The sequence below is a fragment of the Perna viridis genome, chromosome 14 (genome assembly GCF_037379345.1).
Source record: "Perna viridis isolate PV_CMFRI_1.1 ecotype Kerala chromosome 14, ASM3737934v1, whole genome shotgun sequence".
NCBI classification, from domain to species: domain Eukaryota; kingdom Metazoa; phylum Mollusca; class Bivalvia; order Mytilida; family Mytilidae; genus Perna; species Perna viridis.
The window spans coordinates 9338525-9616857 of NC_142458.1; the positions used below are offsets into that span (position 1 = coordinate 9338525).

A 278333-nucleotide genomic window follows, 5' to 3' on the forward strand; every position below is an offset into this window, starting at 1 on the left:
TTATTTTAGGTACATGTATTAGGAAACAGTAACATGTAAAGATGTATGGAATTTCAAAAATGTAAAAAAAAAAGAACTTTTTCCATCAAAAGTTGACTATTTAATCACAGAACAAAATTGCCCCTTCAAATGGTTGCATTTCAGTGCATTTTCAATGATTAAGACAATAAAATAAACATAACGTTCTCGATTCGATCTGCAACATGAGCTTTACAAAATGTGTTCGAAGTTGCAAATTTTCACATATTTTAACTACTAATTATACTGCAATTGTAAAATACGAAATCATTTTCCGGACAACATGTTCCGTTTCCGAACTGTTGGTACAACAGAATAGCATGAATATAATCCAAAGTAACTGATTTTTTGACATGAACAATGTTTTAAGTGATTTTTAAGTAGATAAATAAAAGTTAGACGGATTTTTTTCTGTCATTCAGTAATTGAGCGATCAACAATGTTTGTTTTGAGGAAATTGGAATGAACAGGATATTCATAGTCAAGGCAAAGCACTAAAAATGCAAAAATAGTCTTAAGAATAACATACATGTATATAAAGTTAAAAAATTAATTGGCAAGCCAGGCTTGATAAAAAAAACGGGGGGTTTCGACCAGGTTCATTGGTAGGATATTAATTTTAACGCCTTTTCTCTGTTTTTTGTCTTAAGCGACCGTCGATCTGTTCTTATATAAATGATGTAATTCCGGTTTATACGAAGGAGGGAAACTCTGGCATTACTTAAAGGTCATCTAGTATGTGACGGTGAAAAAGAGAACGTTACAAAGATTTTTGTAAATGGATGATTTCAAATAAAATAGGCCTTTACTATCATATAGACCGATGAAAAGTTTCCAAGTTATATATGAGTGGCTTATTTCCGATTTCTAGATTTTACAGTATCTTCGTTTGGCAAGGGTTACGGTCCTGCCCCTCCCATTGCCTGAAGGGAGGGGTCAAGACCGGAACCCTGGGTTTGCGACTATGCTTTTACAGTTGTGATCCCATATTCAGTTTAATTCTTATTGGTATTTAGATTATAACGAATCAGAATTAGATTGAATCATATAGTGGCTCACTTATTCTTTCTTTGCGTGACACAGACAAACATGAATAGCTGCCCGAAAATTAAAACTATGACATTATAAATGTTCAATACAACTTTTCTACTTTGTCAAAGTTTGACAACAGAAGTAACGCTCAATTCAATGCACAAACCACTTACTACAACTGCTCTGTACATGTATGTTTACGCCGCAAAAAGTAAGTTTATAACAACTTATAGACAGTAAATATAGCAAACGATAGATTGTATCCCTTGTTTTTAAACGTCTTAATCAGAGCCCCTCTCTTTTTTAATATTCTTAATCCGCCCTTGGCCTGGACAATGATGTTTCCTTTAAACTAATATTCTATAACAACTATGTTGCCATGATGTCCTATTCATGCGGCTCCTAAAACTGGAGTCTTTTTGAGAGGTAAAAAATCTTAGAAGTTTTCATTGCGTCTGAAATTCCTTCTTTTTTTGCGTTAGAATTTTTACAAGGAATCTGGTTTGTTTTTATCAACTCGTTTAGTATAATCCGTTCAGAGTAGTGGCGGATCCAGAGGCCACCCCCTTTTTATTGGAAAATTTGTCATTTTCATTTGTAAATTTGACAGAAAAATGGTAAATAATATCCTAGCACACACACCATTTTCTAAGGAACCCCGCCTGGCACCCTCCTTTTCACAGTGTGGATCCGCCACTGCAGAGGATATTGCAGGACAAGCATCAGCTTGGCGCATAGTTAAACATCAAAAAACATAAATATTGTGACATGCTTCCCTGTAAATTTCAAAGTTCACAGTTTATGTATTGTCAAATATATTACGAAATCAAGCCTTATCATGAACACCCGAGTCGCATATTTTGTTTGAGAATCCATGATTCATAGTTAAATCTTTAACGTTTTATTTGAAGTCCAAGCATATAAAGACAAATGCAACCAAAAATATGTATGATTTTTGTATGTACATATACAAAAATAAATATCAAAGTCTTAAGTCTATTCATTAAAACATAAGATAGACTCGATACTTTACATTTATCTCTGTTCATAAAACAGTCCGGAAACTAGACAAATTGTCCGGAAACGATACCGTGTTATACAATTTTAGTACAATTTATAATTTAAATATGCGAGAATTTGCAACTTCAAACTCATTTTTAGCAAAGCCCATGTTGCAGATCGAATCGAGAACATTGTGTTTATTTTATTTGTTATTAAGTAAAGAATATTTAAATATAAATTGTAATATTCTACGGTGTCTTATTATTTCTTAATCATTGAAAATGCCTAAAATGCAACAAATTTAAGGAGCATTTTTTGTTCTGTAATCAAATAGTCAACTTTTGTCAGAAAAAGTTCTTTGTTACATTTTTGAAATTCTATGCATATGATCTTTACATGTTACTTGTTTTCCGATATCTACAATAAACGATTTCACTTGATTTCACTTAAATTACTTATGAAAGTGTATCGGGGTCGATTGAATTTTGACCCCCTCCTCTAATTAATGCAAAATAGCAGACAATTTTTATCCTATTTCAGTAATAAAAGAACGATGTTCCAAAACTACATTGATCTATCTTTCCATTGACATATGATATAGCCGTATTCCTCTAGGCTCATTAAAGTTAGAAAAAGCCTTAGCCGTCCGCATCACTAGTATAGATAGTATGTTTTAGTTGTTCGTGTCACCGTATTCGTGTTGTTCGTTTTTCTGTGTGTACATTTGGGTCTTTTGAATTATACACAAAAAATGGTCTTTGTGTGAAAGTTTTATTTTCCCTGTTTTAGGTTTCCCCCTCATTTTTACCTTTCTTAATATACGTGCAGAGTTATTCGACTACATAAAATATGTAGATTGAATGAACTGTTCGACTACCTCACGTGTAGTTTGCCTTTTTTTTCCAGTTGAAACTACTCGGCCATTTCTGCTACACTAAAACAATAACGTTTTTTTTTGTCGAACTAGAAAGGCTGAGGAGATCCGATTGCCGTTTCTTCTAAATACATAAAAATACAATGTCATTACGTATGGTTTTATTTATTGACACTGTGATACTGTATTCTAAAATTCATTGAAATTCGTGGATATCTGTTCAAGCAGAGGTAGTTCAAGGGGTCTGGGGTTTGCAACTTTTTTTGTTGCATGAAAAATGCTGTTAATCTGGGCAAAAATGGGGCAACAGTGAGTAAACTGGCAGCCTTGATCCCCTTTTTAAAAAAATCTGGATCCGCTTCTTCTGTGTTCATGTTTTCGAATGAACAATAATTTTATTCACTTATACATTATACTGATCCTTGATTTATGCAACCAAATCAAGATCGAGCTAGATTATCCATGTAAAAATCAGGCAAATCTTATAGGTGGCGCACCGTATCCCACTTAATTTTAAGTTCCAGTGTTATGATGTATCATATAAAATATATGTATGTCAAAAGATTCTTTAAAATTTACAATGAATGGCGTATTATCAAGATAAACAAAAACAATGAATGGCGTTAACAATTATTTTAAAATCCCCTAACAAAGCAACCAAATTTTGCACAAAATATAAGTTCACGTGTACTTTAAGTTACATTCTCTTTTTAAATGAATTTCAATGCTGTTTCTATGTACATGTAGTACTAATTTCTCGTTAATAATTGCATTTGATCAAAAACTAACATTCAACTTTGAGAAAGGATGTATGTGATATGAAATGGATGATATTGTTTCTTTTAAACAAAAGATCTTTTGCCATGTGCTACCCACTGCCTGATTTTTGAACGGACACCTTAAAATAATAATACTAGATAGTAATTTGTTTACGCTCTCTTACCCGTCATCTTAGGAAACAGCTTTTCGAAAATGTAAAGCCAATTCGGTCTGAATTTTGTCTTCTCGCCATTCACCAGAAGTGCCTCATGAACATTCTTATAACCAAAGCAAAGCACTACAGGCTGTGGCCCAAACCACAATAGAACAAGGTCACCGTAGGTCTCCTGTAGCTCATAAGTCTTCTTGCTAAAGTCTTTGATCCCCACAAACATGGGTAAGTTTCCTATAACTGGCCATGGAGTTGGGCCCGGAATATTGTACCTCACAGTAAAGAAGAAATTCCATATTATGTAGCTAACAAGTAAAACTATACAAAATGTCAACACAGTTGTTGCGTCCAAAGCTTGGATCATTTGGCGGAGCATTGTTTCATTCCGTATTAAAAACTTTTATAGAAACCCATGTTAAATGCACAAAAAAACTTCACTTATGTTTTGAAATCTCAAAAGACACTGCCACGTCTCTCAAATAGAAAACTTTAAAATAAAGCAAGCACTATTGATTAAAAACGTGTACAACTACGCCGCACACCACCTTTTTGAATACACTAGCTATGTAGGCCGGCGTCACACCTAATGACATCGATAAGTAAACTTGTGTACAATGGAATATGTTTTATATATGGACGCGTCCTCTTTTTTGACATTTTAATCAACAATTTTATGTGTAAATATAAAATGTGGATCTCCATAGTTGTCTTTAGATGTTCACCTTGATGATATTAAGATGATTAAACGTTATCTTAAGCTGTTACATTTTATATTATGTGGAGTAGCATATTCATCATGTCCATTGTCGATTTTTTTCTCCATATTTAGTTGTTGTTCCGTTATGTACAGTGTGTTCGATAGTCTGACTCATCTATGTCAGCTTGTCAATGGTTATGTCATCAGCAAAGAATGAAAATGAAGAAATTACAGGCAAATATGACGTGAAATGGTCATAAGAGTTATTTATTTTATAACGATGTAAAATTAAATTGTGAGGAAGAAATTATGAAATTTCATTGTTCCATATTGTCCCTCTCGACCCATATCATCTCTCGGGCAGAGCTCTCGGGCTTGGTTTAAAAGTCTCGCGTTGATACGTGGGATAATATGGAAAACTATAATATTATCATATTATATATTGTGAGGGCTAGACGATCAAAACAGAAAAAGTCCTAATATGGAGCCCTTGGGAACGCCAGCTTCAATGGATGTCCAGTCAAAACTTATACCACTAAGAACCACCTTCTGTTCCCTCCCGGAAAGATAATTTTTTAAACCAGTGTAGCATATCCCCACAAATACCGTAGTATTAATAAGAGATTTCTGTGCCATACGCGGTCGAATGCCTTGCTTATGCCACAAAAGACAACTCCTTTTTTTGCGTTATCTGAAGCTTTCCCGTGTTGCATATTCGCCCCTGATAAACCTAGCCTGCCTGGCTGTAATTATTTTATTTTGTAATAAAAAGTTATATGTATGTACATGTTTGTATACTCATCTCTCCTTACATTTTGAAATAACGCTAAGTAATGAGATAGGTCTATAGTTTTTAGCTTCGCCCGTTAAAACCCTCTTGAACAGTGGTCTTGCTTCGCCCTATTCCATTCATTCGGGATGCAAGACGAAGATAACGACATTTTGAATATTTTACAAAAGGGGTATTTTAAGGTAGACGAGGCTTTAGAAGTCGAGGATATATGGAGTTTGTTAATTAATATTTAAAATAGAGAGTACATCTTCGACATCACTTTCATCTAAAACGCTATTTTCTAATTTATATCCTCGGTTGATTGTAATGCCAGGAAGTGTAACTTTTGTTTCATCTAATTGTGTCTGCAAGGTAAAGTAGCCATTAGGACTGTTTGCTTTATCGGCATCGTCAAATATTATTTTACAACCAATGGTGGTACTCTGAATGTAACGGTTTGATATCTAATATCTTACTGCAGATTGCCCACCAAGATTTAGATGAGCATCTCTCTGCTGACAAACGACTAAGTAAATCTGAACGACATTTCTCACGGACAAGTCTAACTTGTGATGTCACATTATCTCTTATTTCCTTAAGCTTACAAACGTCAAAAATGTGTACACATGGGATTGGTTTTTTTTTTTTTGTTTTTTTTTTTGTTTTTGTTTTAATTAAGAGGGTGTCCATGCAAAAACCAGGTAGTGGGTGGCACATGGTTTTGGATTAACTTCAACAATATAAGAGAACAAATTACATAGAAAGCATTGAAATTCACTGAAAAAAAGGGAGATAACTCTTTCATTTGAGCAAAACTTAGTCGCTTTGTTAGGGAACTTTAATATCATTTTCTGAGCCATCCATAATTATTAATTCAAAACGAACTTCAAGCTCTTTTGACACACATATGGCATACACAATTACATAGGAACAAAAAATTCAGTGGGATAAAACTCATAAAGGATTTGCATGATTTTCACATGGACAGCCTCTTAAAATGATCATATTGGCTTTTCCACTTTTTATTTTTCTCCTTCTTATTTGCTGTATGCATTAACGAAGTATACAATGATCCTTGGTTTTTCCAAATGAATGAAGAATGGATCGGATAATCAAATGCTACTATAGTTCGTTTCTGTGTCCTGTCTTCATTTCCCCCTTATTTACAAAACTGCCAGAACAGTGATTGCGTAAATATGCATTATCAAGTTGAAAGATACCATCAAGTGGTCGACTTTTCTACTTTTGACATGCTTTAGACCATTGTGCACCAGAGGAAAATCATAGCTTTTTTACAGAATGTGGAATAACTCTACACTGGAAACAGCTATATATTGTGGCTCGGGTTATACAATGTATAATTATATGGCGCGGTATCAGGGTCAAAATACGTATTTATGCATATGCTTATAGGGGTTTAACCATTTTCAGGTGCAACCTATTATATAATGTACCGGGACATATTCAGGTGCCTGTGCGTATGGTCATACGTTTTAAAAACCCTGATATAAAAGATACATTCTCAATGTGTAAGACACTGCCACGTCGCTCAAATTTTAAATTTTAAATAAAGCAAGTTCCGTTTGCTAAGTTTGTATGATTAAAAAACGTGAACATGTAACTACACCACATTTCACCTTTTGAACTTACTAGACTAAGTACAGTAGTTAGCTGCATCACATCTAATGACATTGAAGTAATCTTGTGTACAGTGCAATTATATTTAAAAAGCCTTGACATGTACTATTTGTTTACGTTTAATACGATATTGAGATCACAACAATTTTATGTATATATATATATATATATATATATATAAAGGTCTGAAAAATTCCCAACGATGTTAGAACTGTCAAATTTGCGATGCAAATTTTTGGTCGTTCCGTCCGCGGGACTCGAACTCGTACTGCTGTGACATCTATGGCAACACCGCCTGCACAAAGTCCAGCGCCCTAGACCACTCGGCCAGCTAGGCTATATAAAAGTATAGCTTTCGCTGGCCGGGTCATTCCTCCTCGTAGGATTAATCTAGGGCTGTAATTTAGTACACGATGTATGGTGGTACGGGATAGTTCATTTAGATGTTAACATGTAGGATAGAGGATCAAATTAATGATGGATTAATGATCCTCTATCCTACATAATAACAACTAAATGAACTGCCCCGTACTACCATACATCATGTACTAAGTTACAGCCCAAGATTAATCCTACGAGGATGAATGACAGGCCAGCGAAAGCTATATATAGCCTAGCTGGCCGAGTGGTCTAGGGCGCTTGACTTTGTGCAGGCGATGTAGCCATAGATGTCACAGCGGTACAAGTTCGAGTCTCGCGGAGGGAACGACCAAAAATTTGCATCGCAAATTTGACAATTCTAACATCGTTGGGAATTTTCAGACCATTCTATATATATCTATCTATATATGTACGGTTCGCAATAGTTGTCTTTTGATGTTAATTTTGATTATATAAATTAAGATGATATCAAACGTTATCTTCAGCTGTTTACACTTTATATTAGTGTTTTACTGTTCTTGTTTTTCCCCATATTATCTTTATGATCGGTGTTGTATTCTTTAGTTGTCGTTATGCACAATGCTTTATCGACTAACGTTCGAATATTATCATAAATATGATCAAAACTTCCAGTACAAAACAAAGTACAAGAGTGCGCCAAATTGAATACGCCGGAATTTATTCGTCAAATACGACTTTTCCCCGCAAAAATTTATATTGGCCTATGCCAATATGACGTATTTGACTAATTAGTCAATAAAGGAAGAAATAAGTAGGGGTTTCCATATTGGCTTAGTTATTGGTACGATGATAGCCATACTGGACTCAGCCAATATGAAAAACCTTAAACAATTGATTGATTGATTGTTGGGGTTTAACGTCCGCGCAGCAATATTTCAGCTTTATTCAGACGATGAACATGAAATGGATGATGAAATGAAAAAAAGGATGGGACAAAAGGACAACAGGGTCGACAAATTTTGATTGCCACTAGAAAAAGAGAGGGATTGGTAAGGTCGGGTAATTTAACCTCCTGAGGCGGAGCGCAAAGGTTCCTACCCCTATCGAATACCACAGCAGGGTTCTTTAACGTGCGAAGAACGTGACATCTTTCCCAACACGGTGCACCACTATGGTTTACGGTCAGGTGTTTCGTAGTATAGCCTGACAACCCCAGCAAGTAACACGCCAGGGGTACCCCAGTCCACCAACTGGGGCACACATCCCAGTTGCTCTGTGGGCAGAGCGCCTAGCCCCTGGCTAGGATTCTGAGCACTATTTAGTCGCCTTTTCACGATAAGCTTGGCACTGCTGCAGGCCTATTCTTTTAGCACCCGGACCTGCACGGGACCCTTAAGCAATAATACTATAATATTGTCAGCTTTTCGTCAATGGTAACGTCATTAGTAAATCGTGCGTAACGTCATACATAAACTCAGAGTGTACAAAAAACCCGATTTATAGTTTAATATGGCGTTAATAAAGAGCTATTTTGTAATGATGCTTTAAATGTGCTAAAAAGATCATGAAATGTCATTGTTCCGTATTGTCCCTATAGTTAAAACCGTATTAATGTACAATTTTTCGTCTATTTATTGGACCCAACTCATCACCTCAGGTCCCTGTGCGTGTGAGAGGCAATACGACAGAATTTCCGCGTTGCGGTATAAGTTTGCTTTAGGCTTTTCGCATTGATATTTCATATGAGGCCATACAGAAAAAATATTTTGCATTGTGTTGCAAAGTTAGAGTTATTTAACTTTTAAAAGAATGCCTATGAAATTGCATAATAACTTTGAAGTAATTTCATTCTCTTGAAACCGAGATTTTCTTGACGGAAATTCCCTACGAAACAATTATGCAAACTTTAATTGAATTCTTCACAATGGTTTTTGAGGAGAATATTTTCAAAGCTGTACATATGAAGCACGAAAAAAAAGATGTTTTAGGGTCTTATATCAATATCGTTTTCAGAATTTCAGCATAGGTCTATCTCTTGATGCTGAACAATATTAACCCCTGCCAAAATTTCGCTAAAGGCAACGGTTTTTGAGTTATTTGGAAAAATTTCCTTTAGACCCCTATGTTCTATTTTTAGTAACGGCGGCTATGTTTTTTTTACTGATCATAGATCCTAACGGTCATGTTGTGGACAATTCTCTAGAGGAGAAGATTCTAGAAAATTCGTCGACGACAACGGACACCAAGTGATGGTATAAGCTTACTTGGCTTTTGGCCAGGTGAGCTAAAAATAACAAATGTTTGTTTACTGGCCTGTTACCCTACATCTATTACTTGTTGCTGTCTAGAAATTATGAGTGAACTAAACTAAATTGTTGTGGCATTTAAGAATCAACTGCATAATTAGAAAATGCGAACTACTTTTATACAGTGTAGTCAACAAGTTTCTACTTATTATTGCCCAATCATGAGATCAGAAGTAAACTTTAACACAGTCAATAAAATGTAAAATATAGGTTGCAGATACTACCCTTTGTTTGCATGCTGATTCATTATCCTTAATGCATCAGTATATAACTTCAGTTAAATGATTCTGCCTTTAATATTGATTGAGGTAAATGTATGTTACCAGAAGTAATAAATAATGATAAAATTTTGTAACTGTGAAAAAAACTTCGTAAACATTTGTATAAATTTGTGAAATCGGTAGCCCTTGGTGCTAAAACTTTTCTGTGAGGAATATGTTGTGTTAAATAAAATCCGACACTTTATTAGAAATACGAGCAAAACAGACCAGTTGTAAATGTTAATACAGTAGGAGGGTGCTCCGGGAATATCACAATCTAAGAATGGAAAATAAACAATAGGAAAATCGAAATTGTCTCGTCTTTTTGTATATATATAACTTTAGGTTATACTTGTACCCTTATCATATTGAAATTAACTTGAATAGCATTCCAAAACCATTTCATGTGTGATAATTTATTTCCCTTTTTTGGAAAGGAGCACAAGAACAGGCTAAAATTACGCATACATTTTACATGCCGTTTATATGATAAACACATTATAAAGAGTAAAGTTATTGTGACCTACATTTTCCAGGCGCGTAGCCGAGGCCAAATTGAAGTGTAGGCAAAATTACGACAGGGGGTCTGGGGGCCGCTTAAGGCCCTCAGCAGGTCCAGCGAAGCACCCCCCCCCCCACCGAAGCTCCGCGGAGATAGCGTTTTATAGCATCATTTATGCCTCTATGGATGTATTTTAATTGGCAGAATTAAGTGCAGGCAAAAGCTTTTTTGCCTAACGGCAGCTACGCGCCTGTTTTCCACTATAGCAACTCTGTTAAGAGTTTGTTTTAGTCTTAATTCTTAAGTATCAGAAATGAATCACAATTGATATCTAATCAATCAGTCAGTAGATCTTAGAAATCACAACCAGGTTCACTGTGAATTTGACTATCTTTGAATTAGGAAGTAGAAGAACTATTGAAAAATATACGTGCATGTGTATGTTTGTGATCCAACCTACTTAAATAAGGAAAAATATATAAAGGAATATGACAAAGAAGACATAAAAAACTAATTTTTTGGTAAAAACATCACGATTTAGTATTTTTGATATCATACTTCATTAAATATAAAAGGTAGTATCACATAACTGAAATTGTATACTGACGAATCAAGGATAGTGAATTAACATCAAGGCAAAAGTGAACTATCTGCAACCTGTATTTACATTCATTAACTATGTTCAAGTTTACTTCTGACCTCATGTATATGCAATAAAAAGTAGAGGGATCATGTAATATGTGTACTATCTTGTATAGTTCATATTTGCAATTGTTTCTAATGTACCACTACGAGATGAAATATGTAATTGTAGATTTCTCCTAGAATCTTGGTTCCCTTGGTTACTCTTTCCTATGTTTGGCTTATAGTATCTGAAGTGCTACACACTTAAATACGCTACCCCACGCGTCCCCATGTTGGATACTCAAGTAAATCTGTTCGTAATAGAAATACATGAAGAACATAGATAAAAAAAAGAATTAGAATGTTAAATCAGACATTTAAAAATATTGCGACAAAATGAAATTTAAAAAAGAATTTTGAAAATGATTTTTAAGGCATTAACAAAGATTGTGACAAAATAAAATTAAAAAAAAAATACTTTTGAAAATGATTTTTTCGGGCATCAGAGAAGATTGCATGCAACACAATCAAATTAAGAAAAAAGATTTTTTGAAAATGATTTTTCAGGCATTAGAAAAGATTTTGACAAAACAAAGTTTAAAAAGATATTTGAAAAAACAATTACAACAGATGACTACACAAAGTGATGGCAATAGCTCACACTGACCTTCGTCCCAGGCGAGCTTAAGATATACAATAAGAAAACAAACCTTTATTTTCTTAGTAAATTCTGTTACCAAGAAAAGTAGTTTTCAAACTCCAGACTTTAATTTTTTTAAGTTTTAATGAACTTATAAACCATAAACTCATGTCATGTATCTGCAAGTGTTTCAAAAAAGTTCGGAAAACTGAAGATGGACTACTGGACTGACAGACATACAGACGGGTCAAAAACATTATACCCTGCGCAACTTCGTCTCTTGGGGTATAATTACTGAAGCTCATCAGAGTTCTTCTCCTTTAAAATTTAGAGGATACATATTCCATAGCAGAATGTTTTGTAAATGATTATTGACCCCTACACTTGGGGTTAAGCAGAATCACGTGATAAATTAACCCCTACACTTGGGGTTAAGCAGAATCACGTGATAAAGAGCAAGTGATTCTCTACATTTATGACATACTATGAGGTGAAATATTGCATGAAATGAGTCAATAACATAAGCCAAAATTTTGTATGTCATTTGACCATAAGGTGAAAGGTCAAGTTCAAAAGTCACACACCTTGATACAAGACGCTCCGAATTGGCGTGAAATACCGATATACCAAATGTCAGATATCTAAGTAAAAAGACAAAAAGTTATGGTCCAGACAAAACTTTGGTTGGTATTTTGCCAAAATTTGTATTTTGTTTGACTATGAGGTATAATGTCAAATTCAAATGTCAACCACTCTAGTACGTGACGCCTCGACCTGTGGAAATATAACCCGCATACCAAATATCAGATGTTTAAGTAAAAAGACAAAAACAAAAATATGGCCCACACAAAATTTTGTATGGTATTTGGCCAAAGCCTTGGTTCCCTTGATTATTCTCTTACAATTCATCAATAAATATTCTATTGAAAAACTGTCGGAAACTTTTATAACCATCTAAGCCACTGAATGCAATGAGCTATAACTTTAATTAAAATCGATTGATCTTCATGAAATATGTAATATAGAAACCACCTATTTTGCACATCTGATAACATTTATGCATACTTCATTTCTATTTCTCAGGTATTAACCAGAAGCCACCTAGTATTCACCAATATCCCGCTGCTTCCACAAAATGCATCATAACAACCATTTAATTACTTAACATTACTTAACACCATTCCAGACAGGTAAACATTATGTCAGTAGTAACTAGAAACAACTACAATCTTTTTACAAGACACTGTAGCCAGACAGGCCTACCTGTTACCCAAAATGAAAAAAAATATTTATTGAATGAAAAGAACTTTTACTCACTTTAATAATCCTATTAATATTGACTTTATGTGCTATTCATGAACAACTTCAAGGTCTAAAACAAGGAAATAAAAAAAATATAAACATGTTCAAGAAGCTTCTCCTGGTAACAACCCGTCATCATTGTGTATTACACAAACAACGGACACAAAGATTGCTTTAAGAATAAACACCGAATAACATAGAATCTGTAAAGGGAATAGATAAAAAGTCATGATGAAGTGGATAGCCACACGACAACGCCGCTGCGACGTGTAATTTATTATTGATTTAAACATATTTTATTGTCAAAGACAATTGGATTTGACACAAGTTGTACAACTTATCAATGCCTTCTCCTAATACATATATTTTAATAATATATACTTATGACATTTACAATAAATAGTATCATTTACGAAGTTATTATAGAGACAAACAAATATGTAGTGACCCATAAACATAGATGTATGCACTAAGGATTAAGCATGAATAAAATTAGACAGGCATATCGAAAAATATTTACTCAAATTGAATGTATTACATGTATGTTTAAATGAGTTATAAGTTGAATTTTTTAAGACACACCTGCATCAATGTTGCAGTGGAACATGATAAAAATAAACACGAGTAGTGTTCACGATATATCCTACGAGCTGAAAGTAACATAATATTACTCACATGAAAACCGCCTAGTAGTTTCAATGAACGTTTGAACATAACTAAAAATCAATGAGTTAAACTCATAACTCAAATTATCATCTCAAAAAAGCAGAGTGTTGAGACAAATATTTGTTCCTAGACCAGTCAAATTTGGAAAAAAGCATGTTTGGTTGCACGGTAAAATTTGGACAGACGAGAAAAAAATGTTCTGCGTCTTCTTTCAAAGCTTCACAAGAACAGCTTTTATCAAAAATAATATGTGCTCTAAACAAGTCGTTTTTCAAAGCACTACACTTATTTCTAATTCGTGCATGAGTCAAATTCATGAATCGTTTACCAATACGGTAAAACGGTGTTGGCCTACTAATAGCATTATTATACGATATTTTAATTTTAAACGTAATTTAAATATATCAGAAGAAGGTGACTCTGGTAAGGAGAGATCCAAATTGTTTCATAGGCTCAATGTAGCTGGCAAAAATGAGTGTTGATACAATGAAAGTCTATTTGGAGTGACGCTATAATTGCGGTTATTGCGTACGTTATACACTGATATCTCAGATACTAATTGGGGAAGTAAATCTGATAAATATTCAGGACAATGTCCATTAATCAAAAATCATTATTATACAACAAAAGAAGCTTCTTTGTACTCTTCTATCCTTTAACGTTTCCCAACCAGTCTCTCGATATAGTGAATCTCTACTAGCATATAGTGTTAAACCCGTAAGTATTCTGGCTGCTTCAAGTTTGATTTGCTCAGTTCTATCTGAATTGACTAATCCACAATTATCCCAAACTTCGCTAGATTATTCTAGAATCGGACTTATGAATGTAAAGTAAATCCTCACGAGGAATTCTCGATCCAGCTTAAATTTTAATTTACGCAGTACATTTAGTTGCTTAGAAGCTCTCTCAATTAGAATATCTATATAATTTGTCCATTTGCAATCAGAGCTAAATACCAAGCCAAGATGTTTATGTGATTCGACTGGTTGTATGATAGAATTATCAACATTGGTAGCTCTGTTGCAAGTACTATATACCATAATGTCAGTATTATCAGGATTTAGCTTTACCAGCCATTCACTAGACCATATAGAAATATTTTTAAGTCCATATTAGTCATATTGACAAGTGTCGCCTCATCATTGGCTACATGACCAATCGAAGTGTCATCTGCAAATAATCTACAAAGCCCAATCATACTATCAGATATGTCATTGACATATACAAGAAAAAGAAGGGGTCCTAATACAGACCCTTGTGGTACTCCAGCATACAATGAGCCTATGGTTGATTTTCCATCCATGAGAACAACCTTTTGTCTTCTAGATTCTAAATAACTATAAAGCCACTTTAATAAATTACCCTTGATACCATATCGTTCTAATTTAAAAATCAATCCCTTAATCCAAACACGGTCAAAAGTCTTGCTGACATCGCAAAACGTAATGCAAGTTTTTTTTAACAGAATCTAAATACAACAAAATTTCATGATAAAGTTTAATCAGTTGAAGTACTGTAGAAAAACCAGGTAAGAATCCCGACTGAAATTTATTGATAAGATTATTGAAAATAAATGGTTAAAATAGGTTTATAAACTATCTTTTCTAAGATTTTACTTGTGCAACTCAACAAAGCAACTGGTCTATAATTTGATACCTTTGATTTGTCTCCCCTTTTATACAAGGCAATAACATGTGCCAATTTCCAATATGATGGAAACGTATGAAATCTTAATGATTAGTTGAAGAGCATGCTATTTCATTTTTAAGAGCAATAAGCATTCTTTTACTTATAGAATCTGGGCCAACTGCTTTGTTAGGATTTAAATTTGATAACACGTTAATAACATCTTGTTCGAAAATTGCAGTATCAGAGATGACCTCTCTATCTCTGTCATCAAAATCAGGAAGATTTTTATCTCTGTTTTCAATATCTGTAACAGAACAAAAATATTGGTTCAATATATTACATTTATCTGAACAAGTTTTGAGTTATCGTTAGGATCTTGGAGTGGTGGTATATTGTTGCTTGGGTTATCACCCTTCAATAACATTTTAATACTCTTCCAATATAATTTACTATTGGAAGTTGTTAAATCTGACAATGTCTCGTTAATACTCAGATAAAACTGTTCAACTGCGTGTTTTTTTCATATTGTTTACCTTGTTACGTTGCGCCTTGTACTTTAATTGATTACCTGGCGTCTCGTGTTTTAAATAATGTTTTCGTAATCTAATTCTGATCGCACGTCTGAGGTTTGGGTTGAACCGAACTTTATCGTTTTCTCTAATCATCATCTTTTTTGATGGTATACATTCAGTACATAGTTGCAAAAATGTGTCCGTAAATAACTGACATGCTATATTTAAGTTAGATCAATCAGTGTCAGCAATTTTTCTACGTAAGAGCTCATAATTTGCTCTTTTATATTATAATTCCACACTTGCCTCATATGGGTCTTCTTAATGTCATGCCCGGAATCGATAGTAATGTAAGTGCCATCATGATCACTTATTCGGCGATCAATCTGGGCAGTATCACAATCAATGACTGGTATACTGGTCTAATAGAGACCCAGTATTACCGAAAAAATTTTGTAGATTTGACAGTTATATTTGATAGACCATTTACTGTAATAATATCTCGAACTACAGTTGGTATATTAATCAAGAAATTTTTATTCAAATCTCCAAGTACAATAACATTCGTGCACTCGTCAAGAGCTGCCTTCACTGACTGATCAAATAGACACCAAAAGTTTGGATCAGAGTGTCTTTCTGATCTATAGACTATATTTATTAGAGTGACCATTCGTTTAGTTTTCAACTCAAACTACACCGGTTCTAAATTAGGAAGTTCAAGGTCAACAGCCGTTGAAAGTTTAAGTGACTTTTAAAATGTACCAGAAGTCCACCACCCGCATAATTCCTATCTTTTCTGATCGGATTATCAAATCTGGGAGGAAGAATGTTATCTGAACTGACAATGCCTATTCAATTGATCACTACCATAATTTGTCCATAACCACTACCTACTCATCCCAGAATCAAAATCTACATGCAATTAACATGCTGTAAAAAGTTTACCTCAAATCCACCCTGAGAGTAACAATTAAAATGGCAAAATCAATATTACCGAATACTGACTTCTACCAGGGATATAATTAGCTTTGCTAGTAGGTAAATAAATGCACTCCACCAATTGAGGAATAAAACTTTCACCGCTGGGACACAGAAAAGGCCAAAAATTAGCCGATCTTCATAAAGGCAAAATTACAGAGCCATATGCTCTACATTGCCTCATATACATAAGCACTTTAAGGAGTATAGAAACAGGTGGGACAAATCAACCATTTACACAGGACCAGTCCACCATAAATGTGTCGATTCAAATTGAACCAACACTTCAATATCTTGAATAGAAAACTGTCAATTTACAGTTATGATCACTGGCAACCCAATTAACTTCATGTGGTGTCCATAACGACTCAATCATGTTAAAAACATTGTCACTGACACTCCAATTGTCATAATCAATAATACGACTAATAAAATCAGCCCTTTCATTATCTGATCTAGGTACCCATACAACATCTAAAGTCAAATTAGATTTTAAACATATCTGGTAATTTTCTGAAGCCTCGGTGACTTTGTATTTGTATTTTTTCTGCCAAAAAGTCCAATAATGTAAACAAAAAACAAAAAAATAATCTAAAACTAATTCAAATCTTATTTTCATGTTATCCTATGTTGCACTTCATGTTGTTTAATTATTCAGTTCCTCGCCCATCCACCTCCCGTTTACCAATCAACTTTATAGTTTTTCAGTCGGTACATTATGTAAAATGACTTACCAGATTTCTCAGCTTCTGTATTAGAGAAGGCTAAGATATTATTTATTGCTTTTTCACGATGACTTGCATCGTATCTCTCCTTTTCAGTTTCCTCCTCCATGTACTTCTTGTTTACTGACAGCCTAAGTGTTGCGTGGAGATTTCTTAGCACAACCTTGCATGTGACTTTTCGTTTAACTTTAAATTATGTGCATACCAATCGCTTCGTACAATGAGTACCCACAGAAATAACCTGTTTGTGAATAGTAGTACAAAACTAATGTAAACATAGATTATCAATCAAAAATTCAATACCATGATCGAATTTAAATATGTCCGGTATGCGTATTTATCCCGTCTAAAATCACTGAAAAAAATGCGTTGTAGTCATTACCGGAAATGATTTTACAGCCAGATTTTTCAAAAAAACATTTAATAAAATATTATGATAACTTTTTATTAATAAGTTTATGATGCAGTGTTGTTTAATTAGTAGCAAAGTCATGAAAATCTACAGAATTAAGTCACAAAGCCGATCATCATAGAATGTTTACCATCAATATTGTTGTCCTGCGTCATTGCTTTTGAAAAATTGTCGAGGGTCTCATACTGTAACATAGCGTCGTGCCTTGTTTGCGCGAATACTACTGTACGTGTGTTCGTATTTTTGTTTTGTTTTTGTTTACAGCACATACAAATAGCACTGATTTATAATTTCTTAAAGGGAAAGACCACCTTTGCATGAAGTTAGTCTCATATGATAAATCATATCCATGTAAACAAAAATAAATAACCTTTAATGCAAAATGCGCTTTTATAAAATGCTCAATGCTATGCAAAGTTCGAAATCCTTGAAATATAAGTGGATTGCCAACTTGCAGAATTCTCTTATCTGAAGGAAGATCATAGCCAGATTTTATTGATTTTTACCGATAGCTTTCGATTGGCTCGTGACGTCACTAAGTCGGTTTGGAACTGATACAAGTACTGCAAATAATATGTAAACAAAGAATATTCCGTAAATATTTCTACGATCATATTTATCTAATCACCAAAACACGATGACTTGTCAAGCTTCCGATTGCACAAATGATAAAAGAGAAATGTTCCATAGGTTTTTTTTCACTAACAACACGAACATTCTTCGGAAGTAGCCATAAGATTTTCCTTACAAATACTAGTCATCTGGCTGCAAATCCCGTTGTTCGTCAATGATGTCTGACATTTGCTTCCATATTGTGCCTCAATTTCTTCTTCTATTTATTTTGGGTTGAAATTATAGGTGAAAAGTCCCAAATTTCGATTTCTTCGGACATCGTAATCAATTACCTATTTACTTTCACTTTACAAACCGACTAGCCGACGTCACAGTTCAACCGATCATGGTGGCGCCCATAGGCGCGGGAAATTCAAATTTCCTAATTATAAATCTCGATTAATTAATTAAGAAAAGAAAATCATTTTGTTTCAATTTAATCTTCATGAATATTTGACAGATTAGTTTCGATATTTATGACTTGCACAATAACATGGTCTTTTCCTTTAATGTATCCACTACATATGATATGTTCAATTCAGAGGGTGCAGTAATTCTTTGAATTATAAAAAAAGTAACACGTGTACTTATAAATCACTGATATTAGAAAATGATTTTGTAATATCAAGGAACCATTTTGTGATATCAAAATTCGACGTCAAACATTTGACATCAGAACACATGATTTATTTTGTAATTTGTTTTGTTCAAGATCTAAAACAAGGAACTAAGAAAACATAACGTGTTCAAGAGGCCTACATTATGATATTGTAAATCATTTAAAGAATATCTTGTGCAGTATTGAATCTTTTAAACAAGGAAATAAATTTGGGCTGTTCACTGAATCATCTACATTACTATGATTGATTTATCGTATTTAAACGTCTTGTGGCAGATATTTCATGCATTTCAAGACAAGTATGGTTCAACTGTTCTAGTGATCAAATTCTCCTGCACTTGAGGATCCTGTATGAAGAGCTGAAACCTCTGCACAATTTTCCCACAAAAAAACCGTTATGCAAGCCATTTGTAGTGAAAAAATACAAAGTAAATTAGTTTAGCTCATTACAATAAACCCGGCGGGTGTTTTGAGAAAAGCAGAGGACGCATACCCTACCGTTGCACATGGTCCATGCTCATGAACATGCTCCCGGTTTACAGTGGAGTCCAAGATGCTCATTTACTTTTGTTACTTTGTATGTATTATTTTAGTTACTTTATATTCTTTGTTGAGTGTGTCAGTTTTTCATGTCTGGTCTTTGTCCCTGGATTACAATCTTTTGATTTTCGCTAGAACCTTGATTCCCTTGATGATTACTCATTCAATGTTGTAGATACATCACCAGAAGCTGATTTGGCGGGTGAGGTCGATGGTATGAGTATAACCAAACAATCGGTATGGAAATTTATTACATAATTACTGTAAATACAGGACAAGAAAGAATTTAATGAGGTCTCACTAACCACTTCTAACGTTTCCATTACTTTACATGTTAAAAAAGTAATTTTCAAAGTCTCACTGTGAATTCCCAGGACAAATGACATCTTAAAGTTGCATACCGTTGCGAGGCTTGGAAAATATGGCTTCCAAAATCATTATGCTAATGGTACGATGATAGTAGAAATTCTTCACAAAATTTACTTGAAAAAATAATACTGAAAATCCACATTTTTACCTGTTCTGCTAACTGACAGCATGGAAGCAAATTACTCACACATGTAAACAATATTCATACACTTTTGTAGTTAATTACATATATGATTTTAAAGTACACATTCTCAGCTTCATTTTGACTACTTTTAACCATAATACACACAAATAATGCACTTACAATGCATATGTCTAGGTTCAGTGTGTTTTTGGTACTACATAGGGGGTGGCCATTTGACCCGGAAGTGGTTAGTGAGACCTGAGGTAGACCTAGGTTAAGGGACACAACTCTTAAAAATCAGTGGAACGTTTGTATTCAGCAATTTACATCAATCTCATGTAAGCACCAAAGAAACATGGATTGATTTCATTCTGATTCAGATGAAAGCTTGATAGGCTTTGGTGAATTGAATATGATTCAAACGTATCACTGATTCCATGAGTTATGTCCTTACCCTGGGTCTACCTCTTTAAAAAGCAATCCAAGTAAGAATCAAGTAAAATGTAATTCATAGGTGATAAGTCTACACATTTTTATTTTTGATATTTAGTTTGAATTGCCATGGTGCATGTAAACAAAAAATAACATACGGTTTCTAATACATTATATTATTTGAAGGATAAAAAAATATATATAATGGACTATAGATTTCAAACTTTAAGGAAGATAACTCTGTAAATGACATTAATATACAATAGAATCTTTAGGATTTTTGATGTTGGTTATCTTCTAAGAGCAGACAGATTGGAAAGAATAATTACACATATTATAATATAGACCCATAAAAGACTTAATTTTTAAAAAAATGTAGCCTTTTCGGAGTGTATCACGATTTCAGATTTTGCATGATTCTTACAAAGACTACTACTTAAACACTCCACTTCTCTTATCATTGCATACTACTTGTAATACCTTAATTGAACTGACATGATGAGTAAATTTTGCCATTTCTTTTTATTTCATTGCCATCACTTGGCGTCCGTAGTCGTCGTCGTCCGTCGTCGTCGTCGTTAACAATTATACAAAACTCTTCTCCTCTGAAACTACTTGACTGATTAGAACCAAACTTTGTTTAAATGTTCCTTTGGGGTATCCTGCATAGAACTGATGTGGGGATTTTTTATTCGTCGAAAAACATATCCGCCGTTGCTAAAAATAGAACGTAGGGGTCGGACAGTAGTTTTTCGCATATATCTCCAAAACCGATAGGTTTAGCCAAATACTGACAAAAGTGTTCGGCATGATCTATCTGCGGTCAAATTTTCATTTTGATATGTTTAGCCATGTTGGAGTTATTGCCCTTTTTCGACGTTTTTTTTTTTTTTTTGGCTATTTTGAATGTTTTTCTTTTAAAAATCTTCTCATCTGACACCACCTGACCAATTGGAACCAAACTCGGTATGAATGTTTCTTGGGGTATCGTGCATAGAACGGACGTGAGGATTTTTGATCCGTTGAAAAACATGGCCGCCGTTACTAAAAATAGAACAAAGGGGTCAGACAGTAGTTTTCGCATTTATCTCCAAAACCGTTAGGTTTAATCGAATTCTGACATGGGGTAAAATAATTCAGCATGAAGAGATCTATCTGTGGTCAAATTTTTGGTGAAAATTTGTTGACTCATGTTGGAGTTATTGCCCTTTTTGGACGTTTTTTGCTGTTTTTAATGTTATTATTTTAAAAAATCTTCTCCTCAGAAACTACTTTACATAATTCAATGAAAGTTGGTATTTTTGTTTTAAAGGACATCCGTAACAAATTGACCGTTTGGGTTTTTGATCTGTTAAAAAGCATGGCCGCTGTTACTAAAAATTGAACATTGGGGCCAGACAGCAGATTTTTGCATATATCTCCAAAACAGTTAGGTTTAACCAAAATCTGACATGGGGTAAAATTATTCAGCATGAAGAGATCTATCTGTGGTCAAATTTTGGTGAAAATTTGTTGACTCATGTTTGTTATTACTTTAAAAAATCTTCTCCTCAGAAACTGCTCTACAGAATTCAATGAAAGTTTACATTTTTATTTTATAGGGTATCCTTAACGAAATGACAGATTTTTGATCGCTGAAAAAACATGGCTGCCGTTTCTAAAAATAGAACAATGGGGTCAGCAGATTTTTGCATACATCTCCAAATCTATTAGGTTTAGCCAATAGCTTTCAATTGCTGAAATGATCCTTATTATAAAGCTTACACATGCGTCCAATGAATCAAATGGAGTCAAAATTGTCTGACAACTCCTTGTTAGATCTATTGCCCTTAAAAGGCAAAAATTTAACCAGGTGAGCGATTCAGGCTCCTAGGAGCGTCTTGCTGTTGTTCACTTATTAGTAGAAGTAGATTTCATCCAGAATTGTCAACTTTCCTGTTATCTGTGGCAACATCCCTTCAGCACCTGCGTATGGAGTTTTCATATCACAACTCATACGTTATGCCAGAGCTTGCCGTAACTACGCAGACTTTTTGTATCACACTAGAATTCATACAAGTAGGCTTCTGGAACAGGGTTATGTTGCTACAAGATTGAAGTCATCACTACAGAAGTTTTATGGTCGTCATCATGAACTCTTGGATCGTTACTGTGTATCCATCTGCACCATGAACGCTTATTTGATCAACGGGTCATAGTTTTGCTTTCTCTTTCATCTAACCCGGAATTGACATTTTATGAACAATTCGACCGGTGTTACTTAGAAAAACAGAGGACGCTCACCCTACCGGTGCACCTGGTCCATGCTCCCAGTTTTTAGTGGAGTCCGAGATGCTCATTTACTTTTGTTACTTTGTATGTATTATTTTAGTTACTTTATGTTCTTTGTAGTGTTTGTCTGTTTTACATATTTGGTCTTTGTCCCTGGATTAAATTATTTGATTTCCGCTAGAATATTGGTTTCCTTAAATACCCTTTCCAAATCTTAATTGGTTCAAGACTGTGTTTGTTTTATTTTGTACAAGAGTAATCAAGGGAACCAAGGTTCTAGCCGAAATCAAAAGAATGTAATCCAGGGACAAAGACCAGGCAAAAAGTCGTATAAAATGGAAGGAAATTAATTGGAAAGTTTATTGCGAACTGAAGTTGTCGTAAAATAATTTTTATTTAGCCACATCACATTCAAAAATGAAATTGTTTTTCTTAGGAGTAAACAACCACGTGTCTGTCTTAATTGAAAATAGCGCAATAGTTTCCATGTAATGACTTCTAACAGTAATGTGTCTGTGAAAAAAAAATGTTATATTTTCTTGATTTTTAGATGTATGCGTACAGGTTACTACGAGATGATGAATGGAAAGCTGCTAATTTAAAAGCAATTACGCCGAATAGTGAAAGAATTATTTTAAGTTACGAATTCAATTTAAGTAAAGGACCGTGTGATGTAAGATCTAGATACATAGCTGCTTGGTGTGGTCCTTCTGGTATGGATAGATTGAAAGAGTTTACACACCAGCAAAATCGAATTAAACCATGGAAAGCAAGGGTGGCAAAGATTGAATACTCACAAATTACAGGTATATCTGAGAACTTATTAGAGACCTGTGATTAATTTGAAAATATCACCAATTCACATATTGACTTTATAAAGAAAGAGTCGAGGGCAAGTTACGTATACATGAAATACCCAGAAAAGAAAATGGTTCTTTTCATAGATGAAGTTCCTGCTACTTGTAAAGGCCACAAAGTTTTAGAATTTCACGAAGTTTCTATCCTGCCTGATTCTCTTTTCAGGGTTTTGCTTCATGATGAAGAATATTTGATAGATGAAAGTCGTCCTTTCTTTGCTTTGACTCCTAAGTCCCAATCCTCAGATGTGTCAGTATTTGATCACGTCACTTATGGGACACATCCATCTATATTTATTTCAACTTGTGTAACCTTTGAACTTTATAAAAAAAATGTAAATATCCAGAGAATGTTAATGAGAAAGTTATAGCAAAAATCGACATTCAAGGGATGGAACAATTTCCAAAATTTTCAATTATAAAAGGCTATTGCAGAACCTCGATATTGAGGACTTCAAGGCTAAACCACCTGACTGTTCTTGCATAAGCTCTCCATTCAAATATGGTCCTTCTGGTCACGTCGTCACGGGAGATTTAACGATTATCGAAAACGAATCTCTACGTTATATCCTTTCTAAAGGTCCCAAATACCGTGAACCACGCTCCATAAATTGGAATTATAACTTTAAAGTTCTTATGGATGCCGTCGAGAACTATGCAAGGATTGGATAAAACGAGAACAAGAAGACATTGATTCCCTGTCAGAGTGGTTAAAGGCCGTGAGGTCTTTAATTTTGAAACGAATGAAAGTTTTAAGTAGGTCAAAGAGTGCCAAGGCTACATCAGTTTTCAAAGACCCCGATGTCACAAAATCATTGTCTACTGTACATGACAAATATGTACATTCGTTTCAAAATTAAAGACCTCGCGGCCTTTAACCATTCTGACAGAAAATCAATGTCTTGTTCTTGTTTTATCCATTTTTTGCATAGTCCTCGACGGCATCCATAAGAACTTTAAAGTTATAATTCCAATTTATGGAGCGTGGTTCACGGTACTTGGGATCTTTAGAAAGGATATTACGCAGATATTCGTTTTCGATGATGGTTAAGGTGCTTTAGCCTTGAAGTCCTCAATCTCGAGGTTCTGCAATAGCCTTTTATAATCAGTCTTGAGGTGATTCATGAATGTCACAAAATCGCCTCAATCACTTTTATTTCAAATTTAGAAAATTTAGAAACAGTAACATTCCAAATCACCAGTCTTTGTCATTCATGTTTTGTACGAGATGTGTACTTTATAGAGTTATCCTTCTTGATTTGATTGATTTTTGTTGGAGAATCTCATATGCATAAAGGACTAATATTGCGGAAATATATAGAAAATCCGGATCGAAAAAATGTTTCATGGGATTTTCCAAACCATGAATCTACTCTAACATAGGTAGTGTCTGAATTTTATATCGATATGGTACTTTTAATTCAGTAAAAGATTTTAATTGTGAAACCTTTTAGGGGGATTATCCCCTTTCCAAAACATCTAGCGAAAATAATATTATTTCATGCACATGTAACCAAATGTTCAACCGTCACATACACGCATATACAAATATGTGTTCATATTGGTAGTTTCATCAAATAGCAACAAGCAATACTGGAGAAGGGGCGAGGGCGAGTCACTGGCGCCTTAAAACCAGATAGCCTCGGGTAGATGGGGCTCGTAAACCTTGGAGGGTAGCTCATCTAGGAGAAGGAAAACTTTAAAACCTCCGCTGCCTTGCGGCTACACCCTTTCGACAGGGAAAGGCTTCAGGAGACAACATGGAGGAAAATCCAGAACCAGGAATCTGTAACTTCCTTCCTGTACTTCCAGGATCAGAACTTTTGTTCAGAAGCTAAGAGTGAGGTAACCCCGACAGAAAACCTAGAATGCTGAAGAAGGAGGTGTTGGGCGATACAGCGCACCCAAACAGACCACAACACCACGCACAAACAGCCAAAATGACACTTGAAACCATGAACAAACGGTTTAGTGCTCGCCCTGTGAGGACCCACCAGACAGGTTCAGTGCCGGGCTCTCTGTCTCGAAGGAGCCCAACCAATGCTACTGGAGGTACCTTAGTTTCGTCTTGTGGAGTCAGGGAACAAACAAAGAGAGCAACTGACCATAGAAAGATCAAACTGAAAAGACAAGAGATACCACATATTAACATCGTGAATTGGAATCGTGGGGTATCAAACAAGAGAGAACTGCAACACTTTCTTCTTGAAAACAATGTGAACATCTGCTGTATTGAAGAAACACATCTGCAAGAGGACAAACCTTTTAAGATCAGAGGATACCAAGTCTTCAGGAGTGATAGAAAGGAAAGAATGAAAGGTGGTGTAACGACTCTTGTAAGAAACAACATTAATGCCTTAGAGACAAAAAAGTTTATGGAGGAAGCAGAATACATTGAAATCAAAGCAACTATTGGTAAAAGCTCGTATAACATCGTTAACTTCTACTGTCCCAATAATAGGAAACTGTCACTAGACACCATACAAATACCAGACAGTTCATTCCTCATAGTAGGTGATTTCAACAGCCAATCACAAAGTTGGGGATATAATACCATGGACAAAAAAGGGGAGACCATAGAAGACTAGCAGGATGAAAACCACCTTATCCTTGTCAACGACGCCACTGGCGCGCCTACCTTTTATTCTCGTCCATGGCATACAACCACCACTCCAGATCTAGCTTTCAATACAGACGATATACACCAAAAATCAATAGAAAGGTATGTGACCAGTTAGGAGGCAGTGATCATCGAACTGTCATGATATCCATTGCAGAAACAACAACATTTGACTATGCTCAGCTACAAAGATGGAATTACAAGAAGGAAAATTGGAGTATGTTTCAAGCTTGAACAGATGAACCTACAAGGGACATAGCAATAGAAGGAAAGAATATTAACAATGTGGTGAAAACATTCAACACTGTTGTATTAAAGACAGCGAAGGTAAGTATACCAAGAGGTGTAAGAAAGGACTACAAGGGATACTTGTCCAGTGATATACAGGCAACACACGAGGCACTCACAAGGGCAAGGGGTGATGCAGAACTAAATCCCAGTCAGGAAAATAACATCAAACTCCTAAAAGTGCAAGCCCAAACATCTAAGAACAAAGATTTAATGTCAAATGAAAGGGTGGAGAGAGAAAACATCTTTTATGGATATCGAAAAAGATACAAAAAAGCTTTGGAACTTGACAATAGCACTAAATGATGAGGAAAGCAAAATTGAAAAGATCACGCTAGAAGTTGAAGGAGAAACAACCATAGGGAAAGCGGCCGCAAATGAATTTGTTCAAGGCTATGAGAAAGAAAGCAACACTGATATACCACCATCGCGGAAAAAAGAAGTAAGAACTGAATTGAGAGAAAGATCAAAGGTACCAACACATAAACTTATGCAGAGAGATATCACCATGTTTGAAATGAAGGCAGCCATCAGAAAATGAACAAGAGGCTCCCAGGAGCCTGAATCGCTCACCTTGTTGAATTTTGCCTTTCAAAGGCAATAAATTAAACAAGTTGTCCAACAATTTTGACTCAAGAAGTCTTTGGTAGGACTATCACAAGATCTTTTCAACAATTGAAAGTTTCTTTTAATCTATCATAGTTTTCAAGATATTGACTGAAAACTATTAAAAAAATCACTTTCCCCTTTCAAGGGCAATAACTCTTACAAGGAGTCTGAAGACTTTTGTAGTCCTAACAATATGGATCATTTCAGCTATTGAAAGAATTTGGATAAACCTAACGGTTTTGGAGATATATTTGAAAAACTACTGTCTGACCCCTATGTTCTATTTTTAATAACGGCGGCCACGTTTTTCTCGACGAATCAAAAATGCCCACAAAACAGTTCTATGCAGGATACCCCAAGGAACTTTCATACCAAGCTTGGTTTCAATTGGTCAAGTAGTGTCAGATAAGAAGATTTTTGAAAGAAATAACATTTAAAATAGCAAAAATCGTTAAAAAGGGCAATAACTCCAACATGGCTTCACAGCTTAAAACCAAAATTTGATCAGAGATAGATCTCATCATGCTAAACACTTTTACTCCTGTGAAAACCCAGCTAAACCTAACGGTTTAGGAGATATAATTGAAAAACTACTATCTAACCTCTATGTTCTATTTTTAGTAACGGCGGCCATGTTTTTCGATAAATCAAAATTCCCCACATCAGTTCTATGCAAGATACCCCAAGGAACATTCATACCAAGCTTGGTTTCAATTGGTAGTGTCAGAGTTGAAGAGTTCTGTCTAATTGTTAACGACGACGACGACGGACGCCAAGTGATGGCAATAGCTCACGTGGCCTTTGGCCAGGTGAGCTAAAAAGGCACCAGGTCAAGATAACATCACCAATGAAATGCTTCAACACCTTGGCACCTTAGCATTAACAACTTTGCTAGAGATTCTCAATATGAGCCGGAGACAAGGTCAAGTCCCTCAATGTTGGAAAGAAGCCATAATGATGCCTATGCTGAAGAGGGAAAAACAAGTCGAAAGCCTCAAGCTACCGCCCAATTAGCATAACAAGCAGTTGCTGAAAATTAATGGAGCATATAATCAACAAGCGCCTACAGACACACTTGGAATCGGAGAAACATTCTTGGTCATGAACAAGCTGGTTTTAGACAGTACAAGGGCACAGAAGATCAGACAACACATCTATCTCAAGTAGTCGAGGATGCATTTCAATCAAAGAAAGTAACGCTAACTGTCTTTGTAGATCTTCAGAGAGCATTTGACAAAGTTTGGAAAGATGGCCTTCTTGTGAAACTCATATCTGTATAATAGAAGGGCAACAGTACTCGTAGATGGGAAACACGACCGAAAAATACAGATAAAACAGGGAGTACCACAGGAATGAGTATTGCCACCAACTCTCTTCATATTCTATATAACCTAGTTCCAGAGCTACCAAATGGTGTACACTCAGCACTCTACGCAGATGATCTTGTCCTCCGGTGCTCTGAAGAGTATGCAACTACTGCAAGGTACAGAAAACAAACAGCATTAGATATGGTAGTAAAATGGGCCAATGAGTGGTGTGTTACCATCAAGAGAGAGAAAACAGCAAACCTCTTTACACTCTCACCTTAAAACCAAATCTGTCAAACTGACCATGGATGACATCCATATCACAATAGAAGGTCAGCAAACATACATTGGTGTAACCTTCGATAAAAGACTTACATGGAAACAGCATATAATGACAGTAGAAGCCAAAATCAGACGAAAACTAAACACCATGAGAAAACTTGCTGGTACAAACTGGGGTGCTAATGAGAAAGTTTTGAAATCTGTCAGCAGCTAAGTCTCACCATCAGACTCTAGATAAAGTCCAGAATCAGGCACTCCGCATTATCACAGGAGCCATGAAATCAACACCTATTGCTAGTATGGAGGAAATTACAAACACACCACCATTAGGTAAGAGAAGAGAATGTATAGCTCTGATACAGGCCACCAAATATCAATGCTTACCAAACCACCCAATGAAATGAGTGACTGAAACAACTATCCTCAGGCAGACTCAAAAGATTCAGCCTCACTCTAGAAAAAAGAGCATTGCAAAGAGAACACCAAGAACATCTACCTAAGCATGTCAAACCTATCGATTTTAAAATGAATGACAATCTATGTGCAGAGGACAATGTAACCATTCAGACAATAGTTCCGTTACTCAGTGCCAAAAATGAACAATCAAACCTCGTCAGAAAGACCGTAACAATGAGCATGCTGGAAGAAGAGTATCCATCAGAATTGTGGCAAAGAGTTTACACAGACGGTTCAGCCACAAATGCAACAACAAAAGGAAGGGCCCGTTTCTACATAGAATACCCAAATGGAATACAACAATCAATGGCAATACCAACAGGATTACATTGCTCCAACTACAAGGCTAAAGAAGAAACACTCATCCATGCGGCAAATTACATCAAGGAAACCGCAGAAAATATGCAAGTAGTATTCCTAACAGATACAAGCACTAACCAACAACAAACTAGCACAACTTAAAGAGCTATTTATTCCATCAAGAGCCTTTAAAACTGCCATAGAGTGGATACCTTCACATTGTGGAATCAACGGAAATGAAAAAGCAGATAAGCTAGGAAAGGAAGGCGCTCAACAACAGCAAAATGAAAATCCTGACTGCTACACAAAGTTGAAGACCATCATCAAGTCTCTGCACAATACCCCTCAGAAACAAGATGGTTACCATCAACTAAAAGGATTTGAGCAAACTACAATTTTCAGGCTCAGGACAGGACACAACAAACTCGATCAACATATGAAGAGTTTTGAAGGTCATACCATCACTATGTGTCCCTGTGGAGAGGCGGGGCAGAATACAGAACACTTTCTGCAGACTTGCAAGTTACACGAGGCACATAGAGAGAAGATATGGGATAAACCAATCCCCATTACAGAGAAACTGTATGGACCTGTGGAAGACCTACAGAAGACGGCCAGATCTGTTGAGGAGACTGGTATTCAAGTGTAATGGCGAACGACAAAAAGATGTTAAGTAGAGCGTCAAGGTAATTAGGCCAAATAATATGGACGAAGGACAGGGCTGTGCAATTCAACTTCACAAATACATCTAAAGTAGCCAGACTTATACTTTGGTCTATATCACAAGTCATACATTGTACATGTAAGTCTCATTTGGTTATCAAGTGAATCCCGTTTTCATATCATAGATGACATGGCAATAACATATGGTTATATCTTAAATTCTGATTATCAACAACATAAATACATGTATGAGATATAAAAAAAACAATAAATTAAAAATCAAATGGACTTTATTGTGAAATTATACAAGAATATAGAGATGATTTTATATATAATTACATGTATATAAAATGTTATCATATTGCATAGTCAAATATTGGTAATATTATGTCACAAATTCAGGAAACCAGCCCAGTAAAATCATCAAAAAAAAGACAATATACAATTACAATGATCCTGATGAGACTATAAAGAGGTATATACAGAAAAATCTGAAAATCAAGAAATGGCTGAAATTTCATATTATTGAAAATATGCAATATGCAGTATTGCAAATACTATAACTTAAACTTACAGTAATCCACAATAATTTAACCTTACAATTTCTGCAATAGCTTTAACTTTAGCTTACATTAGTGAAGTAATATTTTTTTCAATGCAATTATCCAAACTTACCTTTTTGCAATTATCTAAATTTATACATTGAGTTATAATGTAATGAACAATATAAAGTTTTATTATTCAAGATGCAAATAACAAAAAAAAACAAAACAAAACAAAACAAAAAAACACTAACGGACATTCTAATTCTTCCTTTTCTGAGTTTGAAATAGCTCAGAGACAACTAGTACTGTGTTGACATATAAAATATTCAGTATTCTGAATATTAAAATTCATCATGAGGTTAAACTTTTTCATCATTTATAACAGGTGATATTAATATCTTTTATTTATTTCCTCCATCCTTAAATTAAAAAAAGAAAAAACTGAAAACAAATAAAAACAAAACAGAATGACAAAAACAATAATACCTCAAATGGGTGGAAAAATCACAAAACCGAGCAACACTGAAAGTTTACTGTAAACCAACTTGTTTTTGCAACCGACTTATTTTCCCTAATTTTGTGAGCAAGAAAAAATTGTGAAAATAAATCACTAAAAATAGGTCTCTTTGTGATAAAATACTTTTATTAGAAAGTATAAGACAAGACTTGAAATAAATTGTTGCAAAATAGGATTGAAATATTAAATCACAAAATAGGATTGAGATATTACATCACAAAAATAGGATTGAGATATTAAATTACAAAAATAGGATTGAGATATTACATCACAAAAATAAGCACCTGCAAAAATATATTGGTTTTACTGTAAATGGTGAAGTATTCAGAAAGTATTTACCTACATGTACCAGTATATTTTATTGTAAATGGTACAATTTGTACAGTATTTAATTCAGGAAGTACATACCTAGATGTAGATCATTAAAATAAATTGATATTCAATATCGTACAGTCATTACACTTTACAGTACAGTTTAATTGTTGCAAAAAGTGTATTCAATTGTTATCCAAATAATTTAATTGAAAATCTAATTTTTTTAATTGGTGTTACTATGATTAATTTTTGTCTCTTCACAAAAATTACAGTTTTGGCCAAAATACCAAATTTGCAATAACCTTTGACTGCAATAATTTCTAAATTTGCAATATACATTATGACCATGCAATAACAGAATAATTAAAGAACATGTGATTTTTAAATTATCGAATACTTGAAAAACATGCAATGATTTCTAAATTACCAAATACTTGACAGAGTAATCAAGGGAACCAAGGTTATAGTGGTAATCAAAAGAATATAATCCAGGGACAAAGACCAGACATGGAAAACAGACAAAAACAACAAAGAACATAAAGTAACTAAAATCATACAAAGTAACAAAAGTAAATGGACTCCACTAAAAACTGAAAGCATGGACCAGGTGCACCGATAGGGTAAGTGTCCTCTGCCTTTCTAGAAAAAACATGTAATCATTCCTGAATTTAAAGTGTACTTAAAGAGTATAAGGAAAGCAATATACAATATATATCATACATGAAAAGACAACAAAAACACAATAGCATTAACAACATAATCAAAGCATCGTAAAAAAAAAAGACAAAACACAAACAAATAAATAGGGCTGGATTCAATAAATACAAAATATGTCTAAAATTTCAAACTTTATAAAAGACCTATCTAAAAGGATAAAAAATATTGTTTTGTAAAACAATTCACTTCTAATCAGATAAAGTAGGCTTTGTATAATTCTATGACCACACCCACAAAAAAAACCAAACAAACAAAAACAATAAAAATAAAAAACAAAAACAAAAAGACATAGAAAACTGTAAAACATATAAAAAAATCATTTGTTTCCATCAAACTCATTAAGTACAGAAGTTAAGCATATGATCTTATTATTTAGAACATACAATTGTTAAAACTTTCATGAGATTGTCAAGATTTGTAAGAATCAGGCAAATGATTGAAATTTCAAACAGATCTAATCTAGAAGGGTTGTACTTTCATAAAGTAGTGTAATGTAGTACAAATGACTGCTATTTATTATTCTCCAACAATGAATTATTGTGACATTTTTATTTTGGCTAAATTTAAGAGGGAGTAAAACTGCAAAAAAAAATCTCTTTCATAAAAAGTAATAAAGTGGAAATAAGACTGTGGTAGTCAAAAGATTTGAAAAATCACGAAAAAAAGCACAAAAAATTGTAAATTAACAATATAAGGAATGCTAGAAAAGTGTGTTTTTTTACAGTTGATCAGCCCAATATAATATGATTTCCAGAGCATTTCAAATTTAAATTACCGGTAATATGTTCCTTTCAACATTTTTTCCACTGCCTGATTCTTACAAAGATCAGTACTTAAAGCTTTTCATGACAATGTAAAGTCCACATAATTAAAGGATGTTCCTCTCATAGATGCTCACTGTGGTAATGGAAAGTTAATATTAAGTTGATCTTCTGATGTTACGACGGAGGTGGCGTTGGAGTGTCTCCCTGGTTTATCTGAATACCTGAATAATAAAATGACCTTTTATAGTGAATACTGTATAAACCAAACAAATTCATTAACAAAGGAACTAATTATCGCCTGAATTCTTTTTAAATCAATATCCAATGCATACTGAAGCTGTGTTTACCTACCACCATCATCAACAAATATGTAATAATATATAAACTTCGGTAATTATTAAAATGCTTAACAAGGCACAGCTTGATACAGCCGCAGAGGATGAACTTTAAATAATTAGGACAAGTTAATGGACACAACATTCAGGCGTGCTATGACAATAAGGTTAGACTTCCCCCTAATATATTTTAATCAAATTATCACATAGCATAAGGTTCAGAATGAAAGTGGTCAAAACATCATTATATTTAACTGTTCCTACTTCAGAAGTCAACGAGTAACTAATATAAAAAAAAACTGATAAAATGTCGAATTGAAAAATTCCAATAGCTCCAGTAAAATTCAATATATCCAATATAATCAACTGAAGAGAGTGACTAACAATCCTACAAAATGTCAACAAAATCAGTTCAGTGATTTTTGAGGAGTTGGTTCCACAAATGTGACCTGAAACATGCACCATTACATGGATGGAAGGACACTGGTATTTCCATGTTCCCTTCCACATAGTGGCAGGGGACAAAAGACAACAAAATAATTTTATATGATATGGTGACAGATAAAGTAGTCTTTTGTTTTGGTCTTTTTTTTATTTAAATATAGTTCTGTCAATCATGCAGATGGTGACTAATCACATATTTCATATTTAATCTGAAGTGGCCTATGTTTTGAAGATGTATGCCCTTTCAATCTCAGCAATGTTATTTTTCCAAAGAATGTTGTATATTACAGATATCTTTTGAATGACTATAGTGTAAAATAGTCCTCAAATTTTGACCGTTTTTTCCTGCATCCTTTTTTCATAAATTTAACCAAAATTTAGCCTGACACTTTCATTTTGAAAAAAAAATGCTTTTCTGGGCACAGCTTGATATGTCCACAGATGTTGAACCCTGGGCTGTTGGGCCAAGTATGGACATGCCATTCAAGCTTGTTACAGGTCTCAATTTTGATTCCTATTTCAAATTTGACTCAGGGTTAGAATTTGACCAGAATTTAAGATGCCCCATTTTAGACCCTTATTCATTAATGATTCATTCACAAAAGCCAATCCTGACCCTGCATTGGGGGTACAGCGCTTCTTGGTACAATCTCACAGATATCCATTCACCTTTAGTCAGGTTATTGTCCAATTATCATGAAAATCCTGGTTTTTGATAACTTTTTGGTCCCAGATTCCCAAGCAGTTCAAGACACAGCCCCCAAAATCAACCCTAGCCATCCCCTGGAGGTGTGGCATCTTGTAGTACAAGTTGCATTCACAGTCAAGTTACATTCCAAATAGCATGAAAATGATTGTTTTTGGCTCCTTTTTGGCCCTTAATTCCTAAATGGATCAAAAGATAGCCCAAAATCAATCAAAGCCTTTCTTTTGTGGTATGGCACCTTGTGGTATAATTTCATAAAGATCATTACACTTCTACTATATTTATTGCCTGGAAAACAAAAGAAAAAAAAAATTCTACAGACACCGGATGACTATGCTTACTATGATGAGGGCAGGATCATACAACCACAATGTTTTTGCAATGGTATAAAAAAATATTTACTGAAATTTTGCTGGAAAGGTTTCCAGTACAAAAGACACACTTTGAATGCTATATTTTTGCATGATTTTTAGATGAAACTGTGATGTAAAAAAATTCTGTAGTTACGGAAACAAGAGGCTTACTTGTCCGTTGCCTGATCCAGTCTATATGATATGGTACACTCTGGTACACGGCAGGCATATCATGTCCTCGGCAGTAAGGATAACCAAAACTGGTTACACCGACAAGCTCCCAACGTCCAAATTCATTCTGACAAACAAGAGGCCCACCTGAGTCACCCTGTGCAAAAAAAAAAAAAAAAACAAAGTTAAAGTATCTGTCAACTATATTTAAAAAAGTTAAATGTCATTATTGCTCATTTAATTCACGTTCTTTGCTACCTTTTAATTTGTTTTGTATCATTTGTTGTTTTCTGTTTATAAATTATGACTTACTCTGTTGATTTGACAGGTTTGGCTGGAATATAGAATATAAACCGTATAACTTACTGATAAAAAACACACAACGAACAATCTGAATGATGAACTTCTGAACTATTGCAAAGATGGGAATTTCAGAGGCAGATCCAGAAAAACAACGAAAGGGGCCGCCAAAGGAGGAGCACAAACAAATCCTTCACAAACACCTTTAAATGAATGCATTTACACAACAAAATTTCATCAATTTTGCAAATTGAATAGGAGGGTATGCCCCCTGGATCAGTCTTTTCGATTTTGAATGGCTCTAAATTGTTTCTATATCAATATTCTTGCTGTTAAAAGTTCAATATGCAAACTCATGAAATACCTAGATCAATCTCTACACATCTATGATCACAGTTACGAGGTTCCAATGAAATAAAAATAGGAACTGATAGAAACAAAAACTTTGATGAATACAGCTGAAGTAGTATGAAAATACAGTAAGAGTAATCAAGGGAATCAAGAGTCTAGCTGAAAGCAAAAGAATGTAATCAAGGTGAAAAAAAGAAGAGAAATGGAAAACAGACAGACACAACTAGGAACATCAAGTAACCAAAATAATACGTAAGAAGCAACAAAAGTAAATGAGCAACTCCACTAAAAACTGGGAGCATGGACCACGTGCACTGGTAGGGTAAGTTTCCAAACAGGGTCAGAGTCAAGTAAGTTTTCAAATTTTATTAAAGAAAACTTTTTAAGAGAATTTTGTTTGGATTAACTTTACAAAAGACAATTTAATCTCCCCTTTGTTCTAAGGGGAAATGAATTAAGTGGGAGACCTAAATACTGATCTACTTACATGACAGGCAGGAGAAAAGAGATTTTTGTTTTCTACGCAGATTCCAGTTTCAGGCAGTAAAACTCCAATATTACTTTGTAAACTCTTGTTACATCTCTCAACATCAACATTAATATCAACCTGGACTTCCTGAAGGTTATCAGGAGCAGTAGCAGCTAAAATAAATAGAATGTCTCGTTTTTTTTTAATGAAATAGTCTTTATCACAGAAATATCTAACACTAAACTATTCAGGGGTGGATACAGGGAACTGGAGAACAGGAAGGTGTTATGAATGGCCAAGAAGGGGTTTCATAAAAAATCTAATATTCAGGTTTTTTGTCAAATATTTCCTTACCTTTCCAAAGAATCTAGTTTTCTGGCATGGTGCAAAGAAGTCTATATCATCTTTAAAGATTTGTGGCATACCTGTAAACCCCTCCCACAAAATTGATAAAAAATTTAGAAATCTCCCACATAGAAATATAAGATTTGTGGGGGGGTTTAGGTTAAAATTACTATATTTCAGTGAAAAATACTAAATAATTGAAATTTTACACCCGAAATTTTCTTTTACATAAAAATCTCCCACATGACCTATCCAAAGAGAAATAGGTATGGGAAGGATCTCCCACATGACCTATTCCAAAGAGAAATAGGTATGGGAAGAATCTCCCACATGACCTATCCAAAGAGAAATAGGTATGGGAAGAATCTCCCATTGTTTCCTATCATTTTTTTTACAGTTAGCTAAAAATTCAGACAACTTAGAAAATCTAAATTTTGGGAGGGGGAGTGTTGGCTTTAGGGGGGCCATTTATCAAAACAATACTTACAAATATGTATACTATCAGTATAACCCCATCCAGTTATGTGACAGTTAGTCAAACTATCATCAATTTTAGTTGCAATGCATGCTGGTCTGACATAATCATTAAATACAGCCTGTTGAGATAATCGTAGAATAGCAATATCAGACAAGTAACTGTTTGAACTGCCCTGGTACGCTGGGTGACGAATGACCTCTGCTACTAAAATCCTCTGCCCATGGTCATTTGATCCTTGCATTGCTGACTCTTTTACTTCACCCACATGGATGTAAAAGTTATTATAGTTCCTGAAGACGAAAAAAAAAAATGACCTTGACATTTGACTTACTGACCTCAAAAATGTGTGTTATTTTTGTCTACATATGTACCTGCGCTTACATACTCCATCCCTCGAAAAGTGGGAAATTTTTGCAAGGTTCTAAATTTTGCAATATTTGCGAGGTTTGGGAAATCGCCAAAATACTCGCTCATAAAATTCAAGTTTTACATATAATTTCTATTCTATTAAATCTGATTGGTTCCCTGTGAAAATTACCTGCTATACAATTTCCTCTCAGAAATTATAAAACTAAAATGTTGGAATAACTTTCTACTGGTTAAGTCTGGAACTATGATATTTTACAATTATAACCTATTCATTCAGCAATTACTCAATCACAATTTGGTGAGTTCATAAAAACTTACTCAGCCCACCTATTGTGAGTCAAAGAATAACTTACACAACACAGTGAGCTGCTGTAATAGCATAGAATGGGTCAATAAGTGTTGCTCCACATCCTGAATTGCCATTCATAAACAGTAGGGCTTGCCATGGCCACTTTCCAAGGATTGCATCATTCCCCCCTAGTATATAGGATCCAACTGATGTAGATGATACTGAAGGAACTCCGCATTCTGATAAAAAAAATAAATACAGAATTTGGACACAATGTAAATCAAAGAGTTCACTCCTACACAAAAAAAAGAAAATGTTGATGGCAGGAGATATAACAAAACCCTTTCTTCATTTTTTTCTGCAGGAATAAACAGAATAAAAAATGTGTATATATAAATCAGAAACAAACAAAACAAATACTAAGAAAGGACATTTTGAGTTTTTTTATTTTACAGATAAGACTCCTCAACATAGTCATTCTTCTACACTAAGAACTACTATTAAATCATGCAATGTAACATACCTGCCAACTTACACGATTTAATCATGTTTTCGCAATTTTCACCATTTGTCCCATTTGTTTCACACTTTTTTCAGGTCAAATTTGTCCCAAGACTGGATTTTGACCAAATTACATAAAAAAAAACTTTGAATTCACACCCCTATTTTCGTGTTTCAATGTCTGGTCTTTGTCCCTGGATTACATTCTTTTGATTACTACTGTATCCTTGGTTCTCTTGATAACATTTTGATAAGAAGAACCATAAATCTGATAACAGGTGTTAATTGTTGTCTAAACAGGCGAATTTTATGACAGGCAAATAATCTTCTAGGAGCAATCTGAATCAGCTGATCAGGGTTAATAGAAAATGAATCCTGATTCGATCTACCACTATTTTATGAACAGCTAATCATTATAGTATAAACTCACCAATATCACCACACTGTAAGATCATACCATCACATGACCTGAAAAAAGGGAAATAACTTGATAAAAAACACAGAAAATTTGAGAAGGGGGGGATGAGGTGTTGTGTTCATGATCCAAAAAATTTAAACATAATTGTTTTTTTTTTTCAAAGCAGGGACAGAATGACTGTTACAGAATCAGAGGACAAAACTAACGTGACTGTTATAAGATCGTAGGACAACACCAACATAATTGTTGTTAGCTTAAAGTTAGGACAGAATGACTGTTACAGAATCAGAGGACAAAACTAACATGACTGTTACAGAATCAGAGGACAAAACTAACATGACTGTTATAAGATCTTAGGACAAAACCAACATAATTGTTGTAAGCTTAAAGTTAGGACATAATGACTGTTACAGAATCAGAGGACAAAACTAACATGACTGTTACAGAATCAGAAGACAAAACTAACATGACTGTTATAAGATCTTAGGACAAAACCAACATAATTGTTGTTAGCTTAAAGTTAGGACAGAATGACTGTTACAGAATCAGAGGACAAAACTAACATGACTGTTACAGAATCAGAGGACAAAACTAACATGACTGTTATAAGATCTTAGGACAAAACCAACATAATTGTTGTTAGCTTAAAGTTAGGACAGAATGACTGTTACAGAATCAGAGGACAAAACTAACATGACTGTTACAGAATCAGAGGACAAAACTAACATGACTGTTATAAGATCTTAGGACAAAACCAACATAATTGTTGTTAGCTTAAAGTTAGGACAGAATGACTATTACAGTATCAGAGTACAAAACTAACATGACTGTTACAGAATCAGAGTACAAAACTAACATGACTGTTATAAGATCTTAGGACAAAACCAACATAATTGTTGTTAGCTTAAAGTTAGGACAGAATGACTGTTACAGAATCAGAGGACAAAACTAACATGACTGTTATAAGATCTTAGGACAAAACCAACATAATTGTTGTTAGCTTAAAGTTAGGACAGAATGACTGTTACAGAATCAGAGGACAAAACTAACATGACTGTTACAGAATCAGAGTACAAAACTAACATGACTGTTATAAGATCTTAGGACAAAACCAACATAATTGTTGTTAGCTTAAAGTTAGGACAGAATGACTGTTACAGAATCAATTCATAAAACAAAACTTGCATTACTGTTGTAGGATCATAAGAAAGAACTATCATAAAATTTTAGTTAGGACAAAACCTACATGATTGTTATAAGATAATGGGACCAAACTTACATGATTTTTAAAGAATCATTGGACGAAACTTATATGACCATTGTAGGGTCTTAAGAAAAACTTAAATAATTGTTTAAAGATTATAGGATGTTAGTATAAAACTTATATGACTGTCGAAAGACCATAGAACAAAATTAACATGACTGTTATAGGATCATTATGAGGAAAAAAACTTTCATGACTGTTATAGGATCATAGAAATAAAACTTACATGACTGTTATAAAATCACAGGAAAAATTTACATGACTGTTATAAGATCATGGGACCAAACATACATGAGTGTTATAGGATCATAAAACAAAACTTTCAAAACTGTTAAAGCATCATGGGAAAAAACTTACATGACTGTTGTAAGATCATAGGACAAAACTCACATGACTGTTGTAAGATCATAGGACAAAACATCCACGACTGCTGTAAGATCATAGGACAAACTATAACTGTTACAGGATATTGGGACAAAACTGACATGACTTTTGTAAGATCATAGAACAAAACAATGCACAACTGTTGTAGCATCATGTGACAAAACTTTCATGACTGTTATAGGATATTAGGACAAAACTGACATGACTGCTGTGACATCATAGGACAAACCGACTTGACTGTAGTAAGATTATAGGACAAAACTAATATGACTGTTGAAAGATCATATGACAAAACTAACATGACTGTTATAAGATCATAGAATTAAACTTACACGACTGTTGTTAGATCATAGGACAAAACTTACATGACTGTTGTAAGATCATAGTTAGTGATAACACCATTTTTGTTGTTTCCTGCAGTAGCATTTATTGCATCAGTTACAGTCATTCCAGGGTTAAATGAACTCAAGGCTCTACAAAAAAAATTACCATAGACATGATACTTTTTTGTGGATTAATTATTCTGAGAAATGATCAAGTATACCATAAAATCCATAATACATGATACTTGAGAATATGGTCATTTTACCAAATCTATGTAAAGGTTGAAGTTGAACATGTTGTCATGACATGATGACAGAAATTTGACATAATAGCAGATCTGTTTAAGTACTATTAAGATTTTCAGTTTACCGCCAAACTCAATGAAGATCCTTCCAAATCCGATTTTATAGACAAATTTCATAATACTTATCACTACTTCGATAATGTTTTTGTGGTGAACAATCTTGACTATTTTCAAATACACTGCTGAAATTTGTGTGTCTGTCCCAAGCCAGGACATGTAGTCCAGTGGTTTTCATTTTTATGTTCATGCGCTGTTACTTATTTTACATTTTTTTTTCCGTAGATGAGGTTGAATTTTCATCTCATATGAATAACAATAGTTTCACTTCATTTATTTTGGGGCCTCTTACAGCTTGCTTTATGGTATGGGTTTTGCCCATCACTGAAGACCGTATGGTGACTGTACAAGTTTAATTGTTTGCTTCTTGTGGATGATTGTCTCATTGGTAACCTTACAACATGTCCAGTTTTTATATCAGATAACCACAGAAACCAATGTTACCCATCATATCTACCAATGTTACCCATCATATCTACCAAACTTACCCATCATATCTACCAATGTTACCCATCATATCTACCAATGTTACCCATCATATCTACCAAACTTACCCATCATATCTACCAATGTTACCCATCATATCTACCAAACTTACCCATAACCTGCTATTCCACATAGATATCTGGCAAGTGTTCGGTCGTCAACGTAACACATTGGAGTCCATACATCCTCCATCAATACTGATATCTGTCCACTGCTTTCCCTCCTAACTGCAATGTCAATAAAACATGTTTTAAGTATTGCTTCATCTTAGAACCATGCAGAGGGCGACATGTTAAAAGTACTCTTTCACCTAAGAACCATGCAGAGGATGACATGTTTAAATATTGCTTCATCTTAGAACCATGCAGAGAGTGACATATTTAAGTACTCTTTTACCTAAGAACCATGCAGAGGGTGACATATTTAAGTATTGCTTCATCTAAGAACCATGCAGAGGGTGACATGTTAAAGTACTGGTTCAAGTTATAAATGTGTGATATTTAGTCATTTTTTTTTAAAATCAAGACAATTAAGCAAATGATATTCTTGCTACACACCAAGTTTTTTGAAATTCCGTAGGGTAGTTTCAAAGGAGTTGCGATGGCAAGCTGATATATGATGATTTATGGTAAATTTCATAATGCATTATCCATAACTCCTACAAAAATTAGAGAATCAAAATTTTCTAATAATATGCACAAGTATATATATGATGTTCTACATACTAAGTTTCAGGAAATTTTGTTTCAGAGGAGTTGTGATGACAAGCTGTTATCTTACTGTTAGGGAAGGACAGACAAACAGACGGACCAACTCAAAATTCATACACATCAGCACAGTGATAACTTACCACACCTCTACTGATTATTTGATCAATCAGAACACTGAGCTGTTCCATCATACTGGTGAGTACATTTAAATAGCAATCTTTACTCAATACTCATTCACAACAGCAAAGTGATAACGTCATCTAAACCACTGAAACACTTACCTGTTTGATCACAATGGTGAGTACAAGTCAATACTTATGTGTACTAAATACACAATTTAGTGATAACTTACCACATCTCCATTCATCTGAGCCATCAGAACACTGAGCTGTCCCATCACACCGGTGAATTTTAGGTATGCAGTCATGATTGCTACACTCGTATTCACTACTGGTACAATTAGCTGAAAAATGAAGAGAACAACTTAGAAGTGAATTTAAGTGTAAGTGTTTGTAAGAATCAGGCAAAATGGGAAAATCAGAAACATGCATGTCAAAACCCCACCAATCTGACAATGTAATATCACTAAAGGATACTTTCTCTATTGGAAAAGACCATTATTTGATCTCTGCATCACTGGCTTTGCTAAAAAAATTTTCCAATAGAATACTAGAAAATGAGATATTTGACATGAGTTATCTGCCATTAAATGTTCATTCTAAGTGTATTTTAATGAAATTGTAACTCAAAGGTCCCGCGTGATATGGAAAATCTTGTCTGTTTACCTTGATTCTGATGGTGAAAATAGTCAAATAAAACTATCAAAATGATGGTTTTTTTATGCTATGTTTCACCTACTGCCTGATTCTTACAGGGACTAACACTTAAAAGCGAAGACAAACATCAAATGCTACTGTGATATCATAAAAGGGAACTTGTACCACTTGGTAATACTTATTAAAATTATCAAGGTTCCAACAGGGCAAATGGAGAAACTACGACTTTCTCTTTTTCAGAGAATGTTTTTCAATAGCCTTAATTCATTAAAATTTGCCCTATTTCAGATAATATTTGCCCATTACTTGATACTTTAAGAACTGCTCTATTTCAGATAATATTTGCCCATTGCTTGATACCTTAAGACTTGCCTTGTTTAAGATAATATTTGCCCATTGCCAGATTTATTGAAACTTGCTTTTTTTAAATTATGTTTGCGACCCCTGGATTCTTTAAGATTTGCCCTTAATGAGAATGCTTGACCAAAGCCATTTTCTAGCCTATTTCTACAGAATGTTTGCCAACTGTCTGATTCTTTGACATTGACACAAGATACTAACAACAGTTCTGTTCATCTGCTGAATTAGGGCAATCTACGTCTCCGTCACACACTTCTTTGTTGGCGATACATGTCATGGCTGAATCACCACAAGAAAACTCTTCATCAAAGCATTCTGAAAAAAAAAATTTGCTTATTTCAGTGCATAAGTGGAGGTTATAAAATTCAAGCAGGAAATTCTGTTTTTTCCAATCATTCTGCTGCACTCCACTCATCGAAAGACAGAATTTCTCACAATCATGAAGAAATCCCAGATCTATTAATCTTCCATTTATAAAACTGAAAACTAAGATATAATATACTACTAAGAAAACAAAGACAACGAGGGATGCCAGGGAACAAAGAAAATTACTCATCCAACTTGTATTTCACATTGATTTCAACATAGATTTCTCATGAACAAATCATCTACTACTTTTGGGGTGTTGTGTCTAATTCTCATTTAGAACTATCTGGAGCATAGCTGATTTTATTATAACTATTGAGGGGTGGAATTTTCACTATGTCTTATTTTTCCATTAGTAAGCTTGAACATCTCGAAAATACAGAAATTAGACACACTTGAAAAGAAGTGATAAACCATATACGGTATCTATGACATTTCATACCAGTGCACTGACAAATTTGCAACACATAATAATCATATGACAATTCACACATGATAGTCATATGCTTATGATAATTTTGGCTTGGGAACACATGATTATCATATGTTTATGAAAAAATATATGACAATTGTGGATAATCATGTGTAAACAGAAACGTATGATTATCATACCATGCTTGATTCGTATGATAATCATACAAAAATCGAACAATAATCTTGTTTAAACAGAAACATATGATTATCACATCATGCTTAATTTGTATGATAATCATATGTTGCAAACCATATGATTCTCATGTGTGGCACATCTGGCTATACACACTATGATAAACCTACCTGTATTAGAGCACTGGATGGACACTATGTTCTGCTTAGAACAGTACGATATATATCTTGAGCTACTTGCACATCTCTGTAAATGTGTTTCTGAACCATCACAATAATATTCATGGGAGAAATAAGACGAAGATCGTCCTTGTCCATATAGTCCATATTCATGTTGCTTCGAGTTGCTGAAAGAACAAAAGTGATGCTGTTAGAGGCACAATCTGGGTGGATTTTAGATAAAAAAATAACAAAATTTGACAAAATAAATAGCCAATCCTAGCCCCAAAATTGACAAAAAAATAGCATATTTTAGCTTAAAAAAAGGCAAAAATAACAAAATTAAGATGAAAAAATAACAAAATTTGACCGAAAAAAATTCATGTTGCTTTGAGTTGCTGTAAGTACAAAAGTAATGTGTTAGATGCATAATCTGGGTGGATTTTATAAAGAAGTAAACAAATTGAAATCTAAAAGATACAGCAAGAAAGAAAATTCGGCATTTTTAAGGTATCTAGCTCTCCTTTTTTTCTGGCAACATTAAATTTTGTTACAATTGATAATTTTTGGGTTTTTTTTTTCAGTTTGGATTTAAGCAATATATGTATAAACACAACTTACTTGTATCCCAGCTGTTTACAGACTACTTTTGTGTCATGCTCATCCCAATATGTCAAACAAACTGGTAGATATTTATAACCCATAGCATACTTTATTTCAAGTCGCCCGGTTGCTTCTGTTTTGCCTCCAACCAGTCGTACAGCTGGATATATTGTGCCAACTGGGTCTGTCATATTGCCAGCTACCAAAATAATTCAAGAAAATAAGGTACTGTGAAAGTACTATTGATTGTGGAGTACCAATTTTTGTGGTTTTCGTGAGTAGGTCAAACCACGAAATTTGGTTCCCAACAATCAGTATATTCCTACTGATGTTTATACTGAAAACTTCAGATCCGAATTAAAGAATCCACAAACTTGTGTTTCCTCCCTGATCCACGAAAGTTGGTATCCACAAAAAAAAGAGTACTATCACAGTATTCCACATTTTTGATATTTCAATGTTTAAATTTACGGTCCGAAAGAGTAATAAAAACAACCAAGTTTAATGTAATCCAGGGATAAAGACAAGAAAGGGAAAACAAACACACACAACAAAGAACATGAAATTACCAATAACAAAAGTAAATGATGAACTCAGAAACTCCTAACACTGAAAGCATGAACCAGGTGCATGGGTAGAGTAAGCATCCTCTGCTTTCCTAGAAATAGCAACCTAGAAAAACTGTGAGGAAGCTCATAATTCCTGTATCCTTATGTATTCATAAAAGGCAATGTTTGTTTCCCATTGTCTCTTCCCCCTACCCAAAAATAAAATCAGATTGATATATGAAATATGTGAATAATATCTTCAATAACTGTTGATAAATATTCATGGAAAGATTTATCAACTTCTCTTCAGTAATGTGGATAAGAGAAGGATATACAGTATCTGAATCGATCCATGCAACAAAAACTGTGATCAGTCATTGATCACCGATCAGTCAATGATCCATCAAACTGATCCATTAGACCTGTGATCGCATCATGTGACCACATAGCAGTCAATATTTTTCACGATTTTTGTTTATTTTTCAACTGTCGGTGTTGTACACATATTTATACAGTGCAACAGATTTAAACATCAATTAATCACATTTCTTTCATTTTAAACAGATTATCCATCATTTTACATAACATAACTGCAGTAAGATCAGTCTCCAGTCATTGGTTTTTAATCCGTCAGCGATCAATCAGTTCAGCAATCATAGATCTGTAAAATCGTTGCACGGGTTGTTCAAGGACTGTATTTCTCTTCATTATGGAAAGAAGTAAGGATGGAAGGACAGACTTATCACTATCACTGTTCTCACTAGGAATTTTACATAATGAGTCTTGGGAAAACTGATGTATTCTAATTCAGCAAAAGTTTTGTAAAACGAATACTAAAATAACTATGGCCTAACCTTCGTCTGACGAATCCAAGCAATCTGCACTGCCATCTTGAGTAAGGAATCTTGGGATGCACATACCAGAATCACGACAAGTAAACTCATCCCCATGGCAACCTGTAAAGTAAATTGAAAGTTTGTTTGCAAGAGATGTTTTACATTTTTAAAATCATAATTCAAATCTATTCTGAAGAATTTTAAAAAGCCAATACAAATTTGTCAAGAAATAAGAATTATTTTCTAAATGGATGGTTTGCAAATTCATTGATCGATCAACACAAATATTATTTTGTTATATTTTTAGCACGTTTTTTTTTTCTTCTTAAAAAATTGTCTTTTTTGAATTAAATGTATGTTAAATAAAAAATCTGTTTGTATACAACTGTGAATAGATATACAGCAAACCAACTTCTGAAATAATAAGGTCCACCAAATTAATTGTAATAAACTAAATAAGTACATTGAGTAAAAAATGAGGGCAAGGTCTGTGGATCAATCTGTAAAACGTCCATGAAAAGTAAATGCTGTTAACAAATGATTGACAGTGTGAAGACCAAAAAAGAAAGATATGAAATCTGGTGTGTGGCGGTAAAGGCCTACAATAAAACATATTACCTGACATGAGTTATCTGCCCATGAAATGTTTTTGGTTTTGAATTATTATTTTGAAAAATATTTGTGCTAATTATGGGCATTCAAATTGTGATATGGATTTTTATGGACAAAAATGTGCATAAATATTTTTTTTTATTATTTTGTATTGATCATAATTTTGCAATTTAAAATATGGTATGATACCATGTTCAATTCATCTTCATAATACATTGCATTTATCTATATGTGCTGCTGAACTTCATTCATAAGTCTTGTAAGACTTTTTGCAAATGACAATATAGACATATGTACTTATTATGTAATTGTAATGTACCGACATCTTTGAGTTAATTTTGCAATGCTCTTTTCATTGATTTTACTATATATTGATAAATGTTACAACTTTACTATGTCTGATTTCACCCAATGTAACAATGAGAGTACAGAGACATATGTCCCAGTGTTTGAACATTTGTATTAACAGTGGATTGCTAGGTAAAGTAAAACTTTTCTAAACCAAACCCTTTGTTAGACTGTAGAAGTTGTTTAGTTGATACTAGTATAGTCAGGTGTTTGGTTTATACAGATGTTTGGATTACTCAGGTGTTTGATTTAGACAGGTGTTTGGTTTAGACAGTGTTTTGTTTAGGCAGGTGTTTGGTTTAGACATGTGTTCAGTTAAGACAGGTGTTTGGTTTACACAGGTATTTGGTTTACTTGGGTGTTTAATTTATTCAGGTGTTATGTTTAGACAGGTGTTTGGTTTAGACATGTGTTCGGTTTACTCAGGTTATACATTATAAATGACTTATAGGAATTTAAAAAAGTGTCTGGTGTAGAGGGGAGTTTTTCCAGGTTTCTGAAGAGGAAACCTTGTAGAGATTGAAACTATTTAGATGAAAATATTTGGCAAATAGTTTTCTCTCAAGACATTCAATAAATCTTCTGTTACATTTTTGGTGGCCATCAAAGTAGCGATTTAATATATAACTAGATACAAATCCTAATACGTAAGTACTTTGCTGTTTAAGAATCAGGCAAAACGTGCATAAGTTGTGGAATATGGAGAAAAAAACGTAGACATGATATTGCATTATCAAAGTATTTATATCTCATAACCTCAAGAAATAACCATCAAAATGTTAGGAAAGTTTGCCCTTTTAAGATATCAATAGGTCAAACATAGTTCAAATGCCTGTTGGAAAAATGGTGGAAAATTTTCCCACACTTTTTCTTAATAACTTATTATAAGCAGTAAAAAAATATCTGTGTAACAGACCCTTTGGGATAAATTTAAATAGCTTTTGGGTTGTTTATAAAAAGTATTGAATGTATTTGCAGCAAAAAAGGCAAAACTGAGAAAAATGATGTGCCACCCATCGCCTAATTCTTACACAGAATGATACTTAAAAAAAACATTTGTATAAACATTTTTGTCTCTTGGATTTAATAACTTACTAGAGATGTTACACATCTGTCCTTCCAAAACTTCTACGTCATCAATTGCAATGGTAGCAGGAGCATGATCAAATGAATCCCCATATCCAGAAAACTGTACATAAACATCTCCCGCAGGGATCTGGAATGACCCTTCCTTCCATTCGTCTGGCTCAATGAAGATTCCGTTGGCATAGAAGACACGAGAGGTTGATAGGCCATAACGGGATTTCACGTTGACCATGAGTTGAGCCGAAGCCCCACCTTCCATGTTGTAGTAGAACCTGACACACCCTCCACGTGTTGTTATTTGGGGTGACTCCAAATTATAATATAATCGAGAGTCAGATACAAAGTATGCATAATGTCCTGAAAAATATAGAGGACTTATCAAACACAGGCTTTTAAATGTTATACAAATGCCAGGTAAATACACCCTTCGAAAATTAAGTAAAACAATCATTTTTTTGGCATAAAATCTTGATTTTTTTATATTAAACTTCTACCTCCTTAACCTTTCTTGCCTTATGATTCAGATATATAGGGTTGTCTTTAACATCTTTATACCAATTTTCAGAATTAAATACAGGAATAATCTCAAAGTTGAAGAGAAATTCAGTGCACACTATTTCCTTGATTGCAAAAATAACCCCAAAAAACTGTAGGAATGTGGTAATACCATGTGTTCTTGATTAAACAAAACTGTAGGAATGTGGTAATACCATGTGTTCTTGATTAAACAAAACTGTAGGAATGTAGTAATACCATGTGTTCTTGATTAAACAAAACTGTAGGAATGTGGTAATACCATGTGTTCTTGATTAAACACTGTTTAATATATCATATGGCTTTACAATTTTCGTAGATTTTATAGCAATATGAAATGAAGTGGTACTAATTTCAATACAAATCTAGCTACACTTCCGAGAGATTTACATAGCCCTCCAGGTAGAAATTTTCCCTACATTTTACCAATGTGTCTTACTTAGTACCACAGAACATCTGTTTTTGTAGACAGTCTTTTCAATGGGACAGCTTTCATTTACCTGATCAATTATGACAAGATTTTCTTAATTTACAGCCATTAAAACTTGACAGAGAGTGATAAAAAGATCACACAGGTGTTCTATGGTAATATATTAGGGACATAATGGTAAAATGTGGTGCAGATGTTCACCTAAAGAGCTGTTTAAATCACTTAGAAGCCGGGCTAGATTTGGATTAAAATCAGTACCACTCTACTTCAAATTGCTGTAAATCTTGAACCAAGAAACTGATTAAAATTACCTTACCTACAATACTTTTATTATCATGATGCCCATAGGTATGGTCAACAGTAGGTTTATGATGAACAAAGGCATCCCTCCAAGTCCAATAAGACCCAGTGTTATATCCACACAAATATGATCGTTCAAAATTACACGTAATATTGAAAGCTGTAAAAAGATGAATGAAACAAAATTATTAGCCGCATTTCATAAGCACACAATTGCCCCTACACTTTTCAATGTAAATTTTTCTTCTGATATGATATGCATCAAAGGTCTTAAAACCACAGCTGTGGTAACTCCAATAGACATATGACCAAGCAAGGTTTTATGGCTATCCAATTTTGATACAGGCAAAATGAGTTTTGGTTCCTCACACGAGAGTCAAAATAGGTAAAACAGTAGTCATTACTATGTGTTTATAACTTACGACAATCGGCTTCATCTTCTCCGGATGGACACTGTCGTATCTTATCACATTCTTTATAGTTGGCTATACAGAGACCATCAAGATAACAAGCCTGCAGTTCTGATGGGCAATCTACAAAAGAAAAGCTAAATAAGATTCCGAAATAATTGCATTAAATCTTTTATAAATATTGCAAAATATGGTTTGTGTTTTAAGGAGTATTCTCACATCAGAATCGTAAAAACCAAAACAAAGGAAACTGTAAGATCCTTAAGTGTCATTCCTTGGGACTTACAAAGCAATAATTCTAAAAAGACGTCTTCATATCTTTATACAGTAAATGTCGGTACAACCCCACCTTTAGCACCTGTGCACTGTCTCCTTTCTTTCGGTGTCGCTTTGAGACAAAACACTCATTTAAAAATGTTTACACAAGAATTTAACGGCTGAGAGGTTATCTAATTTAAATGAATTATATAAATACACACATTTAACACATATGATGACATAAATATACAAATTTAATCCAACTTTCATATGGGGAAGTTTAACGGAATAGCCGTTATTTTGGCTATGCCTAGGGTAATTTTTCTCACAAAAGTGACCGTATTTGTCGTATTAGAAAGAAATAATTCCTTCCATAGGTAGATTTGTATTCAATTTAACATGGGTTTGGCATTTATATTCTCATTTAACAACACCTCACTATCGCTTGGTGTTAAATAATCGAACATAAATGTCATTCCCATGTTAAAATGAGTACAAATCTACCCCCTCTATGAATTATTTCTTAAAACAAACTTAAGATAGTCATATATTTAGGCAACTTTGCATAGTCGATACACAAATCCAACAACCTGTGCTGGTTATTTTCCATTGTGCACCATGGCTAATGTGGTTATTTACAGTTTGGTGAAGTTCAAGTTCAAATACTTAAGTTTTGAGGTCATCCAGCAATTTTAGATTTTAAAAAAAATTCTTTTTTTTTAACTTCTATCAAGTGCTGATTACTTGATAGAGGTTAAAAAAAAAAAATTTTGAAAAAATATGAAATTGCATGCATTGTCGTGCTATGCATACCCCCACCCGTACAGGAAGTTGATTTCCTAGAGCAACCAAAATTGCTTACAATATATGCCCTATTTATATGAAGCCACATACCAAATTTACAATCAATCCAACCAATAGGAGCAGAGATAATTGTGAAAATTTCAGACGGATGGACAGACAGATGAACAGATGGATAGACGGACAAGGTGATTCAAATATACCCTCACTCGTATTATACACTAATTGCATGTAATTTTATACACAATGTGCCTCTTTTAAGTCTTCCTCTTTCATGATTTTGAAGAAATGCTTGAAAATTACACAACCAATTTAAAAGTGAATATAATCAAGAAGATTATTAGTCAGGTCTTAATAAAAAAATTTTTAAAACGATACAAAAAAAAAAAGGATAAAAATAACAATTAAACAAGCCACTCCTTAAGTCCTAAATGATAAGTGCTTATGTTTCAGAACTCCTGTAAAATTTGTCAAATAAAAATGGTGGTGCAACATCATTAACTACAACTATTGAATAACAATCCTACAAAATTTGAACAAAATCTGTCCAGCAGTTTCCAAGAAGATGCATCCACATAAGTGACATGACAGAAGCATGGACACTAGTACTTCTATGTCCCGTTCCTTTATTGCTGCAGGGGACAAAAAAATCCATATAAAATAAAATTTAATGATAACTAATGCAAACAGGGGAAACCATCTCTCTTCAGCTCTTTTTACTTACTAATAGTTGGACATGCTCCAGGAGTAAGTGTGACATCATCAATTCCAAAATACTTAATTTGGCTACTATAGCCCAATATACTGAAATGAACACTGACATCACCAACACCAACTGGCATCTGTAAATAGAGAAAATGTAGCAATGAAAAATACCAAACTAATTAAAAATAATGGACTGACATGGTTAGTGAAACATTTCAATTTTAGCAGGAGCCCATCAACAAAGAGATACTAGGAAGAATTTCCAAGGTAAGTTTGTTTTTGGATTGAAAAGAAACAGGACAAAATCATTGCAGGCTGATGTTGTCACATACATTTTCATGTTTTAAAACATATGGAAACATGTTTAAAACCAGTACGGTTAATTTATTTTTTGCTTCTTTAAAAATACATGAAATTATTATTTTCAGAAATCATACGAAAACCATATCTTTTTTAGTTATAAAATCCTATTGAAAACATCAATTACACTATGATTTTATTTTCCAGTTTATTATTTATTAATCAGAAACATGTTTATCATGGTAGTCCCTAAATTTATGACAAAACACATGCAAAAAATGTGTTGCAATTTTTCCTGTACAAATTAGATGTATTGAGAAAAGTCACAAATTGTATTAAAGCATTTCTCCACTTGGACTTGGTCAGCTTACAATTTCAACAAAAAGCAATGAAAATATTTGAAAACTGTTTACTTCATAAAATTTAGCTGTGCACTATTTTTCACATTTTTTTATGATGCACAAATAAGTACAAAAACTGGATTTGAACACTGATGTCATACTTATCAATCATTTTTCATGAAAGCGCCATGTTTACAAATTCAGCCTAGTAGAGGGCCTAAAACATCCTTAGTGTACCTAATCATTTATTTTTCGTTTGTATTGAATACAGCACATGTATTAAAACAATCCATATAAATAAAACTACAATTTAAAAGCTGTGCAAAACTAGATTTATTAGAAAAAATCGTAAAAAAAAAAAGACCTGCACATATTTCTGAGTTTACAGAGTAATCAAGAGAACCAAGGTTATAGCGGTAATCAAAAGAATGTAATCCAGGAACAAAGACCAGACATGGAAAACAGACATACACAACAAAGAACATAAAGTAACTAAAATCATACATACAAAGTAACAAAAGTAAATGAGCAACTTGGACTCCAGTAAAAACTGGGAGCATGGACCAGGTGCACCAGTAGGGTAAGCGTCCTCTGCTTTTCTAGAAACACCCGCCGAGTTGCTCATAAATAGTCAAGTCCGGGGTAGACAAACGATGAAAGGAAAACTATACAATACATGAAATTTTGTACAACCATGTAAATAGGATACTGCAAACTTATTAATTTTTTCGGTTGCTAATCATGCAGATTATGTTAAATAAACATATTCAAATGTATCAATTTTCAGTGATTACCGCAAAAAAAGCAGAAACAAGAAATCTGGGAGCAATGCTTACTTAAATGATACCTCCACTTTCAATCACAATATAAGGAAAAATAAACAAAGTTCTTGGTAAACAGAAAGTTTATTTAAATTTTTCTGACAATGGATCCCACCATATAACATATCTACAGGAAGAGTATTTTAAAATATCAAACCCCCATGATAAGTAGTTGCTGAGAAAACTGTGAAGGAAAAAATTGTTACGGACATACACATAAAAAAGGGTAAAATCGTGTACCCGTCTCCTTCCAAGCAGGGGAATAGTTTGTAGATTTACAGTATCATATATTACCAGCATTGGTTTCCAAATAGTACTTCCATCAGTTAACTTCAGAGCTGTGTCATTAAATTTCCTCCTTTCTGTCCTGTTGTACACATCTCTGTAAACCAACTCTGCCGAGAATAGTCCTACATCTCCACGGTAAAACAAAGAGAGGCAAGACGGAGTCGTCACATTCTCCACTGGTGACTGGAAGGTGAAAGTGCTGCCTATGTAACTGACCATGCCAAAAAATGTTCCTGTAAAAGAAAGAACCCTATGAGTGTAAAAAAAAAATATTTATCATACAAGACTAGGACTACGTGACCTTCCCCACCATCCCCACCCCACCCTCGTTTCTCACCCTAGAATTAGGGGGTATATTTTGCAATTGATATAATTTTTAAAACTTACATTTAACAGAACAGATTTTTAGGTCAAAACTTACTCATTTCTATGTACAAAAGTAGAATTACATGACCTCCTTAGTGTGATTACACACTGTGTATACCACTATATTGACTGGGGCCATGTGGAGTCTTACCCGAGATATTTCCTTTGGTGGATATCACTGTATTGTCTGAGGCTAAGCTGATTCTTACCTGAAATATCCCCTTTGGTGTGACCATATATCCATATATGACTATATTGGCTGAGGCTAATCTGAGTCTTACCTGAGATAATCCCATTAGTGTGATCATACATCATGTATAACACTATATTAATTGAGGCTAAGCTGAGTCTTACCTGAGATATCCCCTTTGGTGTGATCGTACATCATGTCTTGATAAATAGCATGCTTCCCTTCCATTGCATTGTATTGGTCTGTGTTAATGTAACCACAGAGATATGGGTCCTCAAAGTTGCATGATATACTGGAACCTAAAAAAAGATGTAACGTATTGAGAAACCCAAGAAAGGGAACCGGGAAAGAACTCAAACCAAATTAACACAATTAGGGACAAAGACCAGAATAAGTAAATACACACAACCATGAATACGAAATAACCAAAATAATATGCAGATAATAAGAAAGAAAAAGGAGCACGTACTAGGTGCACAAGTGGGGTAAACATCCTCTGATTTTCCTAAAAAAAATGGATTAAGTGAGGAATTAAGTAGTAGCCTTTGTAAGAATCATGCAAATTCTGTAATATGTGATACACCCAAAATCAGTTATACATTTTTGTTTTTGTTATTAATTTGCTTTATAGGTCTATACATGATGAAATGTAGAATTATTCAATCCAATTTGTCTGCTCTTAGGAGGTAATCCATATAGAAAATCCAACAGTTCATATCATATTTTAGTGTCATTTACAGAGTTATCTCTCTTAATTCTGAATTCTACAGTACATTAAATATACTGGTAATTTTTATCTTTTAAGAACAAGCTGTGTTAATTTCTGTTTACTATAACATTTTAAACAAAATATCAAAAATAAAGATATGTAGGCTTTCCAACCATGAATCACATTTTGCATGATTCTTATCTGGAGCGCAGCTTAATGACACTTCAGTTAAATCAAAATAAGGGAAAGCAAAACATCTCCTTCTCCAGTAGCCAGATGTCTCCTTCTCCTAAAAAGATTTCAAGTTTCTCTTGGCCCTATATATTTGATGTAATAGAACAAAACTTCATTCATATGTGACTTGTCTGAATATAGCTGAAATATTGCTGCTCGGACGTTAAACCCCAACAAACAAACAAACATTCATATGTGATAAATGTTAAGAAAATTGCAATCAATACCTTTATAGAATACCAAAATAATTTAATTATAATTATAGGTAAAACAGCAAGACATACACTTTCTAATGTAACCTTTTAGTACAGTCCCTCATTTGTTCGCCTAACTAATTGATGGAGATATGAATGATAACTGATTGATTGATGACAGATCAATAACTGATGACCGATCTGACCACAGTTTTGTTATGTAAAATGACAGAAGACTGGTTCATGTAAATTTAAGAATTTCCACTGGAACGATTCCAATATACTACCATATTGAAATTACACTAATTTTGAGATTTTTTTGGCTAAAAATAAAACTAATGTAAAATAAAAGTAATTAACTGATTTTTTGATTGATTCCATTATGTGTAAAAATTGACAAACAAGATAACGGAATCCTTAAAAAATATTGATCACTCCATGGTTAATTACATGATATGATCACTGGTTTAATTGATCGATTGGACGGATTGATGTCTGATTGGAAACTGATCAGTGATTGATGATCAATTACTGGTTTAAAGAGCGGTTTGACGGATCAATGACTGATTGGAAACTGATCGGTGATCTATGACCAATTGTAATTTAAGTTGCATGGATCGGTTCAGGTACATTTTTTTTTCAACACTAACCACAGTTTGATTCATCTGACTCGTCTGGACAATCTGGAGTTCGGTCACAAACTTTCTCACTGTCAATGCAGAATCCGCCACAACTGTGCTGTCCGGGACATGCTAAATATAAATAATCAGATTAAACAACAAACGTTGAATGGAAAAAGATCATTTATTCTACATATTCATCACAGGATAGCAATTCAAAGTTTCAGGATATGATGCATTTTGGGTAGGAATTAAATGAATGTAGACCAAGAGTTTTGATTGGCTGCATAAAAATAACATAATTTCATTGGCTGAAACACCAAAATTTCAAAATTTAAATTTTTGGAGTCAGCATGAATATTCAGATAATAATCATAGGTACCATACATTCAGGGTTTTAAAAAAATATAAGCTGCAAATGTCAATAGAAAAATTGCTCAAACAAAAAGATTAATTTTTGCTGATTTATTGTCACATTGTTTACTTGTTAAAGAAATCAGCTGGAAAAAATATTGAAAAAAAAATAAAAGCTGGTTAACAAAATGCTACAATGGAAAAGTTTAGTAACAACTTACAACAAGTGAAAGTTTCTCATTAAATGACCCTGAAAATCTATATTTCATGATTTCCCAGTTTTTAGTGGAGTCCGAGTTGCTCATTTACTTTTAATACTTTGATTGTATTATTTTAGTTATTTTATGTTCTTTGTTGAGTGTGTCTTTTCCCCTGTCTGGTCTTCGTCCCTGGATTACAATCTCTTGATTTCCGCTATAATCTTGGTTCCCTTGATTACTTGTTCATTAATGCTATATATATGTACATGAACCAAAAACCTGAAACATTTTCAACAGGATTCTGCCAAAAATAAGGACAAATTAAAAAACTGTTCAAATGTTCAAAACTTTCATTCAAATTGGTAGAAAAACGCATATTTTTCCTAAAATTTTAAAATAGTTATAAATTAAAACAAAGGGAAGTACAGAAATAAGCAGCAAAAATTGTAAAAAAATGTAATTTTGACATTTTTCTTCTTAATCATGAAAATTGATTACTTTCAATCTGAAATTTCCAAAGAAGCAACCATTACAACACTTACAATATTAGGTCTATTGTGTTCTCTGATTTATAAAAAAACCTGTTGGGTTTTTTCTTAAATCAAAGATCATGCAAGATGTTTGGTATGGTGCTTTTAGGTGAAAATGTAACTTTTCGGTTAAAAAATAAAGAAGAGTTACATTTAACCTTGCGTATCTTATCATGATGCATCATTCTCCAACTGACATAACAGTTGTACCCTGCATTCATTGTTAAAGAGAGGATTGTTGTCTGAGTCTGGTTTCTGGCATATTTTCATTTCGTTTCTTTTTTAGATACAATGCCCTTATCATAATTTTGTTTCAATAATTTTGTCCAAGGATAGTTTGTATTCCAATGTTTTCCAATCAGCCATATATAATCAATCTGTGACATATTTAAATGGCCTTACTAGAGCAGTCCTTTTCTTTGCATGAACAGAAATACTTGGAAAGCTGGCCCAGGTGTTATTGGACAAAATTCATTGAAACATTATGATTCTAGAGTGCTTGCAATAAATTAAGAATAGAAAATTATGACCAAAAAAAAATAGACAGACTGACATTAGCACATGTATTACTGTTACTTACACACTTTGGCACACTCTCCAGGGGTGACTTGAACATTGTCTAAACCAATACTTGCATAAAAGGCATTAAACACAAGTCTGGATCCAGTAACAGATGGCTTGATCTCAAACTTGCCCTGTCGCCACCCATCAGAGCTCACACTAGTTTTCCAACTACTGCCAATATTCATAAAGGCTATGGTGGTTGCCGCTAAAGTGTTGTTGGAGTATACATGAACAGAAAACGAACTGTTGCGGTTAAACGTCTCCATCCAGTATTGGAAGGAAACACATGATTTTTCTGTTACCATCTGCAACGGTGAAATTAAGAGAGAAATACCAGCCTCATTCCAAAGGAAAGAACCTAAAATTAAAAATTAACCATCTTGAGTTAATAGGCAATTATCATATTACTAATAGAAAATTATCAAATGTTCCCCTGTGTAATAAATTTCAATAAAACACATGTGAAATAAATTCTATAATTTCGCTCATTGACTTCCTACAAACAAAACATTATACCAATCAAGTGCATTAAATCTAAATGACTTCATTGATCATATGGAATGTCAATTTGCTGATCACAAAACTTGATATTTATTTGAAAACTAGAAAAAAAAAACTAAGAGCTTTAGCTCACTAACTTGATACTCCCACTCCCCCTATTTGACAACGTGCACGTTTTGACCTCCATATCGATTTAGAACTAAGTATAACTAGAGGTTCTCAAGAGCATGAATCGCTCACCTGGTAAAACAAAAGATTGGTCAAACACTTTCCACCAAATTTGCACAAATGATATTTGTCATGATACTGAACATTTAATCAAAGCGCTGATGGCATTGAACCTCGGAAGTCATGATATATTTATAGGTATTTTAAAAAGTTAATAATCAATTGATGGTAATTTGTTCTTTCTGTATTTCCAAAAAGATTATTTATTTACAACAATTTCACCACTACTAGAACTACACATCCACACAATACTGATGACTCAAAATTTCAATTTAAATTCCGTTTTCTTTCTTTCTTTTTTTTTTTTTTGTTTCGTTTCATTTCGTTTTTATAATGTTTCTCAATTTGTAATCTTGACAATCTATTTATAGCATTAAACATAACAAATTATGTGGAATCCATATATGAATATCAAAGACATTAATACAATATAGTTCAATTTTCTATTTATGTATTTGAATATTTCTTTGACAATCAATCATGTAAAATATAATTTCAATCGTATACTGTAAAAACGGGCAATGTATTTATACAAAATACTCAATTTGATACATTTTTATATTTATCCGCCAAATTTCTTTCGCGGTGGAAGTAGTGTTAAGTCAGTTATCAACTGGAAGTCCTTTTGATTGACATCAAATGGTTTTAAAACTCAGAAGTCACATGAGCTCCAAGTAAAAATTAATTTTCATTCTATTTATGTTAACTGAATAACAAGCGAAAAATGCATAAAATCATTAAAAACTGGAAAAAAACAGATTTTTCTCAAATTTGTACCAATCATAGATCTATACATACTTTACATTCAGATTTTTTAAATTTATTTTAATCATCAATCTGCTGTAGTCTTGTTAACAACAGGGGAAATGGTCAAAATGACATTTTCACAGGGCCATAATTCAAAGAAGGGTCAAAATGTTTTTCTGAAATTTGCACCAAAAATACACATTGAAATACTGAACATTTTAAAAATATACAATTATCATAAATCTGCTTTAGTTTGCTATATCAATAGGCAAAAACTGATAAAAAAAAATGTCGAAAGTAACACACTCTAAGAAATGGTAACAGATTTTTCAGCAATTTGTACCGATAATAAATATTGAAACGCTGAACAAATTATTATGTTTTTAATTAATCATCAATCTGCTTTCAATAGGCAAAAAATGATAAAAACGTAAACAATGACACTTTAAAGAACCATGACACCAAGAAGGGTCAATTTATGTTGCTTTTTACCTATTGTTTTGGTAATTTCAGATTTTTTGTAGTGTGTGTCTGTTTTCCCTGTCTGGTCTCTGACCCTAGTATACATTCTTTTGATTTCTGCTTGAATCTTGGTTCCCTCGATCACTCTTCATGCATTTCAAAAATGGAATTAATACTCTCTGTAGTATCCCTTATTCTGCCCCTTCAAGGAAATTTTACATCCCTTAACCTCTAAGAAGGTGTCCACACATAAACCAGGCAGTTGGTGGCCCATGACAAATTTTGTTTTTAAAAAATATTCATCCATTTCATATCACAAATGCATCTTTTCTCAAAGTTGAATGTTAGTTATAAATAAACTGGAATGGTTAATAAGAAATAATTTACATAGAAAGCATTGAAATTAATTGAAAAAGGGAGATAACTCTTTAATTTGAACAAAATTTGGTTGCTTGGTTGGGAGATTTTAAAAACATTTTCCAGTTTATCCATTGTCTATTAACAAAAATCTTTATACAGTCCTTGAACCAATTCACGCAACAATTTGAAGGATCGATGACCGCTGACAGATCATTGACCGATGACTGGTGACCGATCTGATCGCAGTTCTGTTATGTGAAATGACGGATGATCTGTTTAAAATAAAAGAAAAGTGAAACTAGAGGCTCACAAGAGCCTGAATCGCTCACCTGGTTAACCATTTGCTTATTTGAACTTGAGGAATGAGACAGGCTAAGTTAAAATCAACTATAATTATTCATAGCATTTTTATGACCTGAACCAGAATTTTGCTAAAGGCAACAATTTTTGAATTTTTTTCAAAAACCTGTCTTATGACTCCTAAGTTCCATTTTTAGTATAGGCAGCCATACCTGTTCACAGATTAAAAATCACAACATTCATTTTGAGCACAATACACTTAAGAACTATTATGCTTATTTTCATTCAATGATCTTAAATGGTTTTGGAGAAGAAGATTTTCAAAGTTGTACATGTGAAAAAAAAAGAAACAACAAAAAACCTGTTTCAGGGGTCGTAACTCCTACATTAGTCAATGAATGGTTTTGAAAATTTCGGCATAGGTCTTTCCCATGATGCTTAACAATTTTACCCCATGCCAGAATTTGCTAAAGGCAACGGTTTTTGAGTTATTTGCAAAAAACTGCCATCTAACCCCTATGTTCTATTTTTAGTAATGGCAGAAATGTTTTTTCATAAATCAACAATCCCGTATGTCAATTTGTGTGGGAGACCCTAAGGCAAATATATGCCAACTTTCATTGAATTCTGTGCAATGGATTTTGAGAAGAAGATTTTCAAAGTTGCACGTGCATAAAATGCAAAAAAAAACTGTTTCAGCAGCCGTAATTCCTACAACAGTTGACCAATCGTTTTGAAAATTTGGGCATAGTTCCATCTCATGATGCTGAACAATATTACCCTATGCCAGAAATTTGCTAAAGGCAATGGTTTTTGAGTTATTTGCAAAAAACTGACCCCTATGTTCTATTTTTAGTAACAGTGGCCATGTTTTTCTTGGATCAAAAATCCCAACGGTCATTTTGTGCAGAACACCATAAGAAACAATCATGCCACGTTTAAAACCTGTCAGTCCAGTAGTTTCAGAGAAGAAGATTTTTTTTAAAATTTGTCCACGACAACAAAGTTGACGACGACGGACGCCAAGTGATGGCATAAGCTGACTTGGCCTTCGGCCGGGTGAGCTAAAACAAACAACAAAAAAAACCACATAAGAAGCATGTTTCTTTCCATAAACAGATTTTTCCTCTCCTTTCGATTTAGTGCTTCAATGGTTGATGAAAGTAACCACAAGATTGTAGTGAACAAAAACACACATATTATATATGTGTTAGGTTTCACTAAATTTGAATAAATGACAGTCTTCAGAAGGAAAACAAGCTTTCATCTCCTCATGCCAACGATCATTTGTTTCCAGTTTTGTTTCATTTGGTCAAGCGGTTTCCGAGAAAAAGATTTTTACATGTTTTTCTCATAGGGTCCAATGTTAAAGTAAGATCCTCGGTGGCGGCCATTTTGAATTTCCGATTGGCACCAAAATCACAAACTTACATCCCTTCATAAAAGTGAACATTTGTGTCAAGTTTTGTTTAATTTGGTCAAGCGGTTTCCGAGAAGAAGATTTTTACATGTTTTTCCCATAGGATCCAATGTTAAACTAAGATCCTCGGTGGCGGCCATCTTGAATTTCTGATCGCCACCAAAATCACAAACTTTCATCCCCTCATATCAGTGAACATTTAATAGTGTCAAGTTTTGTTTAATTTGGTCAAGTGGTTTCCGAGAAGAAGATGTTTACATGTTTTTCCCATAGGGTCCAATGTTAAACTAAGATCCTCGGTGGCGGCCATTTTGAATTTCCGATTGGCACCAAAATCACAAACTTTCATTCGCTCATATCAGGGAACATTTGTGTCAAGTTTTGTTTAATTTGGTCAAGTGGTTTCCAAGAAGAAGATTTTTACATGTTTCTCCCATAGGGTCCAATGTTAAACTAAGATCCTCGGTGGCGGCCATCTTGAATTTCCGATCGGCACCAAAATCACAAACTTTCATCCCCTCATACCAGTGAACATTTGTGTCAAGTTTGGTTTTATTTGGCCCTGTGGTTTCAGAGAAGAAGATTGAAATGTAAAAGTTTACGGACGGACGACGGACGACGGACGACGGACGCCAAGTGATGGCAAAAGCTCACATGGCCTTTGGCCAGGTGAGCTAAAAAAGTATCAATTGAAATTTAAATCTGTTGCATTATGTAAATATGTGTAAAATTGACAAAGAAAACAACGAAAACCCTAAAATACAGTAACCGCTCTGTGCTCACGTGATGTGATCACCGGTTTAATGGATCGGTTTGACAGATCAATGACTGACCGGAAACTGATCAGTGATCAATGACTGATCACAAATTTTGTTGCACAGATCGGTTCAAGTACTGTACTACTAGTATTTGACATACGTATGATTGAAAAAAAAATTCTGCAGGATAAAATTTACCCTATGGCATACCACATCATAGGATCTGTCTGATTTTTACATGGACAACCTCTTAACTGACTTTTTTTTTTCTGACGTTTTTTTTTTTTAAGTAAAAAATTGTGCATGGAGATTAAGACTGGTTACCTGTTCCAGAACTAGCTTGTGCAGCTAGGTTCTTTTTAGAATCGTAGGAAACAGAAGACCATCCCTCCCCGCCAGAGAATGGATTAGTGCTGTTGATGTAACCACAAAAGAAATCTTCATCCTCAAAATCACATGTGGCACTTGCTGGACCTTAAATAAAAAAAAAAAAGAAAATAAATGAAATTTATTAAGTAAATCTTGTATAAGCTTAAGAAAGTAGACCTATGGTAAGGGACACAAATCTTACAAATCATTGGAATGTTTGTATTCAGCATTTTACATCAATCCCATGTAAGCATCAAAGTAACTTGGACTGATTTCATTCTGTTTTAAATGAAAGCTTGATAGGCTTTGGTGAAATTGAAAATAATACAAACGCATCAATGATTTCAACAGTTATTTCCCTTACCCTAAGTCTACCTTATTAAGTTAATGACTGGTTGAATATCATTCAAGGCTTAAGTAAGACTACAAAACCTGGTCTTACCAACAGTGTATATTTGGTAAAGAAATTGAAAATTGAACATTTGCAGATACAGAGGTAGATCAAGGAGTCACTACCCTCCCTTTTTGGGGGAATTCTTTATCTAATTTCACACAGAAATTTGGCAAAAACATGCAAATAATTGCCTGGATACAACCCTGGTGGATAAAAGAAAAGTGTTCCGATGTTGAACTTTATTCTATGAAACTTCATAAAAATATGAAGACTTGGGAGTTTTACAATGTCGTATGGATGAAAATCAGCAAGAATTTAATAAGTTCAAGGGGCAACAACTAGTAAATAGAGAAATACCTGGGCAATTTCCATCTTTAACAAAAATATTGTCCACAGCAATATCTCCATTGAATCCTATATCTTTTGTTGCCACAAAGTAAATATTCTGTTCTGTTGAGGGAGGTAAATCTATACAACCCTTAATCCATTCAGTGCCCTGGTTTCCTGTCTTTGACCACAGACTGTTAACCATTGATGTGGCAGTGTTTTTGGATAGGATTTGAAGTATTCCAATGGAGTCTCCCCACATGTGGTAAGAAAACCGCAAACTGCTTGGGTTTGAACTGGTGAATGCTGGGAAGGACAAGTGAGTAGTGTCACCTGGTTGTCCATGTGAACTTTCGACATACATGAAATGTCCTAAATATACAAACAAACAAAAAATGCATGGGTTAAGATTTAAATCATCTTTTTTTTTCACAATTTATCACAGTTAACCAAAAAATGACATGTTATAAATTGTACACTAATTATATATACAGAAAACCACACTTTTGAAAAAGAAAAAAAGAAAAATTACAGTATTAAAACATGACAGGTCAAGATGGGATATTTTTTTACGATGTTCAAAACTAATGTTATTCTGTGGTGATGCCTTCATAGTCAGTTGGACTTAAAATGTAATTGAAAATTGCAGATATTTTTTACCGGTAGTCACAAGGCAATAGATTGAGAAATCAGGCAATAAGAACAATGGAAAAAATAATTGTCAGTTTCTGTAAGAATCAGGCAGTGAGCGAGACATGGTATGAAAAAAAACTACCATTTTGAAAATTCAATTTTACTATTTGCACCATCAGAATCAAGGAAAAAATACAAAATTTTCTATAGCCCTTTGAGTTACTTCATTGAAATGCATTGAAAATGAACATTTCAAGAGTAGACAACTCTGTCAAAAAGCTCATTTTCTATCATTCTATTGAGAAATGTCTGAACAAATCTAGTAATACAGAGATGAAATAGTGGTTTTTTTCAAATAGAGAAAGCATCCTTGACTGAAATTAAATTGTCTGATTGGTGAGGTTTTGACATGCATGTTTCTGATTTTTTCCCAATTTGCCTGATTCTTACAAACACTTACATTTAATACGGGAAACCTAAATAACATGTTCTGTTTATGATTCTTCCCTTCTGCCTGATTCTAACAAAAACTTACACTTGAGTTGCCAATAAAGTTTCATTTCAGAATAAAACAAACTGAGAATATCTTTTAACATTTTATACTGTAAGTATACCCTATAACTGCCATACTGAGTCACTGTTTTCAACATAAAGTGCACAAGTGAGGATTAGGTTTACTATATGAAAGAAAGATTCTACCAGTACCATCAAATAATACGGGAAAATTTCCTGTCACACTAAAACTCTCACTATCTCATCAACCATATAATGCAACAAGATGTTTTTTTGTTTTTTTTTGTTTTTTTTTAAAATAAGTGTTTTTGTTGTAAAAATAGATGTTGCTGAAAAAAATTTTGGGGATTCCAAAATTTATCCTAATATACTGTAAGGATAAGTAACCCTAAATTTTGGGGTATATAATTCCTGTGTTTATACTTTCACCTAGTGATGTCTATCGCGAAAATTGCAAAAATCAAATAGCCTCCAAAAGAAAAACTTAAGTACTCCTGTTGTTTCTAGTAACATTTTAACATATTTTTCATTGTCCTACCTTCAAAGTTTCCATCAGCATCCCCAATAGGTCCAGTATCCTGTGATGGAGTTTTACTCTTCTGTTTGGTCCACTGGAACCTGGAGCCCACTGTACAGTTGGAGGAGTATTGACAAGTGTTAGTCCCTTCAAACTCACATATCAACTCATCAAGATGAACTGAAATACATATTGAAATACTGAACAACCTGTATAAATAACACCCTGAACAATCCAATATCCTGCATTAACAGTACCCTGAACAATCCAATGTCCTGTATAAAACATACCCTGACCAATCAAATATCCTGCCTTAACAGTACCCTGAACAATCCAATGTCCTCTATATACTGTACCCTGAACAATCCAATGTCCTCTATATACCGTACCCTGAACAAACCAATGTCCTGTATAAACCATACCCTGAACAATCCAATGTCCTGTATAAACCCTACCATGACCAATCCAATGTCTTGTATAAACCATACCCTGACCAATCTTATCTGTCTGAACAGTATCCTGAACAATCCAATGTCCTGTACAAACCATACCCTGAACAATCCAATGTCCTGCCTAAACCATACCCTGACCAATCTAATCTGTCTGAACAGTACCCTGAACAATCCAATGTCTTGTACAAACCATACCCTGACCAATCCAATGTCCTGTATAAACCATATCCTGAACAATCCAATGTCCTGCCTAAACCATACCCTGACCAATCTAATCTGTCTGAACAGTATCCTGAACAATCCAATGTCTTGTACAAACCATATCCTGACCAATCTAATCTGTCTGAACCATATCCTGAACAATCCAATGTCCTGTACAAACCATACCCTGACCAATCTAATCTGTCTGAACAGTACCCTGAACAATCCAATGTCCTGTACAAACCATACCCTGACCAATCTAATCTGTCTGAACAGTACCCTGAACAATCCAATGTCCTGTACAAACCATACCCTGAACAATCCAATGTCCTGTATAAACCGTACCCTGAACAATCCAATGTCCTGTATAAACCATACCCTGAACAATCCAATTTCCTGTATAAACCATACCCTGACCAATCCAATGTCCTGTATAAACCATACCCTGAACAATCCAATGTCCTGCATAAATCATACCCTGAACAATCCAATGTCCTGCATAAACCAGAAGTATTTTGAAATTTATTCATATCAGTTCAAATGTATTTTGAACCTAATAGTAAATTGGAAGCCTGTCTAATCCAAACATCTGTCTAAACCAAACACCTGTCTAAACCAAACCTATTCTCATGTCCAAGATGCAATTAAACATAAGATATCATGTTAGGCATTTCCCCATTTGTATTATAAGGAAGTTGCTAGACAGCAAATGTTTGTCATCAATCAATCCATTAGGAGTTTAGATAACTGCCAAAACATTGGGATTAATGTCATGAATATCAAGGTGATTCCAATTTATCACCAACTCAATGAGTTGGAGTATGGAAAAATATTCCTGTTTATGATGCATTAAAATCTGAAAATATGGTATACCTGCACATGTGCCCTCTGATATCATGACATCATCAATAGCAGTTACAGAATCACAACCATCTCCAAGTATTGCTGAAAACTTGATAGAGACTGAGGCATCAGTCTGAGGGAGGTTGATACAGGAATATAACCACTCATCAATTTGACTTCCTACAATGGAAAGTTCTTCCGTTGATTGTGCTGAGCTTCCATGCTTGTTGACATGAACTTTGAACTGTCCCATATTATTACCATACATATGATAATAAAATGAAGCTTTCATTGGCTTGGATGCTGTTACGGGGAAAGTGACAGTTTCTAAATCAGCAACATCTCCTTCACTTCCTCTAGGGTTAGAATAGTAACACGGCAAGGTAAAAACATAGCTACCTGTAAAATAAAATAAAACAAATGGCTTACTGAAAGCACACAATGATGACACCATTATACGTCCAGAAAATTTTCAGCAGTGTAAAAACTTGAAGTAGTTGAGTAAGAGTACCATATTTGAATTTTTAAACTATAGGCCTTCATGAAATTACCTGTGTTTCTACTAACCCTACCCACCCTAGTTTTTGTGCCTATATTTAAGTCTGGTTTTGCCATTTTTAGGCAAGCACTATTAGAGCCTTGCTATGTGTCTACAAAACAAGTCAGTAAAACAAAAAAGAAGTTTTTGCCTACCCATTGACCCTTGTTTTTTAGAGGATAGAAGCAAAAACAGTGATATTTTTTCGATGTTTTAGTTTTTGACAAGATGGTTGAAAGTGAGTTAAAACCAGACAAACCGTGAACAAAGAGTTCTTTACGGAGGTAGACCTAGGGCAAGGGAAATAACTCTTGAAATCAGTGTTATGTTTGTAGCATATTCAATTTCACCAAAGCCTTTCAAGCTTTCCTTTGACACAGAATGAAATCAATCTGAGTTACTTTTATGCTTACATGAGACTGATGTCAAATGCTGAATACAAACATTCAAATGATTTATAAGAGTTGTGTCCCTTACCCTAGGTCTACATCCTTAAAGCATATTTCTTACAGCCATTAACCATATAGTTAAAATATGAACAAAGTCACCAAAGAGATGCTACTTTTGCTCACATTTGAAAATTGAATCCCACCAAAAGGCATACATACATACATGTAGAATATTTATTCTTTATTTTGTAGGATATAAATGTATACATGTAGTAGCAGATCCAAAAATAACAAAAATTAAGCTTCTGTCAAAATATCAACTAGCTGTAATAAGTTGTTTCAGATAAAACTGTAATTAAAAATATTATGGACAGATAAAAAGATGGACTCACTTCATCAACACAATTTCCGTCAAAGGAGGGACATAATAAAGGAGTAAAACTAACCTGTATTGGATCCTTCAGTAACATCATTTTTGGGGACAAACTGATTCATATAGCGACTTCCAGAATAGCTTCCCCACTGCCATGCAAATGTTGATTCAGATTTAGTGCTATAGTCACACATTCTTCGGGACTGGAACGTACATGATGCGAAGTCTGAAATTAAACTAGAAATCTTGTGAGCAAGCTCACAAACAGAATAACCCCATTTCAAATGTACTAAAATGAAAAACCTTTAATTTGGATTAATCTCCTTTTGATGCACATCTACAAATGATACCAAACCTTCTTATGAAATAACATCAAAATACCTTGAGCAGTTTAGGAGGAGTTGCACTTACAAGGTTTTGATATGTAAAACCATTGATATGGATTATCTCCCTTTGGAGACCACTGGTAGTAATTGTGTTCCTTCATGCACATCTACATATGATGCCAAACCTTCCTATTCAATTATATAAAAATCCCTTGCGCGGCGAAAGAGCACTTGTGTTAAAAATGTTTTAACATGTAAAATCATAAATATGGATTATCACCCCATGGAGCCCACAGTAATTATGTTCCTCCATGCACATCTACATACGATACTCAAGCTTCCTATATAATTTCATTAAAATCCTGTGAGTGGTTAAAGAGGAGTTGAGCTTACTTAATTTGGATTATCCCCCTTTGAAGTCTGCCAACTATAATTGTGTTCCATCATGCTCATCTACATATGATTTTCAGCCTTCCAACAAAATTTCATCAAAATACCTTGAGGGGTTTAGGAGCAGTTGGGCTTACAAGAAATGTGGAGACGGATGGATAGATGGACAGACGGACAGATGGGGTGATTCCTACATACCCTCCAAACTTTTAGGGAGTATAATAATATATCATAAAGTAGTGAATACTTTGGAAAGAAAGGACCCAAATTCTTAATTTTACAAACCACAATGGGGAAAAGCAATACAGTATATGTTATTCCAGCCTTAGACAGGGTATATAATGTCACATTCATGGCTTATGATTTATATTCCATGAGCTGAACAGGTATATAATGTGACATTCATGACTTATGATTTATATTCCATGAGCTGAACAGGTATATAATGTTACATTCATGACTTATGATTTATATTCCCTGAGCACAACTAGAAATTGAAAAGTCTTATGTTACGGCTAAAACCATATACATAGCAAGATGTCCCGGTTTATTATCCAATCAGAATTCTTATATTTTAATGTAAGCTATAACATTAGGTAACTTTCATAAATGTAAAATTTTGCAAATTGCCCAATGAATATGAGTATTAAATTTTTCATAATCTTTAGTTTTTCTTTCAAAGATACTGTCCATGGGATCATAATTGTAAAATAAGTGGACTTAAACTGGTGAGCTTTTTCTCACTATACGTTATTTTCCATAGTTTTATAATCTAGAATTTAAAATCAACTTCTGTAAACAAAAAGTAAGGGAACTTACGAGGACATTCTTTGTCTGTAAGCGTTACATTGTCAATACCAATATCATCAACAAATGATGACCCTTTTTCAGCCACAAATTCAAGCACTCCATTGGTTACTTCCCCTGTTTCCATGGAAATACAGGCAGTTTCCCATGATCCTCTAGTGTCAACCTGATCTTTATGGTAAACTTCAGTTACAACACCATTTTTATTCAGATTTACCTAAATATATGATAAAAAACTTACAACAGGAAACAGCAAACAATTAACTTGAATTTTCTTCCACTGATTTATACATTATGCAAAAAAACCCCATAAAAATCAATTCTTGTCTTTTTTAATAATTTGCACAATGTGTGGACTTATATGAACAGACGGACAGACCAACAGTTACTGGTCAAAGAAGTGACATATAAAGATTCCTTTTCTTCCTACATTAGCTAGCAGACCATCAATTTGTTTGGGATACTCCTTGACTTAATCATCTGTTGGTTATTACAGGATCACACAAGAGTCATGCAGAGGATGGCAAATCAATATTATTTTTGCCAACATCCTTTAAATAGTGTCAATGCATCCTGTAAGTGATTGGGAACCAATTTAAGTAGCAAGTCTTTGTAAGGATCATGCAAATGTTGTAACATGTGATACATCTATATTTTGTTCTCAATTTGTTATATAGGTTTATATAATGAAATGTATAATAAATCATTCTAATCTGTCTGTTCTTAGGAGGTTGAACTCACTCTCTTGATAATAATATAGATTGTGTATGAAATTGGAATTTTGCAAGAGTTATTGTTCTTGATTAAATTTGATTTGGTTGTGTTTAGTTTGAATTATGGTTTTTTATATAAAAAAAGTACAAAATAGAAATGACTACTGTTATGTAAAAATATAGCATATGCAGACCAAAAAACCATTTTTTCAGTGGATTTTTCAAAACAATTACAGAGCAACTGGGTTGTGTGCCCCAGGTGGTGGAATGGGGTATCCCTGGCATGTTACATGCTGGGGTTGTCAGGCTATAATACGGAGAATCTGACCGCAAACCATAGCGGTGCACCATGTGGGGAAAGACGCCACGTTCCTCGCACGTTACAGAACCCTACTGTGGTATTCTCCCTGAGTAGGAACCATAGGGCTCCGCACAGGAGGCTAAATTGCCCGACCCTACCCACCTCTCCCTATTTCCAGTGGCAATCAAAATTTGTCGACCCCATTTTCCTTGTGTCCCATCCCTTTTTCATTTCATCATCATTTCATGTTCATTTTATCATCAATTTCATGTTCATCGTCTGAATATAGCTGAAATATTGCTGCTCGGACGTTAAACCCCAACAAACATCAAAACCTTTAATCACCTCTACCACAGGCAGTGCCTGAATTTTACATGGCCTGTATTTAAATTGTCTACCCTAAAGTCTCTTCTTATTTGACCAAAAAAAGTTCTATTATTTTTACCTTCAATGCATTTGAACTTGAGTTTTCAAATCCTGTATTTTTGAATTGAAACTGAAGGTTTTGACTGGATGTCATGTTTACTGGTAGTGTAAATCTAGCCTGGTCCCCTGCATCTCCAAATGATGAATCTGCTATCAAATAGCTGTTGTTACCTACAAACAATTATACAGTTAATTCAAATTTCACAACATTTGAATAAAACTTAAAGTACAAGTTCTATTTAAGAGTCAGGCAGGTATAACACACCAGAAAAAAATATTTTTACAGGGCTTGATTAATTTCTATTACTGAAAATAATAAATTCAACAAAATTCATAACTCTCTTATAACAAATAGTAGTCCCGAATAAGCATTGTAAAAAGAAAAAAAATGTCCAAAGATTCAGTGTATTAAAGTCTCGGTAAGATACAGGCAGTGGGTAAAACATGGTATGAAAATAACTCACTACTTTGACTATACAGTTAGACTATTATTACCTTATACTTATACAGACTTATACTCAATCAGTAGAAACATCAGTGGTTACCACTTCATGTAAGTTGCTGGCATGGAAAAGTTGGCTTGATACAGATATTTTAAAAGGGGAATAGGTAATGGGGGCTATTTAAGCTTATTCTTGCCATTTTGTTAAAAAGAAATTCCTAACATTTTCCATTAAAAGGGAAGGTTTGAACTCCAAAAACCCAAGCCTGGATCCATCATTGTACAGTACAAAAATAAATGTTTCAATAAGGAATAAACTTACCATAAGTGTTTGATTGGCTGTTCCACTGGTAAGGAATAGGATCCTGTATTTTAGAGGCACATTCAATCTCAAATGGACACTTGGAATCAAACTGACAAGTACCAGCTGGGAATGGTTCTATAATCAATGAAAAAAGGAAACATAAGGAACATAACTCTTGAAATCAGTGATATGATCACACCATATTCAATTTCATCAAAGGCTGTCATGCAATTCTTTGAAAAAAATGAAATAAATAAAAGTTACTTAGATTAGATGCTTACATGAGATTGATGCAAAGTGCTTTACACAAACGTATCAATTATTTGTAAGAGTTATGTCCCTTAACTTTTTTTTTTTTTAATTTTTTTTTTTTTGGCAAATATGGTTACCTGGGCAGGTTAATCTTTCACTAGCCTGAATTTCATAAATAGCAGCGGCATAGCTTTGACCAGGTAAAAGCACAATTGGATAAGAACTCTCTTCAAAACTAATCACTAATGTTCCGGTGAGTGATTTTGGTATTGTTAGGCATATAAAACTTTCTCCTAATTCTGCCTGGTCAAGTTTAATCTGCTCACTGTTCCTTGCCCTAAAGCTAAATAACATTGATCTGTCCATTGCCCAAATTTGGAACCAAACTCTCACGCTCAACTGTCCATTAGATGGTGATGAAATGATTTTAGATTCCAATCTAAAATTGCTGTATCTGCTGCTGGCAATTACACCTAAATAGACAATGCAAAAATACACAATAACTTGTGTTACATATGCAAACATCAAGGATAATAAATCTTAAAAAACACCCCCCCCCCCCAAAAAAAAAAAAAAAAATACACGGAAGGAGTAGGTATACAAGTAAAAACATTAAGTTGCACATGTTGTTGTGCTATGTATACTCATACAGAAAGTTGGTATTATCAGAGTGCAACCAAAATTGCTTACAATATATGCTCCATTTATATGAAGCTACATAACAAATTTGAGATAATTGTCTCAAAAGTTCGGACGGACAGACGGACAAGGTGATTCCAATTAGCATAAACTTATTGAGTTGGGGTGTAATACTTGGATGTCACCAGTATTATAACATAGGTAAACAAAATTTTGTGACACTAATGCTTGTCACATGTAGCTGAGTAATTAATGTTTGGGATTAATCTAGGGTCCAATGTCTTTAGTGGTAGCTCAAATTTCATGAACCATGACTGAACCACCGAGTTATGTATTTTTCAAACAGCAAAAGACTGATTCTGACATCAAATAGTCGCCTATCAAGTAATAAATTTGATGTTGACATTTGTATGTCATCCATCAGGTACCTATTTATTATCAACCCAATGGAATCAGTCAGGGGTCATCAAATCTTCAAATTGTAATACTGATGACATCAATCATTTGTTACATGTATTATCAGTCACCTACCAGTTATCAACAAGCTGATATCACCCATGGGTCATCAGTAATTAAAACCATCTGGTCATTAGTCATCAAATCTTCAAATCAGAATACTGATGAAATCAGTCAATGATTATTATCACTCACCTTCCAGTCATCAACAAGCTGATATCATCCATCGGTCATCTGAGTCATCAACCCTCTGATATCAGTCATTAGCCATCATTCTTCATATTGCAATACTGATGAAATCAGTTTTTGGTTATTATCAGTTACCTACCAGTCATCAACAAGCTGATATCAGCCATGGATCATAAGTCATCAACCCTCTGGTATCAGTCAGTAGTCATCAAATCTTCATATCGTAATACTGATGATATCAGTAATTGGTTATCATCAGTCACCTACCAGTCATCAACAAGCTGATATCAGCCATGGGTCATTGAAGCTAGTTTATGTTTCCAAGACTAGTGTGGTCCTCCATTGCATTACCAAGTACACAAAAATAAAGCTGCCATTACACTGTTTTTAAGATCTCAATTTTACATGCACAAACTGGATACTGATATGACACCAGTCATAAAACAGTTACCTATCAGTCATTAATCTTCTAAAACCAGTCATCAAAACAGTCATTTATCAGCCATTAACCTTCTAACACTAGTCATCAAACAGTCACCTATCAGTCAGTAACCTTCTAACACCAGTCATCAAATCAATAACTCAACAACAGTCAACAAATAGTCAACTACCAGTCATTAACCTCCTAAAAATAGTCATTAAACAGTCACCTGTCAGTCATTAACCTTCTAACAATAGTCATCAAACAGTCACCTATCAGTCATTGACCTTCTAACAGTAGTCATCAGTCACCTATCAGTTATTAATATTCTAACAACAGTCATCAAACAGTCAACTATCAGTCATCAACCTCCTGACATCAGTCATTGGTATTTAATCAGTCATAGACCTGTTGACAGTCAAACAAATCCCTCTAAACAATCATATGACATGAATCAGTCACAGAAATGCAAATTATTTTTGACTACCAATTTTACTTACCATCATTCATATTACTCAAACTATAATAGTTATAGGAACAAAAGCTATTGTAGTAATATCCAAATTTGCAGTCTAAACTGTTGCCTGTATCATCATCATTTGCTGGAAAGAAATACAAAACAGTTTTATTTACCGGTACTAAAAATTCATATAAGCCAAATCAGTGATGTGTTTCTATCATATTCAATTACACTAAAGCCTTCAAAGCTTCCATTTGAAAAAGAATGAAAACAGTCAAAGGTTACTTTGATGCTTACATGAGATTGATTAAAACTGGTGACTACAAACGTTGCAATCATTTCTAAGAGTTGTGTCCCTTACCTTAGGTCTACCCCCTTAGACATTTGTGGTACATTAGTAAAAAACATGTATGGGAATTATGAATTTAAATGTAATTTAAGACTAGTAATGAAATATTAGGATTTCATATAGATTAAAATTATGTCTACAGCAAAAATAGCAAAAATTACGATGTTTACACAGCCAAATGTGCCACATATGATAATCATATGGTGCTTGATTCATATGATAATCATATGGTAATCATATGAAAATCATATATTTATCTTATATTTATATATATGTGGTGGTCATATGATTATCATATGGTAATTTTGGCTTAAAAACATATGATAATCATATGTTTGTGAAAAACATATGATTATCATATGATAATCATGCGATAATCATATGTATACCAAAACATATGATTATCATATGGTGCTCGATTTATATGATAATTATATGATGCAAACCATATAATTCTCATGTGTGGCACATTTGCCTACAGTGGAGATCAAAAGAATGCAATCCAGAAATAAAGACCAGTGATTGGGATAAGAGGGGCCATGTGCCTTTTATCACATTCCTTCTGAAAATGTCCCATTAAAATCAGAAAAATTTAAAAAGAATGTTAATGAATGGCCCATCAAAATTCTGAAGATCATTAAAAATGGTCCATTCTCAAAGTTTTAATCCCGATCACTGAAAGACTACACAGGGAAAACAAACATACACAACAAAGAACATGAAATAACACATACAAAGACACAAAAGTAAATGAGCAACTCTGACTCCACTAAAAACTGGGAGCATGACCGCTGCACCAGTAGGGTGAGAGTCCTCTGCTTTTTTAGAAACCTCAAATAAAATTTCATTTTAAGAATTGTTATAATATGTAAAATTCTTGTGATTATCTCCCTTTATTGGCATCAGCCAATAAACATCATCCATCATATTTCATCTACCTTGGACTTGACTTTTTATGAGCAACTTGGTGGGTGTTTCTATAAGAGCAGAGGATGCTTACCTTAAGGGTGCACCTGATCCATGCTCCCAGTTGAAGTCCAAGTTGCTCACTTACTTTTATTACTTGGAATGTATTCTTTTTGGTTACTTTATGTTCTTTGTTGTATGTGTGTCTGTTTTCCACGTATGGTCTTTTTCCCTGGATTACATTCTATTGATTACCCCTATAACCTTGGTTTCCTTGACTACTCCTTCAGATTTACAAATATCTGACCCTTAAAAATGATTTTTAGGTTTTCTCCATCCCCATATCCCATACTGATTTTCAGTTCTCCATTCTCTGATCCTCATACCACATACACAATATATAAGTTTAAATCCAACATGAATTCAAATGTACTGTATGTCCTTTCTCTAGTCAAAGCAAGAATAGATGTGAACATGCAATTACAATGTATTACACCGAGATACGCATTTGTCCCTGGATTACATTCTTTTGATTTCTGATAGAGTATTGATTCTTTTGATTTCTCTTTATGCAGACCTACAAATGATAACTATCCTCTTCCTATTAAATTTCATCAAAATAATTAAAATTAAAAGCTATGAACGGACCTTTCTTCCATGAAAACACATATTGTATTCATAGTTTTCACAAATTCATAAACTTCATATAAAAACTTACCACACATAATAGTTGTCTTGTATGAACTTGTGCTTTTGCTAAAGTAACAGTTCTTCAGGTTGAATGAGGAACAACTAATATACATCCTTGGCTGGTTGTATAAATAGTAATTAGAACTAATTCTCGATCCTGATCTGAGTAGAGACAAAATAAGATGGTCTATATATTAAGTAATACAAAGTATTATTACAAAGAATCACGCAAAATGTGACACCTGTTTGGAAAGTCTACATATTTTTATTATGATATTATGTTAAAACAGCAATAGTAAACAGAAATTTACATGTGACTTTTCAAATAACCCTTGTTCATTGGAAATATAAATTATACAAGAACAATACTCCAGGTCCCCCACCTCACAACAAAAGTCAAATCATTTCATAAGCTTTCAATAGTCAAAGTTTGGTGAAATTCTATGAAGGCATTCAAAAGTTACGCTCTGGAGATCTATTTTCGGCTCCAAAATTCTATTTCATTAAGTCTGTGTGACCTTGACTTTTAAACTACTGACCCCAAAATTTATGGACGTCTTTACCTGTCCAGGTTTGGTGAAATTCTATTATGGTGTTCAAGTTACACTTAAGAAACCAATTTCAGACAGACAGAAGGACAGACCAAAAGCCTAATTCCATACCCCCTGCTATTGCTAAGGCAAGGGAAAATAAAATGTATTGCAGAATTCAAAACCAAGGGAGAAAACTCTGTAAATGACACTGAAATGCAATAGACACTACTGGAATTTTTATGTGAATCATCTCCTAAGAACAGACAAATTGGAAAGAATAATTATACACTTTATATTATGTATAGACCCATAAAGAAACTAAAAAACAAAAAAAAAACCCTTTGACATGTATCACATATTAGAGAGACTGCTATGTAAACTAATTTTCCATGGGCTTTAAGTACCTCTATGTCTAAGAATCAGGCAAAATGAATATAATTAAGATGTGGCACATTAAGAAAAAAACAAAGCGAATTTATTATATTATCCAAGTATTTATGTTTGTAAAGTTTGTCTTATTAAGATGTTGATAGGTCAAAGGAGTATGTTCAGAAAATATCAAAATCAGCCCCAAAAACTAAAGTATTTCAAATAAATTTGGAAATTGCATAATTTACTAGTTGAATATGTGCCTTTCGTGAAAAACAAAGTTTCTTTGCAGTTAATGTATGTTTTGCACTAAAATTGTTGAGGTAATTAACGCAAAATTTGAAAATCTAGCCGAATTGTATAAAAATAACTTTTTTATGTAGAAAAATATCGAGCGCATTTATCGAACTCTTTGACATTTCTACAAAAATAGCCTTCTGTACCATTACAACTGAATTTACCCCTTTAGTTGAGATACTCTGTAGAAAAATGGTGGGATCTTTTTGCTGCACTTTACCTTAAGTAAGCAGTCAAAAATTTCTACCAGTATGTCACAGAGGTAAAAAGTTCAAATACCTTGGTCGATTTATAGTTGTATTGAAAATATTAGAGGAAAAAAGACTAAACTGAGAAAAATAATATGCCATCCATTGCCTGCCTCTTGTGGAAATACTGACAAGGGTAAAACTGTATACCCCTTCGGAGTGGGGGTAAAAAAAACAGAAAGACAGTGCCAAGAAGATCAGATGCATGTTCAGAAGAAATTAAGTAGGACACATTGTTATAAGGTAGGGCAGATTTCTATCTAGAGAGATTAGTTACTCAGTAATTCAGAATTGTACTGAAATTGGTACCACCCTTTCAAATTTCTATAAAATGTTTTATCATAAAGAACTGGTACCCTGTCAACACTTACTTGTATCCTAAAGCCTGGCAAAGAAGTGTAGGGCAGTATGTGCTGTCGTAACAGTAGGCATACCCAAACAAACCATTATGCACCACTTCAATTAGTCCTGTGGGTGTATTGCTTCCTGAGGTAGGGTTAGACAAGGGAATGAAATCAACGTGGGTTACACCACCTGAAAAGTCAAAAGATTATGAATTAATATAAATAAGCCTTTTTCAAGAGTTATCTTTCTTCAATGATACGAACAAAAATCAATTATGAAATTATAGAAAGTATATTACTCACATTTACATGCACAATTCAATAAATATATTTGTTTCATATTTTACTGAAATATGAATCCAAAAAATACTGAGAGTTGATTGCATTTGTAAAATATTCTCATTTTTTTCTAATAGTGCATAACTACACTCTTGAGTCAAAAATATTTATTATTTTTAAATATTTGTATGGAAAAGACCCAGACATATCTCAGTCACTTAAAATTTAATGCTGTTCATGATCATATTAACAAATCTATTTCTAATTGATTTTGAAAACCATCAGAATTTTGCATAACTTGCCAGAAAAAAGCTAACTATGTACATCTTAGAGCATGTAGAGTTAAACTGCTTTGCCTAGGAGATATTTCAATTCTCAACTGGTTATGTAGGAGATAAAATGGCAGTCAGAGGAGCTCCAGTCCGTACAACAAGCTCCAAATAATGTACAGTGAAACCTTTAATGGTAAGCCTTCAAAATCATCTGGCGACATGGGAAAAATCAGAAACATGCATGTCAAATCCCACCGATCTGATAATTTAATTTCACTTCAGGATGTTTTCTCTATTTGAAAAGTACACTATTTGATCTCAACATCACTAGATTTGTTCAGAATTTTTTTAACACAATGTTAGAAAAATGAGGTTGTTTTTTTTTATAGAGAAATCTGCCCTTGAAATGTTCATTTTCAATGCTATAACTCAATCTACTAAAATGATACAAAAAAATTGTCTTTTTTCGTGATTCTGATCATGAAAATTGTGAAATTACACTTTCAAAATGGTGGGATTTCCCATACCAATATATGTTTCACCCACTTACAGACACTGACACTTGATAAAATGATGACACTTACCTAAGTCTTCTTTCTTTCAATGCTAATGTATTTGAAACTTGATAACCAAGCAAATTTTGAAGTATAAAAGGGTTTCCCTGAATATGAACTTACCATTTGGAGAGGAAGTTGATGTTGAAGGCGTCCAGCTGGTAGTTGTTGATGAAGTGTTGTTAAAATTAGCTGAAAAAAGCGGGAAAATACTGTTAAGTGGGAAAATGATCTATGTGGTTATATATATAAAAAAAGGATATAAAAAGTATGATGAAGCTACTAAGCAAAAACTCTTAACAAACCAAACCATTTAAGTCTGGTGTTTCTGGTAATCCAGGGAACCAAGATTCCAGTGGATATCAAAAGAATGTAATCCAAGGACGAAGACCAGACATGGAAAGCAGACATACACAACAAAGAACATAAATTAACTAAAATAGTACATACAAAGTAACAAAAGTAAATAAGCAACTCAGACTCCACTAAAAACTGGTGTAACAAAACAAACAGGAAGTTGCAGTTGATGTCCTGCTAAGTATATACTACCACCCAAAATTGTATACTTTCCATTCATCAGAGGCTGAAATATTTTGGATTGTTCCATACAGTGAGATAATTGCAGCAAAATTCAGACAGGCAGAATGCCAGACAGATGAAAATGAAAATTCTAAAGCAAGAGCTCTTCCTCTAAAATTTTTGGAGATATGCTAAATTGTTTTGAAAAATACTGAAGAAATTTTATTACGATTTTATATTGAGAATTAAATAAGAAATTTCTGTGAATCTCCCACTTCAACACAGGCACATAAGCGAGAGGCTGTTGAATTTTTCAAAAAATTTCAAGAGGCTCCAGTCAAAGGCGGGAAACTTAACACCTATGGATGGACAAACATTGAGACGATGACAATATACCACCCACTCATTGAGAAGCAATAAAAAAACCATGTTTAAAATAACTGTAATTTGTACATACTTGGTATAGAGATACATCCAGCAGAATCATCGAGGTAATCACAGAAGTATCGCAAGCTTGTTATAAATGTTGTGTTATAACCACATGTTGTCTCCAGAACATCAAACGAATCTAAAAAAAGAAATGATTCAAGAACTGTTACGCATCAGACTGCATGTCAACATCATGACAGAGTGACCATTAAATGCTTTACGGCCAATTTCATTGCACACCAATGTGTTTTTAATAATTTTTTTATGATGTAAAAACTTAAATCATTTTGAAAGAATTTACTATCAACAATTGTTGGGGTTTTTAAACCAAAAAAAACTTTTATTCAAAGGGGAGAATTAAAATGAAAATTTTAGGGTTTTCGGGGAAAAACCGGAAACAAAAGGCTTCAAGGAGCCAGAATCGCTCACATGCTTATTTTTTTACATTTCAAGAGCAATAACTCTGACGAAGATTTGTCTGACTATTTTAACTCAAAAGAACACTTTGGTAGAACTTATCATAAGAATCATTTTATCAATTGAAAGTCTCTTTTTATCTAATGGTTTTCAAGATATTGGCTGAAAACTTTAAGCAATAAGCTCCAAGGAGCCTGAATTGCTCACCTGGTTAAATTCTTGCCTTTCAAGGGCAATAACTCTAATAAGGAGTTGCTCCAGAATTTTGATTCAAGAAGACATTGGTAGGACTTATCATAAGGATAATTTCATCAATTGAGTTTCTTTCTATCTATTATAGTTATCAAGATATTGGCTGAAAACTGCTAAAAACATCATTTTTCAATAACTCTAACAAGGACCCATCCAAAAACTTTGATCTAATGCAGACTTTTGTAAGCCTTATAAGGAATATTTCAGTAATTGAAATAATTCTGCTTAACCTAACAGTTTTAGAGATACACAAGAAAAACTTCTGACTAACCCCTTAGTTCTATTTTAGTAACAACAGCCATGTTTTTTGAGGGATCAAATTTTCCACATCAATTCTCTGCAGAACACACTAAGGAACATTCACACCAAGTTTGTTTCTAATTGGTTTTGTAGTTTCAGATGAGATTTTTGAAAAAGAGCAAAAGATGTTGGTAAAGAGCAATAACTCCAACATGATTACATAAATTGACACAAATACTTAACCACATGCAGAACTTGTCATGCTGAACACTTTTACCCCATAAAAATTTTGCTAACCCTAATCATTATGGAGATATATGCAAAAAACTTCTGTCTAATCCCTTTGTTCTAATTTTAGCAATGTTGGCCATGTTCTTTGATGGATCAAAAATCCTCACATCAGTTCAAAACAAAATTCCCTAAAAAAACATTTATACCAAGTTTGGTTCTAATTGATTATAAGCAGTTTCAGAGGAGAAAAGTTTAATTTGCAGAATCTCAAAATTTATGATATTCAAAAACTGAATTTTGAACCAAACTGATGGCTGCAAATCAGAAATATTCGGAAATTCTAAGGCATTGAATGAAATTATTCAGGCATTTGAGGAAATTTTTAGGCATTACACGAAAATCTCAAGTTGAATGTTTCTATTCTAATTTTAGCTCACTTGTTCAAAATGGCCATATGAGCTATTGCCATCACTTTGCATTGTCGTAAACGTTTTTTTTTTTTTTTTCAAAACTTTCTCCTCTGTTAACTGTTAACATGGAGGTTAAAATGCAAATATTCTTACCATGACAACTCTGCCGGCAAATCTGGCTAACATTGCCATTGGCACATGATGGAAAAACAGAATAGCACGATAAATGTTGTACAATAGCATAGCACATTCCTTGCATGTAATAAATTCCATCCGTAATGTAACGGTACAAGTAATCTGCTTCAGAATAACTCTGACTTCCAAATACATTGGGGAATTTTGTTTGATTTACGACTGAAAAACACCTGTCATAGATGGAAAGCTGATAACATCCATCTACAAAATGAACAACTTGTTAATTACAAGCATGAAATTTTTGTTTAATTTAGGACTAAATGAAAATTAATGAATAACAATATAATGGTATATTAAATTTGATTTCTATGTGTATTAATTTTTTTCTTCTGGTTTAACGATCGGGGCTCCTCAGGGGATATGCATTTTAAAATTTTATTTTAAAAATGTACACACGCATAAAACTATTAATATAACAGGATAAAAACAATATAGGTACATTGTCAAAAATTATTGAAGATATGTGTATTGAGCTTGGAACGGGGGAAATAGCTCGGCGGAGCCTCTTAGTTTTAACTTCAATGAGTACCATATTTTCTGGACTATAAGTCGATATTTTTTTTTCAGCAAAGTGTCAACCTAAAAACTGGGAGCATGGACCATAGGTGCACCGGTAGGGAAATTTTTAAAAAAAATTTTGGGAAACTGCAATCAATGAACGCCGTCACTCAAGCAGTCAAAATGGTGATTGATTTGAATATTATTGCCACTTTGAAACCTTTAAAATATATAAATAAACTCTCTAAAATATGTTAACAAAACTCCTTTTTTTAACTGGAAAGACATTTTAGAGTTTTCTGGAGTTATCTGTCCTTTTTATATGTAAATTTTAACCCATTTACGGTATGAAGTGGCTCAAATTATAATTAGTTAAGGTGTTATCTAAATGGCTCATTGCAACCAAATTTGCAATTAACAATTATTTTTTATTGTATTTAGTAATACATCAAATGAATTTCCCACTTATTTCGTACATGGGTGCCCATGTTTGACATGTTTACGATTTTTTACACCTGATGATCTAAAGCTTCACAGCCATTGACAATGCCATTCAATAAAAATAATTGAACTCATGGACAAAGTACACTTTAGCAAAAAACACAAATATTAATTTAATTAAGAAATATTATACTTAGTAACATCACTGGAATTACATACTCTTGAATACAAACCATTCAACTCAGATCTCGGCTGACACGTACCTATGATATTAATGCTCACATCTGACCCTCGACTTATCTGCTGAATTCGACTTATCTTTGTTTTTTTGTCGATTTCGGTCAAAATTAGGCAATTCGATTTATACTCCACATCAACTTATAGTCCGGACAATACGGCATGTTTAAATATAAATATAACTATAGAGAGCAAAATTTTTTTTAAATCGTGATTTGGCACATCCTCTAAAACCAAGGCAATCTTTAACTTAAGATAAGTGAACATAAAGCATACTGCTGTTTTTGGACAGATTTTAACTTATCTTTTGCAATCTCAACCATAAGAAATAAACCACATAAGAACCCAAAGGTTCACTTTCAGATACTTTCAGAATTGGTAACATTGCTTCAGTTAAAATTTTTTCAGAGAAAGAAATACACAAGTAGAACTTATTGTTTACTTTCTTTATACATGTTCTGTAACTCCACTTTAAAAACATTGGTTTGAAAAAAAAGCAAAATGTAAAAACAAACAAACCATCATGGTAACTACTTGTAGTTGTTGAAGGAAACCTGTGAGTTTGATTATAAATAGTTGTTCTATCATTTCGCTGATCAGTCATTCCTAGATGGGCTTCTGTGGTCATTTCTGGATAAGGTTCACCAGTTGAATCAAGACTGAGATGTGGTTCACCAATTGAATCAGTACCACTAGGATAGGGAACATCAGTTTGCTCAGAAGCAGGATAAGGCTTACCAGTTGGCTCAGGACTAGGATAAGGTTCACCAGTTGCCTTAGGACTAGGATATGGTTTACCAGTTGCCTCAGGACTAGGATAAGGATCACCAGTTGCCTCAGGACTAGGATAAGGATCACCAGTTGCCTTAGGACTAGGATATGGTTCACCTGTTGCCTCAGGACTAGGATTAGGATCGGGAGTTTGCTCAGGACTGGGATAAGGCTCACCAGAAGGCTCAGGGCCAGGATAAGGTTCACCAGATGGCTCAGGGCCAGGATAAGGTTCACCAGTTGGCTCAGGGCCAGGATAAGGTTCACCAGTTGGCTCGGGACCAGGATAAGGTTCACCAGTTGGCCCAGGGCCTGGATAAGGTTCACCAGTTGGCTCAGGATAAGGATCACCAGTCATTCCAGGATGAGGTCTCCATGTATACATTTCAGTTGTCTGTCCTGGATATATTTCCATTGTGGTTTCTGAGTTAGTCCATGAAATATCAGTTGTCTGTGAACCTAAAAGAGATAAAAAAAAAATATATGAAACAGGCTCTTACAAATGTAGTCTTGCCCATAGATGGGCAGTATTATTTCACATGATTTTCACCTGAATTGAGCAAATGAAATTTGTGACATCAAAAACAATACTGCACCAAATTATGACACTTTATGGATGGTTAAGACATGATATGGAGTTCCAGATTTATCACCAGGAATTTATGATGCAATGAATGCTTTGGGATTCATAAATCCTTTTAACTTTGGAAGGGGGATAGGGGGAAACATACATTTTTGTGGGCAAACATGAATTATAAAATAACCCCTGTACTTCTGTAATCTATCTATGTATAAGAGCTTACAATTTCCTCACAGAGTTTATGCAAAAATTGTTTGAATTGAGCCTTTAAGTGGACTTCATTTGAATTTTTCTCATGGAATTCATGTTTAGTGAATTTTATGCAAAGTTTGCTTGACTCAAGGAGGTAGACTTTGGATAGTGACTCTTGCAAGTCATTGGAACGTTTGTATTCAGCATTTTTCACCGATATGGTATAAACATCAAAGTAACTTGGACCAATTTCAGTCTGTTTCAAATGAAAGCTTGATAGGCTTTCATGAAATTGAATATAATACAAACATATCACTGATTTTAAGAGTTATGTCCCATACCATAGATATACCTCTTTAAATGTAAAGCTTGATTCTCATGTATTCACATGACTATTGTTTGCTTGAGAAGTCAGCACTAATGTTTGCCTGAGAAGTCAGCCCCAATGTTTGCCCGAGAAGTAAGCCTGTGTTCTAATCTGATTAAACCAAAGTCTTACACTTCATGCAAGAATCTTGTACTTATCAGTAATGGTTGCAAAGGGGGAGGGCAAAAGGGAAATTTGGACTCTCTCGCCCCCAAAAATAATTGGGCAAAAATGTCTAATTCCTACATCAACCGGAAACAAGGTGCTTAGACATAGCAATACTCAGATTAATGTTACTGTCTTACATATGGGCCCTTTCCTTTAATTTCAGAAGGGGTGGGGGTGGGCAAAACACATTTGTCCTCCCCCAATACCTGTTAATCTTTGGATCAGTTATGAAAGAGATTCTCCACCATTAACACTCTCTCATGTGGTAGACTTTCATGTAAAAACAAACTTTAGTATCTTTTACAGAAAATGTAGCAATTTTAACGAAAAAACTCCCATAAATCCTACATTTTTATATGGGAATTCTATATTTTTTATTAGTTTTTATTTCCCTACCTTATGTGGGAAAGTTAGCATGTAACCTCGTCCCCCCCCAAAAAAAAACAAAAAAACCAACAAAAAAAAACAAAAAACAAAGAAACAGGACAAGAATGTATATTTCTACATGAAAATAGTCAAAATATTCCCTATAAAGTTATTATTTCTTCATCTGTTCTGGAATCTATCATGTTAATACTCCACAACATGAATTCATGAATTTGCCCTACCCAACTGCCACGAAACTTAAGTACATACTTAAGCCTGAGAAAATTCTTGTTTGTGACTACCATTAATTTCAAAGACTTCCATTGGAGTTACCATGGAAGTTAAGAATATTCTCAGACTTAAGTATTTTTTAACTTTTGTGGCACTGGGCATTGGTTATACCAATGAAATCTTGAATTTGGATTAGCCCTGGTTATACCAATGAAATTGTTGATTTTGCCCTGGTTATACCAATGAAATTGTGGATGTGCCCTGGTCATACCAATGAAATTGTGGATTTGCCCTGGTTAAACCAATGAAATTGTGGATGTGCCCTGGTTATAACAATGAAATTGTGAATTTTCCTGGTTATACCAATGAAATCATGGATTTTTGTCCCCTACATGACTTGTTCTTGTAAAAGATTGCAAATTTGTTTCTTTAATTTTAAGACTACTCCAGGTCGTCATAATTATTACCTCTGCCTACGGATAAATTTAGAATCTGTCCATGTTCATACCATGCAGATGATATGGGCCACACAGGGTAAACTTAATCCACAAAATTATTTTTGTTTCAATGCAGTATTAAACTCAATTTTACAAACAAAGTTTGGGAGAATTTAAACTTCAATTTTAATTTTAAAATGTTAATTTAAGAAATAAGAGAAAGAGTGCCTAATATTATAACTTGTTTATTGTCAAATTTCTCCAATCTCAACAGACAAATGAAAGTATTTTGGGCACCTACTAAAGAGCATGCTGAAAATACCATATATAAAAATACCTCAGGGATGATTTTATAAGGTTGTCAAATAAAGCAGAAATTGGTAAAATCGGAAATAAATAAACAGTAAAAAAAAAAAATAATGTTTGTAACAGTAAAGTCTGGATTTCAATTAGTGGAATTCCGCTAAAAACGGAAAAAAAATCATCCCTGATATCTGGATGGAATAAATCTTATAATCCATGAATTACGCTGTAAGAAGGCAAGTATACACAGTCAAACCTGCCTTAGTGATCACCTGTATTCATCATAAAAGACTATGATTATCATATCCCAATATGGATGCAACATTAATTTTATGTAAAATTAAGCTGTATATAAAGACCACCTGTCTTATAAAACCATGATTTTGCTCTCTTTTTGGAGGTCACTATAGACAGGTTTCACTGTGTGGTGTCAAATCTATGTACCATATCAGACAAAACTCATAACTGCATTTATCAGAACAGTATACAAACCTCCACAATCTCCATCATATATAAACACATCGTCAATAGCAACCAGTGACCTATGGCCCCCAGCAACAAATGATAAATTGAACTGATAGTAGGATGGAATAGAAAAGACAGCCTGCCGCCATTCCATACTGGTTTCAGTACGGTATTCCATAAGGGATAAAACCTCAGATGATTGGTAGTAGTTTATCACACGAACTGAGAAATATGTTGATGAATATTCATGAGGTCGCTGAAGGTTATAATAGAACCCTAAACAGGAAGCGTTTATCCCTTGTTGTGGAGATGACATGGTCTGATTTCTGTACAATCCATTAGCATTACCAGTGTACATGAAATAACCTTAAAAAAAAAGAATATCACCATTGCATTTTTGACAATTATATTAATTTTGTGCAACATTGGGTACAAATGAGCAAGTAATAGCCTTGAAGCCTTCTTTTCAAAATCCCTTCATTTGCCCCTGATGACAACAAAGAATAATAGTTTCATACATAAGTGAAGATTAAAGATCAGTTTATAATCTTTCACAAATTTGAGAAATTCAAGTCTTTTTCACAAGTGGAGCATCATGTAATGAGTATAAGTACCTGTTCCTCCTACGAAAACATATTTTTATGTTTTGTTTGCTTCCCTTTGAAAGCATTGCAATCTCTGGAAACATAGTATATTATAAGTGACCTAAATTTTCTTTTGCCATTGTTTTCAATATGTATATGACACTGCCATTAGCTAAAAGAATGAGCAAAGATGAGTGCCAATGACCTTATCTTACATGGATCATCTTAACTCCAAAAAGGGCCATTTCCAGCAGATACATTATATAGCTATCAGTACCCTCCTACAAACATTTCCCTCTATTAACAGGAACTATGTAAATAATTTCAAACGTCATGCGTCAGCAAATGAGGGTCCCATACCTTGGAGCAGTGCAAATTAAGTATTTCTCTGTCTAAGAATCAGGCAAAATGTATATAAGATGTGGCATATTATTGCATTAGCCAATTAATGATATCTGATAACCACCTGATATAACCATCAAAGTGTTTGTAAAGGTCGCCTTTTTAAGATATTGATAGGTCAAATTTAGTTGAAATGCACAATGGAAAAATTGGAGGAGGGGGAATTTTCCAGCACTCTTTCTCTATATAAGCAGTCAACAAAAAATATCTACATCACAGATGCTTCAGGATAAAGTTAAATAGCTTTTTGGTTGTTTTCTAGATGTACTGAATATATATATCAGACAAAAATGACTAAATTGGGGAAAATGATATGCCACCCATTGCCTGATTCTTACACAGATGAGTACTTAAAACTTCTGAACATAGTAAGTGAAGAATGTATTGCAAGATATAATGTCAAAATGTTAGTACATGTAGTTCATAATAAAGAGCAGTACCATGAGCACATGATACGCCTCTTGGCTGATATATCGAACTTCAATCTATTCTAAATCCCCCCTTTTTTATTAAAAAAAAGTGCCAAAAATTGAAAGCATGAAATCATGATTTTATAGAAAATGAATGGGGCCTATTTACAGAGAATATCTCAAAATTGTGTGGTCTTAGCTGGAAGCATTTTTTAGTTACAGCATGAAAATGGAAAAATCACCCCGCTTTTTCATTAAAAAGTGCCAAAAATCAAAAACGTGAATATGAAATTCCATAGAAAACAAAAGGAAGCCTAAGATCATGCATACAAAGAAAATCCTTGAGTTTCATGCAATTTGCTGAAATCATCTTTTACTTAGACTGTAAAAACTGCAGGCATAAGAGATAAATTTCTGGTATCTTTCTTCATGCCTGCCTAACCTTCCTATAAAATTTCATCAAAATCCATTGAGCAGTTTATGAGGAGTTGCACTTAACATATGTGGACAGGTGAGGGGATTGACAGACTTACAGACATGCTACATATTTAGGTTCCCTAAAATTTTAATTGGTAGAATATGATAAGAATTGTTTTTGTACCATAGGGGATCTGGAAAATTTTATGAGACGATATCATTGGAAAATGGCAAAAAGTGAAATAAATAGCATAAATTTGGACAAAGAGTAGGACCATGTTAACAAGCCAATGCCCCCCCCCCCTTACAAAAAATTCTTATAATTCCTGTAAAATTTGTCAAAAAAAATAGCACCACAATATGACTCAACTAAGAATGGTGACATTCTACAAAATTTCAACAATTTCCTCGAGTTGCACCGAGACCGACAGGCATACCAATGCATAGACAATGGTATTTCGATGTTCCCCTCCACTAGTGGTAGGGGACAAAAAGGGGAGCTGAGGGGGTTGTAAGAAATTATTTACCTGAAGTATTCTTATATGTATGATCATCTAGTAAGAAATCATCCGAGTCACCGATACGACCTCTCTGCCAGTTACTTGTTTCGTATTCACACAAATGAGTCTTTTCAAAATTACAAGGTATACTGTAATCTGTAAACAAAAATATTTAATTTAATTTGTAATATTGAGTCTTCTGACTGGTTGGTTTCCTTAGGGCAACACAGTTTATTTTGTATAAACTTACTTATGGTAATTAATTTCCATATATCCCCAGACAAACAGACAGACAGACATACAGATGCAAAAATGAAAAAAGGAAAAGAAAAATTAGCACAGATATAAATCTGTAAGTCATTAACATCAGTTGCTCTCATCCTCTCCATCAGGAAAAGAATGACAGACAGACAGACAGACAGGCAGGTGTACAGACAAATGAATGAAGGAATCAACAAAATGCTCAATGAGGATATTTACCACAGTTGCTCTCATCGTCACCATCAGAACATGCCATCTGATGATCACACACTAAATTATCTGGTATACATACAGCATCTTTGTGGCAGTAAAAATAGCCATCTCCACATCCTGAAATACAATTAATTATGAGGTAAACAAAAGCCACTGCCTAACTATCAAAAACGGCATTAGTACAAAATTTTAATATATTTAGTTAAATGCTCCTTTTGTTAATTTTTTTTTACAAATTGGCAGAAAAGTGCAGCCATTCTAAAATTTCTAGTCGTCAAATTTAGTTACAGTATTTATCACTACTTTGCATTTAATTACTGTGCATACTAACAGGCCATTTATTCTTCCTCGGATAAAAAATATCCAAGTCAATATATCACAGCCTCATTATAATGTCCAAAAGGGTATTTCTCTTCAGGATTTACAGTACTTAACAGTTATTTGCAGTATATTACAGTACTTAACAGTCATTTGCAGTACATTACAGTACTAATCTACAAGGCACTGATGTTGCCTCAGTATAAATCATCTAAGTAAATAAGTCTATAGACAGTATTATCTCTCTATAGAACAGTCACTTGCATTATAAAACAACACTATCAACAGGGCACTGAAGTTGTCTCAATTCTATATCATTGAGCCCTAAGGAGTAGCTCTATAAATAATTTTACAGTACTGAACAGTTATGTGCAGTATATAACACTACTTACCAACAGGGCACTGAAGTTGTCTCAATTCTATATCATTGAGCCCTAAGGAGTAGCTCTATAAATAATTTTACAGTACTAAACAGTTATGTGCAGTATATAACACTACTTACCAACAGGGCACTGAAGTTGTCTCAATTCTATATCATTGAGCCCTAAGGAGTAGCTCTATAAATAATTTTACAGTACTAAACAGTTATGTGCAGTATATAACACTACTTACCAACAGGGCACTGAAGTTGTCTCAATTCTATATCATTGAGCCCTAAGGAGTAGCTCTATAAATAATTTTACAGTACTAAACAATTATGTGCAGTATATAACAGTACTTACCATCAGGGCACTGAAGTTGTCTCAATTCTATATCATTGAGCCCTAAGGAGTAGCTCTATAAATAATTTTACAGTACTAAACAATTATGTGCAGTATATAACAGTACTTACCATCAGGGCACTGAAGTTGTCTCAATTCTATATCATTGAGCCCTAAGGAGTAGCTCTATAAATAATTTTACAGTACTGAACAGTTATGTGCAGTATATAACACTACTTACCAACAGGGCACTGAAGTTGTCTCAATTCTATATCATTGAGCCCTAAGGAGTAGCTCTATAAATAATTTTACAGTACTGAACAGTCATTTGCAGTATATAACAGTACTTACCATCAGGGCACTGAAGTTGTCTCAATTCTATATCATTGAGCCCTAAGAAGTAGCTCTATAAATAATTTTACAGTACTGAACAGTCATTTGCAGTATATAACAGTACTTACCAACGGGGCACTGTTCTTGTTTAAGATCTACATCATCAATGGCAATATCTCCATAACCATATCTAACAACCAACCATTCAAAAATTACACTATAATTTCCTGCTGGTATAGGAGCCATGTACTGCACCCAGTAACTGCGATACATGAGATTATCAAAATTACGTATAACTGTCATTTTTTCACTCGCATCCTTCAATACAAGGCGTGGACCATCAGAAATATAGGCATTGGAACGCAAATTAAAGTACAAGCATGACTCTACTTTAATGTTTTCTATTGGCGACTGTAGGATGTTGAGACCTTGTATATTCATCATTGAAATATAGTGGTTTCCTACAAAATAAGATCTTTTGTTTAAAATCAATTCATTTAAAAAATAGCAGTAAGGGTAGTACTTCCTTTGTTAAATGAAACTAAAATGTGATTAACTGTCTGTAATACTGTGAAATTACATTTATTTCTGGGTACCAATTTTTGTGGTTTAAGTAACAATTATCAGTTCGTAGATTCCTTAATTCAAGGATTCGATAACAGTGTCACACAAACAATGGGACATTTCTGCTTCTGATAACATTCCTGAAACCCAAATGCACTGCATGATACGAATTCTCATTGCACTTATTTTGAATGGTATCTCCAAGGGTCTTCAATGACAAGAATATAATTTCTTAACCAGGAATGGCTCAGACCAGAAACGATTGAAATTCCATAAATATTACATTGTTGACCATAAGAATAATAGGATAATTAATTAGAAAGAGTGAATAACCAAATTATAATCACAAGTGCCGAAGAACAGCTTGATTTAAAGAGTGTGCGGAACTTGTTCCGCACACGATTTAAATCTTTATGTGTTCTTGGCACGAGTGATCATATTTTGGTTATTCACGATAACCAATTGATTATCCTATTTATTATACAGACTTCCTCCATTATTTGTTACTACATGTATTTTCAAAATCAATTTAAAATTTTTTTATTATTCATGATGATTATGTATGACTGTAAATATTATGTTTGTCGGTTCAAAAGCTCATAAGAGCTTATGTTTATTGTTTTATGTCTTGCCAACTTCAAATACAAGTTGTTTATCCAATTTATTGATTTGTTCATCATGTCATAGATTTCCTTTCTCTTTCCTCTACCCCAAATTGACTTTTTATTAGCAACTTAGCAGGTGTTTCTAGAAAAGCAGAGGACGCTTAACATACTGGTGCACTTGGTCCATGCTCCCAAAATTCCATTACTTTTCAAGAATTCAAGGACCCGCACGAACCCTGTACTTAATGTTCTTTGTTGTGTATGTCTGTTTTCCATGTTTGGTCTTTTTCCCTGGATTACATTCTTTTGATTTCCACTAGATTATCATATAGAATTTATCTGTAATTTATTGTGAAAGTACTATTGTTCATGGGGTACCAATTTTCATGACTTTTATGGGTAGGCCAAACCACAAAATTTGGTTCCAAAAATAGCAGATTTACACTGATGTGTATACTGAAAACTTCAAAACCATAAATTCTAGAATCCACAAATTTTGGCATTCATTTTGACATGTTTTAGTGGGAAAAAGAGAGTAAAATTTATAAAATCAATTTTACAATGTGAATTATCTAAATTTATTTCAAAGGGAACATTCTCTGTAATAAACAACCAACACTTACCAGACACATTCTGTCGACGAACACCTCTTCCAGACATTTTATATTCACAGATTCTAAGGGACTCAAAGTCACAGGTTATAGACGCAGCTGTAAATATAAAGAATATTTATCGATAATCTGTACTTTTTTCCTGTGATCATGTTGACAGATACTAATCTCTATTTTTTTTGTATATGACAAGATATTCGAAAATATTCTTGGTTGTGATTGTGCAAATATATCTGTCAAAACATTCACTCGTAGTGGACGTAATGTCACAAGATTTTCTTTTGAGTCATCATGCATCAATAATTTATAGTCACTCTATCAGATTTTATGTGAGACAAAAGTAAACCAAAAGTATTATCAAAAATGCCATAATCATATTATACATAAAACAGAATTATTGTTGCTTTCAATTTTAATTTAATACTAAGTATGTCTCGGTGGGCCTGTTAGTGTGAGTTGAGATAATCATCATGACATTATAGGATGTTGTAAAATGTAAGATTAGCAAATTAACTTTAATAGGTAACCATATGAACTCACTGTTTAAGCAGCTGTGTATGTAAGAATCATACATCCCAAAAAAAGGCTACATATTTTTACTTATGTATTATACAAGATGTTTTATGGGTCTGTATTATGAAATGTGTAATTATTCATTCAAATCTGCTTGCTCTTAGGAGATAATCAACATTGAAAATCCAACAGATTCTATTGTATTTGAGTGTCATTTACAGAGTTATCTCCCTTAATTTTGACAATGCATTTTCTATATAATTTTTATCTCCTAAGAGCACAGGCTACATGAAAAACTGAATGTTAATTTCTGTTTACTATGCCAATTCAAACAAAATATCCAAAATAAAAATATGTAGGCTACTTACCTATGAATCACATTTTGCATGATTCTTAGCTAGAGTGGTACTTAAGAGAGGGAATTTCTGTCGAATATGAGAAATTCAGGCTATTTTTATTTTTAAGGTCACAAAAAAAAAAAAGGTAACAAAAAAGTAACTTACGACATCCCTCTTCATCACTTTCATCAAAACATTCAGCCCGGATCCCATTACATCTTTCATCTTCAGAAATACATTGTCCAGACTTACATTTAAATTCATTCTGTTTACAAGCTATAATACACAAATAATAAAGTTTTGGCACTGAGGTACTGTATAAACATACTAGACTGAAATAAAACAATATCTGCAAAACACAGGGATGATTTTACGAGGTCTACATATAAAGCAGAAATTGGCAAGATCAGAAGTAAATATACAGTAAAAAAAAAATCGTAACTGTAAAATCCGGATTTGAAAATGCAGGAAAAAAAATCATCCCTGACAACATCAGTCAGAACTGCACCTGAATTAATATAGCAGTTTTAGATAGAAAAGATGACACTTCAAATGCTGTATCAATGTTTGAACAGCTAAACCAGCCTAAACCAAAACTAGAATTTTACAACAAAGAAATAAAACGGTCTAAACAAGAAACATGTTTAAGTCCCTTCATAACACATAGCAATATATAGAATTATAACAGTATAACATTTTACCATTGAATGTCATCAGGCCAGGGAGTGTAATATAAAGTACCCAAGGGATTTGATTTTTCAAATCATCATCAAGTTGTTATCTGGGTTACCTTTCAACATTGAATATCATTAAAAGGTTATTATTTTCTAAATTTCAGGGTCATGAACAGGTCAACCCCCCCAACCTCCTGGTATCTATATGTTGAACAGGTTCCGCCGTACTTTCAATACTCCTGATATTTCACTCAATCACTCCATGAGTAAATGCCTCCAATGCAGAAGAGGAAAAACCTTTAAAGTTACATCTAAACATAAACAAAGGCCACTTTTTCCACGAGTTGAACCTCTATAGAAAATGAGTGTAGATTAAAAATTTCATGTTTATGAAACTTTAAGAAACTTACCACCATACACACATAGTCCATCAGAAACAGTTATGTTATCAATGGCAGCTACTTCTGCTCCACCATAATTCCAACTGAAGGGTACAACAGAAATCTGGACATGATCAAACCGTAAATAAGCCTGGAATTTGATCTCCTCCCATCCATTCGTTGCTGGAAGACGTGCTCCACTGGATTTGTTATCATTTTGAATGAGATTTAATGATAAATGTGACAAATGGCTGCCAGGGAAGTTGTACCAGAATGTTATACATTGATTCTCGCTATTACTCATACTCATTGGTGATATCAATGATGATACTTTCAAGTCTGTTCCTCTGTTAGACAAATAGTGTTCTGTAAAATGTGAAAAATTAATTTGATTTCAGAAGTACTAACGAGCTTTCTGATTGGATGAAAAATGTTATCCATTATCCCTTAGACCAAATTAAATTTTGTGAATTTGATGTCATCAACCTTTTTAAGTGATTTCTTAAATTTTGGTACTTAAGTTGAATTATAATTAATGAATGTTACAATTTTCCTGTCTATTTGAAGTAACCTAAATGCCTGTAGTGCGCACTTAAAAATAACCTGCTACACAGATTATTTACTAGCATCATATGATTGAGGTTATTTCGTCATTGACAAAAGAGGTATATCAGCACTACCTCTACTACTATGATTTTTTTTCAAAAGGAAGGGCAGAAAAACCTTTTTCTTATAAATATTAAATGTGTAGAAGTCATGACAATTCTTAAATTATGACACCATCACATGATGGGGCGATTCATGGTACATAACCTTCCCCCTTCCCCCCCCCCCCCCCAAAAAAAAAAAATAAAATAAAAAAAGTAAAAATAAGACATACAAGTGAATTTTGTTGGGTTTTTCTTCGTGCATGAAAAAAGATTAGGAAAGAAATTTTAAGAAGGAGCCTTTTTCACATTTTTTCAAAGATATTCACAATTTAAGAAACTGTATAGTTTTAAGATGAAGGAGCATTTTCAACCAGATAGGACATAGCCTTTTTTCTTCCAAAGCCCTGTGTTAAATTACCACCTTACAGATATCAGTCTGTATTTTAATCATTTTATTCAATATTTACCTCCAGGTTTATCAGAATATTTAGCTAACATCCAGGAACTTGTGTTGACATATCCACAGATAAATTCATCCTCAAAATCACATGACATTGATTTCACTGCAAAAAAAAGGAGAAAAAAAAGATGAATAAAGACAAAAAATTTTAACAATGTAACGTTACTAAACATGAAGCTGCTTGCATTGTCATGCTTGATATACCTCAACATGTACGGAATACTTTTCAGAAGAATATATCAGACATGATTTTATGAAGTCTACATACAAAACTATAATTGGCAAAATCTGAAGTAAATATACAGTAAAAAAAGAATCTAAATGGTAAAATCTGGATTTGAAATAGCGTGATTCACTAAACAGTGGAAAAAATCATGTCTGATATATAAGTTGTCTTTAAAGAAAAGGATGTTGATATCAGATAGCAAACAAATTCACTCACATTGTTTGCCTCATCTGTATTATAATGCACACACTAAATTCGAAGTAAACCCTTCTTGTGGCAGCTATTCTAAGATTTTTGTGATGAAAATTTTCTCTATCATTCCATATCATGAGGAAAAGTCGCAAAAAACGGACAGTTGATTCATGCATCAAACAGAAACAAAACTTACTTACAAGGTATTCCCCATCACATAAAAGCAATCAATTGATTATTAGTGAGGATAACTGCAGACGGACAGACAAGGTAACTCCAATATTCTACCCACTTGCGGAGTAGAGCGATAACAATTACAGAAAGTTTCTTATTCCAAAATTCTGAACGACAGAAACATTCATATATCAAGTCCTATCTATATAAAGCAAAATACCAAATTTGAAAGCAATCCATCCACTGGGAGTCAAGATAATTGCAGTCAAATTTGGATGGATGGGCAGACGGACAGACAAGGTGATTCTAATATTCCACCCACTTGCGGAGTAGAGCGATAACAATGCAAATGTGTATGACTTATAGAAGTTCGGTGATTTTCATTGTGCACTGATAGGGTAAGCATCTTCTGTTTTTCTAGAAACACCCGACAAGTTGCTCATTAAAAAAAAATTATGTGTGCATTATTCTTACCTGGACATGCTTCTGTAGACACAACAACGTCATCAACATAAACATTAGTACCATTATCAGATGTTTTCTTTGCCTGCAGAATTAAGGTCATATTTGAGGGAGCAGTTATTGCTGTGCAGAAAGGCATCCAAGCTGAGTATAATGGTTTCACCCTCAAAACTGGACCAAAGGATTCCCCTCCATCCAATGAGAACATGAAGTTGTTGTCTGCTTCCCAGTTCTGGACAATGAATTTGAAATGGAGATATCTGGTAGAGGTGATGAGACCATTTGGGAAACTCACAGATGCAGTATCACCTTTCTCACCCAAAGTGCCATTTGCAATCAAACCTAAAGAAATACAGCAAATTCACCGTAACATTTCATGGTTTTCATTGATCTTGGAAGGAATGGGTGGTCCTGACCTTCCATTAGCATACCATAAAATTAAATATCAATCTAACAGTCTAGAGTTCAAATCAAACAAGTGTTGAGGATTAAGTAATCTTCAAACTGAAAAAATACAGCAAATTCACCGTAACATTTCATGGTTTTCATTGATCTTGGAAGGAATGGGTGGTCCTGACCTTCCATTAGCATACCATAAAATTAAATATCAATCTAACAGTCTAGAGTTCAAATCAAACAAGTGTCGAGGATTAAGTAATCTTCAAACTGAAAAAATACAGCAAATTCACCGTAACATTTCATGGTTTTCATTGATCTTGGAAGGAATGGGTGGTCCTGACCTTCAATTTGCTTACCATAAAATTAAATATCAATCTAACAGTCTAGAGTTCAAATCAAACAAGTGTTGAGGATTAAATAATCTTCAAACTGAAAAAATACAGCAAATTCACCGTAACATTTCATGGTTTTCATTGATGTTGGAAGGAATGGGTGGTCCTGACCTTCCATTTGCTTACCATAAAATTAAATACCAATCTAACAGTCTAGAGTTCAAATCAAACAAGTGTCGACATTTAAGGAATCTTCAAACTGAATACTCATTTGTTCTACGTAATCCAGTGATCTCCACAGAGACGTAAAGCATCACATTGCCTTAACGCTATACTTTTCCACCAGGATGCTATTTGAAAAGAACTTCCAATAGGGTCCAATACAAATATGAAGTTATAATTTTTAGATGCAACAAGCTATATTGAAATTCAGGGGTTACCAGGATGCTATCTGTAAATTGTAGGGAGAACAGTGGTAATCAATTCCATCCAAAATAAAATCAATCACTACACTGGAGCCTACTCACTTTCATTTTGTTGAATCCATCTATAAGTCTCGGCTGTTGGACAAATGTCTGGAGTTACCATACGGTGCCCACAAAGTTCAAGCGGACCAAACCCACACTTGTTTTCAAAAATACCTTCTGAAAAAGAAAAAAGGTCAAATTTAACTCTTTAATAAGCCTCCTGTAATGTTAGAAATCTAATTTTATAGGATTGAATCTAAGTTTAATGTTAAAAAAAATTGTGTGAATTTATTTAACAGATCACTGCAAAGACTAACCAAAATACTACGAAATTTTTAACCATATCATTTGAACAAATATGAAGTTGCATGTGTTGTCATGCTAGGGAAACCCCCACTCACACAGGAAGTTAATATTAGACAACTAAAATAGCTTACAATGTATTCCCCAATAAATTAATTTGAGATAAATACTGCAATCTGATTTGTTAAAATAATTTTGTTACAACTCAATGGATAAAAAAAATATTGACACACCCGTATTCAGTTGAATTGAGATACTTTTCTTATGTCAGAAGATAAAAGTATGTTTTAAAATTACTTTATAAGAATTGGCTATGGTAAAAATAACATAAATTTCCCATGTGCATATTGTTTATTGCGCCAAGTGCAATTAACAAAATATGCACATGGAAAATTTATGTTATTTTTCAATAGACAAAATTTTTATTATTGCCAATTCTTTATTAATTTTAAGACACATGCCAAATTTTAAATCAATGCATTCACTGATAGCAAGGATTTTGTGAGGAACTTTTATCTATCATTTTATATAATGAAAAAAAGGCAAGGTTCCACAAAACAATAAATTAATATAGGACAACAACCAAATCTCTTACGATGTATGCACCACTTAAATAAAGTCATACACCAAATTGAAATCAATCGAGATTCAACGAGTTAAAAATCAAATTTTTTTATATGTCCATCAAGAAAAAAAGTGAAAATTAGTACACAGCAATATTAACTTGTTTAGAGTATAATCCTTAAATAACAGATTAATTAAGGGCAGTTAAGAATTTTTTTCTAACATGAAAGTGAATATTGGACAGCAACCAAAATTGCTTACAAAATATTGCCCATCTATATAAAGCCACATACAGAATTTGAAATCAAACTATCCATTGATGGCCTTAAGATCATTGTGACAAAATTAAGACGGACAGAATGACAGAAGGACAGACATGGTGATTCTAATATCCTTGCCACCCATCACTGACTGGGGATACTAACTGTAAGATTTTTCAATACAATAAGCCTGGTTGTATTTGAGGACAATGCTGAGTGTGATGTCGCTGATTTCAGCTAATTTAGTTGTGACGTTTGCCTAGACTTCTATTGAGTATTTTAGCATGGTTGGTAACGATGGTTTTATTTAATCTTTGGAGATCCTATCGTGGAATATTCACTAACCTACAGTCATAAGTTTATACTATTTTATATACCAAAAGGAAAGTCCTTACCTTCACAGGCTGCAGTAGACACCATGATATTGTTGACCCCATTGGAGGAGAAAATAGGTCCAACTCTATGTCGAAACACTAGGGCAATATCACCACTAGCCTGCTCTAAGCTTAAACATCTTCTTGTCCAGTCTGTTTGGCTTGTTGTCGAAAAAACATAATTTATAGTACTGACATTAGCATCAGTAAGGTTACCAGACCAAGCGGGTATCCAGCCAAAGGAAAATTTAGTGTATTTCGAGTTGGAAAAGTCAAAAGTCACTGTCTCTGTGCCAATAGCTGTAAAAACTGGAGAAATCAAATAAGCCATTTCTCCTTCATAATAATTATTGTTATTGATGAACATGGACTTTTCTGAAAAATAAAACAAGTATTATCTTTAAAAAAAAAGATAGCCACGCAATAAAACTTGTTCTTTTTACTTATTATTTTCTACATTTCATTCAGGAAATAACACATGGTTTGAACGACACTAAGTTATAAGTATTTGACCAATCAGGAAACAGAATTCTGATCAGGTGACTTGCATTTCCATGGAAGAGCATCTCTAAGGTCAAAGGGTAAAAAGAAAAACTAAACCAACTGCTTCCGAAAAAAAATTTGATTTAATTATGATTTATTTAATCCCACATACAAAAATTTGAACAATATTAATCCATAGAGAGTGAAGATAATTGCAATGAAATATGTTAATAGTTTTAGTTTTGGGTTTTATTTTTTCAAATCAGAACAGGGCTAAATACTCCTCAAGTTAATTTAATCAAAATTAAAAGAAAAAAACAGGATTTTTAGCAAATTTTTTGTATGATAATATTTCTTTCAAATTTATTAGATTGGGCAGTTAAAATTAAAAACTATAATGGTAATTTAACACGTGGGTTTCTTACAAGGTTCAAAATATTTTGACATTTAATATTCCGATTTTACAATGGAATATAAAGGATGTTACCTTAATAGTACCAAAACCATTTCTTTAAAAAAGAAGTCCGTCAAAAACTGTACAATTTTGTTATTTGATAGAGTATATTGTTTCAACTGGAATAATGAAATCAAGGGTTTTAAATTATGTTTAAGTAAAAATTCAAATTCAAAATTTTACATGGTTTTTAATAGAATTACCTCCCTTTACTATATCTGAATGTAAAAATGCATGAGTCATTTAAAAATTAAGGTTTAGAATCAAATACTATTAGTTAATTAAAAAAACGAGAAAACTTTAAATTTAAAACCATATGTAAATATCATGTTTCGTTTTTTTTTTTTTTTTTTTTATATATATCCAACTAATATTTTTGCAATACCTGGTGGACAGAACTACTTTGATATGCATATCATTACAGTTCTGGCAAATTTTTCAATAAAATTCTCCTTTCTTCATCAGAGGTGATTTTTTAAGGGTATCGAAAATTACCAAGTAGTTCCAATTACTTTAAATTCCAACATTATCAAAACAAGCTGAAAATCTGTTTTTTCTGACACAGTCGGTATGGAGTTCTTTGTGACATCACTTGACACCCATGACGGACACAGTCAGTATAGAGTTCTTTGTGACATCACTTGACACCCATGACTGACACAGTCACTATAGAGTTCTTTGTGACATCACTTGACACCCATGATGCTTAATTATGGCAATGCAACCATACAAGCTTACAACCTCACATTTCATTGGTCAAAAGTGATGACAATCATGATATTCAAAGCTTCAGTGGGGGCATCTGTGCCAGAAATATTTTCAATCAAAAACTTTCATATATATTTGTTTACCTGTAGAATTTTAGAACTCACCTATGTTATTATAAAACCAGGAACTCATTGAAGGATTGCTCTTCCAGGTTACGTAATCACACATACCATATGAAAAATCACATGACACTGGATCTAAAATAAAGATCACACGATTACAGGTTTATTTATATGTCAAATGATACTGACAACTCAAATATGAATTTCCCTATGTTGCCATGCTTGTTATATGCCCACATGTACAAGATATTTATATATACAGCAACCAAAATCATTTACAATGTAAGACTCATTTATATTCAGCCACATACCAGATTTGAAAGTAATCTGTCCAGTGGGAACCCTAAATTGTTGTGACAAAAAATTTCTCCATCATTCCATATGATTAAGAATAGTTAAGTACCATTGAACAGGAAGTTGTTTTCAGACAGCAACAAAATTTGCTTACAACATAATTATGTTTCATCTGTAAAAAGCCGCTCACCAAGTTTGAAATTATACCAACCATTTGGAGCTGAGATAAAAATTGTGATAAAATTTGGATGAATGGCTGATGGGCAAAGTGATTTTAGTATACCATTCACCTGTTGGGTGGAACTGACATGAAATTTAAAAATATTTTGAATAAGGCTTCTTAACACAGAAATGTTTTGTTTTTTCTTTTGCCACAGGGACACATATGACTCTTCAAGGTCAATTAAATAGAAGTATAGCAAATTCAGCCACAAAATATACAATATCAATACAAATTTCAACAGTAAAATCTTTAAATGACAGAAGCAGGATCTGATTTTACGCAGTCAAATAATATCACAGCATTGTTTATGCTACGTAATGACAATCTGAATTTTCACATTGGTACCTTAAAGAAATTCACACTCTGTAGCGCAAATTTGCATTGTAATAAGTAAATTCTTACGGGAGCACTCTTCATCTGTCACAAGAATATCATCAACAGCAATGTCACCAATTGGTCCTGATCCTCGGACAGCAACAAAACTTAATTCTACTACAATGTTAGGATTTACACCAAGGCTTATACACCCCAGTTTCCAGTCACTTCCTTGATCACCAGTCATGCTCCAGACTGTTGCTATGGAGTTATCTCCCTTATTTTTGGCCTGGATTAAAAGGGTACCAGAATCAGGACCATGCATATGGTACTTGAATTGCACATTCTGCCTTCCTGTTGCAGTGAATTCTGGGAATGTCAAAGCAGTAGCATCTCCACTTCCACCATATGTTGCTTCTGTATACATGTAGTAACCTTAAAAAAAACAAATCGATCAAGGTAATATAGGTCACAAGTAAAACTGACAAAGCAAAATTCAGCTAAAAAAGATTCTAAAGAAGAGAAGGTGAAGGTCAAGACTTGTTCATGCAGTACTCTGTTGCTAGTCAGTAAAATATGGATTTCGGATAGTTCTAATAAGTGTTTTGGACTCTTTTTTTCACAAAACATAAATATCTTTTTTACCTTTTTACACTAAAAACTGGGGGCTGGGATTGGAATAGCCCACAGTTTCTATGTTACAAATCATAGTGACCTGTCCGGATACCTAGGGGCGCATATTTTTAATTAAAGAAGATACACTGTAAAATGGAAAATGAAAGTGGACTTTGAACCTTGTAGTTAATTAGTATTTACAAATAGTAAAATTGACCTTTAAACTATTGATAGAACCAATAAAATTTCATTAACTGACACAGCAAATTTAGTAGGGTAGAGTTGTAGGATCATTGATATATCAAGTAATGACCCAGAGAAAACAGATCTCGGAATGTGAAACTAGTTGTCAAGATGTTAGTAATTTATAATAAGTTACTTTTTTGACAAAACTGAGAAGCAGCAGAAGCTCAATCCACAAAACATCATAAGTCATGATTCTAAATTAAAGAAATTTGAAGACTCGCCCACTGTTACTACAACCAATTATTCATAAAGCTCAAGAGTGCACCAAAACAGAACATTAAAAGAATCTGTGTCAGATCTGAAATGTTGATCTACAAAAAATAACAGTTAGAAATAGTAGCCTGCCCGCCAGCCTGTGACTGGCTATTTCTTGGCAAGGCTGGCTAATTTTAGCAAAAATTTATATAGCCATATAGTAAATATATTGAAAAATTGTATTCAGGAATGGCTAGAATTTGAGTGAGTTTCCTACCCTGAAAATAACTTGTTGATTACTGGTTTACATCTTGTAAGAAATGAAAATACAGAAAAACTGCTACCTAAATGTAAGTGAGTTCTTTATAATTTCACAAACTGGGAATTGACTATAGAATAGATTTGGCAATGTTCACAAGATCAAAATAAATGGTGATTACACTATAGCTTTAATTGTAGTAAGTCATTTATCACAGAAACCTTGAATATATACTACAGATTGCAGGTAGATTGGAGGGAAGACCATTTGGTATATGCGAGCAATTTCCATCCGAAAAAAAAGAGGCTAAGAGTCGGAAGTTATACCCTGAAATGAAAGAGGCAAAACAGGAACATATGCAATGTGTCATGATTAGAGACAAACTCTACATTGATCATCAGTTGTATGTTCCATCAGTAGACAATGATAACACTGTGTTTAACTTGCAACTAAACACAGTTCGACAGAGAATGGCTGTATATCATGTTTCAGACAACATCAGAGCACATCTCTTTGTAGTCACCAGCCGAAAAAAAAAAAACACAGACAAGGCTCGTTACCAAGTGCAATGTAACCCGGAGGACATTGGGGACCATCTAGATAAGAACAAGGTGCAAGAGGGCATTCCTCGACAGAAAATGATGAAGTGAAAAACACCACCAAGGGAGAACTTAACATTGAACAATTAAAGATTTATTTTCTGAATGTATACACAGGCAAATATTTTTCACGTGAAATTCATGTTAATCGAGCTTCACATGAAATTCATGTGAAATTCACATAAAATTAACATGATTTTCATGTGAAATTCATTAAACACGAATTTCATGTGAACATTTCGTTTGAATTTCACCCAAATTTCATATGAACTCTGTCACCTAGTTTATTTGCTCAATTCAGGTGAAAATCATGGGAAATTCGTGTGAAAATCAAGTGAAATAATTTTGCCTGTGTATGTGGACTGAAAAAGAAATTATTATATCCAAAATTTAATGAATTGTTAGTTTCTTATGATGTTTGTATATTTGTATAATCAAAATTTCTTGATTTAGATGAAATTTAATGGTCTTTTTATGTAGTATAAAGCAGACAAAATTGTAAACGACCATCGGGAGGTATCAAAGTAATATATAAAATCACTCTGCATAAACACAATAAATTTGTAAGAATCAGACAACATGGAGGTAATCAGAAATATGCATGTCAAAACATCCCCGTTCTATCAATAAAATATCACTCAAGGATGCTTTCTCTATTTGGAAAGTCAATTATTTGATCACTGCATCACTGGCTTTGCACACAAATTTTTCAGTAGAACCTTAGAAAAATGAGGTTTTTGACAGAGTTATCTGTCCTTGAAATGTTCATTTTCAGTGCATTTCAATGAAATTTTAACCCAATGGTCCAGCATGATATGGAAAAATTTATTTGTTTTAATTGATTCTGATGGTGCAATTTGCCAAATAAAACTATCAAATGATGGGTTTTTTTAATACCATTTTTCACCAACTGCCTGATTCTTTCCAGGACTGACACTTAAAAAGTCCAAAAGTCCAAACAGGATTCAGTTCAGACAAGTTTCAATGTATCTAAATCATTCCTTACCATTACTGCCTGAAGCATCAGACTGGGGCCCTGTTTCTTTTGATGGTGTAGGTCCAGAGTGACGCATCCATTTAAATGAATGTGAAGCTTGGGTACAAGAGCAGTTTATGGAATACCCACAGATGTATGGCTGATCAACATCACATGTATTCTCTACAATGCCATCTGGAAAAAAAATAAAAACAATTAATTTATGAACCTACTAATCACTTATAAGCATGCTTACCCTTCCAGAGCACCTGATTTCATTCCTGGTTATATTGTGGGAATTCATATTGCTACCGCTTTAGTTTTTGTGAGACGTCTTGTTTATCTTATCTTGAGTTTTTATATGTAATCTACTTTATTGAGTTCCCTATATTGTGTTAGTAAATGATGTCTGTAATCTGTAAGTAAATGTTTACTGTTTACAAATTTAGGCGATGTTTTTTTTGTATTTTTACATGTTTGAATTATCCATCTGCTGATGATTAGGTATTATTATTTTATTTTTTTTTGCTGATAATCAGTCTGTGCCAAAAAGCTTTCCTGCTACTAGCCCAAATCATTGAATTTCAACAACTTCCCCTTAAAGTTGGCTCATTTCCACTGAATTTAAATACAAAAAATCTGTTTTTACTTGACTCAGGCATATGGCTAGCTGCTAAAAGCAAAGACTGCCACATTCAATTAGACAGTAAAAAAACTTTCAAAAAATTGAAATACATTTCACATAAAATAAGATTTTTGCTTTGTCTAAGTGCAAGACATTGGAATAACAATGAAGTAACCATTTTCATGCTAGATATACCCCAACAGGTACAAATCCTACAAAACAGGAAGTTGAAGATAAATAGCAACTAAAATAGCTTAAAATGTATGCCAAATCTACAGAATGCCACATACCAAATATAAAATCAATCAGTAGATGGGAAGCCAAAATTTTCATGGCAAAAAATTATTTCATTATTCCTTAAGTTAATAGAAGATGGCAACCAAAACACAGTTGCCAACCCTATTTTGATACAATCAGTAAAAAAAAGTATAAAGTTATCCGTAATTTGACACTTGTGTCAGCAATCATCATATCATTTGAATCTGTCTAGGATGAAAATGTGTTTCCTTCACTTTTTAGAAACAACAAGATTTATCTCAACTGAGAAAGATAACATTAGTGAAACCCCAACACACTGCATGATCATAATCTTCACTGGGCTCATTTCAATTGGCTCTGTGAAGCATCTAAATGGTCAGAATTCATTTTCTAAACCAGAAACAGCTTGAACTGGAAACAATGCAAATCCATAAATAATAGTTGGTTGGCTGTAAGACCGTATTTTCTACCCGAAATTCGTAAAAATTATGAACAATTAAAAAAGGTTGGCATTTATGCCCAAACTACTCACAAAGAATACCTTATTTACATTAAATTAGAAATCAATCCATCGAAGTGGAGTTGAGGTAATTGAGACAAAATTCTGACATTTGGAATGATTGACAAGGTGATTCCAATATTCCACCCACTTGTTGAGAGGGATATAAATATGAAAATAAGCTTTATCATTAGTGTAAAGAGTAATTTATATGTATCATAAATGTACTTTAGCGATAAAGTCCCTTAAATTAATATTTCCATATATACAGGCAAATATTTTTCACGCGAAATTCATGTTAATCGAGCTTCACATGAAATTCATGTGAAATTCACATGAAATTAACATGATTTTCATGAGAAATTAACTAAACACGAATTTCATGTGAACATTTCGAGTGATTTTCACGTGAAGGTTTCTTTAACCCGAAATTCATGTGAACTCTGTCACTTAGTTTATTTGCTCAATTCAGGTGAAAATCATGTGAAATTTGTGTGAAATTCATGTGAAAATCATGTGAAATAATTTTGCCTGTGTATATCACCATATGCCTGATTTTTACGAGAGAAAGTACTTAAAACAAACTTACAATGACAAGGAGTTTCAGAGACCGTCACATTGTCAATGGCAATAACCGAAGAACCATCACTGCTACGGGTTGCTTTAAACTCTAGATTCGACTTTTCGCCACTGTTCAGTGAAACACACGACATAAACCATCCTTTCGGCTGCTCACCAGATTTGTACCATAAGGAGGTTTTACCATTGACCTCATCATAAGAAGATAATTGCAGTGATCCTACATCAGTGCCGCCAAAGTATGTATAAAATCTTACAGTAGAGATTAAAGTTGAATTAAAGACAGGTGAGGTCAAGGTTGCAGTATCTCCTTCCCTTCCTGTCATGTTGTAGAAGTAAAAGTAACCTAAAAATATGAAAATGTAAAAATAGATATCAAAGAAAATAGGAAATACATTAAAAATAATTTGACATAATGTAGATTTACTCAGTATGTCATCCAACTTGAACAATCCTTCTCTTAATAATGCACTCAACATGATTCGAAGATGAAAGGAGTATAACTTTAAATTATGTGGATAACGGAGATAGACCTAGGGTAAGAGAGATATGTTTTCTTAAGTCTGTTTAGCAAGGCATGTTTTCATGAGACAGTTTAGAGTGTTATTTCATCATGAATCAGTTTAGAAAGGTTTGTTTTCATGAGTCAGAGTAAAGGGTTATGTTTTTATGAGTCATTTTAGAGGGTTATGTTTTCATGAGTAAGTTTAGAGGGTTATGTTTTCATGAGACAGTTCAGAGATGTATGTTTTCATGAGTCAGTTTAGAGAGGTATATGTTCATGAGTCAGTTTAGAGGATTTTGTTTTCATGAGATAGTTCAAAGAAGGATGTTTTCATGAGTCAGTTTTCACAGGTATGTGTTTATGAGTCAGTTTTGAGAGGTATGTGTTTCCACATGTAATTTTAGTGAGGTATTTTTTAATGAGTCAATTCAGCATGCTGAAAAAAAATATTTTAAAGAAATTTTCAAAAAGTTATCATAAGGGCATAAATGGCATTCATTTTTTTTCATTTGTCAGTAATTCGAGGTATGAAATAAATGAAATGCCCTGCAATTTCATCATCAAAGGAAGATAACTCAATTTCCCCACCATCCATCTATTTTAACTTTAAATTCTTGTTTTTCTGCTATCTTTGACACTTCTGAGACAAATGAATTGTCAATTTGACTTCAAAAGACCATAAACTATGTACCCACATTGTCAAATATCTTAGTTTTGTCTGAGCATGATCCATTCTTTTTTTTTTTTTAATTTTGCCTGATATTTACAAAGTCCAGTACTTAACCATACCACTTATATATCCTTCAGAATCCCCAGGTGGAAAGTTCTGGCCACTTCCAGATGACCCGCGCCAATTAGTTGAACCAGAGATGACCTCTGCTGTGTAGTTACAAGCTGATGATGTAATAAAAGTACAGTTGACCCCTGTGTCTTCATCAGTAGTGCCCCGGCATATGGATTCTAAAACAAATATTGATGAGTCACAAATGATAAAGATATATTCAATTGGTACAAAACATGAAATTGCAAATGTACAATAAGTTGATACTGAAAAACAATCAGAAATCCCCAAACTATATAAGGCCTCCAAATTTGTAATCAATCCATTCGGGGGAGCCAAGAAAATTGTGATGGGATTCAGACTACTGGACAGAATGACCGTCCAACAGACCAACAAAGTGACTCCAGTACAACAGCCACTCATTGAGAAGGAGTATGATAGAAATATTTCACAAGAAGGAGGGATGATAACATTGGGTTTTGACGGGAGGTATGGATGCATAGCCGATAAGATCTTAATTTTAGGGGGGAATTTGTTCTTGAATTGTCATTAGATGTGTGGAAGGATGATCGGACAAATAAATGGAAGTAAAAACACTTAAGTACCATTTTGTTTAAAAATCGGGTAAAGGGTTAAATATTTTCTCAATTTTAAAGTAAAACAACGATTCTTGGTACCAATATCAATTCCAGATTTTCTATACCAATTTTTGGGCAGGACATGTACCAATATCAACTATAGATTTTCTATAACATTTATTGGGCAGGACATGTACCAATACCAACTCCAGATTTTCTATAAAAATTCATGATACTCTACATACCACATGATCCTTGGGTCAGTCTGATGTCATCCAGAGAAATATCACCTTGGTAATTAGAGCCACGAATACCTATAAACTATAACAAAAAAAGATATTACCCTCAATAAAATGTTTAAAACAGACTGGGCTCATTCAAGCTACACAGGCAAAATTATTTCACATGATTTTCACCTAAATTGAGCAAATAAACTAAGTGACAGAGTTCACGTTAAATTCGGGTGAATGGGACCTTCACGTGAAATTCACACAAAATGTTCTCATGAAATTCATGTTTAGTGAATTTCACATGAAAATCATGTTAATTTCATGTGAATTTTACATGAAAATCATGTTAATTTCATGTGAATTTTACATGAATTTCATATGAAGCTCGATTAACATGAATTTCATGTGAAAAATATTTGCCTGTGTACCAAAATGCCTACCAAACATTTTTTTTTCTATTTTCCTATTTCTGATATAAATTGGACTCTGTGATTGAATTAAAGGGGAAATACTTGGTAAATGCAAGTTGAAAATCAATTTTGCTAGTAGAAATTATTTCCACTTGCTAAAATTTGCTAGTGGAATTGTATGTCATACAAGTAAAGCAAGTGTAAATTTTCAGTACTTGCTAAATTTAGCTAGTGGAAAAAATTCTGAAATTCAATCTCTGGGACTGAAAATGAAATCTGAATATGAACACCGACTGATAGCCTTCATGCATTCCTGAATCATTATAAAATGTCTGGAAGGATATATTGGATTGAAAACAAATCTGGCTAATATCCATCGAAATGTTCTAGAATCATCATAAAATGTGTGGAAGGATGAACACACAAATAAATGGAAGTAAAAACACTTTAGTACCATTCTGTTTAAAAATAAGGCAAAGGGTTGAATATTTTCTCAATTTAAGTCTTAATTACATTCAATTCATCTACATAACAACTGAAAAGCTATTCAGATTTATCATGAAGCATCTGAGATGACAAAGTTATTTTTTACTGTGTTTATAGTGGAAATTTGTCCCTTTTTTCATAGTGCATTTCAACTATATTTGACCTTTCAATACATCAAAAAAGCAGACTCAACACACATTTATATAGTTATCTCTGGAGGTTATGATGTATAATTACATGGATGATGCAATAAAATCTTTGCACTTTTGTTTTCCATGTGCAACACTGTATTAAAGCATTTTGCCTGATTCTTAGACACAGAAGTACTTAAATATTACTCAGCACTGAGTAATTCAATTTGATTTTAGGCTTTGCCTAAGAGGACAAGAGCTACTTACAGTCAAATTTCAACTTTGTTTTGGGTGATTTTTCAACCAATGGGAATTTTATGCAAGACTTCATTTGACATATCCTATGTGACTGCATTGAAAGTTCAAATAACGACTTCTTAACTACATACGCCATTTCTAAAAAGCAGGCGTCGGTTTCACAAAAAGTCGTAAGTGTGAAATTGATCGTAAATCATGACGTCACAATGCTATTTTAATTTATGACGTTGTTACTTATGATCAACTTTACACATACGACTTTTTGCGAAATCGAGACCAGAACTTTCTATAGATCAGGTTTTAGGCAATTTATGTTTCTGAGCATCTACAATACTAAGACAGTCACTGACATTACATCTCTACAGTACCTGAACCGATCCGTACAATAAAAATTGTGATCAGTCATCGATCAACAATCAGTTGCCAGTCAGTCATCTATCCGTCAAACCGATCTCTTTAACTGGTGATCGCATCGCATGACCACAGAGCGGTCAATGTATTTTACAGGATTTTTTGTTTTCTTTGTCAATTTTACATATATATTTACGTAATGTTACATATTTAAACATCAATTTATATTTTTATTTTACATTTCTTTAATTTAAAACAGATATTATGTCATTTTACATAACAAAATTGCGATCAGATGGGTCACCGGTCATCAGTCATCAACCTGTCAAATCATTGCGCGGATCAGTTCAAGGACTGTATCTACCATGGCCTGTAAATTTCTATCTGAACTAGAAAACTGTCAACAAAGCTTTGTTGTAACATCCACCTCCGCTCTTCAGAAACCATTCAGACTGAAAACATAGTAGAAGGTACACAATTGCATCATTTAATAAAGAATATGTGAAAGTTTAACAAAAATTTACCCTAAATTTGGTCATTCCATTTAAATTTATTCTGTTTGAATGCCACATATTTCCCTGGTTATATTTCTTAGACCACACGACAGAACCACCCGGATCCCTAACTGTGGACACATTGACTTGGAGTTCATTGATGCCTGTTCCATACATGTGGTAGTAAAATGACAGACAATGTTGACTTCCTGAAAAGAAATGTATCATACTGTGTTATTTCATATCAGTAAAAATCAGTAATTTCAATTGGATAAAACCTTTACACATGGTATTAATTAACCAGCAGTATAAAGTTTTACCAGTCAATACCGTAATGTGAAAATACCCACAGGCATTATCACATCGTGGTAATGCCAGGTTACGAATTTAGAGTTATATCACCTTATTAAAATGCATTCGTGATCATGCAGTTGTCAATGTCAATAAGCAGAAACATGATTTGCATGTCTTTCTGGGAAAAAATCAAGGATATGGTTCCTCAATGAAATAAACATAATAGTTGTTGATAAACTGGTCAATATCGTGATATTTAGACTGCCTGTAGGACAGTGGTATTGACTGTGACAGCAATAATGACCTCAACTGTGGCTTGGTCATTATCACTGTCTTAGTCAATACCGCTGTCCTGTGGGCAGTCTAAATATCACAATATTGACCAGTTTACCAGGGAACCAGATTAATTATATAATAGTTGTCGATAAACTGGTCAATATCGTGAATATTTAGACTGTCCTGTGGGCTGTCTAAATATCACAATATTGACCAGTTTATCGACAACTATTATATAATTAATCTGGTTCCCTGGTCAATATCATCAGCGACCCTAGGATCACTAAAACATAGACTCAGGTCACCATCGATGGATATGCACAATGTATGAGTAAATTGCCGCTTAAGAAATAAAGTAAAAACCAAGATGAAATTATCTAAATTAACTTATTTATAGCGCATTTGTATCGAAAGGTAATCTAAGTAATTTGGAAGAAATATTTAAACGTTGCTTTTAAAAATTTGAATATTTGAAGGTATAAAATAAATATTACCCGGGCTGCCAGGTTACATACTGTGTATACACACATAAATTTCACAGGATTTTCAATGAATCAAACAAACAAAATTTCATATGCATCAAGCCTTCATGTAAAGTTCATGTGAATCAAGCCTTCATGTAAAGTTCATATGAATCAAGCCTTCATGTAAAGTTCATGTACATCAAGCCTTCATTTTAATTTTATGTGAATCGAGCTTTCATTTTAATTTTATGTGAATCGAGCCTTACTGTGAATTTCTTGTTAATTGAGCCTTTGTGTACATTTCAAGTGATATACCTATGTGTGATTTTCATGTGAATCGAGCTGCTGTGTGAATTTCAAATGAATTTTGGCAGTCTGTCTTAAAAATATCAAAATAAGATCCTAGAAATAACTCTAGCCTTAATACTTCATATTTGCCAAAATAATAAACACCAAAATTTTTTTTTTACAATTTTGACTCAAAATTGCCAAATAGTACACCCTCCAAAACAACCTGTCATATAATACAAGGAGTCAAGATATTTGAGAAGAAATTCAGAACAAGGTGATTACAATACAACATCCACTTCTTGAACAGTGGTAGTATAGATATCATAACAAGTTAAAGTTGAATATTGCAAAATATCAACTCAAATTATTCAATTTCAATATCATAACTTATGATGATGAAATTAAATAATCGAAAGACTGGAGTCTTCAAAGTCACTAATTGTCAAATATTCTATGCCACTGACTTTGGCTTGCTTTCAACATCCAGGCGAATTCAATGCTCTAGTAAACTTAACTCCCAGTCAATGAGTGATTTTTTCAATGTATTGACTTGATTCAAAATTTTAAAAAATCACAAATTTTTGTGAGCTGGAACTTGAAGATTTTAGGTCAATTGATAATATACATTCATGTTCCTTTCCATTTAACATCTTTTGACATATCATACATTTGTACATTACTATCAAAATAAGTGTTTTCCTTTTTCGAAAATAATTCATACTTTACATTTAAGAATGTTTCAAAGCTTATGTCAGTATTAAGAGTTCATTAGAGTTTGTGCTGTAACGTTTTACATGTACCAACTTTACTTTTGAACTTTGTGGTGTAAAGCAACAGTAAATTAAAAGGCTAAGATTGGTAAACCTCAAGCAAAGTTGAGATATGCTCTATTTTAAATCGGGTGACTTTATAACCATGATGACCAGAATATTTCTCAATCAAAACATCTTGAGACTAAATGTTTCTCAGCTATATTACAGAAAATTCAATGCTAACCGACCATTTTATCTTTTAATGTAAACTTCCCGCTCTCATACAAGTAAAAAAAAAACCACTAAGAACACATATATTTAAGAGGTATATTTTGATCTTGTATGACGCTATTGAAAGGTACTATGGCACCGATCAGCAGTACAAGGTGGTGAATTAATATATAATTATGAAAATAATATACAAATGTACAGTACTGAAATTATGAGTGCAAAGAATCGTTAACAATATTAGAAACTTAAGGAGCCACAAGGTGATAAGGGACACAACTCTCACAAGTCATTGGGACATTTGTATTCAGCATTTAACATCAATCTCATGTAAGCACCAAAGTAAACATGGACTAATTTCATTCTGATTCAAAGTAAAAGCTTGAAAGGCTTTGGTGAAATTGAATATAAAACGGTGAAACTTCTCCAAACTGGCCACCACTGGGACAAGAAAAAATAGCTGGTCTATAGGGGTGGCCTTTTTTGTGAAAAATGCAATGCATTCTAAGAGCTGTTTCCATTAATGTGTTCTATAACCCTACACCTTGCCAGTTTGTTGGTCGAGACATGTATAATGCCAATTCAAAATTTTTGCCCTTGTATTACATTTCAAAGCTTGCATCATTTATAAATTATTTGATTTTACAAACAGTACTGCCGACAATAATGTTCATGGTTTTGGAAGAATGTGTATTAAAGATCAAAGGGATATTGATGGGAATTAATTATTTGTATTGTTTCCGTAAATTACATATCAACAAAGTATAATAATTTCACCCCTATGTTGTTTTGGCTTGGGTACAGGTCACATTAATTGACAGTTAAAAGATCATAAAGATCGAACTACTAAATGACCCCGGTTGCCTGACGTGTGTACACACCAATTAACAGGCAACCAGTGACAAAATATAATGTCTGGATTAAATTTGTTGTTTACACTACTGTCCCCTTCATCTGTCCACTGATGAAATGCAAACCGGTCAGTGAATGAATTATTAATTACGTAATATTACGTAATCATTTAGTTTTGTTGACACATTTGTAACAGGTGAACAATAACTGGGTGGCCTGAATTGAGAGGTTGTTTTTATTTGAAATATGTAACTAAAACTGTGAAAAACCGGCCGCATTCAATTTAAATGGGTGGCCGGTCTATAAAAGACAAAACACACAAGTTTTAAGGTATATCGGCCGGGACTTTTGAAAACAGCCGGTTTGAAGAGAAGACCGGTTTTCTGAGGGTCCGGTTTGGAGAAGTTTCACTGTACAAAAATATCACTGATTCCTGGAGTTATGTCCTGTACCCTAGGTCTACCTCCTTAAGAAGACAAAAGAGTTGATATTTCATGATATTTAACTTTATTCAACTATCGTGAGTTATTTTAGTACTTCTCCATCTAAGAATCAGACAAAATGTGTAGAAGGGGTGGCACATGAAGGGAAAAAACACAGAGATTTCATTGCATTAACCAAGTATTTATACCCAATAACCTCCAAAAATAATCATCGAAATGGCTGTAAAATTTGCCGTTTGAAGATATTGATAGGTCAGATTTAGTTGAAATGCGCTATGGAAAAATGGCGGGAAAATTTTCCTGCACTTCTTCCTTATATAAGCAGTCAAAAAATATCTAAATCACAGATGCTTCAGGATAAATTTAAATAGGTTTTCAGTTGTTTTCTAGATTTATTGAATATATTGGAGGCAAAAAAAGACCAAATTGAGAAATATGACATGCCAACCATTGCCTGATTCTTACACAGAATGGTACTTAAATCTATGATTCATTTGGAATAATTTGGCTTGTTGACTTTCAGCATCTGTCATGGCAGAAATTCTGATGATCACCTGTCAATGATATCAATAATATTAGGAGAACAATGCTTGAAACATCACAACTTTGTTTTCAACCGATCAGGTTTTATAGAAAGTGATACAAAATCGCATAACTTATCTTCATATCACTAGTCCATATCACGTTGTCCATCATGTGATATCTAAAATATCTACCCATCCAAGAAGTAGATAAAGAGATTAAAAATACCAAAGGAGAGCAAAACATCTCACCATCATAAGTATTACTGTCCTCTAATATGGCACTACTTCCATAGGAGCCACTTGAGGTCTCAATATGTATATAGTAGCTGCCATCCCTTGCGGAGCATGGTCCTGTACTTGTTGAAGGGGTGCATCCCTGGAAAAATATTAGCATAAGAAAATATAGTAATACCAAGGGTGGAAATCAAAGAGTTCTTACACTTTTAAAAAATTTAGCATCTAAAGAGATGTAAAATGATACCCCCTCCCCCATGTTGTGTTGTATTTTAACATGGTATTCGATTTGTAAACAAAGAAGGTTCACTGCACACAGAGTTTTCAAACCTAAAGACTTTTTCGGCAAACGTCACCGATCGGGGCCAATAAACATTGAAAATAACTAACATTCTTTATTAAAGTGACAAACATACATACATGTGTGTGCATGTGTGTGCATGTGTGCATGTGTATGCCACTTGAATGAAGAATTGATATATCTATATATATGTGAAAGTACTCCCTCATCTTCTTTTCTAATTTATGATCCTAGCTAGAGCACTGATAATAATTTCACTCACAAGTAGATGCTTAAAGGATGCTTTTAACTAAATTTGCTAATATCATTAAAGTAGTTTCTGGGAGACATGTGAATGACAACATAAGAAAGATGATAGATATTACAATAACCTTAGCTTACATACAGTACAGTAACTGAGCCAATCCATGACAAAAATTGCAATCGGTCATTGATTACCGACTATTTTTTCGATCAGTCATCAATCCGTTAAATCGATCCATTAAACTAGTGATTGTATCACGTGACCACAGAGCGATCAATGTATTTTAAGGTTTCCAATGTTTTCTTTGTCAATTTTACACATATTTACATAATGCAATAGATCTAAACATTAATTTATACTTTTATTTCACATTTCATCTATTTTGAAGAGATCAACTATCATTTTACATAACAAAACTGCAATCAAATTGGTCACTGGTCATTGGTTATCAATCCGTCAGCGATAAATCAGTCAGTGGTCATCGATCAGCCAAGGACTGTACCTTAACCAAGCTGTGTAACTATTTTTGTCATTAATCAATGGTCCTCAATCATTGATAGATCAATTATACTTGGCATGAATTCAAAGCCTATTTTTGCTTTAATCATAATTTTCCACAAACGTTCTATAATCAAGGCGGAGTTATCCTTTTTTTCATGTGTTTTTTTAGTTTATAAAAACCACACAGCAATCCAATAACCCAATCGTAAAGAATATCATAGTTCTGTAAGTGAAATTCCATTGTAATTCTGCCATTTTTGTTGCTAAGTGCCCATTGTTGACAAAATACTTTTGATTGTATTTTTCAAAAATTATTTGTGTTGATAAAATTGAAATTTCTCACAAATCTGAACAATATAATGGAAGGTTTGATAACCCCAAATTTTTACATGAAAATAGGTGGTAAATCTTTGGTCAAAGTGTCAACAACCAAAAATTGTCCTGGTAACAGAATCACTGATGGTTTAACAGTGTAAATACTAAAATACAAGATATAAAACTGATCAGATTCAAAATTAAGGTAAACATCATGATTTTTTTTTAAGTTTGGTGCCATATGTACTAATCCTTTGGCAAATCATGCTCTCACTTTACATTGGTAAAAAGTATTGTAACTATTTTGAATAAAAAAAACTTCTTGGTCACATTGTTCACCATTCAATGGTACAATACTATCCCTTTCCATGTGCTCCTAGACTGTTAGATTCTTTCTCAAGGATTTCAACATGGGCAATTTGCATCCTGTTACTCTTCCCAATGAATCTTTGATCTTCTTTATTTCACTTGCTGTCTTCACATCATTCGAGTGATCTTCTTAAAACCTTACAATTTACGCAGCATTGAATCATCAATAATCACTCATCTATCAGTCAAATAGCTGTACAGACTGGGTCAAGAAATTTATAACAACTTACCGTTCTTCTATACCAGGATATACCATTACTACGAGAAGTAAACGAGCACATGCCTTCTGAGCTTTCAAAGGAACAATGCATGTAATCAACTGAAAGAAAAAAAAACATAAAAAAAAAACAATGCCTGCAGATTTCTATTTTTTATTGTTTCAGGAGCAGTTTTTCCCTACATTAAAGGTTTTATACTAAAAAAAATCCTGTCATTTGCAAATGACATAAGTAATGTTTCAAAAAAATAAAATTTAACTTTCATTTTGTCTCATTATTCTTTTAAAGTATTGCATGAACAAAATTTGACAGACACCAACAAGTCTGTCCACTTGCCCATCCTTCCAAACATCCCTAGACAATCAGGTTTAGAGTTCAACAAATCATTTGCAAATCTCTCACATGTAAATCTGGGACTCAAACAATTAAGTGTCAGTCCCTGTAAGAATCAGGCGCTCAGTGAAAGATGGTATGAAAAAATACCATCATTTTGATAGTGTAATTTGACTGTTTGCACCATCAAAATCAAGGAAAACAGACAAGATTTTCCATATCATGCTAGACCATTGAAATGCACTGAAAATGAACATTTCAAGGGCAGATAACTCTGTCAAAAACCTCGTTTTTCTAAGATTCTATACAAAAATTTGTGAGCAAAGCCAATGATGCAGAGATCAAATAGTGATTTTTTTCAAATAGAGAAAGCATCCTTGACTGAAATTAAATTGTCTGATTGGTGGGGTTTTGACATGCATGTTTCTGATTTTTCCCATTTTGCTTGATTCTTACAAAAACATACATTTAAATGTAAAAAATTGAAAGAAATACTTTATAACCTAGGAAAATTGTATGCATTTATTAATGAAATCATGTCATTTTAGCAAAAAATGTGACAGTTACATTACTTATTGTATGTCTAAATTCCAAATGCAAATTATGATTGTTGCAAATTTAATTCATTAGTTAATTCTGCAATAATAAAAACATCACAACAACTTCTAAATACAGTATATGACAAGAACGGATGTGGTAAAGATGTCAAAGCAAAAACAACCCCACTAGGATGAAAATGTCAGCTCAAGGCCACCCATGGGTCTTCAATGAAAGAACAGGAAACCCTCCAAAGACAGAACAGGCTGCAGCTGGCCCAAAAACAACATTATATACAGGTACATCAAAATAGTTGCCCCTAAATACTCTAGCAACATAAAAGTAAACTGAAAGTGAAAATGAAATTAAACATGCAGTGGCCAGAAATTCTTGATTTGGGACAAGCAGGAAAAATTTATGCATTTCAAGACATCAAGACTTTTTATCAATTAATTGCTTTTCACCTCTTCCTTTGGTTAAAATACATACCACATGATCCCTTGGAAAGTTTGATGTTGTCCAAAGCAATATCACCTTGGTAACCAGAGCCCCTGATACCAACAAACTAAAATAGAAAAAGGCTCTACAGTAGTATACATTATTTCAACATAATTCACAGCATAATCAGTTATAAAATGACAATTACATGCTTTAAACACCTTCAATAGCCAGTGGGTGTAAGCTCTGTCCACTGCTCATTGAAAAAACTGAAAAATGTAAGATTTTCACTCATAATTTAGAGGTTTTATAGAAATTTGAGGCAAACTTCACAGTTCAAAAAAACTTACTCTAAACTTGGTCATTCCATTTAAAGGTATTCTATTAAAATGCCACATATTTCCCTGATTATATTTCTTTGACCACACGACAGAGCCACGCGTATCTCCAACTGTTGACACATTAACCTGGAGTTCACTGATGCTACTTCCATACATGTGGTAGTAAAATGATAGACAACGCTGACTTCCTGAAAAGAAATGTATCATACACGGTCAAAATTGCACACGTCTTGCAGCAAATAATTAACCTATGTATCAAAAAAGACATAAAAATCACATGTTTAACTTTACAAGTGATAACAGTATGTTTTTCACAAAAATATGATTGCAATATGTTTCCAAGCCAAACTTTAAATATGAGAACTATATAGTTATCATATGGTAATCATATGAATCAAGCACCATAAGCATATGCATGATTATCATATGTAGCACATTTGGCTGTGTACTGTGCAAAGGGTAATTTCTGCAGGTATTAAAGGTGAAGAGTCACCAAGACCTCGTTTGGGCCAAATACCAAATATGAAAAATGAAGTGCCAAAAAGAGAGATTGATAAAAATATATTAATTGGCTGTGACAGGATGTTGCAAAGAAAATTGTTATGAAAAAAATGGTAACATACAAATTTTAATGTAAAATACTCTTTTAAAATATATTGAACACATTATTTTTACATCATTTTAACAGTAGTTTTATTGAAAATATGTATGTCTGCATTTTCACAAGATGACAGAATTGAATGCTCCATGTAATAGGTATTATCTATCTTAAACATAGTTTTTAAAACTCCTAAAAATAAATATTTCATATATTTAGGGAGAGAATGTTTGTTCAAACAAGCAAGCTGCCTTATACTTGTCCAACACACTTAGAGACTCTGAATGTACAAGCATACAGAATTAACAGCTTAAGGAAAGCATTCTTCCTCACTCAGACACCTTATTCTAACTCTACCCTAAAAAGTAGTCTCTCTACCTCGAAATGTTGCTTAAGTGTCAGTCCTTGTAAGAATCAGGCAGTAGGTGAAACATGGTATAAAAAAACTCATCATTTTGAAAGTGTAATTTGACTATTTGCACCATCAGAATCAAGGGAAACAGACAAGATTTTCCATATCAAGCTGGGCCATTGAGTTACAATTTCATTGAAATGCACTGAAAATGAACATTGCGAGGGCAGTCAACTCTGTCAAAAACCACATTTTTCTAAGATTTTATAGAAAAATTTGTGAGCAAAGCCAGTGATGCAGAGATCAAATAATGGTCTTTTCAAATAGAGAAAGTATCTTTGCGTGATATTACAGTGTCAGATTGGTGGATGCATGTTTCAGATTTTTCCCTATTTGCCTGATATTTACAAACACTTACACTAAAAAGTCCATCGTATTAACTGGCATGGAGATTGAATCCATGACCATACACACTTCTGGATTGCTACCGCAAGATCATTAACACAGTAACATAAAAAAAAGAGGCAAACTTACCATCATATATATTATTATTCTCTAAATATGCACTGCTTCCATTATATCCGTTGCTGGTTTCTATATAAATATAGTAAGTTCCATTACTTGCAGAACACGGTCCTGTGGCAGTTGATGATGTACAGCCCTGTAAAAATTAATAAACCAAAGGTCCTATGTAGAAAACTAATCACTGAGTAGTTAATTACCAGTCCACATAAAATTCAGACACTACCAATGGTAAAGTGATTCATGGTTAAGAAAAACCCACTAAACAAATGATGCTTTTTCAGTCTATATATGCTACACATTTACATAACAATAATCATTTCTGCATTCAGATCTGTACATTTTAGAAAAAATCATACATTTATCTCCCACTAAAATCAACCAAATCACACCTAATCAAGAACGATAACTCTTGCAAAGTGCAAATTTCATGTACAATCTAAATAATGTTTATCTTAAAAGTGCAACAACCAAATGAAAGACTAAGACTGGTTATGTGATCAGTAACCGTTTCTGAACAAGAAATAAAAATGAATTTGGTGGGTTCTTGATATGCATGAATCACCTTCTGTCTGATTTTTTTAAAGACTATTACTTAATATGCAGGTCTCCTATATGATTTTACAATGCCAAAAAAAAAGCCAAAATGGTGCAATGTTAACATGAGAAACAGAACAATAAAATTCAGATATGAAAAATATGAATTTGGTTTTTTGCGGGAAAAAAATATGTCTGAAGTCCATTTTAAAGATTTTAAACATTTTACAAGAATGTAGAAAGTCATTGGTAAACAGGAAGTTGTTGTCAATTTTTTTCTGAAAATGGATCCCACCATATGACATACTCTGATGGAATTATTGTTTGTGGAGTACCAATTTTCGTGGTTTTTGTGGATAGGCCAAACCACAAAATTTGGTTACCAACAAAGAGGAGATTACCATTGAAGTGTATACTGAAAACCTCCAGACCATGAATTCAAGAAATCACCAACTTGTGTTTCTTCCCTTATCCATGAAAATTGGCATCCATGAATTAAAGTACTTTTACAGTACTTAAAGAAGAATGTGTTAACATTAAAACCCATTGTGATGAGTAGTTGCTGGGAAAATGGCGACAAAAAATTCAAATTTCAAAAATATAAAGTAAAAAAAATAAACAAAGCCAGTAAACATGAAGATATGGTTGATTTTTTTCTAAAAATTAATCCCAGTATATGGCATATCTACAGCAAACTTCGGTAAACCAACGAAAGCCATCACTCAAACAGTCAAACCGGCGATTGAATTCGAATATAATTGATCATTGCCACTATCTTTTATGAATGAATACAATGATGTTAATAAAAACTTTGAAACCGTCAAAAATACATAAACAAACTCTAGAAGATATGTTAACAAAACTTTTTTTAAACTGGAAAGACGTTATCGAGTGTTCTGGAGTTATCGCTTATTTAATATGCAAATTTATATCCATTTATGGTATGTTGTAATACATTCGCACATGGCTCAAATTATAATTAGTTAAGGTGTTATCTAAATGGTTAATTGCAACCAAATTTGCAGGGAACAGTTATTTTTTTATTGTATTTCATAATACCAGGTAATATTTTTTATAAATTACAGCTCGTAATTATGACTAGTTCATCAAATGAATTTCCTGCTTATTTCACACCTGGGTGCCCATGTTTGACATGTTTACGATTTCATACACCTGATGATCTAAGACTTCAGAGCCATTGACACACCATTCAATAAAAAATAATTGAACTCATGGACAAAGTACACTTTAGTAAAAACAACAATATTAATTTAATTCAGAAATATTACACTTGGTAACATCGTTGAATAATATTCTGCTGAAAACAACCCGCTCAACTCAGATCTTTGGTGACAACTACGATATAAATTTATATACTCTAAAGAACAATGATACACACCTTCCCAAATGCACTCTTAACCATGAAAAAGCATTCAATTATTCTGTACATCTGTCTGCATTATATGAACATTTTTAATGTAGGTTTATATACGTTTGTTCTCCCCATCCTGGTTCCCCTAACTTCACAGTTATATTTAGATAGACATGCACAAGTCACATGACCTATGCATGATGTCATGGAATTTTAGACTGAGGCAGCTGGACCCCAAACAAAATTCAGTGAATTTCGCTTGATGGAATATAGCTTTCCAAACTTCATATTTATTGGACTTCAGTAGCCATTTTATTTTCATGTAGTGCATCTATTCGTAGCACATGTTAAGGAAATCATGTTGTATTTTTATTACACATGAACGATGCCTCCAAAGTCAAGCAGCAGGGGTCGCAATGTGCATCCTAATTTACCGTGTAATTTTTCATTACCAGAAAATTGGACTGCTGCTCAGCTTAAAACTGAGTTTAATGGGAACGTGTGCTGATCTCACTTGATTTCATTGTATAAATCATATGCTCATACACAGGAGGTAACCATAAGAGCCAGATATTGTAACGGCTGTAACTATACCTGTGAGGCCGTCAGATGGAACAATGGAGATTATAATGGCCGAAATAGAACTTCCGGTAGTGCATGAAATGAATCATAATAAAAACAATGAACTTTTCAGCCAACGCCAACGCTAAACAAGTGTACCCCACTCCTTTGGAGCAGGAGTTTAATCATTCTCTGAGTGAATTAAACCTTTTCAAAAGTTCCATGCATGTGTTTTTCTAATTTTACAGAACAGACAGACAAGTACTGTGAAAGTACTAATGTTCATGGGGTACAAAAATTTGTGGATTTTGCGGGTAGGCCAAACCACAAATTTGGTTCCCAATGAAAAAAAAAGATTTCCATTGATGTGCATACTGAAAACTTCAAAACTATGAATTCAAGAATCTATGAATTTGTGTTTCTTTCCTAATCCACGAAAATTGATATCCACGAATTAAAGTACTTCCACTCAACGTTCTCTTTTCAATTCAGAGCATCAGAACTGTTTAACTGATCCATATTTTCTAGATGTACTTAATGAAAAATGTCAGTAATTTCCTGGGCTTTGTGTTTTTTTTTTAACACAAGCATTATGGAAGGATTCACAATCATACAAAATTTGAACAAAATCTGTTGATGGTTTCCCAGAGGTACTGCATCCATAAATGGATAGACAATGGTATTTCTTTGTCCCCTTTAGCATTGCAATTGGCAGTCAAAATTTGTAAAAAATATAAAATATTCATAAAGGTCCTATTGCTGGTTTTAAGTAAAAACTTACTCTATTTCTTATCCATGATATACCATTAGATATTGAACTGAAGGAACACATGCCTTCTGCACTTTCAAAGGAACAAAGCAGTTCAACATTATCTGAAAGTAAAAAGAAAGAAAATTTGAGCTTTGAAACACCACAAGGCAAATTATCTGTAATATAATAAGAATAGGTATGGTGAATATGTCAAAGAGACAACAACCCCACCTTGATGAAAATGCCATCCACCCGTTGGTCTTCAATGAACTATGAGGTAACCCTCACACAACAGGATAGGTTGCATCTGGCACCAAAACATCATTATACACAGGTACAGGTGTCATACGCAAGTAACATATAAATAAAGGTGAGATTGCAACAAGACATACAGAGGCCAGAAATTCCTGACATTAAATAGTCATTCCAGAGGTTTATTACTGAAGAAGGTTGTTGCGTAGGTCAACAATGCACGCAGGAATTTTCATAAGGAATCCAATAGGAATACTCAAAATCAGACCTATTCTACATCATTTTGAATAAAGTTTGTATCACGCTAGAACTCTAACAAATAGGCTTCTGGAACATGGTTATGTTGCTACAAGATTGAAGGCATCACTACAGAAGTTCTATGGTCGTCATCATGAACTCGTGGATCATTATAGCGTATCCATCTGCACCATGAAAACTGATTTATTCAACGGGTCATAGTTTTCCTTTCCTTGTTTGTCTACCCCAGACTTAACTTTTTATGAGCAACTCAGCGGGTTTTTCTAGAAAAGCAGAGGATGCTTACCCTACTGGTGCACCTGGTCCATGCTCCCAGTTTTTAGTGGAGTCCAAGTTGCTCATTTGCTTTTGTTACTTTGTATGTACAGTACACTGAAGCTCATTATAATTTATCTGGAGTAGGTAAAAATTACCTAATACTGTAGAAGTACTTTTATTTGCAGATACCAATTTTCATGGATTTTGAAGTTTTTAATATATACATCAATAGGAATCTCTCACTTGTTGTATGGTCCACGCACGAAAACTGCAAAAATTGGTAATCCGTGAACAATAGTACTTTCACAGTATATAATACAGTACAACTTCTATTCAGTGGTCAATGTTGAGGAGAGGTAAATGTAACATCTAAAGAGAGGGGACCGTTCAAAAGAAATTTTACATGTGCAAAGTGACATGATGAATATAAATGTGTGCATGAGTCTACATTGTATGTACCAGAACTGTGAAAGTGCTTTAATTCGTGGATACACATTTTCATTGATTAGGGAAGATAAGCAAGTTCATGGAATCTTGAATTCGTGGTTTTGAGGTTTTCAATATAAACATCAATGTGAATACCCTTCATGAAAATTGGTACCCCACGAACAATATAGTACTTTCACAGTATTTTGTTTCGCAATAGGAAGTTGTTGTACTCTGCAGTGAGTGTACGGCAAGAGTCAATATTTTCTGACCTGACCAAGGCATTTCATCCCTATCAAATGAAATTATGTTCACTTATATATTACCTTATATTGAGTAGATTGCCTTTTGACAATTTTCTTTAACAACGCGTTAACATGCTTTTTAACAAAATCAACCAGGCCAACCCATTAATAACTCATTGACCCCTTAAGACAACCTCACTTAATAACCTGTAATACTTTTTGTAATTTACAATGAAAAAGGTTCTTAATTTATATCAAGTTTAAAATGTAGACACAAATAATGGCTTTTATAAACAAGCAAAATGTCTTTTAGGACATAAACAGGACTGAATGCTGTAAACTTTAAAAGAAGTGTCTGCCAAATGGATTTAAACTATGTAGGGAAAGCAATCAGGTGGGATCAGAAGTGGCCATTCATTGAAAGGCAAGTTCAACTGTATACTGTAAAATTGGAAATATTTGCTACATTCCCGCTGAGAAAATATCGACAAAAATCGCCAACAAGCAAAAGTTTGGTTTTCAATATTAAAATTATAAGAGGTGACTGAAGACCCGCACTGACTCTAACATTTTCCCACACACAAAATGTTTGGCCTTCTTAAACGCAAAAAAAATCAATCATCCTGCAAATATTTCCACGTTGACAGTATACAATACCTGCAATAGTACTAGTTAGATGAAAATTTACCTGTTGAGCAGCGTACACCAACATCATAGTTATGATTATTGTAGTAACTATATCTTGAGCATTCTTCTATACTAGATTCCCAACCACTGCATATGATACGGCCGTACCAAACTGGCATAGAACTTGGTCCTGGTCCAAAATAGGCATAATAAACAGGTTCTGCACCATAACGACTGAAATTACATAAGTTTAATCAACTTAATCAAATTTGCTGTTGCAAAGTCTTATTTTACATAATGTCATTAGTACATTACCAAATTTCTCATTGCCAATGAAATTTAATCACCTGAAGAAAAATATCGGCAGATTAGAGTTCACTTCATCCCCACTGTTACACCTGGTCTCCGTTTCTGTAATTTTAGTAGAGTCTGGATTGCTTATGTACTTCTTTTTCTTTTTACATGAAATTTTGGTTTTTTATGTTGTGTTTTCCCTCTCCAGTCTTTATTCTTGTATTATATTCTTTTTATCCTTGGATTGTATTTTTGATTTTCACTCAAATCTTGGTTCCCTTGTTTGACAGATCGATGACCGTTGACCGATTGATCACTGACGGATCGATGACAGATGACCAGTGACTGATCTGATCACAGTTTTGTTTAATGTAAAATGACGTAATATATGTTTTAAATAAAAGAAATGTACAATAAAAGTATAAATCGATGTTTAAATGTATTGTGTTATGTACATGTGTGCAAAATTGACAAAGAAAACAATAAAAACCGTAAAATACAATGACTGCTCTGTGGTCACGTGATGTGACCACCAGTTTAATGGATCAGGTTGATGGATCGATGACTGACCGGAGACTGATCGGTAATCGATGACCGATTGCAATTTTTTGTTGCACAGATTGGTTCAAATACTGTATGGCTTCTAAAGCAGCAACTCAACCGAACAGAAAAACTGTTACAATTTTTTTTAAATTTTTTTTTTATTTATTTTCAAGGTCACTTATAATGCATCAATTAGGGATGGAGTAGCTTCACTTCGCTTATTAGGAGTAACATAATGAAGTCAGACAGGTTAGAATTTCTGGAGGACAGATAAAAAAAACAGACCTAAGGATGAGCAGAGGATGAACGGATTGACTTTGCCTCTACTGTTATGATTAAACTAAGTCTAAACATACCTAAATCCAAGCTGGTTGCAGACGACACCTGCAGCAACTGAAGTAAAGTAACCTGTACTGTATGCTGAAACTGTTCCCCAGGTGCCATTAACCTTGACCTCTAACCTGCCCTCAGTACAATCTGACCCATTCACAAGGCGTACAGCTGTAAAATAATTCATGATATACATACTTAACATTGAATAGTCATTCCAGAGGTTTATTACAGAAGAAGGTTGCGGCGTGGGTAAAAAAATGCACTCAGGAATCTTCATAAGGAATCCAATAGGAATATTCAAAATCTGACCTATTATAAATCATTTTGAAGAAAGACCTATTTTACTCCTTTGGCCCCTTTTTGGAGAAGGTACAAGACCAGTGACTCCGTTTTATATATAGCAAGCTTTCCCCAGCAGCAAGAAATAATATATCAAAATTTCGTGAGATTTGGTTTACTTGACAACTACAATATTTCCCACGAAAACCAAAAATATGACAACAACAACAAATTGACAGCATTACTACCTAGTACATATTTTTTACAGTCTTATAAAAGCAGAATAAATGGACCTTAAAAGACAACCTATTCCACTCTATTCAGATGACCTTTTTCAAAATCTTGAGGTTTTTACCAGTGTATAACACTTTCATAATCATAAAAGAGGAAATCTGATTGGCTGGTGTGAAAGGTCATCAGAAAGTAGAAATCTGATTGGCTGGTGTGAAAGGTCATCAGAAAGTAGAAAGGAGTGTGGTTAGATGTAGTGTCACTGAATGGAACAATTGATAGGTCTAATTTTAATTCAATTGGAAATTTTCATGGCAGGGTTATCTTTGCAGTTTTCAGAATAACAGCTATTAAACAAATATTAGATTGTTGAGTACATATTGTTTCAGGTATGTTATAAGACAATATAAAAAATTATCACAACTTTAAAAAAAACTGTGCAAAAGTAGATTGACCACAGAAACAGCACCAAATAAAAGAAGGCATGAACATTTTCTGCATTTACAGTATGCATTTTATGGAACTGAAACATTGCCTTACAAAAAGAAGTTAAAAAGAAGACAGACACCTCCTATGTATAGACTTTAAGTGCTATTCTCTGTGAAAAATCAGATAGTGGAAGCATCATGGTTGACAAAAAAAAAACACACAAGTCATTCCATGAAATATTATTCAGTGTTTGAAGTGCAGAAAATTGGCATCAGTAATTCAAGGTATAAATTATATGAAATGCATTGCAATTTCCTCATTGAAGGGAGAGAAATCACTTTTTCCCCAATCATTCTTTTGTAACTTTGAACTCGTTTTTCTGCATCATCTAACATTTCTTAGAATCTTTCTTCATAGACCATAATCTATGATCTGCATTGTCAAATTATTGTGTTTTTCTGAACATTATTTTTCAATTTTCCCAGCACTTAAAATGCCAACAGGTATGGCTAAAATGCAAAATGTTGTTTTTTGTATTCTTTTTTATTTGTTTTGCGTTTTTACTATATAGATTTGGTCGATTTTCATCTTCAATGAATAACTTGAATTCATATGTTTTGGAGCTTTTTACAGCTTGCTTTATGATATTGGGTTTGCCCATCATTGAAGACTATGGGGTGACCAGTAGACGTTACATTGTTTGTTGCTTGGTATTTGGAGAATTACTGTCTCATTGGCAATCATATCACATCTCCTATTTTTATATCAAACCTGAATAAAGATTTTAAAAATACACAGAAAGAAAAATACTTACTCTGTCCATTATCAACAGGTGGTCTGATTGTAGGACGAATTGTTGTAGGCCATGTAAAATTTGATGTTGTAGTTTGTGTTGATGGCCGCATTGTTGTATTAAGAGTTGTTGGCTGTTGACTTGTTATAACAGTGTCTGAAAGTGGTTAGATAAATTCAAGTACTAATTGTAGTAAGAATCAGGCAATAGTTATAGTACATTTACATGTAAATCACTGCAACAACCAATCTTCACACAGTGATATGAATTAAGCACAGCCTACAACCAAGCATCACACTAAAACATTTTGCTTACATTTGTAAAATCATAGTAAAAAGGAACAATAACTGATAGGGGCAACCCAGGATAGATAAATGGTTGTCCATTTTTTTTTTTTAAGTAGTTCAGCATACAGGGTCTAGATACTGTAAATAACTTAAATAACTCTTTTTTTAATTTTTTCTTGGTTTTTGAACAGAATATTTTAATTTTAAACTAATATAAAGGCTACATTCACTGCGAATTTATTGCCCTGACCCATTTCTGCGGGCTTGTCTGATACCTATTTTGGTATGACTTAAAGTATATCGTTAGCTTCACATACGATGCTTGATATTAAGACTACAACACTCATGTTACCTTAGACTCATAGTGGTCTTCTTAAACAACAGCTATATATTGATTTTCACTAGAAGCTGGGAATTTTTAATCGCAGATATTTAGATCTCAAAGAATAAAATTTATTTCTGTATTCATCTTTTTCAGGAAATTATTTGCCAGTTTTTCATAACTTTTCACTGAATTCCTAAGATCTTTGCAAGACTCGTTAAACCAGTGTTTTTCAAAATAGTAATAGAACATAGTGTCTGGTCTTTGTCCCTGAATTACATTCTTTTGATTACCGCTATAACCTTGGTTCCCTTGATTTTTCTAAAAATGTTTATTCTCAGTGCATAATAATGAAATTGTAACTCAATGATCCAGCATAATATGGAAAATCTTGTCAGTTTTCCTTGATTCTGATAATGAAAATAGTCAAACTACACTATCATAATGATGTTTTTATCATACCAAGTTTCACCTACTGCCTGATGCTTACAGGGACTGACATTTAAGTTGCAAGTTAAAGTTAAACAATTAATGGTACAGACATACACATAGATACAGACAGCAACTAAACAGGCTGCTCCCAGGTTTATTTTCACGACAAATTGTAAATGTAAAACCAGTTCTAAGTAATGATGAAAAAACAAAAGTGAAAATAGCATTTTTTTTTCAAAAATGTCATATCTGAAGACAAATTGTACACAAATGACTTATTGTGAAATCTTCTACTTGTGCCAAAGGGCAGTTCTAAACTTACAGTTTTGACAGTAGAGCTCATCAAAGTTATTACTGCAATCTGATTTCCCATCACAAAGATTGTACACAGAAACACATTCCAGTCCCTGATGGGTGACTTCTGATGTACACTGTACATGATCAAATGGACAATCTGTAAATAAGGAAATATTTAAATTACTGTACTTCAGTATTCACTTTCTACAGTACTGTGAAAGTTTTTAAATTCGTTGATACCAATTTTCATGAATTAGAGAAATTTGTGGATTCTTGAATTTGTGGTTTTGAGGTTTTCAACATACACATCAATGGAAATCTCCTTTTCGTTATGAACCAAATTTTGTGGTTTTGCGTACAAACTATAGTAATTTCATAGTAAATCAAATATAACATTATAACTAATTACTCCAAAAGGCCATGATTTTTTTTTACATAGTTTTTACTATTGAGCAGAGAAGTAGCACCCTGTTCGTATAACGTGGTGTTTTTCTCTCTCCGATTCTCATTTGCCAAAGTTCAGATGTTTTCGTTGTTCATGTTTGAATACCGTTAAAATCTGATACAGCATAATCAGAAGACAAAGACAATCAACAATGATCATGGTCGCACAATTTTTTCACGGTTTACGAAGATATCACTATGGTTCAGTATAGTAACTTTATGACCCCTAGATACCAACTATTACTGAAGGTGTTCAACAAAAGCATTCTTTTAAATATATGTTTAAATTGTCTATTCACACAAATGTATAGAACCTATATTGTTGTTTAAATAACACAGGCAAAATAATATCACATGATTTTCATATGAATTAGATGATTTTTAACTGAATTGACCAAATAAAATTTGTGACAGATTTCACATGAAATTAGGGTGAATCGAAACTTCACGTGAATACAATTGACAAATCTAACAGACCCTGCTTTGTACTAGACCGACATGTTCAGATTTTTAAAGTGCTAGCTCACATAAGCAACAACCCGCAGGTAGGCATGTCACACCACAAGAAGTCATCATTCTATCCCCTGATATAATGTGCTAGGTGTAGAAGTTGTGACTACCAACCCTAAAGTTCTTGGTGTGACTCAGCCAGGAATCGAACCAACGATCTCCTGTACTGGAGACAAGCACGCTATCCAGAGACCACCAAGGGGTATGTGTTGTCTTCCATAACTGTATTCATAACAATACGGTAGTCAAAAACTATGTAACCTTACCTTTTATTTCACCAGCGTATGTAGCAACAAAACCAGAATGAGTAATACTAGAGTCTGAAGAGAATAACACCAGCATCTCGTTTCCCGTAGAAGAAACAGTAAAGGGTGTAGTTTTTGACCCAGAAGAGTAATACAATCTTGGGTAAGATGAAGATGCACCATCATAAACCTGTAAAAATATAGATTAAAAAAATGTACAAACTTGGCAGATCTTACTGTATGGGTGGCACAGAGTAAATTCTATCCCACCATTCTTTTTTTCCAAACTCGTTATAGGGTTTAAGATGAGGGATTTCTCTGTATTAAAGTGGATGACTCAGCAAATTTCCCTAACAAACTAGTTTAATTATGTCAAAAACCATCATCTATTTCATCAACTCCCATATCTATAACATCAACTTCCATCATCTATTTCATCAACTCCCATATCTATAACATCAACTTCCATCATCTATTTCATCAACTCCCATATCTATAACATCAACTTCCATCATCTATTTCATCAACTCCCATATCTATAACATCAACTTCCATCATCTATTACATCAACTCCAATCATTGATTCCAATCCATTACATCAACTTCCATCATCTATTCCAACCCATTACACCAACCCTTATCAACTACTTAGTCAGTCTATCAACTCCAATCATCTATAACATCAACTTCCATCATCTATTCCAACCCATTACACCAACCCTTATCAACTACTTAGTCAGTCTATCAACTCCAATCATCTATAACATCAACTTCCATCATCTATTCCAACCCATTACACCAACCCTTATCAACTACTTAGTCAGTCTATCAACTCCAATCATCTATAACATCAACTTCCATCATCTATTACATCAACTCAAATCATCAATTCAAATCCATTACATTAACCCCCATCATCTACTTGGTACATCATGCTGTCGAAGTACTTTAATTTTGTTGATACCAATATTTGTAGATTAGGGAAGAAACACAAGTCTGCAGATTCTTGAATTCGTGGTTTTGAGGTTTTCAGTTAACACATCTATGGAAATCTCTTTTTCCTTGGGAACTGAATTCCGTAGTTTGGCCTACCCACCAAAACCACGAAAATTGATACCCCAAGAACAATAGTACTTTTACAGTATCAAATCCCATCATCTATTACACCAACTCTCAACATCTAATACATCAACTCCCACCATCTATTACACCAACACCCACCATCTATTACACCAACTCTCAACATCTACTACATCAACTCCCACCATCTATTACATTATCTCCCACCATCTATTACATCAACTCCCACCATCTATTACACCAACTCTCAACATCTACTACATCAACTCCCACCATCTATTACATTATCTCCCACCATCTATTACATCAACACCCACCATCTATTACACCAACTCTCAACATCTACTACATCAACTCCCACCATCTATTACATTATCTCCCACCATCTATTACATCAACTCCCACCATCTATTACATTATCTCCCACCATCTATTACATCAACTCCCACCATCTATTACATCAACTCCCACCATCTATTACATTATCTCCCACCATCTATTACACCAACTCTCAACATCTATTACATCAACTCCCACCATCTATTGTATCAACTTCCATCATCTATAAAAGTGAATAATGGTGCCTACTGTCACATAATCATATCCACTTTCAGTATTGAAATGAGTGAAGGTCAAGGTTATAATGTAAGCATGCGGTAACGTCAAATAATAGGAGCAGGAGGCACTGCTGGGATAGGATCCAGGCCAACCAGGAGATGCAAAAACTCCAGATAAGCCACTGTAATAACCACCACAAGTACCTGGAAAAACAATTGAGCAAAATATAAAGTTGCATTGAGTATAACTCCACAAGTAAACATAAGCGTCAGTCCCTGTAAGAATCAGGCAATAGGTGAAACATGATATGAAAAAAACCATTATTTTGATAGTGTAATTTGAATATTTGCACCATCAGAATCAAGGAAAACAGACAAGATTTTCCATATCATGCTGGACAATTGAGTTAAAACTTAATTGAAATATTTTTCAAAGATTCTATTGAAAAATGTCTGCGCAAAGCAAGTGATGCAGAGATCAAATAATGGTCTTTTCAAATAAAGAATGTATCCTTGAGTGAAATTATATTGTCTGATCGGTGGGTTTATGACATGAATGTTTCTGATTTTTTCCATTTTGCCTGATTCTAACAAACACTTACACTTTCACATTAAAAGGTAGTTCATTGATTATAGGTGCAGTGTTCTAGGATTTTTCAGAAATTGAGGTTTCCTTGGGGAAAAATCCATATAAAATCAACTTCCCCACAGTCAATGACTGCTTTTCTAATAAAACAAATCCTTACAGCATATGAAGTCTTCAACTTGCCATGGGAAAGTGTAACTAAGTACCTAACTTTCCCTGACCCAAATTTCACTTGCCACGGGTAACGGGAAATAGGAATCCTAGAACACTGACTAAGTACCTAATTTTCCCTGACCCAAATTTCATTTGCCGCGGGTAACAGGAAATAGGAATCCTAGAGCAATGAGTTGATTAATATTTTGATTTGTCTGGTTTTCAGTGCTTCTTATATACAGTTTACTTCTGAATCTTTTAAAAACTTCCAAAGTATTTGATTGTAATACAGCTGTTCGACCTTGATTTATTCATACAGTACACCAAGCAATGGAGGGCAGATTTTTTTCAATTTTATCTGTTTTGTCTCACATATATTCAATACATCAAGAAAACAACAAAAAAGCTATTTGAATTTTTCTTCAGGCATCTTTGGTGTACATATATTTTACTGTTTATATAATGAAAAAGTATGGGAATATTTGCCCGCCATTTTCCCAAAGTGCATTTCAACTAAGTCTGATCCATCAACAATCTTAAAAAAGGGCAACTTTACAAACACTCAGATGGTTACAGTACCTGAACCGATCCATGCAACAAAAATCGGTTCCGATCAGTCATCGATCCGTCAAACCGATCTATCAAACCGGTGATGGCATCATGTGACCAGAGTGGTCAATATAGTTTCCGGTTTTCGGTGTTTGCTCTGTCAATTTTACACATATTTACACAATGCAATAAATTTAAACATTATTTTATTTATTTTTTTTTACATTTTTAAAAATTTTTAACGAATCATTCGTCATTGCATACAACAAAAGTGTGATCAGATCAGTCAACAGTTATCGGTCTGTCAGCGATCAATGAGTCAACAGTCATCAATCCGTCAAACCATTCCACGGATCAGTTCAAGGACTGTATTACAGGAAGTTTTGAAGTATAAATACTAGGAAAATACAATAATTTTTTTTTCTTCATGTACTAAACCCTATACACATTTTGCCTGATTCTCAGACAGAGAAGTATTTAAAAGTGTTTGCACTTCATGGAACGGTGGTAAAATGTGTGGATTCACTGGAGATAGTATGCCTTACCTATTGGAGCTGTTGTGGATGTAGAAGGAACAGATGTCGTAGTAGAGTTCACGGGAACTGAAAAAAATATATACGAAAACCATATGTATATAAATAATATAGACATACATGTAGAGTGACACCTGTCTAAACCAAACACTGAATAAACCATTAACCTGTCTAAACCAGGTACTTTGATATCTCCCTTTGTATTGGTTTATTCTGAACCTCTATAAACTAGACACCTATCAAAACTGTACAAATTCTACAGTCTACAAAAATGTTCAGTTTGGAAAGATTTTACTGTAGTTTTTAAAGTTATAGACAACATATGTCTAGAAAAAGATACCTTACTCAATATGAAAATCAGCTCAGAAAACTAAAATGTTTTTGAAATAAAGATGATCACAACTGACAGCTATTCAAACTTGAAAGATAGTGTCCAATAGATTAAATAAAAAAATATCTTGGGAATGCTAATTTTACAAACATCTTGGATAATGCATTAAAATCTCAGCATTTGTTTTCTTCATGTGCTACACCTTGTACACATTTTGCCTAATTCTTAGACAGAAAATTACTTAATCAACAAATTTTGTAATACATTATATTATTAAGTGTAAGTATTTGTAAGAATCTGGCAAAATGGGAAAATTAAAAAAAACGTGCATTTATAACCCCATTAATCTGACAATTTAATTTCACTCAAGGATGCTTTTCCAATTTGAAAAGACCATTTTTTAATCTCTGCATCTCCAGATTTGTACAGAAATTTTTCAACACAATGTTAGAAAAATTAGGTTTTTTGACAGAGTTCCCTGACCTTGATATGTTCAATGGAAATACAACTTAATTTACAAAAATGATATGAAAAGTTCTGTCTGTTTTCCTTGATTCTGATGCTGCAAATAGTCAAATTAAACATTCCAAATAGTGGCTGCCTGATTCTTTCAGGGACTGACATGATACTTGGTTTAAATGTCTATCTGTAAGAAGCTAAGTACCTGAAATGTCTCTGAACACAGCATTGAATCCTCGAAGCCCACTGACAAAATCTGAGTAAAACTGAACCCTCATTGCACCAGATCTAGCTGTCACAGGGGAAGGGAGAGAACTCCCACAAAATTCTCCAAGTTCAATATTATTTCCTTGGTCGAACACCTAAAATAATAACAAAACATAATTTTAAAAATCTCTCTCTAAAGTCAGGGAGGTCATGCAAGGGCAACACCAAGCATAGCATCCCCTCATCTTTTAAAAACTGAGCAATGACATTTCATTCCATATTGTCAATTTTCCTTTCATCTGTGGAAACATCCCGTCAGCATCTGCATATGAAGTTTTCATATCATTAACTCATACATTATGCCAGAGCTTGCCAAAGCTACACAGAAATTTTGTACCGCTCTAGACTTCTTACAAATTGGCATCTGGAACAGGGTTACTCTGCTACAAAATTGAAGTCAGCACTACAGATAGTCATCATCATGAGGTCATTGAACATTACAATGTATACATTTGCACAGTGAGAACTAATTTGTTTAATGTGTCAAAAGTTTTCTCTTCAACTTTTGTCTCCCCCTAACTTGACTCTTTATGAGCAACTCGGGGGGTGTTTCTAGAAAAGCAGAGGATGCTTACCTTACCGGTGCACCTGGTCCATACTCCCAGGTTTAAGTGCAGTCCAAGTTCCTCATTTAATTTTGTTTCTTTGTACATATTATTTGGTTTATTTCATGTTCTTTGTTATGTATGTCTGTTTTCCATTTCTGGTCTTTTTCCCTGGATTACATTATTTTGATTACCTCTATAACCTTGGTTCCCTTGATTACTCTTACAACAGAAAGGGACAATAATTTGAAAGTCAATACAATTGAAACATACAAAAACTATGACTAGTTTTATCTAAATAAGTCCATTCAATTCAATTTATTTCGCATTAGCAAACATTCCAATTTTACTCTACTTGTATCTTCATGTTATCGCTCGAGACAGCAAATGCATGTAAAGTGTAAAGCTGATTTTGTTCTGGGCTAAGTCAATCACACATCTTCCTTAGCAGATTCGTCAATTTTCATCGAATAATCTGGGTCAATTTTTAAGAGCAATAAAATCAATTATCGACGTGTTATCTCTGATGGAAGATATCAACAATACCTATGCACCTGGTCCATGCTCCAAGTTTTTAGTGGAGTCCTAGTTGCTCATTCACTTTTGTTGCTTTGTATGTATCATCTTAGTTACTTTATGTTCTTTGTTGTGTGTGTCTGTTTTCCATGTCTGGTCTTTGTTCCTGGATTACATTTTTTTGCTTTCAGCTAGAATCTTGGTTCCTTTGATTACTTTTTTTTTTTGCCTATGATGTAAAGAACTACATTGCCCTAGATATCCCTAAAGATTACGGATCAAGTTTGGGCAAAATTTATCGAAATTTGTGGATTCAACAATACAATGAAACATGTGTAAACTGAACCCTAAATATCTGTTCTAATTTTTGCAGTGCACATTTTTTTGCTATTTTCCTGAAAATAGTATAAAATGCAAATCATTTTTTTTATTTAAATCACGAAAATTAATACTGTTCACTTGACAGAATCTGCAAAAATTGGCAACTGCAAAAATTAACACACTTACAGTAATAAGAAATTCAGCCTTAACCAGACACTTTTACAGTCCCTTTACATCAATTTAAGGTGGTAGACCTAGGGTAAGGGAAATAACTCTTTCAATCAGTGATATGTTTGTATCATATTCAATTTCACCAAAGACTTTCAAGCTTTCATTTGAAACAGAATGAAATCAGTCCGAGTTACTTTGATGCTTACATAAGATTGATGTAAAGTTAGGAATACAAACGTTACAATGATTTGTAACAGATGTGTCCCTTACCCTAGGTCTACCTCCTTAAATGTTTATGAACCTTGGTAAACTGACCACCTGTCTAAACTCAACCATTTTGAAACCCAAAAAGGGGTTTGATTTGGCAAAGTTTCATTGCGCTTTTATGTTAAGTAAGACTGATGCATAAACAGATAAACCCAGCCTTACTTAATCCCCATTCAAAACTTTATTGACAAGGCGATCAAAATGATGTCTGCTCACCCTTCCATAATTTAAGTTCCGTCTCCCACAAAGAGTGTGTATCATGCATTGCATAAGTGGCTAAAAACTCCAACTTGAAAGATTTCTCATGCATAACATAGCTGCTATTAAAAAAAATAAAATCCCCACCAAAAAACCATTAGAAAATGAGCCACCCTCTGCATGACTTTTAGATAGAATCATGGTATTCTATTAACGAAAATGAAGTTCCTTACCTTCACATAATCATAACAGAAACCAGTTGACCTAGCTTCCACTTCAAAATCCACAAAGTTGATGGTAATTGGCAAAACCGAGGGACTATATATGTAATAATTACATTCTATTTGTGTAGGGTAATTTCTTGGATAGTTGGGAGATTTTATCCATCCATACGCATCATAATGGGTCTCTGTACAATCTGAAATTGATTGTAAGTACATAAAATAGTTAGAAGAATTTGTAATTCTGTGTAAAATCATAATGGGTTTCTATACCACCAGGAATTGATTTTACATATAATGGTTAGGAGAATTTGTAAATCTGTTTATCATTATCAGCCTCAAACCAATCAGAGATCAATTCTTGAAATGGATTTCAAAATCAAAATTAATAAACACTCTTAGTGAAAGTTTAACGCAAGATACATGAATGCTCATAGCATGCTTTTAAGGAGGTAGACCTAGGGCAAGGAGCATAACTCATGAAATCAGTGATATGTTTGTATCATATTCAGTTTCTCCAAAAACCTTTCAAGCTTTTCTCTGAAACAGAATGAAGTCAGTTCAAGTCACTTTGATGCTTACATAAGATTGATGTAAAATAATGAATACAAACGTTCCAATGATTTTTAAGAGTTGTATCCTTTACCCTAGGTCTACCTCCTTAAACAAATACAAAACAATGTGTAAATGCACGATAAATGATGCATGAAAGATAAAATGAGAAACATGAATGTTTCAAGGAGTGTATAAATAGTAAGATTCTACCTCTGTCAAGAGTTGACCTCTACCTCTATCAGAAATGAGCCTCCACTGCTAACAGAAGTAAACCTCAACCTTAAAAAAAAGTGAGCCTCTACTTCTATTATGAGTGAACCTCTACCTCTATCAGTAGTATGCATATCAACAAAGTCATGTGACTTATGAACTGACCAACACCGGTTTTACAGTGAGATTATGATTGCAATTATGGATATAAAATGCTTAACACAAATATTTCAATGACTTGTAAGAGTTGTGTCTTACCCTAGATCTACCTCCTTAAAATGTATAAGTTATATAAACTTACTTGAGGTTGGAGGTGATGTGGTATTTGGAGCTACAAGAAAAGAAAAAAATTAAATCACTCCTCAGTTGGCAAACCTCAGAGTATAGAACCCCCCCCCCCCCCTCTTAAGCCCATGACCAGTCTGGATGTAGGCTGGATACAAGGATACGTTGCCCATAGATCAAGATATACAATCCAAGAATTCTATGGTTATCATATGTATGAGTGATCACTATGGAGATTCAAATATGACAAACAACAAAACTACATGAACTTTTTATATCATGCTATACTTCTTACAATTAGGCTTCTGGAACAAGGTTATGGTACTAAAAGATTGAAGTCATCACTACAGAAGTTTTATTGTTGTCATCATGAACTTGTGGATCATTAGAGTGTGTACATCTGCAACATGAGGACCGAATTGTTCACATTGTCAATAGTTTTCCTTCCTTCTTTTATCTACCCAGGACTTGACATTTTATGTGCAAGTTGGTGGGTGTTTCTAGAAAAGCAGAGGAAGCTTACTCTACAAATGTACCTGGTCCATGCTCCCAGTTATTAGTGGAGTCTGAGGTGTTCATTTACTTTTGTCTCTTTGTACAATTTATTTTGGTTGTTTCATGTTCTTTGTTGTGTGCGTTTAGTCTTATCCTTGGATAATGCTTTTTTTTTATTTCTGCTCAATTTTTTGGTTGCTTTGATTTTACTCTTTCCTCTTTCAATCAACCTAACCTTCATCTATCAGCAAGCCTGGTGTCTAGTTAGAGCAGGAACAACTCCGTATCCCCTAAATATCCCAAGCTTACCCAAGAAGAAGTGACAACCAATTTTTAAGTCTTTGGTGCGACTCAACAAGGGATCAAGCCCATGACCACTTGCACATGAGGTAAGCTTGCTACCCTAAGCTCTGAATCAAAGAATAACTACCCATTCTGTGGGAAATTTCAATAATTTTGTGCAAAATTTGTGCAAAAATTAGCAAATAATAGCCTGGATCCCCTCCATTTTCAAAATGTTTGGGTCTGCCCTTAGACTTCTATATATTACTTACTTGTTATATTTCCATGTGGCATTGGCGTGGTTGTATAATTGACTAAAAATATATAACTCATTACATAAGTAGTTTAAAAATTTACTCATTATGAAGTTCAATATTATGCATGTAACTACGGCAAATACAATGATAATGTTCAAGAGGTCAAATATGCCTGCAATAAAAATATTCATGACATCATTGATTACAAAATGGAACTTTTGACAAAATTTTAAGATTTTCTATACAATAAAAGGGTTCTTCCATGGAAAATGTGGAATATTATAGAGTCATTGTATGAATATTGGCCCAACCTACTGGTGCAACTGGTCCATGCTCCCAGTTTTTAGTGGAGTCCAAGTTGCTCATCTACTTCTATTACTTTGTATGTATTCATTTAGTTATTTTATGTTCTTAGTTGTGTGTGTCTGTTTTCCATGTCTGGTCTTCATCCCTGGATCACATTCTATTCATTTCCGCTAGAATCTTGGTTCCCTTGACAACTCTTTTGTACAGTTACAGTTGTTTTCTCTTTCTACCGATCTTTAAAACCATCACCTTGCTTTTGTCAACTATTAAGCTGACTTTGTTTTGTTCTTTTCCTAGGGGTTCAACTAATTCTCCTCTGCTCTAATGATAGACAATGTCATTTTCAACCATCTAATATTTTTTACTGAATAATAAGTGTGCAATATGAAAATCAACACTATAAAGGTCTCTGTTTTTTCAAGTAAAATATAAAAAAGAGCGAAACAGAGAAAAATAGAAGAAATTATTGCAGGATATTTCTTAATGGATTGGGTAGGTGAAAAATTAGAACTATAAAACAATATATTTTATTATCTCATCAAGTATACACAGCTACATTAAATTTAAAATGAGGGCAAAAATCTAAGCTTAATATATCAAGTTCTTTCCTACCTTGGCCTCCAACACAATTGGTATCTGGCAAATATTCACAAGGGAAAATGGTAGCAGAAATGTTGCATTGAGCAAGGACACCTGTAAAAACACAGAAATCTATACTGATTGATTGATTCTTTTTAGTTTAACATCCCAAAGTAGATTTTCCAATATTTTTTAAATAAGAAAAATTGACTAATTCAACAGATTCTGAGGTACAAGACCAATCCTCACCAAGCCAATTTTTTAAAGTGCCAGAAAAGAGTCTCATTCCACTAAGATGTGTAATTCTGAACCCAAGGCAAACAAGTCATACATACTCATGTGGTAACCGGTATTTATTTTCACGAATTTTACAATGATTAATTATTCAAGAAATCAGTACCCAGGAAATAGACTGCATATTCAATACTAAGCATATGGTAGCTTTCAACATAAAGTAAACTTTTGATGATTAAAAACAAGTTCTTTTGACAAAAAACTAGATCGTTCTGCTTTATAACCTTACCATAACAAAAGCTTCTACAAGGCATTCTGACCATGCCTGTGACTGTATCACATTGCAGGAACACGGAACTGCACGCCAGGTGCAATGCTTCTTCAGAACAAACGTACACTGACTGGAGATATTGTATTGTATTGACAGCTGTGGTATGGTTATGATTGCCAAATATATTAGGAAATCTTGTGTAGTTGCTATACCTCTGACAAGTAGGATAATAAACCCACTCACATGATACTGCAAAATTAAAACAATTTTTTAATGAAGTTCTCAAATGATGTGAAAGTACTACTCTTTATGCGGTACCAATTTTCATGGTTTTTGTGGGAAGGCCAAACCACAAAATTTGGTTACCAACAAAAAGGAGATTTCCATTGATGTGTATACTGGAAACTTCAAAACCAGGAATTCAAAAATCCAGGAACTTGTGTTTCATCCCTAATGCACGAAAATTGGTATCAACAAATTGAAGTTCTTCCACAGTAATACATTGTATTTTATAATATGATTTTAGGCCTATGAGGGGTGGAATTGTTTGTTCTCAATTTACTTCTAACTTAATTTAAAATACATCACTATCTCATCTAACTTAATTAAAATACACTGATGTCTCAACCAACAGGAATATACAACACTTCCTATAACCAGGGATGATTTTACAAGGTCTATAAAGAAAGTGAAATTGGCAAAATCGGAAGTAAATATATCGTAAAAAAAAGAATATTTACGGTAAAATCCAGATTTGAAATAGCTCAATTCCACTAAAAAGTGGAAAAAAATCATCCCTGCACATCTACTTTAAAAGTTTAAGCAATCACATTCTAACTGCACACAACTGAACACTTTTCAAATATGTCCCTTCAGACAGAAAGATTTTGAATCATTTATGATTGGCAGTGGGTCTACACTGAATGCTCAATCCATAATAGAAAACAAATTTGATCAAATTAGACCAAACATTGTGATGATGATGACATAACTTTTGGTAGGTTTAAACTGGTCTATAGCTAGAACACATATGTCAGTTGACTTGTGGCAGTCCTTTGATTGTTCATTTGTGTAAGGTATAATCAGTTTCTTTATTTCGTTTAAACAAGGCACTTACATGTTTCTGTACTCATATTTAAATGTGTTTGTGTAATGTTTTTTCCACTTTGGTCAGATTTGGAAGGGGAGGGTTGTGATCACACCAAAGCACTTTGGTGTGATCACATTTTTTTTAGCCTGTCCCAGATTGGGACTTTCTGGCCTCTGTATGTATTGTTTTGCTCCCACTTTCAATTTTCTTTTATGTAGTTGGAGACAGAAACATAAAAACACTTCAAACTTTTGTGATATTTGAGAAACTTCAACTTTGTGAGTTTACATTATCACAATAAAAATATAAATACCAAAACAATTTCTGAATTTACAGTAACTAGGCAAAAACAGACCATAATAGTGATTAATCCTGTAATAGTTTTGTTTTTTAAACTGGGCAAATGATGGCCCTAATTATACCTAATCTTAAGCAATCATTACCTCGGGGAGTTGTACCATTATAAACTGGAGTTGTACCATTATAAACTGGAGTTGTACCATTATACACTGGAGTTGTACTAACAACAGGAGGTCTGATTGTTGTGATATTATACCTTGGAGTGGTAGAACTGTTTGGCCGAGAAGTGGTTAAAGTCCCATCTGAAAAGAAAGTAATAATGTAATTAAAAAGTATTCAAGATAGAATTCAGACAGTGCAAAATTATAGAGGTGATTCATGATTGGCGTGGTTGTATAATTGACTAAAAATATATAACTCATTACATAAGCAGTTTAAAAATTTATTCATTATGAAGTTCAATATTATGCATGTAACTACAGCAAATACAATGATAATGTTCAAGGGGTAAAATATGCCTGCAATAAAAATATTCATGACATCATTGATTACAAAATGGAACTTTTGACAAAATTTTAAGATTTTCTATACAATAAAAGGGTTCTTCCATGGCAAATGTGGAATATTATAGAGTCATTGTATGAATATTGGCCCAACCAGACATAATATTGCACGAGTTTTGAGTGCAATTTGATACTCCGTGATGGCCAATAATCATCAATATTCATGCAATAACCCTTGTAATATAGCAGGGGTTTTACTGGCTTTAGACCATTATAAGCCCACAAGATGGGCCAATGGCATTCAAAAAAAAAGATGGGCCCTTGCAAAATATCATTGGACCAGAAATCTCTTAATACTGTCATAAGGGACAAATAAACAGTTTATTTTGGTGCCTTATCAAGGATCCCAGTCAAATAAATGACCAGTTTAATCTCAACACATTTTCCCGTAAAATTTAAAAGGCCCATCCCAGAATAATCCCTGATATAGTAATAATGTTGCTAGTTTTCCTGAAGTATCATTATTACCTAATCATGAGATGTGATTAGACATACTATACTTATATTGCACTAGGTCCAATATATACAGAATTAGGGCAGTATTGAAGTTGAGACAAGAAAATATTTCTTTGAGTCTGTTAGACAAATTATGATTTCTGCACCATGAAAACTGATTTGTTCAACATGTCATAGTTTTCCTTTCCTCTTTCGTTTACCCGGATTTGACTTTTTATGAGCAGCTCGACTGGTGATTCAAGAAAAGCGGAGGTCACTTACCCTACTGGTGCAACTGGTCCATGCTCCCAGTTTTTAGTGGAGTCCAAGTTGCTCATCTACTTCTATTACTTTGTATGTATTTGTTTAGTTATTTTATGTTCTTAGTTGTGTGTGTCTGTTTTCCATGTCTGGTCTTTGTCCCTGGATCACATTCTATTCATTTCCGCTAGAATCTTGGTTCCCTTGACAACTCTTTTGTACAGTTACAGTTGTTTTCTCTTTCTACTGATCTTTAAGACCATCACCTTGCTTTTGTCAACTATTAAGCTGACTTTGTTTTGTTCTTTTCCTAGGGGTTCAACTAATTCTCCTCTGCTCTAATGATAGACAATGTCATTTTCAACCATCTAATATTTTTTACCGAATAATAAGTGTGCAATATGAAAATCAACACTATAAAGGTCTCTGTTTTTTCAAGTAAAATATAAAAAAGAGCGAAACAGAGAAAAATAGAAGAAATTATTGCAAGATATTTCTTTATGGATTGGGTAGGTGAAAAATTAGAACTATAAAACAATACATTTTATTATCTCATCAAGTATACACAGCTACATTAAATTTAAAATGAGGGCAAAAATCTAAGCTTAATATATCAAGTTCTTTCCTACCTTGGCCTCCAACACAATTGGTATCTGGCAAATATTCACAAGGGAAAATGGTAGCAGAAATGTTGCATTGAGCAAGGACACCTGTAAAAACACAGAAATCTATACTGATTGATTGATTCTTTTTAGTTTAACATCCCAAGGTAGATTTTCCAATATTTTTTAAATAAAAAAAATTGACTAATTCAACAGATTCTGAGGTACAAGACCAATCCTCACCAAGCCAATTTTTTAAAGTGCCAGAAAAGAGCCTCATTCCACTCAGATGTGTAATTCTGACCCCAAGGCAAACAAGTCATACATACTCATGGGGTAACCGGTATTTATTTTCACGAATTTTACAATGATTAATTATTCAAGAAATCAGTACCCAGGAATTAGACTGCATATTCAATACTAAGCATATGGTAGCTTTCAACATAAAGTAAACTTTTGATGATTAAAAACAAGTTCTTTTGACAAAAAACTCGATCGTTCTGCTTTATAACCTTACCATAACAAAAGCTTCTACAAGGCATTCTGACCATGCCTGTGACTGTATCACATTGCAGGAACACGGAACTGCACGCCAGGTGCAATGCTTCTTCAGAACAAACGTACACTGACTGGAGATATAGCATTGTATTGACAGCTGTGGTGTGGTTATGATTGCCAAATATATTAGGAAATCTTGTGTAGTTGCTATACTTCTGACAAGTAGGATAATAAACCCACTCACATGATACTGCAAAATTAAAACAATTTTTTAATGAAGTTCTCAAATGATGTGAAAGTACTACTCTTTATGCGGTACCAATTTTCATGGTTTTTGTGGGAAGGCCAAACCACAAAATTTGGTTACCAACAAAAAGGAGATTTGGAAACTTCAAAACCAGGAATTCAAAAATCCAGGAACTTGTGTTTCATCCCTAATGCACGAAAATTGGTATCAACAAATTGAAGTTCTTCCACAGAAATACATTGTATTTTATAATATGATTTTAGGCCTATGAGGGGTGGAATTGTTTGTTCTCAAATTACTTCTAACTTAATTTAAAATACATCACTATCTCATCTAACTTAATTAAAATACACTGATGTCTCAACCAACAGGAATATACAACACTTCCTATAACCAGGGATGATTTTACAAGGTCTATAAAGAAAGTGAAATTGGCAAAATCAGAAGTAAATATATTGTAAAAAAAAGAATATTTACGGTAAAATCCAGATTTGAAATAGCTGAATTCCACTAAAAAGTGGAACAAAATCATCCCTGCACATCTACTTTAAAAGTTTAAGCAATCACATTCTAACTGCACACTTTTCAAATATATCCCTTCAGACAGAAAGATTTTGAATCTTTTATGATTGGCAGTGGATCTACATGTGTACGAAGTCACTGAATGCTCAATCCATAATAGAAAACAAATTTGATCAAATTAGACCAAACATTGTGATGATGATGACATAACTTTTGGTAGGTTTAAACTGGTCTATAGCCAGAACACATATGTCAGTTGACTTGTGGCAGTCCTTTGATTGTTCATTTGTGTAAGGTATAATCAGTTTCTTTATTTCGTTTAAACAAGGCACTCACATGTTTCTGTACTCATATTTAAATGTGTTTGTATAATGTTTTTTCCACTTTGGTCAGATTTGGAAGGGGAGGGTTGTGATCACACCAAAGCACTTTGGTATGATCACATTTTTTTTAGCCTGTCCCAGATTGGGACTTTCTGGCCTCTGTATGTATTGTTTTGCTCCCACTTTCAATTTTCTTTTATGTAGTTGGAGACAGAAACATAAAAACACTTCAAATTTTTGTGATATTTGAGAAATTTCAACTTTGTGAGTTTACATGATCACAATAAAAATATAAATACCAAAACAATTTCTGAATTTACAGTAATTACCTCGGGGAGTTGTACCATTATAAACTGGAGTTGTACCATTATACACTGGAGTTGTACTAACAACAGGAGGTCTGATTGTTGTGATATTATACCTTGGAGTGGTAGAACTGTTTGGCCGAGAAGTGGTTAAAGTCCCATCTGAAAAGAAAGTAATAATGTAATTAAAAAGTATTCAAGATAGAATTCAGACAGTGCAAAATTATAGAGGTGATTCATGATGCAGAAAATCAAATGATGCTTTTTCAATCATAGTACAATACACCATCATTTGTACCTATTTATAACCTTTCTGTATAGAATTGTATTTTGGAGACACTGGTACATTCCTGTTTCTTTAATCAACCAATTTTAATCAAGAACAATAACTCTTGCAAAGTGCCAATTTCATCTACAATATACATATTTTTTTATTCTAAATAATGTACAACAAACAAATGAAAGAGTATCCGGAACGTTTCAGTCCCCTGCCGTATTATGTTCTATCCTCAGCATCAGATGGCTGATTTTCAAAATACCTTATTTCGCACAAACTTTTGGGACTCAAATTGTGAGAGAGTAATCAAGGGAACTAAGATTCTAGCGTAAATCAATAGAATGTAATCCAGGAACAAATACCTGACATGGAAAACAGACATACACAACTAAGAACATAAAAGATCTAAAAATATGTACACAGTAACAAAAGTAAATGAGCAATTTGGACTCTGCTTAAAACTGGTAGCATGAACCAGGTGCACAGGTAGGGTAATTGTCTTCAGCTTTTCTATATACACCAACTGAGTTGGTCATAAAAAGACAAATCCAGGGTAAAAGATAAAATTGGAATGGTTGCATGGTCTTTAATGGTTTCTGAACTTAGAAGGCTGTTAACATACATGAACTTGCCTGATATCTACATAGACTGATACTTAAGTATGAGCTCACATAAGAATCATGCAAATACTTATCTAATAAGTTCATATTTATTGTGAAGTTTCTAAACCGGGTAAATGCATCTAGTATGTCCAGTAAATCCAATTAATGAAATTTAAGATGATAATGACTTGAGTATTAAACAAACACTATCTTTAAAAAAAAGACAGCCAACACATATGCTTGCTTTGTCAATATGCAAAACAGATTAAATATGTATTTGGTGAACTGTGTGATTACTGTGCTATGTTTCATATTTTAATTATTCTATTGGTTCAACAAGTCAATTATTTCCAATTATTCAATATATAAAAGATTATTCATTATTCAAGTGATTGAAAATATTCCAGACAACAATGCCCCTAATGGAGCCTTAAATTTTATGGTTACTATCACATTTGTCCAATGAAATGTGAGGTTGTAAGCTACATCAATTAGGTTGCCATGGTTAAGTATCATGGATGTTACATGATGTCGAAGTGGACTCAACACCTACTAGGTCATAAGAAAATATGAAATGGAATGCTATTGCCTGACTGAAGAGGCATACAAGTATTTTAGAAATTAAGTATCAGTCTTTGTAAGAAACATGCAAATTCTGTAATATGTGATAGACTCCAAAAAAGGCTACATATTTTTATTTTTGTTAATAAGTTGCTTAATAGGTCTATATGATGAAATGTATAATAATCAGTCATTCCAATCTATGTGCTCTTAAGAGATAATCCACATGGAAAACCCAACAACTTCTATTGAATTTTAGTGTAATTTACAGAGTTATTTCCCTTAATTTTGAATACCAGAGTGTATTTGTAAAATTTTCATCTAAGAATACCGTTTCTATGAAAAGCAACATAAAATTTTCTGTTTTCTTAAGCATTTTAAACAAAATACCAAAAATAAAAATATGTAGGCTTTCCAACCATGTATCACATTTTGCATAATTAATAGCTGTTCAAGTGCTACTTAAGTTAACAGCTGTGTATTCAGAAATATGAAAGGGCAGGCTGTTGACTGACCAAAAAGTGGGGGGCATGTCCATCCTTCCCAACAGCCCCCTTGCACCCACCTATGACTGACAATAAACACATATTTTTATAAAATGTTCTCACTTGGATATCCTATACAGTTGAAATCTGTGTAGGCATTACAATCAAAAATTCCGAATGGTGGCATATTACACTCTGCAAGGACTCCTGGAAAAGATATAAATGATAACATACAGTAAAACAGATCACAAAAATCAGATGCAAATTGATTTGATGTTTGTAACAGAACAATACACATCCATCAGGCCTGTTCCACTGGAACAATTAAGGTACAAACCGAAGGGCAGACACCTTTATTACTATATACCACCCAAAAGGGGGGTACAATGAAGACTAAGGTAGGCACATTACTGCCATGGGACGTTTTTTTTTTGTTTGAATTTCATAATTAGCTGTATTCACATGCATGAATTTCATGCTCACATGTATTCATATTTCTATTCCATGATTCAGGGGTTGAATATTTTTTCTTTAGATTCAAGCTCCGGATTTTTTTAATTTATTCTATCTAAAGCCCAACTAGGGTTTTCCCAGTCCCTTTTTTTTATTCACTGGACAAAAAAAACCACAAACATTAAAAGCTCTATGGTTGTCACATGATTTACTTCTGTAGATAAACAAATGATTTGCCCATAAAAAGTTAGTGTTACTTTTCTCATGTACTTTAAAGGGTTCTATGTACTAATTAATATTTTTTCCACTACATGTAGTAAAAACATTGTTTCTGTCACATAATCAGTGCAAATTTAGGAAATTTTTAGCTGCACTTGCAGTGTTGCAGGGCACTGAAATTTAATTTGTCCAGAAGTCATTAGATTGATTGATTGATTGATTGCTGGGGTTCAACGTCCGAGCAGCAATATTTCAGCTATATTCAGACAATGAATATGAAATGGATGATAAAATGAACATGAAATGATGATGAAATGAAAAATGGAATGGGACACAAGGACAATGGGACGACAAATCTTGATTGCCACTGGAAATAGGGAGAGGTGGGTAGGGTCGGGCAATTTAGCCTCCTGTGGCAGAGCCCTATGGTTCCTACTCCGGAAGAATACCACAGTAGGGTTCTTTATAACATGCGAGAAACTGGCATCTTTCAATCGAATTTAATGCTTATTAGTATCAATATGAATTTTACTGCATTAGAGCTCATATACACTTTACAAAATATTGCTGCTTGGGCGTTAAACCCCAACAATCAATAAATCAATCACCTTACAAAAACACAAGAAAACATTAAAGATCTCCAAAATTTAGTTATTCTTCATAAAACAAACAAACTGTAAAATTCAGCAATGGAGAAAAGTAATCACTTAATGCCAATCCAAGCCTATCGATTAATTAATTGTGGTTTAATGCCCCATCTGACATGGAGGACATAACCTACATTTTAAGTCGAGAGTGTAGGACTAACTGAAAAGACCCTGCTTTGTACTAGTCTGAAACCTTCAGCCAGATCTTCTGTGTTAGGTCAAAGAAGCAACAGCCCACAGGTAGGAATGTCACCCCACTAAGACACATCATTCTGACTTGTTCCCCTGAAATACCACAAGCTTAGCAAAGAAGTAGTGACAATCATTTTGAAATCTTTGGTCTGATGGTGAAAGTGATCAACTCCCCCACTTCAGGTATCCTGCATCCTAAAGACCCTTGAAGAGGTAATCTAAGCTCTAATATCATTTCATCTTCACAAAAAGTCATAATAGCATTACTCATCTTCATAAATAGCCATAATGTCATTACTCATCTTCATAAAAAGCCCTTATGTTATGATTCACCTTCACAAATAGCCATAATGTCATGACTCATCTTCAAAACAAAGCCTTTATTTTATTACTCACCATCACAAAAAGCCATAATGTCATTAATCATCTTCATAAAAAGCCCTTATGTTATGATTCACCTTCACAAATAGCCATAATGTCATGACTCACTCTAACAAAAACCTATGTCATGACTCACCTTCACAAAAAGCCATAATGTCAGGACTCGTCTTCACAAAAACCCATAATGCCATGACTCACATTCACAAGAAGCCATAATATCATGACTCACCTTCACAAAAAGTCATGTCATTGCTCACCTTCACAAGAAGCACTAATGTTATGACTCACTTTCACAAGATGCCCTAATGTCATGACTCACCATCACAAAAAAAAGTCATAATGTCATGACTCACCTTCACAAAAGCCCTAATGTTATGACTCACCTTAAAAAAAAGTCGTAATGTTATGACTCACCTTCACAAAAAGCTATTATATCATTACTTACCTTCACAGAAGCTTCTACAAGGTGGTAATACAGCACCAGTTCTTGGATCACAATGGTGAAATAATACACCACAAGACAGGGACCATGCATGTGGTGAGCAGGTAAAATCAAAGTATCCCTGGATAACTGACATGAATTCAACAGCCTGGCTATGATTCCCTACGCCAATGGTGTTTGGAAACTGGGTATAATTGCTAAACTGCTGACACTGAGGGTACATAACTCTTTCACAGTGATCTGAAAATAGAATTGAAATAAATCTAGAATCATGGAAAATTTGCTAATGAAACTGCTTCAAAAATAAAGCAATGTATTTGAACAATAAAATGAGTTCATTTGAGGTCCCTATGCTACGGGACATAACTCTTGACATCAGTAACCTGTTTGTATCACATTCAATTTCATCATATCCTAACAAACATTCATTTGAAACAGAATGAAATCAATCCAAATTCATCTCTAGATGCAATGGCATCATGTGTACAGGAACTTGTGAAACTATCACCAAATTCCTTGCAGTGGTTCGCAAGGAGTTGTTGATTAGAACTTCAGACTGACAAACAGATGAACAGACTGACAGCATGATCATTAAACCTCCCACTTCACAAGCGGGGGGGAGGAGGGGGTGTACAAAATGCATTTGCAAGCATTGACATGCAAGGCATACCTCCATTCATACAGTAAGTAGATAACAGACAGCACCTAAGCATTTTATGACCCATCTATATAAAGCCTTACACAAAATCGGAAATCAATCGGTCCACTGGAAACTGTGACTTTGTGATAAATTTGGGCAGACAAGTTTATAAAAAAAAGTTTTGTTTGTTTATTGGGGTTTAAAGCCCCAACAAACAAACAAAACTTTTTTTTTTTTTATAAACTTGTCTTTATAAAAAAAAGACATACAATAGATGTAATATCGTTTTTGTAAGGTTACCATACCTGTTAACCTTCAGAATGCTCAATGAGGGAGATCTCCCTCTTTTCAGCTTTTCTAAGAGGGAGATATAGTGTGACAACCTTTTTAAGATAAAAAAAAGGATAATTTTGCTAAAATCCAAGTACAAAAATATGACAAAAATATAAAATCTATGACACTCTTGTTAATCTACTAAGAACAAGGTATTGTTTAAATTTGGATGTCGGCATGACTAACCCCATTAGTAAGGGTTAGTTTTACAACTTTATTTTTGGTTACTTACTTAATTCCAAATTTAAACAATACTTTATCTAATTAAAATTTGAGTAATTAGTACAAAAAAGGATTAATTATTTATTTATTGTTTCTCAATGATTATTATGCTACATAAATACTGTATTTATATCAATTTAATAAGCAATTTAGAATATCATTTGTGCAACATTTCTGCAAGAGGGAGATTTTGGTGGAGAAAATTTGTGAAAGAGGGAGATTTTCTCAATGTCTCCCACATGGGACTTTCTCAAAGAGGAAGATTGACTCAAAAAGAGAGAGTCTACCTCCTAAAGAGCATGGGTTAACAGGTATGATGTTTCTTCCATGTCATAGAAACAGTTTCTTTATCAACAAACCTGGCAGAGGAGTGGTCCTGTAAGTTGTGCCATTGTAATGATCAGTTGTATTGACACTTCGAGCAGGAGTTGTTGAGTTACTCCTGTCAGGTGAGGCTGTTGCAGTGGATGAACCTCCTTGAGAGACATCTTGAAAAATATTTTAAGAAAAAATTAATTGCAGTTAAAATTAAAACAACGGTATTTCATAACTTTGACTAAAATTGACCTTTACCTCTAGAGTGACCTTGACCTCTAGCCTATGACTTTCTAAAAACATTAAAGCAGTTGAAGAATTTTTTGTGAAGATTTAATTACAGTTCTAACCAATAAAGAAATAGATAAAAAGTGACCTTGACCTCTAGCCTATGACTTTCTAAAAACATCAAAGCAGTTGAGGATCTTTTTTGCTTTAGCTGTAATTTATAGCCATATTTTAGTTGAATTTTACTATAAAAAAAAAGATAAGGAAAATTTTCAACCAAAGTTTGTACATCATTTTACATTATAACCATCCTATAATTTCAAGGGTCTACTAAATACATCTATGCTACTTATGTATGTGATGAACCACCCCTGCATGATTTTTAAATAGAACTATATTATTTTAAAAAATCGAAGTTTATTGAAGTTTGAAGCATCTAATGTGTTTATAAGGTTCATTATTTATCATTCTCTTGCAAGTTTGTGTTAACAATGAATTTGTATTTTTCTTGTGTTTGCCTTTATCTTACTTTTAAAATGGATAACTTTATTTGACATAAGTATCTGACCTTTAACATAAATATACTCTCTAAGACATAAATATCTAACCTTTGACACAGATATCATGCCTTTGACATAAATATATCTTACTTGTGATAATTTTTTCACCTTTGACATAAATATATGAACTCTGACATAACAACCTTACATATGACATAAATATCTAACCTTTGACACAGATATCATGCCTTTGACATAAATATATCTTACCTTTGTGATAATTTTTCACCTTTGATATAAATATATGAACTTTGACATAACAACCTTACATTTGACATAAATAACTTACCTTTGACATAAATATCAGATTTGTTCATGCCAAGCGAGGTTGACAGTAAGCTAGTCATCATGGCAGGATCAAAGTTCATTGTTGTCCCATCATGCAACATGGCTGTCCTAGCTTTAAATACCATATTGAACATTACCATTACATTTCCATAAAACTCCCTGCAATGTATTAGATTGATCGATTGATAGGGAGTTTTAATGTTTATTGGCAGATACTGTATCCATTTCAGGATGAAATAATATGAAAATAGCATTATAATTAAATGAAAATCCTGAAATTCTGCTTAAAAAACGTAAACCATAACAAGATTCATTAAATTTCTTGTCAGAATATATTTTATTCATCTTCCCTTAAAAATAATTTAAACATAAGGGAGGAATTATTTCATCACAAGAAAATCTTTAGGTAGAAAACAACTATTACACAATGTACCTACCATAATCAAATACAGAATATCAGTTAATTTAATTGGTGTAAAATTTGTCGATTTTGAGGTAAACAAATTTTCCGTTTTTTTTTAGGAGATCTGAAGTTATGAACTAATAACTTGAGCTCAGAATTAAAATTTCGTGGAATATATCTTGGCATTTTTAGACAGGCTGCTAAAATATGTCCAAAAAATGTAAAAAACAAAAATTACACACTTGACATTTTTGAAGGAATTGCAGGAGGAACATCATGACTTACGCAACACGTTCAGGAAACATTCCATAATAAATATCAGTCATAGGCATTGTGTTTGAGAAAGTTGTGGTATTGTCCATTCCCTGTAGGTACCTGACGAATGTTTGCTCCATCTAAAATTACAAATCATTCATTCTAATATAACATGCTTTCAAAGGTTCTTTAGACCACAGCAATTGTATAACATTGATGAACATGACCAATATCATAGACATGCAATCTTTGAAATGTTCACATTTCCCATTTTAGTGTTCGTGCATCGTTTTTCCTGCGTTTAGACATTGTTTTGCATTTGTTTAATTGCACTATAAATGTTTATTTTTGTACATAATTTTTTTCTTTCATTCAACTGTTATTTTTATATTTTTTGCTAATTTTAAATTAATTCTATTTTCAATTTATACTTTTTTTTTTATTTATTGATATTATTATTTTTCATCATTCATCTATAGTGTGTATAAAAGCATTCTACAAGCGTTCATGTATCATGCATTTAAACACACACACTTGACTGACTGGAAACTGATTGGTGATCAATGACCGATCACAATTTTTGTTGCTAGGATTGGTTCAGGTACTGTAGCCTAAACAGAGAAGTTCTGTAGCAAGAAAATAAAAAAAGACATAAAATTCAATGGAAATATATAAACGTTAATTTTTATCATTGAAAATTTAGAATAATTTTCAATACATTCCTTTCTCTTTTTTTCCTGCTACATATAATATATATTTATGGAAAAGTTTGGAAAAAAGTCCATGGTACTGACCCTAAGTTCCACTTAATGTTCAAGGACATGACCAGCCTTCGAAAACAAATAGGTCAGATTGTATTATTAAAATTGAAGCATAACTTTTGGAATTTCTGTTATCAAGCTGTCAGTTGCATCAGTTTGATGTGCATTTGTTTACCTCATTGGTTGTGTGTAAAATCTTACCATCATCCAAGGAGAACTGTTATACGTTCAAAATTTACACATATTCTTAATCACACCCACTAAAACTTAAAAGGAAATAGCTTGAGCTGTTTGGAAGGTAATGAGTGAAATTTAAAGAATGTTGAATCTCCCTCTTCTATTGGCAATGCATGTGCCTACACTATATTAATATTTTACCCAGAGAGATAGCGACAGGTAAAATAATGCAACATAAATGGCCGGACAGGACTTTTTGAAGCTATTTTGTGACAAATATTTGACTGACTGATGGATGGACAGACAACTTGATTCTAATATACCACAACCCACATTCTGATTAGGGGGTATAAAAATAAGGATAAAAAGATAGACCCCATGCAACCCCATAGTTTCCTTACCATCGGTAATTCCCTCATCAGCTGTTGGTACTCAGGTGAAGTTGTGTCATTGTAAGCATCAATCCATCTCATGTCCCTCCTTAACATTGACACATAAAAGATAATTAAAGCATTAACATCCACAGTAGTTGTTTCTTCACTGGTTGTTGGATTTGGGGCAGTTGTAGCTGTTGTTGCTGTAGTGGTAGTACTTGTTGTAGTTGGAGTTGTAGTTGTTGTTGGGGTGGTTGTTGTTGGAGTTGTAGTAGTTGTTGGGGTGGTTGTTGTTGCTGGAGTGGTAGTTGTTGGAGTTGTAGTAGTTGTTGAGCTGGTTGTTGTTGGAGTGGTAGTTGTTGGAGTTGTAGTAGTTGCTGGGCTGGTTGTTGTTGTTGGAGTGGTAGTTGTAGTTGTTGAAGTTTGAGTGGTAGTTGTTGTTGGTGATTCAGTTGTACTTTGAGTGGTAGTTGTTGTAGTAGGTGTGGTAGTTGTTGGAGTTGTAGTTGTTGTTGGTGATTCAGTTGTAGTTTGAGTGGTAGTTGTTGTAGTAGGGGTGGTAGTTGTTGTAGTTTGAGTGGTAGTTGTTGTAGTAGGGGTGGTAGTTGTTGGAGTTGTAGTTGTTGTTGATGATTCAGTTGTTGTAGTTTGAGTGGTAGTTGTTGTAGTAGGGGTGGTAGTTGTTGGAGTTGAAGTTGTTGATGGTGATTCAGTTGTTGTAGTTTGAGTGGTAGTTGTTGTAGTAGGGGTGGTAGTTATTGGAGTTGTAGTTGTTGTTGGTGATTCAGTTGTAGTTTGAGTGGTAGTTGTTGTAGTAGGGGTGGTAGTTGTTGTAGTTTGAGTGGTAGTTGTTGTAGTAGGGGTGGTAGTTGTTGGAGTTGTAGTTGTTGTTGATGATTCAGTTGTTGTAGTTTGAGTGGTAGTTGTTGTAGTAGGGGTGGTAGTTGTTGGAGTTGAAGTTGTTGATGGTGATTCAGTTGTTGTAGTTTGAGTGGTAGTTGTTGTAGTAGGGGTGGTAGTTGTTGGAGTTGTAGTTGTTGTTGATGATTCAGTTGTTGTAGTTTGAGTGGTAGTTGTTGGAGTTGTAGTTGTTGTTGGTTCAGTTAATGTAGTTGGAGTGGTAGTTGTTGGAGATTCAGTTGTTGAAGTTGTCGCTACATATTGAGGTGTTACATCTGAAAAAAGAAGTATTTTGAGATTACAGACAGACAAACAGATTGGAACCAACAGCAGAGTTACCTCAATTTTTTTCAATAAGAATCAAAATTCAATCAAACAATCCACAAAAAGCCATCACCGAATGATTTAAGGCTATACTACTGACTTTGAGGTAATGTATCTATGTGTACCAATGCCAAGGTAAGGATAGGGGAAGACCCAGTGTATGCTCTTAAAATTGGGGGAGGAGGAATATTTTTAAGCATGAAATCTTTATTTTTCAAAAATTCAACCTCAAAATTTTTCTTGCCCCCTTTCAACCTGAAATCCTGGATTCACCCTTTCCTATTTAATAATCAAAGCTTTTTTTTAAGTGACAATTTGTCAGGAATCTGCATATCACATACCAAATTAATTTCACTAAGGAATCCATGTTTGAATAAAAGAGAAATCAAGGGAAGCTCGATTTGAATAAAAAAAAAAGGTGGGGCACAACGCATGGACAACAACAAGATAAGGAAAACAGACACACACAAAACAAAGACCATCAAATAATTAAAGTTCTCAGTAAACATCAAAACGAAAGAAAAGTGAATGAGCAGCCCAGGTGCACCAGTAGAGTAAGCATCCTAATTCATATTCATCATGATGCTTTACACAAGCCTTAATAGAAACCTTAAAAAAAACATTTTTGTGATTTAGGTTACAAAATTATTCCTATTTGATTTATAAACAAGTTTCCCTTTCAACATGATGCCCTATTAGATAAGTTTTCCTCTTCAACAAGTTTTCTTTCTAAGAAAATTCTCTCTTTTAGATAATTAGAAAATTCTCCCTCTGAGACATGTTTCATTCTTAGACAAGTTTTCCTCTGATACTGGTTTCCTTCTTAGAACAGGTTCCCTCTTTAAACATTTAAAATTCCCACATAAACAATTTTTCCCAAAGATAAGTTACCCTCCCAAGCAAATTTCTCTCTTGGACAAGTTTTAATCTTTGACACGATACCCCTTTTTTTATGTTTAGTTTTACCTTGGAATTTTATTTTATCAGTATTAACTTCAAACTCCTCCACTTCTGGGACAGTTTTACTTTCAACAACTTCTTTAAAACTCTGAACAATTTTACCAGTGTCCAAATTATCAACTGGCGGCGCTGATGTTACTTTGACATCACTAACTTTTGGATTTTTGAAAATAAGATCAACAATGGCTTCTGTACTACCTTGTCTAAAAGAGAAAAAAAATCAAAGTACTGAAGCACTTAGTCAATCTACACCAAATTATTCTTCATTGCCTAAAAAAATACATTGTCAAGGTAACAAAGTACTGAGTCATATACTTTTATCACCTAAAGAAAATTGTAAAAGGAATGAAGTACTGAGTCAATTATACCTTGCCTAGAAATGCAGTCGAAATAATGAAGTGCTGAGTCAATTATACCTTGCCTAGAAATGCAGTCGAAATAATGAAGTGCTGAGTCAATTATACCTTGCCTAGAAATGCAGTCGAAATAATGAAGTGCTGAGTCAATTATACCTTGCCTAGAAATACAGTCGAAATAATGAAGTACTGAGTCCATTAAATTAAAATCATTAACAACTAACAATGTTTTGTGAACAATCCATTTATACCCACTTATGAATCTTCCTTGTAATCTAAATCTATACTCCACGACAGTTCAACTCCATTTTCCATTGAATCATGATTTTCTTCCGCCATTCTTTTATTGAAGCAGAATTGTCTTTCTTTTTATTTGTTATGTTATTTGTTATGCGTTTCTCAGTTTATAACAACAAACATTAGTACTTACAATTGATATGAACAACCAAAAAAGAATTTTATAATTCCTTACAAAAAATTCCTCTGTAAGTCTGCCAATTTTGTTGCTCAGAGCCAATTGTTGAAAAAATACTGATGATAGTATTTTAAAATTTCTATGCTGATAAAAATGTTATTTCTCACAAATTTGAAAATAAACAATTATATAGTAGGGACAATAACCCTCAGAAGAGTTTTGACAAAAAATAAAATGGTAAATCTGTGTTTTCGTCAAACTAACAACCAAAAATTGTCTTGGTAACAAAATCACAGCCCATTTGACAATGTAAACGTTGTGATCAGGTTTTTAAAACATCATCAAATTTGAACAATTCACAACCTTCAGAAGAATTTTTGACAAAAAATGTGGTAAATCTATGCTTTCATCAAACTAACAAAAACCCAAAATTGTCTTGGTAACAAAATCATGGCTGATTTGACAAAGTAAACATAGTGATCTGGATTTAAAATGTCATTGGATGTGAACAATTCACATTTTACGGAAAAGCCGTTTTGTGATATGAATGAGCAAGTTATTTCACACATTTTAAACATCAGTAGGTTATCAATAAAACTGAAAACCTAAATATCTTTCAAACTGGAACAATATGTTATGTACAAGACGCCAAGTGATTATTAGTTTGTTGTACTTCTCAGATGATTCTGGGAGGACATTAATTCCCTGCACTTTCTAATGGGTTTAAAGCATCCTGTTCTTTTCTTCAAATTTTCAAAGAATAGAGGTTAATGCTTGCATGATGTACCTAAACTTTGCCCCAAACTTGACAGAGTGTCTTTTTTTACGTGGACTACTCTGCACTTTTCAAAAGGTGCAGGGAACACTATAACATCAATATTGATGGCCCTCCTTCAATGACTTTCCAGTCTACAATATTAATTTACTATACCTGAAACCAGTTACATTGTTGCCCACATAGACATCTTTCAAGCTGCTAGCTTTGTAAACTTTATCAACCTAGAAATAAATATAATCAAAGTGCTGTTAGCACTGGAGGTTTTTAATCCTTGTGAATCAAAATTTCATAGACATCAATGTCATCTTAGAAGAATCATACAAAGAATGAATTGATACCTTAATTTTTGTTCAAATCTTGTTTGATAGAATTGAATCAGTATTATTCTGCTCTGATTTGAGCAAAGATTTTTATGGTAGAGGTTTTGCATTGTTGGTAATTCTGCTTGCTCTCATGACAACCAATATATCTTATGCATTCTGTATAAAATAGTGCAAGATTCTGATCCTGTCCACCCTAAAAATTCTTGATTCGAGAACTAATAGGAGTAATGTAGGAAGAAGGGAAAGTGAGGGAAGGCAACTAATGGGACTTCAAACAGAAAATATGTTGGGGGTAAAAAACTTAAAATTGCTATAACTTTGATAACAGATGTCAAATTCCCATCACCACAGATAATGATCCATTCAATCTTGTCCGATGGTTGGAATGGTCTATTTTAAACTGGAAATTTCAATAAATGATTTTCATTTCCAAAACAGTTTTACTGACTTCCGGTAAATGTCGAGATGTCTTCATACCGTCAAACAGTATGTCGGTGCAACCCCGCCTTTTAGCACCTGCACACTGTCTCTTTTCTTTCGCTGTCACTTCGAGACAAAACACTCATTTAAAAATATTTACGTGATGATTTAATGGCTGAGAGGTTATCTAATTGAAATCAATTATATGAATATACACATTTAACACATACGACGACATAAATATACAAATTTAATCCGATTTCAAAATGAGGGAGGTTAAACGGAAAAGCTGTCATTTTGGCTACGCCTAAGAAAATTTTTGTCACAAAAATTACCGTATTTGTCATATTAGAAAAGAAATAATTCCTTCCAGGGGTAGATTTGTATTCATTTTAACATGGGTTTAGCATTTATATTCTCATTTAACACCTCACTGTCGCTCACTGTTAAATAATCAAATATAAACGCTGTACCCATGTTAAAATGAGTACAAATCTACCCGCTCCACAAATTATTTCTTCAGCATTTTATACACATGTAATCAACTCACCATATTTGAAACCTTTGCAGCCTTCTGTTGATAAACAGGGGAGCTTTTATTCTCTAACACTGGATTCCATGTGTTGTCTATAGGTATATTGCCCTCATAAACCAACTCGGGTGGTGGAGCTGTAATACAAAAAAGCTCTATAAAAGTTTTCTGAGTTTACCCTAATAAAAACTTTTACTTTTATAAAAGCACATACATTCAGTGAGACACCTTGGAAGTACATTGTATAAAATGAACATACCATTGAAAATGCACACAAAAATTAGGGCATTAATGGAACATAAAGTGATACCCTGAAATGTAATGAAAAAAAGGGGGATGGCAAAATGTTCAAAAACTCAAAACTACATTTTAGACTTAATTGAAAATCACACTTATATTGTGCTTTACGGTACTAAACAATTGTGCAAAGTTTCAAAAAAATCATTGATCTGTTTTCGAGTTATCGACTGGAAACCTTCAAAGGTACTTTGAAATTTTTTTGTGATATGGTAGACCAAGGTTGAAGAAAAGGGTGTCTGGCTTCAATTTATGTCCATTGTCCCATGTGAAAATATGAATAGCAGGTGTACAACAAGCAAAACCTAGCACAACCATTTGGATATACACTTTTTATACAGAAACTGAATAGGAGTGAATCGTAGCCCTTTGGTCCACAATATTACAAAAAATTTCCAAAGGTCAACTACGTTTTCGCAGCTAGATTCAGAGTGATATTACAACACAACCGTAAAAAATTTGTGTGTTTGTATAAAAATGTACTAATGAAGAGACTAATCTGAATATAGGGTTTCCCAGTTACTATTTTTAGAACATTTATTCCTGTTAAAGTAAGTATTATCTCATCATAACCTTGACATTGTAAAGTCAGTGATGAAAAACCATTATATCACACAATTCAACCCATATTTTAACCTATTACGAAACTGCAAAGAATTTCACAAGGTTTCTGCAATCTTGTACCCAGAGTTAAATGGTATAAAAAGAAAAAAGAACACAGTATAATTAATGTAAATAAAAAATGTAAAAGTTTAAATCTAACTCAATTTCTTTTAAATAAAAAAGTAAAGTTGGGTGGTTTAAAAGTATTTGCGTTTTTATGCATCGTTACAGAATTTGCAATTTAAAAGTTGATTCTGAAAAAAAATTATACAAGTAAATACAATGTGTCAGGTACGCCATTGTTTAGTGAATAGAAAATTGATTTTAACACAGTATGACACAGCACTATAACAGGAAAACCTGTCTCAAGTGATAGACCAAGCCCATGAATATGATTGATCCACTGCTTGTTTCCATCACTGGCCAGGGGTCCAGATTAGTGGTAGACCCAGGCCCATGGATATGATTGAGCACACTGCTTGTTTCCATCACTGGCTAGGGGTTCAGATTAGTGGAAGACCCAGGCCCATGGATATGATTGAGCCACTGCTTGTTTCCATCACTGGCCAGAGGTCCAGATTAGTGGTAGACCAGACCCATGGATTAACTTTATTACATGAGGAATACAGATTTAAGAGTTACTGTTTCACTACATACGTTTGCATTGTGTTCAGTTTATAAATTCACTATTTTATCGAAATTATATCGAAACATTATAAAGTACTAAAACATTGTGTTATACACAAGTCGAAAGTTTATAGAATCCAGAGTTCGATTCAAGTCAAGAATCAGAATAACGTCCAAGCTCGGTTTCAGACTGGATTTTTTTTAGTAGTCCACAATACATGACCTTATATATAGTTCTTGTAGGCCATAAACAGCAAATGTTACTTATCACAAGGTTGTGAGTAATTATATATTCCTTTGAAGTAGTACTGGTCATAGTGATCAGGAACAGTTCATTTCCACCGGACAATAGCAGACAGTTATTTACAATATACTCCTTTGACATGTCACGCACCTATTAACGATTTAGTGATATCTTGAAACAAGTACCAAATGATGAATAGTTAATAAAAGAATCAATAACTGACTGGTAACTTTGTTACAGATAGAGCCACTGATAACTTCCAACACTGGTCAGGGATCCAGATTAGTGGTAGACCAAGGCCCATGGATATGATGGAGCAACTGCTTGTTTTCACCACTGGCCAGGGGTCCAGATTAGTGGTAGACCCAGGCCATGAATATGATGGAGCGGCTTGGAGCCCCTGCTTTTGTATCCTCCACTGGCTAAGAGTTGGTATACTGAGGTTCAAATCCATCAATTTCTGACCTAGGACCTTTGAAATTTCATTTACCTGGTCCTGTACCTATAACTCTTTTACTGGTTATTTACATAAGGATTAGGTTTTCCTCAAGTGCATAGACCATCAATTTGAAAATTGGAAAAGTCAAGGAACTTCCCAGCCTGAAAGCTGATTAGAACTCCTGAATGGGTAATACAATTTAAACATTTTTTATAATATGTTTAAAAAAAATAACACTCATTACTGTGGAACCACACAAAATGTATTTCTTGTCCTTAAAACTTAACTATACATGTACAAGTAACTTTAAGTATATTTTAAATAATCCTACAAGCAGTAGCTGGCTTTTAACAGCACAATTGTCTATACATGTATTACAAAAGAAATTATATCTCCCAAAATATCTTGTATGGCAGATTGTAAACAATATTATGTGAAGATATTTAATATAGGGTATCAAGTCACAATTACGCCATGGATATTCATTATAATGTGACAATATAGGACGTAAACATATTGTGTGACAAAGTCATCTTCCTTGTTTGTGCACTTAAATATAATTTTGAACTAGAAAAATAATGAGCTAATTCATAGGTCCGTCGAAGGTCAACGACCCCACTCCAAAGTAATGATATAGTTGAATAGAAATAAAGTCGTCAATCAGGAAGTTGATATTACTTTGGTCTGAAATCAAATCCAACAATTTGACAAAACTTTTCAAAGCTTTTGTGAAAACATTCACCAACTGTTAAAAATATTTACAAGGAAAACTGTTTAACCAAAGATAAAAAGAAAGAATGAACAGACAGACACCATGATCACTTTATACCTCCCAAAAAGTGGGGGTTACAATAATACCCATAACATATCTATGTTCTAAGAATGCCAAGACTGTATGCACACAGTACAATGGCTTTGACCTTTGATCTTTGCCCTTGTTTATCTCAAAAGGATGGTGGATGCTCCAAAAGACTTGAGGGTCATGTCTGATCCCAAAGCTAGGCCCATAATTAATTAATTCTTTGTTTCCCCAAAACCTGACCCTAGAAAAAAAGTTTAGGAAGGTTGGTACAGATAATAAATGTTATTTCTTTCCATTAAGGTAATATTTAAGCATGTGATATATCTCAAATGCATTTTGAATACTTAAAAGAAAACAACAAAAAATTTCTCCAAAAAAATGCAATTAAATTTGAATAAGGTAAATTTTTACTGGTTTGGTCAGGATTTGGGAAACCTGCAAAATTTAATTTTTTTGGCACAGTGGTATAATACCTTAAAAAATTACACCAGAAGAGTCTGGGTTTTGAATTAAGGCAATACAATCTTTCATGAAATTCTCTAATTTAAATTTTTTTGATATTTTGAAATAGTAGACACCACAAAAGCCATGAAAATTGTAAAAGTTTTTTTTTTTTAATTTTGAAACATAACATGTGTATCAAATGTACCTAACCCACTAACGATTTAAAGGCAAGTGGGTAATGTTTAACTTGCCTGCTTTGCCAAAAAATTTAGGCATGTTTTTTTTTTTTTTTTTTTTTTTTTTTTTATTTTATTCAAACAGCATTCCCCCTCTTTTTTTTTTAAGCTGACTTTTAAATTGATACTTACGAGGTGTTGTTGACGGTTCCTGAGTGGTGGAAGTAGAGTCTTCAACATGTGCTGCAATTAAAAAGAAAAGGTACTGAATGTAAAGGCCACATAATATTCTACTCTTGGAAAATTTAATGAAAAAAATGAGCTACAGAATGAAGGACACAGGTAAAACAGTATACCCCCCTCCAAGAGAGCAGGAGTAAAAAATAAAATGGTACTCATATTATTCATGAATATGCTTAAGTTACAGTTTTATTTGGTCCAGAACAAATTGTTGGTCCACATTTTAAAACAATCTGATTCAAATTCCTAAGGTAAAAAAAAAAGACTTTCATTCCTGCTACAAGCAAGAAAAAAATAGGGTAGGTAGGTAGGCAAATTGTTTTATTTTTCAAAAACATTTTACATTCAGTAAATAGGGAGACAATACAGACTTTAATAGTGCTTGAGCCAGAATAGCCATGAAATGTTTATTGTAGGTGCAAAAAACTAGGGCAGGTTAGGTACCAGGAAACAGACACATTACTGTATCATTTTTTTGCCAATTAAACATTATGAATGAGTCTCTATCAAGTTGACCCCCGATTTTTAACATTGATCAAATGCCAACTATTCAGAAACTGTCAAGTTGCATGAAAATTTGAACTGTAAAAAAAACTGTACTTTTAGTGTCAAAATCATATTATGTGTAAGTATTTGTAAGAATCAGGCAAAATGGGAAAAATCAGAAACATGCATGTCAAAACCCCACCAATCTGACAAGGTAATATCACTCAAGGATACTTTCTCTATTTAAAAAGACCATTATCTGATCACTGCATCACTTGTTTTGCGCAGAAATTTTCAAAACAATCTTAGAAAAATGAGGTTTTTGACAGTTTTCTGCCCTTGAAATGTTCATTTTCAGTGGATTTATATAAAATTGTAACTAAATTTTCCAGCATGTTATGGAAAATGTTGTCTGTTTTCCTTGATTCTGATGGTGCAAATAGTCAAATTAAACTTTCAAAATGATGGGTTTTCTCATACCATGTTTCACTGACTGCTTGATTCTTACACGGACTGACACTTAACGTAATTGGTTTTGTTTGTTTGTTTGTTGGTGTTTAACGTCCGAGCAGCAATATTTCGGCTATATTCAGATGATGAACATGAAATGGATGATAAAATGAACATGAAATGAAAAAAAAGGATGGGACACAAGAACAATAGGGTCGACAAACTTTAATTGCCACTGGAAAAAGGGGGGATGGGTAAGGTCGGGCAATTTAGCCTCCTGTGGCGGAGCGCAAAGGTTCCTACTCCTATCAAATGCCACAGCAGGGTTCTTTAATGTGCGAAGAACGTGGCATCTTTCCCAACACAGTGCACCACTATGGTTTGCGGTCAGGTTTTCCGTATTATAGCCTGACAACCCCAGCATGTAACACGCCCGGGGTACCCCATTCCACCACCTGGGGCACACATCCCAGTTGCTTTGTGGGCAGAACGCCTAGCCCCCGGCTAGGTTTCTGAGCACTTTTTAGTCGCCTTATACGACAAGCTTAGTGCTGCTGCAGGCCTATTCTTTTAACACCCGGACCTGCACAGGGCTTAACGTAATTGAAAACCATATTAACAGAATTGCTGAAAGCTTTCTTTGAATTACCCCAATAAATAATAGTAAACACCCAAACATTTTTATTGAGTATCTATACAGAGAAACCTGCCTTAACCAAATCCTGTAAATACAAAAACCTGTTTTAACTGGATATCAGGCATGTTTGTACTACTTGATGACAATCCATAATTTTCACCGTATTCTATGGAAATGATCCGTAAAATCCTGAACTTTTTGAAATTTTAACAAAGGTACTATGGAGATATTCACAATCTGAAGAGCGTAATTTGCAGTCAAAATTCATAGAAAATACAAAAAATCTGTATAGGTAAACACCTCTGGGATACTTTCAAAAGACCCCATAAATCAGTTTAAATCTAATCTGGACCATTCAAAACCAATCACTCTGAACTCAATTTCTGACCTAAAAGTTCAGCATCTCCTGCTACGGGTAGTCTAAACCCAACCAATTTTAAAGTCCAAAGGGATTCAGTTTTGATAGATTTTACTGTACAGCTAAACAAATGTGTCATAGTCCTCCAAATTCTTTTGTCAATATCTTTTTTCGCAATTTTATATTCTTATCAACAATCAATGAGCGCATTCAAATTTGTTCCAGTCATATAACAATATTAGCATGAGATTAAAAGACACAAAGTACCTTTAAATCTATGTTTAAGGATTGTTAAGGATTGATTGATTGGTGCAATAAACAATATGCACATGGACAATTTATGTTATTTTTCAATAGACAAAACTTTTATTATTGCCAATTCTTAAATAATGTGCTGTTGTCATATATAGCAAATAAAATAAAATTTCTGAGGATGAAATGAAAACTTCATGATGATACTTCAGACATTATGCTCAAATATATGAAAAATACATAAAAGTTTTATTTACAACAAGAACAATATATATTTGAATATTTTCGTCTATTCCTATAAAAAATATCACTATTAGGGGTTAGGGTTAAAGTTTTGAAAATAGGACATTTTTAATTGTATAAATATTTTTTAAATTCATCTCTTCCTATAAAAAATATCACTATTAGGGGTTAGGGTTAAAGTTTTGAAAATAGGACATTTTTAATTGTATAAATATTTTTCAAATTCATCTCTTCCTATAAAAAATATCACTATTAGAGGTTGGGGTTAAAGTTTTGAAAATAGGATATTTTTAATTGTATAAATATTTTTCAAATTTAGTCAAATTGACAAAAATGTACCTAAATAGGTAAAAAAAACAATACATCATCAGTAGAATCCTGCAGTGTTCTAGGATTTTCCATAAATTGAGGTTTCCTCAGGAAAAATCCATATAAAATCAACTTTCCCACAGTCAATGATGGCTTTCCTAACAAAACAAATCTTTACAGCATATGAATTTTTCAACTTGCCACTGGAAAGTGCAACTAAATACCTAACTTTCCCTGACCCAAATTTCACTTGCCCTGGGTAATGGGAAATAGTAATCCTAGAACACTGATCCCTCAGTTTTCTTTAGAAATTTGTTTTTAGAACAGTATTTTCTCTTTACAAAGAAAGGAATCAAAATCAAATCAGGCATGAAAAAAAGAGTGTATCCCACATAAAAGTTGAAAATATTAGGTATTTTCCATTAAGTGATTAAAAGAGTAGTCAAGAAAACCAAGATGTTAACAGTAATCAATAGAATGTAATGCAGGGACAAAGACCAGACATGGTAAACAGACAAACACAACAAAGAACATAAAGTACAATGGTTACAATATAGAAAAAAATTCAATATCGGTTACTATGGTTAGAGGAGGATTTAAAAAATATATTCTCCTCTTGAGGGGGATCACAATATTTCTCCACTTGAGATAGTTATTTTTTTATTATTTCAACACAAGAGCTTTATCAAGTAGGTTAAATCCCTAAAATTTAACAATCAAGAAATCTTGAGAATTGGAAGAAAATCTGTTTTACCCATGAAATCTGTAGAAAACTTGGAAATGAAAAATGTTCCAAAAACTCCCACAGAAATTTAAAAATTGCCAAGTGGTTCATAAAAATCATGTGCATTTTTAATCATGGTTTAGAATGGGAGAAATTAAGTTAAACAATGTTTTTTTTCCATTAACTGGGTTAAACAAACTTCCTCTAATTCTAGTTTCAATTCATCTGGTTTCTTGTCTGAGAGGAACCAATCACGGAACCAGAATCTGTGGTTCAATTGGAAAATACCATATAACAGAAAGCATCCTGGTTACAGGTAAATTAAAATTTTTAAAAAATGCAACTAACAACACGCAGACGACAATTATAAAAAAAAATCACATAAAGCTGTAGATAAATAAAAAACCTGGATTCTTTCAAAAAATAATTGAACTTAAAATCTAGCTACTATCTACATGTATCAGGATTTGGAAACTTTCAGTGATAAAATTGAAGAAACAACAAATGCGTGGAAAAAAATTTTATTTTGTAATTTCGTAATTCCGACTATAGAAATATTAATCATAATCCTGCACCAGCAGCATGATTAAACATGTTTACACATGACATCATTACTGCATGCTAATAAATTAAGATATGCACAAAATGCTGTTTACTTAAGAATTAAATGGCCCATTTGTGTGTAAAAGCATTGACTGTAGCACATTTTCAACGAGGCATGATAGCGTTTTATGCCCAAAATATGCCCCCAATCAATGCTTTTACATGCTGAAACAACATCAAAAATGAAACATTCGATTCTTATAATTAAATTTCATATGTTCCTCTGATTTTATTTCAATTATATTTTAGATATACAATGAAAATAGACGATACATAGTTATAAATAAAAGAAGTACTGGAAACACTAAATTAAGGGTGTGACCTAAATGAATAAATGGAAGATTTTTTTTCATCGACTCATGAAGCATCATGTGTTATGCTTTTAATCCAAATGAGTTAAGCATATTTTATTGACACACCAGGTAAATGTAAATATTTAATTGGGGTACCACTAAACAAAGAGTGGTAAAGAGCACAAAAGTCTGGTAAAGACTGGTACCGAAATATTGATTTATTTTATTAAAATAAAAGTTTCTTTGTATCTATATAGTAATATTCTTTTATTTTTAGCTAAAATAAATGTTTTTGGTGCATTTGTAGACATTTATTTACATACGGTCACAACTTCAACATTTTCATTCTCCAACATGGCGACTGTGAAGTCTGGAGGTACACAATTCGTGACAATTTCAGTGTGCAATATTGTTTTTATTCCAGTTGTAGTTTAATCATGTTATTTTGTCATTTTCATATGTTTTTTTTAAACTTTTTCAGTCTTTAATATTGTATTTTATCACTCCTTTATAACTCCCAGATGTCACGACAGATTCGTTGTAAACAAAGGATAGAGTAAGCATCACATCACCAGACTTTGCGAACTGATCGCGCGACGATGTCTAGATACCGATCTATGAATAAATATCCAGAATAGTAGTTGATATATTATTTTCAATGGTCACATAGAAAAATAAACACTATATAGATACTAAGAAACATTTATTTACTCAAATAATTCAAAATTACGATACCAGTCTTTACCAGACTTTTGTGCTCTCTACCACTCTTTGTTTAGTAGGACCGTTTAATTGATATTCCGTATTTTGCTGTGTATTATGCACACATTTTACATAGAAATTATTTCCAGAACATGGAGTGTGTATTATACATCAATATATAAGAATTGGTCTCGAAATTAAAATTTATGGTACATGAAAAGACATTGCATAATGTAAACAAACAAACCGGAAGTGAAATGTTACAGAAAGAAATTTTATCCTATTAAGTATTAAATTTTTAGTGATATTTTCTTCAAATCATGTTCAAATGACTTAATAATATGTTTCAAACAAAGGTTGTACAATATTTCCTTCTAATAAAGCATGGTTAGAAATTAATATGAAACAACTAAAAACCAAAAAGTAACTAATTCTTTTTTTGTCAAATCCTCCTAATCAAATGCTTTTACAGCTGAAAATGATTATTCTAATACTTATTTTGATTGTTTCTTATAATTTTCTTTCTTAAAAGTATGTTTTTAAATGAAAAATTGTGAAATTTGAGTTACGATCAAAACCAGAAATGTCCGATTTTCCTGACTTTCAATTTTGTTTTATAAGCCTTTTCATACATCATGTTGTGTCAATTTTATAATGTTTCGAAATCAAAATTATCCAATTTATGTAGCTACTGATGTTTACATGATGTTTTAGTCTGCATAGAAGTTTCTTTCTCTCACATTTTCATAGGAATAACCACATCAAGGTAAATAAATTGACCGATCAAGTGCAAAATATCGATTTTTTTTGTCTTACAAAATTTTATTACAACCTCAGTAAAAAAAAAAACTTTTTTCCACACGTTTAGATCTTCAAAATTGCACTGTGCACAATACATAAATGCACACTATACACACCAAAATATGGTAGGTGTAAAGTAATGACATAGCATTTTATTAAGATTAGCAATTTTTGTCAGATTTTGGGACTCCTCTAGTTTTATCCATTTCATAGTATTAATGTTCTATGCCCAATGACCCCAACTTTTCTTTTCATAATTTCATTATCGTCTGAATATAGCTGAAAAATTGCTGCTTAGGTGTTAAACCCCAATAATCAATCAATCAATCATATTTTCATTAAACACAATTTAAAATGTTATTTTGGAAGTTTTTATCCTTGTTATTTCTTCTATGGATTTTATAGTTAAACCAACTAAGATAAAAATCTAAAGAAAACCCTTTTCCTGCCAAAATTTCAAATGCCTACATCTCAAAAACAAGCACATCAATTGTTCTAGCGTGAAAGATCATATAAGATTTCGCAACCTTTTGCAATCCTTGTACCAGTCTTTATAAAAATCAGACAGGAGGTGATTCATGCATTTCAAAAACCCACCAAATTCAGTTTCATTTCTTGTTCAGAAACCATTATAGATCACATTACTAGTCTTAGTCTTTCATTTGGTTTTTGTTCTTTTGAGATAAAAGTCATATAGATTGTACATGAAATTATCACTTTGCAAGAGTTATCGTTCTTGATTTGGTTTAATTTGGTTGATTTTAGTGAGAGTTTAAAGTGTAATTTTCCCCAAAGTACAGATTTAAATATAGAAAGGACTATTGTCACATAAAAATATAGCATATGTTGACCAAAAAGCATCGTCTGATCCATGGGTTTTTCTACACCATGAATCATTTTACCACGGGCAGTGCCTGATTTTTACATGGACTGGTACTTAATGTAAATCTGTATAATCATCAAAATCAACTGGTAAGTGGTTTCCTTTACAATTACCCAAACAGGTACTAAACTTTCCCATGGGATACCAATATTGGGATGATGATGTAAAGGTGCATTAAATAGGTTGTAGATAATTGCATGCACTGAACAGCGGTGCAAATAAAAAAAAATATTTTCAACTTAAATGCCCTCAAATTAAGTTTAAAATATTTCATAACTGGTTCAAATGATTATGCAAATTGCAATTGGTTTATTTAAATTTTACCAACCACCTCAATTTTTAGGAGGATGGAACAATTTGAAATTAATAAACTGGGACAATTTCATGGTCAAAATAAGCAGACAGCAGTTTTAGAAACTGATATTTTTGTCAACATAGACCCATCATAATTTTACATAGACAGCACTACATTTTGAAGCAACTTGAGCAAATTTCATCAAAGACCTGCTTAATTTTACATAGGCTCAGTCTGTAGGTCTACTGCTGATTTCTTTCACTGAGACAGTCATATTTAAACACACAAACTGAGACTGATCAAATGCTCTGCACATGTCATATGTAAATTGTCAAATCTTAAAATGTGTGTATTGTCAATGAGTGTTATATTAATGTGCCCTCGTTACCTCAATCATGAATGTCAGTATGTATGTAACTGCCACTTGAGGGTCCATAATTGTTTTAATATAAGGGAAATCCAAGGAATGAGGATTTGAAGGGTAATCAAATGAAAATAATCTGGGATAATTATTAGACAGGGAAAATAGACACACGAAACAAAGAACATAAAATATCTGAAATAACACGTACAAAAAAAACAAAAGTAAATGAGCAACTCCAACTCCACTAAAGCAGTGAACATGGACCAGGTACACCGGTAGGGTATTACTATATTGCATATTTTAAGGTACATTATGTGTAACATATGAAAAACATGAACACTGGACATCTCGGCTCACGGACATCTTTGAGGGTATCACCCTCCTTTTTGGACTTGGAATTTTGGTCACGTTCAGAGTGTACTTTAGACTTAGGCACACAAGTCCATGGACTTAACATTTCAAAACAGCCATACTTTGTACTTCAAATTTCATGGAATTTGGACTTTACCAAAAAGTAAAATTGTACTCAATACTCAACCCCAAACATGGAGTGTACTTTGGACTTGAAAGGGGAGGGGTGATAACTCCATCTTTGATCAAGTCCGCTTGGTCCGTAGTTCAGACTACTTGGCCCGTGAATAAAATTTTCTGGACTAGGTTTGATTCAACAAGTAGTGAATTTATTGTATAAATAGTATCTGAAAACATTTTCTTAACTTTGCTGTTAATTTTAGTGATGAAATGGAAATCTATGAATTTTAACCAGCTAAGGCCATTAATACTTTATAGATTGAATAAATTGCCAAGAAGTACAAAGTTAATATAAAACTTCACAAATATACTCAAATGACACTTATTTTCAAACAAAATTCTTAAAAAATTTTAATTTTTTTTTTAACATTTTCATTACTGGCTGAGTGGTCACAATCCACGATGTCCAAGGGGCCAAGATGTCTGGACCCTGAAAACTATATATGTAGAACTAATGTGTATCAAAATGATATACATGGTAACAGTCAGTCAGTTTGTATATTCATATGTATCAAAATCATATTTGTGGTACCAGTACGTCAGTCTGTATATCCATAAGACTTTATGTTTGGAAAGCATCAGATTTTTTATAATATTTTGAAAAAAGTTAAATCAAATGCGTGTTTATATTATACATACTCAAATAGGCATATTTTCATTGCATTCTTCTACATATATTTCCATTTGCTTTAATCATATGAAAAACAAAATGATGCAATTTTTTATATGCACTAAGAAAGCCCTCAGTGAATAAGAGGCTATCAAGAGCCTGAATTGCTCACCTGGTTAAATTTTGCCTTTCAAGGGCAATAAATTTAACAAGAGGTTGTCCAACAATTTTGAATCAAAAAAACTTTGGTAGGACTTATCATTAGGATCATTTCAGCGATTGAAAATTTCTTTCTATATTTTACAGTTTTCAAAATATTGGCGGTAAACTCTTAAAAAAAACTTCATTTTTCCCCTTTCAAGAGCAATAAATCTTACAAGGAGTTTTCTGACAACTTATCATTCATTCCAATCTGTCTGCTCTTAGGAGATAATCCACATTGAAAATCCAATAGTTTCTACTGTATTTTAGTGTCATTTACAGAGTTATCTCCCTTAATTTTGAATTCTACAGTAAATTCTATAAAATTTTTATCTCCTAGGAGCACAGGTTTTACAAAAAGTCACATGTTAATTTCTGTTTACTATGAACATTTAAATCAAAATATCAGAAATAAAAATATGTAGGCTTTCCAACCATGAATCACATTTTGCATGATTCTTACCTCGAGTGGTACATAAGGTCTTTATATATAGAATAAAACAATATAATCTTAATTTTTTCCCACATGACTATCTCATTGCTACATGTAGTAACCAATTGCTTTGTTCCCTGGATTTTTTCAAATTTTAAAAGGTCCACTTGATAAAGAAAATTAGAAGTCCACAATAAAATGTCAATTCGAAGTGTTTTATATCAAGGACCCAGGTAGCTAAAATTTCAAAGGTCCTCAGTCAGAAATTGAAGGGTCCACAACATTGGATTGTCACTTATGTGAACCCTTTTATCATTAAAACATAATACCACTTTCAACAAATTTGAACTGAAAACTTGTTTGTTTGGTTTTTTTTTTATTTTCAAGCATAAAACTAATATATTTAGTAACAAGCGACAATGAAATTGCATATCGTTTTATTGTTGTTTATTTCTAATTATTTGCACCAATTTTGGCCCTTTTTTTTCATGACTCAGTTTATTTATATTCTTAGCGCAAAAAAATTATTAAAATGCGCAGTATTAAAATGATAAGCTTTATTTCAGGAGAGTAAATTTACTGAGACAACATTTTTCACGTGATAAAAATTTTTATGGTCTATTAATTATGTACAATTTCAATGTGAATAGTACTTTAAGTAGAATGCATGTATCTGTTAAGTCAACCGCTAAGTACGTAAAAGGCATTTACAAATCCAGCTAAACTTCATGCACTGTCAATAGTAGAGGCGATTGAGACAATCTGCTTAACAACAATGCTTTTTCATTCTTAAATGCTCTACTTTCACACAGCTATGGTCATTTTTGGTCAAACTGGTGTTTTTTTTTTAAACAAAACATTTACATGTACCTCAATGTTTTTTCATTCTTAAATGCTCTATTTTCACACAGCTATGGTTATTTCTGTATCACACTGGATATATTTTTTTTTTTTTTTAAACATTTACATGTACCTCAAATATAACTCAACCAAATTATAAATGATCATGAATGCAATATAGTGCCCAGGGGTCTAGGATTCCTATTTCCCGTTTCCCGAGGAAAGTGAATTTTGGGTCAGGGAAAGTTAGTTGAAATCTTCATATGCTGTAAGGATTTGTTTTGTAAGGAAAGCAGTAATTGACTGGGGAAAAGTTGATTTCATATGGATTTTTTCAGAGGCAACCTCAATTTCTGAAAAATCCTAGAACACTGGTGCCATTTTCATACACAATCTTTTATCTCAAAAGTGTAACCGACTTTTTATGTGGTCTGTAAATGTTTCTAATTTTTTACATGCATGAACCACCTTCCTCTCATTTTTATAAAAAAAAAAATCTACTTAAATTTACAATCATTGAACAAATAGGAAATAGCTGTGAATGAATTGGAAAGAGTAATATTTGCCATATATAGATAATAATTTTGGTCTAATGGACATTTCATGCTCAGACACTACAGATATATAAAGATGTGCAGATTGGTTTTATAATATATAGCCTCATTTTTTAATCTGGAGTGGAATCACACCAATACATCTTGTCTGAGCTGATTTTTTTTGTACATGTACAGCTTCACTCATACCCATAATTCTATTGCCAGGGGATTCTCTTCCTTTAATGGCCAATCATGTCAATATCTATTCAATATATTTACTATATGGCTATGAAGATTTTTGCTAAAATTAGCCAGCCCTGCCAAAAAAAGGCTACTATTTCTAACTTAAGCAATAACTAACCCTGTTTGTGTGCTAGGTGCATGAGTTGGCTATATAGACTGGCCATATTTTTTTTCACTAAACCCTAATGCTTATATACACCAGAAGACTTTATTTTTCACAAAGGCAAATAAATTCATATTGGTGACATCCTTTATAAATCTTAATTCTTTTGACAACTATGTCCATTCAAATGTTTATCTTTATTTGATAAGAAACAAAAAAGTCACAATCTTACAGCTAGTTGAAATAGACCAGTTCCAATTTCAATACAAATCTAGCTAGGCTAGTGAGAAATTTAAAGAGCTCTTTAGGTAGAAATCTGCCCTACATTATACTAATGTGTCCTACTTAACTCCCACTGAACACCTGTGCGATCTTCTGGATGCTGTCTTATAAGTTAGAATAGCTGTCAAATATGATGGTGGATGGATAATTCAAAGATTAAGGTCAGCATAATTGACAGCTATTCAGAATTAAAACTGGAACTGGTCTATTTCAAAAAACTGTAATCTCATACTCAGGTTTGTCAAATAAAATGTGTTAACAGTTCCTCATCCTTTCAGAATAATAATAATCATAATTCATCTCAGAAAGACATGTAAGTAAGGTCAAGCAAACTTAAATGATAGATTCTCATTCAACCTTCACAAAAAGAATGGGGCAGGTTGGAGGATTTCATTTTTTATTTTTATTTCTTTCCAGATATTTGCTAATCTAATTTCAGCTCTTTGAAATACAGTTATATTCTAAATCCATAGCCATGTCAGTTTCAGGAAAAAACAACATCATTTTTTTGTCAATAAGAAATGAAAGATTTGTGTGTTATAGTATCTAAATACTAGAAACTGATACAAAAAATAAATACTGATTTTGAAATTCCCACCTCTATTTTTTAAATTTTTGTCAACTTTTTAAGGGGCAGGAGTGAAGTGAAAAGAAAAACTACAGGTATATCAATATTTTTGTAAATCCAAAGAAATCAAGTTACATAGTATTTCTATCTTTCATCTTTTAATTTAGGTTAAGTTAGTGGAAATTTTTTTGGGAATTTTTCCATTGGGAAAAAGATTTTACCTTAAACTAAAGGAGGATGGTTAAGATTAGTTTAAACCCAATGCAGACATGAACCCATCCACAGTCAGGAGATGTTGGTCATTAATGTGTATTTGTGTCGTTATACCACTATTAAGCTTATTTTTAATAAGTGTCATCCTCTGTTACTGTGGATTTTATTACTTTAAATTTAATTGTTTGGGTCTTTCAGAGCTTACTTAAAGATGTACTATTTACACTTATTGAAGACCTTTTGGTGATCTCTATAAGTAATCACTATTTTTATAAACTTTATACAAAGGTGCATTTTGTTGCCTTTCACCATATCTATAATATCAATTAAATCACTGAAAGTAATGTGAACAGAAGGAAAGACTGGACTGTAGAAGAAGGTAATTATACTCACAAAGACTTGTAAAGTACACTGCTACTCCTATGGTACTTCCAACTACAACTAGTAGTCCCAGAGAAATAAATATCGCAAAACATGTACGACGTCCCTTCGTTTTAAAGTCTGTAGACGAACTCGTATTGAGATGCTCATTTGAATCATATGATGGTCCATAAAAATTACGACTAGAAATTGGATCTTCTCGAACAGTTCTATGGTCCCATATTGCTGGGACTTTACTGTTCATATAGTCTTTGTAATGATAATCTGGTCTATAAACTCCATGGTCTGGGCCATAATCTTGTGGATATGGGTCTCCACGGCAAGGACCAAAGTCTTGGTAGTTTGGATTAACAAAATAGTCACCATAGTGATCAGGATGCTGGTGCCTCTGAAAAAAATAAAACAAATGGTATGAACTGCTCATTAAGCAACAGTCTTTGTAAGAATCATGCAAAATCTGAAAAATGTGATATACACCAAAAAAGGCTACATATTTTTATTTTTGTAATTAAGTTATTTTATGTGTCTATACTATGAAATGTGAAATTAATTATTCAAATCTGCCTGCTCTTAGGAGATAATTAACATTGAAAACCCAATAGATTCTATTATATTTGAATGTCATTAACAGTTATCTCCCTTAATTTTGAAATCTACAGTGGATTCTATAGACTTTTAATCTCTTAAGAACACAGGATACATGAAAATTTCTGTTTACTATGGCAATTCTAACAAAATATCAAAAATAAAAAATTGTAGGCTTTTCATCCATGAATTACATCTTGCATGGATTTTACAGCAAAAAGGAATCATTTGTGATATGTTGGGAACAATTGTGTAGGGGGATCAAGTGTTCTCCCTAAGATTTACATATACATGTATCATCCTGGTAACCCCTGAATTCTAATAAAGCATCTTGTATCTAAAAATTGTAGCATCATATTTGTATTGGACCCTATGGGAAGTTCTTGCTAGATATCATCCTGGTGAAAATTAAAGTATAGCATCAGGGCAATGTGATAGAGTAATCAAGGGAACCAAGATTCTAGCAGTAATCAAAAGAATGTAATCCAGGGACAAAGACCAGACACTGAAAACAGACATACACAACAAAGAACATGAAGTAACTGAAATAATACATACTAAGTAACAAAAGCAAATGAGCAACTCCGACTCCACTAAATACTGGGAGCATGGACCAGGTGCACCGATAGGGTAAGCGTCCTCTGCTTTTCTAGAAACACCTGCTGAGTTGCTCATAAAAAGTCAAGACCAGGTCATAGAAAGAGGAAAGGAAAACTATGACATGTTGAACAAATCAGTTTTCATGGCGATGCTATGTGGCCCTGGAGAGATCACCAGAATAGAAAGTCACTATAACTCACATCTCACATTGATTACATATATGGTTGGAGGACCTACCTGTAATTGCAGTTGGTACAGTTCTTTATAAAAATCAGACAGGAGGTTAAAAATTCATAAGCACAACTAATAGACCTTTACATACTTAATATTTTTTTTACAATCTATATTAATCATCAACCTGCTACTGTATTGTAAACAACAGGCAAAAACTGGGAAAATGGTAAAAAGAAGATTTTCTGGGGTCATAATTCCAAGAAGAGCCAACAGATTTTTCTGAAACTTGTACCAAAAATAGATATTGTAATACTGAACATTTTATCAATTCACATTAATTATCAATCTGCTTTCTTTTTTCTAAATAATAGTCAAAATCTGATAAAAACATCAAGAATGACACTTTCAAGGGCCATAACTCCAAGAAGTGTGGACAGATTTTCCTGAAACTTGCACCAAAAATAGATATTGAAATACTGAACATTTTATCAATTTACAGTATTAATCAATCTGCTTTTCATTTTCTAAATAATAGGCAAAAACTGCAAAAAAATGTAAATCAGAAAAAAAGGATAATAACTCCAAATTCTGTAAATCAATTATCTTGAATTTTTCAGGAAAGATATATAGATCTCTTCAAATCAAAAAGCCATATAAGTCTAAGATTTCTTCTATCTGTAATGGTTTTTGAGATATAAACAAAAAATTATAATGCATTAAGACTGGAAATTTTACATTAATGCCATCCCCTACCAACACCTATTTACTGGTCCGTGAATGTCTGAAAAATAGTCTATCAGAACTTCGTTAAAACTGAAATGTGACTATTATCATTCATAGCATTACTGTACCAATCTTTGCGGTCCACTCCCTATATATAAGGTGATAGGAAACGCCACTGTACCATTTTCCAGCTTGCTATAGGTGAATAAGTGGGGAAAAACAACAAACAGTGATTACATGATAAGTCAATAAAGCTTACATTATTAATTATGGATGATCATCAAAAACATCATTGTCCTGTCATCTGATGTAAGTAGGATAAATGTATGATATGATGAATATTGTAATATTTTTAGAATCAGGGGAACACTCCTAACATTATACATGGGATTTGGTCTTTTTTATCTGACAAAATATATGATTTTTTGAAAGCAAAATAAATGAATGAGGCAGGGTAACAGAATCCCAGCGGCACCCCTTATCAACAAATTATTGGAGTGCCCTATCCCACCCCGAGGTTGCAATGTACTTTAACTACCTTTTAACAATGCATCGAATGCGTCAAAGAAGCTGTCAAATGAGTTTTAAAATGCATGAGTCACACGCGGCACATACTATTGCCGCCAAACGGATTATCCAACATGGTCATTGTGGTAAAGGTTGGACAGGGGAGTGAGACGATTAGATATAGAAGTGCAACACCAGAATTTTTTTAATAGACCCTCTTGTGGTAAATTGGTGAGCATGCTCAGTATACACTTCCGCGAGGTAGAGCTTGTGTAGAACAAAAGAATTTTCCTCGCAGAAGTATATATCGAGCATGCTCTCCGCATGCTTATCGACTACCCCAACGTTAGCACAAAAGGGTCAGTGTAATAAAGTATTGACACATACAGTGGCGTAGCTGGGGGTCTGGGGACAGCCCCCAGAAGCTGACATTTTGTGAATGGTGAATGGTTTCGCACTCAAATGAGTAGTTTAACATCTAGCAAGACAGTCTTCAGGTACTAAAAATAGCACAAACTATACGTTTTGCAATATAACAATACTTACCGCAGCCAGTGGCGGATCCAGAGTTCTAGGTAAAGTGGGGGGGGGCAAACATTTTTTTTTACAAGATCACAGGTTAGGTTCACCAAGTGATCCGAATTTGCTAGGGGGTTTGGGGCACGCCCCCAAGAAAATTTTGAAATATTAAATCTCAAATCCTGCATTATGAGGGTATCTTGAACAATTTTTCACCAATTTTTAAAAAAAAAATGCAATTTTCTAAGCCACCCCCCACCCCCGCCACTGACAGCTACTTCACGGCCGTCAAACGGGTAACCGCGGAGAGTCCGTTAACATTCGTAACATATCATATCAGCTATTTTAAAATATAATACAAAGTCTAAAAAACCTAGCCCAAATACAGCATGAGAGATGTCCGGACAAACTTTGTTAAAATCTTTCAATACTCAGATTAGCTAAACGAAATTTTTCGAAGCACTTTAAACATCTCATAATTTTTCATAAAAGTACACTTCATATCAGAAGAACCGAGCTGAACTAAGTTTGTCCATGCAATTTGAACATATTACAATTTTTCATAAAAGTACACTACTTATAATAATTATATAAAATTTCAAAAGATCGTAAAAAATTTTAAAAAGTGTCTGATAACGGATATTAATACCCGGATGATACAAGAATGACGTCTAATGAAATTTTGGTCTACTCTTATTAGGAATATTGAAGGACTTTTATAGGACTTCTATTATAAAATTCTTGGTATAGTGAAAGACTGTGCCGTGCCGAATGAGTGCCACACACGTCGACACATCAAAAAATATTTCTTGGGAGAATAAACGTCTTTCAAACTATTCACCAACGCACGTAGCGAAACCAGACGACGCGTGGCAATAGCGGATCCAGGGAGAGGGTTCCGGGGTCGAAACCCATGTCGGGACCACTCCTTTATTAAAAAATGTTAAGTTTACGCAGAATTTTGGCAAAAATGACCAAATAATAGCCTGTAATCCCTTTTTCTGCAACCCTCTGGAGCCCCCTATTCAAAATCTCCGGATTCCCCCATATGTGGCTACCACCCCCCTGGATACACCACTGATATATTCTAATCTGTATTGAATTGTATATTGAAATGTCATGCGATCTTTTTCATCTATCCATGTATAAACAGATCACGATAAAAAGCTATAGAATGTACAAAATATAACACCAAAATAGCTCATGCTATCATATTTCTTAGAATTTACGTTTGAAAATGTGTTTATTAACGATCGTGAAATTGGATAATATAGACAGATAGAACCTTTTCACTTTTCCCTGAATATTAAACATCATTTTTAAATTTAGAAAATTTAAGTCGGTCAAGTAAAAAAAAACCTAGCTATTGTATGCATTTTGTAATAACTATGCAAGTACAAAGAATAATCTGCCCTTTTACGCCGTTTTATTTTTGTTTGTTTGATTTGTTTTGGGGATTGTTTTTGTCCCTGTACTATAAACCCTTTTCATATTGAAATCACACAAATCATGACAAATAAAAACACAAGAGTCAATTGTGAACTTGTGTAATTACTATCAGTACACAGGTTCGGCGTTCTTTCCTCGGAATTTTATCACGTCATTTTATAGTAAAACCGTAAAGCTTGACTAAAGAATGGCAATATAACCGCTTCTTCCTGAAATTGGTACTATGAGAATTTCTGTAGATTTTTTAAGGCTATTTCCCTATAGTGTTTGTTTGTTTTGGTATGCTTTTCTTGACTTATTCCTGTAATGTTTCTTGTTTGGGGTTGATTTTTTTGTTATTTCTTGTTGGTCTTGTTTTTTTTTTCTCTAATTTCAATTTTTCTTCTTCACTTCCACCAGGCATAAAGATCTGGAATTGGATTATAGCGCAAATGTATAAATGCAACTCGATCGTGAAAACGAAACAATACGTACAGCGACCATACTACTAGCAGTTTACTGGACATACCAGTACCAGACCAGTTTAAACCTACAAAAAGTTATGCCCTCACCTCATGTAATGTACATTTCTGGTTTTTAGTATGTTGTGCAATATGTTATTCGTCGATTTCTGTTTTTCTACTTTTTTGTATTCAAGTTTTGTGTAGGTCTATTAACTTCCCGACTTAATCCCGTTCCGCCTGTCGGCATTGCTACTTTTTCCTGCTGGCTTCGCTGGGATTGATTTACCCAATTAAAGAAATGAAAACCCCAACACTCCAAAATTTATATACATGTACATGTATAAGGGTAACGGACAACCCCACTATACATGTATCAGAAGTATTATATGTATTTGTACTAAAGATGTTTGCTGCTGTAGCTGTATAAGAATAACAAGGCTTTCAAAGTGTTGTGAAGTCTTGTCATAGTTTTCCTTTCCTCTTTCGTCTTGCAGAAATCAAAAGAATGTAATCCAAGGACAAAGACCAGACACGGAGTTTTATGGTCGTCATCATGAACTAGTGGATCGCTACGGTGTATCCATCTGTGCCATGAAAACTGATTTGTTTAGCGTGTCATAGTTTTCCTTTCCTCTATCGTCTACCCCGGACTTGACTTTTTATGTTTCTAGAAAAGCAGAGGACGCTTACACAGGGGCGGATTCAGGCGGGGGAGTGGCGGGCGTGCACCCCCTAAATTTTGCAAAGCATGGGTTGCCAGGGTTAGATTTTGGCGCTTTTAGGTTGAAACTTTTCTCGCTAATTTTACCACAAAAGATATCCACATTTCACCCACTCTAGAAGAATATTTAAAAGATTTAACCTAAAAAATGTTTGCTGTGCGCCCCCTAATCTAATTAAAAAACTGGGAGCATTATAAAAAGAAAAGTAGGGGTACGGGGTAAAAAATATTAATGCAATGAAATGAAACCAGAGGAGTCCGACAAAGCTGACTGAACATGACCAGTGAACATCCTCAAGTTTGAAGAAAAACCAATTTTACACTATGTTATTTAATGGAATACAAATATTTATACGGTTTTATATTTAGATGTAAAAATCATAGACTTGGTTGTTTTAATTACATAAACATCGTTTGTCACTTACAAAAGCCACTTATGAAAACATTTTAAATACATTAATTCGATTCATACGAAAAGGGAAAACTATTAAAATATCAAATGTATTTGAAAATTCATTATTGAACAGACATGATTAAATATTGTAGAATACTTTATAAGTGCATTTCAAGAATTTATACAACAGCTGGTTAAAAAAGGTACAGTGAAACCTTTCAATATGGAAGCCAAATATTTTAAAATAAAAATAATAAATGTTGTGAAGTAGCTCAAATTCAATTTAAAAAAGAATAAAGAATAAGTGAACAATTGTCACCTTTAGACTTGACTTTTCATGAGCAACTCGGCGGGTGTTTCTAGAAAAGCAGAGGAAGCTTATCCTACCGGTGCACCCGGTCCATGCTCCCAGTTTTTAGTGGAGTCGAGTTGTTCATTTGCTTTTGTTACTTTGTATGTATGATTTTAGTTACTTTATGTTCTTTGTTTTGTGTATGTTTGTCTGGTCTTTGTCCCTGGATTGTATTCTTTTGATCACCGCTATAACCTTGGTTCCCTTGATTATTCTTTGATTACCGCTATAACCTTGGTTCCCTTAATTACTCTTTGAAAGGTAAAAAGGAACTACAAGCAAATAAAATAAAACGTAAAAAAACTAAAAAATAGATGAGCCCAAATTTTCGGCCTTACGGCCTTCTTCAGGGGCAAAGAGTATTAAGGAGAAAAGTATCAACTGCCGATACCTACGACAGAGACAATTTAGGTGTCTTTCAAAATTGATATTGATTGCTGTGAAATATGCGTCAAGTTCAAGATGAAAATTATATAAGTAAAATTGTAACTGAACTGACGAAAACCAATCGAAAACCGGGTTATATTTAATAAATAATGCGGGTTTTGACATTTGCCCAAAGGGATGGGCAGTTCTAAGCTTTCTTACGGGGCGAAAAACAACAGCGTTGATACATTTTTTCCCACTACTCTTTGCTCTTGACGAAGGCCATAAGGCCGAAAATTTGGGTTCATCTTCTTCATTTACGTTTTGTCTATATATCATATGTATGTAGTTTTTTTTACCTTTTAAACGTGGCTATTGTTCACTTATTCATTATTCAAATATTTTTTAAGTCGAAATTCGATCTTTGAAATATAATTTTAACTGTTGCTATATTCACAAAGTTGAAACACAATACTCAAACTCCTTTTAAAATAATGATTATTTTATTCTCTTATTTTTGTCGTTTTCACAGATCGCGGTTAATTACACTTTCCGTCACATCTGCTTTTGTGATTTCTTAAAACTGCTTTATATACCACCATTATTTAGATATATCACGTATCCAATTGTAGTATTGAATTTAATGTCGTATATTACATGTACTTAAAATTAATCGTTATGCCACTCATTCTGGTAATTATGTAAGCGGGCAAGCCCTTAAAGTCTATATTTTTTTTCGAAAAATACTGAAATTATGCGGTACTATATATGTACTATATATGTACGCGTATTCAACTTTCTGAATTATACTTTTCAAGCCGACTAGTCAAAATAGTTCAAAATCTAAATTCAAAAAGACATAACGACATGATATGTACCAATCGGAACAATTCAGGCTTTCTCGTTGCACAAAATGTTATTTTTTAATGTAGCGGAAATAGTCGAATAGTTCCGTTTGGATGTATGTACATGCAAGTTAGAAGGAGGAAAGGACATTAAAGTAATGCTTAGCTGAATTGAATTGAGTTGATTTAGGATGAGACGACTAGTTTTGCGTCGATTATCTCCCCTTTTAAAGTTTTTCAAAGCATTTGATTTGCGCATTTTGTGCGATTAGAACTAATCTCATAATAGGCGATTTAAGCAAATTATAATTGCTCTAAAATATTTCTTTAAGAGCAGTTCTTCCGCCTTCTGGGTCCGGCTGGTTGTTCTTGGCTCTTCTCCATCCAACTTTGCATTTTCCTCCTTTGCATGGTCCAATTTTAATTTTACTTCTCAAATCATGCAGTAATTTTGTATTTAATAACCAACATGTCAATAATTCATTATTCATATTTCTGTATTTTTTCACTACAATTTTCTACTAAACATTTATTTATTTATTTCATTTATCATTTATTAATTAACTTATTTATTTCTTTTATTTTGCTAAAATGCAATTAAAATTGTGAAATTCAATATACATGTAAAGGGAAAAACTGACTGCAGGTCTACACGGCAATCGGAGGTTTAAAAACCTAACAGAAACTGCCGGGTATTTCCGATTGGTTTATGCGGAGAAATCGGAACATAATTCGGTCTTTTGTTGCGGTCATTCTTTTGTGATTGGAATCAAAATATAGCGCCTGAATGAAGTCATCGAAAAAAAAAAAAAACAATCAAACAACAGAATGAACAAAAAAAAAATCTACGAAACGTTTGGGACTGCATCAATGGACCTAAGCAACTCCGAATAACGAAAATGTTGACTATTACATAAAATATTATTATCAAGGAATACTGATCATGACGGGTGTTGAAAGCAAACCAAAATCAGTGGCAAGGACTATTAGAGGATTAGCGACTTTGAAGACTTCAGTCTTTGATTTAAATAAAGAGAAGTGACCGATTCACCTTTCTTCTTTTTACCTTCAACGACAGTTTTACCTTCAACTACAGTCAGTTTTTTCCCTTAAATGTATATTGAACTTTTAACTCAAATATCCCCATATCACGATTTATATATTTAAATAGATTTTAAAAGAGAGAATTGTATTCAAGAAAGAAATTAAAAAAAAAATCTACGTATTCAGTCGGTTTAAAAAATCAATAGTTCAATGTAGTTGAAAAAGAATAAATATTTGTAGCCTTTATACTATCTCGTTTCTAATACAAATGGAGAAAAACAAAGAGTTTCGACGAGTGCAGTATGACACGACATCGGAAAAATATATATATATATTCATCAATTTTATTAATAATTATAAGATCTGTTTAAACCCTTAACGAAAATTAGTTTTTGGCCTCTTTGTCCCCTTATAACTTAAAATCCATGGAAGACTTTAGTTCTGACTAAAAACAAATAGGGCTGTTCATGAGCAATCTAATAGAAATTAAGTGAAAACAAGACCAAAATATAAAATGGTTATTTGTTTTAAGCATGGCCCAATTTCGGACCCCTAATACTGTTCAACGTGGTAAGATAATTCTTTTCTGTAAAACATCAATAAACCATCATTTTTAAATAAACACCTACTTTACCTATTTTGGCCCCTTTTCTGCAGATTGGTTGGGGCAAGTGACCCCATTTTAACAAGCAAGCTTCCTCTAGCACCAAGTAACAATATATCAAAGATTCACGACATTCAGTTCACTACAACTACATAACAAAAATAATATGCCCACAATTTTTTGCCCACTTAAAAAAATATGGAATGTATCAAGGTTACCTATTCCAAAAATTTTGGTAGTTACAACCATATAGTATGTATACAAAACGGACAAAACTGTTCAGGTTCTTGTTACCATGACTACAGGCTTTAAAAATAAGCACATGAATAATCACAATCAGATATAAACACAAACTTTTTCCACTGATTTTAATCAAAGCACCACTTCCGACCTTTTTTTCCAAGAAGTGGGACCAATCTTAGTTATATTTTGAGGGGATAGAGAAAGTTCAGATGTCAGAAAGTTGAAGGCCTATTGATATTCCCAAATGAGTCTGGATAACAGTGAAAAGGTCTAAAGCAAACCCTAAAAAATCCAAAAACCCGTCTTAAGCGAACCCTGAAAAATCCGAAAACCTGTCTGAACCAGACACTATTAAAACCCTCTATATCAGTTGAAATTTGTTTTGAACCTTTTTGAACCGAACACTTGTCTACACCGAATCCAGATTTGAAAAAAAAACTATAAATCACAAAAACTAATAAACAAAGAGTAAAAGTTTGAACATATTTCTAAATCGAATAAATTATAATTTATAATAAATCTCTTCCATATGAATGAGGAAAAAGTTTGAAAAATATTTACAAAAAAACTTTAGGCTGAAATAGTTGTAAAAGAGTTTTGAAACTAGTAATGAACTTCCGACACATTTGAGAAAAACAAACTTCTAAAAATTTGAAAATTTGAAAAGAAACGAACATTCAGTGGTAGGTGGTTTAAATCTTAAAATGTTAAAAATACCAATTACGGGTGGTGAGAATTTAAATTTTAAATATTTTCTCTACCTTTTTTCGATCTCTTCTATCCATATTCGTTTAAAACTGTATGTCCCTTTCGAAATAACTGAATTATTGCATGTTTACACCATCCCTATTTTCAGGTTCATTTGTAATCTAACACAAGAGACAAATTTTACTTCCTGATTCTTTTCAGTGGAAAAACTGCGTTACGGGTGAACGCACAGCTACAACTTAATGGTTTTGAAATGATGAATGGCAAAATGTCAGATTTAAAAATAACGTCCTCAATGGCCCACAAAGAAGGGGTGTCTATAGTGCGAAGTCACTCAAAGTAATTTTGGGTATTGAATTACGTATCCAAATCCTATTGTTTACTAGGTTTGAGAAGTCACGTCTTCGAATGCTTTATACGTATTTCGTTTTCTTCATGAAATTTTTCTATTGCGTGAAAGCAGAAGTTAATTGAAAATTGTATAAACCGAACGTGTTCGGAACTTAAGATTTTGTTGGGTTTTGGAGGATATAGTGTTAACTCTGATATCATGTTCACAGCAATGTAAAACTGAAAGGGCCTGAGCTTGATTAAAGAGGAAACTGATGGGGTATAGTTTTGTAAGGGAGGATACAGTGGTAGACATTAAGGCGGTTATCCGTGAAAGTGCATTTTGTTGGAAACATTTGTTTTTATTGTATGCTTAATTGTCAAAAATGAGCAAATAATAGTCTTACATCCTACTGATATTTATTAATGGATATGACCCCCTTTTTAGCATACACTTTAAGATCCTCTCCTGTTGTTTTAATCTTTAAACAAAACATTTCGATTACTCCATATTGCGCGCAAAGTGTACTGTGACATCTCAGTTTTTGTGACTCAAGCTAACTAGAAACTTAGAATTTGGAATTTAATGATATTTTATCTTCTCCATCCAATTACTTTAAATTTCACATTCAGTTAAGTTTTTTACCACTTTCAACCTCATTAAGCTCTATGAAAATTACTTGTACTTTAGTCGATTTCCTTTTTTTCAATTTCTGGAGATATATTTTTTCTTATTATTACCCCTTTTTATCCATTTCGGGTATGGACAATATTGGGAGAGGTGTATGTATGAAAAAAAACGGGGAAAAGCAATCAAAAACAAAAACTAACCAGATACAGTCAATTAAAACGGTATACAAAACGGGAAACAAAATCACAGTCAGGAAATACCTACATGTACCAGGAACGGATCCAGAGGTTTTGACCTCTCCCCCTCGATTTGTCACTGCGTAAAAGGACGATCGAAACGACTCGACCATTTCTGCTACACCATAAAAAAAATAACAAGAAAAGCTGAATAGTTCTGATTGGTTGGAGAGAGTCAAGGTTACTCTGTATGTTCATCGACCTTGTTTTTTTTAATGTTTATTGTATCAATTTCATTTGAAAAAAGTAAACAACCCTTCTTATGGATATAACATTTAAATTTTGAAGCTGATAGCGAGTACTTTAAAGGGCGTCGGTATTTTTAAATTGAAAAGACAGCTTTATATGCTTTTAAAACCTATTTATTATTTCGTTTTAACGATGGTTCGTTATGTAATTGAGAAAATCATACATTCCCAAACCAAACCAAATTAGGAACGATAACTGTCTCGCAGAGTCATGGAAGTTCTTTTATAATATATATCATTTTTTTTTTATCTCGGAAGAGCAACAATTGAACAACAAACTTGATGGTGACGTCCCCTTGTCACCATCATAATTATGGTGTTGACGTATCACAATTGGTTCGATTTGCTTGTATTTGTAACAATGTTTCCAATGGTAAAGAAAGGAATTTTTATATAACCGAGAAATTACTACATCAAGGTTTTCGATATCACAAGCTCGTAAAAACCAATTAACAAAGTTTTTCAACCGATACAAGGAACTCATTCTCAAATACAAATGTACTTGCAGAGAATTAATACGCACGGGTATCTCTCACTGTTTGTTGACGCCCGTCTTTTGAGTCACTGTCCGTCCGTCCGTCCGTTCATAAATAACATCTTAACATATTAACTTTTTGTTCAATGCTTGCACTTGTGGAAGGAAACTCTATTTTTATACCCTCTTCTGAAACGTTGGGTTAATAGTGAAAGGGTTCTCCACATGTTGAAATTTTGTTTATTCGGGAGTCTTTTTCGATTTGAAACTAGTATGGTCCATATTTTGATCCCATGGCTTCTGGGAAGGAGAGTGTGTATATCAATTAGTTAGCCTTGCTCATGATTTTTTTCCTAGGTTTTGGGTTTTTTTTCGTAGTTTTCCTATTTTCCGCTTTAGAGTTTAATGGCCTGAAATATCAAGTGAAAATGTGCAGCCAGAACAGCCTAAACCAAACCCGATTTGCAAGCTCCATGCAGCGGCAGACGTTCGATCGTTCCGTCTTTTACTATAACCGCTGCAGACAGGCCTTTCTCGGACATGTTTAAAATAAAACACAGTTTGACAATCGTATAATGTTCATAAATCCATTCCCTTTTTCCCGACTTTGCAAGATTCGTGTACTTTCAGAGAGGGCCGACTGCAGTGTGTATAGTGAATTTCAAGCGCCAGACGCTGTTTCGGAGCTTGGCGAATTCGAGCATAAAATTTGGTTAGTTAAGGGTGCACTATACAGTTACATTTAGGCGCCTTGTTTCGCACAACTCGGTCAAATTATGTATAACTTAAAACTAAAAGTTGAAATTTGGTGGATATTCTGCTTAAACGTAGCTAAGCATTTATACATGGACAGATGTAATATATGTAAAGGTAAACAGGTGTAATTTAAATGAAGAATGGTATCCGGAACGTTTCAGTTTCTTGTCGTATTTGGTTCTCTCCCCAGCATTTGCTGGCTGATTTTCAAAATACCTATTTCGCACGAACTTTTGGAACTAAAATGGTGAGAAAATGAATCGAAAAAAGATGTTATTATATTCAGGTGCGGATCCAAGGACGGGCGTGCCGGAGGTACACCTCCAAAGAATGGAAAAAAAAAACTTTTTTTTGCATAAATCTTGATTTTTCACAAATTTTACCCAGAAAATTTTCTTTAATTCTATTTATGCCCCCCCCCCCCAATCTGAGATCCTGTATCCGCCCCTGATATTCACCCTTGTTCCACCTCCTCCGTGCATGCTTTCATCCTGTGCTAGTGTTTAACTGCTTGATATTTTATAAAATATAGTATTTGGCTGTTAGTATTGGAAAGACACCCCTGATTTGTACTAAAACTCAGTAATATTTTTTCCAGTATGTTACGACGGCTGCTGGATTTTATAACAATAATCACTAAATTACTTATAAATTACTTGAACCTCCACACATCAAGGATTACAGTAAAATATGTACTTTTTACGGCAAATTCTTGTAATTTCTGTGTGGACTGCCTCAAAACAGCTTTATTTCAACAAAATGAGACCAAACTTTCAGAACTGACCTAACCGTATCTTACTACCTAAGACAAGTTTTCCGATTATTAGGATTCGATAGAGACTGGTTTCATTGTACCTAATTCAGAAATTAGTTCAGATTAACAGACGTCTTTTGAAGGTCGATGGACTTACTACTTAACATGAATTTCATCCAGGGGGTGAATTTAATTGGGACAGATAAGAGTGCTTAAAAATAATGATAAACTATTTTGACGGAATATGTAAGTAAATACCCGTTTAAAGTTCAAATAATGAAATTCGGGGGAATCACCTTGTGTATTCCAATGCAGTAGAACAAAATTATAGTACTTGTTTTCTATCTGTAAATTTCCAAGTCTATAGACTGGAAAATTACTAGTAATGTTCGTTCATGCGACGTCATATTTTTCTGCCCGAAAATGATGAATACTGATTACTCACTGCGGAGTACTTGATTGTAAAAGAGTGATTTCCGAGTTACACAAACACTCATTTAACTTTCTTTTACCACGAACGTGACATCTTATGAGCAAATTTGCCCTTGTTTCTAGAAAGGCAGAGTTTTTCATACTGGTGCACATGGTCCATGCTACCAGTTTTTTGTTGAGTCCGCGATGCTCATTTAATTTTGTTCCTTTGTGTGTATTATTTTGGTTATTTTTATGTTCTTTGTTGTGTGTGTCTGTTTTCCGTGTCTGGTATTTGACTGTTTGAGTGTTATTTCGTTATTTCGAGATTATAAGTATACTTAAGACGGGAACAACTATTGACTTTGCTAAAATGATATCGTTAACAAATAAAATGACTCTAATTTTAGTTTGAATGAACCAGACACTAATTTCGGCAATTGTATACCAAATATACAAAGAGATATTCATAATATTCATAATGCTAGAGTTTTTGATCGACAACATATTTGTTCAGTGTGGTATACACGTTTTCAACAAAAAGTCGGTATTCAAATGAGCACAAATTGTGCTCCTCTACTTGGTGACCTATTCCTTTACTCTTATGACGCCTCATATATTAACCTTCACTTAGAGATCGATGGTAAAAGAAAACTATTCACAAACTATACGACATACGCGATGATTTTTCATTCTGTATCGTCAACTTTCCTTTCATATGTGGCAACATCCCTTCAGCACCTGCGTATGGAGTCTTCATATCACAACTAATACGTTACGTGCTCGAATTCTTATAATTATGCTTCTGGAACAGGGTTATGTTGCTACAAAATTGAAGGTATCCCTACAGAAGTTTTATAGTCGTCATCATGAACTCATGGATCGTTACGGTGTATCCATCTGTACCATGAAAACTGATTTGTTCAAAGTGTCATAGTTTTCGTTTCCTCTTTCGTCTACCCGGGCTTAACTTTTTTATGAGCATCTCGACGGGTGTTTCTAGAGGACGCTTACTCTTCTGGTGCACCTGGTCCATGCATGCTCCCAGTTTTAGTGGAGTCCGATTTGCTCATTTACTTTTGTTATTTTGTATGTATTATTATGGTTATTTCATGTTCATTGTTGTATGCGTCTTTCCGACACGCCTGACCGCGCACAATAATTTTAGCCAATTTAATTGTAACCCTATTCTTTACATTTGTTTGTCTACTGAAATGTGTCCAAAACATGGGGTCAAACGAATTCAGCGTTGGTAGTTACTGTAGTGGTTAATGTAAAAAAATATCATATCACACTCAGCTGCATCCAACATCAACAGAATAATTTTTTGTATCATATCTAAATGCAGTATTTTCATATGGCTATAGGTAATTACATATGACACATAACAAGTAAATTTTTTCCACGGACGATATTATATACAACAATACAACCATAGACCCCCCCAATTGATTTGGTTTATTATCGACCCGGTGTGGATGCAAATGGGGGAGGGGGGGGGGGTCCGATCCAAATATTTGTAGGTGTTATTAAATTCTCAACAAATGTTGTTAGGAAGGGTCTTTATTTAACATAGCCATAAACTGATTGTTACAATGCAGAGAGAGGTCCGCAATAAGTGGTGCACAATGTGTCCCCATTATGTGAACTCCAATAACTTGACAATAAACGATATCACCTTGAAGCGAACGAATACGTTCGATTTTACTTTTTTAGCGGTTTGGACCTTATTTCAATTGTCATGACCATTTGACAAAGGTACATACAACCCACAAAGTGTACTGTTCGGAGTTAGAATCTATTTGAATTTTTCTAACGTTAACGGAGGCATATTTTCAAAATTCGAAATTATTTTTTTACAGAAGGCAGAAAGCTCAAATTCTGTGTAAGAATCAGGAAATAGGTTGCACATCATTTTTCACAATTTGATCTTTTTTGCCTCAAACATATTCAAATACAACTAGAAAACAACTGAAATGTTCTTTAAATTTGTCCTGAATCATTGGTGACGTAGATATTTTTTGACTGCTTATATAAGGAAAAAGTTCGGGAAAATTTGCTCGCCATTTTTCCATAGCGCATTTCAACTAAATTTGAACTATCAATATCTTAAAAAGGCAAATTTTACAAACACTTTGACAGTAATTTCTTGACGTTATGAGGTATAAATACTTGGGTAATGCAATAAAATCGCTGTGTATTTTTACTTCATGTGCCACACCTTATACACATTTTGCCTGATTCTTAGATGGAGAAGTACTTAAATTCTAATGCCTAAGTCAAATATAAATTTACTTTGTTTACTGAAAAGTGCTCTTGAGGAAAATTTACTGACTGAAACGACCATGTAAATCACAGTACTGAATCCTACTGAAACATACAGTACTGAATAACACAGTACTGAAAACGTATTGTAAAAGACAGACTAACAGGTACTAAAAACGTACTGTAAAATTCAGAAATGGAACAGTACTGTAACGTTACTGTAAACGACAGTACTGTTAGGTACTGTAAAATATAGTACTGTATAAGATTGTTGGTAGTTAATTTGGAAGTACATGGACTGTAGATATGCCATCCTCGTAGAAGTGGATATTTTTAATTGTTTTTATTCTTATAAGGGAAAGGCAATAAATTGCGCTTCAAAGACTCTGGATTTTGAAAGCATCGTTATGAAATGCTAAGGACGTGCTTAATACCCTTTCGGAGCACCTGTTTTCACTTCCCTTTTGATGGGTAGTTTTCATGGCAAGTACTTTAGTTTTTTTTTTATAATTTTTTTTGTTTGTGTGTTTTCCTTTTCTTCTGTTTTAATATTGGATCGTCTCCGTTTTATCATGTTTCCATGTATTGTAGCACATGGGCTGAGATAAACTGCCGTGCAGCCCCCCCCCTAAAAAAAAATACACAACAAAATAACAACTCTTATTTGATATGCTAGTACTTTTGCCGATAATAACGAAAAACGTCATGTCCATCCTTGCACTGCTTACGTATGAGAGTAAGCAACATCTTAATTTTTACGGAAAGTTTCTCTCTTTTTACAGCAGATATCATATTTCTTACTACGAAATATGATAATATGAATCTTTACTGTTACGAGTACAGTTCCTGTCTCCATATTCCCTGCATAATTACTTTTTTTTTCTGTTCGCAAAACAGATAGAAATTTGATTAAACTACCATAATTATATAACAACACCGAAGACATGCGTCAGGAGATGTTGGTCATTAATGAGTCGGCGTGTCGTTATTTGACTTCTATTTCATTTTGAAGAAGTGTCATCGTTCTGTTTACTCGGTTGTATTACTTTTGTTTTCGGGGCCTTTCAGAATTTGACTAAAGGTGTGTTTACACTTTCTGAAGGCCTTTTGGTTGTCTCTGTAAGTATTTACTACTGTGAAAGTACTATTGTTCGTGGGGTACCAATTTTCGTGATTTTCGTGGGTAGGCCAAACCACAAAATTTGGTTCCCAACGAAAAGGAGAATCCGTTCGTTTTATATTGAAAATTTCAAAACCACGAATTTAAGAATCCACGAACTTGTGTTTCTTCCCTAATTCATGAAAATTGGTATCCACGAATTATAGTACTTTCACAGTATTTTTATTTACTATTTTTGTAAAGGTTATAAAGGTTGGTGCATTTGTTGTGTTTCACCATGTCTGATCCTTTTTCTATTATATTTCTTGTTGTATATAGAAATTAATTGAAATTAGGTTAGTGTGTATAGTTTTGTTTTCTAGTTAACGTCAAAACTTTACATATCTCACGATTATCCTGTGAAAATATGGGAATCCTACAGGTGTCCTTTACATGTATTAGTTAGCCTATTTAACCGCGAGCTGACTTCGGTAGATTGCACTCAGTTGTGATATACTGTACGGAATTACCATGAAGTGTATCCTGGCTTTAGTTGTCCTGGTCTTCGCTGTTTGTAAGTGGAATTAACCTTTAAGTCCCCAATTGGTAACTAAGAATGTGAGACACTTTATAGATTTGCATTCCAGCGGATCCAGAGATTTCGAATAGGGAAGTTTTTTTTTAGGTAGAGTCATGTAAAAGAGGGAATTCAGGCTATTTCGCGCCAATTCTTGCTCAAATTTCGCACAAAATTAACAATATTTCTAAAAAGTGGGTTCCAGCCCCGGACCCCCTTGATCCGCCATCGAGTTTCTGCGAATAGTACGCACGTTCGAAGTAAACTGTGCAATTGTCATTCAGTATAGGTTTCTTTACTTATATTTTGTGTGTGAATTGTTCCAGTGATTTCAGAGAATGTGAGTTCATGGTCATGGGTTACAAAAAAATTGAGAATTTATTGCGGACATGATAATTTTGTTGGAGTAATAATTGTTCCTTTTGACATGAGGAAATTCCACGTGAGAAAATTGGGCAGACAGTATCTAATCTTCTCTACCACAGTGCCCCTTAAGAATTATTTCATATTCAGTATATGTGCGAAGTGATGATGTTTAATTACATGGTTATATATATATATATCATTGAATTGTCGAAACTTGCGATCAGCTTTCGACCCATGAACTGCCCTTTCTCCTAAACGCTTTAACAAGTAAAATTGTCGATTTGCCAACTCAGTCACGTGACGGATCATAGGATTTTTCAATCCCACATGACCGACTTAGTGATACATGTAGTTTGAACAGAGACCTATAATTAATTATAGATCTACGGTTTAAAGAACGTTCAAAACTTTGTTTATTTCTTTTTCATCAGGTGCAGCAGAAGCATGTAACATCCGTGATGAGTGTAACTTAACATGTGCATCCGGAAGTCACGTGGCTTGTTTATCACATCAGTGTGAGTGCCGTAGCAACAATCGTGAGTTGATGGAATAATATTTCTGATTTTTCCCTTTACATTATTGATATATGTCAGCAAGGATCAGTGTTTAGGATTTACGTTATACCGAAATGTATACAATGAAACCTGTGTAAGTCAAATCCCGAATAAACTAGACAATTTCTAAAGATCCTTCCTATTGGTTTTAAGGAGGTAGACCTAGGGTAAGGGACACAGCTCTTACAAATCACTGGAACGTTTGTATTCAGCATTTGACATCAATCTCATGTAAGCATCTAAGTATCTTGGACTGATTTCATTCTGTTTCAAACGAAAGCTTGATAGGCTTTGGTGAAATTGGATATGACACAAACATATCACTTATTTCAAGAGTTATGTCCCTTACCCTAGGTCAATCCCCCTTAATGTACTTTGTATCCTTCTAAACCGAAACCGAACATATTCTAGTGCGGAAAGGGTTTGGTTTAGACAGATTTTATTGTTCGACTAAAAAGGGAAAAACCAAAGGACAGACAATGAATAGAACAACCATTTTATACTGTTTCGGGTTTTAAAAAAGAAGTGAACCTATGCATGGAAACCAACCCTTTACGACCCCCCCCAAAAAAAAAAACCCAAAAAAAACAAAAAACAAAATCGCAAAAAAATAAACAATAACGTAACAAAAACAAACAAACAACGAAAACAAACAAAACAAAAACAAAATCAAACAGAATTTTAAAGCAACTGCTATACATAGAAGTAACCTAAAATGGTGATACATTCTTTAAAACTATATATACATGTATTTGTGGTTATCGGATTAGTGTGGCGTGTCAAATATTCAGCCATTTAACTCAATGAAAATTTTGTTCAAATTTGGAATGGTAGTCGAAGTAAAATGATTTCCACATTAAGTATATCATAAGTCAATGTGTTTTGTATACAAAAAAAAACCCCAAAAAACCAAAAAAAAAAAACAACAAAATTTAAAATTCAATATTATTTTTTCAGAGGATACATGTAACACCAAAGACGACTGTAAAAACCACTCATGTCGTTTCGGATACTCTGCCCATTGCTACGACGGAAACTGTCATTGCTGGAGAAGCGATTAATGGTATGACGTCATCAGTTTAAGATTGTATTCACGATCGCACGGCTTTCAATAGTGCAAACAATTTGCCCGAGTTGATAGGTATTTTCTTGCATATTGAACAGATCGAACTGAAACCAGGATTCTGTGAAATTTAAACCCGACGTGTGTCTTGAAACTCAGTTGCTTTTACTTCTTAAAAAAACCCCAAACAAATAAGCAAAAAAAAAAAAAAACCCAAACAAACAAACAAACAAAAAAACAAAAACAAAACAAAACAAAACAAGCCGAATTTAATTTATATACTATCTTTATAAAAAAATCTGTCACGATCGACCTATTATTCAACGTAGAAGCAACTTAGTGTGCTTTCTGTGTAACTGTCATCTGAAGGTTATCCAAGGGATAGTTACCTAGTAGCAGGGAGTTATATAAAGTTCCTTACTCCTACAACTTAAGAAGTTGGAATTCCGTTCCTCCATACCCCAAGTTCCTATAAGTAGGCACTTTATGTTTGTTCAACGTTGGCTTTCTTTGTCTAATAACTTATCAAAAGATTGTAGAAAGATCTTTTTTTTTCAGTTTAAGGGCAGAGATCGAGAATTCAATATCATAAAGTTGGACAGAATTAAGACATTAAATATCAGTATAGCTATTTTAGTGTTTTGTTTCTTACTGCAGTGGCGCTTGATATTGCTTGGTAGTGATCACTCGTTTATTTTTGGGGGGATGTAGAGAAAAACAGGAGGGGTATAAATCCATTCTGAAAATACCTGTGAGTCTACCCTAGATTAGATTTACAAATTAACACATAAATCCTTGTACATTAAAACATGTCCAAGCCAATAAAATATTACTTACAATGTAGTTAAAAACAAACATTTTAACAAGGAATTTCAAGAGTTCTAGATTTTATAAATTGAACATAATTATGTTCAAAATTAGGAGGGTGGGTGGGCCAACGCGTGAACATTTTGTGTTAATTTCTGGTCATTATATGCTACTTGTTGGGTTCAACGGGAACAAATCAGGAACCAAAGCACATTCATCCTACAGCCTGAAGACCGTGAAGGCTACTGAAGCCAAATAAAGTGTGTTACAGTTACGAGTAGGGGGTCAGGAGCCCTCTGAAGGGCCATTCGTGTGAAAAATGAGGATTTTTTCCCCAATTTTTGGCCTCTGTTTGTCCATAAACCGGAAGTAGTCAATACAAGGGGCTGTCATTGAAATGATGGTGACAGAAATCATTCGTATTTAGTTTCCAGGTGAAATAGAGTACTACAAATTAATTCTGCTCTGGCGAGGGTCCGAGAAATGAACGGATTGCGCTTTCCTAAACTTAGATTTACACTGCCAGAACCGATAAAGCGGAACATGGTCCAATCCCGAACAGGTCCGGGCGTAGCACAAGGGTTAACAGTGCGGGTAAAACACTAAAATGAATTCCGAAAAAATATTTACACATGGCTTAAGGAGGTAGACCTAGGGTAAGGGACATAACTCTTGAAATCAGTGATATGTTTGTATAAAAGTCAATTTCACCAAAGCCTTTCAAGCTTTCCTCTGGAACAGAATGAAATCAGTCCAAGTTACTTTGATGCTTATATGAGGTTGATGTAAAATGCTGAATACAAACATTCCAATGATTTCGAAGAGTTGTGTCCCTAACCCTAGGTCTACCTCCTCAATACCATCAAATACAGGTTAATATCAATGTTCACTACATTCAATTGCGCCAAAAATAAAACATCGTATTTGCACCCATTACAGGTGATTTTAATCTACATGTATATATTTATACTTTTTAAGTCGCTAATATTGTTAGCGACTTCATGCACTCGTAATTTCAGTACTTAATATTCGCATAATTACGTTTTGCATAAATACGTAGTTATACGCTACGTAATGCTACATATCCTAGCCGTGTTAACCGCCATAGCGTCATAGTTCTAGCTTCATACGAGATAAAGATGTACGTCTTAAGTATCATACACGTGTTTTCTACGTGTTTTTTTTTGCTTGTACGAGAATGGAAAGTTTACATGAAATAATCGGTTAGCTTTGAACATAACCCAGTTTCCGATTCAGCCACTGAGTCTTGTTACAAGACCATGTAGGTCATCATACAATAGCACGCTCCGATATTTATGATTATCCATCGTCAGCTGCTTAGTCTGGTTCCAAAACTGCTTCCTCAATATCATAAGCGACCCAAAGATCGCTACAACGTAACTTTTTAAAACATATACATATGTCTATGCTTGTTTTTTTTGTTGTATTAGAACCGGAAGTTTAATACATTAAAGATAAAATGATCGGTTATCATTGAATTTATGTAATATTACCCAGTTTCCGATTCAAACACAGGCGTTCGTTACAACTGATTATGTAAAGGTCATAAATATTACCAGGACACCAAAATCGTTATATATAGCCATTGGCAGTTGTATAAGGGTCATCACTCTTCAAGTTGACCTACTCCCACACAGTTAGAGTGGGGAAACGCTCTCGGACCCACGTGGGGTCTGGGAGTAGGCCAGAGCATCAACAAAGCAGCCCAGCCGCTAGTAGGACATACTCTGACTGAATTCTTCAGGTATCCCGAAGGCTGGGCTCCGCTACCTTCTACTACTAACCGGCATTACTAACAGAATCCCCGTAAGGGGCGGTCGTGCGAGATCCATAAGGACAGACCGTAAAAAACTCCCAGTCATCATTAAGGGTCATAACGGTTACGAAAGAGTACGCAATAATATCAAGGGAACCAAGATTTTAGCGGAAGTCACCCAATTTTATAACATATCGCATTTGTACCATTTCGGATGTTGAAAGTAAGCAAATATCAGTGGCAGAGAAATTTGACGATTAGCAACTTTGAAGACTTCAGTCCTTAATTTATATTGCCAGCATTATATGTTACCCTTGCTCACCATGGAAGTAGTAATGTCAAAATGTTTAAAACACTAAAATCGTTTGACAATCTATACATAAGGCCGTTAAATATTCCCTGCATTTGCCTCAGATTGGATTATGTCCATCTTGAAACTTCGAAACTTTGAGAATTACAAATATATACAACTTCGACAACCGAGGCTTACAGTTTAGTGCGGGTACAAATCGTTACGAAAATGGAATACCACCTTGTGGCGCAAATAAAATAGGGAATATTTAAAAAAAATGGCGCCAACGCATGATGCCGAAAACTGTTACAGGGACTCTGACGATATCTGGTTTACATAGTATTCCAGTTTATACAGGATTTGGTCAAGACAGGTTTTATTGTATTGAAATTTCAGTCTTATGTTAATTTTTTAAAGTTTTAAGTAGCAGTGTTTATAAAAATCAGACATGGTGATTCATGCATGTCAAAAACAAACAGGATTCATTTATTTTTTTATTGAGATTCAGTTACAGATTACATAAAGTCTTAGTTTTTTTCATTTGGGTGTTGCATTAATTTTGAGATAAAATTAATATAGATTGTACATGAAATTAGCACTTTGCAAGAGTTATTGTTCTTGATTTGGTTTAATTTGGTTGATTTTTGTGAGAGGTAAATGTATGGTTTTCTCAAAAGCACAGATCTAAATATAGAAAGGACAACTTTTATATAAAATTAAAGCATATTTTGCAGTGTTTGTTCTGTGGGTTTTCTTCACCATGAATCACTTTAATATGGGCAGTCTTAATTTTATATGGACTGGTACTTAATAGGTGAACATGGGGATCTGCAGGGTTGGTTCATAACAACTTTTGAATTTCAATTCATTACCACAGGAACACTTAATCGGATAAATGATTGGTTGATGATATGGTGTGTTGCCATATGTCAGGAATTTCATGCATTTCAGAACAAAACAATTGACAAATTGAACATACCCTGCTTTGCACTAGTCCAACACAATGAGAGATTTTAATGTGGTATACATAGCTCACAGAAGCAACAGCCCACAGGTAGTCATGAAACCCCATTCGGACACATAACCAGTATTCTGAATTCATGCAGACCAATCCTCACAATATCCCCTTAAATCCCGGAAGCTTGATGGAGAAGCAGTGACTGTCAAGTGGGACTCTGCTGGGGATCTAACCCATGACTTCCCACAATGGAGGTGAACAGGCTTACCTGATGCTCAGGAGGTGGTTAAGAGGAAAAAATGTTACATTATATCATTTATTTCATAATAATAATAATAATTGTGCAGTATAAAAACATAAATTGTATAATAACAAAATATCACAGATAAAAGAAGTAAATGGTTAAATTTAAATTTAAAAAGCTTAAAAAATTTTAAATTTTAGTTCAGTGATCAATAGACTGCAAATTTTAGCTCAAAATTGTAACAAATGTAAAACTATTTTTGTAGAGTCAAAAAATTTGTACTTCCTGATTAGGTTATTTTTCAACAATGGAAAGCTCAAAATCAGATTTAATAAATAAAATATATTAAGTAGAACTCAGGCTAAGAATCATGCAAAATGTGATACATGGTTGGAAAGCCTACATATTTTTATTTTTGATATCTTGTTTAAAATGCTTATGTAAACAGAAATTAACATTTGGTTTTTCATATAACCCGTGCTCATAGGAGATAAAAATTGTATAGAATGCACTATAAAATTCAAAAGTAAGGGAGATAACTCTGTAAATGACATTCAAATACAATAGAATCTATTGGATTTTCAGTGTTGATTATCTCCTAAGAGCAAGCTGACTTGAATGAATAATTACACATTTCATAATATACACCCATAAAACAACTTAATTACAAAAATAAAAGTATGTAGCCTTTTTTTGGGGTGTATCACATTTTTCGGATTTTGCATGATTCTTACAAAGACAGCTACTTAAAAAAAAGAAAAAAACACCACATGATATGCATGCCCTCCAATTTTTCTGGAGAAATCTTTGTGAGTGAAGGCTCACTAGTGATACCCCTGCTTTCAATCACAATAAAGGGAAAATAAACAAACTCTTATGTAAATAGGGAGTTGATTATTTCTTCCAATAATGGATCCCACCATATGACATATCTACAGGAAGAATATATTAAAATTTCAAGCCCCTGTGATGTGTTGTTGCTGAAAAAACTGTGATGGAAAAAATTATTATGGGGGAAAACACAGACAAGGGTAAAACAGTACCCCCTCTCCTTCGAGCAGGGGTATAACTAGCAACATGTATTAAAAACAAATAATATATATACATTCCCAAATATACAGTTATTCTAGCAAATATGAAAATGTATATACCATAAAAAAAATAGGTAAACATAAACAAATATATATATAAATGTACAAGGTTAATACATGTACTAGAAAGAAGTTTAATGATATCAATCATTTAAAGTTCTATAAATTTTCTAATACTGGTACAAAAGAAATGCATTTCGCAACACAATAATACAAAAATATAGTCTTGTCCAAGTAAAGAATAGCTAAATAAGCTTCTTAAAGTAAGCACATACATGTAATATACCCACCCCTTTTTGCATTTTAAATCCAATTTCTCTAAAAATAGCAAAAAAAGAACAACACAAGTTGAATATTGAAAATTCAAAAGAAACTTCCTTTCATGAAAACAAATATTTAAATATTGTAAAAAAAACCACACACACAAAAATTACACTTTTGAACCTTAGTTTGGATGAACATACTGAAATTACAAATGTCTGTAAACACATGCTCACAAAACAACAACATAAAATACATCAATAATTTGTAAATAAAACAAAATTACCAGTAAAACTAATTAGTGTCCAACATTCCAATATACTCATTGAAAAATACACAGCCAAGTGCCACATATGATAATCATATGGTTTGCAACATATGAATATCATATGAATTAAGCATATTTTAATCATGTTTCAGTTTATATGTGATTATCACATGTCGAGCCATAATTAGAATATGAAAATCATATGATAATCATCTGTAAATAATATGATTATCATATGAATCAATTACCATATGATTATCATATGTGGCACATTTGGATGTGTACCAACCTAACACCAATGCCTTATCTGGCATATGTTATCAAAGTTTATGCCAATCACCCAAGTCGGACGACTTGTCTTTATCTAATAAAATACATGCAGAGTATCAGTACCCCTTCCACCATAAATGTGTTCTGGAAGGAGTTGCAGGAAAGGGAGTTTGGGGGAGGGTCCAGGATTTCATATGGGATCGTAAACAGAATAAAGGCTGAGCTAGGTGAGGCAAGACAATTTAGGGTAGAATCAAGATTTCATACAAAATAATTGTTTACCTCCTTGGACGGTGGGGAGGGGGCCTGATCACTGAAGATTAAATTTTGAAATAATTCTTGCACTGGGTTTACTGATGGGACTAGAAGTAGGTATAATTTTGGTAAGATTGTTTTATTTCAGCATTCAACAAATTTAATGGTAAAATATTGTAACTAACCAGGTCCCATTCTTTTTTTTTTTATTTAAATTAGTGGCAAGGATTTTATAAAACACATGGCACATTAAATCAATAATGAGGTAACCATAGACACACTTTAAAGTTTGGAAAAACCTTGTAAATCAGTACACATTTTTGGGATGGAGTACTACTAAGGGGTTTTTTAACATCCTTGACTACCCTGTTGGGTCTCGCACAGACAGCAGGGACGGAGTGTCAGTAACAGCCTTTAAATAGGAAGCCTGAACCACAAATGGCTAAAAAACATCGCTGATGTATCTTTAACAAAGTCATAACTTGAGTACAAATAGTTCTGTCAGCTTATAATCAAATCAATCAGAACATCACTTGGTCATAAAGGAAATGTAATGAAGGGGAAATAACTCTGAAATAAAAAAAAATGGTGAAAGGGGAGATAACTCAGAAAAAATTAAGGTCTCACTAACCACTTCCGGATCAAATGGCTACCCTCCTATGTAGTACCAAAAACACACTGAACCTAGACATATGCATTGTAAGTGCATTATTTGTGTGTATTATGATTAAAAGTAGTCAAAATAAAGCCAAGAATGTGTACTTTAAAATCATATATGTAATTAACTACAAAAGTATATGAATATTGTTAAGATGTGTGAGGAATTTGCCTCCATGCTGTCAGTTAGCAGAAAAGGTAAAAATGTGGATTTTCAGTATTATTTATTCAAGTAAATTTTGTGAAGAATTTCTACAATCATCGTACCATTAGCATAATGATTTTGGAAGCCTTATTTTCCAAGCTTTGCAACGGTATGCAACTTTAAGATGTCATTTGTCCTAGAAATTCACAATGAAACTTTGAAAATTACTTTTTTAACATGTAAAGTAATGGAAACGTTAGAGGTGGTTAGTGAGACCGAATGCAGCATCAATTTTACATCAAATACATAAATATCATGAAAAATGTAAGTTTCGTACAACTACATACAAATGGAAATCTGAATATATGAGACAAAAAGTAGAAATTGGTGAACGGGGAAAAATACAAAGTAAAAAAAAATCCCAATGGTAAAACCTGATTTGTACATTCTACAAAAATAAAAATAAAGCTCCTACAAAATGTAAACAGACAGACAGACAGGCTATAATGAATAGACTTATAAAAAATGAGTCTCATAGAAATATTTGAAAAATATAAGGCACATGGTTAACAATTCGTCTTTGAGATAAACCAAAGTTATTATTTCAAAAGAAAAATATATATCCTTTAAATAAATATAATACATGTGTATTTCTAAATTAACATGTATTTCTAAAAATCAGGCATGTCTCAAAATAACGAATCACTGAAAATATCCCAGACTTTTTTGTTTCTAATTTTTACCACTTGGGGTTCTGTTAAAAAATCTGCAGTCAGTTTTAAAAATGAAATATGCCAAGAAAGATATTCACAATTTCAAATTCATATACTTTCTGTTGCAAATTTAAGTTTTATCTCCCCTTCAAAATGAATTCTATACAATCTTAATCTTATATGAACAGATCTTTATATGAAAGAAAAAATTGTGCTCATCTCAATCTAAAACTTAAGTAAATTTTTAGGATTTGTTCCATCATTAATCATCCTTGCTTGATTCTTAAAAATAACTTTACTTAAATACATGAAAAATGCAAGAACAAATGGATTTTCTTGTTATAAAGTTACTAATATATATATGAGGTGCTTATACAGCTTACAAATAAAGACACCTATATCAATTTACAAATGATAAATTATATGTTCAAAGGATATTAAAATACCAGTAAATAGATTACATCTCCATATGATATTTAAACCGATTACATGTATAAAATTACAAAGAGTTCGACATGTACACATTCCTCTCCAATTTTAAAAAATCATTGTAATCTGTACTTAGTTCAAGTTACTCAAAAACAAATAATTTAAAAAGAAATATTTAAAGAAAAAGACAATTACAACATCTTCATGTAAAGTTGAGACAACATGAAAGACAAGAAGTTTTAGTAAACTCTGTTTGAAATATAAAAATATTGACATTTTTGTCTATGCAATATATTACAAAAACTTCTTCCTATCAAAGACAAATGGGAGAAGTGTGCAAAAACAAGAAGTTTTTGCTCATTAGCTAGATTAAGCCATGGATTGGTAACCAAACCTAAACTGCAAGTGGGACTTTCCTGTTCTTTACAAATGTAACAAAACATATTGTAAAAGATGTCACTGGGGGTTAACAAAAACATGATTGTAAAAAGTTGAAAGTTTGTAAAAATCATATTTTTGTATTAAATGATTTGTTTATATAACATAAATATAAATATGACATGTAAAAAATACACATGCATTATATGAGATATAAATTCACTTGTATAACATAAGATATAAATTCACTTGCATTCCATAAGATATCAATTCACTTGTATCACAAAGGATATAAATTCACCTGTATGACTTAAGATATCAATTCACTTGTATCACAAAAGATATAAATTCACCTGTATGACTTAAGATATAAATTCACTTGTATGACATAAGATATAAATTCACTTGTATGACATAAGATATAAATTCACTTTTATTTACATAAAATATAAATTCACTTGAATTTACGTAAGATATAAATTCACTTATATTTACATAAGATATAAATTCATTTGTATTACATACAATATAAATTCGCTTGTATTACATACAATATAAATTTACCACCACCTAATGGCAAGACTATAACCTATACAGTGCTGTTACCATGAAACTTCCACTTTTTATGGTATACAAAGATGCAGGAAAGTGACACAATGGAAAAAATAGGGCATTAACGAAAGACTGAGTGATATCCTACCACATAATGGTGAAAAAAAGGGGGGGGGCAAAATGGCCAAAGAATACATTGATATTCTGCTGAAAATTGATATTAACCTGTATTTTATGGTATTAAGGAGTTGGACCAAGGATAAGGGACAAAACTCTTACAAATTATTGTAATGTTTGTATTCAGCACTTTACCTCAATCTCATGTAAGCATCAAAGTAACTTGGACTGATTTCATCCTGTTTTAAATGAAAGCATGATATTAAATATGATACAAATGTATCACTGATTTCAAGAGTTATGTCCTTTACCCTTGGTCTATTTCCTTAAATATATTCTGAATCTTGGTAAATCAAAAACCTGTCTAAACTAAACCACTTATGAGATCCAAAAGGGGTTTGAATTAAAAGCTTTTACTGTATATTCAAAAAAAACATTATCAGACTAGTTTTGTTCTGCTCAAGAACAGGGTCTTATCTGAGGAAAACTTCCCTATTTTTTTGGTAAGAGAAATGACTTTTAGACACTGAAAATAAGTTTCTCAAGAGCAAGAGATTTGCCCTTGCCCATGGTAACAAATATGACTTCTAGATATACTAAAATATGGTACAACATTTACATCAAGTTTCTCCAGGGCAAACATCAACATTGTTACCATGGTAACAAATATGACTTCTAAAAATAAACATGACACTATGGTAACACATGATTACTAGACATTTACATCAAGTTTCTCATGGGCAAACCTCAACATTGTTACCATGGTAACATATAAACATGGTATATGTACTATGGTAACACATATGATTCTAGATATTTACTTCAAGTTTTTCCAGAGCAAACCTCAGTTTGGCCATTGTCAAGATATCTTTCACACCAAGCTGGTCTGCTATTGTCTTGTAGTACATATCAGGAGACTGAAATATGAAATTGAATAACAACATGGCAGGTTAGTTTGATGGGTGTAAACTTTGACGGTGTATGTGAAACACTTCGGCATTTCTAATTTAAAGAGATGCTGAATTGTGCATAAAGTTGTTAAGCTCAGATCAAATATTTTGTGGAATTTATATTTTAGCTCTTAAAAGACAGAACTCTAAAATATGTCAAAATTAGTATTCTGCAAACATTACCTACTTAAGGTTATGCAATTAAAGAAAATGGTGAGTTGAATAAATTTCTTCACTTACTAACAACGTAAAGGAGGTAAACCTAGGGTAAGGGACACAATTCTTACAAATCATTGGAACGTTTGTATTTACCATTTTACATCCATCTTATGAAAGCATTAAAGTAACTTGGATTAATTTCATTTTGTTTCAAAGGAAAGCTTGAAAGGCTTTGGTGAAATTGAATATGATACAAACATATCACTGATTTAAAGAGTTATGTAAATAAAAATAATGAAAGAATGATATGTAAGGTTGAGAAAGTAATGGAAAAGCTAAAACAGCTTAGTTAATTTTTATCAAAATATATTTCCCATAATTTTTTCACTACTGTCCTCTGATTAACTATATAGTTAAAAGGGATTAACTTTTGTGCTTATTTTGTGACTGTAAAAAATACCGAAAACTAGTTCACTGTGATAAATAATTAAATCACAATTACTAAAGGTAAAATAACGATTGCAACCTGATTTAATCTCTTTTCAACACTGATTCAATGTTGAGTGTATGCTGAGGGAATTATTTCTTACCTCTTTTACCAGAACATGAAGGAAGGCAATTTCAATACCACTTAGTCTACCAAGCAGATTTCTGTAAATGAACATAAAAAGATAAATGACATGAAACAGCAGGAAAGGTTTGAATAGAAATTATAATTTGAGTACCCTGGAAGCTACAAGTGTTTTAAAATCTGTTGTTCAGGTATCAGAATTTTCATGGTTGATATTTTTGATGGATTAGCTTACATGAACATATATACTGATATCAATTTCTGAGGTTTTGAAAAAGTAAGTGTTTTACAGTGTACTCTTGTGATGCTATAATAGAGGTTCACACAGAATCTGCAGTGAAGGCCCTTTCATGTTAACTGCAGGGTATTCTATTAGCATGCGTGACATATTTTCTGCATGGTAGGGTTTGGGATAATAAAACAAATTTTCTTCTTGGAAGTGTGTTTAACAGGCATGACTTTACAAAGCTAACAAAAAATGCTGAAATTGGCAAATTGTAAAGTAAGCATATGGTAAAAAAGAAACAGAAAAGTAAATTCTGGAATTTTAAACAAATAAAATGAACAATACAATTATATTAGCATATATAAATGTAGCTGTCTTTGTAATAATCAGGCAAAATCTGAAAAATGTGATACACCTCAAGAAAGGCTACAATTTTTTATTTTAGTAATTAACTTATTTTATGGGTCTATATCATGAAAAGTGTAATTATTCATTCAAATCTTTCTGCTTTTAGGGGATAATCAACATTGAAAATCCTAGAGATTCTATTGCATTTGGGTGTCATTTACAGAGTTATCTCCCTTAATTTTGAAATCTACAGTGGATTCTATATAATTTGTAGCACCTAAGAACACTGATTATATGGAAAAACCGAATGTTAATTTCTGTTTACTAAGCCAATTCAATCAAAATATCAAAAATAAAAATATGTATGCTTTTCACCCAAGAACTCATTTTGCATAATTCTTAGCTGGAGTACTTCTTTTTAATTTTTAAAAAAATTGATTACCTTGGTAAATTATTTTTATCCAACCATTTACCAATATGCTGAGACGACCATTTCTTGACAGCTTCCAAATCTGTATTACTTCCCTTGGCTGGGTTGCTACTGGCAACAGTGGTGGACTGTACTTGAACAGCAGGCTGTAAAAAATAGTGCTATGTTCAGTAAATATCCTTTCATATATCAAGTGCCAACCTGTGCAAAGATCAGGCAGTGGAAGAAACTTAGCATGAAATATCACACTACTTTGACAGTATAGTGAGACTATTTGTACCATCCAAAGCCGGAAATAAGTACAATATTTTCACAACCATTGTAGTAAAACGAGTTCAAATGTCATTGAATTGCAATGATAATGAACACTGAAAGGGCAGACAACTCATTTGATTGATTGAATGTTAACGTCAGAGCAGCAATATTTCAGTTATATTCAGACGATGAACATGAAATGATGATGAAATGAAAAAAAAAGATGAGACACAAGGATAATAGGGTCGATAAATTTTGATTGCCAGTAGCAAAAGGCAGGGATGGGTAAGGTTGGGCAATTTAGCCTTCAATGGCGGAGTGCAAAGGTTCCTACTACTATCGAATACCACAGCAGGGTTCTTTAACATCTTTCCCAACACGGTGCACCACTATGGTTTGCGGTCAGGTTTTCCGTATTATAGCCTGACAAACCCAGCATGTAACATGCCAGGGGTACCCCATGCCACCACCTGGGGCACACATCCTAGTTGCTCTATGGGCAAAGTGCCCTAGCCCCTGGCTAGGTTTCTGAGCACTATTTAGTCAACTTTTACGACAAGCTTAGCGCTGCTGCGGGCCTATTCTTTTAACACCCGGACCTGCACGGGGGCAGACAACTCAAAAGTCAAAAGTGAGCCAACATAAATACAATGTTTGCACTTAAGAAGGTAAACCTATGCATTTACAAATCATTGGAATGTTTGTATTCACCATTTTGTATCAATCTCATGTAAGCATCAGATTAACTTGGATTGATTTCATTCTGTTTCAAATGAAAGCTTGAAACACTTTGGTGAAATTTTTTGTCAAATATATTTTATTATGATCAAAAGTGACATTTTATGGTATTAACACAAAAAAAAGTGTATGAGAAAAAAACATGTATGTTACATAAAGTATATATGGTAAACTGGTTTTATACTATTTTTTCATTCAACAAACATATGACTTGTAAAAATTCACTCATCGGACTGAAAAAGATTGTCTATAGATTGCCATTTTAACTTGGTGAATAGAGACTGTCGGTTTGAACATAGATATAATGATTTTAGATCAATATCTCTAAAATATTTTAAGGTCTCCAAACATTTTGTCCAATTCAGTATTTCTTTTTTGATTCTACAAACATAAATGTAATATCTAATGATTATTAGGCACGTATTCAATATTTCACAATTTTCATAAAAAGGGGGATAACCTAATGTGCATGCTATTGGAGTGATATCCATTGTAATATTACATTTTGATCTCAGTTCATCCCTAAGCTGGAGCCAAAGAGTGTGCACTAAATTACATTCAAAGAATAAATGAATTAAGGATTCTTTTGTCTCAAAACAGTAGCTACATAGCTCTGTCTCAGAGAGTTTGCATTTCAAAAGAAGACTATTTGTATATAAAATTCTTAAATTTATTTTATATTGAAATGATTGCAGTTTTGTGCTAAGTAGGGTTTTAAATGGAATGTCATAGTAAATTTCAAAGTTTTCATCCTCCACTAGTCCCAGATCTCTAATCCATTTGTTTTGAGATTTTTAGGTGATTCAAAACATCTTTCCAAAAGAATATTATAAAAAGGTCTCACAACTTTCTGGTTGACACGAATTAGAGATATATATTTATTTGTGATATTTTCAAGTCTTTCGACTCTATTATCAATTAAATAATTTCTCCACCTTTGTGGGATAGCATGCACCAAACTGTGATATTCTAAAAAGTTAAGTGCTATATCATATTTTTCTTGTAATTCTTGTGGGGTTAGAAACATTCCAGCTTCTTTTATCATATCATTTACAAAAAATAGTTCTGGTTTAGCAAAATGAGAAAAAGGTATGGGTCGTCCACCAATCTTAATATTACTATTTTGGTGAAATTGATTATGATACAAACATATCGCTGATTTTAAGAGTTATGTCCCTTAACCTAAGTCTACCTTCTTAAGCTAAAATGGAAATAAATTAAATTTCCAAAACATTCATTTCATAAAACATTTTTAATGTGTAAAACTATGAATTTAAACACAAAAGCTGTACTTCCAACTCCTGGCTAATTTTCTGTTTTGTGAAAAATATCTTTGGGAGAATCGTAACATGTTTTATTGAATTCTGTGAAGTACTTTCTGATTAAATGATTTTTGGAAGTAATAACATAAAAAAATAGTAAAACTACATAAAAAAAGGGCAATAACTCCAACACAGGTTCACAAATTCTCATAAAAAATTTACCACAAATAGATCTCACTGTACTGAACACATCTACTCATGTCAGATTTTGGTAAAACTTAATTGTTTTGGAGATATATGCAAAAAAAAACTACTGCCCGACCACTATGTTCTATTTTCTGCAACATTAGCCATATCAGTCAACCAAAAAAAATATTCCCACATCAGTTCTAAGCAGAATACCATAGGAAACATTCGTATAAAGTTTGGTTCTAATTTGTCAAGTAGTATGAAAGGGTACAGTTTGAAAAACTAATAATGGAGACGATGGACAACAAAGACAGACAGCAAGTGATGGCAATAGCTCAAATGGCCCTTTCAGTCAGGTAGGCTAAAAATGGCTAAGTTCAACATGCTTAAATTGTAGGAAAAATATTATCAAATTTCTTAATAACATGATGAGTATATTTTCAGTATATACATGATCACTGTGCAAAGTTTGAATAATTTGGTTTTTAATTCTTTTTTAGTTACAGATTACACAAAGGAGGCACCCCTCAGTATAACAGATCGACAGCTACTAGTATAAAAATAAGAAAGTGGTATGATTGCATATAAGACAGTCATCCACCAAAAGCCAAGCAAAGATCATTTTAAATGCTACAGGTCACCACAGTCTTCAATGAAGGGTAAAACCATACAAAAAAGCAAGCTGTAAAAGGTCCAATACTAAATGAAGTGAAACTATAAAAGATGAAAATTGACTTAATCTATAGAAAAAACAAATAAAATGCACTTAGAAAAAAAAAACAACCACTGGACTACAGGTTCCTGGCTTGGGACAGGCATATAAGCATGTGGCAGGGTTAAACATGTTTGTGAGTGCTCAACTAGACCAATCGGAACTACTTGCCATTTCCGTTACACTAAAAAATAACCTTGGATGCAGAAAGGAGAATTTTTTCTTGAAAAATTTGCCTGAATTGTAGTCATGCGCAAATCAAATTAGTTCTATCCACCAGGTGAGGAAAACAATTTTAGCTGGATAACACTAGAACAAAGAACAACAACTCTTCCACGAATTTTTTAGTGTGAAGGAAGGAACTAAGAAAAATGTAATGGTAAAAAAATTCAACCAGTTTAACTATAATTTTAGAATCTAATTGGTCAAATTCTGGAAAAATCCATCTGCCTAGTGCCTCCGAAGTTTTTCTTTTGTGTAACTAGAAAGGCTGAGGTGTTCCTATTGCAACTAGAAATGCTTTCACCAATGGTGACGTCGGTAAATCTTGGTTTTAATGTACCTGTGATTTAATGATAGGAGCAGGTAATTCCTTCACAACACCTTTCATTGTATTCAAGGCATGCTGGACATCTTTGATTAACTCTGTAATTTTACGCTCAAATGGGTACTTGCCACTGAAGTCGTAGAAAAGTTTGGCACCAATAATGAACCCCAGCCATCCATCACCTTTGTAACCCTCCATTTTCAGGGGGATAATTTTTTTCTTCAGTTGAAAGGCATATTCAGCCTCTGCAAAGTAAACAGTATTGTTAATATATTCTGAAAGACACAGCCAAAGTGATACTATGAATTACAGGGATCGCACTTTCAGTACTAAATACTCTGGTGTCATTTCCTTGAATTTTTTATACTTTTTGTCCTCATTTACTCCGTCTCCCCAAAACCCCTCCAGTAATGCAATTGATCCTACTCCATCTCCCTAAAACCCTTCCAGTAATGCCTTTGACCCTACTACCAAAACCCATCCAGGAATACCTGTGAACCTACTTCCTCTCCACAAAACCTCTCCAATAATACCTGTGGTCCTACTCTCTCTCCCCAAAACCCCTCCAGTAATGCAATTGATCCTACTCCATCTCCTTAAAACCCTTCCAGTAATGCCTTTGACCCTACTACCAAAACCCATCCAGGAATGCTTGTGAACCTACTTCCTCTCCCCAAAACCTCTCCAATAATACCTGTGGTCCTACTCTCTCTCCCCAAAACCCCTCCAGTAATGCCTGTGATCCTGCTCCCTTCCATAAAGCCCCTCCAGTAATGCCTTTGACCCTACTACCAAAACCTCTCCAGAAATGCCTATGGTCCTACTTCCTCTCCCCAAAGCCCCTCCAGTAATGCCTTTGATCCTACTACCACAATCTCTCCAGTAATGCCTGTGATCCTACTCCCTCTCCCCAAAACACCTCCAGCAATGCCTTTGATCCTACTACCAAAACCCCTCCAGTAATGCCTGTGATCCTACTCCCTCTCCCAAAACACCTCCAGCAATGCCTTTGATCTTACACCCTCTCCCCAAAACACCTCCAGCAATGCCTTTGATCCTACACCCTCTCCCCTAAACCCCTTCAGTAATGCAGTTGATCCTACACCCTCTCCTCAAGACCTTTGACCCTACTACCAACTCCCCCTCTATTAATGCCTGTGATCCTACTACCAACTCCCCCTCTATTAATGCCTGTGATCCTACTCCCTCTCCCCCCTCCTTTAATGCATTGACCTTTCTCACTCTCCCCAAACCCCCCTCCAGTAATGCCTTTGACCCTACTCCCCATAACTGCCTCCAGTAATACATTTGATCCTACCAGCTCTACAATTGTCACTGTTTTTATACTTCTTTGAGTAACAGACAAGTACAATATCAGCCTTCTCCACGGCTTGAGCCATCGCCTGAAGTGTTGAACCTTGAAGGTCATCAACATCCATCCAGACCTTTATTCCATTGTTACGCAAATTTTGGCAGATCTCCTTGACAACGGACTGGTGACCCCAATTGTAACTGAGCATTACATGGGTATCTGAGGAACCTCTGGCACTAGTTGGACTGATGTGGCTGAATTCTTCACCTAAAAATTAGAATATTAGAGTAGTAATCTATGTTGTGTATAAATGGTTGTGATAAACAAAAAAAAAAAAAACAGTGCAAAAAAGTACCTATAAATATCATTGAGCATACAATGAAACACCAAATTAGTGATAAAGTAAATCAAAACAAAGTGTTCTATTTCATTAAAAGATAAAAAGAAATACATGTACCTGATCAACAAAAAAATTTAGAATTTCTCTCTTAGGCAAAAACTCTACTTCTGACAAAAATCTGTGTGAAATTAATTTCCTTTAATTCACAGCTTACTTATTTTGATACAAAGAAACCTGTCTAAACTGAATCTCTTTTGTACTGTAGACTGTGTTTGGTTTAGACAGGTGATGGTTTACCAAGGTTCAATTTCTCTTAAATTTGATGTAAAGGGACCTTTGAAGTGACTTGTTTAGACAGGCTTCTGGATTATTCAGGGTTCAGTTTCGACAGATTTCTAGATTATTCAGGGTTCAGTTTAGACAGGTTTTGGATTATTCATGGTTCTGTTTAGACAGGCTTCTGGACTATTCAGGGTTCAGTTTACACAGGTTTCACCATACATGTACTAAGATAAATAACTCATTATCTCAAGATAAATCCCAGAAAGGAGCTTGATAACTTAGGCAAGTTGAAAATAATATGTTCCCTCCAGATTTTGTAAAATCCTAGGGAGGTAATAAGTCTGACTTCTTGATTTTTTTCTGAATTTGAGGAAAATACTGACTTCAATAATCATTTTTTAAATATTTCAAGAAGAAAATTCAAAATTTTGGCATTGAATTTTTTCTTCTTGAACTTCTAGTAAATAGTGCTTCACAAAAATTTCAAAATCTACAGGGTACTACCAGACAAAATGTGTAAGTGAAACAGTAACCTATCTAGTACTGCTATCCACAGAAACATGAAGTTGCATAAGTTTCCATGCTAGGATTACTCCTACAAGTAGTCATGTACTGCTATCCACAGAAACATGAAGTTGCATGAGTTGCCACGCTAGGATTACCCAAACATTTATTCATGTACTGCAATCCCAGTTTGGCATGTTGCTGTGCATCGTTTACCCCTACACTTAGTCATATACTGAAACCATACAGAAATGTGAAGTTAATATGGGAAACTGACCGAAATTAAATTGACATATGGCCCATCAATATAAAGGTCAAATTGATTTGAAATCAATCCCTCCCAAGGCAGTCAAGTTCTTCTTATGAAACATTCCTAAATTTCAAGGAAAATGGAACAGAACACACCTATAATACTCCAAGCATGTTGGTTACCAATGGAGCACCAGGGCAGTTAGGTTGATAACAAAAGGACAGAGTTTAAACTATATGCATACCAATTAATGTGGGGAAGCAAATATCCGTCTTTAAGAAAATCAGGCAGGAGGTGATTCATGCCTGTCAAAACCCACCAAATGCACTTTTACTTCTTATTCAGAATAGATTCAAGACCACACAACCAATTTTAGTTTGTCACTTGTTTGTTGCACTTAGGAAGTATCAATTGTAAATATTGTGTATGAAATTGGCACTCGATCAGCAAGAATTATCATTCTTGATTTGGTTGATTTTAGTGTGACATGAAAGAATGGTTTTCACAAAAATACAGATCTCTTTACAGATATGACTATTGTTACATAAAAAATATGACACTTATAGACAGAAAAAGCATTTTTGGTGTTTTTTTTTCACCTCTACAATAGGCAGTGCCTGAATTTTATATGGACTGGTACTTGATAAGTTTCAAGAACATATAGATATACATAACAACAAGCATTATTTCATGAGTACCACAATACATGTACATGTATTAATTAAGCAATAATATAAAGACCAAAACAAAAAAAAATTATTGTCAGGCCTTATTAACCAAGAAAAATTGAAATAAAATAAGGTTGATCTAAATCTCAGTTAAGTCAAGTATTGAAACATTAAATATGTGAGATTTCCCAAAAAAACAAAAAAATGTAAAGGGAAAATTGCCAAAATTTGGCATAAATTTTTATGATTCTTGTGCTAGTTGCACAAAACTTATTAGGTCTAAGATCTTGTTAACAAAAGTCTTTTCAAGCAATAGCATCACAATGTTAGATAAGGCCAAACAAATAAATTGTTTTTAGTGTCATAAACCTGAAACAAAAAAATCAATGAGGCTGGCCTTTACCTAGAACAACAAGCACTAGATATTGCGGCCAAACATAAAAATAGCTTTGTTTCCTATCACTGACTAATTGGTTTAAAACATACACAAATATTTTTCCTTATGCATAATTTTTTGGTAATGTACAGGTAAATGCTAATACAAATGTATAACATTAGTTTTTCTCTTCTGTTTTTGAAGACCTGTCAACAACTTAATTGAACCAATAAATTTTCTCAAAAATCAATGAATCTGGTCTGGGAAACAAGGATATTTTAATGCTGGCCTTCTAACTAACAGTATAAAAATAACATAAGGCCACACATGAAAAATGTTGCATTTTCATGCTATTAGTCTAGCAATGAGAACTTCATAAACATGGTTGGCCTTTATCCCCTCAATCATTCAAAATTCTTATCTCAAAATTTGGCTTTGCCTTGCTTTATTATACCAAAAGGTATAAATAAATGTGAATTTTCATCAAGCAACAAATTGTTTTATATAACCATAGGAAAAGATTAATTGAAAAGAGTTTCAAATTGGCCTTGGCTCTGGTATTTCACCAACTTCAGGGCTTCCCTCCCCACCAACCCTTATGACTATTGGGCCTTTTTAGGCAGGTGACCTTCATGCTCAAAAGGTTAGTTGATTATATAAAAAAAAACTTGAGTCCCCCCTCCAAAACCAGTTGCCCCCTCTGTGAATTTCTACATCTGTCATGCCAGGGATTGAACCCAGACCTCCAACTATCATTTCATTAGAATGGATTATTCATACATGAAAGTATTGGTTCAAGGCCTTGAAACTTTTGTTATCATTTGTGGGCATTATTGTCTATATTTGAAACAGAAACAACCACATTATTGACATCAGCAAAAGTTATGTTCATATAAAATGTTATTAAATTCCTGCTTTTAAATTTACAGTTTTATTAGTCACTGCATTTAAGTAGCACTCCAGCTAAGAATCATGCAAAATATGATACATGGTTGGAAAGCATACATATTTGTTTTTGATATTTTGTTTAAAATGCTTTAGTAAACAGAAATTAACATTAGGTTTTTCATATAACCCATGCTCATGGGAGATAAGAATTATATAGAATGAACTGTAGATTTCAAAATTAAGGGAGATAACTCTGTAAATGACACTCAAATACAATAGAATCTATTGGATTTTCAATGTTGATTATCTCCCAAGAGCTAAAAGATCTGAATAATTACAGCTGGTTAAATCGATGTTTCAGTGGGTCTGAAAAATTTCATGGAATGAACTAAGGCTCTCATCTAAACAGATAAATCCTGGATACTTGAAGCTATCATTTCACTGTTTAAATTGTTGAATGATTAAGGGGAGACTACAAAAACATCAACATGTTGTAAACATACCATTATCTGCAGAAGTCGTCAAAAATTGTTGATCTGTGCAACACACATAAAAAATTAAATATGGATAACTAGTAAAGAGTATAGTCTTAAGTAAAGTGCAGTAACATTGCATTCAAGTTCATTCATGAGATAAAAAATGAAAAATGTGTTTACCATAATCAACTGAGAGACTTCTTATTTTAAATCTTGGGCTAAATTCCATGTAAATATGTACAGTAGATCAGATTGATTGATTGATTGATTATTGTTTAATATCCTATGGGAGATATTTCATGCATTTCAGGCCAATAGTATTTAATCAATCAAACATATGGTGCTTTGCACTAGATGGGAGTACTTAATAAAATTTTTGATGTACCAGCTCAAAGAAACACCAAAAATACTTCACAGATTTTTAATTGGTTGTACATAAGCTTGGGAAAATGTTCTCAAAAAGGATAGTAGAGAAAACATTAGCAGAGTGCTATCTACTATGGCAGGTTATTTTGGCAGTGTAAAATTTGGCTATTTGAATTAAAAAAGTAAATGAAAAATTTTGGCGTTTTTAATTTTGGTGGATGCTAAGGGGTACCCTATGTACCGAAGCCTAGATAAAATATCCTGCCAAATTTATTTTGGAGTTTTTAGACAGACAACTAAATATGCCAAAATTAGCGAAACGTACCCGCTATATAATACTAAATAATTGAGTGGTTATTAAATAGTTGGGCTACATCAGATATCATCTTACCAAGTGCTTTGTAGTGTTCAGATGACTTTAGTGTTTCTCTCATGGTCCAGAGAGCTTTTCCACATATCCGTTTTGCATCTTTATTCTTGGTCGTCCTGAAGATATTTGCCAGTGTATCTATAACCCCGGTTTCTCTATCTTCTACCATTTCCTTCTGGTTCTCCTTGTCAAATGACAGTGTCCATAATGCCCCAACAGCCTCTAATCATTTAAAAACATAACATTTGAAAAATCAATTTTATAAGTCAGTTCATTTTTATATTTATTTCTACAATTCTCACAAGTGACTAAAATGCATGATTTTTCAACCAATGGACTGTTACTACTTTCAAGCCATTTTTGGTTTTCCAAGTTTTCTGCCGATTTGATGGGAGAAAAAACTTACAAAAACAAGACAAAACAGAAAATTTACCATACATAAAACCAAAAATGATTTATATTTAAAGCAATGAATCGCAAATTACTGTAATATTTCAACCTTTACATCATTCATCAGCAGTTTAAGGTATCTCTACATGTTGCTTGAAAAAAATCACCCCCTATTCCAGATATTCACTCATAAAACTTGGTCAAATGAGTTAGAATCACTCAAAATATCATAATGCTAGGCAGAACACTAATAATCAATAATTGCAATCAGCTTTAATCATTTACATGTTTGGTAGTAATCACATGTAATCAGTAATCATAACAAGCCACTGTTTACACTATACCATATTAACACAATGTTTTTGATGTTTATGATTCATACCTTTCAATTCATCATCACTTTTTGAATTATTTGCAAGTTCCACCAGTATTGGAGCTGCTCCAACTATATAAATAACTCTTTTGTTGTTATCACTCTTGGATGCCATTCTTATAACTATAAATGAAAAAAATCTAAGTACTGAGGTATTGAGTAGATGAGGTAATTAAAACCAATTTTTGTGTGTTTTGTTGTAGTTTGGTGGAACAACAAAGACAAATTCCTAATGTAATATACTGTTTTCTCATGGAAAGATTTTGCATCCTAATAAAGTAAGCTACAAATTGATGTAAAAAAAACTAAAAAAATAGTGAAATTTTGACAAACCACAGAGATTGATATCCATGAAAAAACTAGAATCTTACAAGAACATTCAATTGTATGACATATATGTGTACTTATATAAAGCTTACATGTATATTTAAGTAGCTGTCTTTGTAAGAATCATGCAAAATCTGAAAAATGTGATATACCCCCAAAAAGGCTACATATTTTTATTTTTGTAAAGATTCTTTTATGGGTCTATACTATGAAATGTGTAATTATTCTTTAAAATCTGCCTAATTTTACGAGATAATCAACATTAAAATCCAATAGATTCTATTGTATTTTAGTGTCATTAACAGAGTTATCTCCCTTAATTTTGAAATCTATAGTGCATTCTATATAATTTTTATCTCCAAAGAACACAGGTTATATAAAAAACTGAATGTTAATTTCTGTTTACTATGTCAATTCAAACAAAATATCAAAAATAAAAATATGTAGGTTTTTTAACCCATAAATCACATTTTGCATGATTCTTAGCTGGACTGCTACTTAAATATCAAGTGACAATGATAGGTACATGTAATTGCTAAGAAAACTACCACAAAATTCTGTATTACAACCATATGGTCATAATATTTTTAAAATATTTTCAAACAGGAATTTCCTTTTTTTTTTTAATTTTGTTCATGGTATACTTTTCTGACTTGTGGAAACCATTCCTACATTCACTTACACTACAAAGTAAATGTTACCTCTAGTTATCTCCCTTACAGACCATCCCTGACATCGTCGTATTTTGTCATGCATAGCCTTTGTCAAGCACTTCAAAATAAACTGAATGAGGTCACTGTTGCTTTTGATTATCCCACTTTCTTCCTCATTGACGAGTCCTGCCAGGATACCTAGCGACACTAACTTTCGAACATCAGATTTGCTGTTTAAAAAAGGGGAGACAACTTTGATGATTCCAAGTTCTCTTAAGGTGGGGACAAAATCATCAATTTGAGAAAGGTTGTGAAAAACTCCTAATGTGATGCGGACAAGAATAGCGTCATTCTCCTGCAAGTTAAAAAGAATTCATTTATGTAAAACTATTTCTTTTTTGCATTTAAATTCACAATATTTTGATTACATGCAGTTTTATGCAAAGGCTTCACTCACATTTACCTATTACAAATCTTATTAAAATTGAAATTAAAAAATACCAATTATATAAATATTGTCAGTTTCTGTATTCTGTACACTTATTTTAAGTAGCACTCCAGCTAAGAATCATGCAAAATGTGATTCATGGGTGAAAAGCCTACATATTTTTATTTTTGATATTTTGTTTGAATGGCCACAGTAAACAGAAATTAACATTCAGTTTTTCACATAACCTGTGTTCTTAGGAGATAAACATTCTATGGAATGCACTGTAGAATTCAAAATTTAGGGAGATAACTGTATAAATGACACTAAAATACAATAAAAACTGTTGGATTTTCAATGTGGATTATCTTCTAAGGGCAGACAGATTGGAATGAATAATTATACATGTCATCATATAGACCTGTAAAATCAATCAATAACAAAAATAAAAATATGTAGCCTTTTTTGGGGTGTAGCACATTTTTCAGATTTTGCATGATTCTTACAAAGACAGCTACTTAATACACTAGCCTTACCTTAATTTTGCCTTGTAGTTCAGGTTCTGCTAAATCCTGAAGCCTCTGTAATAGTGCCTTTAATAATTCTTTCTGGTTTAATAAACATTTACAAAACCCCATGTGTAAACTATCAGAATAATTCATTAGAAATGAAAGCATGTTTCTCATTGGTCGAAACAATGCATTAATAGGTTTGCCTGTTTCCCCCCTGTAGCCTTTGGACAACAGGCCTAAAAGTAACTGGCTATAAATTTCCACAATGTTCGAACCAGGCCTAAGAAATAAATCATTGACTTCAAGCCTATACTGCACTCTTCTCTTTAATTTGAATTTCTTCAGACTGAAATAAGAATTACAAAGTTGCAAAATTTGATCTCTTAAATCATCAGTGTAGTAGCCTTCTTCTGTTCGATCATTTTGAAGGCGCTTTAAAGCTTCAATAGTATCTTTTGTCTTTTCTATTTCGTTTTCCTTTGCTTGTTGGAAAACTTCTTCAGGACTGAGATCTTCAATGTCTTCATTATCTTTTTCATCGAAATCTTGTCCCCCTTTATCAGACTTTATTTCACTGATTTTGGACTTCCCATCCTCCAACTTTGTTACATTTTCATTCAGCACTTCATTGGAATCATCCTTTAGTTTAGAGGATCTCTTGTCATCTATGGATTTCCCAGAATGATGAATGTCAGAGTTCCTAACATAGGGCTCATTTTTATTAACCCAGTGGTCCAAGTGGTTAAAATCTTCTTTTGTAATGTTCTCCATTTGGGAATCTTTTGTACTTGTTATCAATGAATTTCTGTCCTTTTCTAACTGGCCGTTGATCTGAATAGGTTTTTCAGGTTCAGTCTTTCTCTTACTATCAATCTTCCTATGATCTATTTCGGAATTTCCAGAACTTGTTAAAAATGTTTCAGATTTTGGACGCCTGAAGAAAACTTTGTTTTTGTCAAACTCATAACAGTCATATTCGACGATAGAAAGAACCGCAGAATTGGACAATTTCTTGTTTAGTGATGGTTTATTTTTGCGGCGAGCACTTATCTGTTTTGTGACTAAGAAGCCTTGTATTTGTCTGTTTGAAGAGAGTGACGAGGGCTGGGAACCCATTCAAGCATCATGCCTAAAAAATGAAATAAAAGAAAAAAACATGACCATTTAATGAACTATAATAAAGACTTTTATGAAATTTGAAATAGTGATAACATTTTTAATACAAATTTTGCAAATGGTACTGAGTGATTAACATGTACAATGTAATTATATGGAACTCTCTTAAGGAAGAAATCTGCACTGAATTACAAAAATGTGTCCATATAACTTCTGGTTAATTGTAATTTCCTTAATTAAATAAATCAAATGAAAAGTGTGATGTCACAAAGAAAAGGAGAATAATAATATTATCCATATATTTAGTGACTTCATATCCTTAACATAAAATTTAATGTTAACTGATGTCTATATGATAAAAGGGAACTGATGACTTGCATAGATCAGCAATTTTTGCTTTCAAATATACATTTGTACATGTATTCACAGTGTTCAAAACTCTAGATTTATTTCATCACAGACCTGCATCAATTTTTTTGAAATTTTCTGTTGAATGAATATGAAATAAATGGAATTTTGAGTAGACCAATATGATTTGTCACTATAAGACAATGTCTGTTGGTCTATCACTAATTTCAATTACTGTATTTGGCTACTGTACTTCTATGAAAAAGAACTTTTATTATCCATATGATCAGGCCTGTGATACATTAAATATATTAAAATTATAAGATCACATTACATCAAACTTAAATGTACATTATAAGCAGATAATAAAGATCTACAATGACTGATTTACCACATATTACAATACAGTAAGAAATTGTGGCATGTCAGGTACAATAGAGATGTGGCAGGGAAAAATTATATATACTATACATGTTCCAACCACTGCTAGCTACTTACATTTAGTTATTAAATTAACCCAATTGAACATTGCTATTTTAGAATTGCGAAGGGCTTCAATGATTAAACTGATACATCCAGTCATCCTTTTGTCAGGAGCAGCTTTTTGAATGGTCCAAATGATGAGGACACCAAGGGAAGATGCTTTATACAACTTTGTCCAATTAAAAAAATAAAATTATGAGTTAATTGGATGACCACCTGTGTAATTTCCATAGTTAAGGACTCAAAGACCAGAAATATCATACTTGTGTCTGATGCAGATGTCGTTTACCATGAATGAGTTCGCAAAGTGGTAACGTCGTCGAAGAAAAAACTTCACTGGACATTTCAAAATAATTGGTCTTCAATCATTTTAGTGATGAAACAAAGATATATTGGGAAAAAACAATAAAATTTATGTCTGTCACAAATCTACCAAAAGATTACACCCAGAATGTGTTGGTATTTGTGGTGACTGGGAGACCAATTGTTGTCCATCAATGATGTTTTGTGGCTGTATAACTTATTTTGGAGTGCGGACTCTTACACCTATGCAATGAAACATGAATAGCGAAAAGTATATATCTGTTCTTGATGATTGTTTGTGGCCATCTGCTCGGCACTTCTCGAATTGTCGATGGACTTTCTGGTTTGCTGTCGAGCTACAATGTGGCATGGAAAACAAACGCTTAGGGTGCTATTAAGTCACTTCCAGTTGCGATGTCATAGCGATTAATTTTGAAGTTGTTAAACGTTATGCATTTATAAGTGATATGCACCATTGTTTTATATCAAAGGCGTTGTACTTGTTTCTAAAATGAGTTTTCAATTATACAGTGTTATAGTTACAGAGCCCAGTGCATGAACTTACCACACAACAGGGTGTCTTAATAAGGTTATATAGTCTGAATGTAAGTAGTTGATGTAGACACGTAAATCTAGAAAAGCGAACATATTAGTGAGTGTTCGCGAACATTTTCCATCATTTAAGACATTTATTAAAAGAATAGCACACTACTTATATGGTTAGATTGGTATTGCTGTTTTCTTAGTCAGATTTCAAAGTGTTAACAGGCCATTATCACTGAGAAACTTACTGGAGAATCCTGTTACAATATTGTTGTGATTTTATAATTTATTATCCAGATAGTTTGACGGCCACTTTACGAACTAATTCGTGGCAAACGACTGCACATACAAAGAGAAGAAAATTGTCTAAAATTTTCAATTAAGCTTATATTGTCACCACAAACATATCTTACGTATACAGCTTTCTGTGGTTATGTGCCCTCTGGGTTTGACACAGTTTTCATCTTTTCAAAGCGAACAGCTTAGAAACAGGGGTATTTTAGTACAGGGGAGAGAAACCCATTACAAAAGGTGTGGAAGATTTTTTGGGTGCATAGTTATACCATTTCTGAAACGGACCTTTTTACTTGACTTCGACTAAAGTACTTAATCATTACTATCTGACGGGGTAGTATAGACAAAAAATTCGCCGTTCTAACAGCCTGTTACATAGACTGGTTATAAATATACATTTCATGCTTCTTTACATGAAAAAGGATTTTATTTAATCAATACACATGACAAATGTTTCTAAAAGATAGCTGTCAATATTCCTATCTTTCAAGCCTGGTCGTTCAAATATTTGATTTTTTTGTATATACTTCGCAAAGTGGTTTTGTTCTTTCAGTTGTTACAGTCTGGCATTGAATTAAAAAATGGACGATTATATCCGTAAACTAAATGAGTGGAATGTATTTTGATGCAGGGGTTCTGAAATTAACGCCCCTGCGTCACAATATATTTCATTCATTTATTTTGTTCATATAAACATCCAATTAATTCAGCATCAAGTTTTTTAAAAAAGAAATAATTTGATAATGTAACTTTTACACTAATTTTGGAACTCAGTTGCATGTTTAACCCAATAAGACATTGACTTTATATTCCTAATAGTAAGTATTATATAGTCTCTGAATAAAGCTATATCTAACCTCTAAATTCCACAGAGTCCATGATTGAGGTATTTCGGCTTTAACGGGACCAGTATGGGTAAAAATCAATGACATCTTTATTGAGAAGGATATGATAACAGTTTTAGGTGTACAACTTGAAGACTACTAGATTTTTCATTTTTTTAGCACATTTTGTTTTTGTTTCGGTTTATTTAGTATAAACAGGCTCTTTTCCTTTGTTATTCATTTGTGTCTTTTTTTCCTCGTTAAGATATAATGCCAATACTTTAAACAATCAAATACAAACTAAAGATGCAACATAAAAAAGAAAGTCAACATGATAACATTGTAGAGTTCACAGGTTAAATGATGCATATATGCACATATATATACATAGTATATATGTAAGTTTTATTAGGTGCTTTCTGCATTAGCGTTTGCCCCGGAACTCAGGAGAAAATTACACTTTCCAAGGCATTGCATAACATGAACGTGTTATTGACTCCTGAAATTGTATGTATCGACTTCGATTGGTGTCATTGGTTTTTCTAAAAGTACTTCAACAACTGGAGATTTGAAAAATAAAACATAAAGTTGACTTGATTATTTTCCTTTCAAAATAAACTCTTGTAGTTTTTAAAAAGATTTTTTTATGTTTGCTTTAAAGTAAGTCTCATGATTACACCAAGATTTATATCACAGGGTCTGTCAATTAATACTTGTCATGTCTAATATAGTCATTGACCGAACTAAAATTCATTCATAAATATATATTTAACTTCTATATTTATTCAGATATATATAAAACTTTATCACAAATATGTCCACGGTATGGCGAGTTAATTCCAAAGTTCATCTTCCTCCACGTAAAACCTAAAATACAGATAAATAGATTAATCAATTAAAAGTATGAAAACAATCTATATAATTTTTATACCTGAGACCCCTATATCATCCCAAGGGCCACCGGCTCACGGATGATATAGGTCGAGGGTTGATACAGCATGTGATACGGATTTTAATATGTCATATGTACGTTCGCTTACGTCAGAATGCATCAACCTATATCATGGAAATAAGTACAACTGTTTTAACATTTAAACCATTAACGATGGTGTAGGAAATCTGGTCGTCTAATTGAATTTATTAACAATATCTTTAAATTCAATGTGAACATTTCAAATGGTATTATGTAATATTTTGATATGCAAAATTATCAGTAGTACTACATGTTTTGATACTTCAAATATTTTACTGAAAATCAAAATATATATTGTCCATATAAACTATGACTATAACATTATTCATTTTTACATTAATTGTTCAAAGTAATTCATTCACGACCACTAAGACAGACAACTCTGTCTGAGAAGAAGGCATTAATTGCCACTCAAAGAAAGGGGGACAATTTGTAAACTAACACAAAATATATTGATCTTTACTGATGGTTTTAAAACGACCAAATTAAGTAGTAACACATTTCTATACAGTTAAGAAGCCATAGATATTGCTACAAAAGTGAAATTATACGAAGATATTCAATGCTATTCCTAAATTTCTTTTCCTACAAAATTAGTCGTTGGAACTCTCCGTTACTCCCCACTATAACCAAAATTTCAACTGTTGATTTCGATAATATGCTTCATTGTACAGCTATAAAAAAATAATAGTAAAAATTTGTAGACATATATAAATTTTCGTTTTCAAAATAAGCCTGATATATGCATGGAGTTAAGAGAAACCACACTTTTACCTCATAATTCTACACCTACTTGATGGATCCGCCATCTTGATATCCTGCGTTGCACATGCCTGTGGAAACTTGTAAACAAATAAAGTCATTTCATCGTTTGAGAGACAAACCTTAATTTACTGAAATTTTAAACGCAGCTTTGATGTAGATCGATTTGAAGTTAATTACGTCCCTTTCCCCGCGAAAGGATATTTGAGCATAGATATATGAAAACTGCAAGATATAATCTACTACGAAGCAGATTATACGAAAAGTAATCTGAAGGGTTGTTTGTGATTACTCTGGTATTACTATCTTCCACTTGCGGATCTCTATCCCTCATTTTAGCGTCCATTTGCATACAGTGTTTTGTAATGAAATTATATCTTCAATTTTTCAAATCAATTTTTCGCTTTAAACTAAAGGTTGACAGATACTTTTTTATCTTTTTGAAAGAAATTTTAAGAAGGTAATTGTAGAAATATACTTGTATGATTAGGAGATAATTATGCTATAAATTCATTATATATATTATCTTAGAAAAATCCAGTGCATCATATCTGTCTGGGACTAAGAAAACATAACTGTATAATTAATCCCAGATCCTTTAGTGTTATCTACAGAGTTATCTCCCTTTCAGTTCTTTCCGCAAAAAATCTTCAAGTGTAAAAGTATAGTCATAAGTCGTTAATCAAAATATTTACACTTACAATTTTTTTTTAAATCGACCACTGGTTGGTGAAAATTATGTCATAAAAATGACTATACATATATTTGTATATTGTCATGTTATCATTATAATATTGTGACACATATGCTTGCATATCTGTAATTGTTGTGATTTTTCCAAGTTCAACTTCAAATAAACAATAATCTATATCTATACAAAAATTAAAGAAGAAAGTTGTAATTAAAAATTTTTGTCAAATTTTCTAAACCATTAAATCACTGATCAGGATTACATGTTGAAATCAGTATGATTGAATTCTCATAAAACAATATTTCCTTCATATTATTGCCATTGCAACTATATATCTAGAGTACAGTGTAATCTGTAAATTTATTCTCCACTTTCCAACTTCATTCATTTCTTTTACAGTTTCTCAAATATCAATTACGTCCTAACTTATTTTAGTTTTACAAATCCTCCTGCCCTAAATGTTTATCAAAAAGTTGTATAAACAATATTTATTGATCTTGACAGGGTTGGCATTGAAAAAAATGTCTACAGTTGTTGGTTTTTAAAACCTTTACATAAAACTTAAAATATAATATAATCAAAACACCAAATTGGATGGTAATGGTTGATTTACACTTTCATCATTGCCTTGCTAATTTTTTTTGGAAGATAGAGTTCTCTCCCTTATTATGGAGAAATTTTGTCATCTATTTCAAGAAATGTTTTTGCTAGGTAGAATTCTCCCCTTTTTCACAAGGATTTGAATATTTCCTGATCTCTGATAATCATATTTTGGAAGATTAGAATTGAAAATTAAACGAAATATTATTGTTTTCTTTTATATCAATGATTTAAAATATCTTGATCTTAAAGAAATAAGACATATGGGGATCAGTGCCAAGAGTGGTGGTTTTTCAGTCACCATTATTGTGATGATTGAACGTTGATTTGCTTTTGCCCATCTGAAAATAAATTGAAAAATACAGAAAATTTTTTTTTTTTCAATACCAATCTTGTCGAGATCAAAATAACATTTTTTATCACCTAGAGTAAAATATGTTTAAACTTGTCAAATTATTTTCATAAAGATCCTGTAAAATGACTTCTTTGATAGAAGATCCAAGATATTCTGAAATATAAGTTTTTATAAGAATCAGGCGAATTGGGAAAAATTAGAAACAAGTATGTCAAAAACTCACTGATTTGACTCCTGGATAATTTCCCTATTTGAAAAGACCAATATTTAGTCTCTGAATCTTTGCATTTGTTATGAAATTGCTAAATAAAATGTTTTTTTGGCAGCTATCTGTCCTTGAAATATTTTATTTTAAGTAAATTTCAATGAAATTAAAACTCATTTTACCAAAATAATATGGAAAATCCCAGATTCTGTTGGTGCAAATAAACAAAACACGCTTTCAAAATGGTTGGTTTTTCATACTATGTTTCACCCACTGCCTGATTCTTACAGAGACTGACATGTAATTTGCAATTATTGTTTTTTGTGTGTTTTACTTATTTTGGCCATGAAATTAGATTTTAATGTCACTGAACTGTCCTGCTTTAATGCTTCAAAATGTTTTTAGCCAGTCATATGGACTTGGGCAGGATTGCCATCTATTTCCAGTAGAAGTCATTTTAATACATCTAATAAAAGTATTTGTTACATGTTCCAATGGTGGTTCCGGGGGGCGGGGGTTCAAGGATGGAGATGCCCTCTTTTGTTTGAAAATTATGCTAATTTCTTGCGAAATTTAGGCAAAATAAGCAAATCATAGCCTTTTTTCTGAAAATCTTTGGAACCCCACTGCATGGACCACCCATATCAAAATATCTTGATTCACATTAGAAATGACAGTCTTTATAAATATCAGACTGGAGATTCTATACATGTAAAAAAAAAACAACAGAAAGTACATCTTTATTTTGTATATTTAATTTAAAATATAACTTTTTTGTATATGCATTATAAGCATATATATCGTCTACCCAATATCACATACTCTATATCACACCTCTAGACCTATATCGCATGCCTTTTATCACACCCCAAGACCTATATTGCATACCTTATATCGCACCTTTTCTCAGACCAATATTGAAGTATGGTTAAAATATGATGTAATGAACATGACATATTAAAATCCGTATCACATGCTGTATCAACCCTCGACCTATATCATCCGTGAGCCGGTGGCCCTTGGGATGATATAGGAGTCTCAGGTATAAAAATTATATAGATTGTATACCCTGGACTCAACTTTTTATGAGCAGCTGTGAGGGTATTTCTAGAAAAGCAGAGGACGCTTACCCTACCGGTGTACCTGGTCCATGCTCCCAGTTCTTAGTGGAGTCTGGGTTGCTCATTTGCTTTTGTTACTTTGTATGTATGACTTAAGTGACTTTATGTTCTTTGTTGTATATGTCTGTTTTTCATGGCTGGTCTTTGTCCCTGGATTACATTCTTTTGATTACTGCTGTTACTCTTTCCGATATAGCATCTTGCATCTAAAAATAGTAGCATAACATTTGTATTGGACCCTATTGGAAGTTCTTTTTAGATATCATCCTGGTGAAAAAGTATAGTATCAGGGCAATGTGATAGAGTAATCAAGGGAACCAAGGTTCTAGAAGAAATCAAAAGAAAGGAATCCAGGGACAAAGCAGTGTTCTAGGATTCCTATTTCCCGTTACCTAGGGCAAGTGAAATTTGGATCAGGGAAAGTTAGGTACTTAGTAACACTTTCCCGTAGCAAGTTGAAAACTTCATGCGCTGTAAGGCTTTTTGTTGTTTGGAAAGCAGTCATGTCATTGACTGTGGGAAAGTTGATTTTATATGAATTTTTCCTGAGGAAACCTCAATTTCTGAAAAATCCTAGAACACTACAAAGACCAAACATGGGAACAGACATACACAACAAAGGACATTAAGTAACTAAAATAATACATACAAAGTAACAAAAGCAAATGAGCAACTTGTACTCCAGTAAAAACTGGCAGCATGGACCAGGTGCACTGGTAGGGTAAGCGTCCTCTGCTTTTCTAGAAACAGCCGCTGAATTGCTCATAAAAAGTCAAGTTCGAGGTAGATTAAAGAGGAAAGAAAAACTATGACACAATGGATAAATCAGTTTTCATGGTGCAGATAGATACACCGTAACGAAATTAGCTTTTTGCAAGAGTTAAGGTTCTTTATTTGGTTGATTTAAGGAGGTAGACCTAAGGTAAGGGACATAACTCATGAAGTCAGTGATATGTTTGTATCATATTTAATTTCACCAAAGCCTATCAAGCTTTCATTTGACACAGAATGAAATCAGTCTAAGTTACTTTGATGCTTACTTGGCATTGATGTAAAATGCTGAATACAAACATTCCAATGATTTTTAAGAGTTGTGTCCCTTACCCTAGGTCTACCTCCTTAAGAGTGAGAGGAATGTGTGGTTTCTTCCTAAATACAAAAAGGACAATAGTTCCATAAAATGATGTAGACCTAAAAAGCATCATTAGTTCAGTGTATTTATCTTCTGCCCCTGGTATTGTGAAAGTACTGTTGTTCGTGGGATACCAGTTTTTCGTGGTTTTCATGGGTAGACCAAACCACGAAATTTGGTTCCCAACGAAAAAGTGATTTTCATTGACGTGTATAGTGAAAACCTCAAAACCACAAATTGAAGAATCCACAAACTTGTGTTTCTTCCCTAAGCCGCAAAATTGGTATCCATGAATGAAAGTACTTTCATAGTATCACCTCCGCCATTGGCAGTTTCTGATATAGATTTAATTGAACAGCTTTTTTTTCAGTTATTTTTATCACTGCAAACCAGTTTCATTTTTATTACATTAACAACAAAAACAAACATGGAAAGCACTGAAATTATTTTTGAGCAATATTTTGTTGATGCACATTTTCTTTCATAATCTCCAGGCAGATGTGCATATTACTTCACAGATGCACTATTTAGATTAAAGTCTCATCCCTTTGTTTAAAGAGGTCAATTATTCCTTTTACACCTAAAATGTAATTTTTCTTGCTCTGCAAACACTCGTCAGAAACCAAAATACAATTAAAAGGAGAAGTCTTCGTTGAAAAGACGCAGGGTGAAAAGTCACAATCATCACTGGACAATTGGAATTAAAAATGTCTCATCCCTTTAGCCACTGGACAATGGCCTCTTTTTGAATAATTTCTATAATTTGTAAATTAGCATTTAATTTTTGCTGAAATGACATGATTTCACCTTTGACGGCTTTAGAACATTTCACAGCAATAAAAATAAAACAGCTGCCCAGATCTAAGGTGTTTTGGCGAAGATGACAAAAGAAGCGTTTTGACGAGAAATCATCCCTTTCATTCAAGTGTCATTCGTCAATTTCCACTCCAAAAAGCAAAAAGCCATATCCATGATAAATATGGCTATTGAGGTGGGAGTTTTAACCCTTTGAGGTGTGATTTTATTGATAATTGTGACCTGACCACGAGGCGTGACCCATCCACGCGGCCTGGACGAAAAGTTGGTCATTAAACAAACAGATGTCTCTGAAGATGGGCTGAAATGACCATTGGTCAAGCAACTGTCTGTATCTTTTAGCTTGTAATTAGAATTCTTTAATCATCATATTTTTCACTCCTATTTTAGGTGGTTTTGTGAATTGTTAGAAAAGAAAAAACTTGATTACAAAAATAGAGGGAAAAATCAAATTATACATGGATGCTTGTAAAGTAATAGTTATTGAAACTTGAAATTTTAAGTAAATGTAGATTAGATAAAATATCACGAAGAAAGCATTAAAATAAAGAAAAAAAACGTAAAATCAGGTTATGGCTTATTTGGACTAGAAGTTGGACTGGCATAGTTCCTTGGAAGTTTCAATTTTAAAAGCACTTTCAGTGTCCCAGATTTACTGTCCAAATTTTATTGGATCCCTAATTTTTAACACCCAAATTTTTTTATCTCCAAGCTTTTTATATCTGAAACTTTTTTATATTCATTTTTTTTCATATCCAAAATATCAAACATTTTTTTTTGTATCACATTTTTGTGTATCCATTTTTTATATCCAATTATTCTGTAATATGAAAACATTTCAGATTCTTTTTAATTCGTACAATTTTAAGGGAAACAGTTGAATTATTAGAGAATAACTATAGCATAGAAGTTAAAATTTCTGTTTTTACCATAGAAATTATTCTGCAAATTAAGAAATGTAACTTTCCCAGGATTTCAATTTAACCTGCCAAGATAATTGGAAAGTGAATTCATAGATTATCCATTTTTTTTAATGACCATGCCTTATTTTTACACATCAGTATTGTTAAACCAAAGTAAGGGGTATATTGTTTACCTTTCTGAGCAACTTCTGTTAACAACCACTTTATACGATTGGTGGTTTATACAGCCTTGACTATCATTGCGGATCTTGCATGACCGCCCCTTGTGTTATTAGATGTCTGTTAGTGGTTGGCAGTAGCGTAGCCCTGCCTTCGGAATACCTGACCGAAAAACTCAGTCAGAGTATGTCCTACTAGCCGCTGAGCTGCTCTGTTGATACTCTGGCCTACTCCCAGACCCCACATGGGTCCGAGAGCGTTTCCCCACTCTAACGGTTTTGGATTACGTCAACGTGAAGAGTGACCACTTTATATTTTGACACAAGCTTTATATAGGTATGCCGTATACGGTAGTGAGTTTAATTTTAGGCTATATAACAACTACTTCCTGTTATGGTTTCTGGTATATAAGAATATAAATAGGAAGAATAAAATTGTCACCTTTCAGAATTGGTAAAATACATGTACATATTAAACTGAATAAACAGTCAAGGTTTAAAAATTATTAAAAATACAAAGTAATGAAATTGAATTGATGTCTTGAAAGACGAACAAATATATCAACAGAAATAGGTTGGTTTACAATTATTCCATATTTACAGTTTAATTCTTGTGATTGTAGTTCTACACCCCCCCCCCCCCTCCACACACACACACAATAAGTGGGTGGTATATTGGAATCATCTTGTTCATCTGTCTGTCTGTCCAAATTTTGTTGCAATTATTTCAGCTTTGAATGAATGGACTGATCTTAAATTTGGTGTTAGGATTGAAATATATAGGGCAAATATTGTAAGCTATTGCTGTACAATATCAACTTCCTATCCATGTGGGACAAGGTTTTGCTTGTTCATAGTTTTGAAGTGAAAAGATAATGAAAGGTTTTTTTGTTTTTTTTTACAGGATGATATTTGTGAAGGATATAGATCTCACAAAAAATCAGGTACTTTCTGATAAGGTAGGGAAAAAAGTGATTAAAAGCTTGACTGTATCTTACTTTGCATCGATTTGGGTAAGTCATATTCACTTGGTTGAGTGGAAGAGGAAAAAATGAATAGAGAAAATTTGAGTATTTGTAGATTGAAAAAATATAGTTCAGAATATGACTTTGATTTTGAATTCCTGTTACTCTCATAACGATTTAAACACCTTCAGCCAAATTGAGGATTGAGAAATTTTTAAAAACTTTGAGTTATCTCCCTTTATCTGTTTACATTAAATAATATTCCCATTTAAGTGTAATTTCTGTCTTCTTAATTTTGCTTTTTGTATGAAAAAGTTTGAATAAATTATTTTGATATTATCCATATGCTAATTTGCATTGATGTCATACTCGTTAGTATCACACGATTAGTTGAAGTAAGGAAAAATTTGCTTTAACAGCGGAAGGAAAAAATGTTCAATTAAATTTCTTTGAAATTAGTACTTGTATATTGAATAAAAAGTACTTAATATGATTTCAATTTTATATTCATGTCATTTTCATAACTGCAATCGTCTACTAGCTTAAAAATTTTAAATTGACAAAAAACTCTGAGTTATCTCCCCTTATCTGTTAACACTGCATTTAAATAGAAATCTTAGTAAAGTGTGTTTTCTGTCACTTTAATTTGGGTTTTTAGCATGGAGAAGTTATAAGTTTATCCATATGCTTAATAGACATGATTGTATTAATAAAATGTTTAAAATATTGATTTTGAAAAAAAAAAAATGCATGTAAGCCATTCATGTATTTAGTACTGAAGCGAAGTTTGTTGAAAATTGTCATAGAGGGAGAAGTTTATCTTTTTGAAAAAATCTTTTTAAAGTACTTTTGAAGTGGCTATAAAAATTGTTTTCATGATGAGTCAGTTGGGAATTTTTCAATCAATGATCAATAAGCACCAGCTCTTTTGCTGTTTAATCAAAACTAAATCAGAAGGTATAGAACCCATTAAATGATATTATTTTTCATAACTTATTATGCCTTAAAGTATTATACTTTTTAGATATTGCGTAATCTATCATAAAATCTTATAGATAAATGCTTTAAAACTTTAAATAATATTTTTCAAAGGCTATAGTTGCTCACAGGTGAAAATGGTGTTTGCCGAATGAGAATTTTTACTTTTTTTAATTTTTATTTTGGTTTAAGGCTTTTTATATGTGATCTTTAACTAGTATTTTTCATTTTTTTATTGCATTTAAAAAAAAACAACAACAATTAATTATTTGTTCTGGAACAAATCTGAGATAATATTTTTAATTTCTATTTTGCTATTATTTAAAATTTTATGGCTAGTGAAAAAAGGTTAATGCATATTGTTGCCTCAGAATAATGAATTATTTTGCCCTGAAGAAAATCATCCAATCTCTTTCTACAAAATTTAGTCATTATTAATTTTAAAAAATTTCTTGTAATATAAAGAGTGAAAAAGTATATTATTTGCCATCTTGCCTTTAAGCTATAAAATATTTTTGAATGTAATTATTTTCATCATGGAAAGATATGACACACAAAAATAATTTTAGTTATCTCAAAGAGACAAAAATCTATCAAGCATATTCTTTGCAAAGAGTTCTTTTAAATTTGGTAATAGCACATATGTAATATACCATTTAGTTGGGGATAATAGAAATTAACCACAGGGTAGTTTTGCACAATTCTTTAGTTATATCACAAACCCAACCACACGAAAGTATGTGCCCCACATTTTCATTGACTATGTTGCATTTAAAATGAAAAGTAACAATCCTCAAGGTAGCAAGAAAATTCTTTAGTTATAATCCCTAGCCCTACTACATGACAGTTTCATTAAAATGAAACTAACATTTATTGAAGCTCAAGGCCTAATAGAATAAAAATAGTCCATAAATGTAAAAAATATATATATATGTATATAGATATGAATTAAAAACCTTTGTAATTTTTTTTTTTAAATGTTAGAATAGAATTAATTGAAATTACCATGATCAATATTAATATTTTGCATCCCCTATTCATAATTTTTATGAAGAAAAATTTTGCTTTCTTCACTACCAGTGACCAGGGGTGGATTCAGGCAGGTGTGTGTGTGTGGGGGGGGGGGTGCATCCCTAAAATTTGCAACGCATTGGTTATCAGGGGTAGATTTAGACAGTTTTAGGTTGAAACTTTAATTTCTCACTAATTTTACCACAAAAGATTTCAACATTGCACCCACTCTAGAAGAATATTTCAAAAATTTAACCTATAACAATTTTTACTGTGCACCCCCTTCCCCTAATCTAAAATCCTGGATCTGACGCTGGTGTCAAAAGTGTCATCAAAACAGCAGAATTCTGAAATAAATGAATAGGGTTTTGTTTTTATTTTCCATTCATAAATTAATTTAGCAAAATTAACTGCATCATTTTTACTACATTTACCATAAATGTCTCCAAAACAGTTTCATTGTGAAATGCATGAATAGTGTTTTGTTTTGTGTCAACCACTTATAATTTATTTTAGCAAAATTAACCCTGTCATGTTGTACCTTAAATGTCTTCAAAACAGCCTAATTCTAAAACACATGAATAATAGTATGTTTAGCCGTTCATGTCCATAATTTATTTCTATACAGCAAAAAAAAAAACAATACCATTGTTTACACCATCAAAAAGTCTACATAAATGGCTATATTGAAAAAGACAATTTAAATTGTTTTTCCATGAAATTGACTTGTAATACATTTCAATCATAACAAACAATCACTGTCAGATGTACTGTTAACTTTTAATTTATGCTGATGAAATTGACACTTATTGAAATTTATTGGCTAGGACACTTCTATGAATAGTTGTTTGTTTTGTAAATTAATAAAACTACATGTATAATTGATTTATGTGAACAATTTATTCCAGATTGGTTTTGTTTTTGTTATTGAGGCAACAACTATTTGATGTTTCTGAGAATTGAAGACTTGCTTTTATGTAACCAACAATTTGTCTTAGAGTACTGGCTGTTTCCCAAATATATAATTATTTCAAATCAAGCAAAATTTCGCAGAATTAAAGTTTTCTTTTAACTTTTGGGTTTCATATGCCAAATTTTCTTCCCAATTAATTTAATAAGAAATAGTACATAACATACAAGAAATTGAATACCAAAAATATTGTGGATTTTACATGTTAATTTTTTTTTTAAATATGGTCTAAGAGCAATTCTGTATTATGTATTTATAAAATATTTTGATGCCTAAAATTTCAATTTAGATGTGAAATACCATAGTTGATTTATTTTGGTCATATTAAAAAAACATTATTTCATGGACAATCCTTCTTAAGTTAAATGTGTGAATGACAGAAATTGTCCGGTATTTTTTAAAAGGGGAAATGACTGACATTTAATGCAGATAGACTGGATCTGAAAAATGTCTTTTCTTTTGTCACCAACACCTCTAACAAATTAAAGCCCATTCAAAAACACATCTTGACTTTGAAAGCCTATAATTATATAGTATCCATCACAAATTTTTCTTGTAACTTTTCACCTGAGTTGTTGAAGCATGTCATGATGGATAACCTTTGACCCCAAGCTATTATCAGCCTCACCTGGACTCTAAAAAGGTTGTCACTCCAATATGTGCATTTCAATTGTGAACTGGTCATTTTTAATGACCTCCAGGTCAAACTGATATTTTTCGCTATTTGAAGCATGTTTTTCTTACATTAAACAAAATGACCATAAAATTTTCATTTTTATTTGATGACATTATACTGTTATGGATAAATATTTGTCAACAGATAAAATGTTCAAAAATTAACCATCATTTAAAGATTTTCAGATGTGGATGAAATTTGATTTTTTTTTTAAATTGAATTGTGTTGTAGCTTTGTGATTTTTACTTTTTTTTTTGGTATTGCACTTATTTTTCATTATCACAGATGTTTACATTACATCTTGGTGACACTTTGATCATAAAAGGCATGGGAACTTTGATGGATGTTTCTAGCAATACATAAGTTTAGCATTAAGGTTTAAGCTTACATAAGCAGCAGCCCACATGTTGGTATTTCCCCACACTGAGACACGTTATCAGGACCCGCCACTATGTGGGGATTGACCTAATGGCAGGGGCCCGCCACTATGTGGGGAGCAGCCTAATGGCAGGGCCCAACACTATGTGGGGAGCCGCCTAATGGCAGACGCCCTATAGTAATTACTTTGTCTATTTGTCCAATGCATCCATCCATCAGTGCATCTGTCCGTCCATCTGTCTACAAGAGATCGTGTCCAGGCTGTAACTTTTTTTTTTAGTGAATGCTTTTGATATTTGGCATAAGGGTAGATTAGCTCAAGATGATGTGTTGCATACCATGGTTGAGGAACTTTGACCTTTAACATTGACCTCAAGGTCAAATTAACGATTTTGATATACATATTCATGTTTTTTGGTGTAGGATTTGATATTTAGCATAAGGGTAGATCAGCTTAAATTTTTTTCATTATTTTGATCTTCCAAAATGTTCACAATTGATTTAATTTTGGTTGCAGCAGGGTCCTTAGAGATGGTTTCCATCTCAATGTTACCTACAGGTAGTTCTGACTTTTAGCCAACCAGTTCATACTACATTTTTTTCTGTATATCCTCTAAATACCCCCTGCTTGGAAGATGTTTACGAGATAAGCTACTGAGCCAGGGAGTGCCAAATGGAATTATCCATTGACCACATAGCAGATTACTTGTAAAATCGACAGAAAGCCAGTTTAGACCAGAATATTGAATTCTCATAGTCATTGCACGTTTTCTGCCAGCCTTTAATTTCACACATTTGGTTCAAAAATATTTCACAAGTTGTCAGTGGAGTCCTTGACACTCACACACTGGTATTCTACTGGTGGTTCTCCGAAGTCAAAGGAAGTTGTTTATTTGTTATTTGTTGACTCTTTTTTTACATCTCCTGTGACTTTTGTTTACTGTCTCCTTTGTAATGATGGAGACAATTTCAATTTTAAGTCTTTCGTTACAAGTTTAATAGGTTAATAATGCATTTGATCGACTTGGAATAAGCTGCGTCAAAATATGGTAAGATGCCTTTCATGTGGTGAGTGGTGAATGATTAATCAAGGGAGCCGAGGTTATAGCGGTAATCAAAGGAATGTAATCCAGGGACAAAGACCAGACATGGAAAACAGACATACACAACAAAGAACATAAAAGTAACTAAAATCATACATACAAAGTAACAAAAGCAAATGAGCAAATGGCCTTCTCCAATAGTAAGGCTTAATAAAAGTTTTTTCTAAATCCTTGATAAACTGTGCATTCGAGGATAAAATACATCTCATCTTCTATAACATTTACATTACAAAATGTATAAATTCTATTATCCCTGGGTCCATTAAATCTACCATTCTCTGTAGCGAGATAAGTCGTATTTTTGTAATACAAGTTTAATAAATCTCAGGAATATATTTTGTCAAATAAAATTGTAAACTAAAGTTATCAACCATATACTGATAGTTAAAACATTTTACAGAGTTTCTCAGATGGCTATCAAGGTCTTGTTTGTAATTATCAAATAGTCTCTGTTAAATGATGCTAAAATACATGTCACAAAAGTTACCATTCATGAAAAGAGACTGGTTACACCATATATTACCTAAACCTATATGAAATAGTACATTTTTAAGTAGTACTCAAGCTAGGAATCATGCAAAATGTGATACATGGTTGGAAAACCTACATATTTTTATTTTTGATACATTGTTTAATATGCTTTGGTCAACAGAAATTAACATTTGGTTTTTCATATAACCCGTGGTCATAGGTGATAAAAATTGTATAGAATGCACTCTAGAATCCGAAAGTAAGGGAGACAACTCTGTAAATGACACTCACATACAATAGAATCTATTGGATTTTCAATGTAGATTATCTCCTAAGATTTGAATGAATAATTACACATTTCATAATATAAACCCATAAAACAACTTAAAATTACAAAAATGAAAATATGTAGCCGTTTTTAGGGTGTATCACATTTTTCAAATTTTGCATGATTCTTACAAAGACAGCTATTAAAATAAAATGCAACCAATATGTTTTATTTCTATGACAGCACAGCAATTCACCATATAACAATGTCATAACATTTCTTCAAAGTACAATTTGAAGTAGTAAATTACTTGAACCAATATTTAAACATTTCTATGATAAATCAAAGATGTTCTACCTAATTCCTAATACACCATGACATTGTTAGTTGAAGATTTTACATGAAGTACATTTTTTACAATATTCTAAATGCACCCTTTCTATAGGTGGGGCTTTATGTACACCCCATACTTCACACCCATAACTTTAAATACTAGTAGCAATCAAAGTTTGTCGATCCTTCTATCCTTGTGTCCCATCCCTTTTTTCATTTAATCATCATTTCATAATCATTTTGTCATCCATTTCATGTTCATCGTCTGAATATAGCTGAAATATTGCTGCTCGGACATTAAACCCCAACAATCAATCAATCATCCATTTCATGTTCATCGCCTGAATATAGCTGAAATATTGCTGCTCGGAAGTTAAAACCCCAACAATCAACCAATTTGTCTTTGTCATTCTGCCCTACTGCCCCATTGTCTGTCTGTTGATATAAAACAGAATAGTGTTATTTAAGTACACATATTTTACATTTTTTCGTAACAAACAGCTTTTCTATCTTGTTCAGACAATTTATTTTGTAGAACATTGTATTTTCCATTGTAATTAAGAAGTACACCAAAATATGTAAAACTGTCAACAACTTCTATCTCCTGATCATTATAAAACCATTTTTCAAATAAAATTATACTTACGTTAATCTAGAAGCCCGGGTTTTTATTTTCTTTCCACAAGTTTCTCTCATATATAACCCCGGGTCAGCAGTGATGTCTTCTGTCTTTTGATTGGCTCAGCAAATATGACATTATTTTATTTACTTTTATACGTTCCAATATTCACACTAAAATATTTTTTTAAATTACTTACATCATCTTTTGATATAAATGCACAATTATAAAGTTAATTAAGATAATCTCATCTTCGTTTTTATTTTTTTTTTCATAAGTGGCAATTTACACATATATTGTGCATATCTGTCACTGGTAACCTGAGTCTATATTTTAGAGATCCTAGGGTCCTTTATGATATTGGCCAGGGAACCAGATTAGACTTATGTATACTGAACTAAATCCAATTTTCTAACAATTGCTTCCAAATTTTTTATGATATTTTTTTGTTTGAGTTTTAAAAAAAAAAAATTAAAAGTATCATTTAAGTCTATAAAAGCTTAGGAATTTCCTACTATATTTAAGTATTTATCTGACCAACCAGTGTTCTTAAACAGTAATACTGAATAGCAGATCCCTTATAGATTTGCAAAAAGGGGGGAGGCTGTAACCATACCCCAAATTTATCATCAAGAAGTATATAAAAAATATGCATCATATACACTTGTAGATATGACCCAGATTTTCTTAATTGTCTCTTGAACTATATTGATTTCTGATTTTTTTTTCAATACTTTTAGATAAAATTCATACCATTTTAAAAAAAATTCATTTTCAAAGGGGGGTGTCTGGAACCCCCTTTGCATCTACCTATGATAAAGAATGTGTTGAAGACTGATGTTGAAAAATGAACTGGTTAACCAGTGGAAAGATAGCCTTTCACATGGTCCAACACATTTTCCACAAAAGGCTTATAATATCGATAAATAAACAAATCACTATCATCAGCATACCTACATTTGAACAGGATGTAACAAGTTCGACGTGTTATCAAAAATACTCAAATTTAATCTGTTTTGTATCAGTTAGAACTTGACCAAACAGTCATAGGTCATAAACATATGTATACCAGATTAGGAGTTTTATGAAAGGTCAACTACTTTTTGATATGGTTGTACCTTTACACATACCACATATATTCATTTCATCTTGCTTTTATGAAATAAATCCAAAGCCAGGGCATAGTAAAGACTAAAATCGGTAGTGACTGTTTCTCTGTATGCACATGTCATATAAAAGGTAGAGTGAGGCAGAATAATGTGTCTTAGTTAGGTAATATGTAGCTTTTTATGCCTTTATGTGGACAGATGCTTCTGTGAGGTAGCACATCCAAAATTTGGTTCAGTTTGGAACACAAGTACGAACACTTGTAAGATGTACACGTAAATCCTTAACAAATCAGTGGGACATAACTCTTACAAATCATTAGAACGTTTGTATTCAGCATTTTCCATTTATCTCGTGTAAGCATCAAAGTAACTTGGAATAATTTCATTCTATAGACCCTTTTGTGCTAACTGTGGGATAGTCGATGAGCATGCGTAGAGCATGATCAATATACACTTCCGCGAGGAAAATTCTTTTGTTCTACCCAAGCTCTACCTCATGGTAGTGTATACTGAGCATGCTCATCAACTTACTACAAAAGGGTCTATTTCAAATGAAAGATTGATAGGCTTTGGTGAAATTGAATATGTTGCAAACATATCACTGATTCCAAGAGTTATGTCCCTTACCTAAGGTCTACTTCCTTAAATCAAACAATGTATATTCTGAAAACCTGTCAGAACCAAACTCTGAATAAACAGAAAACTTATCAATTTAAACTTATATTTAACCTTAGTTGACGACACAAATATCTAACGTGAACCACTTTTAAGGATTTTTTGATGCATGTATTATGGTTTATAATTGTTTCTTATCTCTGTCTGTCTGTCCTTTCTTTTGTTAATTTTACCCCGCTCCAAAGGAAAGGGGGTATACTGTTTTACCCTTGTTGGTTCATATTTGCTATGATAACTTGAGAAAATATTTTGAGATTTTACAGTGAGTTATAGTTAACTGTGGCCGATAGATTTGGTATTTTTCATATTTACGGAATGCAAGCCATTTTAGCAAATTTTTCAAAATGAATCACCAACACACTACAACAGGGTTTGAGGTTTCAAAGGGACGTAATCACCAACACATTACAACCAGGTTTGAGGTTTCAAAAGGATTTCATCACCAACACACTACAACCGGGTTTGAGGTTTCAAAGGGACGTCATCACCAACACACTACAACCGGGTTTGAGGTTTCAAAGGGATGTCATCACCAACACACTACAATGGGGTTCGAGGTTTCAAAGGGACGTCATCACCAACACACTACAACTGGGGTTTGAGGTTTCAAAGGGATGTCATCACCAACACACTACAACCGGGTTTGAGGTTTCAAAGGGATGTCATCACCAACACACTACAACCTGGTTTGAGGTTTCAAAGGGACGTAATCACCAACACACTACAACCGGGTTTTAGGTTTCAAAGGGACGTAATTACCAACACACTACAACCGGGTTTGAGGTTTCAAAGGGACGTCATCACCAACACACTACAACTGGGTTTTAGGTTTCAAAGGGACGTAATCACCAACACACTACAACCGGGTTGTTGGTCTCATTGGGGAAAGGAAACAGTAAACAGTTTTCTCTTGAAACTTGTATGTATCTACACTTCAGTAAGTAGCTAATTGGTTTGAATTAAGTTATTTAAAAGTATCCAATTACCTACTGCAGCTCTAATACGTCAATTATTTCAATTTGTAGTATACTGGTGTCCATTGGTCCAACTGGACAGTAAACCAGTCTGTTGGGTTGGAGAGTTACTTCCCTTTGATAAAAATTAAAAAAAATAAAAATAAGTCAAAGTTGGGAATATGAAAAATGTCTTGTTATTGGTTTCTATGGTGAGTGATTGCAACATTCAAAAACATTTGAATAATTGAGTTTTATGAATAAATTTTATAACATAATAATTATCAGTAAAACCTAAATAGGAAAATAAAATGAAATGATGGTTATGGGGAATATACATGTATATTTTTCTTGAAAAATCATGAAGTACATTTCTGTGTAAGACAGGCAAAAGGTGGTGCATCATTTTTTTTCTCATTGTGTTTTTTTGCCTTACATCTAGAAAAAACAAAAAGCTATTTAAATTTATCATGAAAAATCTGTGATGTAGATATTTTTAACTGCATATCAAGAAAAAAATGTGCTTGAAAATTTTCCCACCATTTTTCCATAGTGCATTTCAACTAAATTTGACCTATCAATATCTTAAAAAGGCAAACATTTTGGTGGTTATTTTCTGGAGTTTATGTGATATATAAACTTGGATAATGCAATAAAATATCTGCATTATTTTTCCACATTTACCACACCTTATACATATTGAGACCTTTGAAAAAAACTAATTTAGCATATAAATAAGCCTTTTTTGGCTGATTTTCTGCTAATGTAAAACTGAAAGTTGATAAAATGATGAAAATTTAAAACCTTATTAAAACAGTTTAATCATTCATTCTACAATGCATATCATATTTTTGTCACTAACTTCAACCTTTTTTATGTAAGATAGGAGCCAAATAAGAATCAGGCAGTGGGAGAAAACACGTGATTTGATAATTTGCACCATCAGAATCAAGGAAAAAAAGACAAGATTGCCCATATCATTTTAGTAATTGTGTTATAATTTCTAGGGCAAGTAATTCTGTCAAAAACCTTATTTTACTAACAATGCATTGAAAAATTTCTGAACATATACGATGATGTAGAAATCAAATAATGGTCTTTTCAAATAGAGAATTCATCCATGAGTGAAATTACATCACAATGTAATGGATTCTAAGACATGCATGTGTCTGATTTTTCCTATTTTGCCTGATTCCTAGGGAGACTTACACCTAATTTTCCACAGAAAATACAAGTGCATTCACGATGTACACTGCATTTATTGTTCTTTAGAAATGACCCTTTATGACAGACTATTGTGTTCACTCTTCAAGAGTTGTGGCCCTTTATGATTTACACAATTTTCTGCTAGGTAGTTAAAATCTTTTATGATGTAGAGAATTTTGAGTGTGGAAGTGTCTTAAACAACCAGATCAACTTTTTAAATAGTTTTCTGTTGTGTGTTTTTTTTTTTTTTTTTAATTTTGATGAAAATCTTTAATGTAGAGAGTAGTATAGAATTTTTGTTGTTGATGTATTATTGAAATAATTTTTAAAACAGAGACAGTTAGGCCCATTTATGCAATCAAAGCTTCTCATCAATTTAAAAAAAAAAAAATTATTAATGAAAACTTTGTCAAAGTTTTCTGTTTACAGGATTAAATTTTTGTAATTGAAATCAAGTACCTGCTATTTGTTTTTTTTATTGTCATTCCGAAAAATTTTGATTGGTCAAATTCCATCAATGTATATCAAAGTCAATTAAGTACTTCTCCGTCTATGAATCGGGCAAATTGTGTATAAGGTGTGGCACATGAAGTTAAAATACACAGAGATTTTATTGCATTACCCAAGTATTTATACCTCATAACGTCAAGAAATTACTGTCAAAGTAAAAGCCTTTTTAAGATATTGATAGTTCAAATTTCGTTGAAATGCGCTATGGAAAAATGATGGGAAAATTTTCCCGAACTTTTTCCTTATATTCCAAAAATATCTACGTCACCAATGCCTCAGGATAAATTTAAATAACTTTTCAGTTGTTTTCTAGATGTATTTGAATATATTTGAGGCAAAAAGACCAAATTGAAAAAAATGATGTGCCACTCATTGCCTGATTCTTACAAAGAATGGTATTTAAAAGATAGGATGGAGTTTTTTTTTAAAGATAGTACTTGTTTTCTGTTACTTGGGAGAAACCAGAATTATAAAATTATTTTACCACTAATCACATATACATGTACTTTATGCCTCATTGAACTTGATGCTTTTCTACTTCTTGATTATATTAGTCGATCGCCTGAAACTTGCGATTATCTATTTTAGCCAATAAATCTCCCCTTTTCACCTTTGTCATTTATTCAATTTCGGACAAATAGAAGTAATTTGCCAAAGTTTCCTTGATTAAAATTAATATAAATAATAATCACTTTGCTTGTCCCAAAGTAGTATCTCCGTTTCCCTCATTAATAATAGATGCCAAGTTTTTAATGGGGTATTTTCAATATTCGCTATCTCGTAATAGATCAAGAAATGAAAGGAAAAATGACGAGGAAATACAATCAATATTAATACATATAATTCCATGATTATTACCGAGGTTATGTAATTTTTTTGCCCCGTCCTTGGCTTTTCCGAAGTCTCGTTTAGGAAAACAATCATTTCTGTTATTGTTCAGATCAAATGGGAATTAATGAGTGAAGTCCAGCGATTGTTTTTCCAGGACTTGAGATCCTCCATGTGATTAAGAATTATTTTTATATTGACAATGGCCAATTGATATGAACTAATACAAGTGGGAATATTTTTGGATACATATTATTTGTCTTTGTCATTCTGCCCTACTGCCCCAATGTCTGTCTGTCTGTTGATATATTTTTTCTATATTTTGGTGACTATTTAATATGAACAAGTGTGAGTATTTTTTGACACATATTGCCATTCAGCCTGACTGGATTATTGTCTGTCAATCTGTCATTTTGTTGATAAAAACAGTGTTTTATGATATTCATAATGACCGCCTTCTACTAGTGGGATTTTTTATGTAATTCTGCCATACTGTCCTATTTTCTGTCTGTATATGATATTAATATTTATAGTGACAACCTTATATGAAGATATTATTTGTTTTTATTGTAATTCTGCTCCATTGTCTCATAGTCTGTCTGTCTGTAAATAATATTTTTTAAAAATATTTATAGTGACTTCCTTATATGGAGTTATGATTTGCTTTTATTGTAATTCTGCCCTACTTTCCTATTGTCTGTCTGTCTGTCTGTCTGTCTGTCTGTCTGTCTGTCTGAAATAATATTTAAAAAAATATTATAGTGACCATCTTATATGATGTTACTATTTGTTTTTTCTTGTTATTCTGCCGTACTGTCCCATTGCTGTCTGCCTGTCTGTCTGTAAATAATATATATTTTTTAAATATTTACAGTGACCACCTTATACGAACATATTATTGGTCTTTGTTGCCGTTTTGCCCTTATGCCCCAATACTTGTCTGTCTGTTAATAATTTTTTTGGATACTGCATATTAATTAACTCATACAAGTGTAAGTATTTTTAGATACATATTGTATTTCCGCCTGATTGAAACATTGTCTGTTTATTTATCTGTCTGTAACTGATTAGAAAATATATTTGATATTTTTATTGACTACCTATAAGAATTTCATACAAATGGGAATGTCTTTATTGTAAAATTCTGCGTAAATGTCCCACTATCTGTCTGTCTGTGTGTTAGTCAAATATAATTCATTGTAAATATATTAGTACATATTATGTGTTTAATTTTAGCATTCTACCTCACTGTCTCAATGTTTGTCAGCCTGTTTGTCTGTCTGTGATTTAACAAGCTATTTTTTTGTATTTATGTGAATTCTAATACAAGTATGAACTTTTTTGGATACATATTATTTTTCTTTATTGTCATTCTGCTCCCCTGCTCCAATGCCTGTCAATCTATCAATCTATACATTGATAAAATATTTTTTACATAATCATAAATCAAACAAATGGTTCAGGGCATTCTGCCCCACTGCCTCATTGTCTGTCTGTCTGTCTGTCTGTTAGTGAGAATTATGTTTGATACAAATGTATTGACTGTGACATAATAATTCTAAAATAGTTTTAATTATCTTGATTGTCATTCTGTCCAATTGCCCCATTTTCTGTCTGTCTGTATGTCTGTTAGTAAAACTTGCTTTTGATATTTAATTGTTACCATTTGTTGAAAGTTTCAAAAACATCAAGGTGAAATGATATGTACAATCAATGTTCTCAGTAAGAGGAGCATTTGTAGGTCTGGTTAATACCCCCGTTTTTTGTTGGAAAAACTTTTCAGTTTCATGCTTTATATGGGCATGAAATTAGCAATAGTAGCCTTGGACACTAAATTTTTTGCTAAACCTGAAATCTGTTCCTATATTTTTTTACTGTTTCTTATTACGGATAATTATTATGTTCAAAGTTGTATCCTGAAATCTGTTCTTATATTTTTTTACTGTTTCTTATTATGGATAATTATTATGTTCACAGTTGTATCTGCTAGAAAGTTGATTGGTTCACTGTATTGAAAATCAGAATTTTCTAGAAGCATTTCTGGCAGGAAATTATTTGGTACTTTTGGTAACACAAGTTCATGCACCATAAAAACATGTTTTCCGGAAATGAGAGTTTCAATTGAAACCGTTAAGTTCACACCTACAGAAATGAATAATTGGAAACGATATTTCTGTTACGTATAAGTTCATGTAATAGTCTGGTAATAAGTACAGGAATTAGCCAATTATTCTATGTCTTTCTATTTTCATGGTTAATAGTAATGTTTTCTCCACTTTTCCGGTATGTTAAGGTAATTTTATTCTGTAAAAAAATTTTCATTGAGACCATACAATTGATTTATTCATTTGGGATTCAGGAATATTTTCTTTTTAGCTCATCTGGCCATAGGCCATGTGAGCAATTGCCATCACTTGGCTTCCGTCGTTGTCGTCTGTCATCGTCATCATTAACAATTTCTTCAAACATCTTCTCCTCTGAAACTACTGAATGGATTTGGATGAAACTCAGGATAGTTGTTTCTTAGGGTATCCTTAACAAAATGACTGTTATGATTTTTGAACTGTTGAAAAACATGGGGGCCGTTACTGAAAATAAAACATTGGGGGCAGATTTTTGCAAATAGAACATTGGGGGCATGTTTTTGCATATATCTCCAAAATGGTTAGGTTTAACCGAATTTTGACATGGATAAAAGTATTCAACATGATGAGATCTATCTGTGGTTAAATTTTGGTGAAAATCTGTTGACCAATGTTGGAGTTATTGCCCTTTTTGGACGTTTTTTGCTGTTTTTCATGTTATTACTTTAAAAAAAATCTTCTCCTAAGAAACTATGCTACAGAATTCAATGAAAATTGGCATTAGTGTTTTATAGGGTATCCTTAACAAAATGAATGTTTGGATTTTTGATTGGTTGAAAAACATGGTTGCTGTTTCTAAAAGTAGAACATTGGGGTAAGACAGCAGATTTTTGCATACATCTCCAAAACCTTTAGGTTTAGCCAATAGCTTTCAGTTGCTGAAATGATCCTTATTATAAGGCTTACAAAAGTCTGCAATGAATCAAATGGAGTCAAAATTGTCGGATAACTCCTTCTTAGGGATATTGCCCTTGAAAGGCAAAAATTGAACAAGGTGAGCGATTCAGGTTCCTGGGAGCCTCTTGTTTTAAGTTATAATTTGGAAATAAATACAGGGTTTACAAATTAATAACTCAATGGCTTTATGTTTTTAGGGTTTTAGAACAGAGCTTTCTCCCTATTTCAAGTACATTTCAAAAACCCCATTTAAATGTCTATGTGACAGAAGTTATGAAGATTATCTCCCCTTTTCAAGTATTTTTAAAGACTTGAACTTCATTAAACGTGTAGTAAAAAAAGGATGTGCATCTAATTCAGTTACATACATGGTAACCTTCCCACATTATGGGGGGGGGGGGGAGACTCCCACAAAATCAAGAAAAACTTAATATTTACCACATGAAAATGGAAGATTTTGGAGGTTTTTGGTTAAAATGACTCTATATTACTGTAAAGAATACTGAAGAATTAAATTAAGCATTAAAACTTTGCTTTTATTTGAAAACTTCCACATTATACAGTGCCATTGGGATAGGACCTTCCTCATGTACTGTTTTAAATAAGGGTAACAACAAAATTACTGAACACCAGTCTGATTCATAATTAAGTCAAGTCCATGTTGGAGTTATTGCCCTTTTTGGACGTTTTTTTGCTGTTTTTGATGTTATTACTTGAAAAAAATCTTCTTCTCAGAAATTACTTTACAGAATTCAATGAAAATTGGCATTTTTGTTTTATTGGGTATCCTTAACAAAATGACTATTAAGTCAAGTCCAAAATAAAACTGACCAAATAGATACTAGATATTACAACATCGAAGCAGCTGGTACCGCAGTGGTCCTTACTTGGTACGGGCATTTCAAAGGAAAGTTTGAGAATCCAATACAAGTACGGTAAGTCCTTGGTTTTGTTTTGATATTGAGAGAAGACATAAAGGATTTCATCTTTGTCAAAAGTAGTAGGTTTGTTTGTGGCATTACCTGGAATGTTACTACTAATGCCCAATTCCTTAATAAGGTAATTGAGAGAATGGGTTTAACAAACAAATACAACGTTGTTTGAAGCTTTGTCTGCAGGGATGATAACATTTTTTTCATGAAGCGAGGTAAAGTTAGGTAAAACTTGTCTATGATGTCAAAAAAAAAAAAAATGTCATATGGCCAAGACGTTGGTCATATATTAATTTATATTTTTCTATGACTGTGACCTTTGAAGCGTGTTATATTAAAGTTATTATTTTACACTTTTAAGGCTTTTTATGTTTTGACACCTTTCTCTAACAAGTTTTGTTGCATTTTTTTATTTGGCTTACATGTAAATTGGTTGCTAATTTTCACTGATTTGGTCAAGTGAACATACTCGTGGGTATCAATTTTCTGTTTCAACAAATGGTTTGGATAAAAAAATTATTCGCTGGTACTGTTTTTCAAGCTTTTCTGTCCATTACTAAATTAGCGAAAACTTGGCGAGCCACAAAAATTGATATGTATCAGTATACAGTACATGGTTAACATAAAACTGACTAACCATGGTTTTAAGTACTGGTCTTCATAAAAATCAGACAGAAGGTGATTCATTCATGTCAAAAACCCACCAAATTCACTTTTATTTCTTATTCAGAATCAGTTACAGACCACATAACTGGTCAAAGTTTTTCATTTGGATGTTCTGCTCTTTAGATTAAATGTTTATAGGTTGTACATGAAATTAACACTTTGCAAGAGTTATCGTTCCTGATTTTATTCCATTTGGTTGATTTCATTGGTAGATAAATGTACGATTTTCTCTAAAGTACAGGTCTGAATATGGAATGGGCAACTGTTCCGTAAAAATATAGCATATGTAGATTGAAAAAAGCATTGTTTGTTTGGTGGGTTTGGTGGGTTTTCCTTCACTATGAATCCCTTTAATATTGTCAGTGTCTGAATTTTATATGGACTGGTACTTAAGTGTCCTAAAAATATTATACACACCATCAAGAAAATTTCTTAAAAACTGACCAGTAATGATTTTGTGTGTGACCTCTTTGTCCTGTGCACATAAATTTTAGTTGCCGCTGCCTGAAACTTAATCAGAATTTAACATGAAGGTAAGCAGTGTTATATAAAAGTATTGTTCAAATTTGTCTTTAGAATGTAGTTGACATTTTAACATTTCTGTTGGAAATGAGCTTTTATTATGAAGCAGATGAAAAGAGTTCAGCCGGAAACATCACTTCTACATAAGGAAATTTTTCAAATAATGACAGAAAAATATCAATATTTTGAAAGCGTGGTAATGACAGTTCATATTCTCTTCACGCACTTATCATTTATTTAGCCTTCATTTGTTTTAATGAAAAATGAAATATTGACATCAAATCAGTTTCATTAGTATCAATAAAAGACTGATTAGCTTGGAAACACAACAGTGTCAATTTCATTGAAATGGACGACACTGTCATCTTAGGATAGGGTCAGCATTTTTATTTCATTGAAATGGACAACACTTCCATAAAAGGATGGGGGTAGAATTTTTATAGCATTGAAATAGAAGTCAGATCAAAGAGAAAATAGATGAAATTTTCTTTCGTTATCAACTTCAATAAAACAGAGATACTTCATTTACCATTACTAAACTTTTGACATGAAATACTTGCAAATTATCATCATTTCTTGGACAAAAATTAATATGTTCCTCTGTCAAACATATAAAGGGTGTGATATGATATTTAAGAAATAGTTCATTGAGGAGGTAGATTTGTACTCATTTTAACATGGGTATGGCATTTATATTCAATTATTTAACACCGAGGGACAGCGAGGTGTGAAATGAAAGTATAAATGCCAAACCCATGTTAAAATGAGTACAAATCTATCCCTGGAAGAAATGATTTCTTTTCTAATATGACAAATATAGTAATTTTTGAGACAAAAGTTTCCTTAGGGTAGCCAAAATAATGGCTGTTTTGTTTAACATCCCTTGTATGGAAGTTGGATTAAATTTGTATATTTATATCATTGTATGTGTTAAATGTGTGTATTTATATAATTGATTTCAATTAGATAATCTCTCAGCTGTTTAATCATCATGTAAAGGTTTTTAAATGAGTGTCTTGTCTCGAGGCGACAACAAAAGAAAGGAGACAGTGCGTAGGTGCTAAAGGTGGGGTTGTACCGATTACTGTTCGACGATATGAAGATCTCATATTAGAAATACTGTATACTGTTTTTTTCTTGATATGTAAGTGTTGGAATAATAGAATATATTTGAATATAATTAAATGTCAAGTAAAGCAAGGCAAGAAAATTTTGGGCAATAGAATATATGAAAATGATTTCACGCACACACACACACACACAAATTCCAATTTTAGGGGGCGTACGCCTGGCAAGTCGTCCTTGGATCCACATGCAGTCATACTATCCTGTGCTTTTACTTGTACCAGGGCTTGAATTTCAGAATTTTTTCCACTAGCTAAAATTAGTAAGTACTGAAAATTTACTGTTGCAAAATTTAAGTTTTTGGGGTTATTTCTGGACTTTACCTATATGAATTCCACTTGCAAATTTTAGCAAGTGGAAATAATTTCTAATAGAAAAATTGAATTTCAACTTGCATTTAGCAAGTATTACTCCTTAAAATTGAACTCTGTGCCATATTTCAAGAATGAAAATAAAAATAAATAATAATTTAGAAGAGTCTAAGAGAATGTTCATGTAAAAACCAGGCAGATCCAATGAAATAGGAAGGATGCACAAAGTAAATTTTATCCCACTATTTTTTTTATTATTATTCATTGTAATGCTAAACTCATTATGATGTCAGAAAGCGGGGATTTTCCTCAAAATTGTATGTTTTAAGTTCTCTAACAACTTAATTGAATTATGGAAGGATCAAAGAGTAATCTCCCTTCACGATGAAGTTTGTAGTGCTTTCTAAGTAACCTATTAAATTATAGTGGGTGTCCGTCTTTCTTTCTGTTTATGCTTTCTTCTGTTACGCAGAGGGGGGGGGATTGGTTTCTTATCTGCTACTCCTTCTACACTACTAAATGGATATAATGAAACTTTTACAGAATCTTTATTACATATTCCAATGTGCATTACTATTGTGGATGTTAATCCAAAATCAATATGGAGGTTAAAATGTGCATGTTATCAAATGGGGGAGTTGGGGTATCAAGTTAGGGAACATGGGTCACAGTTTTTTAATTTATTTATTTTTTTTTTTGTATGTATTTAATACATTGGTAATATTTTAAAGTTATGGATGGTTCCATATACAATTCTTACTTGTACATTGACAATGGTAGATGTGATGCAATGCAAAGTAGAGGCCACAAAACCATGAATGCTTTGTCATCCTGCATACACCATATTATTATGGAACTAATGGCCTTTCTGTGTAAAGATTTTTGGAGAAAACCATACACTCATCCACGTCTTAAACAATATTTGTGTCTTTGTGTAGTTATTTTACTGTTTAAGTATCAGTCTTTGTAAGAATCATGCAAAATCTGAAAAATGTGATACACCACAAAAAAGGCTACATATTTTTATTTTTGTTATTACGTTGTTGTTTTATGGGTCTATACTATGAAATGTGTAATTATTCATTCAAATTTGCCTGCTCTTAGGAGATAATCGACCTTGAAAGTCCAGTAGATTCTATTGTATTTGAGTGTCATTTACAAATTTATCACCCTTAATTTTGAAATCTACAGAGCATTATATATAATTTGTATCTCCTAAGAACACGGGTTATATGAAAAACCGAATGTTAATTTCTGTTTACTATGGCAATTCAAACGAAATATCAAAAATAAAAATATGTAGGCTACTCACCCATGAATCACATTTTCACACATGTGATAAAGTCATTCCTTTAAAACTGGAGATTTGTCATTTTTCAGGTGGAGATTTGGTTTGAAAACTGGAGGATTTTTATCTGTTTTTTCACAGTGTAACAAGTCAAATATGTGTGAAACTTATGGAAAATCTTGCATTAAGTCTGTTTCCATGAAAAAAAAATGTGAATTCTCTATTTGAATAGTTGGAAAGACCCATTTTGATGGAGTAAAATTTTGACATTTTAATGATTTTATTTATTATTTACAATATTTACATAACAAGAACAGCATAGATATAGATATCTGTATATGTAAAAGTGTCATTTTTACTACATTTGCTGCTATTGCATTAATATGCATCAAATTGATTTCATTTCAAATAGTCATTACGGACTAGACACCACTTTAACTTTTCACGCAGCATTGAATTTGGAACAGTACTTTGCTTTCTTGGCAGGAGGTGCTGAAGATGAAAGATTACGTTTCGGCATTTTGACAGTTGATGATTGTGAGAGTACTCAAAATAGAAAAAATCACTTAGTTCCTCCATTGACTTTGGTAAAAAATAAGCCATACGTTGAGTCAATATCATTTTTAAGTGACTGCATGGTCAACGTTTTCATAACCATCAAAAGATCACATGTCCCGCAACCATATTTACACCAGTCCCAATCGTTGGTAAAAAATCGTTTAATCAATTAAGCCTGTGCCACTGAAACTTTGAATAATTTTCAATCATCTCCTGTTGTTATATAATCGTCACGCATTTTTAAAATTACATCTCATCGATAACCACTAAAGCTCTTAATTACTGTTTATGACCCTAATTAACATGTTCACCTGTCTACCTGAGATCAACCGGAAATGTTTTTTTTTTTGTTCAGTAAATTAAAAAATGGCATCCAAAATTTGTTTATGGTATAATGTTCAGAAAGTGGTAGATTTTCAGTTTCAAATTCCGGTAGAATTGAACTACCGCCAGTAGGTTTACATGTATGCATGATTTTGCATGTTCTTTATCTGGAGTGCTACTTAATTTGAATTTGAAGAATTGTTATCGTTATGTTTCTTAGGATTTGCCTGGGCCTTTCTGAGCTAACCTAAGGATGTGTTAACACATTTTGAAGAGACCTTTAGGTGATCTCTGATTTAGAAATAAAAGTGAACTGTGTGGGTTTTAGGACATGAATGTATCACCTCCTGTCTGATATTAATATAGAGTGTTACTTAATTACCATTGTCTTCATTTGAGAAAGGTAAACTTAAAAATTCACACCCCTGGTTGGATAAATATCAATGGTGTACTAAAGAGTAATGTGATATTCCACTGATTACTAGATTAGAGTCTGTTTCTCTAATTCTTGATATAAGGGTAGCATTTTCAAATTAAATATCAAATTTTTTTTGCAGGATGTCATGAGTTGAAGTCTTTGAAATACTATGAAAATTAATAGAAATGATTCCATTCAGTTGAAGTATTTTAAGAATGAAACTCATTTCTCCTGGGTATTTGCATCATTTTTGTAGGGTTGTCATAACAGTTTTTTTTTTATTTTGTATTTTTCCAGCTTTTATATTTCCATGCTCAAAATATTTTGAATTTTTTTAGGTCTTTCATCTTAGTCATTAATTCAGCAGATGACGTCCTACTGAATGGTTTGGTTAAACTTTAGATGGTTTTACTGTATGTTGCAAAGTGTTTAATTTGGAGGGTAATTATGAATTATATGCTATAATAAAGTTATAATAATAAGTTGCAGCGGAGTTGTTGTTGGGCTGTCCACTTTATCAAGTCTTTACATTTATTCCCCTTGCAGGATAACTGCATCATCTATCATTGGTACAGTTATTTACAGATTACCAGTTAATTACCGGTACCTATTTATTCTTTATGCCTAGGTTAAAGCATTATTTTGTGTCTGTGAATACACAAAGATGAGGAATTGTTACCAGGAAAAGTGAAATTCTCTATTATATGCAGTCAAAACAATATTGCTTTAGTTGTGACCTTTTCAAAGACAATTCAAAGAAATTGGTGAATAACTTTTTTATTCCAATATATTTACATTTAGCAACTGCTCATGAATGTCGATTTTTTTTCACAGTGAGGCCAAATTTTAAAAGGGAGTCCACGTAAAAATTAGGCAGTTGGTAGCACATGACAAATTTTGTTTAAAAAAATGTCACCCATTTCATATCACAAATGCATCCTTTCTCAATATTGAAAGCTGGTTTTTGATTAATTTCAACATTTAAAGAGAAATAAATTACATAGAAACCATTGAAGTTCATTAAAGAAAGGGAGATAATGCATTGAAATTCCTGTAGAATGGGAGATAACTCTTTAATTTTAGCAAGTTTTGGTTGCTTTATTAGGGAACTTTAAACCATTTTCTGAGCCATTCTTTTTCCATTTAAAACAAACATTATACTATTTGACATACATATGATCATCTTAGGATCTGCCTGATTTTTACATTGACTGCCTTTTAAATGTATACATGTGATCTGTGGTGATGTATATGTTTTAATACAAAATGTATTTACTTTTTTAAAAAGACTTATAAAATTTTGTTTTTTTATTTTAACATTCAGATTTTGATATTTTTATTGGCTGGTCTTTCTAACAGAATATATTATGGTATATTGGTGTCCGTCTGTCTGTCCATCTGTTGTTTGCACTTCACACAATTAGTCACAAATGCTTTCCCAAAAATTTTTTTTTGACTTCATATTGAGCCATTTCCTTGATTTTAACAAATTTCTGATTTTTCGTTTTTCATTTATTGGACATTATTAGTTCAGAAATGTGATACATGGTTAGAAAGCCTACAAATCTTTTTTTTTTTATATATTTTTTTTCAAATGTTAACCGTCCCGTGCAGGTCCGGGTGTTAAAAGAATAGGCCTGCAGCAGCACTAAGCTTGTCGTAAAAGGCGACTAAATAGTGCTCAGAAACCTAGCCGGGGGCTAGGCGCTCTGCCCACAAAGCAACTGGGATGTGTGCCCCAGGTGGTTGAATGGGGTACCCCTGGCGTGTTACATGCTGGGGTTGCCAGGCTATAATACGGAAAACCTGACCGCAAACCATAGTGGTGCACCGTGTTGGGAAAGATGCCATGTTCCTCGCACGTTAAAGAACCCTGCTGTGGTATTCGATAGGAGTAGGAACCTTTGCGCTCTGCCACAGGAGGCTAAATTGCCCGACCTTACCCCCTTTTTCCAGTGGCAATCAAAATTTGTCGACCCTATTATCCTTGTGTCCCATCCTTTTTTTTTCATTTCATGTTCATTTTATCATCTATTTCATGTTCATCGTCTGAATATAGCTGAAATATTGCTGCTCGGACGTTAAACCCCAACAAACAAACAAGCATCAAATGTTAACCTAAACAGAAATTAACATTGGTTTCTCATTTAACCCTTAGTCATAGCAGAGAGAAATTATTGTACAATCCAAAATTAAGGGAGATAACTCTGTAAATGACACTAAAATACTATAGAAACTATTGAATTTTACATTTCATCATATAAAGCCATGAAGCAACTTAATAATAAAAATAAAAATGTGTAGCCTTTTTTAGTTGTATCATGGTATCACATACACATTACAAAATTAAAATGATTCTTAGAAAGACTGATATTTTAATCTCCAGTTTACTGTTAAAGAAGGTAGACCTAGAGGAAGGGACATAACTTTTGAAATTAGTGATATGTTTGTATCATATTCAATTTCACCAAAGCTTTTCAAGCTTTTCTTTGAAACAGAATGAAATCCGTCCAAGTTACTTTGATGCTTACATGAGATTGATGTAAAATGGTGAATACAAACGTTCCAATGATTTGTAAGAGCTGTGTCCCTTACCCTAGGTCTACTTTCTTAAGCCAGCACTCCACAGTTTAGTTTAGTTTAGCACTTTTGGGTAGGGATGAAAAATGACATTAATGGAAACTGGTGGTTGCTATAGTGATTAAATATGAAGAATCTATTGTTGATAAAACATTTTCTGAAAAAAAGTATTTTGCAATGTTTTATATATTTTCAATGTTGAAGGGGCTTTTTTTCAATGACAATTTGACTTCATTGTGAAAGTGAAAGTAAGTCAATTTTTTACCATGCTAAATTTATTAAGTGGATTACAAAGTAAAATAGCTCAAATTCACTGCTGATGCCCATATGAGGATTTGGGTTTTTGAAGGAAAAAGTTTGGACAGTTTCAGGGGATGAAGTAAAAATTTAAGATATATTGCGGGAAATTTGATATTTTTAAACCTGCTTTTATGAACTTTTTTGCAAATTTTTGCATATTTTTGCATGGTTTCTATGGTAACCCTATTTGCTGTGGGTGATTTTTTTCCAGAAAATATTTGCTGCATCCTGAAGGCCTTGGCTTGAGCTATTTCTAGATGTATAGATTTATAGATGCTTGACAATTTTTTAAAGTGATAAATGTTATAAAGCATCAGATTACAAGACCAAAACTAGGCTGTTCTACAATACTGTGGAGTGCTGGCTGAGACATTTCAGCAAGTAATTGCAATTCAAGCTCTATCCCATGAAGTTTACTATTTTGCTTGTTATAAAAGGAGTCTGTGATCAGTACCAAATATTACGGTAAATTTAAACTGTAAAGGGCTGATTATCAGCACTTCAACTGTTAGTAAGGCTAAAGATTTTCCAAATGTAGCTTTGTTTACATGGAAACAAGTTCATTTTTTTGCTGAATTGCTAACACCTTATTTCTCAGATAGAGGTGTTGAAAAACAAGGAATTGTGGGTTTTAATTTTATTTTCTTAAACACCATAGTTAAACAGAAATGCCTGGTCCACAGCCATAAAATGTGAAAAGTTACAAAAGTAAGGATTAAGGGGAAACAAAAAACTAATGAACACTAATCCAATTCATAAACAAGTCCAAAATAAATTTGGCAAAATAGATGTCACACCAATGGAGCAGCTGGTACCACAATGGTCCTGACTTGGTACAGGCATTTCAGACAAAATGGTGGGTAAAATCTAGGTTTTACATTGCGCTAAGTATGAAAATTTTTCTTAACTGTTTTTTGACGTCATAAATGAAAATATGCTTAAGTGCCTTTGACGTCATGAATAAGATATTTTTGTTGAATATTTTCTATAAGTTCAACTAAATTTTACCAAAAAGTTTGGTAGCCCTGCTTGAAATCTAGTATCCTTGTGACATTATAAATGAGAATATTCTTAACTGTCTCTGACATCATAAATGAAAATATTCTTAACTGTTTATGACATCATAAATGAGAATATTCTTAACTGTCTCTGACATCATTAATAAGAATATTTTTAACAGTTTGTAACCTAAATATAGCATTTGTTAATGATGTATTGTTGTTTTACCTGTTAAGGTTCTTCCTAGGTCAAGATCTAGGATGCAGACATATTCCTATTAAAACAATATTTTCATTATTTTAATAAGTAATGAACGGAGACCTGATATGCTTACATACAATGTATACTCTTCTTTCTTCTTTTCACCCATAAGGCCATAATAAAAATAAATGTCTAGATTCTCATCCCACCTCAATCCGATTTTTCAGACCCTTCCCATTTATTTTTTTTAAATGTGTTTTGAAATTTTCTCGAAATATTTCATACAAAAATAGGAGATGTTGTATGATTGCCAATGAGACAGTCATCCACCAAAAACCAAGCAACAAACAATTAAACTTCTACAGGTCACCACAAGGTCTTCTGCGGTGGGCAAAACCCATAAAGCAAGCTGTAAAACTTCTACAGATCACCACATGGTCTTCAGCGATGGGCAAAACCCATAAAGCAAGCTGTAAAACTTTTACAGGTCACCACACGGTCTTAAGCAATGGGCAAAACCCATACCATAAAGCAAGGTGTAAAAGGCCCCAAATTGAATGAAGTGAAACTATTCTTAAAAGAGGAGATCAACCTAATCTACAGAAAAAATATGAAAAGAATATTTAGAACAAAGACAACCACTGGACTACAGGTTCCTCGCTTGGGACAGGCACATAAAATATGTGGCGGGGTTTAACATGTATGTTAGTGCTCAACCCTCCCCTTATCTAGGACAGTGGTGGGAAAATAGGTCAATAAAACAAACTATAAAAATCTTTTGAATTTGGATCTATCTCCTGATATTGATAAAGACTCCATATCTCGTCCCTACCCAATTTATAATTATTGTTATTTGGTATATTCCAGTTTGGAAATCATGATTTCTGCTGCTATTTCTTTTCAAAATGGTTCCATCATTTGATGAAAAAGAAGAAAAAATATACGTTGCAGTTTTAATATATTTGGCTGGTAAAATCGATCACCAAGCACAGACAGATGGTCAAAACAACAATGCTAGTGACTGACTGAAGAAAAAAAAATGTCCCTGCTGAAATTTTTCAAAAAAAATTGATGAGGTTCTAAGAATTTTTTTTTATTATGGCCTAATGTAAGAATAGAAAATATTTTGATATTTTCGAGCCGAGGATGTGCGCTCACTGCACAAAATTCATTTACTTCACTTAAAATATATTCCCTATAAAACCAAGATTAGGAGGACCTCTGCAATATGTCAAAGGAATGGATAACAAATATTTTAGAAAAAATTATCTCTCCTTTGCTTGTGTAAAAAGTATTTTGTGCTTGTTTTGTTTGATTGCACAATGATTTGTACTTTCACTTTACAGGATATATATAGGAATCATAGTATCCTTCTTTCTGTTTGTCCATCCATCCCCCCCTTTATTTTCAGCTACAGTTTTCTCTGCAACTAACTATCACAAGTACTAAATATAAGTTTGTGGGAATTGATTTAAGACCGAATCAATGCCTTCTTTCCTCTTTGGCTACTTCTTTATGCTTTGACCATATGGTTACTTAAGTGGGAGGGGTGTAACCACTAGTGAGATTTTCTTGCAATACTTCTAGTTTTTCCATCAAAGCAATGAATTGTCAGCTAGTAGAAAAATTAACTCCTACATGAAAATATTTTCTGAAAGTGTGAATTAATAAGAGGGTTTGTCTGAATTATTTTTGTTTGTCTGTTTTTCACTCGATAGGAGTGAACGTGTAAATGAATTGCTAAAAATGTAAAAAGTCATTGAATTAGTTTGGATTTTGGATAAACTGTTAAAAAATATTTAACATTAATGGAAAATATTATCACACTTTCAAAGTTGCTGAGCTGCATACACTACAGGACAGGTGATTTTTACCTAATCCACCTTTCACAGTGTAGGTGAGAAAGGGTAACTTTTTGCCTGGGCTACTTCTACAATGGCAGTGGGCACATGAGCAAAATTTTTTGGCATTCCTGCTTACTTTACTTCATTGAAGAGGATTTTTTTCTCACTTTCTTAGCTACTTTGTTTTCATTGATGTATTAGTTCGGTTTTGATCACTTATGCTATCTCATAAAACAAGTCTTAAGGCTATAAATAGAGGCAGTGTATTTAAAAAGCATGCAACAAAAAGGACTAAAATTTGCCTTAAGATTTTATGAATTGTAATAATTAAGGTGGTAGACCTAGGGTAAGGGACACAACTCTTACAAATCATTGGAACATTTGTGTTAAGCGTAACTTGAACTGATTTCATTCTGTTTTCAAATGTAAGCTTGATATGATTCGGTGAAATTGAATATGATACAAACATATCACTGATTTCAGGAGTTATGTCCCTTAACCTAGGTATACCTCGTTAAACTTGCAAAAATTAAGAAGCTGAATTTAGAAATTTAAAATAAAAGTAAAAATTAAAATTAGCAGAGCATTATTCCTCAAATTTGTCAGTAATAAACAAGTGGATATGATGTTGCCTAACTAGGCAAGAAATAATTTAAAAATATAAACTTGAATTAGAAGGTAAAATAATTATTGATATGTATTTCCTGTGAACAGGTGAATATTTATTCTTTACATGCACCAGTGTACATAAGAATCAACAAATGCATCTGCTGGTGGACCAGAGGTTTCCAAGGGTAATCCCCAACAGGCACCAGTTGTCATACTCAAATTAGGCCTAAATTAAAATCAGCAATGCCTCATAATTTTTAAAACAGAGTAGGTAGGCGATTTGTTATATTTTTTTCTTGGACAGGTAAGTAAACAATTATATTTTGTTTGTTTCATATGAAATTAACATGAAATATATTTTTTTTTCTCTTTTAATGTTCTGTCACCATTCAATTGAACATTAAAACAACTTCACAATTTTCTTGGCCTGACTCATGTTGCATGCATGCATACTGGCAAATAAAAGAATTTTGAGCGGAACAAATTTAAATGGTCAGTCAGTAAAAGGCAAACAAGCAATAGTTTAATTTAGACCTTCAAACTGAAATTATCAGCATCCCTAAAATTCTGAGACCTTATTTTTGTCTTCTTCCTAATTCTACTGATGAGACATTAATGCTTGATACTCATGTACACCTTACAGGTCAATTTTTTATCCTGTATCAAATATTGAATCAAAATTCAGAGCTGTATCAAGCTTGAATGGTGTGTTCTTACTTGTCCCAATTATTCAGGGTTGGCTTTGTGGTCATATCAAGCAGCACCATGTGAAACATTGATTTGACTAAGTTATTGTCCTTTGTTAGTACATGTATTGAAACATTTTATTCTGTCATATTATTTCATGGGCAGATAACTCTGTCACAAACTTCAATTCCAACATTCTATTGAAATGGTGAAAAATTTATGAACAAGTCCATTGATGCAGTGATCAAATAGTGGTCTTTTCAAATAGAAAAATTGTTCTTGTAAGATTCCATTTGCCTGATTCTTACAATAACTTACACATTTCGTTTGGACTTTCTTCATTTTCTTTTTTTTATCCCCTCTCGTACCAGAAGAACGGTGTCCATGCATAGGGAGCACCATTTAATTTTTATTAAGAGGAGGGTTTTTTGGGGGGGTGTCTTAGAATCAAATTTGTAATAAAAATGCAGAATGATGATGATGTATGGTTAAAATATCCAGGATGAACAATCAGAGAGAAATCCAGGCCACGCTAGCATAAAAAATAAAGCCTGGTCAGAAAATATTCTGATAAAAAATTTCAGGATACAAAATTTGATCCTATCCTCCCAATATAAATCAAATGATTGTTTCCTTATGTTTGTTACATTCCATGTGAGACCCAACGGTGTAGTCAAGGACGTTACATACCCTCATAGTAGTACCCTTATGTTTGAATTTGTCATTTTTACTGACATGCATGGTTCACATATGTGCTTGAAGTTCTTGAAAGTACATGAAACAAAAATTTCAATCCATATTTTCCGCCTCTGCAATATACTAAAATCTGTTTTTACTCCATATAAAGGATATTGAAATTAATATGCTTCAGAAATAGATAAATAAATAAATAAATGATTACACTTGAATGTGGGCTCGTAACCTAAGGATGTTTTCACCCCTCCGTTGGGACGGAATGACCATTAACATGTATTGACGATTATACATTTTAATATTAGTAATTGTCATTTATTGTGGCTTAAGATAGGCCGGAATGATAAAAAATTGATAATAGATGGAATTACATGTAAAGCATCACAGAGTCCTTTTATTATTAGTACATGTGAAAAAAATGAGGTACTGAAAGAGGGAAACTTTAATGATGTGACGGGGATCTAGTTAGCCAATACACTTCTGTTCATTTTGTAAAAAAAAAAATGTTAAAAAATAAATTAAAGAAAAAGTATCACAGTGTCCTAAAATTTTAATTTTAAGTACCTGTGAAAAAATGATGTACTGAAAGAGGGGGTCTTGATCTGAAGCCATATATTTTGAAATGGCTTTAATTGACAGGTTTCCAGTGAGTCAATATTTTTCATTTCATATGATAAAAAAAATTTGATAACAGTAAAAACATGAAAAGCATCACAAAGTCTCTATATTAATTGTACTTATGAAACAATGAGGTGCTGAAAAGGGGGGGGGATTTATTAACAAATATGGTAAAATGGCTTTTATTAGCAGGCATTTAATGAGACAATATTTTTCAGTTCATATTGTAAAAAAACTGATGATAAATTGAATTACAAGTTAAGCATCAAATAGTAACTATTGAAAAAATGAGGTACTAAAGGAGAAAAACTTTAATGAGATGCAATGTAAACTGATCATATTGAATCAGCTAGCTTATTCTTTTCTGATCTTTTTGTAATAAATTGCTGATAATTGGAATTTGAGTGCCAAACTTTGTCATTTTTGAGTTCATCAGGATTAGAGACTATCTTGGTTTTTAAACTTAGTCCTTTTCAAGAGTAATCAAGGGAACCAAGACTCTAGTGGAAATCAACAGAATGTAATCCATGGACAAAGACCAGACATGGAAAATGGATGAACACAACAAAGAACATAAAGTAACTAAAATAGTACATACGAAAGTAAATGAGCAACTCGGACTCCACTAAAAACTGGGAGCATGGACCAGATGCACTGGTAGGGTAAGCGTCCTCTGATTTTCAAGATACTCCTGCTGAGTTGCTCATGAAAAGTCAAGTCTGGGGTAGACAAAAGGGGAAAGGAAAACTATGACATGTTGAACAAATCAGTTTTCATGATGCAGATGGATACAACATAACGATCAACAAGTTCATGATGACGACCATAAGAATTTCTAGAAACACCAAACAAAAGTTTTACTGGTAGTATTTTGAAATTTTATTTTTTTATGATTTAGTTACACTGGTGTCACTTATGCACTGATGCATCTATTTGAATTTTTTTCCATACATGTAATGTACATATTCTCCACAATGTATCAAGTTGAAAATCTTTTTTTTTTGCCATACATGTACAAATTCTCCCAACGTAACCTCATTAAGCCAAGAACATATCAAGTTTCGACTGACCGTATGAACACACTCGAGGGAAAAAACATGGTGACAATATCTATACTTTAGGGAATGGTTACGAAAAATACAATTACAGAATAGCTTATAGAGGTGATTTTGCAGATGTAGATAGAATGTTAAATTTCATTATTGGTGTTTAATTCCAGAGAGAAGGTTGTTGTATGTGATAAATACCGAAAAGCAAAGGTTTAACTAAAATGGATTTTTTGGAGTTTCTATACAAGTACATGTATTTCTGCCATGTTAGGAAATTTCAGTTATTTTTAGAAAACTAATTTTGCTGAGCATATATGGTCTCTTATATTCAACTCTATACAGACAAAAAAACAAAACTGACAAACTTCTTATTAATAATTTATTGATTGATTGATTATAGTTTAACATCCAGTGGCAAATTTTCATACATTTCATAATGAGGCTTGATCTTTTTGTACTGAACTTACACTGGTTTTCAAGACAACCGGCTTGGAACCTCATTTTTTTACGAAAATGAGCAAATACTAACATGAAAACCCTCTCCCATTTTGTAATTTTTTGAATTGGAACACTTTTTTAAAATCTTTTGGATCCATCCTTATGTACCAAAAAAAAAAAAGACTAGACATTAGTCAAACAAACTTCTACTATAAAACATGACTTTGGGAATTAACTAATAATCTCAAGCATGCACAAAAGTGCTCATGGTGTACTGTATAGCTGCAAATTTTTGCAAGGTTCTAATTTTTACTATATTTACAAGGTTAAATGATTCACGGGAAATAAATGTAAGCTGTTTCTTGAAGTTTCTAGAGATTTAAGAGATTGTCTATGTAGTTATCATGCAGATTCTATAATATGGGTTACACAGGGTTAATTTTTATCCACCAATTTTTTTGCTCCAATGTAATGTACATCTCATTTTGATGTCAGGAAGAACACAGATTTTTTTCTGTGATTGATACTGAATATACATGTATGTTCAAATTTCCCTGACATCAAAATCTACCAGATTATGAAAAGATCAATGTGTTATTTCCCTTTATTTTATATCATGTAGTGCTTTCTATGTGATTTATTTCATTCTGATCATTTCAGTAAATTACAAAGCAACATTTACTTTCTCAGAAAACATGAGTTTGTGATTTCTAATGGATAAAAATTTTTTAAAAAGATTTAAAATGGTATGTACCACTCACTGCCTGGGTGTTTCATGGACAGCCTCTTAAATGGTTAAGTGTTTTGAAAAGCAATATCTGAGTTTCTGTGATCCACAAAGTTCAACATAAGTGTAGGAGTATGTGACAAGAGAAAAAGGAACAGATACGTTGAAACGCCACAGATACACCATTGTATAACCTTTATAAAAATGTTAAATACTTACAGAGATCACTAAAAGGTCTTTGTGCTAAGTGTAAACATACCTTTAAGTAAGCTCTGAAAGGCCCAGACAATAAAATACTAAAATCCGTGGTAACAGAACAGTGACACTTCTTCAAAATAAACTAAAAAGAATAACAACATGAAAACGCATTAATGACCAACATCTTGGGACCGTGGACAGGTGCATCTGTACAGTGGGGGTTAAACTAGTTTTATAAAGCTATAAGGAAGTAGACCTAGGATAAGGGACATAATTCTTGAGATCTATGATATGTTTGTATCATATTCAATTTCACCAAAGTCTATCAAGCTTTCATTTGAAACAGGATGAAATCAACCTTAGTTACTTTGATGCTTACATGAGATTGATGTAAAATGCTGAATACAAACATTCCAATGATTTTTAGGAGTTGTGTCCCTTACCTTAGGGCTACCTCCTTAACAGGCATAAAGCACAAGTACACGTACCTTGATTCATGGATATCAAATTTCATAGCTTGGTACAATTCTATTGCTTCACAGATTTTTTAATTTATTGAGATCATCAAAGATCATCTCAATAGATGTTTCACATTTGGTCAAGAATCCAAGTATAAGTCTTTATAAAAATCAGACACGAAGTGATCCATGCATGTCGAAACCAACCAACTACTTACTTTTATTTGTTGTTCAGAAACAGTTACAGACCACATTATTACTTATTTTTTTATTTAATAGTTGTGCTCTGAGATAAAAATGATATAGATTGTAGATGAAATAAGCACTTTGCAAGAGTTATCCTTCTTTATTTTGTTTTATTTGGTTGGTTTTAATAGGAGGTTAAAATGTGCTTTTCACAAAAGTACAGATCTAAATACAAAAAGGACTATTGTCACATAAAAGTGTAGCATATGTTGACCAAAATTGCATTGTTAGTTTGGTAGGTTTCTCTACACCATGAATCTCCTTATCATAGGCACGTCTGAATTTTATATGGACTTTCAACATTTCAACAACTTTGGTATACCTAGGATGAAACTTTTTATTTTCAGAAAGAAGAGGCACTCATGGAGCTATATTATGTACAGATAAAATTTATGGCAACTTTCCATATTGATTGCCTAAAAGGATGGAAGAATAATGCAGATACATTCGACTGCAAGAATTGTACAGGTACAGCTTTGAAAGTGGCATGTTTATAGTGATCTTTGTGTCTGTCAGTCTGTTCATCCATATGCACCTTTTTAATTACAGATTTTCTCTGTACACTACTTATTGTGGCCATTTCAAATTTGACAGAAGCCTTAAGTACCAGTCCACATAAAATTCCAATACTGCCAATGGTAAAGCGATTCATGGTGGAGAAAAACCCACCAAACAAATGATGCTTTTTCAGTCTATATATGCTTTACTTTCACATAATGATAATCATTTCTGCATTCAGATCTGCACTTTCTAGAAAATCATACATTCATCTCCCACTGAAATCAACCAAATGAAACCAAATCAAGAACAGTAACTCTTGCAAAATGCCAATTTCTTATACAATCTAAATATTTTTTTCTGTCAAAAGCGCAACAACCAAAACTAAGACCTGTTATGTAATCAGTAACTGTTTCTGAACAAGAAATAAAATTGAATTTGATGGGTTTTTGACATGCATGAATCATCTTCTGTCTGATTTTTAGGAAGACTGCTACTTAATAGTGTATAGGTTTGCAATATTGTTGAATTCGATTTCAGAAACATCAACTTCCTGTTTGACAATGTCTAAAATGGCAAATTTTTATCATTTTAAATGAAAAATGCTGTTTACTTGAAAGAAATTGACCTAAATTGGGAAGAAATCCTAATGTTTTTCGGGAGGGTGAAAAAGAGGGCTGAGAATCTAGGATATTTTTTTTTATTTTAGCCCTTTAATGGGCAAAAATGTGATTAAGAACTATTAAAATGAAGAAACAATTGTGCAATTAGACTCTTGAGAATCTTCACCTCTTATTTAAAAATTCCGGCTACAGGTCTGACAACCTTTCTAATGAAGATTTATTTTACCTTGGTTTCATTGTATACAAATGGTCTTGTCCACAAAGTGGATAGTGTAATCTCATAATGATCAGTTGTTTTAGGATTAGCAGAATTTCTTCATCATCGGGGGATTTCCCTTTTCACAAAAATATGAAAATACTTCTCCAGTAATCTAATATTTTCACAAAAATATGAAAAGGTCTGTCGCTTAATCTAATAGTTTGCTCTATACACATACCTAATAGGACAAGATCATGACTTCTGCTAACGAAAGAATTCACAAAAATGGACAGGAATTCCCAACAGAATTAACTAACTTGATTGAGCTCTTCAGACAATGAGATTAAAAAGTGACAAGTTGGTTTTCATTACTGTCTTCACTTGTTATTATTTTTGTAAATAAAAAAATGTTGGCTTAAAATTACAAACCTATATCTGATGAGTTTGATAGGGGGAAAGTAACAGTTAGACCACTGAGCAACTGGGATTTCCCAGGAATTTTTAAGCCCATTTTTTAATGGCACTTAAGTGTTGTTTTCTAGTCCATTTGTCTGTCCACACCTTAATGGAGTGACTTGTTAAAATGTGGGTCCAATGTGTGCTGTGCATAAGAAACCCTAAATGTGGGGAGAAAAAAAATTGTCTGCATGAAATTTAGATTCTTCACAAATTTTCTGCTTAAAATGTTCTGGCTATGGTTCAATTGGTCTTGAATTCTATAAATGCTACCCCTTACCTGAATCCTGGATTTCTATTGCATTTTATTGAAAATATGTAGGAGTCATTCAACATCATAAATTTGATCAAATTTTACAAGAGTTATGGGTCCAAGATATGTTTTGTGTTTCAAATGTAAACAGCATCAACAGCCTTATTTCTGCATGTAATAAATGTGTTTTTTGCAATAGCAGGAAACCCCCCTTTTTTGTAAAATTTAGTTAATTTCCTGCCAATATTTAATAGGTTTGATTGAAAGGTTTTGTCATTTTCTTTTAATTATTAATTTCTGTCTTCAGTAAATGGATAAGGGGCTTTCCAGTGTCAGATCCAAGATTTCAGTTTAGGGGAAGTATATATAACCATTATAATAAGACTGAAAATTTTGGGAAAATCCTGATTTTGTGCATAAATTATACATTTCTTCAATATTAGGATTTTTTGGGGGGGTTGGGGTGGTGGTTAAAACTAAATTTCATGCTAAAAAAATTTCCCTATTTTAGGTAGAGGTGGACATTGCATCCATCTCCTTCTTAATTCTCCCCTGCTTCCATTGTATATCCTGGACATACCAAATTGCACATAGATGGATAGGGTAGGGGTACCAGCAGTCTTTGTAAGAATCATGCAAAATCTGGAAAATGTAATACAATTCAGAAAAGGCTACAAATTTTTGTTTTTGAAATTAAGTTGTTTTATGGGTCTATATTATGAAATGTAATTATTTATTCCAATTGTCTGCTCTGAGGAGATAATCAATATTGAAAATCCAATAGATTCTATTGTATTTGAGTGTCATTTACAGAGTTATCTCCCTTAATTTTGAAATCTACAGTGCATTCTATATAATTTTAATCTCTTAAGAACACAGGTGATATGAAAAACTGAATGTTAGTTTCTGTTTTCAATGGCAATTCAAACAAAATACAAAAATAAAAATATGTAGGCTTTTCACCCATGAATCGCATTTTGCATGATTCTTAGCTGAAAAGCTACTTAATATGGACATCAGTTTTCTCTACTCTGTGATTGACAGAAATGAAAAGAAAGACTATCCTTTACGACTAATAGTTCTCTTCCTTAGTAAATAGTTACTTCCTCCTAGAAGTTTGATGTTGTTTGGTCCTGATGATCGATCAGTTGATTTCACTCAAGTAACTTCCTACTAGAAGGTCCTGATGGTTGGTTTCACCCACGTAGAGCCTCAAAATGGCAACTACATTTATAGATAAAATGATAGCTATCAGAAGGGGATTATATTGTTTTTTTTTCAGATTTGACCCATGTGATTTGACCTATTCAGTTTTTTAAATAATTTCAAGATTTCTTAATACCGAAATTATTTTTGTTTTTTTTTGTTTGTTTCTTGTAATTATAATTTTTAAACACTTCTCTATATTTTGAAATAACGGTCTATAGTTTTGTTCCTAGTAAAAATGCTGCCTCAATCCATATCACAATACATTAGTATTTTCTTTCTCTTATCACTAGTAGAAAATTGATAAGTACTAAAATTAGAAAAGGAATTGACATGTTCAACAGATTTTTTGTCTATTTCTTTAATTAAGATTTGTCTTTTTGAGCCTCAGATTGACTAACTTAGTTTGAAATTCTATTTGCTATAATTTTCAAATTTAAGCAAAACAAAATATCATGCCATTTGTATTTTTAAACATCCATTTCCTTAATTGTTTACATGTATGATCTTTCCCCTATTATTTTTAATTCCCCCTTTTTGAGCCCCAGACTGACCAGTGGTTGACCAGATGTAACCGATGATGGAGTTTTTCCTGAGTTAATCATTTTCTGTGACATATAAACTGATATTTCTTGTATGAAAAATCTGCAATTTTTATGAGGGGAATTTTTTTTATAAATATGAAAATATGATATTTTTTTTTACATTTTTCTCGTTTGAAAACTGTGTTTACTGATAGAATATGTGCTCTGATTTAAATCATGAAATTATAAAGGAAATTTAAAGCAGACAAACAGTTTTACAAAAAGTTGCTTAAAAATTCTCCCATATGGGGCCCACAGTAAATGATAAGATGTAATTGATGTTCTTGAAACTTGCATAATTCATTCAGGAGTGACCTCCAATAATATCTTCTTTCTTATGGCCAGACCAGCTTGACCATTCGCCAATTTATTTTTAGATAAAAATCTTCCTTTGAGAAAAACGTGATTGATTTTGCAAAGGAACATGTCAATTATATGCTGTTGTTTATAATAATTGAATTTTCTTCTCCGATTTATCGTTTTCTATTATTTCATTATTTGTATTGTGTATTTAGCCATGAATACCGACTTTTATGATGAATTATGAAATTGTTTTCAGTGGTTGTCATCTTTTTAAATTCATAAGCTGATGTTGAAAAAAAAAAATTTTTTTCAGAAAAAAATATTTTTTTTCAGAAAAAAAAAAAGACTTATTATAAGTTTTATAGATATGGAACTAATATGAGACGAAATTGTTAACTAAATTAAAAGTTAATACATCATTATTCTTTGGATTCTTTTTATATATTTCTCTTACCAAAACTGAAAGAGCAATCAAGGGAACCAAGATTCTACTGTATATCAAAAGAATGTAATCCAGGGACAAAGACTAGACATGGAAAACAGACAAACACAACAAAGAACATGAAGTAACTTAAATAATACATACAAAGCAATAAAAATAAATGAGCAACTCAGACTCTACTAAAAGCTGGGATCAAGGACCAGGTGCACTGGTAGGGTAAGCATCCTCTAAAAACTCTCAACGAACTACTTATCTACAAGATCTTGATTATTTTTGGTTTTTTGTTAGAATTCCTGTTTTAATTGGGGTTTTTTTATTCAATGATTAGAAATAATGGTAAGACAATTTATATTTGACTTGTTTGGGGTTGAAATAAAAATGAGTAAATTCATTTGAAATGAAAAAGAATGGTGAAGTGTATTTACACCTGGTATTACAACAAAAAATAAAAAGTTCAGTATTAGGTCCCCTTTTTCCTATACTGTTAAAGGTCTGGTCCTTTAACTAATTTGGTTTTCAACCAGGTAAGAGCATCACCTACAACCTTGTAGCACATGTTTCCTTTCACAGGTAGAAGATGTAAGGGCTTCATCAGAACCTCCCCAATTGGAAAATTTTGCCATCTGTGCAGTTTTGACAAAAATGAGCAAGTAATGGCCTGGGACAACCCTCCCCCCCCCACACACACACCAATTTCCCACTTAGTAGGAATATATTTTTTTCAACTTGTGGCTTAATTTATGTTAAAATAGGCATTTCATAGCCTGGACTCCCCCCCTTTTAAAACACGCTGTAGATCTGCACCAACTCAGTAAACACAATCTGCCCATTGTGAAAGAGGGATGCCTTCAAAAATTCTTTAACCTGGGTAATGATGCTAAATTAATCAAAATGGCCTAAACATTTCATTATGGGATAAATAATGCATTTCATGGATAATTAAAAACATGTCACTAATTTGTCCACCTGCTGATTAGGTTTAATGTATGTAGTAAAATCCATGATAATTCCCAGATAAAGAACTGTAAAAATTGTGTAATAGGCATCAATGTCAAAACTTCAAAAAGAGGAGGTATACTTAGGATTTTTTCTTGCCCCTAAATATAAAGTGTGTTAGAATATTCCAACAAAAGGAGAAGAGGTAATACAGACTTTTGGGGGCCCAGATTGAAATTTGTATTATATTCATGACTTAAAAAATAATTTGATATCTAATTCAATTTGTTTAGATCAGTTAATTAATTGTGAAATAGATGGAGAAAAAAGGATTTGATTAAGCAGTAACCTGTATGCCAGGATGAGTCGTATAAAGAACCAATGGGTAAAAAATGTGTCCAGTTTAAGTCTTTTGTTTTTATTTTGTATGTTTCAGATTGAAACTTCCATTTCAAACATGTTACAAAAGTGTTTATTGGTTTGATTTTTTTCTTTTGTTCTTGGCTTTTAAGAATAATGAATAAAGGAACAAAAGCCATGTTTAAAAGGTAAAAAGGAACAACATACAAATAAAATGTAAAAAAAACGAAAAAAATGAGCCTAAATCTTCTGCCTTACGGCCTTCGTCAGTGGCAAAAAGTATTGAGGTGAAAACTAACAAATGCCAAACTCTCTGTTGTAGTGGCTGTATTCACATCTAATAAAAATGAAGGCCAGATTTTTACATTTCTAGAAAATATATCTTAAGTCTAAATTCATTTTTATGATCATGACATTTTTATGGTTATTATATTTTTGTCTCATATAAATAAAGGAAAGCCTTGACCAAAGAATACTGGTACATTAAAAAGATCTGGACAAATTAATTCCTGAATGAATTAGCCTCCCCACATTAGCATTTTCCAATAGATAATTTTCATGTATTATAAATTACTCATGACAGTTCATTTGGAAAGGCATATTTTGGACAAATTAGATGGCTAATTAAAAATTCTTCCTGAATTACTTTATAAACATGTTTGAAATGACAGGTTTATTTTAATCATCTTGTTTATTGCAGAACATGTGCTTCATGCCATTTACATAAAATTGACACCTGAAGTGTGTGTACTGTCGTAAATTACATCAGGTTATTCAGGAACTGGTTTATTAGGGGTTTGGAATTTGCATAAGGTGTAGGCACTTCTTTTTTGGATAAAAACAGTTTCTTTTTTTTAATAACAATTAGCAAACCTGTTGTAGAAGTATAGAAGTTAGCATTATATACTTTGCATAAGGTGGGATACTTTTTTGGGGGTGGGGGTAGAATAAAACAATTTTCAAAATGTTAGGTTTATAAATAAGCATAAAGTTTCTGATGATTATTGTTTTGAAGAATTTTATTGAGTATTTATTGATTTTGCATGCCTTTATATGGTACTGGCTATTTTTTTAATATTTGATATCTGCCCTTGGAAGAAAAGAATCAAGTGTTTTTTTTTTGCAATGATTTGGTTGCTCTTAATTATTTTTAAGCCCCCCCCCTCCCCCTCAAACCATTCCACTGAAAACTTTTGTTAACATTTAATAGAGAGGCTGTCAATTTTATTAGGATAATATTTAAAACATTATTTTAAGCATTAGATGTTAAAGATCTGTTTTCCCTCAGTATAAATTTATTTACAGTTTCTTCTTTTCTATTTTGTATTTTATAAAGAAAACAAAAGTCCCTTATAAGACTTAAGTGAAAGGTCAGTTTGTTTCCAGCAAAGAGATTATTTTAGTTTTCATCTTTTCTCTTTGCAATTTTTAGCATATAAAGAAAAAACACTGGTCCCCTAAAAAAGCTAAAATTTAAAGGTCACTTCGACCCAAGTATGAATTTTATACCAAAGTATCTTGTCTGAACAAAGATAAATTTAATGTTTACTGAACATACATATTTATTGCTTCAACAGGAAATGTTTGTTTTAAGGTAGGTTTTTATTGGGTCATCGAGCTAGACCCTTAAATTTAACTTATAAAATAACTTTTTGACCATGTAATAAACTCTGATAAAAGTCCCAAGCCACGTAGTTGAGACACGCCATTATATGTTTGTACGTTACTGAGTTACGTAACTTTTGATTAAACTTTTTATCTAAATAACCCCTTTTATGAGTTTAAACTGAATTACCATTATTAGACGCTTTGGAACTGTCCATTTTTGACCTGAGGGATTTTTAGTGGGCAAAAAAATCTAAACCTCACACAAAGAAAATATGGTGTTTTTATTGCTGAAAATGTACCGACTTTTTCAGATGTGGTTTTTAAAAACAAGTCTGAAAGTTCATATTGTAAATTTTGCTTTGATGTATAGCTAACTTTAAAATAAAAACAATGGTCATAATCATAAAGAACATAAGTAAATTTATAATCATCCTATATTTTGGCTGACAATGTGTTATGCATTAAAATTTGAAAATTCTAATCTAGATCTCCCTTCTAAAGTCTGGTTTACTCAGAAAAAAGGAGATTTTATTTCCTTCCTCTATCAGAAAAAAGGGGGGTTAAAAGACAATAGATCTAATTGTACCTTTTAGGGTGTTAATAACAAGTTTTTCTTTGAACTGGCCCTAAAAAATTATTGTTCAATGAAAGGACTTGTCCCACCATTTCCATGGGTACATCCAGGGCATCTTTTTTTAAGGGGAGTCGAAGGGGGGGTGTCCAGGTGGGAGAGAGATATCTTTAGTTATTTAGTAAGAATTGCTTGGAGTGTTTCTAGTGGTTGAAGGTCATTAAAAAAAATAATATTTTGTTTTTATGGCTTGTTCAAAAGGAAAAAAAAGGTACATGTGTGAACAGTAAAACAGCTCTTGAAAATAATATGTGGCTACTGATAGAGGAATTAAGGTAAAAATAATTTGTACAGGTGAAAGATGCAATTATTCACTATTAAAGCAAAACTTGTCTTAACCAAACCCTGAATAAACAGAAAACCTGTTTGAATCAAACCAACCCTGAATAAACCAAAAACCTGTTTTAACCAAACCAACCCTGAATAAACTGAAAATCTGTCTTAACCTTGACATGAATAAACCCTTTACTTGTCTTAATGAAACCCTGAATAAACTGAAAACCTGTTTGAACCAAACCAACCCTGAATAAACCAAAAACCTGTTTTAACCAAACCAACCCTGAATAAACTGAAAATCTGTCTTAACCTTGACCTGAATAAACCCATTACTTGTCTTAACGAAACCCTGAATAAACTGAAAACCTGTTTGAAGCAAACCAACCCTGAATAAACCAAAAAACCTGTTTTAACCAAACCAACCCTGAATAAACTGAAAATTTGTCTTAACCTTGACCTGAATAAAACCATTACTTGTCTTAACGAAACCCTGAATAAACTGAAAACTTGTATAAACCAGACTCTGTTTAGAATCCCGTAGTTTCAGTTTCAATGTACTTTAAACCTGAGTAAAAATACCACAGTCAGAAGGGGTTTGGTTAGGACTGGTTTTACTGCATCAAGCTTTTCTATTTTAGCAGTGGTGATAATAGTCTAATGTCTCAATGTGTTTATATTGACCTTGCTAACAATTTTTCCAGTAGTATTTAGGCACAATTAGGATCTGGCTAAGTGACTGCCTTCTGTTGCTAACACAGTGTTTTTGTGTTGTTGATAGTTGTACTTTTGACTTTGTTGACCATTATAATCAGGTTATTCCAGCAAAAACTTGTATAAACTAAATCCCGTTAGAATCCCTTAGTTCCAGTTTCAATGTACTTTAAACCTGAGTTCACCAAACACTTGTCTAAAACTGTATATTCCTGTTTGTTTTAGGGAGAAGGGTATTGTATATGAACTTATTTTTGCTAGATTCCTGCACAAGAAAAAATTGCAAAAAATTTATTGCTATAATAAGCCCCTTTGTACAATGAGTTACATTTTTTTCATTGTTAGTCAGGAAAACAAATTGATATCCTGAAGTCCAAAAAAAGGTATCAGAATTCTGTTACATAATTGCAGACACGCTATCAGTCTGTCCGTCTGTTCCCTGTACTATTTGAATCATAGGGCATACGTTGTGTGTGTTGCTGTACGATATATGGGGAATACCTAGCACAGCGTGAGCAATTTCATGGTAGTTCTTGGTAGCCCTAAATTTCCTGTTGGTTAAACTTGCTATTATTGTATCAAAAAATGAGTAGGCAGAATTTTTTGTATCCTTAGCATGACCTGCAGCAAAACCTCTTATTTCTTATTTTTCCTTTAAACTCGACAAGAACACATTGTTTGATTGGAACCCCTAGACATGTTATGAATATCTAACAATCAAGCCCTGTGACGTGTGAAATATTGACACTGGTTCTGACTGTGTGACGTTGTTAACTCTATTGAGGAGGTCATATACTGCATCGCCTCTTACTGAGTTGATTTTTTCACCTTTATGGTGAGATTAATTACATGTACAATGGTTAAATATAAGCATATAAGGTTTTCACCAGCAGGGGATGTTTTTCAACAATCTGTTGCAGGAGAACTGTGATTATCTTGAGGTAGAACTTACATGCTAGGTTTATTGTGTAGATGCATATGTTTATACCTCCTGCTTTGTGCCAGACCATCATCACATTCGTTCTTCAGTCCACAATAGTGTTTACTTCAGCTACTTATCAATACCACTTGATATTTTGATATTAGCATCATGGACATATGACATATCATGGAATTTGATTTCAGACTGAAGAAATTTCAAATTCCTGTTTGGCAACTTTATTTGTATTTTGTTATATGGGCACTGGGGGGGGGGGGAGTGTTGAGGGGGGGATTCTTTTGGTGAGATTTACTAGTTTAACTTGGTTATAAGACCTCTTTATTAATTTAAAAAAAACGAATGATGTTGTTGACACTTATGGGCATGGCCTAAAAAAATACAGACAAAAATCTACAAGTACTGTTCGACTCAACGTATTTGTATATGAAGACCAAGACTGCAGGATAAAATTTTTATGTTTTGTTCAATTATAATGTTTTTACAACATATTTAAGGACATAATTAGGGCATTATGACATCCATCCTTTATGTTTCCAGATTAAATGAAATAAGCATTTTTGACAAATTTTGCATAAGAGTGGTGGTCAATTGTGAAAATTTTATTTACTTAAATTATATTAAATTATTCAAAATTATTCCAGATGATTGTTTTACTCTGTAATGATCTGGAACATGATTCTGTTTTCATAGAAAAAAAATGACAAGAAAACATGGCATTAATGTCAGGTTGTTTGATTGCATGGCTTCTGCAGTCATTGTCAAAAATATTCATTCATACACTTCATTTCAAATTAGGTAGTGAGAATTCAACTCATTGATAGGCATTTTCTGCTTCTCTTCAAACACCTGTCATTAAAACTTGTTGGGTGAAGGATAATTATTAGAACATCTACAGTAATACTGTGGCATAAGAAGGTAGTAACTTCCTGAGGTTTCCTGCTATTTTATATGTCCTAAGTTTTTTACATATTTAATTCCCCCTTACTATCTCTTCTTGATATAAACTTTTCTGTGGTAAAACTAAGATTTTAACATGTTTGCTAAAGACAGTAAAATTTTGAAAATTGAGTTTTCTTCGTCTTGAATGTAAAAATAATGCAGATATAGAAATTTTAGAAAAGGGAGGAATTCCTCTCAGTTTATTTCCAGTTTTTTCTGTATAATCATTGAAACTTTTCCTGGGTCCTCTTGGATCCATGTATAACTTACTTTTGAATCCATACTTAATCAACATTTTGTTCTTTAGATCTCCTTGAAGACAGACAGAATCTAGAGTTGTATTCCTAAATTTATTTATATTTATATTGATTGATTATGATTTATCATATTCAGATATTTCATGCTTTTCAGGAAGAGAATAATTGACAGATTTCAGATTTCAGACTCAGACACATACATAAATGTGTTACATGATGTCAATCAGTATAAGGTACAGAAAATGACACAGAAATGAGCAATAATTTATTCAGGATACATATAGAAAGCTATGAGCATTATGGCATAGCTGATATTTTTTTAATGAACACAGCGTCTTTTAACCATATTCAAATTGCAAAAAGAAAGTATACCACCCATTTTTTTGTGATTTGGATACTCAAAGTAATACTTTGTCAAATACTTTTGTCTTATATTTTTAACAGTGACATTTTTACAAATAAAAAAAACATGAAATTCATCACCAGTACTATTGTTGCAAAAAGATCATAAGGTAATTATACAAACTTCCTTTTTTCAGTAGGCAAGTTGAGATTAGAAGTGCATTATTTTGTGATCCAAAGCCTGTTCTACTGTGGTTATTTTACTGTATAGTTTTCAATACTAAAGGATGTCTAGAGAAGCGAGTTCACTCGGAACAGATTATATCAAGTATATTTATAAGTTAAAATTTTACAAAAAAATACTGAATTTAAATCTTTCCAAAAATTAAAAATTTTGGAGTGGATTTTTATAATTCTGTATGATTATGTCTGGCTGTCCTTGAAAATAATGTCAACAATTTTAAGCAATTTATACTTAAAAGATAGTTTTTTGTTTGTTCTAAAGGTTCTACTTTTTTGTGAAATTTTAAATGTAGCTA

The 278333-nt window shown here is 33.1% G+C and overlaps 3 protein-coding genes and 2 long non-coding RNA genes across 7 annotated transcripts in view; 2 read left to right on the plus strand and 3 right to left on the minus strand.

The window, feature by feature from the left end:
* LOC148598139 (cytochrome P450 2J2-like) overlaps positions 1-4449 on the minus strand; it is a 14917-nt gene extending 10468 nt beyond the window's left edge. Inside the window, exon 1 of the mRNA XM_088561409.1 lies at positions 3870-4449. Within this exon, the coding sequence (XP_088417535.1) occupies positions 3870-4233 (364 nt within the window). The 5' untranslated portion in view covers positions 4234-4449. The remainder of the gene's footprint in view (positions 1-3869) is intronic.
* Positions 4450-30483: 26034 nt separating this feature from the next.
* On the minus strand, positions 30484-187027 carry LOC148598140 (MAM and LDL-receptor class A domain-containing protein 1-like). Of its 2 annotated transcripts, XM_088562174.1 has the most exons (91): positions 186872-187027; positions 176554-176929; positions 164153-164203; positions 160347-160465; positions 159207-159274; positions 157511-157707; positions 156387-156495; positions 155348-156332; positions 154039-154148; positions 153352-153509; positions 152319-152447; positions 150768-151004; positions 148554-148637; positions 146530-146667; positions 145128-145358; positions 144638-144718; positions 142893-143051; positions 141378-141608; positions 140888-140968; positions 139985-140026; positions 138952-138981; positions 137898-138082; positions 135585-135741; positions 134602-134658; positions 132800-132972; positions 131153-131321; positions 129958-130089; positions 128616-128750; positions 126886-127030; positions 125754-125926; positions 123657-123748; positions 120418-120544; positions 118943-119121; positions 118644-118719; positions 117297-117385; positions 115352-115478; positions 111009-111187; positions 108864-108939; positions 108049-108219; positions 106765-107100; positions 104824-104988; positions 101991-102338; positions 101114-101206; positions 99326-99679; positions 97864-97980; positions 96618-96947; positions 95559-95654; positions 94472-94807; positions 93553-93663; positions 92549-92635; positions 90885-91217; positions 89411-89521; positions 88958-89086; positions 86645-86983; positions 83257-83967; positions 81520-81762; positions 79845-79955; positions 78992-79060; positions 77791-77953; positions 76001-76134; positions 74068-74169; positions 72000-72335; positions 71629-71745; positions 70884-71035; positions 69437-69641; positions 67975-68127; positions 66632-67000; positions 65127-65285; positions 63473-63814; positions 62677-62826; positions 57593-57934; positions 55959-56060; positions 54336-54470; positions 53622-53848; positions 51885-52002; positions 50114-50224; positions 49708-49851; positions 48437-48784; positions 46400-46501; positions 45016-45196; positions 44407-44582; positions 43465-43578; positions 42480-42590; positions 41530-41644; positions 40612-40719; positions 38611-38648; positions 37744-37918; positions 37031-37311; positions 36217-36371; positions 35079-35235; positions 30484-33290 (listed from the first exon to the last, which is right to left on the minus strand). In XM_088562174.1, the coding sequence occupies exons 1-91, from the start codon at positions 186893-186895 to the stop codon at positions 33244-33246; spliced, it is 16170 nt and encodes a 5389-aa protein (XP_088418300.1). In that variant the 5' UTR covers positions 186896-187027; the 3' UTR covers positions 30484-33243. The 2 variants fall into 2 exon arrangements, with proteins under 2 accessions (XP_088418300.1, XP_088418299.1); XM_088562173.1 differs by having other exon boundaries at positions 155348-156495.
* A 7421-nt stretch (positions 187028-194448) lies between these two features.
* Positions 194449-197214, plus strand: LOC148598141 (uncharacterized). The gene is made up of 4 exons (XR_015918311.1): positions 194449-194597; positions 195398-195502; positions 196478-196583; positions 197142-197214. It is a non-coding gene; the product is annotated as an uncharacterized LOC148598141 (long non-coding RNA).
* A 3522-nt stretch (positions 197215-200736) lies between these two features.
* LOC148598142 (uncharacterized) lies at positions 200737-224013 on the minus strand. 2 transcript variants are annotated; one of them, XM_088560078.1, is made up of 11 exons: positions 223905-224013; positions 220723-221827; positions 219808-220114; positions 218789-218902; positions 218038-218238; positions 217308-217340; positions 213503-213763; positions 212200-212429; positions 208494-208627; positions 207497-207557; positions 200737-206714 (listed from the first exon to the last, which is right to left on the minus strand). In XM_088560078.1, exons 2-11 carry the CDS (start codon positions 221812-221814, stop codon positions 206607-206609), a joined length of 2541 nt encoding a protein of 846 aa, XP_088416204.1. In that variant the 5' UTR covers positions 221815-221827; positions 223905-224013; the 3' UTR covers positions 200737-206606. The 2 variants fall into 2 exon arrangements, with proteins under 2 accessions (XP_088416204.1, XP_088416205.1); XM_088560079.1 differs by lacking the exon at positions 217308-217340.
* Positions 224014-226535: 2522 nt separating this feature from the next.
* LOC148598143 (uncharacterized) lies at positions 226536-272433 on the plus strand. The gene is made up of 3 exons (XR_015918378.1): positions 226536-226640; positions 233250-233304; positions 272024-272433. It is a non-coding gene; the product is annotated as an uncharacterized LOC148598143 (long non-coding RNA).
* The last annotated feature ends 5900 nt before the right edge of the window (positions 272434-278333 follow it).

What these genes read in the sequence shown, in the direction of transcription:
- LOC148598140 (XM_088562173.1), bottom strand. Translation starts at nt 186,895, where the DNA reads ATGGATAGAAGAGATCGAAAAAAG. An exon ending in TAATGGTACAACTCCCCGAG is followed by an intron (nt 145,359 to 146,529) that starts GTAATTACTGTA and finishes TTAATTTTGCAG; the next exon opens with TATCATGTGAGTGGGTTTAT. An exon ending in TGGAGAGTGTGCCAAAGTGT is followed by an intron (nt 56,061 to 57,592) that starts GTAAGTAACAGT and finishes ATTTATATTTAG; the next exon opens with CATGTCCCGGACAGCACAGT.
- LOC148598142 (XM_088560078.1), bottom strand. Translation starts at nt 221,814, where the DNA reads ATGGGTTCCCAGCCCTCGTCACTCTCTTCAAACAGACAAATACAAGGC. An exon ending in GACGACTTCTGCAGATAATG is followed by an intron (nt 213,764 to 217,307) that starts GTATGTTTACAA and finishes TCTAATTTTTAG; the next exon opens with GTGAAGAATTCAGCCACATC. An exon ending in GATAAAAATAATTTACCAAG is followed by an intron (nt 207,558 to 208,493) that starts GTAATCAATTTT and finishes GTTCATTTACAG; the next exon opens with AAATCTGCTTGGTAGACTAA.